We start from the raw sequence: 243,793 nt of genomic DNA, 5'->3' as shown, positions 1-243,793 counted from the left end.
GAGGACCAGAGGGCTGGAGCACCTCTCCTGGGAAGACAGGCTGAGAGAGCTGGGGTAGTTCACTGAGGAGATGGCACAGCAGCCTGCCAGTACCTACTGGTGGGGGGCTGCAAGAGGGCTGGAGAGGGATTTTTACAGGGGCAGGTAGTGACAGAACAAGAGGCAATGGCTTTAACCTGAAAAGAGGGTAGGTTTAGTTTAGATATTACGAAGAAATTCTTACTGTGGGAGTGGTGAGGCACTGGCACAGGTTACCCACAGAAGCTGTGGATGCACCAGCTGTGAGAGTGTTCAAGGCCAGATCGGTCGAGCAACCCAGTCTAGTGGAAGGTTTCCCTGCATAAGCAATTCTCAGAACCATTAAAAAATAGGTGTATTAAATGCAGCCAAATCTCAGGACAGTTCTGAAAACATTATAGGCCCTGGCAAATTGTCTTCTCTCACAGGTTCTTATCATAGCTCAAAGAGCTTTGCCATTAATAGTGCCTTATTGCTGGTTACAGCCAAAGCTGTAGCATATATACTGGGCTTGAGGTACACATCCATCACCCCTACCTCTGCAGAAAGGAAAACCTTAAAAGGAGAGAGGGATTTGTTTCTCTCTAGGCCAGACTGTTCATCAGTAAACGACACTGTTTTTATTTCAGCATCAGCTACTCACTGGTTGCTGCCTCCACAGAAGCCTACATTTCAAAAAACTTAATAGCCACAATAAATAGATCTAACGAGTGCATCACCTTCCCTACACATGGAAGAGCAAACCAGCATTTGGGGATTACATCTGCTTCTCATCTTCCATGTCTTTTTCTTCCATCAGTTACTTTTGGCTGCCTCCCAGGCACTGTCCCCAGAATTTACAAAACTCATGCTAAAATGGCATACGTGAGTCCCTGCTGGTGTTTTTTTTTTTTTTTTTTTTTTTTTTTTTTTTTTTTTTTGTGGTGGGTTATTTTATGTTTCTTTTTAAAAGCCTTTTAAAAAGTAAATCAGCTGCGTAAGATTCATTAAGTGTGAATTGTTCATCAATGCTCTCAAGAAATTGGTGTGATTCTTGGGGCTAAGAGTTAGACTCGAAAAGGGCCCCTTCCAACTCAGAATACTCTGTGATTCTGTTAATTGTGGGACTTTGCCAGCGCACACACCTCTCCGTGCCTCAAAGGCTGCTCGCTGGCAGCCCTGGGCCGCACCTTTTGGCGGTGCAGAAACCTCTGGGGCGCGCTTTCCCCGAACGTGGCGCTGCTGCATCGCAACCAAGCGAGGGCCGCCCGCCCGCTGCAAAAGGCGCCGCAGTAAAGCGCGGCGGTAGCGCCGTGTCCCCGCCGGTGCCGCTGATGCCGAGCCGCTGCCGACCCCGCACAGCCCCTTCCGAGAGACTCCTGTGCACGGGTGCGCACGCCGCCCCACAGGTAAACGGGCAACGGCCAGGGGGACCCTGCGCTCTCGCCTCCCTTCGGGGAACGAGAGGATACAAAGAGCAGCTCAGAGGCGCGGGCAGAGCCAGGGGCTGCGGCGGGCGGGACACAGAGTCCCCGGGCGTGGGGCAGGGACGGGGCTGGGCGGGGGCGGGCGGCCGCCAGCCGCCATCTTGCTTGAGGACGGGTACCCAAAACCAACATGGCGCCCAGGCTTTAAGCGCGGGGCCGGCGCTTCCCCTCCCAGAACGGAAGTGACGTTTCGGCGGCGGCAGCCCCCTGCGCACCCCCCCCCCCCGGGTGGTTTTTGCTTTTCCCCGCGGGCTTCACGTCTCTTCCTCCGGCGAGACGGAAAATGGCCGCCCGGGTGCCATAAGGGAGCGGGCCCGACGGGAGTTCCGCCCGCCAGGTGAGGGAAGGGTGGAGGCAAAGGGGCTGCGCGGAGGTTTGGCGGGGCGGTGGTCCCCGCTCGGGGGAAAGATGGCGGGGGTGGCTGAGGGGGAGCAGCCCGGCCCCGCCCCCCCGAGCGCGCGGGGCTCGCGCGCCGCGCCGTCCCGCCTTCCCGCGCCGCGTGACCTCGGCGCTCCGCAGCCATTATCCCGATTATCCCGGTTATCCCGCGCCAGCCGACGGGAACGGGACGGGAACGGGCGGGCGCCGCCACCGCCCTGACGCGGGTCACCGCTTCCCGCGGGAGCCGGACCGAGCCGGTGCCGTTCCTCCCCGCGTTCCGGAAAGCGAAGGTAGAAGGGAAAGAGGCGGTGGGAGGCGGCAGCCGAGCTGCCTTGGGGCTGTTCCGCGGCTCCTGGAAAGCTGGCGGGATGGGGGTGCAGGAGTGTGTGCGGAATGGGCGGGCAGGCCCGTTGGGCTTCGCCCCGGTGCGCGGCCTTGTGCCGTGGGCTCCCTGAGGGAGGCGGGAAGGCCCGCGGGGAGGTGGCTGAACAACGCTGGTCACGGCAGTGTTAAATCCCCCCGTTATCCTTGTGGGTGTGACACTGACGAGGGAAACGGTGCCGGAGAGAAAGGATGCTTCCCGATATTGGATCAGCCTTTGGTGGTTGGAGGAAGTTCCCTTCGGGCACGGCCGTGGTTCAGGCGCTTGTGCCTGACAAAGTCCCCCGCGCCCTCCTGCCCTGATTGCAGATGCCCGCAAAACCCGTGAAGGGCCGCAGTGGGTTTTATACCCCTTGCTGAAAGGGACTATTGTGTTCCCAGTCTTGACTGTACTGTACTATGCAGCCATTGCAAGATGATTCCCGTTATTTCCCCTTTGCTTTGTAAATCCCATGCTTTTTGCCTTTAATTCTATGACAGTTAGATTCTTGTTTTGTGTGTCATGTTGATCCTGTACGAAGTCAGTACAACCCATCACTTGTTTATCTCGGAGATCGAAGTTTTGTCCTCAAAGGAACATTTTACTACAGAAAGACGTGAGGGCATGCAAAACAAAGGTGCTCTTGACTCTGCGAGTAGTCACTGCTTAAGCAATGCAAATGTATAAAAATATCACTTAGAATAGTTGTTCTTGGTGTGGGAGGGATTGGTTAAACAGCGTGGAGTTGGAGGGAAATGCTGTCTAGCTGCTTTTCTCCTCCCTCCTCCTCGTCCTCCTCTCTGATAATCATGTTGCTTTGGACAAAAGTGGGGGAAATGAGGACGGGGTAAAGGCTCTGGCACTGAGGTGCGCTCCAGGCATGCATCTTGTGGCAGGAAGAGTAAGAATCACGTCCTCCCACTGGTCGCTTTTGATGTTGAATGGCCAGATGAGGTTCGGCGTGTTACATGTATTGGTGCTTGGAGCTGGAGTGCCTCTCTCCTGAGCAAGGCTTTGGCGGGCAAAGCTCCTCCTGTGTGGAGCAACTTCTCAGGTGAGGGCTGTGGCTGCCAGAATCAGGAGCAGGTACCGTGAAGAAGGGCATTGAGAATGCAGAAAACTTGAAGTGGTCGTAGAAATCTAGAAAAAATCGGCAGGGAGCTGTTTGGAGCTAGAGTGCAGATATTTGGATGGATTATATTCAGGCTGGTTGTCAAGGAGAGATGGTGCTGTAGGGGTTTGTGGAATGCCAAAGAACATTTGGAGTTTGTTTACAGGTAGTGGAGGTAGGTGGAAAAAGCTACTGAAGAAAGTGCTCTGTTTGTCTGTGTGAGAGTTTCTCCCAAAGATATTCCGAAAAAGCGCGTTGCTTCCTTGCTCATTGTGCTGACACCGGCCTCGTGCAGCTTTGTGGTAAATGGGAGGTGATGTGCCTGAAAAGGCAGCTTTTGTCCAGAGCAGTTTTCTTATGGATCACTGCTGCTGCAGCCCACCAAGCACCTCTGAGGGTGTCAGTCTTGGAGCAAACGAGGGCAGGAAGATTCCTTTTCTACAGCAGCAATTCGTGTAGTTCATAGCAGAGATTGGGGAAACCATGTAGGAAAACACGGTGTGTAAAACACAGGCACAGGAATAACAAAGGCTGTCCAAAACTCTGTGTGTCCAAAAGCATACTAATTCCTTTTTGTGTGTGGACACATTTCTCAGTCACTTTAGTTTCTTTGTGTTTTTAGTTAGAGGAGAAACATGATTTTAGTTATGCCAATAGTATTACATAAAAGATAGCTAACAATCATATGACAGTTTTGCAGAGGTGATTTTGCTGTTACTAGGATGCTGTTTTTGAATTAACTTACAAATATTTTGTGTTATTTTCTGTATAGAAACTAATGAATTGGGGAGAAAAAGGCCTTTGTATGTTTTACTGTTTCCATTATATTTCCAGCATATGAAATGGGGGAAATAATGCTTCCCACCTCTTATTTGTACATAACAAGATAGTTTGGGCAAATTTGCCATGGAATTTTAGTATTTGTAGGAATCCAAGTAGGATGGGTTTAAGTGACTGTGCAATGCATTCTGTTCTCATGTGTGACATACCACTGTTAGATCAGTTGTGGACATTAAAAACAAAAAGGAGGGGGGAGGTAGAGAGTGGATAAGAAAGCACAGCAGATGTGCAAGCACTGGATAGGTGACTTATAGTGTTGCCTCATTAAGACTTACTTTCTTTGTTTCAGTGGGTGTATTATGAGAAACTATTACAAATTCTGTGGAATTTCGTGAAGACTGTCCTATCCCCTTTTGTGTTGTCATGGTTGTATAATCGTCCCGTCTTTTGAAGCCTGAATCTCTCAATGAAGACACATGGCAACAGCCTGTGAATTGCTTAAACAAGATTTTGATTTAAATCTACCTGGCAGCTCTCAAGTAATGTTTAAGCAACAGAAATACAGACTACTAAATAGCTATAAATGAAAGGCAGCTAAAATAATGGATCTAAGAGGAAACAGTGTTTTGCTAGTATAAGTGGGTATAACAGTCTTAAAATGTCTTAAACTTACATGTGATGTATAACTTGTAAAATGGCTTAAGAGATGTGTTTAATCTACAGACTGTATACTCTGAGAAAACTCCAACATCAGCGGTGTAGTGAAGACTCCTAAAAATACTATATAAAAGGAATTGGATACCATTTTCCTTGTCCTTTTTATTTTTTTATTAAACATAGCAAATGCTGAGTGTTACTTACTTCCTTATTGTGTTGCGTGTGGTGGGATAAGCCTGATTCTGCTGTGGATCTTTGTTTTGCTTGATGGTAGCACTTGCTGGCCAAGATTGATTGAAGACACCTGAAGATCCTGTTGTTTCCTTTGCTAACAAACTTTTATGAATATGATTCAATAACTGAAGGATGGTGGACTAGCCAGTTTTTTGAAAACGTGTTTTCTGTGTTAAGTCTCAGTTGTTTGGGTGTGTTTGATTTTGGTTATTTTGACTTTATATATGTGTGGGTTTTTTGGTGGGATTTTTTTTTTGTTTGTTTGTGGGGTTTTTTTGTATTTTGTTTTTTATTTTTAAGGCTGCTTGCAAGTACTGTTAAAAAGCTTAAATACCACCAAGTTTGTTGCTTCCGAAGGTTATGCCAGGCTGTGTTCAGGGAAGCTTTAAGATTGTGGTGCTGCCAAAAGAAGCAGTCCTGCCCGGCTGCTATTTCAATTTCCCCGTGTTGGCCCAAGTGTTTGTGGGCTGTGTAATGAACCATATTAAAAAAAAAAAAAAAAAAAAAAAAAAAAAAAAAAAAAAAAAAAAAAAAAAAAGTTGTATTGAAAGTGATCCAGTATGTGGGTGCAGAAATACTTAGACTGGCACAGGAGAGATCGTCAGGAATGTGAGGAAACACAGGATAGGAGAGATGGGACTGTTTCTTTAAACTAGCAGAGCCACCTTGTTCTGTGGAGCTGCAGCAGCTGCCTTTGTAAAATCCAGGTTTTTTTACATGGTAGTGAAATAGTTGAGAGCCAGGCATCTCCTTTCAGTTATTTAGCGTGGAAAGTGAGGAAAAAAGAAGCTTGAGGGGAAAGGAAGTGTGTGCATTAGAGCCCTTGTGTTTCAGGCACAGACCTCATTCCCAGCAGTTGTGGTCCTGTTTTAAAAGTGCTGGGTGATGGTGAGGATACCTTGTGTCGCATTGTCAATGCACACCTTTGGCTGAGTGTGGGTTTCTTCTGAGAGAGCAACAAATGGTGCTCAGGGCCTCTTTCTCATTGCCCTTTGCAGTGCCCCTACTTGACCTGGCGTAGCCACTCCAGCCTGGCCGTGAGCAGGGAGAGGCTCTGGGTGGTTTCATTGCTGCTGTGACCCAGAATGTCGTAGCTGTGGTGCTCTGAGGAATTTCACTTTTTCTGTGAAGGTGTGCGGCATGTAGGAGCTGACTGTTACAGACAGCTCTTTTCCTACATACTCCTGGTACTACCACTGCTTTTTCTAAATGAACTTTAATAAAGGTTAATAAAATTTCAGATTCTTGCATATTGTGAGAATATTTACACAGACCAAGAAAATCTCAGCTGTGTAGTTTTTTCACTTCTGTTCCTGAGTGTTGTTTGGAAAAGTGGGTCTTGTGTGTCAAAGTTTTACCTATTACAATTAAAACAAAAGCTGCAAATAGTTAAATCTTTTTTATTCAGTAGTTAAGGTTTTTTATTCAAAGTTCTTTTTTAAAAGAGAAATTATATCTGTACTCTTCTTTAAAAACTTAAATGAGAAGAGGGTTGCAGATGTGTTTTAGCTGCCAGGGTTGTATGTGGTGTAGCTAATATGTTGTTTAAAAACAGAGAAGTCTGGCTACTTTTCATCTTTGCCAGTTGCTAGAAAAGATTCCTAAGACTGCAGAACTGACTACCAGAGTTTGAGTTACGGTAATTTTAAGATCTTTTCTTCTACTTGGAGGTTTTAAAAGTGAAGTAACTGTCTTGTTCTATATCCCCAGGATCCAAAGACTTGTCTAAATTTGGATTTGGGATTTCAGCTAACACCAGTTTAAGTCAGAAATATAGATTATTTAAGTATTCATTTAAAATCTCAGCCTGCACTTGAAGTTTGTGTTGCTTTTTCTGTACTAGACTTCTGAATGCCTTCGTTACCCTGTACTGGCTAATACCATCTCGCCTTTTGTCTAGACAAAATCTGAAATGGTCCGATACACTACTGTGCTCCTTCGGAGACTCATGCTTGCTGATGATGAGAAGTAAAAACTTAATCTTAATAAAGCATATATTTTGTAGAAATTGGAAATATCTTGGTCACTACTAGTGAATGGTAAGTGGACTTTTGAAAGCAGTGTTTATGAACACACAAATGCTACATTTCCTCTTTTAGATGAAGAAAACACCTGTGAACAAGTGTGGAGGTGTCCTTTAGGAACAGTCGATGTTTATGCCTTTAGATTTAATTAATTGAATTGTTGACCTGCAGAATTTCTGGAGATCCAGCCTGACTGTAGTGAACTGGGATAAAATTCCTGTTTTATTGCTTGAGTGGAATTGAAAAGTGTACTTAATGTTGAGTTAGACTACAAATGTTCATGGTCTTAAGGCTTGGAGGTAATTAAAAACTGAGGCCAGTGAAAAATTCATACATTTGAGCTGGTTTTGTTATGACAGTTACGTTTCCTTTCTGCAGAACTTTATAAGAGCTAGTACTTGGAAGATGTTGGCTCTTTAGGTGAAATCATATGTATACATTCTAAACACAAAGTTATACTAGAGTAATGCTTCTGTAAATATTGCAGGAGAAACCTAAAGATAAAGCTTTCACTGTTGGCCTGGTTCTCATCCCCATTTTTTTCCCAATAAGATAGCTCTAGTGAAGTGCAGAGCACTGTGCTAGAGCTCAAACTGGTCTAATGGATTGCCACTGTCCTTTTTGCCTCTTTCTTTCTGGCTGCATGCTGTTATTTGCTCCATAATCCAGCTCAGTTTGGCCCTTTATTAAGGCATTTGGATAACCTAGTTAAATGAAAGTGGTTTCTAGGTATCAAGAGCTGGTCACTGGAGGACCTGAAGGTTGTCAGGGCTGGTGTGAAGGTGAGGATAATGTGTTACACAGCCGTGTTACCAGGGCTGAGGAAGGAGTGGTCCACATATGGAAAGGGAGTAGGATTTGCCACTTGGCAGTGGCTGGCTCTTGTGCAGCATCACTGAGTCCAAGAGTAAATTTATTTCTTACATGTTGTCTTTCATGAGAACAGATTAATGTTTGAACCCATTTAAGCAAGAAGGTGCTGCCTTTTAGCAAATGTTCCTGTCTTTGACAGTCTCACTTTTTGTTCTATAGGGATCAGTATTGCTGAAGGCACAAATACAGTTTTGAAATAATTTCTGCATTGGCACCAGCTAACGGTTTGAGGTAAGTTTAGCTTAAGTCCTTTCTAAATACTCTGATTAATCTCAGCTATCAAAAATTAAATCTTCTTTTGCTTTCTTAAATTTCATGCTTGCAGTAAGAAGCTACAGTATATAAAACTGTCTTGTAAAGATCAGCTTTTGTCATACATAGAAGGCAAATCATTTAAAGCTGAGATTGAGTTATATTATAAACATTAGGCATCTGATGTTTGGTTTGATAATTACTTGTAACAGAAAAAAAAACCCCAGGTTTTGTTTTCTGTCACTCTTGGAAAATTGGCATGTCTTAAGCAGTTTTAAAGGTCTAAGTTTAATGTTGCCCATGAGTATTGATCCTAAGACATTACAAGCCATTTTATGTAAGTTTAATTGAAGTCAATGAATTAGAAAATATCTTCAGATTATAGGTTTTGCAAATTTGCTTTTTAGTGGAAGGAGCCAACAAAAAAGAGCATTCAACATACTCTCCTTCACCAAGGTAAATAGCTTTTTCTGAGATACGTGGAAGACTGGTTTAAGTTCAGTTTTTGCTGGGCTAGTTTCAGATGAGGTTACATCTCATAGGCTCTGCAAACTCTCGTGGGGAAGGTCATGTGGGGCAGGAGGAACCAGTTGATAGGAGAAAAGTTGGTCTGCTTTTCTCTTTTGGGTTCTCTTAGATGTGTGTAAAGTCTCTGTAATTTTGTTAACTGTAAATTAAACTCTAATGTTGTTTTTGTCTTTACATAATTGAAATACCACCCAGGTAACGAGAAAGATTATATAAGACAGAAAGTGCTTGTTGTGTTGAGCTTGTATTTTTGATACAGTAATTTTAGGCTTTAAAGCCTGTTAGCAATACAAGAGGTAAATGTTTTTTTTTTTTCCATTTCTGCTTTAATTATTATGAAACAATGATAATTGAGCATTCAAAGGCCTGAAATGTGTAGTTACTTGTTCATAGCTTGTATTCAGGTTGTCTAATGTGACACTTTTTTTTTTTTTTTTTTAAAGCTGGGCAATTGCAAAAGAAAATGGTAATGGGTCAAAGTTTTTATTAATTAAATTGGGGATTTTTAGCCACTGATCCGAAAAGGAAAAGGTGTGTATTTTTTTTATGGTTAGCACTAATTCTAATTATCTATTATGACTGTACATAAGAAGAAATGATAGTTTATTATGAATTACTTTTAGTTGTCATTGATTTGTAATCAGTTGCAGTTTTCATAGCTTAAGTTGTGCTGAGGTGTGTAGAATCTTGTTGCAAACCACACTGTTAAACTAATTGTTAAAATCTTTAAGTTGACCGTGCATTTTACATGTAGTATAAAACACAGAGTTAATCTAAAAAGATGCAGGGTGGGCATCTTGAGTGTGGAAATTTGAATCAGAGTGATGGGCTTTAGTACATGTGGTTAAGAGAAAATAATACCTGTGGGTCAAACTAACAACTACTGGACCAAATACTTCAGGGCTTTTTCTTTGCTCATGCAATAGGTGCATTGTAGAGGGCTGTGAACTCCTCCTGGAGAAGGAACAGTGCATTGGAAATGCAAGGGAACTATAAACTACACAATAGCTAGAATTTTGTTACAATATATTAAGATGTCCAGAGTTGTATTATTCTTGCCTTAATTTGCAGAAATGTTTCATTTTCTGCTGCTTCCTCTCTCTTACAGGATCTGTGTGCAGTTGAATTTGGAAAAAAACCTTTTACTGTTGCACTTCATGTTTTCAGAGAAAGTGTGTGCACTGCATCAATGTTAAATTCTTTAAAATGTGGTTACACTTTTAATTTACTAATAAATGTACTTACATTGTCTCCAAAGCTCATTTGTTTAGCAAATTCTATATTACTTTCTAATAGTGTCATTTAAGTAGATGCAAATTTTGTTCAATTGTATCATTTACATGGATGCTAAATGGTTGCTTCCTTTTTTTTCCCTCCTATCATTGCTTTTCTTTTTGGGAAGGAGTAGATCTACTGGCAAAGATGGGTCGATCTAATTCTAGATCCCATTCGTCAAGATCGAAGTCCAGATCTCAGTCCAGCTCTAGGTCAAGGTCCAGATCGCATTCAAGAAAAAAGAGATACAGGTAAGTTGATGTCTTACTGCATGAAAAGGTGATCTGGTATATTAGTTTTTGTCTGGAAAATGTTTTTCATTTGCACGATGCTGTGGCAGGAGTGAGCCTGGGATCCTATTTCATTTTAGATAGTAGGTAAACTATGCTTTGAGTGTAATTTCTGTTTAATTTTTTTCCCCTCTTCCTGTATCTCAAGATAACTTCAGAATGCTAATGGTTCTTCCTGATTTCTGGCCTGTTTGGTTCTTCTCTTCTCCTTTACATGGTGTTTTCTTCATCCAGTCTTTTTGCCTGTAATTTGTTATTTCTAATTAAGCTTTTCATATCTGAAGTAACTTAAGGCTTCAGTAGATAAGCTTTGCTGTGTGTGGTCTTCTCAGTTGCCTCTGTTTTCCTCATCTTACTTACTAGTGGACATTACCATCTCCCATAAAAGAAGTGGGTCAGATGAATGTTTATTGCCTCAGCTGCTGCCATCCACAGGCTGGCATATTAAATTGGAGATCATGTCACTCCCTGTTCCAGGCTGTGAACCGTAGTGGCTGAGAAACTGAATGCCGTGTTCCAGAGTGGTGATAACCTCTAATAAAAGGGCTGGGCTGAGGGGGCCACTGAGGCTGGTAGTGTCTTAACCATGTCATACCAAGTTTCACAGTCCTTAGCAGTATAATGTTTATTATAATTAATATTAATTACAGAACTAATAAAAGGTATTATAGAAGTTACTTTAGGACCAGGAGTCTGCATCCTTTACCATTCTGACTGCATTTTAAGAAATACAGCATTTTGTGTCAAGAACCTTTTTCTAAAATTTTTAAAATTTTTTTCCAGTTGTTGAATGTTGATGTTTGCTTTTTAATTTTTAGTTCTAGGTCTCGGTCGAGGACATATTCCCGATCTCGGAGCAGAGATCGTGTTTATTCTAGAGATTATCGCAGAGATTACAGAAATAATAGAGGAATGAGACGTCCCTATGGTTACAGAGGAAGAGGTAGAGGGTATTACCAAGGAGGAGGTGGTAGATACCATCGTGGAGGTTACAGGCCTGTCTGGAACCGAAGACACTCCAGAAGCCCCCGGCGTGGCCGCTCACGCTCCAGAAGTCCAAAACGAAGGTCTGTGTCTTCCCAGAGGTCCCGGAGCAGGTCTCGTCGATCTTACAGATCTTCCAGGTCCCCGAGGTCCTCTTCATCTCGTTCTTCATCCCCATACAGCAAATCACCCGTCTCTTCCAAAAGACGTGCATCTCTGGAAAAGCAGGCAAAGAAAACTGAAGGGGCTCCTTTGCAAGACAGTCCCTTGAAAAATAAATCACAAGATGAACAGAAAGATACATTTGAACACGACCCATCAGAGTCTCTTGACGATTTTAACAAATCATCAGCAGCGTCTGGCGACATTTGGCCTGGCCTTTCAGCTTATGATAACAGTCCAAGGTCACCTCATAGTCCTTCTATTGCCACCCCACCTAGTCAGAGTTCATCTTGCTCTGATGCCCCTCTGCTTAGCACAGCCCACTCAGCAAAGGACACACCTCAGCATTCCCATTCCATTCAGCATAGTCCTGAGAGGTCTGGCTCTGGTTCTCTTGGAAATGGTTCTAGCCGCTATAGTCCTTCTCAGAATAGCCCATTGCATCATATCCCTTCGAGGAGAAGCCCTGCAAAGACAATCCCATCACAGAGTGCCCCCCGTGAGGAGGCTCGAGTGCGGTCCTTTTATCCTGAGGGTGGCGAACAGGAAACTGCAAAAGGTGGAAAGTTTATGAAAAGGTAAGAACCAAGTTATAAACTTAATGTTGTTTCTTAAAAATTCTATTAGAGTTTCGTAAAGATCCATCACCAATACCTTGAAAAATCCATTATGGAACACTAGTAATACTAACGTGGTTGGAATTGAGCTTGAAAGATACGTATGCCTTGTCCTGCTAGCGTTCTTCAAGGCCTGGAACGTTGGCTGGTAGAAATAGGGACATGTATTCTTGAGCAAGAGTTGGTTTGTGCCTTTCCTCTATGGTTTATTTTCCTGTACTCAATTTTTTACTGTTAAAAAAATCTTAATTGAAATAGTTCATCAGACTTGCTGGCTTGATAGTGAACTCTAGAGTTCAGGTATTTCAAAATTTTAATGCTTTGTGTAGTTTGAAATGCAAATATTCTGGAAGTCTAAAAATGTCAATATTGTGTGATAATTTCTTTGTGTTGACATAAACAGCATCTGATTTTGTGGTGCAATATGAAAACTTTGATGTCTTGAATTGCATTACTTATCAAAGAGGGTAGGTGTTGGTATTCTAGGAGTATAATGCTGTTGATGTGAAGAAAGTTCAGTGTTCCAATGAATGTATAATTTTTCAATTTGTTCATAAAGGTTTGACATAGTACTAATTTTTGAAAGTTGTAAAAGTCTTACTGGCATTGGACTGTTCCTCTCTAATGTGACTGTTGTTTCAGTGGATTTCTTACAAAATGAGTTAGAGAGGAAAGTTGTGACTATGCTGTGTAGGCCTGATTGTAAGCTTTGAAATTAATTTGTCTAGTCAGTGATTTATTATGTAAAAAAATTACTGGTTAGGAGATCAAAAATACGACTTCTCTTGGATTAGATGTGTTTGAGTTGGTGAAGGTATTAGAACCTGTGTGAACATAGCATACAGATAAGGCAGTGGCTGAAATAATTAATTGGTGTGTTTCTGTGTTTAGGAGAGCTGCCTTCTAAAGGTTCCCTGCTTGTACACAATATAGCGAGTGCACTGAGCCTGTGCCAGATTATGGAATGATATTAGTGATGTGCAGGATCTTGAAAAGAATTCACATTTTTATGCTACGACTTCAACTCTTTCAGTAAAAAGTGCAAAAATGAATTGTGATCTGAATTTTCAAACCATGTGAATTTGATGGAAAAAATTATTAGTGTAAGAGAATGTGAAACTGGGTACTGATTAGGAAAACAAGCAAGTAAATTTCTAGGCATTCTACAGAAAGGCATTATATTCTTCGGATGCCTCCATCAATGCATAAATAACAGTGGATACAGTGTTAATGGTGTGCCAGGCATTGCATGCTAAAGTTAATTGCTCGGAGGAATGTGTTTTCATCTTCTTCTTGGTGTGGAATTGACACAAAAGAGGAATGCAAGTGAACTGGAATGAATGCAATCCAGAGTTACCAGTCTCTTCTTTGCTATCCACAGGTACACAGATGAAGAGTCTAGAGTTTACCTGCTTGATAGGGGTAATACCAGGGAGAAGGAGGCCCAGAAGGAGAGAGGATCAGAAAAAGGGAGGACAGAGGGAGAAAGGGAATGGGAGGAACAGGAAACGTTAGATTTTTTCGTTGATAAAGAGACTGGGAAGGAAAAGTTTAATGACTCTGAAGGGGAGGACACAGAGGAGACAGAGGATTACAGACAGTTCAGAAAATCTGTCCTGGCAGATCAGGGTAAAAATTTTCCTACTGCATCTCACCGGAATGCTGAGGAGGAAGGAACCAAATACAAATCTAAAATATCAATCAAGGGCAATAGAGAGAGCGATGGATTTAGAGATGAGAAAAGTTATAAGCTTAAAGAGACTGGCTATGTAGTGGAAAGGCCTAGTGCAACAAAAGATAAGCACAAGGAAGAAGACAAGAGTTCTGAGAGACTAATGATGAAGAAAGAAACTCAGTCACCTGAGCAGGTAAAGTCTGAAAAGCTCAAAGAACTCTTTGATTACAGTCCTCCTCTACACAAGAATCTGGATGCGAGAGAAAAATCCACCTTCAGAGAGGAGAGCCCCCTTAGGATCAAAATGATAGCCAGTGACTCCCATCGTCCTGAAGTTAAACTCAAAATGGCACCAGTACCTCTTGATGATTCCAATAGGTAAATTATTCCACTTTACAGTGTGGTTCTCCACCTGCCTGCAGTATTGTTCATATTTATTTAAACTAGTGGTTTCTTTTTGTGTGTCTCTTTTGTTGTTGATGCATTTTAGACCTGCTTCCTTGACTAAAGACAGGCTGCTTGCTAGCACACTTGTCCATTCCGTCAAGAAGGAGCAAGAATTCCGATCCATCTTTGACCACATTAAGTTGCCACAGGCCAGCAAAAGCACATCAGAGTCATTTATTCAGCACATTGTGTCCTTGGTTCACCATGTCAAAGGTATGTATTTAGTTGATTGTACTGGATATGTGTCTCACAAGTTCCTTTAAGCCTATTTGCTGTTTCTAGTACGGTAAGATTTCAGGCTGCTTCTAATGTGATTTAGCCAGACTTTCTTCCTCTTGAGGTATGCATGAAAATAATTAGAAAAATAATAACCACACAAACTAGGACAAAAAACCCACAAGCGATGTAGAGTATAATAGCAGGTATTCCGTGTTTCTGGATAAATTTTTGAGCTTAGGTAGCATAAAAAGTTTGAATTTCTGCAGTGTAATTTAAACATACTACACTGGTCAGTTTTTCTAATTTTATTTTAATGAGTTTAACATAAAATTTTATATTAAATGTTGCAATGTGATTTGACAGATGTCTTTGGACTGTAAATACAATGGCATTCCTTTTGTAGTAGCCTAGAGGTCATTTCCAGATTTGTATTAGAAGGGTTGTTGGTTCTTTTTCCTCAGTAAGATTTAAGAAAAATTGTATTTTAAATGGTAGTAAAGTTCATGGTGATAATATGTTCTATTCTTATATGACAGTATTTTCAGGAAATTCACTTTTAGAAACTCGGCAGTGGCTAAATAAACCTACATTAGATGAGTTGTACACTAATTATTTTCTGATACGACAGTAGTGACTGTTTTCTGTAAACACCAAGAAGAACCCTCAACAAACCAAGCACAACAAAAGTCCTCCCCCAAAATCACCGAAATCCAAACATGGACCATCAAAGTAGATATATCTCACTTAGGTCATATATCCTCTGAAGTTTTTGATGAGAAAATAGATAATTCCTAAAATCCCTTGGGGATGTTTGGAGTGTTCTTTAAATGCTTTTTTTTTTCTATAGCAATTGCGTTATTCCACTGGACTGTTGTCTTGCTGTTGTGTTAAATATAACTGAGGTAATATAAAGCTGGTGCAAGTAATTTTGTATTACCACAGTAAAGGGAAAAGTGGAAATGCTTAATTAGGTACCAGTTTCAATAAACCTGTCTCTAAGCATTATTTTTAAGATCTGTTAGCTTCTAAAATTGCTGAGATTTGTGTGCTAGAAATATGTGCTGAAGTTCAGTTAAAAATCTCATTTTGTTGACATAATTCAGATTACTAAAGCCAAATTATTTCCTTTGTATTGAATTACTTACAAAGTAATAGTCAACAATAATGGACTGTGATAATGTATTAGGTTAAAAAAAAAATAATGGGATATCTGTTTAGTGTATAATGATTTGTTGTGAATGTATCTATTTATAAATATGTAAAGAAATGTAAGACTCAATCCAGTGAGAGCTGTAAATTTTTGCTTATATGGTCCATATGTAACTGTAGGTGAAAATAATACTTGTGGAACTCTCACAGGTTGTTCACAGAATAGACTTTTTCTGTAAATTTTTGTATGTTGAATATCGGATAAATCTAACAGCCTGTCAGGTCAAGTAACGAGAATATGTACTGTTATGCTTGTTTTTGAAAGCAGAACATCTCTTTCTGATAAGTTTCAGATTTACTGTGGTCTGTGATCAGAATTTTTGTAACTTTTTTGACAATCTGAAGTTATGTTCATTATTGGTATGATGCGACCAGTCTGAACAGCTCTTTATTAATGTAGAGCTGAAAATGCCCAGTGATGTTTTCTTTTTCATTGTAACTAGGTCCTGGAATGTGTTTTGAAATGGCAAAATCCATGTTACAAAAGTAAAATAGCTGTTGAAAGATACAGATGCCAAACAGGCAAAGTTGAACCTTCTGTCTTCCTGGCAAAAATGGCATAAAAACAGAATTACTAGCTCAAATTCCTGTGTTTGATGGAATTATGATTGAGGCACTACCCTTGTAGTGGCCGTTTCAAGTTTTAATGGTTGGTTATGAGACAAATGCTGGATGCTGGGCGGTAAGTTGATACAGATGTATGTTGACCTGTTAAGCAGATAGCTTGCTTCATATGTAACATTTCATAGCTCATGACTTTATGTATTTCTATATTACATTTAAACACATTTGTTGAGCTGGTTTGAAAACTGAGTTTTGCTGTGGGTAATTTAACTGTCTCTGAAGGATGGAGAAAATTTGTCAGAGAACTTGTCAAGTTTGCCAAGATGCCAGATGCTTAAATGAATTTATTTATGCATAGGTGTGTTAATTGTATCGTTTATCATCACCCAGTCAAGAAATCGTATTCCTTTAAGAACAGACTTGTTAGGTCATTCATGTAGTTATTGAAGTGTACATTACTTAAATGCTTTCACTAATTCTTACTTAAAGTTAAAGATGAAATGAATGGTAAAGTGTACTTGCTGCAAGTATTCATGACTCAAAAGTAATTTCACTTTCTCTTGTGGGAAAAGTATAAAATAATAGTTTAAGAAATTGCTTTTTATCATTAGAGGAAAATGTCATTGAAAATGAGCAAATCCAGTCAGTGAATGATGCTTGAGTTAGATGTGATACAGTCATGGCATAGTAGACTTGCAGTGATGCTATGTGCTGTTACTTTGTTTGGGTTACAGAGTGTGTAAAACACCAGAGAGGGAAAACACCACATTTGCTTGTCCTGATAAATTTATTGAAAATACCGTGGGTTTTGCCTGCTACTTGCCTTTCTGTCAGGAGTAAAAATATGTGTCAGTTGAATTAAACTAATGAAACAGTGGTTTTTTTTCTATTGTAACCAACAGAGCAATACTTCAAGTCTGCTGGAATGACCCTAAATGAGAGGTTCACTGCCTATCAAAAAGCAACTGAAGAGCACTGCACCCGACAAAAGAGCCCAGAAATACATAGGTATATGTTACTGCATATGCAGATGCTTTGTGTTTCAAATAATGTCTTCTAATATTTCTTTTGAGAACCCAGAATAGTTTTTCTAATCTGGATGAGGTAATTTGTATAATTACAAAATAGAAAAAAAAAACCCAAAACCTTCTGTAAAAGAGAACTCACCTGAGTCAGGTCTGGCTTCATCTGTGGTTTTGTGACAGATGTCTTCTCTACCTCTGTATCTCATTTGGGATATATTTACTTTTCTCACATGCAGTGCTCAAATATTGAGGGGCATATGTCTTGAAGATGAAAAGAAGCCCTGTACATGCATCTTTCTTCTTCAGTGTGAAATGTTCCATCTCATACTACTTTAGTTTTTGTGTGTGTTAATTTACAGCAGTTTTTTGAAAAATCTGAGAATCTAAAAGGTAAGAAGGTAGGCATGCAGATGTAGTGTCTGATCATGTGCTCTAGTTTTATGATGCAGTGTACTATATTTGTGTTGCATGTGAGGATACAGTATCTAACTTCACAATTTTTCTTGTTAAGAATTTTTGACTTTACAGCAAACTATCATAGTGCTGATGGTTTCTTGGAGGGGGTGGGTTTTCAACTGGCTACATATACTGGTCCTTTTGAAATAAATCATTAAACATTTTTTCTGTCTTCCAAGCTATACTTAAAATGTGAAACATCAGTCTGCTTGTTTTCTGTATTTGTTTTTAGCATACTTCACACTGTACAGAACTATGGGTTTTCATTTTTAGTTGCTTCTGTATTCTGATGGTGAGGTTTAATAATGCAAAAAGTTTATTCTGCTGCAAAAATGCCTTGTTTGTCAGTTTTCTGTTAAAATGAGATGTCTGAGTCTGTTAACATTCATGTACATGTATGGCAAGACACTGCTTTTATTTTACATTTAGGAGGATTGACATCTCTCCAAGTACCCTGAGGAAGCATACCCGTTTAACAGGTGAAGAGAGAGTCTTTAAGGAAGAAAGTCAAAAAGTACGTTCTAAATAAATGTCCTATCTGTGCTTCTAAACTTAGTTTCATTTTAAATCTCAACTTCATCTCTGGTTTTCTGTATGAAAATACAAAAATAATTTGTATTTATTGTATCTAGAGTACTTGGCATTTAGAGTTTTGTTTTTTTTTTTCTTTAAGTAAAACATGTTGCCAAGAAGCTGGTTTATGTAGTGTGCTTTTGCTGTGTTAATAACATGGTATATAAGGTCAAGTCTTCTGCTATGCTTCCTTTCTTCTTGCATGTTTCTTGACCACTAAGCTGCCCAAGGACAAAGAATAGGTTTGGGGCAGAGAGAAGTACCAAGATGGTCAGTGAGTAGTGTGGCTGAACTGCAAAGGTGCTTGCTTGTGCTCTGCCTAAAAACAGTTCACCAGAAAAAACGAATACTCAATTATTTCCTCAAACCGTATATTGTGGTCTGTATCATCAAAAACTAGAAACCAATTGGCTTGATGGGAATGCTTGTTTGAAACTGAAATTCTTAGCTGTTGTTTTTTAGATGTAGCCATTGCATGTAAAGGGCAAAGTCAATTTGTGTGCTGAAGTTTTTTGAAAAATAGGTAAATTCTATTTTTTTAAAATTTGAATTGATGCACAGCTTGCCTTTTCACTGATATTGTCTTGCTGTTTTATTTCAATATTTTGTTGCAAAATATATATTTGTTTACAGGGAGATAAAAAATTAAGGTGTGATTCTGCTGATCTTCGGCATGACATTGACCGACGTAGAAAAGAACGAAGTAAAGAGCGAGGAGACTCAAAGGGTTCCAGGGAATCCAGTGGGTCAAGAAAGCAGGAAAAAACTCCAAAAGATTACAAGGATTACAAATCTTACAAAGATGACAGGTAAATATTTGAAGTCCCTATAGAGGATTTTAGCTTCTAATTAGCCTTTTGTAATTGTAAGCTTAATTGCTTTCAATTTTCAATGTATAATGGAACATTTAATTTTAAACAATTAAAATTATTTGTTTTACAGCAAATATGTATTATCTGTCTTTTACACGGCTTATGGTGGATGAGGACAAAAACTTTGGAATAGCAAGCTAACACTGAAAAAAAAAATGACAAATTAATCTGTCCTATTATCCAGGCTACATCAGGAGGTTGGACTTCAATGCAGTACATTTCTATAAACAGTTTGTGTAAGAACTTTGGTTCGTTATGCTTGATTCCGCACTTTTTCAACTCATAACACCCAGATTATGAGAATTTTACTGATACTTAGGTTTTAACATGGGTGAGAAGGGGAATTTTTTAATTTTTGTCTAAAGCCAGTGGGCTATTTTAAGAAAAACATGTTAGCATATGTCAGTGGATACTGTGTAAAAGTGGTAAGAGTTACTTCAGGTATGACCTTTCTTGAATAGAATGCTAAGATCTTGTAAACTGGGTCAAGTTAATACCACTACGGGGTTACTAAAAGTTTTGCTGTAGGAATTTTTTCCCTTCTTTGTACTGTATATAAACTGAATTTTTACTTACACTTCCTGTTTCCCATTTACTTTGACTTTGGTATCCACGTTTTCTTCCACTGGCTAATTTCCCTACAACCATCTCTGTAGGGAAGCCCATACCATACCTCTCAACAGTGTGCAAACTGAACTGTGTAAAGTTACTGTAAAACTTTACCCTGAGGGTTTTTTCCCTTAACTTCTGTTTTTCTGCCTCAGAAGAAAGGCAGATCTTAAAAGTAACAGCATCTCTTCATGGCATCAAAATCTAGAAAAGTTGTATTTTACAGTTTGCAGACTGCTGCTTTCCAACTCACCAGCAATAATATGCACTTAGTGCACTTAAGTGTGTCAGAGGAGGCTGGAAAGTGGAAATATACTTCGCCTTAATATCTCAAATACGTAACGTGTGACTATAACCAGAAGGGGGTTAGTTTTCTTAAATATAGAGACCCGGTTTAGTATAGCATGTTACAGACTATCCAGTACGTTTAAAATAGCACATAGTGTATTTTTTTATTTTTCAGTAAACAAAAAAGAGACCAAGACCGTGCTCGGTCCTCCCCATCTTCCTCCCCATCTTCTTCCTCATCCAGTTCTCGAGAAGAAAAGGATTGCAAGAAAGAAAGAGATGAAGAGTTCAAAACCCACCATGAACAAAAAGAATACTCTGGTTTTGCAGGAGTCAACAGGCCAAGAGGCACCTTTGTAAGTTTTTCTCCTTCCCCCAAATTATGAACACTTCACCAATGTGTTTTAGAGCGTAACAAAGAAAATGAGGGAGTGTTGTAGTGATTCATGTTGGGCTAGACCTGAGGTCTTTATGTGATAAACTGAACCTGAAATACTGAGTCACCCTTTTTTTCTCAGCAGCAGTTAAATGATATGTAAATATGCATTAGCATAACAGTAGAGATCCTAGTATAAGGATCTGGGGAACAGGATTTCTTGATTTCCATAATAATGCTATTTCCTAACAGGATCTGAAAATTCAATGTTCTGTAAATTTTAAACCTTGGGTCCTGATACCTCATAGCTCCCTGCAGCTTCTGTTTTTCCCTCTCACATTTGGTTTGGTTTTGCCTTCCTTTGTATGTAAGGCCTGCAACTTTTTAAATAGAGAATGGCACATAATTAAAAGTTGTCAACTGTGTAACAGCTGTGTTGAGGAGATGTTGTTATTTTTGTGTTTCTTTGGCTTGGACTAGCCACTGAGCATGAAAGCTCTTTAATCTACCTCTATAATGTATTTAAGCATTGTGATTTGGAAAGTGGCATATTGACCACTATGATATTCATAAAAATCTTAAACTTTCTGATTCCATGTTAATGTAATTATTGATATATAATTGGGAAATGCAAAAGCATTTGGAAAAACTAAGAATTAATAAAGGAGGCCTTGAAACAGATAAGGAGTACTTTAAAACACCATACAACCCAAATAAAAACAACAACAAAACAACTCACAAATAGACACCACACACTCAACCCCCAACAACACAGCAAAATAGATCTCCAGACCACAGCTAAACACACAAAACAGTTCGAGTTCCATGTAGGTTGGGGAAAACTGTTCTACTTAATAAGTAGGAATAATTTCATATTTCAACAATAATTCCTTAATGTAGCCCATAAATAAGACCAAGTAATGCTAAAATACATTGTTTAGTATAAACATTCAGTCATGCAAGAAGTATGTTTTGAACTACACATAAGGGTTTCTGAAATGCTTGTGGCACATGCTAACACTTGAGGTTTGACTCTTCCATCTAAAAAACTGTAGCTACCTAGAGAAAAATCCAAAGTCCTAAATTTCTAACACTAAAAGTGCATCATTTCCTCCTTTCTTCTTACTTTTTTATATAGTTATGCTGTGGAACTATGTGGCATAAGTATATAAATCCCTCGATGGTGTAGGCATCAAATATGACTATCAGCACAATTTCTAGCTATATAAAGCAGTGGCACAAACAAAACAGATGTTAAACAATAGGTTAAAACTCCATCTCCTCTCAAGGAGATTTAGTGGGAGAAGACTTGTATTTGTTGAAGCATTCCTTTATAAAACCAGATTGTATGTATTGTGAAAGAGGTGCTAATTTACATGTAATTGAGGTGGATGGGAACTGGAAAGTTAATAGATCTCTACTCATTTTATTTCTAGTGACTGCCAATTTGGTCTATGCAGGGATAACAGGTTAATGTTCCCTAACAACATACATGGCCACACACAGGCTCTTTGAACCAAGTGTCTGAGCAAGTGAATCTAAATAGGCCAACTACTGACTCAGATCTCTTTAGGGATATGTCTGGGATGGTAGCGAAAAACACAGACCAGGTAGCGTAGGAATGTGTCTGTAAATACAGGCTTATGGTGGCTGCATTCCAGTGAATACTGCTTTGCTTTTGGAGTAAATAAAATGCTTTGGTTTTGAATCCTCCTGACGGAAGCCTTGGAGAATGTAACACCTCCCCTGTCCAGCCAGCTAATGTTAAATCAGCAATGGTTCTTCGCTAACTTTGGCTGGTACATGATTCTGTTGGATTCTAGGCTTCCCATACATAAGCATCATGAATAGTCTTGAAATATGGACACAGAAATGAGGATAAGAAGAATTTTTCAATGGCAATGTCATTAGTATCCATATCTGAAAGAATTCTGTGTAGCAGCTCTGTTCAGAGTGAGTTCTATACAGATAATATACTCTAGTCTTTTTTGTGGTGGTCTTTCTAATAAGCAACCCCATAAATATAACACCGTAGTAGATTTTGTCTTGCAGTTCTTTATCCGAAAAATTATTGGTAGGGGGAAGCATTAATGAAATGGTGAGGAAATCTGTAGATGTTTTTCTTAATGGGAATCTGATCACAGGACTGAATACCAGGAAAAGCTGATACTTTTTTTTTTTTTTTTTTTTTTTTTTTTTTTTTTTTTTTTTTTTATTTTTTTTGTAATCCTGTCATAATTCTGTCTGCCCCCTGCTCCTCCCCCTAGGTTATGGTTTTTTGGGCCCTAATTTTATAAAGCTATTGGAAATAAAAGAAAGCATGTCATATTTCCTCCCTTGTACAGTTAGTCTATCACTTTCCAAATGACTCTCCAAACAATTTTTTGTTTTGGATTTTAGGTTTGGTTTGTTTTTTTTTTCCTCCAGAGTTTTGGGTAGGTCTTATGAGCCTACTATAGGCTATTTTACAGTCTGTTTGACTTCAGAGTAATTTTAAATCTGCCCAGCATAAATTCTGCATTAAGAGTTTTGGAGCTTTGTGGAACTAAGTATGCATAATGCACTTACCTTTTGAATTTGTTAATTATATACATTTTTGATCTGTGTTTATGAAACATGCTTCCTTTTATCAAATAAATTAGCTTCCTGTCATGTTTTTGTACTATTACTCTGAAGATGCAGGTCTGTGTTTTTAAATAGGTTACTTGTGGAAATTGTGTTTTGTAGTAACTACGGCTTTTAGCACTCTTCCCAAACTAACCATTCTTCTCCCCTTGGATGAAGGATATAAACTCATTTAATGTTTTCTACAAGCTAAGTATTTGCATGCTGAGATAACTATACATTACTACTTAACGTATTCTGAGTTAAGGGTAGTTTTTGGTGTGAGACTTTCTAGCCTAGCATTTTAAACCCCCAGTAATTCATTATAAAGAATATTTAAAACACTCTATCACTTTAAGCATTGCTACTCTGCACAGTACATACTATTGACTTTTTTTCTGAGTAAAGAATTTACTCATTTGAACTGTAATTTGGCCTAAGGTGCATTCTTGAATCTCAGTTTAAAATGCTTGAGTAACACACAGTGGATACACTCCTTTGAAAACTGCACTGTTAGTATGTGTTCCAGAATCACTTTCTCATAAATTATTCAATTGACTCCATAAATACCTTTCTTTTCACCCCACAGTTTTGTCCCTGTTTCAGTCTAGTTTTCCTCCTGGTTTTTTGTCTGTGAACAGTTTCAGAAGCTTCTTGTGACCTTTTGTTCCAACATACTGGTTTACTAGCAGTCAAATTTCTTTTCAGTGGTTGTGGGTGAACTTATGCCAAGAACTCAAATGTGTTTCAATGAAGTTTTATAGAATCATTATTTCAAAATGAATGCTTGAATATATTATTTAAGGTAGTATGTGCATTTGAAAATGGTTTTTCCACTTGCAGATACTGTAATTAAGCACAGAAAGTATTTTCAGTAACAGAGAACTTGAACTCTTTGTGGTGTTATGTAAATGGATTAAATGACATCTTGGTTAATCAGTTTCGAATTAGGGGCAGAGGAAGAGCCAGAGGAGTCTTTGCTGGAACAAATACTGGTCCCAGCAACTCAAATACTACTTTTCAGAAGAGACCGAAGGAAGAGGAATGGGATCCTGAATATACCCCAAAAAGCAAGAAATACTTCTTGGTGGGTGTGGAGAACTCGATGTCTTATGCATGCTTTTGTTTTTTCAAACTTTCTACAAGTGTAGAAGTAGCATGCATGTATGGACAGGGGCTAGAGTAACTGTGAGAGTGACAGGGTGGCTGTAGTGGTTGGTTCTGCTTATCTTTCATCTTTGTGCAGCAGGCTGGCAGTAACTGACACCTGATATGGAATTTATCTCCAAAAATTTCATCAGGGAATGGGGAAGAGGGTAGGTTCAGCCAAAATTTATTAAAACCCAGCTACAAACCAAAAAGGCTTGTTCTGTGTTTTCCTGGATTTATGTCAGTATGACATTTGAGATTTGTCTTAGATTGGTCTGGAAGTCTACAGAAGTGAAAGATCAGGAAAAGCTGACAGTATTTGTATGTGTACATAGGCAGACTCTGTTAGGAGCAGTTTTCTGCTCTGAGTAGTGTGATAGTCATAAGAAAATCACCACAGTTTTGATGCCTTTTTCCCATCTGGATTATGAAAGGAGGACCCTTGATGTAACCACTTTAGTGCAGTACACTTGAGTGTGTGGCCTCTGCTCCAGTTTCTTCCGTAACAATGCAAAGTTTGAAGGATATTGTTTCATCTGAAAAATGATAAGTAATGAAAATAAGATTTTCTCCTGTAGTATTATAGCTTGTCACAAATATGTTAACACGTAACTAAGAAATAATGCAGTCACAATTCAGATACTTCTTTAAGGAGTTCTGTCTTCCAGCACACATCTAAATTTTCCTGATCTGTAAACAGATGTGATAATCTATTCATGATATTAGAACAATCAATTGTAGCTATCAAACTTGAATTTCTAAAAATATTTTAAATTAAATAAGCCACCCTTTAACTACTTCTGTGTAATTAAACTGTTATATGGGTGTGATACGTGTTTAATAGTTCAGACTTCTTTCCAAATCACAAGTTAAAAAAAGTATGTTGAAGCAAGTGTACCTCACTGTTCTAAATATAAACTTTTTTTATATTAAATAATGATTTATAGATTTCATGCAGTGCGTGAAATGATTGTGAGAACATACCAAACTATATAAGGCTGTATTTGGTAGCAAGACAGCAAACTTTAGGCTTATTAACCAGAGAAACTCAACTGTTGTTTGATAATGTTAGATTTAAAGAGTTTGAACTTAATTTGGCCTATGTTGTGTATGTGGGGCAGGTTTTCAGAAAACTACCTTCAGTTACCTCTTCCTATGAAGTGTAAAGAGCTCCTGCTGTGCTAAAGAGACCTAGCACTTTCCTGGAGCTTCTTTTAAAGTAACAATTTTTTCCCCTCAAAACTAGTAATTCTTAATTCTGACTGGGTGTAAGTTAACGACAAGTGATTTGTTACTGACATTTGAGTAGACCCACAGTGAATAAGGGCTCTTCAAATGATTCTATTGTGGTTTTAGTTACAGCATTATTATGATCTGAAGAGAACTTTTTAACAGTTACTTCGTTTTATACTTTTGCTATAGAGTACTAACATTATGAGTTATATTTAAGAGGTGTCTAACCTTCCTCTTTTTCTGGTGTTACTGTAGCATGATGACAGAGATGATGGTGTGGATTATTGGGCCAAAAGAGGAAGAGGCCGTGGTACTTTCCAGCGTGGCAGAGGGCGTTTTAACTTCAAAAAGTCAGGTAGCAGTCCGAAGTGGACACATGACAAATACCAAGGGGATGGGATTGTGGAAGATGAGGAAGAAACAATTGAAAATAATGAAGAAAAGGACAGACGCAAAGAGGAAAAGGTAAGTCATTCAGCGAATTGCAGATTAGACAGTTCATCTTTCATTATGCCAAGTAATTGGATGCATGTAGGGATCACTTTAAAGGTTTTGGAGTTTGAATTTTAACAGTTTACAACAAGACTATTTTCTTTCTTTCCACAGGAATAACCCAGAAGAAAGTTGTAGCTGAAAGAGCAGCTCTTGCACCACCCACACAACATTTTTAATATGTTTTTTTGTTGTCAAATGAATGTAAGCATTTTACTTAAATTTTACTGTTGGAAAGTAGTTTAGAGAGATTGTTTTCGTTTCAAGCCTTTAGAAAAAAATCATGATATAGTAAACTATGTTAATGATCGTACAGGTAGAAAGTAAAATATTTGTAACAACTTTTAAGAAATTTTACTGTTTGTTATATGCAGTGTAATTCTGCTTTGTCCAAATATATGGTCAAGTACAACTCTAAAAGTTTTGATTCTCCCCTATGTCTGTGTTTTATTCTGAAGTAAACTTACAGCTCTGCACACCTGAAATCTTGGAGCAGCATTTTTTATAAACTGATCACTACTTCTCTGTTGCCTTTTTATAGGAATTGCATTTCAGGGTAGTTATCCAGTCACAGTATAAGTACAAACAGTTGTGCAAAATGCTGATTGTACGTTAATTCATGAGAATCACATTTACATAGTAATAAACCTGATTCTTATTCCACTCTGCAAGGGTGCAGCAAGAATTTTACTTCAGCAGTGAAATCATCACTCTTTGTTAGTAAGCTAAGAAACACATAGGCATAGACAGACTACAGTGAGTTTCAAGTATATTCTCTGATAGCTTAGTCATCAGCAGAACACTTTAGTTAAATTGGTGGCAGTATCAATCAAGCTTCTTTTTTAGCTTTTTTTTTTTTTTTTTTTTTTTACAGTTTGTTAGAATTGTCTCTTCATTTTCTCTTTTTGGGCTTTTCTCTCTGGGTATGTAATTTGGCAGGAGTGAGTCAATCACATGTACAGCATTTAAGTTAAAATGAGAGAGTGGGGCAGGAGCAGGTGTGAGGAGAGGAAAAAAACAAAACACCCCAAAATCCTTGAAAAAATAAAGCAAGATAGGTTAAAACCTGAAAAGATAATTTGTATATGCCAGAAGTGTGAGAAATGCATCTTACTTTCTTCAACTCTGATTTCAAATAATTGTGCTGCAAGAATTTTTTGTAGCCAAAGTGCAGATGTTAAGTTTTTTTTGGGTTTTTTTTTTTTTGTTTTTTTTTTTTTTTTTTTTTTTTTTTTTTTTTTTTTTTTTTTTTTTGTTGTTGTTTTGTTGTTGTTGTTGTTGGTTTTGACAAAATAACAAACACTCAAGCTTAGTTTTAGTGGTAGGTACACATGTAACCTCTATAGAGTGTTAAGGATGACAGTAACATACTTGAATTAGGAGGAAAAGGACATTCTAATGCAAGAAGATTACTTTGTTCTTTCTCAAAATGCTGTAGATAAACTTAATGTTATGTCGAGTTAAAAATGTAGTTATTCCCCCTTTCGAATGGCATCATATCTTTAAAAGTAGGAGGATTATTTTTAAAACAAAATAATCCTCACTGTAGCTGAAGAAATTCTATTTTAGGTTGTAGTAATTTGCCAGCAGCTGTGTAGAAAGGGAAACAGGAATAATACTTCCCTCCCAATAGTAGTTAGTTCATAAAGAGTCATTCCTACTTTACGTTTTAAAACGTTTAGGCCAGCTAAACTACTGTTGCAAGATTTGCTTTTATGTGTACAGCATGTCTTTTAATAACAGTTTGAAATGATAAACTGAATATTCTTTGGACTTCTCAGCAAAGCTCAGACTTTGTGTATATTAAATTAGAAGAAGCAAAAAAGGGGACAAAGCAAACTCGACATCAGGGTCAAAGTCTGTCCTAATGAAGTAAAATTAAACACCAGTCTAAAACCAAACAGGATCAAGATATGCTTGAGCTGTCATGGCCTTAGAACAGGTAATTTGTATCATTTATGTCAAGTTGAAAGTGGGTTGCTAGGGTCCGTGTGTCATAAAGGAGTACAATTCCTGCACAATGAGGCAGATTTAAATTTTGTACTTCTGCTGAGTGTCCAAGGAGGTCTGGTAGAGATTGCTTTGGTAATAGCATTTGATGCTACAAACCCGTCTGGAGGTTAAACCATAAAAATCCCTTTTTTTGCAATCCTTAATTTCATTGTAGTTTATCAGAAACGTAATTTGACTCCAGAACTCATGATGACAGCCACTAACATTTCTTTAAATAAATTAATTCAAATTAAAAGATAATGTAGTCAAAGATGCAAGTTGCAATCTGTCTGAGAGATGTGTAAGAAACAAAGTGAGAGTGAAGGTCATTTTTTTCATCCAAGTCTAGTATGCTTCAGCACTTATAGGTCTTTCATCATGAACAGTGAATTTTCACTGTGCTAGGAAAGAACATTTTTTGAGATTTTCACTTGGTGCTACTAAGGTAGTTACATGAACTGTGAATAGAATTTCAGTGTATTTTGCATTTCTCCTGTTAAAAGGTAAAGACCATCATTGGTGGCACAGGGGAAGAAATGTGTAGATATTATACTGGTATAAAATGTTTAACTGTCTTTTGAATTCAGTTATTCATTCTGACTCACTGCTCTTCAGCAATGAAGCACTTTTTAAGGACACCATGCAGAGATGAAGTGGATTCACAAAGTTTGAAGTTATCCCTGCAGTTCAGATAAAATCAGGCATACATTTTACTATGCCAAAGAAAAAGGCCACCAACCAACCTGGAATGCAGTAGCTGTATAGTGTCCATTTAGTTTCTTGGTTTGAAATTAAATCTCACGTCCTCTTCCCTCCTAGGAACAATCAGCATTACTGTAACTGTACAGCAGTTACATAAGAGTAAAGCTTTCCTGCATTTGTTTTGCTAGTGCTTTAAAAAGACAGCTGTCCCTGAGCTTTGGCTGAGCTCCAGGGGTATGGCTGCAGCATTTTAAGCCTTGAACCCTGTGTCACTTCTCCTTGTTTTTGAAAGCTGGCCTGTCACAAGATGCTTTTGTTCAGAAGATCCTGCAGATCCCTTCTGTACTGTTCAGAGCTGTACCTGCTGACTTGAAATGTTTCTGGACAAGTTCCCAACTGCACCTCTTGTTCAGTGCAGCTGGTAGCTGGTGCTGCAGTGAAACTAAATCACCTCGGTTTTGCTGTTGCTTCTGAGACCCTGCCTATTTCCTGGCTTTCCAGTAGAGCTGCATGTTGTTCCCCTTCTGTTGACACTTCGCCTTCTTTAGTAAGATGTTGGAAGAGTAGGTGAGAAGTACCTTTTTTTTCCTAAGGCAAGTGTTGTAGTACAGTTTTTCAGAATATCCATTAAAATATTCTGCCCTTCTCCTCAAGCTTAAACCTTCCTAGTCCCCTGAACCAGTTGTATGCTGTTACTACAGTGTGTGTATTACCAGTACTGCTCCTCCTTTGTGTTTGATGTGAGAGAGTCAATCCACCTGACTGACAGGTCATGGATAACAGTAACCAGCAAAGCTGCTGTAGGAACTCCAGTACTGACAAGAGGAACCAATTGCACAAAGGAGGGAAGGTGATCTCCAAACACTGACTGCACAGCTGGAGGAAGAGGATATATCTTCTCGTAGAAGCGCTGCTAACTTTCCTGAAGTTTTCAAATTTTCTTGAGGAAAACAGTAGAAATCTTCCTTATGAAGATAAAAGAAGTGCAAGATAAAAGAGCAAGTGCAGAATTTCAAAGCCAGGTTTTGAAGTGAAGTCAGGGTAGTCAGGTGTTACTAGGCAGTTGTTGCGTTTATACTTTGTGCATTTGTTGTAGGTGTCAGGATTAAGTATTTACGACTTTGCTACATCCGTCCTAAAGAAGACCTAAACTTCAGTTTAGCTCCTTGCCATTACTTCAGTGAGTTAACGGGCCTTGGTGCGCTTTTGTTGTCCATACTGTGTTCTGCCTTCGCAGGGGCAGAAGCTCCGTTTTCCTGTGAGTACAGCCCCTTGGTCAGCCAGGCATTCCCGGGAGCGCTCTCTAGGAAGAGGGGCAGGCCCGGCCAGCGCGGGTTCAAACCGCTCCCTCCCGACACCCCCCGCGACGGGCCCGCCCCGCCGCTCATTGGTTCTGCCGCGGGCACCGCCGGCTTCCAATTGGCGGGGTTGGCGCGGCGCCCCGCCCCCGGCCGCGGGTGGCCTCGCTGTGGGCGCTGCCGCAGGCTCGGGCCGCGCGCGGGGAGCGCTGCCCGCGTGCAGGGAGCGAGCGCGGCCCGTGCCCGCCATGGCGCTGCTGCTGCTGCTCCGGCGGCTGCTGCGCTACCTCGGCTGGCCGCACCCCCAGGTGAGACCCCGCGGCCGCCGCTGCCTCCGGGCGGGGCGTCTCGCCGGCAGCCGCTGGGCTCGGCGGAGGGAGGGAGGGAAAGTCGGCGCCGCGGGCGGTGGGGCGGCTTCAGCGCCCTCCTGGCCCGCGGTTGGGTCTGTGGGAACGCGCTGCCCGCGCGTGGGGTCACCGCCCTGACACAGCCGGTCAGGTGGCTCCTTTTGCCCTGAACTGAGCGTGAGAAAGTCAGTGGTGTTGTCTGCTCATGCTTTGCTGTTCCAAATAAAAGGCTACGCACCGTTCCCAAGCAGCAGTTCGTTCCGAGAGCCGGGAGAGGGGCGGCGGGGGAGCTGCCGGGGGCACCGGGGCCGCTGCTGGGGCGCGGTGTTGGCAGCCCCTCCCTGGGGTCTGTCAGCTGTGAGGCACCGCTGCTGCTGCTTGTGCTTCTGAGACAGTCCTGGCCTCCTTCTTGGGAAACCAGCCCAGTATCTCCAGGAGTGCCGATTTGCCTGAGCCGCCCTGTTTACTTTCTGGTGCCGTTGTTGGAAGCTGTTGGGTTTTTTTGACAGGCGGTGTTTTTTGAAACTCACATGCTTGGCAGCAGTATCAGCCGTACTCTTGGAGCGTGCCTTCCTTCAGCAGTCTCATCAGGAAGGCATTTCCAGCAGTTATATGCTGTCATAAGGAAGTATCAGGCCAAGGTATGTTAAATTTATTTCACTTCTTTGCTAATTGTTCTTTCCCAGGATTTATACAGATGCATGTAGTTAATTAAATGGACAGTTTTGCCAGTATCTCAAGATACTGACCTTGGTGCCTCTTTAAAATATTCTGTATTTTAGCAGTGTTTTAGACACTGTCTGTCATACCAGTGTGGGCCTCTTTGGACTTTCAGCTTGAGAAGAGCATTAAAAAGTTAGCTTAACCAAACTGCATTATATTTAATTACTTGGAATAATTAAATAACTTTAAGTGGCATGAGATTAAGAACTGAGTGCCTTGATTTTGATTCTTAAGTTCAAAGGTTTTCTGATTTTTAGGTTGTATCTGTTTGCCAAAAAAAGGAATATGGATCTACTCGAAGTATTGTCCGTAGACTTGGGACAATTCTTTCCTTGGAGCCCTACCCCAGACCTTGTTTTCAAGTAAGCAGTTTATTGTCATATGCTTCACCCATTTGTATTTTCTTGTCTCTTAATTTGATGATAGCTCTCCTTTTTAGCTTGTCTAATTGTATGGTGCACCCCTTATATTCACTGTTTTCAGCTTCCTTATAGCACTGCTTAAAAATTCCTTTTGCTGAGGCAGAACTTTCAGTATGTGCTGGATCCAGTTTGCCTTCCTACCTTTTTTTGGCATTGTTTGTTTTTAGTTTGTTCAAGACTCAGATCCATTGGGTTATGATGAACAAAGTGCAGCTCCAGCTCCTGTGGCTCCATCACTTGCCGATGTCCTGTGGGTGGCAAATGATGAAGGACAAACATGTACTAGACTTAGGTAAGTAAAACTGTAAAAAGAAGTACTAGAAATAACTTTAACCTTCTTTATCGTGTAGGATTTTGTGTTCAAGTTTGTTTTTCTTTTTTCCTTTTCTGGAAACTTTTGTGCCTTTTTTTTTGGGGGGTGGGGGGAAACTTGCTCCTTACCTGAAAATTCTCACTGTGTAAAACATTCTTTTCTGAAAATTTTCTGAAATTGAGTCCCCTCTTTTCTCTTCATAGTAGTATGTCAGGTTCATTACTGCTACTTAAATGATTTTCACTCCCAGAGTATTTTGTGAGGGAGGGAGCTGGTTCTTGCAGTAAGAATATCTATCTTTAATCCTTCTAGTTTATAACCTTTTTGATAAACTTTATAAATGGGGAAACAAGAAAATATATTTAAATGTCTCCTTTTGGCTATGATTTTTACAGTGCCATGTGTAAGCCGTGATGGTTGTTTTGATGGAAAAACAGACATAATAATTTAAAAAAATAAATAATTTTGAATATAGTTTATATAAATGTTTCTAGCTTTTATAGAGGTTTGAAAAATATTTTTACAAATTACAAAATATTTCAGGTACTGTGAAATGACAAATTGTCCAGGAATTTGCAGACACAAATATTGTACAAGTTTTGTCTTTTTTTTTTCTTCCACTTCTATTTCTTCTTCCACTGTATTTCTTCTTTCCAGAAGAAATAGAAAGTTGTCTTGCTATTCCTCTAAAGATCTGTTCAAAATCAGAGGGTGAGTTAGAGCCAGAAGCAAGATTAAAATATGGACACTTGTATTGTCTTGTACTGCATCTGTATAGGACAATATAATTCTGCTTCATATTGGTATTTGTTTGTCTGTGATATTTGTGCTGCTTGCCTGTAATGAAAATACAAGAAATTGTTTAATTCAGATAACACACTTTTCATTGGAGAAGTTTGATACAATGTGTTTCATCATATGTTTCCTGAGGCATTATTGTTAAATTATTAAGGTTCGTTTGTAACAGCTGTAAAACAGCAGAAGAACAAGAACATTGTTGAAAGAAGAAAAAAATCCTGCCTGTTTTGTCCTGCTCATGCTGTTCTTTAGCTGTTCAGATTCAGAGCTATGACAGTTCATTCTTTCGATGTTTCCATTCTTTGCTCCTCCTCCTCTTCTGGTGGGGTGTTTTTCAAGAACAACTATTCTAATTGATATCTTTTACTTTTCAAGCAAGAGGGTTTTGGCAAATCAGAAAGCAGTTCTGCAGGTCTGATTTGAAGTAAAATCCCTTATTTTAAACATAAGGGAAAAGGTCTGGGCTTTTTTTTCAATCAAAGCTTAGTGCATCTTAAACGAATCTGGTAAATTTAATTTCTTTTTATGCTCTGTAATGAAATTCTAGTAGTTTGATTTTATACTATGTTTTAAGTTTATTTCTTCAGGCACAGACTTGAAACTATTTTAAAAATTAAAACCTGAAACTTATAGCACAATTTTCTAATGCTGTCTTTGGTTATAGTAGCTTACAGAAGGTGAGATTCTTGTTTTGTAAGTCTGTATAAACCTTATTATTTTCAAGTACATTTTCAGAAACATTGTAATTACTTTGCTGCTTGCAGTATTCCTCTTAGAGTTTGATAAATTACTAAAGTTTCTGAAGCCTAATTAAGAGATCATTATTCTTTGACTCTCCTGCCTTTCATAATCATGTGGCAAGAAGGGAGATACACATTACGGTGTCAGTCTAATAGTTAGTGAATAATGACAATCCTACTGTATGACTTTATGATGTTTAATTCTCCCTGAGTGAATTATCTGACTAATTCTTATGATGACTTTGCAAAGATCTGCATTGCACTTGAGCAAAGGGAGACTTGAAACATTTTAGAAGTTATGAGTAGTTAAAAGTGTAGTTTCCTTAAATAGTTGGAAAAGTTAGGTCTTGCTGAATGATGATAACTTGCTTAAACAGCCTGAATAGTTTTGAGATTTTCATTGTTGGCTGAGCCTTTTGAAACCTTTTTTTTGCTTTGTAGGACTGAAGTGAGGAGTAAAGAGAAAAGTACAGCTCATCCTGATCCGTATCCACGTCTAGATTCGATACAGAGCATTCCGAAAAACAGTGCACAAAAAGATGGTGTTGACCAAGCAGCACTCCAGAAAATTTCTGCTCTTGAAGATGAGCTGGCCTTTCTTCGTGCTCAGATTGCTGCAATTGTTTCAGTGCAGACCTTGGGAGGTGTCCCCTCACGTAAGCCCTTCTGGTTTGAAGCAAATCAGTGTTCCTTTTTTGGCTTTAGAGCTTGCCCTGTCAGATATTGGTAGAGAACATCTTTAAGTTTTCTAACTGAAGATGCACCAACTAAATTTACTGAATATAATATTTTGTTTTTCTTTTTGCTATTTGGTGTGCTTTCTCTTTCCTATTTTATGGTCTGTTTGCCAAACTCAAATGCAATTGATCCTAAGTACTCTTAATACTCATTTCAATGTTGGTGAAGGAGCTTAGTAGCATCACTATCTATAGGCTACTAAGAACTGTTTAAAGAAGTTACAGACGATTAATTGTCTCTTTGAGGTTTTGCACAAATTACTAAAATAATGGGTAGAAAAAGAATTCTAAGTCAGGTTGTGGCTTTAACAAAAACAAATGCGACAAACAGCTATGTCCTATGTAGTTGGTCTCCAATATGCACTTCTGTCTTGTGGCCTCTTTTTTTTCCTGGTAAGTTTTGAGTCTCAGTTGTCTTACTTGCAGACCAACCCCACTGTGGTTGCTGAAATACTTGGACTGGTGTGAGGTAGTTATGCTTGTGTGGCATTTCTGTGATTCAGCTGTTCTGTTGGGTCTTCTCCATTGCACTCAGTATTGTAATCTGTTTTACATGTTTTGTGGTTATCTTTTGCTTCATGTAGGTTATTGTAACCTCTAGACGGTTGATCATCATGTCAGGCAGCTTTGGTGATTTATCTAGTGCCTAGATTGAAGATGCAAGAAAACAAAATCAGAGTAGCCCAAGACACCTCAGATTCATTACTTCATGTACTCTGAATGTGTAGGTTTGAAGTAATGTTCTTTCTTTTAAGTTTAGTTCTTCTGTGTTGTAATGTGCAAGGTGTCTAAGCAAGTGCTTTCAGAGGGCAGTCTTATCTTGACTTAATACTGATTAATCCTAGATGTTAATATATGTTGTTTTTTTCTTCTCTAACTGTATGCAGAAGCCTTTAAAACACTCAGCCCTCCAGATGGATTTTACACACTGCCAGCCATGACTTCTACACCATTGTCCGTCTCTCACAATCGCTTTGTAATTCCCTCGCCTCCTCCACTTCCTTCTGGTGCACCATCTGCTGTTGATGCTAGTAATTCTGCACTGGAACTTATCAAACAACGCCGAGCTGCAAGAAACAGTGCTTCAACTGCAGCTGACAGTACTGATCACCAGAGGACAAAGAATGTTCCCAGGATGATGGATGTTTTGAAAGATCTAAACAAAGTTCAGTTGCGAGCTGTTGAGAGGTAGGTTGGATTGGATATACATCTCGACAAGCCAAGGCCACCTAAGCATTTCATTAGCACCAGAGAACACCGGTCATTTAAAGAGCAGCTACTGTTGGCAAACTGGAGTTAGCAACTTCTGAGTTCACAGCGTGGAATAAAAGATACTTGTGATGTGGCTTTTAGATGCATTTAAAACATGCTGACTATCACAGCATTTTAAACTACCCTGCTGCTTCAGTATGCAGATCTCAGGTGTGGGGAGGTGAGAGATGGCTTACAAAGTTGCATGCACAGGCACAGGAAACTGATCTGAAAAAATAACCCTTCTGGATTCACTGTGAAAGGCCAGATCCTCAGGGAAACTTCAGAAAACTACTGTTAGCATACTCAAAATATCCTGGTTCAAACTTTGAAGCGTTAACAAAAACATGTGCTGTATCTTTTATTGAAAATGTTTCATAAATTTGTATTTCAGTAGCGCAGTTGGATTGTAAATATTTTTAGTGGTCAGCTGATTTGATGGTAAGTGCAGTTGACTTGGAAAAAAATGTTTTACTGAAGAGTGCTATACCCATGCTAGGTATAATAGAGATTCCACCTTCAGAGTTCTTTTCTGAACTTCTTGGGTTGAAAAGGTAAGAAAAACTGAGCCTGTAATGAATATTTGAAGCTCTGAATGTGGGAAGAATGTCACTTGGCAAAACTGATTGCATTCTCATTTCAACATTTTCTGTGAGCTTTATCCTTGAAAATGACTAGCACGAAACTTGGGCAAATAATTTACATAGAAATCTAAACCATATCTTTATGCTTTTGATGACATTCTCACAATAAATAAAGCAAATGTGAAATGCACTTAGGTAAACCTGGGTGTTTCCTTTATATATGTTTTTTTCTCTACGATTCCATGTACAGTGAATGAAGAAAATGAGATGTTCGGGTTGACAGTTTTGACATCTTGAGCAGGGGCATAATTAGCAGAAAGTGGTAGCTTGTAGACCCAAAACGCCTTCTGGATTTAGATATCACATGTATTCTGGAGTAGAACTTAACTGAATAATGAATAATTTATATTTTGGGGGTGAGTAATGACGATCAAAATTGTTACAATCTTTCTGACAAAAGTTTAATGTGCGCACTGCAAAGGGAAGTCCTCTGTTCTCAGAAATTAAGAGCCTGAGGATCCCAGTTTCTACCACTGAAACACTGTCTTATACATTGTGCAAGTGCTCTGAGGGCTTGTTTTTATAGGGCTGTGAACTCAGTCCTCTCAGGTTTTGTGTTAAGCAACATTTACTGTAACTGCCAGGCTTAGAACTTGGTGTTGTCAGTGTGCATTATTAGGTATCAATCATCAGCCCACAGACAGCACTTTACTAGCAGAACTCTGAACACCTCAATATTTTTCCACCCCACCACTCCTCAAAGTATCTCAATGGTTAGAAAGTCTTATGATTTATTGTTTCAGACTACTCACTAGCTTCCACATTTATGATGAGTTTTGGGGTGTAGATGCTGTTTTGATTCCAGAATTTAAATGACCTTAAAATGCATAAAGTTTAAATTAAATTGTGTTTGCAATGATTATGAAATACCATAGTGGGACATTCTCATTAACATACTTCAATTTCACTTATAAATGACTTGGTATAAAAACTGCAATTCTGCAATTTTGCCTTTTTTTTTTTTTTTTTTTTTTTTTTTTTTTTTTTTTTTTTTTTTTTCTCCCCCTTGTTATTTGCAATACTTTGACACTTCGTAACTTCGTATTTATTTTCTGCCAGTTTTCAAGGAGCAGTACCAGGTTGTGTTTTCAGGCTAGGAATGTAGCTGACAAGTTGTTGGGTGTAATTGTATTAGTTGTGATGAATTGCTTTAAAGTTACAGGTGTTTACTTCTGTAAACATCCTATTCTATAAATCCCTGTGTAATCAGTGATTTATAGAATAGAGCGTTTACAGGAGTTGTCTCTCTAGATTTTGGATTAGTCAGCACAGGATGAGGGTCAGGAGACAATAATTTTTTTGGTTGTTGTTCACAGGTCTCCTGGAGGTACTCCTCTTTCCAGACCCAAAAAGATGCAAAGTTCGGATTGGGATCCGGTTGCTCTGCTAACTCATGCTCTAAAGCAGAAATTTGCACATAAAAATGATGATGATGATGATTCCCTGGACAAAGAAAATAATTCCTTTGACAGCTCCCCATTTTCTAGTCCTGAGGTGCCAGTGGTATGTTTTTATATAAGAATGTGTGTTTGTGTTCTTGAATTGACTGCTGTTGTCATGGATAGTTGCAGAGTTTTCATGAGCCTAGACCTTCTTTACAATTTTTTTAGCCATCAACTTAGTTAGTTACTTTCTTTAAAGTGTAATCAAAGCAGAAAATCTCAAATAAGTTTGGATGGATTTAGACTGGTAAATGCACTTCTAGATGTGCAAAGATAAAAAACTTAGAAGACTGATTTTAAAAATTCAGCTCATAGGTGATTGAACTATGGACCTTAGCTTGATGGTACCTGGCAGGTATCCATGCACAGAAACTGTTTAAATAGTTATTGACTAATTTTTCAAATAAATATGTTAGGAAGGTACAGAAAGGTCTGACTAATACATCCTAACTGTTCAGAAATGAAAATAAATGCATAGTCTGTAATACTTTCCTTTGATTGTAATTTCCATATAGTTTGAATCTTTATCCAGAATGAGTTGGATTCTTTTTTAAAGCCCATGAAGAATACGTTTTTTCCTAGGAACGAAGAAGTGGTAGACAGAGCCATTAGACTATGGTGATTCTGAGCACTGATTTCTGCATATCAGCCTGTGCCAGCTACCTCAGCTTATACAGTCCAGCAGTGCTGTTGTTTGGTTGGTTGTTAGGCATTTCCACAAATCTCAGAACTGATCAGATGAGATGGGTAGAAATAGGTGGCACTAATTTAAGCTGTGTCTCTCTGCTCAGCAGTTCTATCTTTCTGTCATAAGAATGAAATAAAAGATTCGAGCTGTAGCATTTGTTACCCTAATGCACGGAAATAGCAATGCAGAACATACAACGGAAATCCAGATATTCTTAGATATTCTTTGGAATCTGCTCTTATGTTGGCTAGCTGTGTGGCTCAAAACTTGAGGAAGACTAATGTGTATGTGCTCCTCTTTCTAGCTATAATGATTTGATTTTTAAAAATTTCTTTCAGCTGCCACAAGGATTTTTCAAGCTAAATTAGCATATATTTTACAGACTGCATTGTGTCAACAGTTCTGGTGCAGTCTTAGTAAATTTCTTCAGCTTTTTTTTTTTTTCCAAAGGAAAAATTAAAATGTCTTAAAAATAACCATGTTGGTATTTTGGGTGCTGCAGACTATTGCACTGCATAGCTGACATACCTAATTCTAGATACAAAGATCAAAAATAGCTCCTGGAACAGCTTGTATATGGAAGAGCCTTTGTTCCAGATCTGACAGCTGGATTATAAAGTTGTGGAAGAGATACTGCTTAAGGGTCAGCATGTTGAGGAGTAGGTACAAAAAGATGGAACTTTTCTGGTTAAAGCAGAATAATCTTATGACTTTGTAACCAAGCCTCTAACTGTTTACTGTTGAGTGTTTTGAGGAATAAATGTACTTAAACTAATTGCACAGACTTACTATTTCATTCTTTCTATGTTGAGAGAAGTCCAACAACTCTTCCAAAATGTTTTTCTTGTAAACATCTTGTAATTTAGTTTCTTGGATATAGTTTTAACTTTGTCTCTGCTTCTCAGGTTGGACACAGCAGTCTGAAGCCAAATGCAAAACCCAGCCTTACAAGAACTGGTGGAGTTAAGCAGGTACCAGCATGGAAGGCGAGACCTCATATTTAGTGGAGGCTTCCAAGGAAAGTTCACTGTGAATAAGTGGTGGATCCACTTTGAAACTGCTGTAAGGTGCTGTAACACGTTGTTCTAGAACATACCTTTCATATGCTGTTGAAGTTTGAGTGTTGCAGGGTTTGTAAAATTACCTCTTCCTTCTCTCAGTAGCCAAACTTGTGAATGTGATGCTTTTACAAGAAGCACAGAACTGAGAGAAGGCTTCTATTGCTATGGAGCAGTGGGAAATTCAAGAAAGCAGTGTGTATGGGGGGGAAAACAAAGATTTATTGCTGTGGGAGCTGAGGTATATGCTCTGTTTGCACTCCAGTGTAAATAACAAAGTGTAAACTTTTTGTGTGTTACAACTACTGTACATAATGGTAATACTTTTCCATGAGAGTGTCGTAGTTGCCTTGATTTTCCTTGCAGTTTGCTGATACAGCACATGGAAACGTGTAAACAGTTTTCTAATTTATTTTGGGTCAGGAGATGAACTTTCATGTTTGTGGAACTTTGTGCTGTAAGTAAACTGCAGTCTATTAAATGCCTGTAATATGAGGGAGTTGTGTTCTGAGGTAAAAAAGACCTTGCAGAGAAATCTGCTTGCACACAGTCTAAATTCCGTATGTAAGTAAATATGAATTCCTATCTTGGCATGTGCATCTGAACTCGGTTTTGTTCACAAGGGCTTGTAAAATAAAATTCTCTTTATATTGTAGATGTGTGTGGTAGTGACTTTTGTGTTACAGACTCTTTTGTATCTTAAGAACTGATCATATTAGACAAGTTCTTAAATTGCATTATCTAAAACTATTTAAAGAACAGCTTTTTTTTGTTCCTTCCAGAGTACATAACGAAGCCACTTTTTTAGAAATGTATTATGATCCACTCCTTACAAGAGCTGCTTTCACCTTTTGTCTAACAATCCTGATGTATAAAAACCAAATCCTGTCAGACTGTTGAATGTGTCCCTTATATTCCGTGTGTCTTCTATTTCCCTCCTTACTTACTTACTTGCACTGATAGCTGCATCCCCTCTTACTGCTGAATCTTATTTGCACAGTTGTAAGAAATTAGTGTGCAAATACTATACTTGCATTTTGGTTTTAAAAATTATCTTTTGACTAAAACTGGAGCTTAAGTGATTTGATATATTATGCTTCTAAAACTAAATCCTCTAGGTGTTTATTTCTTCTGGATTTAATAATTACTGAACTTTATCATATTCTCCCATTCCTTGATGGGTTCGTAGCAGTTTGGCCTTCACTTTCTTCCAAAATAAGCACTTGCTGCTTTCTCTACCTAAACTTGATAATTGCTACAAAATCTGTATGGAATATCCAGCTCAGCCCCATACTTGACAATTTTACCCTCTTCCATCAAAGCTCCTCATTGTCTTTTGTCTGTTGCTCTGGTCTCTGCTGTACAAGAGCAGCAGGGAGTGACAGTGAAGGAAATCCATGTGGTGCCTGCTGAAGAGGACATGAAGGCAGGTGAGTCCCAGTGAGCATAAGGGCTTTGAATTGGCTCCCTTTTGCTCAGTGTCTGCAGTGTGGTGAGGTGTAGCAAGTCATCTCCTGGTTTATATTGGGGGTTGTAGCCCTCCTGTTGTGACTGACAAGCAGCGTGGAATTCCTTCTTTGAGAGACTGAATTGTGTGCAAAGCGATTTCTGTGCAAAGTAGTCTCTCTTTCTCCCCTACATCAGTTGCTTTATGTGGCCAACAGTTTCTTCTCTTCACGAAGAAATATTATTTTGGACTCCTTTTGCAGTTTTCCTGTTCTCTCTAGGGGTCTTCATTTAACTACACATTTGGCCAACAGCAGCAGTTTGTGGTAAGAATTTTGACTTTGGAACTGTGTTTTCATTTCAGAAGGGACTTCTGAGAAATTTCTCAGGACCTCTTAACACAATAATCTAGTGTCAGAAGCACCTGCAAATTTTAGTGAGCTATATGACCCTTGTGGTTGTTGGATAGTGTCTGATTTTTGTCATTTTGATGTGAATTGTGTGGTGATACAGTTTATAGCTGATCTGCTTCCTTAGGGAAAAGAATAAGTAATGGGCCATTTGATTTTTTTTCCCCACCTACACACATTATGAGAACATATTCTTTATTTTATGTAGTTCCAGATGTAAAGAAGTCTGTGGGTGGCATCTGGTAACATCTGACAGTTTTTAATCCCATGAAGTTGGAAAGCTTAGCAAAAGTTAGTTGTGAAAAGTTTTATTGCTCATTGCAGAGATTTTTCTCCCTTTTTAGAACTGATGGAAACATGGCTTTGTCATCCTATTTTCTTTGACTAAAACTTCTGTATCAACAACTGGGAAGCAGCTTTAGGTTTTCCGAAGCTTCCTGTGGCCACCTAGAATGCCTTCCATGTTTTACCTACAAACGCCCTTGTTTACATAAGGTCCCTGGCTGAATTGCTCAGTCACAATGCAGCTCAAGAGTTATGCTATTGATCTGGGAGAGGAGGAAGAGAGAACACGAGTGCTCTATTGGTCTTTTGGCATGATCGTGTGAAAGGTTGTACCTTCTTATCACTGAAGAAATCTGAAAAACTTACTCTCCTACCGCTCCCAGTGAATTTTTGTACAGGATGTCTTCCTTCAGGAGGTGCGGGGGTCATCACTGAAATGAAAGTTGGTTTTGTTTTTCTACTAGAAAGACTTAAAAAGTATGCATATTATATCAAATTTTCTAGCTGATGAAATTGAAAGGAGTAAATGTTTGAAATGTTTTGAATAAAAGGGCTAGAAGGAAATGTATAGTGCAGTCCTTTTAAAACATTTTTACAGATTTTCTTCTAGGAGATCCTAAAAGATTTGAGTTCTCTATCAGTGAGCTTCCCATTACAATGAGATTAATGAATACAATTACCTGACAATTACTGTCAGAATATCACTGCTGACATATTCCTATAATATACCAGACTTGTCTAGAAACTCGGAAACTCGCTACGCAATTAATAGAAAATTTCATATGTATTAATTATTATATTAATATATATTTAATTAATTCATATACTCTCTGTATGTGTAGATACAGAGTTTTTGGATACAGGCAGAGCAGAGAGTATGCAACAGTATTCACTGCCCTCAGTCGATTCTCCTTGTTAGGAATTAATTGCATTGTTCTTTAGTCCCACCTAAATAGTGAAATTATGTATAGCGTTCTTGCAAAAGCCAGATTGACAAAGGGAAGGAACCTGCTAAACAAGTTAGCCTTGAGTTTCTGATCAGATGCCTTGGGGAAAGGAAGTTCTATACGCAAGACTATTGAAGTAACTGATGTCCCAGTGTTAAGTTGGGTCTGCAGCCAAATTTCACTTCCACTTTATCCAAAATGAGTTTGCCAGTGATTGTAGGTACTTGGGAGATATTTATCATCCTGATTCCTGTACCACCTTCTCAGATCCCTGTATGATTTACCAGTATATTTTCCATAGTGACACTGACTTCAGCTACAACTGTATTACCTTCCAGTTTATCTGAATATCTGAATAATCTATTAATTGATTGCGTATGATATTTTAGGGCATTGTTGCACGTCTGTGTGAAATGAAATAGTTTACAGTGGGGAAGGTGCCTGTTGTTTGCAAACAAAGAAGGACTGGTGGGTGATGTGATGGTTAGAGACATCTTGGGCACAGTAATCACAGAGTGCTAGCATTTTCAGTTCTCAGAGAAGTAAGAAGGGGAGTCAACAGAACTGCAATCCTGCACCTCTGTGGGACAGACTTTGGCCTGTCTAGGAAACTGAGTGAGTGAATCTCCTGGGAGGCAGTCCCAGAAGCCAAAGGAGAACAGGAGAAATGGACATTCTTCAGGAAAAAAGTGCTATTGGCACAGGAGAAGGTGATTTCTGTGGACTGAAAGACAGATGGGTGGGGAAGACCCGTCTGGCTTGACAGGGAGCTTTGGCCTATGACCTTTGGAAGAAGGAGCAGGCAACTCAGGAAGACCCAGGGAAACAAGAGTTTTGTGAGGTAACTTGGAAAAAATTACTAGAGTCAAAGCCCAACTAAAACTTATTCTGACTTCTGCAGTAACAAAATATTTCTCTAGATACATTAGTAATGACAAGAGGGCCAAGGAGAAGCTCCATCCTTTTCTGGGTGTGGGGAGAAACACAGTGACAAAGGAGGAGGAAGAGGCTGAGGTACTTAATGCCTTCTTTGTGTCATCCTAATAGCTGGACCACTTGTTCCCCAGGTACCCAGCCCCCTAAGCTGGACGATGGGCAGGGAGTGGAATGAAGCCCCCATAATCCAAGGGGAAATGGCCAGTGACTTGCTGCCACACTTGGACAAGCAGAAGTTTATGGGACCAGATGGGATCCACTCAAGGGTACTGAGGGAACTGATGGAAGTGCTCACTGAGCCCGTTTCCATCATTTATCATCAATCCTGGCTAATGGAGGACTTTAGTAATGCCTTTGACAGTTTCCCACAGCATTCTGCTGGAGAAACTGGCCACTTGTGGCTTGTACAGATGCACTGTGAAAACCTGGATGGATGGCTGGGCCCAGAGAGTGTTGGTGAAGGGAACTACATCCAGCTGGCAACTGGTCACTAGTAGGATTTCCTGGAAATCATTTCTGCGTTTATCTTGATGAGGGGATTGAGTATACTCTCATTAAGTTCAGAGATGACACCAAGCTGCGTGGGAGTGTTGATCTGCTGGAGGGCAGGAAGGCTCTGCAGAGGGATCTGGACAGGCTGGATCAATGGGCCAAGGCCAACTGTGAGGTTCAACAACACCAAGCACCAGGTCCTGCTCTTGGGTCACAACAGCCCCATGCATTGCTACAGGTTAGAGGCAGAGCAGCTAGAAAGCCAGCTGGCAAAAGACCTGGGGGCACTGGTTGGTAGCTGACTGAACATGATCCAGGCCCAAGTGACCAAGAAGGCCAGTGGCATCCTGGCCTGTATCAAGAATAGTGTGGCCAGCAGGATCAGGGCAGGGATTGTCCCGCTGTACTGGGCACTGGTGAGGCCACGCTTTGAGTTCTGTGTCCAGTTTTCAGCCCCTCACTGCAAAAAAGACATGGAGGTGCTTGAGCATGTCCAGAGAAGGGCAATTTAATTTCAAAGGTCTGAAAAAAAAGCATGTAGCTTAACTAGCAGGAATAGAATACCTGTTGTAGATTACCAGTATATAAAGAGGGAAATTTTTCAATATTTCTCAAAATACTTTAAAGTATGAAGCTGGAGTCACTTTATATTAACAGTATAGCGAAAAGAACAGGTATTTTATAGTTGTTGAGAAAAGTTTTTGTAAAAAAGGAAGAATCTTACAAAGTTATAAAGAGTGGATGTGGTAGAAAGAGTTTGAGTTATATAAAAAGAAACACAACATGAATCAATGCTTGTAAATGATTCTGCTTTTGTTTCTTGCAAGTTAGCCAAATGCGAAAGGCACAATCTGGAAGGATCTCTGACAGGCTTGCTCTTTGTAGATGTTTCAGTGCTTTAGAACAATGTACATCATTTGCTATAGTTATGCCTTGAAACACTTTGTTTAGGAACTCAGTCTTAAATTGTGGTGCTAATTTTGGCAATATCTAAAACTATTGTGAGTAAAGGCTAAAGATGACAGCTGTCCTTCTCCTTCAGAGAAATTTGGCACGTTTCAGTATTATTTGGCTGGATTATTTACAAATTTTGATTATAATAATCAAAAGGCCCTTCTTTTGATATTCATTATTTTCCTCAATAATCCTGTCAGCAGGACCTCTCCTTCTGCAGTGGGAATTTGAATAATTTTTTTTCGTACATTGAAAGAATAACAGCATGGTGCTTTTGTTCCAGCTGTGTTTCTAGACCTCTTTACATTTTAATTTCTGCCTACATTTTCATGCAGCCTGGAAAGCAAAAGTGGGCCTTAAAAGGAAATTATTTATTTATGTTATGAAGAGTGTTCAGACTTGCATTGTTATTGGGATTGATGTGTTCTTACCTTTCATAAGGCTTATTTTAGGGATTTGATTTCAATGGGACACAAAAGCAAAAGCAACAGTCTAAATTCTCTCTTTAGGTAACAGAGACATGGCAGTACAGTCTGCAGAGATGGAGCTGGCACTGATTGCTTCAAACCACTGATCAGCTAAAAATGTCTTGGATTAAAATACATTTGAAAATCTATAAAATAATTGATACAAATAGTTGTTACATTTTGCAGTTGAACTGCATGGGTTTAACCACAAGAGAGCAGTATCACACTAGGTCTATGTTGCAAGTCTTAAACTAAAAAGGAATTCTGCTTTGTTGGCGTGAAGTCTCACAACAAAATTTTAATCTCTTTATATTTTTATTTTTATAGTGGTATACACTAAATTGTAGGGGTAGATGATTCTATCTTACTAGCATTATGATGAACTGTACTTATGTGCGCTTGGATTAGTAAAAAGTCAACACCTGGCTAGTTTATTCTCTTTACAAAATAAAATTGCTGCTTCATTTTCTAGGAGAACAGGCTGAAGATTTTGTGTGGTGAGTTAGAAAAGAGTTTGATCTGGCAGTAATTTTTTTCTGCAAAAATATCCTCTTTATTCCATGTAAAATGGCCATTGGAGATTTCTTTGTGGTCCAGTACACATATCATGAAACTGCCGCAGAATTGCATGGATTTGTATACATAACTTCTAGCTTATACATGTGAAAATATGCTGCTTTTTACTGATTAAAAGTCAAAGTGACTATGGGGCATAGAACTTCACTTTTTTTTTTTTTTCGTTCAGATGAAACACTATACTGCTCTTCTGTAAACATACATTCTTTGCTCCTCACATGTACACAGTAACTTGAACTAGTTTAGGTGCATCCATAAAGCTGGGTAAGAGGATATTTGCAGAGCTGGGCAAATTTTAACCTTCATTAATGTCAATCTTCAAAGTGTCAACTTCATTCTTGCCATCTGTGCTCTTTGGTAGTTGTCATTTTACTTAGTGGGGAAAGTTGAACTGGATTGATTGTTCCCACTCCTCTGTTTCACTTTATAGTTCTTGTGCCGTAACACAGCAGCTGTATTTGCTGGGAGGCAGTTGCCACTGAGTAACAGCTGCTGGCATAAAGGAGCAGTAGGAAGAAATTTAAAGTAAGCTTAGTTTTAGGGTTTTTTCCCTGTGTTATTTTTGTATTATGGCTGTTTGATGCATTGTTACCTTACAGTTTACAGCCTGTAAGTATTTGTCCTGTTTTTTCTATAATGAGCACTGTAGGAATAACTAAAGTAGCAGAGGTTGTGTGTTCTACTGCTGAAGTGAGGGGTTTCTGCCCTTTGGAATATTGGGATTTTTTAATGTGTATTCTGTTGTTTCTTATGCAATTTTGTCTGTCTGGTATTTTTCCATTATCTGTTTTCTAGCAGGTGTTTTTGCTTGACTTCCATACCATGTTTGACTGTCATCTACTGAGGCAGTAGATAAGCCAGGCTGTTTTTAAACTCTTTCTTTGCTTGTAAGGAAGTGTTTCTGAAGAGAGGTCAAGCTCAGTGTTCTTGGTTTTAATTTATTAAATGGGGTGTTCCTTACCAGCATGTACAGTGGGAAAATAATCTCTAGCTCAGTATTTTGTGGTTGTAAAAATAGGTAGTTTGAAGATGTACTTTGGTTTGCCTCAGGTGAAACGTGGGCTTTATCAACACCTCTTGTTCCTATCTGCTCCTTTGACCACTCCAATATTTTTCATGCATTTGTGTTTGCTTCTTCTGTCTGTTCCTCTCATGTGCACTGTCTGCATGTACAAGAATTATATTAAGGCTTTACTAGTTACATTACTCAGGAGTCTCTATTTTTTCAGGAATTCTAGCAAATCCCCAGCCCATTTGTTATTTCTCAGTAGTGGCACAGCCTTTTCTTTCAGATTTGAAGAGTATACTTTGTATTTAGTATATTAGAACAACACAGCTGCTAGGGAGACATACCAGATAATCTGCTGTATAACCTAGCTTGTCACTGAACTAGTTTTTGATGTTAAATTAGGTTTTTGGGCTCACAAATAAAAGAATATATTGAAGATACATTGACATAAGGCGAGCAAAATAAACAGAATTTGTGAGATCGTGCTTGGTGCCTTGTGAGCTCTCGGAGCTGTTGCTAGGAGAGGAGCATGGTAACAGTGCTCTACGCTGGTAGTTGCCCGGGGAACCCAGAGGCACTTGTGCTATTTCTACACAGCTCACAGGAGTTTTCTTCTATGTACCCCCTTTTTCCTCTTCTCTAGCATAATAAAAGGTATGGGGGATCTTGGCCACAGGACTAAGTCCTTTGTCATCCTCCAGCATACAGGTATCACAGTCAAGACTGAGTAGGTTTGAAGAAAATGGCACTTGGCCAGATCTTGACTTGAGCATGATAGTGGTGAATAGTTGACCCAATATAGGTTGAGGATGATGAACATCACACCTGGTAATGGGCCCTGGCACTTTTATTTGGAAGTTGTTGCTGCTCCATTGTTTCAATATGAGTAAAATATTGAATTCTACTCATGGATTGCATAGATTTTAGGAAAGTGGAATGTATTTACTTAGAAAAAACCCAGGATCACTAATTACCACTGAAGTAATTATCTGATGGAGGAATAAGTTAAACTCTGCTTACTAGAACAAAAAAACTTTGAACTGCAGATGGCTAAGTAACTTAAATCTGCAAATTCTAAGGAAGCTGGCTGACGGACATATCTGGCCCTTTATATTTACTTTGAACTTTGCAGTAATACAGAAATTCAGAAAATTGTGTCCTCTTTTAAAGAAATTGTGTGCTTTCTTTTAAAGAAAAATGGGGTCAGACACATGACTATAGGTCAATTGGCATGTATGAATTCTAGGCAAAAAATCTGCATAGTTGGAAATACTTAGATAACAAGACTGATCTCTTGTGATTTCATTGTAAAATAAATGTTTTAAATAAGCTTTTAAAAAATAGCTGCAATTGAATAGCATAAATTAAAATACAACAATTTTATTACCCACAAAGTAGATGTTAAATGGATGTAGAACTGATCAGCTGGCAGATAATAGTAATCACTGAAAGGAGATATTTCTACTCGAGATTATAGAGAATGGTCCTGGGCTAATGCAGTTTCATATTTTTAGTAATGAAATAAGTGATAAAATTTGTGGATAACTAAAACCAGAAATTACATAGAGAGAAAGAATGAAGTTGTGAATCAGTGTGGAAAAAGCCACAATAATAATGCCATAGAAGGGTAGGTCTTCAGAAGGAAAGTACATCCTTCCTAGTACAGTCAGTTGAAAATCTATAAAGCTGTTTCATTCAACAGTATTATTTCAGAAACAGAAAATCTGTTTGCAGTGACTTGTCTGTATATGCATGCAGATTAAAAAGGTGCTAGAAGACTCTTTCTGTGACAGACAGAAATGTAATATTAGCCAGTTGTAGGAAGTGAAACTAAAATAATTTAAATGAGAGTGCATTTCAGTAATGAGCATGACATCCACAGTGGGAAGTGGTGACTCTTCCTTATTTCTTCTCTGTCATAGAACCCAATGCTAGTTTGACAGTGACCCAACTATAGAGTGAAACAATTGTCCCTTTTTGACAATGCTGCCTTCCTTCCTTGTATGTTTATTTTCTAGTGTATTTATCATAGGTTGTCTCAGAAAGAGAACAGCTCTTACTATATTTTTTTACATCTCAAAAGTACTTTTAGTTTCACAGGGTAACTTGTGCTAATCTTGAAGGTGCAAATTCCTTGCTGATATTCAGATATTTAAGAAGACTTCATTCTATCATGAATCTCAGTAAAATTTAAGATTATAGATGTGCCATGCCAGCTGAAAAATTACATCTGCATTATTATATAAGATGTCCCTGAGAGCAATGTAACACCCACAGGCAAAACTTCAAGCTGTCAAGTAACTCAAGAGTGATGATGTAAGTTCTCCCTTTAAATTAATGACACTGAAGTATCAGGAAGAAAGAACTGCAGTGGGATTGGTGAAGGAATAAAATCAAAAGAAAAAAACTCCACAAAAACAGGACCCCAAACCCCTAGCAACAGGTAAAGATTTTTTTAAGGTACCTAGAGATGATCGATTCACTTTTCCCATGAAACCATAGAAGTTGTGCTCCTTTATCATTAAAGTAAAAGCTGTCCTTTCGCATCTAGCTCTCTTCTCAGGGTCTGTGACGATTTGCTTCTTGACCTCTAACATGAATTTTTTTATTAAATTATTTTTATTATAGCAACTTGTCATGAGAACTGCATTGGTGTCCCTTGTGCATAACTAGATCCATAACTAGAGCGCTCCAAGTGTAACCACGGTGCAAATAAACAAACTACACCTCTATTTAGCATTTCTCATACAGCGTGACTGTTGAGTTGCCATGGTCAGAATGCCAGATAATTTTGTTCGTGGTTTGTATTTCAAAACCTGTCAACATAAAGGCCTAAGCAGTGGAACTGCTCAGAAGAAAATGGAGGCTATTGGTCACACAGGATTATATTGCGACATGTTTAGGTCTTGGGCAGGTGGAGGATTTGGCAAAAGGCAGCTGAAGTCCAGACACTTGTTATGCTTCATCCTAAGCAAACATTAATAGTAATACTATTGACTGTTCTGCCTTAAAACTGGAAAACTGAAAAACTCTTTAAAAGAAAAAAAGAGAGAGATTTCATACTATTGTAAAATATGCTTAATAAAGAGTGGGAGAAGCAGATCTGAGTCTCAGAAAGCTGTTTCTCTTGAAATCAAAAAGCCAGGCTTTATTACAATAAAACCTCCACAGATTTATCTAGAGAGAACACAGGAATTATCAAGGAAGACAGAAAATAAAAAAGGGGGTGTGACCTTGCATGCAAGTCCTTGCTTCCACTTAATACCTTTCTGAGTTGCAGCAAAGTCTCTTAGGCCCCTCTTATGTCTGGCCAACAGCAAAAGCTCACAAGAATTTTATTTACTTGCTTCATTCTCTGAGTGAGCTGTAAGCTTCTTGCTATGGCTTTCTTGCATGACATATCCTGCAGTTTCTGATCTTTTATCTTCCAGCTAAATCCAGACCATCTCAGAGAAGAAAGAATTTCCTGCTTCTCTTGAGAGGGAGGGGGAAATCACATTGCTCTTTAAGAGAATATAACATATGATTGGAATCATAATAAATACCATAATTTGAAAATCAAATTATTTTTTGGGTTTGCTTGTGATTAGTTGGTGTTTTCAAGAAGCTGACCATAATTAGGTATGGACGGGAGGGGATGAGGGCAAGATCTCTAAGAAGGTAAAAATGAGGCTTGATAACCAGTTTTAGTTGTCTCCAGACAGGACTCCTAATAGACCAAGCACAGAGGATTTGTGAGGATCAAGTGCAAAAGGCAATCAACCTACACAGCCTCTTATCCAAGGTTATTCACTTTAATTCACTAATCCCTTCAGGTAACATAATTTCTGTATTATCTTTGTAGCTATATTGAAATTAAATGAAGGAAGTGTATTTGCTCTGTTAAAACTTTGGTACACACTTTTATGCATCTAAAGCCAATGTGCCAATGTCACTTAGCCATTTTGAGTGCCTGATGTACCAATCCCAAATCTTGTTTATGTTTCTTGAATTATTTAATATCTGTTTTTATATAGTCAGTCTTCAGGCAGTGGCATTGTAGAAGAAGATTTCCTTTTCATGTGGGAGCTGGGGCAGTTATCGTGTATATCTGTGTGCATATTAATTCAGATGTAGCACTGATAAAAGGGACTTCAAAGCACCAAAGTGCAAGTGGCCACTCCCTAATGGTCCTTGCAGGAGTGATGCATCTGATAGCAGTGGCTTTCCTTATGCATTGAGGAAAATAAATGTGCTGTGCAAAGGTACCACAGAGGGCAGTGCTGATGCCCCAAAGTAGTTATCATCTACATGGAACCTCATCCCAGCAAAACAGTACCTTTTTTTTAACAAAGTAATTCCACTTATGTTTTGGTCTCTCAGCTGAGGATACCAATGTATCTATTTTTTTCCTCCTCCTAGAAATTGACTTGAAATATATTTATCCAACACAAAGCATGGCAGATACAAACAAGTGATCTTTGGGACAATACTTTCTCAGTCTGCCCTTGAATCTACCAGTATTTCCTATTTTCTTTGCATTTTGTTTGCCTAATGTGGACTAGCCCCTGAGACTGTCTGCAGGTGTTGGTAGGTCTGGTTATAGAAATGAGGCTGGGCATCAAATACATGCATAGGTGTAGCACCAGACTTTTTTTTGGTAGCTGTATGTCCTTCATAAATGTGGTTATGTATGAGCTAAGCTCATAGGAATCCTCTACACATACGAATGGAAAATCTGGATTTGGAATGTAACAGCTGCTGACCAGCATGTGTAGGTCAGGAAAGCATCATTTTAAACTAATGGTGGATTTAAGTATTAAAGTGTATTTTCTTCAGGATTACGATTTTAATGATATTTATTTGTAACCAGGAATTCCTTTTTGTTTCATGTAAAAGTTCAATCTTTTAAGCTTTTCTGTGTGGTTAAAGATTAATATACCTTTATGGCACCAACTTCCAGAGGTATTGCTGAGCTTTGTTCTACCTATGTTTTGATTTGAGGAAAGCAGAAGCTCTCAGTCTGCCCCAATGTTCTGAGGTTTTTTTAATAGGTGGTACTAATGAAGCTACAGTATTATTTTCCTCTCTCTCTCCCTCCTGGAGGCTTTTCGTGATTCAAATTGCTTTTTGCCACCCTTTGCACTTCCCACTCTTGTACTTGCACTTTCTCGAGAGGGATGATTGGTATACAAATTGAATTTATCTCTAGGTGGTGGGAGTGCTGGAAATACTAGTACAACTCCTCTGTTTGTATGAATTCTAATACTCCATTTTAGTTACAACTTCTTAGGACACCCAGATCCCCTTCCTAATCTTGTAGTACAATATATTTAGAGCTCTGTAGGGTACAGGATTCAAATCTCCTCTCTAAATTGTATTACTATAAAATCTGACAAGAAATTCATCTGCTGTTGCGATACTTCTTTGTGTGCTTAGGTCTGCATGGTCCTGCATAGACACCCAAGGTAGCTTTTAGAAAGTGCTGCTGGTAGCAAAATCCAATTGTCATGGATTAAGCTGTTGCATGGTGTTCAACTCTGCCTAAGAGCCAAACTAGCCCAGACTACAGTGAGGTGATCTACTGGTTTTACTGGTAGAGCCACTTTAAACTCTTCTCTAACCTGTGATTCATTTGCTGTGTGTTCCTGAGCAGCTGTTTGAGACTCTACAACATCATTGAAAGATTGAGAGGTGTAGAACTGGGGACACCACAAACCTGCTTTGTTGGTAAAACCAGGGTATTTTGTAATAGCACTCATTTTATCTTGAAGAGGATTGGCATTGGAGAGACTCTGCCTTCCTTACCTTTAGCTAAAAGGAGTGTCTGTCACATAACTGATTGTCACTTACATATTACATTGTTTCTTCTCTTGTTGAATAGATATATTTCCAAGATTTTCCACCTGAACTTTAAACCATAATTAAGTACTTGGCTAGGACAAAAATACTGCCATCTAACTAATTTTTCTTTTGCTGTTTATTGATGCATTTCAACTTGCTGATCTGCATTTTTTTGTTTTGAACCATTAAACATCAGCAACTATTAAATATCAGCATCCATCCAGACAGTGCCTGTGCAGAGTGAGAAGATGTATTGACTTAGCTATAGTTGAAAATAACTCTGTTAAATCTGTTATGGAAAACTGAGTGGTTTTCCAATGTTGACTATATAGAACTACACCTGGAGAAACCATCACAATTCTATACAGGACAGATCTCTAATGGGCTTCATGCTTAAATCAATTTTGCAGTTCTGCTTGCATCTGGGGGGATACAGGAAAACACTGTGATTCTGAAGGGTGGAATTTTTTAAAGAAAAGTTTAAATTTAAAATGTTGGCTAAATAGCACTGAAATAAAGTATACTTCCAGCTCCTATATTTTGTTCAATGGTAGTATTTGCATGGCACAAACTATGTGAGTATTGTTACTGAACACTTTGCGCTACAAATGAATTCTGACTTTAGAAATGTGTCAGAGTCAAGAAGAGTCCCTGCAGTGATATCACTCAGTGATGACAGGTATTTCTCACTTAGAAATACTTATCAGTGTAAAACATCAATACTTCACATATTTTCAATTAAACTTCACCAGCTTCTGTCGTGTTGCACATACAAAGAACATGGTCTGAAACAGAAAGGAGAAAATGGAGATCAAAACTGACCAATGATCCTAAGGAGAACTCATTACTGGAACTGAAACAATAGTTTAAGCAAAACTCTCTTTTAAATACTTAACCAGGTAAACATTTTCCCTGGGGTTTGAAAATCCTTCTACTACATGCTTAAGAAAATTACATGGAAATGCCTTCCTTGCTGGGAACTCCATTTATATTCATACAGCAAGTCTGAGGGGAAATTTAGAGAAAAGTTCTTCTCACAAACAGCACACTAGGAAAGTGATTATTCTGTTGGTAGAAAAGGAGAGGCAGTGAGAGAAGGGATGCAGTGGAATTTTTGCTGTCTTGTCAAACCAGAATATCTTTTGAAAACAAAGGAGATCCTTCAATCAACTCTTTTTACCAAAGAATGTGGAACGCTTCACTTTTTTTTTTTTTTTTTTATTAGTTGTCATTCTTCAACATGATGAATACTTACAGCAGTATGTTAAAAAAGATACAGTTAAGTCTCTTGGCATCACTGCATAGCAGTCACAGCATTTTCACACAATCTAGTGCTTCCTTTCAGAATGATGCATATGGCATATATACGCACATATGGGGGCTGATTCTTGGTCCCAGTGAAGCTGGGGGGACCAGTGTTTGGCCCATAGAGTTGTATAAGATATGTGACTATGTATATATAAAATGCTTTACAATAAACATGACATATACAATCTTGAATTCAAATATAAGCAGAATATATTTTACATCCAAGTCAAGCTTATGCTCTGCACTTAAAAGTTTATGTACCTAAAATATTGGATGGATTATAGAAACAAAAAGCAACAGTTTGCACCAAAGTAATTTGAATACATATTTATGGCATCAAGCTTGCCTTGTGTTTTTGTTTTGTGTTTTGGGGTGGCTTTTTTTTTTATTTTGTTGGATTTGCAGGGTTTTAATTCAAATATAATTATTGATTTTTGTGGGCCATGGGGATCATGGTGAGTTCAGAAGGGGAATGGGCGTACTTTATGGACAACTCAGCTGAGTGTATTAAAATATAAGGCAATAAATTATGGCTGGTGTCCTGGCTGATACCTGAAAATAAAATTGTGACTATCTGAGTTTCTCCTTTATGAGGAGAATTAATTTCGAAGGGCTAAGTGTGCATTCTGTGTCTAATTTGACAGGAATTTTTAATCCCAGATAGCAAAAGCTGGTGAGATCGCTATGCAGTGTAACAGCAGCCTTATCTCATTTACAGCTTTCTCAATAATCTCTGGGGAGGCTTTGGTTTTCTTCATGAAAACCGAGTTTATACAAAAATAATTGACCTGTGTTGTAGATTAGGTTAGATACAACTGCAGATCATGTGGTTTTTGTTGTTTTGGTTTTTGTTTTTTTTTTTTTTCCTCATGGACTCTACTTAATCTCAGCTACTTCTGTCTTTGTTCCTTGTGTTCCAAAGGTACATGTTGTCCATAGTCCTTTTATTCTCCATTCAACTGGTGGCTGGACCATTGACACTTAAAAACACGAAGGTAGGGAAAATCTTTACTTAATGACAATACATATGTATGCATTATTTTAACCAGCCTAAGATTGTCACTTATTATCACTTCTTATTGTTGTTAGTTATACAGAATTGCCTCTTAGATGGTATGAAATCTTCATTTAGAGCAGCTAGATTTTAATCGCATTTGTGGGGCACAAAAACATTTTAACAGTTTTTTTCCTTTTTCTATATATGAAAACCTTAATGCAGTTTGAAAACTTCAAAATCTTTCAGCTGCACTGGCCCAGTGGGAAAGAAAAGTCATTTAAAAGGGCCTTTTGTAAAGTGGCTGATACGGCTGATACCACCAAAATCTGTGCTATCTGCATAGCTTTTCTATTCTGTGCATCAGCAGCCTGTTGGCACACTAGGGAGAAACCCCAGTGCAGAAATGCCCTCCAAACCAGAGAATACCAAATGTATCACAAGTGCATGTGCTGAGCACTGTGCTGTTGGACTGGCTGGTACCAGTTATGGTTTCTACGGGAAATCAGGTGGTTGCATTTTGCATTACAGACCCCAGGGAATCTGGCTGCCAGGCATCTGCTGCCACAGCCTACCCTTTCCGAGCACTTCTGTCTGGAGCACCTGAGGCAAACTGGCCCAGGCCCAAACCTGTGTAATGGGTTTGGCTCACAAGTACAGAAGCATTGAACCTCTTTCAAGCACTGTTTCATTAGACAAGGTGATTGAAATCTGGCCGATATGTTCAGTGCACCAAAATCCCCCACAGCCTGATAATTTTCAGAAGAGCTTTCTAAAGTTGGAAAGTTTTAATGTGATAAGAGCAAACTTGTAATGGAACCTCTAGGTTCCACTTGTAGAAAAGGGCTTGGGTTTAATGTGGTTGTAACAAAATTTGATTTGTACCTAAGCTTTCCTGTTGGACCTATTTTCTGGAAGCTCTTCAGAAACAGCTCAACAACGTTTCTGTCAAGAGCTTTTTATGCTGCTAGACGCTGGGTTTAACTAAACTTCAGAGCATTTTTAAAGAATTCTTTGAACTACATGGAAAAGGGCTTCCATTTCTTAGTAAAAAGATAAAACACATGAAATTACATCCTTTTGTATGGGCTTAAGTGCTTCTAAGCAGTGCATTACATTACTCACGTAATGTCCTAATAATTGTCCTACATCTGTCAGAAGGAAAGGTACACCTAAAAAGCTGCAAAGTGGTGGTGCTTCCACCCCACCATCCCCATGTGGTTAAAAAGACATTTATATCCTGTAGTTAGAAACAGTTTAATTCTACTACAACTCTCTTGAGTGCCCTTTGCTTGCCGTGGTCCTTCTATTATGTAAATCTCATTTAGATTAGTGGAAGAAGGAGGTTTTCTATTGGTTGTACCTTACATAACAGCAGAGGGGCAGAAAAACATCGCTGGAGTGCTTTGTGTGCTCACCGCATTTTGCCCTTTTTTACTTCACTGGGTTTCAGCCTCTTTTCTCTGAAGATACATACAAAGAATTAGTGGAGTAAATCATCCTTCACTAAAACTCATGCTTTCTATTTTCCTCTGAACATATTAGTCACCTTATGAGCATGAACTTTCTCTCATCAAGTCAATATCCCATGTAATTGAGAAAAATGTATTATATTTTTCCTTGCATTTTCTGTGAGTAAACATCTTTCTCATGTTTCTCAAACACCAACTTAAAAAGCTCTTTCTTTGTTGGTCTCTTCAAGGTCTTCACATGCCAACATGATATCCAAATGTGACTAACTGGCCATACCTACTTGTTCTTTTGGAAAGCAGCTGTACAGATTTGATGTACAGGAGGTTCACAGCAACACTGTACTTCACCTGAATGCAGTTATTCTTTCTGGGGGCAGAGGAGCAGGGGACAATCCCTTTGGTGCAACGCAGTAGTGTTTGAGAATACAATCTCACTGAAATGGTGGAAGCTTAAGTAAAGTTTAATAAAGACTTTCCAAACTGAGGTTGTTTATGGCATAGTTAAGGCCAAGTATCTTTCACAAACATGAGATCATAGAAAATTCCTCAGCCACTATGATAGCTAAGAGGATTTTTCTTAATAGTCTGACTACAACACATTTTTTCCTTCATTGACTGAGACTAATCTAAAAAGTCAGTTGAAGTATTCTCTTAATTAAAAGAAAAATACAAATGCATTTTGACACTGACTATCTAAGAAGGGAGGGAATGTGGGGGAAAAATCAGCTACACTGCAACATCTCTCAAGAAAACAAATGAACTCCAGAACTAATGCCGTGCTTTGTAGATCACTAAGCTATTTAGTAAAAATTCACACTTTTGAATAAATGGTAATCAGGCTGAACTGTCAAATCATGGGGTTTTGCTCTGGGGCCTGGGGTTTTTTCTGAACTTAAAAACTTCAGGCTCTGTGAAACATTTGCCTAGACCGAATGTGCAAGGTGCCATGGATTAACAACACGGACCCATATGGAATGTGTTTGAAGTTTTCAAGAAGTTATCCTGCTAGACTTCATTCCTCAATTACCTTTGATACACCTTGGATAGTGGAAAGGCAGTTCAGAATCATATCTTGTAATCATATGATTTTGGCAGCTATCAGAAGATGAAGGATGCTAAAAGTTAAGGCTTTTATCCACAAACAATGGTGTATATTAATAAACTCTATACCATATTTACAAATGCTTTCTCTTGTATTAAAACTAACAGTATTCTGTTCACAGTGCCAATGTTTTTACAGGTAGCAATCATCCCACAGTACTCCAGTATTTTGGCATGGGAATCAGTAGCGCTTTCTATTTACAGAAAATGTACACATGAATATAAACAGGTAACTTGAAACAGTACTCAAAAGATAGATCTGTTCGTGTTTCAAAGGTTTAAACTGTACTACACCTTCCCATTTGGCTGCGAGGGGATCCTGTTCCTTGCAATGAGAAGATGCCCGTCTTTTATCCAAAGTGGCATAAAAATGATTACCAAAACGAGCCTTGTTACACTGGAGGTGTGTATATGGAGATAACTTCAGTCCAAGGTTTATAGATCTGTTGTTTAGTGCACAGAATACAAAAGTTAAAAAGGTTTTTAACTACTAAAACAACCCAACTCTCTGCCCTCTGCGAGCACTGTCCCGCTCAGTCCATGACCTCTGAATGCTGGAGGTGCTGGTGGTTTAATGTGCAGCCCAGCTGCCAGCTTAGCGTGGTGCTCTGGGCCTATATACATATGTCACCATATGACTTGTGGTAAATGAAAAGATTACCAAGAGTGCCTCTCTGTGCCCCCTGTTCTCTCAGCAATCCTCCCTGGTTCATGGCAGTCAGGACTGGCCTGGCTTCCCTGCTGCCGACTGGGACTCTGCATTGGGGCAGTTTGCGATCAGGAGTGACAAATGGCATCAGGCATGCACAGAATGGAGAGAGGGGAGAGGAACGTGAAGATCAGAAGGAAACCCAGCAGAACCATGGGTGTGTTTGTGAGGACCCTTAGAGCTTTGCCATTTCTTGCCTTTGCACGGTGTTGCCAACAGGCTCCTGCTCCCCGGGACCGTGTTTGCTGCTGTGACCAAGACGGAGATAGCAGTGCTAGAAGGAGAAGTGTAAAGCTGCCACTAAGGAGTCTCTTCTTCATTTAAAGTCTGTTCCTGGCTGCTAGTCACTTGGCCTGAGTGGTCATTGCTCCTACTACTGCTGTGTTGCTTGTGGAGCAGACTCCTCCACTTGGCCTTGTTCCTCCTGAGATGGTTTAGCATGTTTTCAGATAGTGGAGTGTTGCCTGTAAACTGGGCCCACCTCTCAAAGAGTGGCTCAACGATGTATGTCATGAACCCTGGAGAAACACAGAAGGGACAGCTGGTGAGCAACAAGGTAATTCCAGAAGTGCACTGCCACGCCAAGTGCCTTGAAAGCACAGAGCAAGGTAAGTGGCAAAAACCCTGATGAGAAACAACAACAAACTCTCAAACAGAACATCAATTCCTTTTGAAATTCACAGCTTTTGACCAGCATACGTGACAAGATACAGCTTTATCTGGGTGTGTCACAGTAAACTGACAGTCAGCAACCCTCGGAGGAGATTGCAGACAAGAAAGTAACCGGCGTTTAACACTGGCTGCAATTTTTTCCAATGGGTATTTTTTCCCCTATGCAAAAACTCCTTTGTCTTTCTGTTGAACATTTGGCTTAGATACGTTTCTTTTTGAACATTTTAATTTAGAACATATTTTTTAACTCTTATGTTTTCAGCAGCTCTTATTGTTAAAATAACTGGATCAGAGTGGGGTACAAGGTGGATAAAAGTTTATCTTAGAGCTTCTGGCATAGTGAGAGAAACATGAAGAGAATGCAACTAATACTTACCAATCTGGATGCTTGGTACTGTATCCTTTTGCTGATTACAAAGGGGGCTTATTTCCAGTTCAAATTTTTGTTCCAGATCACCTGGAGAAAAAGGAAAAAAAATTATTTTCTGCCACTTTTATCTCTTCTCCATACCTATGCCACACTCACACAGTGTGAGGAGTTGGAATCTTCTACCAATGATGACCATGGTAAATGTCTAAATACCTTCATTTTCTGGACTTTTTAGATATCAGAGAACCAATTATCCATACAAAGAAAAATCTAAGTAAAGAAGACTTTTAGATGAACATTAAATCTGAGCATGTAAGTGTTCTGAGGATCTAAATTTTTAAAATGGACTCTCTCATGTGAAAGACACTCTAGTCACTTACTCATTGTTCAAATCTCTTCCTACCAGAAAATTGCAGTATATCTATTTTAGAAATGCATCTCCAGGGGTACTGTAGTGGAAATTGCTAGTGCGTTCTTGTGAAAGTGGCTTGTAAAGGGAAGAGAGTTGGAGCCTGGTAGCCCACAGCTGTGGCTGCCCTAACCAACTAATAAGGACCAAAGCATGGACTCTAGAAATGTTTCAAGTGTCAAGAGCTATGGAGCTCAAGTTATAAATGTGGAAAAAGGATGAAATTAAATGTCTGTCTTAATACTGTGCAGTAGCTGGGTATCAAGCTATGCCTTTGCTGCTGCACTGATCATATTTATTTCCTGGGTCATCCCAGGGAGTCACCAGAGAGGCATCTGCACAGGACTAACTTGAGACAGCAAAGTAGTTGGCTGGACTCATAGCCACCTTCATAGCAGAGCATTTGACTAATTGGACCAGGAGGTCTCCAGTTCTAAATCTGGGACTGTCCTGAAGATTCCTGCAGGGAGCTCCTGCTGTGACCAGCCCTGGGGACTGTTTCAAATTGTTGGAAGAAAAACCTGGCTGAGCGATCTGCTCACTCCAGGTGCCACCTTAGATTGCTCCTGATGCAGAATTGACCAGCTCTGACATTGAGAAAATGCTTATAAACAGTCCATAGAAATTATTTCTGCAGAAATGGACACACAGGACGAGCTTCTGTACATAGTGATGGCAGGAGATGTTTTTTATGGAGTTGAAGGTAATCAATAGCAGCTACCACACTGGATTTAAGAATTCAGCAGAAAAACATCTCAGAGGGTGTAATTTGCTCACTGCCATGCAAGACAACAGTCACTTTTTCTGCTGGAGAGACTGCATTCCTCTGTGCCTGCAATTACTTCAGGCAAAGATTGCTCTGAGTTAAGTTTTGGGTGTAGGGGTTTTCTTAAAACAAACACTCTCTGTGAGTACAACAAGTTCATCCTTTGTAATTGTTAGCCTTCCCTGCCAGTGTACAATCCTGGTTACTGCATGAGGTACAGGACCTTTCCTGTCTACAGTATGGAAGGGAAGTGAGAGTTAACTGTGTGCAAGCTTAGATGTGCCACTTCCTCTCAGACAATAATATTTTGTCCATCTGATTTACTAATAAGGATGTAGTGAGCACTGGTTAGGAAAAACTTTCCTGTAAGAAAGACAGACCTGCTAGTTTAGACAAAACACTGTATTCAACCCATAAAGAAACATTTTGCTTTAAATCCACTGTTTTTGTTTAAAAGATCTTTTCTCCCCACTAGCAGTTTTTGCTATTGGGCTACTGTGCTACTCAGGTTCTATAGCTCCATATAAAACACTGTGTGCATTTCTAAGCCTTGTCTTTCTTCCCTCTGCAGCATGCAATCACTTAAATGTGAGAAGAGTATTTTCAGTTCTAATTGAGTACTTACAAGTATCAGGAAAACATTTTTAGCTTCATGATCAAATGCTACAATTTAGCAAAACTGAGACACAATAACAGTTTCTCATGTTTCCAAATGTGCAATTTGTCTTCTTCTCATCTACCCCTCCAAAACTTTTTGACTAAAAAAAAAATTTTTAACTCCAGTGATAGCCCCTCTGTAGGTGTCCTGGGTAGAAAATGGTTGATCTGTCTGGCTCAAAGTACATCCACACGATTGTGTCTTTCAGAAGTCACTTAATTGACAAAAATAAGATTTGCTTTTGCACGGTAAAAATTTAAAATGATGGTCAATTTCTTTTGTTTCAAGTTACTATGAAAGGAGCTGCATGAATTAGTTCCTGAGAACTGTCATGCTAGGAAAAACCTTCCAAACAATTTTAAAACCTTGTCAGAGAAACTGATCATTAATGTTGCTTCAACATTAGCCATTTTCTTGAAAGATTTTTCTTACTACTTTCAGTTTCATATATAGAAATCAAGTTTTATTACTTAGCCAGTGTTCCTAGCTGTGTTGACTTAGAAGATCTGAAAACGAAGTATTTTTCTAGGAAAGGTTTTTGTTAGGAGTTGCTGTAGGGGTCAGATGCTCCATGAAATGTGCCTGGATTGTGTATTTCATTTACTAACATGTAGTGTAGATACACTATAACATAGGAAGATCAGCATCTGAGTCTCTATTAAAATGACCTTAGAAATGTTCTACTAAAACAATGTTAAAACTTTGTATCTGTTCCAGAAGGAAGATTAAACAAAGCACTAATTGTGGTATTATCTGCCTCATCTATAGTTAAAAATCAAAACACAAGACCTTATGGTTTCCAAATGTTAAACTTAGTGCCAAAAAATACGTTCAAGCCCATCACTGTGTGTAAGGGGGTAGACAGGTCTACAAAAACACTTTAAAGTGATAATGGTATCTAAATGCATGCTGTTTAATACTGGGGCTGTTGTACCACTGAATAGCATTATACAGCCACTAGTGATAGTCAGACCACCATTTCTGTATAATTGTCCCTCATAAAATGCTCCTTTTCTCCTTGTGATGCTTCTTACTGGTCTCATGTACTCAGGTATCCCCTATCAAAGGTCTATTTTAGATGTTAGACTAACAAATCTTGTGGGCAGTGGAAAAGGCTTACATTTTTAAGAGTTGAACTGTCTTTCTCAGCACGGTCCCTCAATAAAGGTGAAGTACTGCACCTCACAAGCTGCATACTGATTATGCCTTCACTATATATCTGACTAACTAAAGGTGCATTGGGCAAGTTGCTTAAGTTGTTTCAAAGACATTTCACCAGCTTAAACTGACATTGGCTCAAAATTACCTTGCTGACCTGTTTGTCCTTGTTACAGACTAACTGTACCAGGTACCAACTCAGATGTGGCTTAATTTTGTAGTGCAGAATGTTAAATGAATTAAGAACTTCATGGTGTGCTCTTCCACTTTGTCTTCAACTCTCAGGATGCTCTGAACAAAGAATTTAGCAGTGATTAAACTCTGCTGCACCCTGTATTGTAGCACAGCATGACCTTGCCTATGCAGACAGAGCCAAATGGTGCAATTACTGCGTTTCAAAAAATCCCCTACTTGACTGTGCTCTCTGCAGGGGTCTGAAAACATTTGCAGTAGGTTCTAGCTGAGGTTTGGCTTGCCTGCTTTGGCCCTTTCAACAGCATGCTGGGAAGCTGTTTGAACCCTTTCTCTGCTTTTGCAGGCAGAAGAATGTGTCATATTTGGGAAACAGTGAGAGTAAGGCTCCCATCAGAGTTGTAGTGGAAGCACGAAAAGCGAGACAAAACACAGCACTAGGATTTTGGGGCAGTGTGGCGCCGGCACCATTCCAGCTCAGAAACATTCATGGTGACTGGAAGAGTCTCAGAGAAGAATCCAGCCATGGCCTTTTCAGCTGAGTTAAGTACTCAGGCACAGCAAAATCCTCCCTTCCTGCCTGATGGTGATAGAGGAGAAGAGAAAAACTTTCTGCTCTTCTATCCCTTCCCACTTTTCCAATGAGGCAGCGTATCTCTTAAGATTTCATTCCCAAGGGACATTTCAGTGCTACCTCTGACTTGCCACACAGAAACCACAAAAAACTGAGGGGAAAGGGGACTGCTGTGAGTTGAAGGGGCTGACCTTGCCGGTAGAACTCTTCACAGACCCGTTCACTCCACTGTTTGCTCAGATCCCAGACCCGGCAAGGGTTGCAAATGTCAGCACACTTGAGTGCAATCTGAAAGCAAGAAGAAAAGCAGTAGTGAGAAGTTACTGTTTAGCAGTGCTTCAGCAGTAAATCTGCAGTCATGGAACTCCCTGGCCCCACCAGCAGTGCTGTGAAGGGTTAAGATTACCTTTCAGAGACTTGACCTCATCCAAATGTGCCCTTTGAGGAAAAAGCATTTATTTAAGCTGCAAACAAAACTTTAATTCAGCTCTCCACTTTACCGTAGTGAAAACAAGAGCAGGGCCACATGCCAAGGCTGCAAAGTGTTTTGGATATTCCTTGCAAGGAATAAGCCAACAAAAGCTTCAGGCTGGCTCCTGCTGACTGCTTGGCTCGGCATCTATGGCTGATGACAAGGAAGGGAAGAGCCAAGCTGGTGTATTTGGGCATGGTTTCTCTGCGGTCTCAGTGAGTGACTTTGCATCTCACTTCAGTTACCCTTCATCTTAATGTCTGCATATTTTTGTTTACAAAGCTAAGCACAGGGCTCTCCACACTACCCCTGGCCTGGTTTCACTTAGTTAACTAGTACTTTTAAGTGCTTTGTTGGAGAATGAGTACAGGGGAAAAGGTTTTTAAAACTGAGTAACTACTTCAGAAAAGTAAACCAGGTAATAGTCTGCCTGTCTTACTGCCTAGAAACAAAATATCTTGTGCCTTGTTTCTTCAGACTGAGCACAGTCATTCAGTCTGACAGAAGTCAGAAGTCATTCTGGCACCCAGGAAGAAAACATAAACATTTCCTGTAAGAATTCAGACCTGTGAACCAGCAGAGGGAAATCTCCAAGTCATTTTTCTCTTTGGGTTAAGCTGATTAGCCTTAATATTATTGTGTACTGCAAGGACCCTTCAAACATTCTTTAGGTTACTCCAATCAATCAAGATTTCGTAATTTTTTTTTCTTTTCTTCTTCCGTAACTATTCCACCAGATAAGTAAATCTTACTATGTCTGTTCTCTTGTTCCTAAGTTCCTAGTATGTAAGAATCCTTTTTGCCATATCTGAGAGTTGTAATTCCTCTGCTTTTGGCATTTGCACCATTTTCTTGCCTCATCTGTACAGAAATATGGTCAACCTGTCACCCTGCCCTGCACAGTCTGCAGGAATCTGACAAAAGACTGTGTTTGAGGGAGGACAGGTGAGAAGCTACTACATTTCCCATGCTGCTGGAGGGGGAAGAATTAACAGATCAGCACTTCTTTCCTTGCAGCTGTCACCTTTTCTGTAACTTTGATGGAAGGGAAATAAGTAGGTGTTTGTTTAATAAATGAAAAAGATTACTTCAACTTCTTTATGTATTTCAGAATGAAATTAATGTAATTTCTCTAAAGAAACAAGTATATGCAGCTACATTAATCACAATAATGCTTTAATAGGTAGGGGTTTATTCTTAAGAGTCTGCTAATGACTGCTGCTTAGCTGGAAGAACCAGGGTGAACCTATTTGATTTTTGAATAAAGCATGGGTTTTTCATTAGCTGGGCAGATGCACTAGAGAAGCATCTGCTGCCATGGCAACAGCTGTCTCTGCAGAGGCAGCTTCTGAGCATCCATCGCAGGAACAGGACTTGGAGACCTGATGTCAGGCTGTCCTGGAAAGAACACCAACAAGGGGGCTCTCCTGCATGGTGCTAGAAAATAACACCAGTGGAGTGACATTTGCCAGAAGAGAGAGAGACATTAAAATTGAAGCATTACCTGGCAAGAGAAGCAGTGTTCTGGAAATAAAATAATTACTATCTTATCTTCATTCCTTAGCATTTGACACTCTCCTGTATCTGTCGCATTCACAGCTTTTTAACTCAAGGAAATTACATAAGGAAATACTGGAAGCACTTTATGCTTGCCTGACATGCCAGAAGGTGGCAGAAGGGAAGTGTTTATGGTAATAGGTACAGAGAGGCTGATGTCCAGACATCCTATAATATACTACTCTTAACATATACTAGGAAATACTGCGGCCTGAGAAATGTATAAAAACAATTAAAAAAAAATTTGAAGTTACCTGAAGCATAAAATGTCTGTCTTGTGCATCCTCCAACCTCAAATCCTGATTGTCAAGATGAGATTTTAGACGGATCAAAAACTCATTCTGCCTGTTGATGTCTGTTGCCAAGATGAGGGAGCCCAACTGCTGTTCAATGTCCTGCCTGCAATGAAGGTAAATAAGCCCCTTTAATCATGGAACCATTCAACACTAAGAGCTCAAAACAACTAGCTCTGGATCACTGGAGCTGGCATAAAGCTCCCTCTTTCTTTATGGACCCAGTCTGATATGTTTGGTCAGTCTCTGCTGGGGTTTGTGGGGTACAACTGTTCTACCTGCCCAAATGGGTTCAAGAAGAATAGATAATGTAGAAGAAAAATGCTTGTAGAAGAAAAATGCACAGGCTGTTCTGAAAGCTTCTGAAAAGTGCTAGAAAAATACAAAAAAACCCACCGTGAAACAACAGCATGTTGCATCAAGAAAAATGCTCACGTCTTACTTCAGCTGCTCAGAGGTGAGCAGTGAATACTGCAACTTTGAAGTTGCAGTCAAAGTTGTGAAGGTCTAGACTGATGTCCTTTAAAATTGTTGGTCTGATGCAAAGAATTTCTGGAGGGATTTGGAGCTTATTGCTTCCAGGTAACTTGCTTATATTCTTGGTAGGGTCACCTGTGATTTAAAATTAAAGACTGCAGTCTGTTCTCTGTCTCAATCTCCATCCTTGGTGGGACTAACACAAGTAAAAAGCTAGCAGCAACTTGCCAAGGTGCTTATGTGGCTGCTCGTCCTTTGCTTTATCCATAAAAACTGAACACATTCGTACAGTGAGGTGTGGAAGTTCAGAGCAGTCCTGATGCTCCTCAACTAACTCCTTCAATTTCCCGTTTTTAATCACTAAATCTTTCCATATTCGGTTGGTGCTATGTAAAATGAAAAATGCCAAAAATCTGTGTGAACAAGTCCACTCTTGCTGGGACTCTCTGTGTTCCTGCTGCTGAGAGTGGCCATTCCTGCGCTGCAGAAGTGGGCAGGTCTTAAAAAATACTTCCACTGTATAACGTTGTCTCATTACTTTATAGTGGCACCAAGAAGGGGCAGGAAGTTTAGCCTATTCTGAAGCCTGGGCCTCTTTGCCAGTGTGCTTTTAAGAAGGGAGAAGGAGGCCATGGCCTAGGTTCAGTGATTCTGGTGGACACTTACGTGACATCCTTGGGCAGGTGGGCGAGCAGCCGTGACTCTCGAAGCATGCCTATGGTAGAGCGCCAGTGGTGGTTCTCCAGCACAGAAACATTCTGGGGAGGAATAACACCAGTTAAATGCAAGGATTAGAATGGTACCCATGGTACAGGTACACATAAGGTTTTGCCATATCACATAATACCCAGAGCTGGCTGGACATGCTGTAACGTGAGCCTAAAATGTGTGCTTTTCAGCAACAGTTGGATTAGAGTAATTGGTCCAGATTTCTACAGTTAAGGACCTTTTGCTTCTGGGTTTCTTAGCTAAGGTCAGCCCTAGGGGCCTGTTGTTCTGCAGTTTTTGAGTCCTGCTGTGAGCAGAGGAGCTAATCTCATCTGTGTGGGAGGTAGCTTGCATTCTAACAGATTTATTAACAAATGACTTGAAGCAGGAGTGCAAAATTGTATTTTTACCGCCTATTGATTCCAGGTTGACTTTTCAGCCTCTACAGTTTCAATGCAGAGAGGACAAGAAAAAGAAAACTAAACTGCCAAATTTCCCTTTGAGTCAGGGAACTGGAAGCTGCCTGCAGCTGTTCAGTGAAAGCAAGAGGAATAGCAGTGTTGCTGAGCATTTGCAGGCTTCAGCAACTTAGTCTGCCACAAATTTTGACTCCTCTTTGTTTCCTTGCTTTCAACTAAGTCAAACCAAATTCAGGTCAGAAAAAAAAACCTGCTAGGGAGCTGAAATCCATCCAGCTTTCTAGGTTGTCAGTAAATTACAACATATTTGGTATCTTATGTCTGATGACTTGAAATTACTATCCTAATACACAATGCATTTTCCCATCATCACTTATTTAGTTCACAGAGTACTTTTGACCACCAAATGCCTCAGAAATGTCACTTATTCAGAAACCTGTATCATCTGTTCCCTGTTTTGGGCAGTTCACAGCTTTTGCAGTAGATGAGCACTGGATAAGAAAAACAAAACCAAACCTTTTGAGCAGGCAGCAGAACAAGGACTCCACCCTGTCACTGCCAGCTGGGAAAGGGGAGTCAGAATCCCTCCCTCCAGCCACTGTCCATCTGTAGCTCCCTCACGTGCAGTCCCACAGCTCTGAGATGTTGCTGCCATAGTACTGCCTTCCCAGCGGGACATGATGTGCTGCTTCCACTTTTCCAAAAGGGACTCAGCAGTATTTTCTCCCTAAGTCTTCCCCATCTTCCTTTGTAGTCCTGTCATATCTAGTGACTGTTGAAACACTAAACACTGCCAGTAACCAAGATCCAATTTGCATTTTGATCATCTTGCCTAGTGCCAAGGTGACAGTACAAACTCGACTGACTTCCTATCACAGTACTTTCTGCAGTGCTTTTTGTTGCTTCTGAATTCACACAGTGTTGCTTTGGCATTTCTCTGCGTTTGTCTGCTTGTTTCCCTTACAGAAATCACAGATTCTGGGGGGAAAAAACCAAAGTAAAACCAACTACAAAACTTTCAAATCTTGGAAAAACCAATTCCTTTTCTTAGGAACAGCTGATGGATTCAGATCTCAACATCAGTTATGCAATACAGAAATTACTTTTGACAGTAACTCTGTTCATTTGCCAACTTACATATCCCGTTTCTGCTTTTGCCTAAATACATCAGGATGAACTTTTGCAACCCTACACTCTGACCAAGAAAAATAAGAGAATGTAATAGCACATAATAACAATTTTTTTGTTGCTTTTTTTTCACTTACCCAGTCCCAGAGCTGAATACTGGTCCCAAAAGTCACCCAAGGCCAAAGGCTGCCATCTTCCTACTAAACTGGACAAACTCTACCTGACTGTCACCTTTGGCTTTTGGGAAGGTTTACACTTGTTTAAGACAGTGCCTATGTGCAAGTTTCCTGTGACCCTGGTCTGACTGCATCCTTCAAACACTGAGAGCAGGGAGATCCCCCTGGAGCACCCTGTGTCCCCACATCCCTTCCAGCATGGCAGCCTTCCTCGTGCTGTGAGGAGCTGCTTCAGCAGCACCTGTCTCAAACAGGGAATTACACTCCATGGATGCAGCTGCTCCTTGCCAGACTGAAGGCCAGCCAGAGCATAGCTGAGGTATCTGAGACCTTTCCTGCATAGAATTAGTAGTTACTCATAGGAGAAAGCAAACTCAGGTAGTCATCTCAGAGTATTCCACTTCTCTAAGTTTCTGCTTTTTGCCTGCTGCTATAGGGGGAACCTTAAACTGACACTGCTGCACTGTTTAGTTTCCCACACTGAAACTACAGGGAGGAGGGAAAAGGAAAGGTCACGTTAACAAGCAACAACTGAGCATGAAGTCATATGACTCTCCTCTTAAATGTAAGGAGCCAGAATCCCTGAAACGGCTGCCAGCAATTAGTAGAGTCAGCTATTCCACCTAGGAACACACTACTGCTTTATTAAGACTAATTGCCATGAGCTATCTGATCGCCCAGGCTGGTGGGAGACAACCCATGCAGGGAAAGTCTCCGTGCTGACTTACAGACTGGGGCTCTCAGCTCTGCTTCTCGTGGTGGTTTAGTTTTTTAAGAAAACTGAGTAGTGCAGCTTTGCTTTAAAGGCTGCACTGTAGGAAGCTTCTCTCACATTTACAGCCCAAGCCCAGTAAATTACTAGAACAGAGACTTCAGGACTATGACTGTTTATTTTATTTAAGCTACCACAATATTTCCAATCTGTTACTTAGTCTGAATTATTCAAACCATGGCATTTGACATACACATTTGCAAAAGAACAGTAACTTGAAGAGAGGGAGACTTGCTAGTAACTATGTCCACAGCAAACTTGAATTTTAATTCAGTCAAAGGGGATCAGAATTTCTTTCAATCTCTTCAAACTGTTCTTACTCATTGAGCAGTTGGTTTAACTACATAATGTTAAATAGTCAAAAAATGACACTTATAATTAGAAACATTGTTTTTAAGGAAGACTGCACAGGAGAACTGTTTTTATGCCCAAAATGTACTTTCCTATTTCCAGCTTACCTACATCTATATTGAAATTGTAAAGTGTCCTTTCATAGTTTTCTGAAATCCATTTTGTACTACAGATGTTGTCTGTGATCTATCCTCACTTCTAAACTTTTACCCTTCATTTGAAAGCCAGACAATGCAAGTTAGAAGCAAAGTCCACATCACATTACAAGGAATGCTCTTGTGCTCTTCACAGAAAAACTAAGTGACATCCAGGCCACCAGAGTCACCTTTGATGCTCTTAACTGTCCTTGTAATGCTGGAGATTTCAATGAGCTGCTTTTATTTTTGTAGAAATTTTTGGTGCATGGAATAATGTGCAGTAGACTCTCATGGAAATCACCCTATAGATTACAAAATAAAGTGTCTTGCATCATACAATATGGATTTAGTTTGAAAATACTGAAAGCTCTGAAGTCCTTGGTGATGTCCTCCTGAAATATGACTCTTCTCACATATGGACTTCAGAAGCTGTCAAACACTTTACATCTTTGTCAAAAGCTGACCTACTTCATTTTGCAAAACCTTTTCTTCCAAATGTAAATGTAAAGTTCTAATTTAAATGTCAAGAGACATTTAAAAGCATAGAAATGCCATACATGGATAAGTCCACTGTCTCAATGACAGATGACTGCCAGCTCTGTTAAAACTTACTTTCATTTGATCCTTTTTCTGATTAATCCCAGCAGTTCTGTGGCTCTGCTACTTAAAACCCAAAAACCTAAGAACTTTGTTTCAGTTTCAAGCACATGTTAAAGTATGTTTTAAAGACTATTTACTAAATCTAAATTTTTGACTTAAAAAGTTTTCAGCAAAACCTTTTTCCAGGAGTTATTTTTATTGGCATCCATATACTATATACTACTAAAATCTTTGGAAACAATGTGGGATCATTTTCAGTTAAAATAACTCAAACTTGCCAGTGAATGTCCTTAAGTAGGGTACTTCAGATCTCATTTGCTGTTGAAAGATTGCATTTTCTGCTTTGTCACTGCCTTTTTTAACCAACATTTGTAAGCATGTTCAAACCCAAATAACTGAGCAGAAACCACTTCTCCAAGATACTAATATTTTAGCTGCATGTCTTTCCGATTAGCCTCATTTTTCAACCTAATTATAAAGTACTGTTTGCCACTATTAATTTGGGAAGGAATTGTTTGTACCTTTTCACAAGACAAGGGGTTTTGTGGAATGGCTCTACTCACTCCTCTTCAAAGCACCCTTACTATGCCCAAAGTACCCCAGCTTAGGTCCTTTGGCTTTTTTCCCTCCTCACTCAGCTGGCCTGACATTTAGAAAAGACTGGACTAGAAACATGGGTATGACATAATAAGCTGCATCCGCTTATGATGAGGCCAGTCACAAAGTTTTCAGTGTGTGAGCATCATTGTGCTTTGGCTGGGGCTCCCACAGTCCAGTCCATTCCCATGTCTGAGGGCAGGACAGTTGCACCATAACACAATCCACTTCTTATGGGAAAACCCAAATGTTGCTTGTGGTGGGTAGAAAAAGTGAGACTTTCATCAAGTAGTAAGCACATCACGGCAATCTCTCAATTTGCTAAGTATGTGCATATAGCTATTAGTGAGTCTTCTTCAGATAGATTAATTTTTAACGTGGGATATTCTATTTCTGACAACCTCCATAAAGGCTGAAATTGACTTTTCAAAGTGGTTGGGAAACAGCCCAGTGGGAGTGCTGGTTGACAGCTGACTGAACATGATCCAGTGTGTGCCCAGGTGGCCAAGAAGGCGAATGGTATCCTGGCCTGGGTCAGCAAGAGTGTGGCCAGCAGGAGCAGGGCAGGGATTTTCTCCCTGTACTGGGCACTGGTGAGGTCACACTTCAAGTTCTGTGTCCCATTCTGGGCCCTTCACTTAAAAAGGACATTGAGGTGTTGGAGTGTGTCCAGAAATGGGCAACAAGGATCATGAAGGGACCAGAGAACATGTTTTACTGGCTGAGGGAACATTCACATTAGGTAGTAGAAAAAAACCTGTCACTGTTAGGGTGGTCAGGAACTGGAATAGGTTGCCCAGGGAGGTGGTGGAGTCACCATTCCTGGAGGTGTTTAAGAAGTGTCTGGATCTGGTGCTGAGTGAACAGTTGGACTGGACCTGATGATCTCAGAGGTCTCTTCCAACCTTCATGATTCTGTGAGTCTGTGATTATAAAGGCTAGAAATCAATACTATCTCCATTTATTACCTGTGAATTATGGTTAGTGCAACCAAAATTAAGATGTACAGCATAGCTCTGGCACACTGTGTATGTGAGTATAATGCAAAGAATAGAGAGATGTCCATATATAATAACAACCTATACATGTGTGTGGAGATTATACTCATAGGACAGTTTTAGATAAAATACAGAGCTACAATGATATGGGCCAAAACTTCAAATATATTCAAAAAGAACCACAAAAATCAGGCAGCACAGGTTCATTGCTAATTATTGAACAAGAGGGTCTGTGTTTTTGTTTCAGGAAGTTTTCTACTACTGCTTGCCAGAGCTGAAAGGATGTATACTAGGTGAAGGACAACTCTGTACTTTTCCCAGACTTATGTTTCTCTCTGAGATCTTTTACTGGCTGCTCTTAGAAACAGGATACTGGTCTAGACAGCCTGTGGTGTGACCTAGTGGCTTTCTTGAAGCTCTTTCTTTGTATCTTGAAGGAATGTTACTGTAAATGTCTACAACTTTTCCTTTGGTTTCATCTGTCTTCTGGTTTTTTTTTAATGCAGTGTTCATTAAATGTTTAATTTTCCTACAGCCACACAAAGCAAAGGCCTCTTTTAATGCAATACCAATTTAGAGCATGCCTGCTGCTTACTTGCTCACTGAAAGAAAATGAAATCTTGTCATGATTTATATAATTTAAAATTTTAAACCCACAGTTCCTCACCCCAGATGATCTACAGCAGAAACAACCCAGGCAACTGATCTGGCTTAAATGTCCTCTCAAAAGTCTGATATTTCCACTTCTTTTCCTGTATCAGCTTAGCTGTAAGAAGTGACACCTAATGATGTGCTTGACTGAAATTGTCCACACTCCAAAGTGCAGGGTGACTTGACCCACATCTCCCATTGCCAGATTTTGGCATTAAAAGTTCACTGCAAATTGCTTAAACTCTCCTTGACTGCATTTTTCACATTAGCAACTCGATGAGCAATTTTACCTGGTACAAGCTGGCAAGGTGGTGTTTAGTTTTAATCAGAAAGGGTTGGTTGACCCCTGGGTGATCCACGTCATGAGCTGCAGCAGCGAGCAGTCCGAGCATGATGTCCGATGGGGTGAGGAAGCTGGCAAGCTGAATCATCACACACATTAATCACAACAAGAACATGAACAGTAAACACTTTTTTTTTTGTAAATAAACAAATCAGCTGGACATTGTGGCATTGCTTGCATTTGTAGGAATTTTTATACAAATGTCATGTATAAATTTTGTGAACGTTTTTAAGGTAAATGTTGAACCTGCGTCTATAAAGATATTAGACTACATAATCATCTTTTATTGCACTTTTTATTTCTTATCTCTTTATCATTCATGGCAATATAAGGATTGTTATAATAGGAATGCTTGAGCATAGTCTCAAAGATTTAGTTTAAAAAGCAAACAGGTAGGCTGGCAGGTTGGCATATGTTAGCATCCATTGTAAGAGCTCTGCCTCTCCAAGTATTTAGTAATACCATCAAAGGATCAGGCTTCATTTTTCTAGCATAGCATGGTGCTATAAAACACAGAGTTTATCAATTCTGAAATTTCAGCCTTGGCTGTTAAATATCTATCTCAGTTCAAGTACATGTATTTTGTTAGAAAACATAAATTACCTTTCTAACTTCAAACATTCAAGTTGGAAAAGCTGTCCAGACTTTTTTCTGCTACAGGGCTCATTTAGAAGCAAAAAAAGCTAGTCTTAGCACTTTCTGTCTGTGACAATGAGGCAGTTATTACCAGCCCAATGAGTCTGTACAGAGTACAGGTCTATGAGATGAGAAAAGCATCCTCAGGTGAGAACTGATGAGCAGTACGGTCCAGGTTCTGGATGTTGGTTGTCCTCTGCACTTCTTGGCAAGAAAAGACTTCCAGATCTTGCAGGAGATGAAAATACAGCAAAAGTGGGGCCTGCTCCTGTCCTGACTTACCATTGCTATATTCTGGTGTAACAAACTCCTAGTTCTAGCAGAACATCCTTTCATTTGAGCCAAGCCAACTAAAAGATTAGCTACATTCTTATACTGTGGCTCAGCATGGCAACATCACAATGCCTTCCAGTAACACTCAAGGCAACACCACCCTGATGCTCTGAGAAGTTGCAGCAGCAGTCAAATACTTGTGCAGAGGACACCTTTGCAACAGACCCATCTGAAGGGTCTGTTTTCCCCTTTCCTGGTGTGGCACTGCACCTAATTTGGTATTTTGAAATAGTGATGTGGAGAGCTTATGCTCTGAGGTGGCTGAGGCACAGACATGCATTGCCTCCTGCTGAGTTTGATGGGAGAAGAACTGCAGGCATCAGTGGGTGGCTGGGTCACACCACCGTGGTGGCTGGAGCTCACATGGCAGCACTCAGACATGATGCCTGTACAGTAAGAACTGACTCTCATGGCTTGACTGAAACATCTGTAATCTGTAGCTGAGGCTGCTCCTGACTTGTTCCTGACTTCCAGCATGCCAACGCTTTCTGCTGTCTACAACTATCTCTCGGGGGTTTTATTTCAATCCTGAGAAAAAACATCAGAGAACCATCTGAAAGCAACATCAGTGCGAAAGGTTGCCATTACCTTGGGCTCTCTCAGATAGCAGTGCATAGCTTGTGTGACATCAGCGGCATGGACAGCATTGTGGTATGGGTTCTGGCTATGGTAATCTTCTTGAACCATAACTGGGAATCAAAACAGAAAACAAAGATCTTTTTGTTTCTAAATGCCATGGCCACAAGTGGAAACTGGACTTAAAACACAATCTGAGGTTTTGCAGTCAGCTGCCTAAGGAGTTTCTTCAAATAGCTGTAGCTTATTTAAATTGCTGCTTTTATCGGGGATACCTTTAGAGGAAAAATGCATGAAAGGATTTGTGAGGCCCAAGGGGATACACTGGGTCTAGTGCATAAATCACCTCTTTCTTGCCTTAGTGAAGGCTCTCATTGAGGAGTAAAATAAACAAGGAAGAGAGGCAAATTTATCCACAACGGAGTGTAATTATTTAGGCTGCTGTCATAGCGTAGTAGTGTGCCATTAAGGCAGTACCACCTATTTTATGGCAGCAGGGAGTGAGACTCTGATATCCTGCAATCATTTGTTATTTGAGTGATGAACTAGAGCCAAAGGCATTCCTACCCTCCCCCCCCACCCCCAGTGAAGAATGAAAAAAACCAGCTATGGAGTATTCACAGCAAAATCTCCTGTGATAATTTTAGTCACATTTGTGTGTTCATTTTAAAATGCCAGTCCCTCTTCAGTTTGCAGTGCTGGAACAGGTCCAGTTGGACCAGGACCTCTTAACTCTCAGCTTTCTCTCAGACAGAAAAATCATTGAGATCTGTGCTTCACACGCCTCTGTTCCTTGCAGCAGTGTGTGCACCATTACGTGGTCTTGGGACACCACCACGTGAGCGCTGGAAGCTGCATGTGATCCTGCCTGAAGCACTCTCCTAGACACGACCAAATTAATCAAATGGAAAGCTAACAGGCAGATTTCCCATGGCGCTTGCTGCCAGCGTGAGGAGTGCCAAAGAAAGTCCAAGCCTTCTGTTTGTTTCCAGCCACACAAGCATCTGGAGGTACAGTGGTTAATCCCTTAAACTGTGAGTACCACTAGCTCTAATTACTCGACTGTCCACTTCATGTCTGCCCACGGGAGTTAGGAACAGCAGGGAGATTTTGTCTGTCTCCGCACCAGAGGAACCCTTTCCAGAAGCAACAATTAGGCAGTCTTAAAGAAGATTTCCCTGCTTTGGAAACTCTGCCTGACAGTCTGAAAAACTGGCATTTAGCTGCTTTCAAAAAGTGATACAAAAAGTAATTGATTTTGGCCAATTTCTTCTTTTGGTTCACTGACAGCATGGGGCTAATATTTCTGTTGGCAGTAACAGCAGCAGGGGCTTTCATCAACACTATTCAGTGTAGACAGCTTGATATAATTTGTTAAATTTTGCACATAAGCTTTTAACTGCCCTGGGTCTCAGTGGTCTTTTAGTCACACTAAACAATTACACTGCACCACAATTGTACTGTGCACGAGTAGGTTCTGCAGTGTCTGTCTGTGTGGGCCTAAGCCAGCCACATCTCTGCATGGCATACTTTATTTTAAACCACCAGTGTGACTCTGGTGCTGGGACACTTCAGCACAATGCAGAGCCTTTTGAAATCCCTCCACTGACTAGGTACTGAACCAAGTACTTGAATGCCTGCAAACTGTATGCTGATATATATCACAGACATCTTTTCTGAAATATTTCTAATGACATCATCATTTTTAGATAGACAGATCAAGCCAGTGCCTTCTCTGATGCTCTACTTAAGCTATAAACTTCATTTAAAGATGGCTTTGAGGTGGACACTTACCGAAAAACCTGTGCAATGTAACCATGTCTAACTGGAAATGGTGAATAAGTCCATGCACATTGAAGAGGTGACAAAGCAGTGTTACAAGACTGTTTCCTAAAAACAGAAAGAACAGCTCTTAGATTCCCTTTACATGTAGTTACAAACCAAGCAAGGCTAAAAATCTGGATAATTTCCTATTAGTCAGCTGCTATCACCTCATCTCCAATGAAGTGAGCTTAGATGACTCTCATACACACAGAAGTCATTTATACAAATTACTCATATAAATAACCAGGACTTGATGGAAAGGTTGTACCAATGGAGTGCCATTCTTGTGTCTGGATGCCATAAAGTTGCATTTGGTGCTTCAACATAACAGGCAAACTGTGGTTTTAACCGGAAGAAGGCAACTGACATTGTTTTAACAAAATCTTTTGACAGGCTTGTCTGAGAGTGACATCATTTTCATAATTCAGGTCTATCTTCTGAAACAACAGAAACAAGAGTGGCTTTTCTGCCACTTTGGTTTGCCATACTGTTCTAATTAATTAATTACTAAAAATCAAGAGTTTGGATTTTTTTTTTTTGCATATGGCTGTACAAACATGCAATTAACCCATGTAACCTAACTCAGCTTCAACTGCATCTCATAACGATGATATACAGACAGGAAAAATGAGTTGCAATATTTACAGTCTCAAGTCCCACTGTAATGTTGCACTGGTCTTACTGTAAATCCAATACTGGGAACACTGGCAAAATTGAGCCTTACTAGTATTACATGATCAGCTATACATAAACACAGTAATTAAGAAAGTTAGCACTGCTTAATTCACCAGCACTGTTTCCATAGAAGTTAGAAAAACTCCAAACCAACCAACCCATACTACACATAAACAAAGTTTGAAGGGTGTCTTTTCTTATTTAATGTAACTCAGGAAGGAAAATAAATATCTGTAGGAAGAACATATGGAAACTGACTTGGTCTTGACTACTGAGCAGGAACAGAGAAAGATAATTTAGAAGAACTATGCTTTTGCTTCCCAGGCAATTTGTAATTCTTTTCACTCTTCACTGCCAGCCACTCAGATGAATGACCCTCTAAACCAGCTTCTTCTACATCTTCTGTCCCAACCAAGCCTAATTAGACTGGGGGTGAAGAATGAGGGATCTCAGTTCTCTGAGCAGTACAGAAAGGGGAAAGGTGCGATCATGACCCTCTTCAGCAGTTACCTGATCTAGAGGTATTGCCTGGACATTTGTGGGGAAGAGGGATGATTTAACAGACATGTATTTAGAGAAAATATTTCACAGATTTTTACTCTCAATAAATTTCCTCATTTTACTCTCAATAAATTTCCTCATTTTTCCTTAGAAGCAAGGGTATCTTGACTCAAATATCTTTAATATTGATAGAAATTGACTGATTATGGAGATCTGGATGCACTGACCAATCTAACAGGTACATTTAAAGTAGCTTGGGAGTGAAACAGAAATACCTTCTTGAAAAGGTGGCAACAACAAATGTAGGAGATTAGGTTAATACAAAAGCTCACTTTAAACATTACCCTATAGTTTTCAGGAAAAGGCTAAAAAAACTCCAGGATGTGATTTTACTAGAGGTTAAATGTGGGCAATTTCTCTTCAGTAATCTGAACTGGAAACATTTAGCAAACAATTAATTAGGGATTTTTTGAATAGTCATGTATGAGAGATAGCAAAATAAAGCCTTAAAAAATTTACTTACCATTTGTCAAGCGATCGAACAAGAAAATGTCAAAATCCCACATTCCCACTTTGGACAGCATATGCTGGAAAAAACAAATGTGAAAAGGCGAATTACTGGTATAATTACACTGTAAGGCAAATTTTAATTATTATTCCACATTAACGAGTCACGGGATTGGTTACTGCAACTTTAAAGTTTCTTTCAAGAAACCTACAGAGGTTGTATTTGAAATATTAGAAATCAGGTTCATTAAGCTGTACTGTATAAAATACCACTTCCACTTCTAACTGAAAAGCTTTTGAACATAACACTAAAAATACCTTCAAAATGGAACTCAAAACTAGGAATAATATAAACCAAAGTATCATGAAAATATTCCCTTTTACTGCACAAATGTTTTATTGTTTCTTCATATCCTCAAATTGTCAGTGCAAATTCTCTTAGGTTTTTATTACAGTGTTCTAACATCTTAGCTCTCATGGTGAATATGAGTTACAATGTGCTAAACAAAGCAGTACACAGGAATAGCTTTTATAAACTACTGTTTATAACAACTGTGCTACTGTTAAGCCCACTCAGACATGCAGAAGAATCCATCATTACCACCAAATGTGGTGTTTTTGCAGCTACACCAGTTGAGTCAGGAGACTAATGCTGGACTGCCCCTACAACCTACAGTGATATATGTGCGAATGAAATACACATTCACTCCCATCTCTAGTCTACATTCAAACAGTTCTGGATTCTTAATTACTTTCTAACACCTGGCATATAGTCTCCTCTAGCAGAGAATAAAAACTGCCTAGACATATAATCCCAATACTATCAATTGTGCAAGTTTTGCTAGAAAATGCCATTCAAAGTAAGTGTAAGAGCTACAAAATAAGGTAATTATATTTTGATCACTGTGAAGTTTGCAGTCAATGTTCCACGTTTCCTAGCCTTTGCCACTATGGAGAGCTATGGTGGGTTGCCTAATAGCTGTTCCATACCTGATGAGAGACACCTGTCTTTTTTCAAGGGGATGAACTAAATGGTCATGGCTGCACTTAAATCACTAACTTAGCCTGAAATCCTTCATTCTTTAATAAATCCATATTATAATTTCAGTTGTTGGAATCCAAAAATGCTGAATAGATTTAGCAACATTTTCTGTTGCTTGGAGACTTAAGCCTTCAAGGCTGTAACCACAAATGAGGAAAGGACAATCTGTGGTGAGGTAGGCATGTAAGGTGGGTCATTTAAGAAAGATCAGCCATGAATTTGGTTATCTGAAGACTAAAACAGAACTGATACTGTCTGTAGTATTATTAAAAGAAATGGGAGATCTGGAGACCTGTCTTACCCTTGCTTGCCCAAGGTAGTCCTCATCCAGTAAGTACAGAGAGGCTTGTGGTACAATTCCACGCAGTAACCGGGATGCATGGAAATACCTCTGGAAACTTAACAGTCTTTTCACTTTTTTCTTGGTGCCGATTTCCCCTGAGAGTGTAGTATCTGTGAAAAGCAATCAGTACAGAAACCATGAAACCCGAGATGGTGGGTGACATTATCAGTTTAATAAGAGAAATATCAAACACTTTAAAACAGTAATACAAAAATCATGAAGTTCATGCTTCTTGCCAAGCCACATGAAGGAGCAGTATTCAAATCACTTCAGGATAATATATTTGTTTATTTTAGAAAAGAAATATGTTCCAAGAAAGAGAACAGTATTGTAGGTTTTGGAAGATCTGAGTTCAGTAGGCTGCCTCCCACAGTCTTTAATATGACCCAGCTCAGTCACTGGGGGGGGAAGGGGGTTGTACATCTCTTAACTGTGGGGGTTAGAGGGAGCCTAAATGAGTAGGCAGAGTTAGGTACAGGAAAGCTGCTCTTACCTTCTCTGCCTCTGTTCCCTAACTATACACCTGTAAATGACATTTACTGTGCTACCTCACAGGAGTGTTATTGGAATATATTAAAAACTGCACAGTTCCAAAAGTACAAGGTGATCTTGGGCATAAAATCAAAAAATGACACTAAAAGAGAATTCAAAATACAAATGTGAAAACATCTGAAAACACAAATGTGTGACCCACTACTGGAAAATTAAATAAAAGAGAGAAAGAAATCAGAATAGGTTAATAATCCTTCTGCATTGTCTGCTGTCTTTTCTACATATTAAAGCAAATTATAAATGAAGAAAATATTTTAGCTCTGCAATGAGGAAAGCAGGTATATTCAGATAATAAAGGGATTTCAGGTTACACAACAGAATATGTTTTTTTAACTCAGTACCAGGATAATTCTAATTCCCTAATGCTGTATTAAGAGATTTTCATACAGGGCTAAATGTGATACAAAAACCAAGTATACAGTTTTTATACAGTGATTAAATCACTAATTAGAATAACTAAATTACCTTATTGTTAGTAAGAAAAATATGGAGGCTTTCTAAAACTCATAATGGTTTAAGTAATTTCATTTGAACTTTTAACAGAACCTCACGCTCAGTTGTGGTGTTTTCATTTTGCAGTCTGGTGTAAGTTTTGGAAAAAAAAGGGAGGACAGAAACTGGACAGTTGGTCAAAGGTAGCAAGATTCAATACAGTTTTATTTGTAAGACAAACCTTGTAAGAAACTGAAGATTAAACAGTCCTTTGAGAGAGCACTATTGATTTCTTGAGATGAGAAGCTCCGTAGCAATTCAATGGATTTCAAGTTTAAATATCCACACACTGAAGCTGACTCTCTCTATTCTCTATTTTTCCATCTATTTTTATGAAAAAACACTGAATGTTTGTTCTACTGTGAAATTAAAATATCACTTTGTCTGCTGTTTCTATGGGTGGTATTATTCTGATAGGATTTTCAGAGAAGTTGCTAAGGTTTTTTGGATCATGGATGGTTCAGGATTTGATTTTTCTAACAGCAGATGTGCAAGCACCCTCTGTAGCAAGTTTCTTCCTTATTAAGTAATCCAACACAGCACAAAGTCAGTAATAACACCAAAAAAAAGCCATCCTTATACACTGAGTATCAGTATAACTTCCAACACCAGTAATCCTCATGGTCCTCATCCACAGTCCAAAGACCTCACCGAGTTTCAATAATATAAAAGCACAAAATAGCTTCATTGCAACTTGACAAGCCATGTGGCTTCCAGAATGCAAACAGGAACAACACTACTACTGTACCAGCCTGAAAGTCAGCTTTTCATTTATGATGTGCCAGCAGCTGCCTTGATTTTCTCACACATTTTAAAAGCTGGAACCATTTCATAGCCTGTTGAAGGAGTGACTAATGTAGGTGCAAACAGTTACCAGTGGCAGCGACATGTGGAGGAACCAGTAGACATGTTTTCTTATTTCTTTTCATTTACACAGGACTGCTATGAAATGGCTGGCATTCACTTTAATTCCTGGATAACAAAACACTCTTAAAATAAACTCACTTTTTAAACTTGTGTTAGCTGTTTCTTGACTTTCCAACTTTCCTAGTTCCATCTTAGCCCACAACTGTCACTACTTTCAGGTAACAAGTTTAAATTTCAAAGTAGAAAAACCTTCACTTTTTTACATTAAAAATTAGAAGTCATTCCCACTAATTTTTATCTAACTTAATATCTGGTTTTTTCAGTTAAAGACAGACAACTGAAATCACCACCTACACTCTCTTAAACTGTCTATAAAACTCACATGTAGAGTTGCTGTGGATGATCTGAAGGTGAAGGTTTGGCCTGAGTCCCAACAAGCAGCTGTACACTGGATTATGAAGAAGTGTTTATTTTATCCTTTGGATTACTAAATCATTTCAGTAGCATAAATAATACCTGCCAAAGCGCAAACGTATCACATGGAAATGAGTAACTTCTTACTATGAAATAAATTTTCTGAATTGAACCATCAAACTTGCTGCCCATTACTCTGCATGGTTGTCACGGGTCTCAATTCAAATGTAGTCATTAGCAGACAGTGCCCCTGAAGCCTGACTTGATGCTTCAGGTGAGTGCTGTATTCTAATATATTATACTAAAAAGATTGCCCACAATAATCTGTTGTTCTGTATTTTCATTCATAAGGGAAGAAGTTCATAATACTTGATGAAGAATTGTAGCAAATGTATTTTCAAAACTGGGCTCTTGACAGAACAGCCTGAATCCAGCACTGCAGGCTATCCACATGCAAACTCTGGATGTCATCTTAAAAGAATACCATGCTAAAATCACATCCTTTGGGTCACTTCAGTAATAACTGATTTGCCTTTGAGTCACAGGACTTATCAGCTGATTTCTATGACCCATCTCAGATTACTGTGACATCCACAGTAATGTGCTTTATTATGATGGTATCTTGCATAAAATTGGACTAAGATGCTGTCTTTCTCTGAGCACAACACATCCCAAACAAGTATAATCTCACCATCATTTTCTCTTTCCTCTTCTAAGATCAGTGTCAAACAAAAAATGAAAACACAACTATATGAAGTTGAGAGAAAAAGGTTAATTAGAACAGAAGAGCAAAAGGTGATGCAGCCAAAAGTGAACACTCAAATTCTGCCCTCAGCTCAGCAGTTGCACCTGAATCTCCCAGAAGCAAAGAGCCATTCCCATCATATGGGATCCACCAGCTGACACAAAATCAAGATGGAGCTTTAAGACGGAATTAAGGGTTGATGCGAATGAATATGTCAAACAGTGAACATACTACTTCTTTATTGACAACCGTAAATTTCAATTTAAAAATAAATATAAAATTTGGATGATGACACGTGAGGTAAGTTATACATTGCCTCCAGGCGAAATTGAATTACAAAGTAAATGAATCAAAAATATTACTGCAGATATCCCTGAACTTCAGCTGTGCAACTATAAACACTGAAACATACGCTATAGCATCTGGTTGAAGACCATGATCTGCAAAGCTCATGTGGGAAGGATTTAGTAATTATGTGCAATTTTGAAATGATCATGAAAGACAAACAAGAATGTCTTTTGTTTATACCCATAAAACTTCCCTCGAGAACTGTGTTTAACTTAATCATTGTGGCAACTTCTGAATGTTTTGCTTACCTAAAAAAACTCCTGCCTAGCACAGGAGTTGCAGAAACCCTCCTTTGTACACTGAACAAAATTATTGTAGGAATTACACAGACATCTTGTATGAATTACATACATGTTTACAGAAGTGTTCATATAAGCATTCCTCAAAGCTCAGCTTCTGCCTTCAAAAGCTCAGGCAGCCTGAGCTCGCAGCGTATCTCCTGTGCTTTAGCAGGCAACCAAAGTGGCTGCATTTTTCTTCAGGTAATTTAATAGCCACATCACTCACACACACACCAGCAGACCATGGATGATGTCTGCATTACTGCACATGGCCCCCAAGAGGTTAATAAGCTGCAGAAATCAATGGCTGCCTTCTTTCACCCAACACAGCTCCTCCAGTTACACTGATCTTCTCGCCTTAAATTGATCTATGGCTCACTACACACCAACCTCTGTTATTTCAGGAAAAGAGTTTTCCTGCACTGGGAACTGCTACCAGTTTTATTTCATATTTCTTTCACACTGCTGCGCTAGTATCTGCCCACAGGCAGCATGAATATAAAAATGATGGAGGTTATGCTAACAATGGTTGAGTTAACATCCAGAAATGATCACATAAATCAAACTTGGAAAGGATGTACTTAACTCTGCACCAGACATTTATTACATTGTTACTGTTCTTTCAAAGTAAACAAACTTTGTTATGCATTCAAATAAAGCCTCTGAGTTTTTCTTCACAGTACTGCCTTTTGTTATTTTATTGCACCTCAGCATACAATAAAAACAGGTCACCCAGCAGCATGAGTGGATAAAAAAGGGTTTATTAATTTTCGAAAGTGAACTGATTCAGAAAAGGGAAATGTTTTTTTCCTCTTCTTTCCTAAAGGATGCAGAATAAATCAGGTCCTCAAGCAGCTGCCTTTGACTCATACAATTTATAATGCCCTTTCCCCTCTTCTGAGGTGAGGATGCAAAGGCATTTCATGCACAGCCACTGTATGCCTGAAGAGTCAGGCAGGATTGCTGGGAAACTGCTGGGATATCTGGAAGATAAGGTGAGAGGGTGAGTCCTGCAATTTAAGGTCTGGACAGTCTGCAAACATTAAGGACTCTGGGAAACAATTTTTCTCTGGTCCTACAATTTTCCGCACTGGTTCCTGGCTTGACAGCTGGTTAGAAAAACTTCTCTTTGTGAGCCTGAGAGGAATATAATTGACTCAGGAGGAGTAACTGGTGTTTGTCCTTGTTTTTGCATGTAAAACTATTCCACGCATTTCAACCACCTTTACTGAAGTCTTGTTTGGCATATTCATGGCATGCCTATGCCTGGTTGCTGAATTTTTCTTACACAGGAGAGTGCATAGCACTGATGACAGAAAAAAACCTGTTGTGCCTTCCTAGTATCTTCTTACATTACAGATTTATCAGTGTCCAAAAGACAACAGGAGCATTAGTACGGGTAGTTGAACTAACACAGGTGGTCTAAAAATTAATGACAAACTTAGTATTTTAGATTTTAATTTTGGAGAAAGCACTTGTCAACTAGAAGAACAGAAAACCTCTTCTCTCTACACTGAGTAGGCCTTCTGGATACATTTCACATTGTAGTCCAAACAGCCTTCAGAAAGAAAACACTGAAGTTCTGAAGAAAGACCTGAAAATATGCACAAGCCACCAGAAGCCCAGGAAGGACTGTCATTTAAAAGCTTTCAGTCTAGTGCAGGAGGATCAGAATGAATAAATACCCCAGCTCAGATGAATAAATACCCCAGTTCTATATCTCAGCCATCTGTGTAAGAAACTAACTGGCTGGTGTAAAAAACTAACGAACAGGACTGGTTCAAAAATAGTAAGATTGTGTCAATTTATCATCTGAATATACACTGGACACTGCAAGTAAGAAGACTGAGCGTAAGACCTTGTACTGTGTGATACTTACAGATAAAAAAGTGTTATACTGACATCTTGTAAATGCAGAAATCCTCCTGAGACTTCCTCAGACTATACAGAATCTGAAAGATTTGTGTTATAAATACTTTGTTTAAACTTGCTCTAACATCTAAAACATTCTTTGTTCCTTGACTTCTGATAAAGTCTGTTAGTAGAGACAAGTGGTCTCTGTTAGGTGCCACTGCTCATATAGGTTGCATTATTTCTCTTTAGAGGGGTAAACTTTTTTCAATTAGGCAGAAGCTGTGAGAAAGAGAGAGGGATCCTGAACACATCAGAGAAAAGCACAAAATTAGAAGTATAGCAAAAGAACTGTAAAATTGTCTGCTATTGAGTAAAAATTTTGTTCTCCAACCACAGACACAAGTGCACAAAACCAGTGCAAAGCCCTGTTTATAGAGGAGGTACTTGCGCTTCTCTGGCTGGTGGGAGAGGTTCTGAGAAACCACCTTTGTAGTGACCTGGCTTTGGAGTCTCCTCTTCTTTGAACATCATCTGAAGTGATGGTGGCTTGTAACAGCTGAATTTGCAGCTCATGAATTTCCTGCAAAACTGTTGGCATCTTGAAGAACACTAGTCATGCAGTTTCCTCCCCATCCCAAAAGACATTTTTTTTAATGCTGTTTGAAATAGAATACAGATGAATTATGCTGATAATCCCACTTATATACTGAATAATCCTATTACAACAAGTTTTGGAGAAATTAGGGTTTCAAAGACCACTTAAGTAACAGAATATTAGCCATAATAACAAGAAGAAGAATAGATTAAATCCAAATTTAAGATGAATTTAGATGTGTTTCTTATCACAATTTGAAGCCTTTATTTAATCTTTATGCAAACAAACATTTTATTAAGCTTCCTCAAATTTCTTAGGAAATGGCATGCTATTTTCTATTTTGTCACAATCTCATCATCATTTCATTGTGAACCTTTGCTTTGCCACTTGAATCTTTGTACAGCAGCCAGGACCTTTTCTTCCTAAAACTGCAAATGTTCCATAGCTGATTACAGTTTCTCCAACAGGAAACAGTGCATCCTCTCCTCCTTCACTCCTCTTGTGAAAGAACAACATAACCTGTAATAACAGCAAACCCAGCTTTCATTTATCATTTTAATGATCCCTTCTCCTCCTTCTTTCTTTTCCTCTGGTAATTTGGAAAGTATCCTCAGTGTTATCTTGGGTACATCCTTTCCCTTTTCTAATCGAGGAAAAGAAGGTGGGGTGGCAGAATGGGTCACACATCATTTGGTAACTTTTAAAGGGACATCTTCAGTTAACTAAATCCCAAGTCTATGTTAAAAAATAAATGTGTGTAATCAGGTCAGTGTTCAGTAAGACTGTGTATGTGATGCACATGTAGGTTTTTTGTTTGCTTTGCTAGCTTTTGTTTGTTTCGAGTCCTCCTGAAGCATGCATAACCCAAAATGATGCATTATGGTAGCATATGAGGGCAGGTGCATCTATCAGTTTTACATTCTGGCCTTCATTTTTCTGTAAATGTGGCATTAAAGCTAAACAAGGAGCATGAATGGCAGGAAATAGATTATACTTTTCCAACTCTGTTATTAAATTTTGCATATAACAACACTTATAAAAATACAAAAACGCAAACTCTTCCTCCAAAAAAACCCAACAAGCCTTGCTGTTATTTGATGAAAAGGGTGAACCAGATTGATTTCCAATGACAGGAAGAATTTTTTAATATAGTGAGGAGTTACTGGAAAAGAGAACAATCTCTGTGCTGAAATATTAAGAGGATTCCAATTTCTCTTCCTTGAATAGGTAACTGATAGCAAGGCACAGGCTGACCAGTTCTGGAAATGTTTGTCCCATTCAAACAAGCTAACTGGATTAAGAAGCCTGTGTGTCTTACGGATGTTGATGAGTATCTTTCGGATGGGCTTATCCATGAGGAACTAGGGGAGGTATTATGTAGAAATAATGCAGACCTTATAAGATCTCTCCCTTTCTAATTTAAAAACCATCTGGAACTTTGGACTCATCTCCACAGGCTGGGCTGGGATCTGAGTAATCCAATCAGCCCTTGAAAACTTCCTCACAAGACTTTTAGTGTCCTAATTTAACCTAGGTCAGAAATATCTAAAAAGGCATCTCTCACTCCCACTTCTTTTTCTAGCCAAAGGCAACAAAACAAGGCACTTAACCAAACTCTTTTTTAACCTCACTCGGTTGGGTTTGGGTTACTTGATGGTTCGGTTTTGGGCTGGTGGCTGTGGTTAAGTTTTATTTTCCCTGGAGATGGGCCCTACCTGAAAGCCCTGGAGTGTTCAAAATTCAAACCCAAAAATGAATGTAAATTTTGCAAGAGACCCTTCTGCAGACAGCGAGAAACCACAGATTCAAATGTCCACAGACATTGGTTCTTTGAGATGGAGACATTTTCATGACTTCATATCTTCCCTTATTAATCCTGACAACATGTTTCATTTCTCCAATACCTAATTCATCACATGTCTGCGAAGTATGTGATGAATTCACTTTATTTGCAAACAAACTGAAAACCAGAGTATTTTGCTTGACTTAGATCAGACAGCAAATCAAGGACAGAGACTGTATGTTACCTAATATTACCATTTATCACCATGTGGAATTAAAAATATATAATCTGTAAGAAATTAATTTGCCAAGAAGTTGAGTTTTGGACTCAATTCTGCCTGTGTGACAACACCAAGATCCTAAGTAATACAGAGATATACCTTTGGAATGTCTACAGACATGTTTTGACATTTTACATATTCTCAGATCCCACTCTGTGTTCCTGTTGTGCAAAGTGTGAGAAAACAGATACCTCTCTGGGCAACACCATTTGGGTACAGAGACTCCAATTTGCAGGTCACATAGATAAATACTGAAGTGAATACTAAAGAAGTGAATTAAATGTAGTCAATTAAAGGCTAATAATTTTGTCATTTGCAAGCCAAAATTTAATCCAGATAAAAGGTTAGCATAAAAAAGATGGGAACTAGAGAATTTAAGTCTTAAGAACCTCGTCTTCTGACTTGCTTGACAAGCATACTTGTAAATAAGAAGTTACTTATCTCAGCCATAAACTATGTTATTTTGTTACTCTACTTGATTGAACCTGGCAGTAAAACAAAGTATCTAACATAATTGCAGTAGGGTGAGGTCTTCTTGCTTACTGCCGCATGTTTACTTACAAGCCCGGATTTATCATAAGGAATTCCCTCAAACTTTGAGTTAAGGCAATGAAGAAGTGTACCGTCACAGTCACCAAAAAAACTCATAATGAGATAATGAAATCCACTTAAATCAATGCATATTAGTCACTGGTGGGATCTGATTCAATGACTCACTGAGCAACTTTGTGAATCAGAGAACTAAATTATTGCTTACCATAGCTCTGCTCCTTTATTCCTCAAATCCAAACTATACTCTGCTAAAAGGAAAATTGGACTAATTTTCACTGCAGAAGTGTTTCAAATTCTAAATTATTACCCTGAAAATATCCAGTTTAACTCCTTTTCTGTCCTGTGAACACAGGAAGGTTCATTTAATTCACTGAAATGCAGAGGTGTCAATGAGCTGCCAACATCAATTTAAACCTGCAGCAGGTTCAGTTTCAAGCTTGAGCTACTCAGTTCAGAGTCAAAATTTCCTAAAATTTGTGAAGTTTTGTTTGGTATTAATTGAAAAGAAAACTCTCATCCTATTTTCCTATAAACCCATAGGGCTGTGAAAAAATTTTATCTCTTATTTTAGGAGTTTGTAAAATCTGATATTGGTTCATGAAGCCTCCTAGTGAATGTAGAGCCTTAAGTCTGTCATGAAGGGCTTATTTTTCTCAGGGGGATGTCAGGAACCATTGGGAGCAGGTGCTTGGGCTGTCCTATCAGGAGAGAAGGAGGGTTGATGGAGTTGCCTCCAGTGGGTCTCCACACCAGGCTGACAACAAGGAGTGACTGCTGCAACTTCCCTGCACAGGAGGAGCTGCTACACGGCTTCCTCTCAAACTTCTGACTCCCTGCCATCAACACAGAACAGAATCTGGGTCTCCACAAGTTGCAGGACTAACTCTAGAGGCTGGGGCAAATATTCACTCCTCACAAAACAGAACCAAGGAGTTCCCAGTGACACAGGGGTATTTTGCACTCAGTTTGGTATTCCAGAGTTATCTTAAGAGTCTCCAGACCCACCAGTGCAACTATGCCTAGGAAAGCTTGCAACTAGGCAGAGAAAAGACAGGAAGACACTCAAGGCCTGCATCTCCCTGAGACAGGATTCTGAAAAATCCTCACGGTCCTGTTAGCCTGGCAAAGAGAAGGTGAAGTAACACTAACTTTCTATATACTGCAGAGAGTCACTGGAGGAATGTGTAGATGGCATCACCGACTCAAACAGCAAGAAGCTAACATTAATCCAGTTGGCTTTGGTTAGGGCTACAGAAGATCCCACTTTCAGAGTGCAGGAAGTTTTCCTATCCAAAAAGACTTCATGGTGTATTAAGTTACACAGTGACTTTACTGGAGGACTCCAGAAAAAACAAAGATATGGCCTAGTCAGTGTTAACCCTTAACAGATAAAGTTGGGTTTTGACTCCACTGATTTGACTGAATCTGCAAGTACATTAAAAAAAAAGTTACATGTAAGTAACCTTTAGTCTGACATTAAATATCAATGCCCTGTATTTATTTTTTTTAACATGTGAATTTACATAATGGATGTCAACTGTTCAAGAATGGGCTTCAGTGTTTTCCCTTACTTTAAAACAAGGCTGGTACTGTTATTTGGAACAGTATTTCAGATGCAAGATGGAACAATCGCTATTTAAGCTCAGTTTGTTAGTGAGAAGCTGGAGTAATGTTTATGCTGCATTTGTTTATGACCTTTGAGGATATTTACTATAAAATTTCCTCTGCCTCTTCCCTCCCTCACTCTAACATCTTTCAGTATACAGTTGCTGCCTGTTAGTTACTGCCCCCAAATAAATGCAACATGGTGACAAAGTTTTACTGCAAGCATTAGTTGGGTACTTTTCAAGAAAGTGTGCAGTAGTGACATTTTTATCTATTCCTATTTTATAGGAGTGCAGCACCATGTTTTCTGCTGCTTACTGGCTTATGTTTTTTGCTACTTCTGCACGGCAGAAATGGATTCAACAGACAGATGTAGATGAGCAAATATTACAAAAGCCTGTTTATTTCCTGGCAAAACACATCTGCATGCTCTGACGCTGAGCATCTTCGTTTACTTGTAGGTCACCAAGTGAGCCAGGCCCAGTGCACTTGCCAGCTACGAATCAGTAGTCAAGTATCTAGAAATCTCACTTCATTTTGCACTCAAAAATTAAGGCAACACTATTTCTTGGAGAGAAAGTGGTAAATATTTAAAAAATTGAAAAACCATGGGAAATCCAAAGTCAGGATCACTGCTTTCCCTTACAGAGATCACAATCAGCCATACTGATGTATTTCAGATTATGGAAAAGCAGTAAAAAGACTAAGCTAGAGGTCTCCATGACAGAAATCAGGGGAGCATAGAACCCCAGGTGCTCCATCCTGGTGGACCAGAGGTGCACACACAAGGAGGCACCACCACTTTTCAGGTTCAGCAGTTACCTTTAGAGGGATTATGTGGAGCGCCCTGCTCCCAGCATGATCAAAGGCTGAGTATTCATCAGAGCATCCCTCACCATGGATGTCTCCCTGCACAGCCCACAGACAGCAGCAGCATTTCCCAGAAACTGGCAAGATCTGGAGGATGGCAGGTCTCATCTACAGGGGCTAAAAGGGAAAGCCCTATTGCCAGAAAAAAACAACCCTGAAACCATTCTTGTGTTCTTCCTTCTCCATAGGTAAAGAAACTGAAAAGTTTTCACTTTCTTTACCCAAGGAGAAGGAAAAACACAAGAACAGAATTTTCTATAACATGTCTGTATTCAAAATAAAAAAGAAATAATTAATTTAGTCACATTTGAATATGAATATATATCCACTTCTACTTCATGAATGAAAAGTGCTTTATTTTCTCTCAGTCTTTATAAGGGCATGCATGACCAGTACTGTTTCCAGCTAACCTACACCTGATTTTTCTTCATGCTTTTCATTGGCAAGTCAGAACTAAATTGTCCTCAAACTCTGCTCAACCAGTAAGTTATTCCCTTTGTCCTAGGAAAACCATCTCACCTCTTATGTCTTTCTAGCTCAGCCATAGCAAGCTCTCAGATGGACTTACAACCCAGAGAATACCTTTAATCAGCAAGACTGATAGCAGCACATCGCTGGGTGGCAGTAACTCTGCCAGTGGTGGGGAATGTAGCCCACCAGATCCCAAATCCTCCCCTCCCCAGCTCCTCTTTACTTCTTACTCCCAGCCAGCCTTCCCTCTTTGCTTCCTCCCCACTTCCTCCTCCCTTCCCCCTCCCCAGGCACCCGGACAAGGAGGCACAAAAGGGAGAATTCAAACTTTGGTTTGACAATTGCTCTTTGATGAAAAGCACGATTGCTAGAAGCATAAGTGTCAGCACTGAAACTGCTGGAGTTCCAGTCTGTTTTGATGAAGACAGTGAATAACTGTTTTTTCAGAGGTTGCTTGTGCAGTACACAAGGACACATCAAGATCTGCCTGTGTCTGAACACTGAAGTTAGCACAGCATCCAGGCTCAGTGCTACAGGGCCCAAAACTAAGTGGTCACTGTTCTTTTAATTTTATTTTTTACACACTCGCTAATGGGTTTGCATCAGTATAGAGAGTCCATCAGGTGAAAAAAACCCCAACAGGATCTCGATTTTTTTTTTTTCTTTTTCGATTGCACAGCAATCCGTCCTTTATTTACAACAGTGGCAAAATAACTTCAATCAAAATGAGGCTAAGATTATTTTTAACAGATGTTCACTGCTGGCCTGACCCAAAATCCATTGACGTCAATGAGAAGACTCCACGGGGCTTTGGATTGGGTTCTAATTGTTGGAAAAATTAATGTTATTGTAAACCACTGGTCAGTGCTGTCACATGCTCCCCTTCTGTGCCAATTCTATATGACCGGATAACAGCTTCACATAAATCTATTCCAACTGTTGTCTAAGAGGCTAAAGGACACAGAGGTTTATCTTTTTAATTCTGAACTGCCCCCACTCCTTCCCCAGGACACCCCATGGCCCTACTGTATTTACATTTGACAGATTGAGCATTATGGACTATTCACACAATCGAAGTATTTCACAGCCACTGAATGGAAATAATGGAATTAATGCTGACTGTGTGAAGACAGCTGAGCTACAGATATGTATGAGATGAGACAGTTTGGTTCATACACTTTCAATAGGGATTTTTTCTTTATTTTTATTTAAATACAGATCTGAAGGAAGGGTTGCACTTACTGTTAAGAAGACGGAAGTCTATAAATGGGTAGGAGCCGCGGCGCTCGGAGACAACCCCTGTCTGACCTCTCACCCGTGCATCTCCTGCAAAACACAAAATCCCCGGAGACATTAGAAGGGGCAGCTGCCTTTCTCTGCTGTTTTGATCTAGATCTATATTTTAACACAAAGTGACGACATTACACTCCTCCAGTGGGAAAACTAAGGTCCAAAAAATCATCTCCCATGACATCCCCGGGTAATTGGGTAAAGCAGTACAGCTGATCCTCTTATCAGAACAAAGACACAAAAAACTCTTCATTGCTGGCTGGGATTAAACACAACATTATCCTATTGAACAACTTCTTGCCCCGCAAGCAGACTCTCATTGCTTCACAAACAGTGCAGACATCTGCTTTTTTTTTCCTTAAGCAAGAAGAAGTAGCCCTGTGACCGTCATGGCTTCACATACAAAGGTCCCAATCCTGGACTAGGCCCACAATCCAACTGACCTCCAAAGTTGTGGGACTGGTCCCAAAATCATCAGCTGATGAAAAAATCCCCCCCAAAGTGTATGTGGATGTTTTTGCACTTGGGTGGGTGGTTTGTTTGTTTGTTTGTTTGTTTTACTTTCTGCTCTTTGAGCACTCTGGAAAATGCAAGCCTTCTCCTCAAACACTGCAGCTGTTTTATGTAAGTGAAAACTTGATGTTCTCAGATAAGCATTACTCTGGAGTGTTAATATGTATATTTAAAGATGATGAAGCGCCAACACAATACTAAGAATTAGTAATGCTGTGCAATTCACACTAGCTAGTTCTTGACTTACCATGTAATATTGATGAAAGAGGCAAGACTAATTTAAGGAGAAAAATGCTCCTCAGGATGAGTAAGTTACAAAACTTCCATCCAAGTAGACAGGAAGTAGTGGGAAAGCAGATGTCATTTTTATATTTCCATAATTTTAAGTATCTTGTAGTGCAATGTAATTGTTTCCTTACAGTCAAGACCAAAATATTAAAAAATCTTAAATAAGGTGAAGTTTGTAGACTTCGAAATTCTAGTTAGAGTACTCTAGTTCTTCACCATACTAATTCTTTCTTCTACAGAAACAGACCAGAGTGTTCAAAGCATACCCACTGCACATCCTTACACAGTTCACATGGTAGTCCTTGCAAAGTCTGCAATAAGGTATGAATTTTTAGTTAGTTTGAATTGCATTTCCTCTGGGATACAAATATAGCATCTGACTAATATAAACAACAATAATTTAAGAATTTGGCTGCTAGTGCTAGCTTCTACTGCTTGTGTTTAAAAACAAGAAAACATCTAGTAGCATAAAAGAAGGACCTAGTTAAATGTTTGTTGTTTTTTTTTTTTTAATCTAATGTTCACTTAAAATGTGCTTACAGTTATGTTTAGGGGACGAAAGCCAAGTAGAATTATTAAGTTGAATATTTGAGGTGGAGAAAAACTTCCGTGCCCTGTAGGGGTCCTTAGAGATACGAAAGACACAAGAGAGTGCATGCAAATTAAGAATATTTCAAACACAGTCACTTTTGATTATAAATATAAATCTAGGTTCTCTCACCCTTTCACTTTGCTTTTTTGTTCGCAGAGACAGAACACGTGTTCCCTGTTCTCGGCTCCTGCTTGCCAACCACTCTAAGGAACCAGTCCAAAACAACTCAAGCTGTTGTTGACCCCACTTACCCCTCCTGACAGCAGGGGCAGGAGGTGCAAACCTCTACCTGCTCTTCAGCTGTTCCACTTCAAAGGTATGGTAATACCGTGGGTCTACCTTCATCAGCAGTTTAAAATTACAAGCAGTGTAACTGTGGCAGTGAAGGTGTATGGACCCATCCCCCCGCAGTCCTTGTGCTGAAGAGCAGAAGGGTGGAGCAAATAGCTGGAGAGTTTGTAAAGCACCAATGCAAGATTCATCAGCACCCACAAGCCAGAGCCCATGAAGCAGCACCCAGACTTTAAAGCATTGCTCTCTGCCACAGGTAACCCCATCAGATTGGCTCACGTGTGCAGAAACAGTAAGAATGGCAAGCATATGGTACACATTATATAAACTCAAAAAAATCAGGCAGGCTTGAGCCTGCTACTAATACAGGCATCAGCAAATTAAGAACGGGTGAGAATTCAGAGCATGCCTTGACCGATGCTTTTGTTTTTCTGTAGGCACCAATGAATTAACAGGAATCTGCAAGTAATCCCCTGCATTACACACTGACAAACATGTCACTTGTGACTATTTCAGCAGAGACATTAAAAAAAACCAAACAGAAAGAGAAATTCAGACTCCGAACATCTGAATAAACGCCCAAAGCATATGATACTATAAAACCAGCAAGAACAATATTCTTTCTAGGCACGAAATAATACATCTATCAAATCAAAGGAGGTACCATAGCACTAGAGAAAAAGAAAATCATACACAGTCATGTATCAAAAAGATTGCCTAACTCTGATCTCAATCGTATGAGCCCAAATTTTGAGGAAGGGAACACTAAAGGTAGGAAGACAACTGTAACACCGAAGAAAACGCAAGGTGGACTTACCAAAAGTAGACTACAAGATACTTAATTACCTCAAATAAAATAGCTAACTGTTAGACAAAAGGAAAGGAAAGCAATGCTGTAGTGCAATTCAACTGTATGGATCTTGTTAAACACACACGAGAAGGCAAGAGATGAATACAAGAACTGAAGACTAAAAATAGGAAGACAACACGGTGCACTGAAAGGAGACTTTTGCTTGGGAACAACTACTCCATGATCACCATGATATTTAGAAAATTCATGCTGGGAATGGTCTGAAAGTATTTTTATTGATGATCTTGACACAGAAGAGCACTACTGATACTTGAGGACAACACAATGCTGGGAGATATCAGATATAAACAGCTACAGCTTTTTACATTAAGTTCACTGCTGCTGTCACCTTTTCTATCCCAACTGCTTTGTGGCCCAGACACCTGGATGCTCCTGTTAGCCCAGCTTCCTCCCATGGTGTAGCTGTCTCATACAGAGCTACAGACTAGCCAAATTAGATGCTTATGTACACTATTCTAAGCAATTTCAGCAAAGAGAAGGAAAGCAATGGAGCTATTGATGCAATTAGTAAGAAATGTGAATGAGTTTTACTGAACTAGCAAAGCCCAGGAACTGAAGTAATGAAAAGTTAGTGATAATTCCAATTGGCCGTGTAATTTTACATTTTTTACTGACAATATAATTTTAGGCTATCTCTAGTACTATAGGAATCTGTATGCAGAATAAATCTGCATCCCTGCTGACTTAGGAAAAGCCACTAAAATCTTTATATTCTTACATGATTATTAACTTTATCCTGAGGGAAGGCAAGTTTCTGATGAGTCAAAGATGTTATCAAGCAGCTCTACCTCATGAATCTGTTATTTCAAAGTACTTCACCAGGTGCCACCTAGTCTCTCTCTACATCATTAGAGAAAGATTAGTTAGGAAGTGGTGGTGGGCTAGAACAACCACACCTCCCTTCTTCCATTTTTTCTTGGCTCACATATTTGGAAAATATTTCTATACTTCCCTATTACTTCTAATTACATCTAAGTAAACTCATCAGAGAGAAAAAGAACAAGGACTGCAAGAGATATACAACTTATCACACAGGTTTTAATTTCCAAGAGGCAAGGTCCATTCATGGCAAGACACTCAATGTCGGGTTTTGCTTTGGCAGATGACTTCAAGGCTGACTTTTATCAGTTCACCAGACCTTTACATCTCTTTGTCTCCACCTTAAAAATCAAGCTAGGCAGTCATTTTGACAATTTATGCAATTAGCAGTTTTAGATAAATAATCCTTTTTGGAACGAAAGGAAGGAATTCTGTGGTAACAAGGCAGGAAATTTTGACAGCTCATTGTGTTCCCAAAAGAAACAAGAAGGGTGAAGGGACATGGTCAGGGTACAGGGTCTCCTTCACTGCTTCAGGCTGAAGATGCAAGGCTGGAACATCTGCAGCTGCAAACACCAGGGGCTGCACCCTCACTGGCGCTAAGCTGCCACAAGAGCTTCCAGCAGGGACATCTCCCACGGGCTGCTGTGCTCTTGGATTTTACTTTGTCCTTGTTAAAACAGACAAGAACACAAACCAAATAAAACAAAGCGACCTATATAAGGAGACAGAGAGGTGACTGACATGCATGACAATCAGTTAGAGGGCAAGAACCACAGCACTACTGCAGCCATAGCATCAAGGGCCCTTCAAGATGGCTCAGAAGGGTTAAGAAAAACATGAGGCAGCTCTTTAACTACCTTTCACATCTGGAGGAAAGAACAATCTGCACCGAGGAAAACAACTTCTCCAAAACTTGTCTGAGACAGCGTAGAATTCAATTTCACCAAGTAAGCACAACAAATTAGGAGAGAAAATAGGGCCATAGCTGTGACAAAACAACAGTGCAGCTTCATCCAGCAGAAGTTAGGATGAACCACCAAATTATTGATTCAATTTAGTACACAGCTCTATGTGGTAAATCAGGACTACCACAGCAAATTCACAAGAGGTTACAAGTATTTATTCCAGTCAAGCTTTCTTACAATCTTCATTCCAGTATTTCTTAAGTTGACTGTTCAGGGTACATACTGCAGTGGCTGAAAACTTTTCATGGAAAACCAAGCAGCAGTAGTAAGGCCTCTTGAGGACTCCATGAAGCCCAAGGCTCCTCCACTATTTCAGTTATGAAAAGGCTTGGGATTTCAGACAGAAAGAAATGGACTTGATGATGTTTCAAGCATCAATCTAGTTTTAGTGGAAGGCTTTCTAAAAAAGAGAAGTGTTACTCTGGAACAGTAGCAAACTCAAGTGAAAAGTTATGTTAAAAGTGAGTACCAGATTTAACAGAATTATATTTTAATTTGAAGAGATATAATGCTTGTTCATGGTGATTCATGCTGGTTTGGATTATTTTCCTTCTGTTGTATTAATGCTATGAGTGTTACTGTAAATTCTTCTTTGTAGAAGGCACTTTATAAAGATTTCTCATGTGCATTAGATCTTCTGAACAAAATTATGTCCTCTGAACAGACACAGAGAGACTAATTTAAGGGTTACAGACTCAGGATAATTCCCCTTTGCAGCAGGAGAAACTGAGGCGGCCACCTCACTTCATTCATTGTAAACACTGAATTTTTAAGTATGTAAACATTCCAAAATGTAAAGTTTTCCATGCTGTATGCTGCATGGTTCTACTATTTCTGCTAGTAGTCCTAACAGGCTCATAAGTATTGATTTCATCCAGTGTATTCTGCAGTATTGTTTCAAAATGCTCTGCAAAGGAAGTAATTGCTGGTATTCCCTTTTTACAAAAAGATGATAAAATGATGATGTAGAAACTGTAATTCAGTTTTGTAAATTCTTTTTTTCATAGGAAATAAATAATTTCCCTTGCAGTGGTCCTACCCTGTGAATTAATTATTTTTATTTATTTATTACCAGTCAATTACTTGAAATTCAGCTATTAAAAACTTCTTTTCCAGCTGCAGATGAACTATTTCATGCATCCTCTGTTTTCTTAGTATTTTGAAGTGAAGTGAATGGTGGTTCTTATGTTCAACAAGAACTACTGGGAATTCTTTACTGTATCTGCCAGCTCTATTTTCTGCCCTCCTTTACTGACCAAAATCCACACCACAGTTGTATCTTAACCTCCCAAACTACTATCACTACTCCTTGTGCTGATCAGTAAATTGTGGGAAAGAGAAGTTGACAATCTGTTCATAAAACCCTTTGCAATGCTGGAATTCTCCTAGGATTCACAGGCTCACCTTTAACAGCCATTGTCCATTCTGACAAATGAACAAGGTAAATGAGTATTTTACAGACACTCCAGAAATCCTCTCTGGTGTATCATATGACACCAGTGACTCTGGTGAAAAGACTGAACTGACACATCCTGAGGCAAAGCACTCCAACATGCAGACTTGGGAAAAAGTTCTTGCAGACAAGTGAAAATCAAAAGGATGAGAAAACTACCATTAAGAACCAGGTAACAGTCATCAGAAACTCAGATATTGAAGCAGGACCCACACTTCCCTCTTCACAGATCTGTCTGCTCCTCCATGAGCAAATGTAGAGCCTGCAACACTAACATCTGACTGAAAAAGTGGCCAGATGGGACAGACATCAACTCCCCATTACATGAGCTAACAAAGGTAGGTTTCCAAAACGTCAATGTATTATATTGCACTGGCAATTCTTTCACTTGTTTTTGAGTTTGATAATGGGCTACGAATTACTGCCTTAAGGTCAAATGTATTTCACACACTCGTAGGTCTAAATGAGTGAAGTAGTTGCCTCCACCCAGTGACTAATGCTTAAAGAGATTTTCAAAGACCTGTTTCTGACTTTGATGCAGATGGAGTCTAAGACTCTTCCTAAATTAGGCACCATGATTATAAGCAGGGCATGGAGGGGGGAAGAATCCAAGACCTCACTTGTGAGGACTGTATTCAGAAAACTGAGACCACACCAAAGCCCTTACCTTTGAGTGTGCCTTTCACTGCGATTACCCCTGTGACTATTTGGTAACAAATAGAACAGATACACACACCTTTAGTTCACAACAATATAGGCACACCCTCAAAACTCGTATGTACTGTGTACACTTGTACAGTGTAATATTATCCCAGAGCTCAGTTAAACAAAAACCAGCACTTGTTATGCAACAGCCATTGGAGTACTGTTCTGGATAAAACACAGTAACTTATCTCTTTGATTCTACTGCATGATATCTACTTAACTTTCAGTATTTTATAGATAAAATAGGAAAGTTTTATATAAAAGTTTACATAAAGTGCTAAACCATAGGACATGAAGACAGAGAGGGACATAAGAACGGGCAATTTGCACAGTCTGCTTAATTAGGAACTTTTCCTTTTGAAGACATGAGAGATTCAGGTATAGGAAGGAGCTTGCCAGTAAAAATTTTGCAAAATTCGGCCAATGGCTTTCACATGCAGATAAAAAGATAGACAAGTGTTGTTATCTAGAGGGAAAGGATAGGGAGTTATTGAACTAAAACCAGGAGACAGGTTTTGAAAAAAATGCAACAAGAGAGAATGGAGACATGTATAAATACAGCATTTTAAGTGCAGAAGACAGAAGTAATCTATCACCACGTCCATATTTGAAAGGCATGGTTTAGACAACCATCTTGACTTTGGTAAATGTTTTCCTTGCAGTGAGTGTATTGTAAAGAGCAAGTAATCTACTTTCTAGAGGGGGTGAAGTCACTAGTAAGAGAGGAAAAGGAAAGCCTGGGAGAACAGCTGCATACAACTGATGGCATCTTGAGAGTCTCACTGCTGTGATCCCAAATGGAAGCACTCTGGCTGACTTGTGGCTTACCATACTGCTGCTGCTCAGCAGGGCTGGCACAGTAACAGAGGTCCTGGGACACTCTGAAGCAGACAGGATCCTCTTAGTAAAGTGGATATAACCATTCCAAGTTCTAATGCTAGGAACCACCTGTTTGTATCTTGACTTCTGTATGGTGTTATTGGTGGGCCATTTCTATCTCCAAATACTGACCAGTGACTTTACAGGAAAAGTAGGTATCAGTATAGATATGGCACTGAACTGTCTTGATAATCTTGTTTTCCTAAAGGCTTGATAGCTTGTAAATTTCTCTGCATTAGAGGACAGAAGCCATGTCAGCAGAATCAGGTTCTTGCATTGCTATCATTGCTATTACTATAGAACCCTGCTGGCAAGTTGCAAAACTTACTGGTTTTCCTAAAAATGAAACTGAATTGTAACAAACACCTTAAAAACTAAAGGATACATCCAGCAGTGTTAAGAGCTGTAATAAAAGTAATAACAGCAACAGCATAGTCTTAGCAACAGGTAGTAGGTTGCATTACCATGGCAACTTTGAACATAATATCCTACTGTCATACTACTCCCATCCCTCTCCCAAATGAATTACAGCATAAATAGAAGAACATTATTACTTATTCAATTTGAAATTTTTTGATTCTAGTCTTCAGCTAGACTCTCAACTACTGAAATAAACATGTATTTAATAACAAACTTCTAAGACAGCTACACATCCAATTCCAAGTCATTAAGCTTTCACTTTGTATAAAAGAAAAAGCACAAAAGATCTTTTTGTTCTAAGACCAATACCAAAAGGAGGTATAGAATTCAAATCTCTATGCACAGTGCATCAGGTGAAGCTACTTCTGTTGTCATTCCCCAAAGACAAGGATTTTCTTCTCTCATGAATACATCAGAACCCTAAGTTATCCCAAATATAAATTCTATTTTCTTAACTGTAATAACATTCTAGATATAGATACTCTTTCAGAGACCCTTTAGTATTTGCCTATGTATTGTAACTTCAAACTGAATTCTTTAAAACATCTCCATCTTATTTTATGATATGGATTTCTGATTTGAACATTGTCAATGCTTTAAATGTTTCTACTATGAGAACACAATTGGACTCCTTGAATCCAGCCACTGGAGGTTTTGCAGTTGAAAAACATTAAATTATTTTTCTGCAGAAAGCTGAGCTAATTGTCGAGCATTTATTCAACCAAGTCTGCTTTACTGTTCTGCATTCTCATTTCTCACCCACCAATTTTATTTGTTAAGGGATCTCTTAAATTAACCTTTTTTTTTTGTTCTACAAGTTGTTCAAAAACTTACATGTAAGTATACTCATATAATGGGTTGCACTGACTGAGCCACAAGTTATCATTTTCATTTTCTGCTAAGGCACTATTATGTTGGCAAGCAGAAAATAGTTGGTATTACAATCCATATAAATCTAACATAGCCATTGCTTAAAATTTGATATATTTTATATATTTATGTAAAAAAAATGGTATAATGACATAAATATGAATGAAAAAATGCTGCTCATTCCAGAGAGGAATAGAAAAATGGAACTTCCTTCTTTTTTTTTTTTTTTTTTTTTTTAATGTTCAATAATTTGGTATTAACATTTTTTGTTTCTGAGAAAGAGAGGGCACGCTTGGAAATAACACAAAGGATGATAATCATAAGCCCTGAGATCATTTCCTGCTTTCTTATGAAACAAACTGTTTTCTTTCCATGCCTCAGTTTTCCATTTCTGTGTTTTGTTTGTTCTGAGTAGACAGTGAGTTCTCTAATGCAGGGCCTCAGTGGTTCAACAGCATTTTATACCTGCAGTTCTGGTCCTGGTTTCTACATTACCACAGTTCAAACACTAATTATCTTTCCTTTTTTTACAACCAACAGTAAAGTTAGACAACACAATAGAAAATGAATGCAGAGGGGTTTACTCATGCCATTAAATCAAAATTTGCTTTCAACTCTTTAACGTGACACTTAAGAAAATTTCCTTTTATTTCCACAGCTTTGCCCACGAGATTTCTCCACCCTGTCTTTCCCATTAAACTACAAAAGGCACACGTTTAAAACCGTAAGTAGTAATACAGCAATTGCCACTGACTACTTTTGAAACACCTAACATTAGCCAAAACCTCAAGTCTATCAACAGCTTTCACAGAACGGCAGCCTGTGGAGCTGAATAGGAAAAGCACAAGACCCTCTGAATTTGCTCCCCTCTGATTTTGTGCTGAAATTGCACGGCTGCCATTTGCCTCACACAAGGAGACTGAGTCTCTGCTGGTTCAGTCTGTCTCACTGTACTTAACACATGGTGCTTGCACAACCCTTTAAGGTGCATCAGTACAAAGCCAACGCTGGAGATGAGTGAGACACAATAAACTTAATTTGTCTCAATTGTGTGCATTGATCACAGGATGATCCCTCCTTGTTGGTCTCTGCATGTCTTCATCTCCTCTTTTCCAACCCTACTCTGCATTATATATACATTGATAGATACATACATATACATATACATATACACACACACACACATATATCCCTAACTCTTATGTGACCCTTCTTCCTCACCTCTGACTCAGCAGTAGCTCAGCCCCGCCCTCTGCTCACTGCCTCTCCTGAGGCTGGAATACTGTGCACTGGTCTAACAACCAGCCCAGCAGCACTGGCCGTTTATTCTACCCCATGGGGCAACCTGAGGGGTCTTCATGGCTGGAGAGAGCAATGACAGGGAGAAGGAGGAGGAGATGCTGAGCACTGGCTTGGCAGCAGAGGGAGGTTCCTTTTACATCTTACAGCAGAAAACTTTACTCACCACTTGAAGCTTTGCTCTTATTAAAAGCTTTATCTATATGGGAGACTGCAGGAACAGATGTCTTGAGGTTAATAATTTGAATTCTTTCTGTACATTATATATTACAATGAATTCTTCTCTATCTTTTGAATTCAAAAGAAGTTTCTACCGTAAATAACTGTAAATCTTCTTTCTTATTTTTATATTTGGTCTATTACCTAGTGGAAAATATAAATACCTCCATAACTCAGTGAATTACTCATCAATAAGGCAAGAGAACTTTGTCCAAAGTAAGCACTGTTTTTTAGCAATAAGATAATCTTAGTATTATTTGTTTATTCAACATGAGTATTTCCAGAGCTAGTCCTAGGCTACTCTACATCTTATCATGCAATACTTCTTAATCATAAAGTATTATTTTAATAAAAAGATAGCATATGTATGTAACATAACTATTCAGAATGGAACCTGTTACGTTTTGATGCTAGAAACAAGAACAAAGCTGCATCAAGTGGAAGCTGAGCTTAACTAATCTACTGTTTGGAAAATTCTTTTCCTGTTTTTCACACACACAGTATTTTTCAAATAATTCATTGCATCTAAAAAAAAATCAAACAAAAAAAAACCCACCAAAAAACACCACTCCCAAATCATCAAATGTAGAATCCTAATCTGGCTATAATTTGGCAAATATGCTACCTCTTAAACACATCACTGATCTGGATCATTCTTGCTTGGTACTATGCATTTAAATTTTATAACTTCAGAAAAGTGAGGCAAAAGAGAAAGCTCTGGATTAATCTCATGTTACTCAAACATTAGCACAGTCTCTGTGCCCCATTCACTGTTACGGTTCAGCTGCCTTAAAAATCTATAGTCTAAAGTACAATTAAAAAGCAGTTTACTTTTTTTCTTCATGGCACATTCTTAAGAGAGGTAAGCACAAGCTGGCTCAAAGGAAAATAATTACCTACATATTTCTGTAATTACAAAACACCTGATAAACCCATCTAATTAGGTGCTTCCCATAGGCAAAGTCTGGTTATTTCCCCAGAACTGGGATTTGTGTTTCCTGGGATGGCTGAGCTCTGACCATGACGCAAAGCAGTGGCAGGACCAAGTGGCATCTGGGCCTCTTCCCCAAACAATGTGCTGGCAACCACAGCTTCACTGAGACCAGCAAATGTGCAAGCTGCTGCCAGGTAGCCTCTACCCAACTTCTTTGGATGAATATGGGGTGCCACTCCAGCTCTTTATTCCAGAAACTGCAAAACTTCATCATCTGTATGGAAGGGCAACTCGCAAGCTACACAGAGAGTTAAGCATGGCTTACCATAACTAGACCCCCTCTCAAGGACCTTTTACATCACCATCTTCTTCCCTCAACCTGTAATTATGTACACTGAGTGTTGCTTTCAACAAACAACAATGTCCCATAAGGGACCTGCACTGAACACTGCCCTCTGTGAGGAAAGGCCAAGCATACCTGAAGAGAGGGAAATCCTGTTTTGACCTGGAAATACACAGATTCTGCTGAACCTCTTGCTGAGGAGGACAGACAGACCTGGGGAGAGAAATTTTCCTCATTCCTCCTACTCTGTACTTACTTCCACAAGAAGTCAAGAAAAAAACTGGTTTTCAGACTCACTGCTCAACATTTGCATCAATACATATTTGATTAATAATCTTCCAAAACCACCATGAATGGACAAAGCCATGAATTAACATTGTAAAAACTGTACAAATGATGCATCTGCTAACTGTCCCAACCCAGCAGTCTCCATTTATGAACAACTACACTGCAGCTACACCTACAGACTATCTGCAGTTCAGGCCCATTGTGGCATAAACCTTGCCAAAGTTTTATTTACTGTGTCAGCATCAAGAACCAGGAGGCATTTACAAAGGGAAACCACTGTGAAGGGAGCCAGCAAGGAAGCTTTTTGTGATGTTGGCAGTCCAGGGCAGGTTGGCATTGTACCCTTTATGGAAACCAAGACTCACAGTACTATCTTCCTATTTAATATCTTCCAATTACTTCATCCTTTATGAAGCATAATTAGTAAACATATTTAATTTTTTAACTGTAAGGTTAACTTTATATTTTAAGTTTCCACTAAAAGCCCCATGCATTTCATCCCTGGTTTTAGTTAATACAGAAAAACAACAAAACCAAAAGACCATGAGAAATATTAACATTTCAGACATTTTTTTCATGAGAAATGCCTGGTCCTCTGATGGAGAGCATACACTGCAACACTGCCTTTCTCCACAATCAGGACTGAAAACAGAAGCTGAGGCTTTTGTCTCCTGTGTTTTAACATACTCTTAGGGAATTCAAACAGTTGCTCAAGTCTTTCAGAACGAAGAGCAAACAGCAGTCTAAAACTTGTAATTCAACAAAGATAGTTTTTTTGGGTGGAGGCAAAGAATACTGGAGATGTTTTTATAAATCCCAAAGGAGCAGTAAACTATGCAAACTGTAATTTAATTTTGTTTTGTCTCAAAACTTACCTTTCAATTACAGCTTAGCAACACAAGAGTTCTGTCTTAGATATTAAACAGATCTTTTTCTGAGCAATCCAGCTCCTCAGGCTCCTCCTCAAATAGTATTTTAAAGGAGAAAGAGCAAGACAGCTCTTCAGTATTTGCTCTTCACAGCCCCCTGTAAATTCCATTAGAGAATAGCTCTGGCAGAGACCTTTTGGCATGTGCATGTGAAGACACATAAAAAGTATTTCTCAACTCATACTCTTGTGCAATTCATATCAAGCAAAGTTGGGGTCTTTTTTTTGCTTTTTGTTTTGCATTTGGGGGGGTGGGGTTGTTGCTGTTCTGGGAATTGAAAGACATAACAGAAAAAACACAGCAAGGTTACTGTCTTTTTCTTCATAACAGATCAGCTTGAATAAACATTGAGTGTAACTTGAAGCGATATTCAGGAAAAGGTTTTGTTGTTTCTAGAATCTACCTTAACAGTATATTCAGAAGCTAAGGATTAGCAAAGAAAGATCAAAACCTGTATGAAAATAATTGTAACTAGTTACACTCTACTTCCAAATGATATCTAATATAAAGGTTCTGCAAATTAGGTTTTAAATTATTACAGAAAAGCAGTTCTGAAAGTCTGCTAGAAAACTTCCAAGAACCTTCTTTACTCAAATATTTAGCTGACTGACTGAAACAGTGAAACACTTACCTAAACACTTGGAAATTTTGAAAAAGTTTAAATTTTAATTTGGTTCTACACTGATGAGAAAGTCCATGAAGATTTGTAAGAATCAGCTCATCATTATCACATTACTGAAGAATGTAATAAAATTCTGTCTATAGTTGTAGAACTGACTAATGTTTTGGAGCAGGAGTAATACCAGATGTGTATTACCGGGAGAAACACCGTACTCCAGTAGTTCCCATGCAAGTGTAGCAAGGTAATGTACACTGTATTCACACACAGCTATTCAAACACAGATCCTGTATCAACTATATGATGAAAAATATTGATTACAATTCTACCAGCTGACAGAAGTGTGCCCAATGTCTTAACAAAGGACGTATATTCCAGTTTACCTTAAAGTGAGCCTCCTCTTTTATTCCTCTCCAATACCAAACAGCTGAGTAATTCTCTCTCCAGAATGTAACACGATGCATTGCAGCAGGAAGAGATTGGTATAGAGAAAAATCAATTCTGCCAGCACCATCATGTTTAGTACACTGCAGCTGTGAGCTCATACTTCAGATTAGTTCCTTCAGTATGAGATGTTCCTGTGCTCTCAGTCTTTTTGAGATAAAGCTCTGCAAATGCTTGTTGGGTTTTTCCCCCTAGGTATAGGAAGAATATTTTTTCCTAGATCTCAGATATCAAGCACTGAGTGTCTACAGTCCCTGTGTTGGCTCCTGCAGTTGCTTCTGAGATCTGCTGGCCCATCTCCAGGTGTCCCACCAGCCCTGGACACCGAGAGATCTTGTCACAAAGGCCAGTGGAGGTAGTGGCTACACGTGGTTACCCCCCACAAAGGAGCTGGAACAGCCTGCCCTGCTTTTCCACCTGAAAAGACTAATCTAATTTTCCTGAACTGACTTTCCATTTGTATAATAAAAGGGGAAAATAATTTTCACTATGCAAGTGGGAATGGGGTTCTGGGGGTGACCTAGTCACTTTCCGATTCCTTGATCCTCTGTGACGTCAGTAACTGGCATAGTCACTGGGGATCCCAGAAAAGTGAATGTGTTGGTCTGGGGAGATGTTGGGAATAACAAGAAGAAAAGCACAGGTTGTCCTGAGCCTTCTACTGAAGAAAAAGCTGCTGCATCACACCCTCAGGCCCCTGCGCAGAGGCAGCAGTCACTGTCCCCAAATCTTTCATTTTCAGAAACTGAATGACTGCATCTGCATTCAGATACTGCAAAGTCTGCAGATCTTCAGGGACCACGTGGTCAGTGAAAAATCAAAGTTGTTGGCACTGGTGAAGGGTGAAAACAAACAGGCAAACAGGATCCTACCACTACTTAAAGGATATGCTTTTCTGTTTGCATATTACTGGGGAGTCTCGACATTTCAGATCAGAAACTGAGTTGGAAGTTACAACTCGTAAAAATCACATGTATTCAAAACCTTGATCCAACAGCCTAAGAACTCCGTCTCCTAAAAATAAGCAATGACACTCAGCACACCTAGGACACTCATGTCAGGCTCTGAGGAAATTCAGCAGAGACCAACATTTTCAAAAACTAGACCCAAACATTCACTTATATTTCTTTTTTGTCCTGTAGTCAGGTAAACATCTGAAGTGGAACAGACAGAAAGTGGAAGAAATTGAAGTTAATATACACTTTCTAAAATGAAATATATGTAACTTAGTAAGAAGTAAGCCCTGTATTCATCCTCAACATGCTAACATATAAAAAGGAAAAATACTACATTGTACACTAATACCCAGACATATTATTGAAGAATGGAGAAACTGAATGGGGTTTTAGCAAATCACTAACTTGCTTTCTGCAATCCTTGTCTAGCAGATACAAAAGGTAGGATATCAGACTTTCCTTCTCCATAAAATGAGCTTCTCAAAGAAGAGCATACATAGCTGAACCAGGGAAGTACAGAAGTTGTTATTTGAGTTTCTTTCACAACTACAAGGTACTAGAAGAAGAAGCACCTTTGCCAACAACCTTTGTAGCATTACTTACAATCCTCAAAAAATGTGCATAACCATAAAAAAAAACAGTAGTCACAGAGTACAAATGTTTTCACTACATTTATGAGAGAGTGGAGGGAGCCAGGCAGATCAAAGCCAACTATTCTACATTTTTCCTCAGTGTTTCATCCAAGTGTCTTTCCTTCATTCATTTTCTCTGAGATTTTATGTGCTGTCTTACCATATTTTCAGTTGAAATCAAGTAAATTTTTACTCACATGAAATCTTGTGTCATCTAATCAATACTGGAGCAGGCAGTGCTATGAGATTTTTTCTATAAATATTAACATTGCATACAGTAAAAATAAACATACTAGGAAAACCCTCCTACAGCACAGGACATCTTCAGATATTGCACAGGATATCTTCAGATGATTGCACATCCTAGTCCTCGAAGAACGACATATTCCCTGAACAAAACAGTCTTACATGTTTAATTGATTCTGAAAAAAACTCTTTAATAATCTTAATTCCCTAATCTTATTAACAGTAATAAATCGGACAGGTGTGAAATATATTTGTTTTATTGAAAGCTATTCTGCACATCCAAGAAAGCTTCCTTTCCACTCATTCTTCAAAGGCTTTTTGTTATTTTATACCGTACAATAAACTATCAATAAGACCATGTCTTTTTCTGTCACACCAGTATGAATGAATTTGAGGTGGATTTCCCTTCCCAATATAATTTTTTTCAAAACACCAGACACTTAACATTTCAGATTTGTCATAATTAGTTTCACACCCAAAGACTGCCAATGATATGTGCTTGCTATTGTTTTTAAGAGTAAAAGTGGGTTTGTATAAACATTCCTACATCATCTGCCTGGCAAGCTATCGGCTCCATCTGTGAGCATCCCTTCAGCATGGAAGTTCCTGCCTAATCACTCCAGACAGATGTTGTCCTGCTGTAGCTGTAGACACTGTGGAGGCTCCTGCCATGTTAATTAACCAGCTTAAAGACATTCCTTTTACAAACTGAAAAACTTAGAAACACAGTAGAAATGCCTTACCTCCATTGTTTTTTTCCTAAAAAGAATTTTCTCTATATTCCCTGCTAGATGCGCAGTGGAAATTCAGCCCAGCTTGGTGACAAGTATGTTTAACCTCTCCTCACCCAAGCAGTCTTTTCAAATGGCTTTGGGCAACTACTCTGAGAGACCAGCATAATTTTATACTTGCCAGAGACTAATTTCACTAAAGGTGCTTATTAATACATGGTAATGATCCACAATTTCTCTAAAGGTTATATTGACAAAACAACAAGTGGCAAAGTTGGCCATGAATTATATCAGACTGGTACAGGATTCGAATAGCCAGGTGCCTGAAAAAAATGGGAAAAAAGGCAAAGTAAAAAGAAAGGGAAAATAGAAATATATATTTACACACATGTAAAATACATATTTATGTACATAAAGATACATTTAAACACATTTCAAAGATTTTTAAGATGTGATGTCTCCCACAGCAGTGAATTGGTAAGGCAGTCAAAATGGTTTCTGTGTACATTATTTTATCAAGGGAAACCAAGGTTTAAACACTGCAAGTATTTCAGAAACATGACCCTTTCCTAAAACTTTATTTACCAGTAAGATCCTAAGATGAAAGAGTTTGACAAAAAAAGAGAAAATAAACTGTCCTTTCATTCTCTTGTTTATATGTTTATTCTGACTGGGAAAACAGATGTTTGGGGATTAACTGAAAGAAAACATATATGCTCTGCCCCTGTTATGTCTTCAAAAAACACCAAAGAATTTTCATGTGACTAGTGGTAAAGGACACAAACTAGTTTTTCAACTAGTATTGTCAGGAGTGACTCTCCTCTGCAAAACTTTCTACAAGTGGTCAGACCAAACCTGACCAGTCCAAACCACAGGTAGAATACCAGACTTTTCCAGTTAATGCAAGCAAGGTATGAAGGTAAAGTAGGCTCAGTTCATTCCTATGTAGCTGTTAAATATAAAGTCCATTTCACACATAGGAAACTGACGCTGGAAACTGAAACTGACTTCTGAGAATCCATTAAGTCCAAATTCCTTCACATCAAATACTGCTCATCCTTCACCCTATTATTAAATAGAACATTTAGTTTACGAGAAGGTGTTTTGGTCTCCAGGAGACTTTTGCACTTCAGAACAAAGGTGGAGAACAGGATAGTACCTCGGGTTTTCAGTACCTGAAATCTCTGCAACAAGCAAGTAAGTGCTGTGCCCAGACAACTGCAACAGACATACAAATGAGAAGTCACCATCCACAAAAGTGACTAGTTTTAAAGTAAATTAATGTTGAAATTGAAAATATTTCCATAGTTATACTCAGATCTTCAAATGACCCTACAACATAGCTCTGTGTTTCCATGACACAAAACATCACAACATCATACAGATTAAGGTGCAGAGCTGGACCTGACTTTTGGGATTCTCCTAATGCAACCTAATGGAGAGACAGCTCCAGAGTCTGGGCTCCAGTTAACAAACAGGCCGTGTCCTAATGCCACTTCATTTTACCTCTTGGTCCCAAATAAAAGGTGAATCTAATTGCAAGTGCAACTGCAGCCTTCCATCTCTCAGGTCAAAACACACTGCCCTACAGTAATATTTCAGCAGCTGTATGGCAGAGGCAGGAGACAAGAGGCATTAACTAAAACCTACTCATAACTAAGGGAAATGCTAATACAGAGAACTGAAAAAGCAGATGAAAATCAACAGAAGAACCAGGAGCACACAGCATTATGTCCTTGAAGTAAGGGAGGATTCATCTAGAATCTATTCCATCTTCACCACAGATTACTAGATTGCATTAAATCCTCTCAGACATCAGTATAAATACCACTGTAAACAAAGGACGTCTTTCCTGTATGGGAGGTATTTGTTCTGAGGAGATCCCACTGATAAGTAGAAAAGAAGTCACTTTGAAAAAGCACTTGGACATTGGCTGAGAAAAGACAGCAGTCTGCATATAGAGCATGGATAATAAATGGCTGCAACATACTCAGTAGGTTACCAAACAACTGCACAAAATGAAATGGCAGCGCACCTGCACGCCCCAAATATGTAGCAGGCACACAGATGCTGCTGTACAGATGGCAGCTCTAAAAGATGTAAATGCAAACAAAACATCCCACTGCCTAGAACATGATGTTCTTGAGTGTGTGATGGCTAGTGTGACATCTTTAAAAATATCTCATTTGTTAGGTACGAAAGATGATATGTAATTACTTCTTCACAGCTCTGAAGTAGGTCCAACATCGTTCCTCCTTTGTGTGAACAATCTATTACAGTTGACTCTGAGTCTCCATAATTGGTCTCCATTAGTAATGATTTACATGATATTACAGCTGTCACTGAATGTCAAGGTAATTTTCCCATTTTCTTTCTTTGAATCCTTATATAAATTTTAGTTTAAAAGAGTACCTACTGTAAACATGTTCTAACAGAGGAAACTGCTAAAGAAAAACAAATTTTAAAGGATGTGAGACTATGATTTTGAAATATCTTGTCATTACAAAATTGACATTATTCATTTCTAGCTATGAAGACTTTGTACTTCTTTTTGCACCCAAGGAAAAATCGTGAGGAGTGAAGAATTCAATTTTCTGATCTGACAATGGCATAGGACAGGGTGGAACAATCTGTCACTCCACTCTAAAACTTGATAATGTGATGTTTTGAATTCATACAGCTTCAGTATGAAGCTAAGAAATCCAAAGTTAATCCTCACAAAAGCCATTTCTTAGGATTACATGCCAAAACCGGGCTTAGGATCTGCAGGCCTGAAAACTTCCAGATAGAGGACAGGTCTTGAGCTGCCTCCCTTTCCAGCTGTAAGCCTGGAGGAGAAGCTGATCTTGGAAATGAGGCTGCCTCCCACACCAGTCTTGTATTGGATGGAGGACCGTGGCACACTGGTGCATGGCATGGCAAGCTGGCAGAGCAGCACCAAGTTGAAACATCCTGGCTGTATACTGTGAGACACTGGACCCAAAAGAGATGAAGTATAAGCATTCTCTCTTTAAATGAATGAGCTGTTCTAGACTGAGACTGACCTGAACTTGGTGGGTACAGGAACAAAGACTACAAGTACAGCTTCTCCGTGGGTGTGACTCAGGCAGTTCCTTATGGTGGTGTTGACAACAGACTTGTTAAGAGTGTCTTCTCAAAACCTACAGACCAAAGCTATGTCCTGCATTTCCACATTTGACAAGTGTAGTCAAAGCCACTCTGTAGTCACTGAAACCTAACCAGGAAGTTCAAGATTCAGAAAGAAATACATATGACAGTGTTTCACAATGCCATTTAGACATGGAAAATATAAGGTAGGAAGAACGTATTAGCTGACACAATTGGACTGTTGCCTTTAAAATTGTTCCTAACAGTAATTTAGACCTTGGTTGATTTATTTTTTTTTTCTTTTAGTACAGGTGGCTCTTTAATTCACACTTACTAAAGATTATTCAGGAACTACTTAAGAAAGTACTTACTCTTGTAAGTGAACTTAACAAGAAGTAAGATCCACTGGAAATCTGCCCTGGGCAGATTTGGTTTCATTTTGAGTAATCCATCTTTTTTCTAAACACAAGTCCCATTGATTATCACTATAGAGAAAATCTGCTTTCCTTTAAAAAGTAATTAAGAGTAAGTTGGTTTGTGTTCACTTCTCTGTAGCCAAGTCTTCACATCATAAAACAACCATTACCATTTACACTATTGGGTGAACTTCTCAGGGAGATTAATAGGGAGTTTTGAGGGCTCTGCTGTCCCAGAAGATGATGCTTAGTTTTTCCTGAGGATCCCACGGAAAATCAGGACAGAACAAACTCAGAGAGAGCTAAATGGAAACAGCTGCAGCCACAAATGACCACACTGTGACTGATCACAGCAATTCATTCCTAACAGCTCCATGCTGTCCATAACAACCTACCAAGGGTAGGCTATCACATCCTACTTGGAAAAAATATTTATCTGTCAAGTAGCATTTTTTCAAATAAAATTAAAGAAGCAGTTCTCAGAAGCTCCAGACTACATCAAACATTGTTTGCCCCTAACAACCAAAGTATGGAAAACACTGCAGTATTATTCTGCACTGGGGGAGGGAGATCAAAAGAAAAGCAGAAGGCTGTTTTAAGATGTAATTCATTACTGATCTAAAAAAAAAAGCACTCCTCCCCAGCCCACATAATACAAAACCTATAAGCCTCCCACATGGTAGAGAAGTTTCCTTAATGCGTTAGCATGTGGAAGGAGAATACCATTTATGCAGAATCAGGAAACTGTTCAAATTTGTGGCCAACAGTTACACATACTAAGTATTATGAGAGATATCAAAATCATGCTTGAATTGCTAACAACTACTTCATGAGACATAAATGGCAGACAGACATAACACAGGTGAGTTTTGTCCTTCCTTTTGTTTTCTTTTACTTTTCTCCTATTCTTTTTATTTTTTACCATCATGGCAAACAGCTAAACAGCAAATGTTCAGATCCTCTGAGCTTTACTAAAAATTTTTTTGGCCAAAGTATTAAAAAAAACCCAACTTTGTATGGTGCTGGGCAGAAGTGGGCCAAGAAGCTGTGTATTGTGTTGGGACTCAGTGCTGGGTCCTGCTGTATCGACTTCTCCTCTGAGACTCAGGCGTAAGATGGATGAAGAAAGGACCATTCCCTTTTCCTGTGACCACTATGGGAAGAGATTGGGTTAAGCAGCACAAGCTGCATTTGCCTGCCATCTCCTTGGTTTGTTCATGCTATCAGAGCTGCTGGGTGCTGGCAGCACAGCCAGGTTGGCCATGCCTGTTAGGTCTGGGACTACAAGGGCGCTCCTGGCTGCTCCTATTTGGGGAACATATGAAATAAAGGCAGCTTGGCAAAAGGAGTGGACTCACAAGCTAAGATGTGGGTTTCTCTTGTCCTATCAATGAGGTGATGGTCCCCATGGACCCATCCCAGTCTTACAAAACGTATTTGGGGAGGTCAACCTGGGGAACAGAAGAAGAAGCCCCCACACTCCCAGCCTTCAGATGCCCATCTGCTTCTCACAGAGCTTCCACCCCTCTGCACGGACTGGCAAGTCCTACCAGCCTTCCTCAGTCTTCCTTGTCCTCAATTTCTTTTACTGGCACTAAAATACTGAGCTCTGCTGCAATCAAAGGTAAGGACAGAATATGTATTCCTTTGTTCTTGGAGAGGCCAAATTTTGCCTTGTACATTGAGAAACCTTGAGCTGGATCTAGATCAGGCCATCACAAAGTAACATCACCAGAGTCTAGCAGAACCTAAAAATTGAGAGAAAATTCACTATATGTAATATCTAAATTGTAAGCATTTGCATGTGAGCTACATGTCTCAGCTCTCATTCCAGTCAAAGTTGTAGCCAGTGGAGCTTAGAGAAGTATTCAGTTGATTCAATTTCCACTGGCCACAGCAGGAACTTATGTACCAAACTTGAAGCATCTTACCCTGGAGCTGAATCACTGACCCCTAGTGACCAAGAACAAAATTCTCTTCAAGGATCACAACTTCAGGACAAGCTGTATAGAAAGGAGATACCTATTTAAATGCTGGGGATAATTTAGAGTAACATGTAAAATCCCATTAGTGTTTTGCGTTTGTGCTTTGGTTTTGGGTTTTTTGGGGTGACTTTTTGGTTTTGTTGTTTTGTTTGTTTGGTGGTGTTTTTAAAGGGTTTTTTTTAGGATTTTTTTTGTTTTTGTTTTTGTGGAGGGGTTTGAATGAAGTATTTTCAACAGTTATCTGACACAAAACTAATTGGATTTAAAAAGTTATTAGTTCAATAGTACCAAGGGGGGAAAATTCCCTATCTAGATAGGTTTTCAGCAGAAACCTATTCTGTGGATATTACTCATGAACACTCTAGCTTTCAGTATGTTTTCTGATTGTAAATTCATACTTTCCCAGTCTTAACTCAGAAAGACAATAATATACTAAAACATTTGCTTTTCATAGCAAGCTATGTTTAAGCTCAACTAATTAAACTAAATCCTCAACAAGAAACTACTAACAGTACATAAGTATGCTTTGAGAAGTGAAAACTCAGAAACCACTCATTACCACAATAATTATACAATAATTGTGGTCAAATTCATTGAGCTATGCACTATGGTGCCCATATCTGAATATTTACTTCTTACCACAGTTCATTAACTACCACCTTACACATTCTTGAGCAGCAGTACATGAGATGTTTTCAGGTTGTACAAACCCATTGAAAGATGTGGAAATATCCTCTGTCAGCTTGCCTGAATCTGCATAACTTTTGCTATCTGAACCTAATGAATACTAATTTAAAGGCTTCTTTCCAAATGCAGTCCCACAATGTAAATGTAACACCCACCACTCTCGTGAAGTATCTAATGCTTCTACTTCACTGCACCTGCACACCAGTTGTATGCAGCAGGAGAAAATGAGGATTTTCACCAGGGCAGTAAAAAAATGACATTTGAAATGCATGTGTGTGTGCATGTATGTGTGTGTGTGTGCAGTTTGAGTCAATATGTGCAGTTTGAGTCAATAAGACAGTTTCCTCAGCTTGCTGAAGAATGCTATGGTTGCCTAGCTGATGTTCAGTGTATTTTCATATAGAGATGAAGCTCTGCTTGTTTAATGAAGTTGGCAGTAAAGTGAACAGTTTCCATTGCTGGAGATACAGAGTTTTGCCATAATTTCTTGCCTTTAAGAGTAATAGGCTAATGGAAAAGTAGTATTTTTGGTCTTAGCAAAGAGTCCCAAAGAAAGTTACATTACATTTTGGCTGGATTGGAAATATTAAAGGAATAATCCACCTCACAGTATTTTTGTTCAGTTTCCATGAGATTTTGGGTGAAGAACTTTGATGGGTTTTGAACTTTAACAAGCCTACTGTCTTCAGGTCAAGTGAGTTACTTTAAGACATCTCTCTTCTGGCACACAAATTAACATCCATGGCTTTGACAAGTCTACATACATAAGGTAGGTTCTGCTAAGGCAGAACACTTATTTTCTTACAAATCCAGTCAAGGATCACATAGACAGGCCTTGTATGATTCAGTCTTCATGTCTGTCCTCAAAAGATTGTTGAGATAAGACTTCTCTGCAGGCCTTTGTGTAAACATACGTTTCAACTAGTGTGGGCCAAACCCTGAAACTGCAGAGGAAAAAAATTAAAATGCTAGAAAAACCAAAAAGCGAAAAGAACTCTTTTCATGGTCTCAGATAACACTGTTCTCAGTGTGTGGTTTATCTGGGTTTTGGGGTACCCCTCTGCAATTTCTAAGAAGTGATTCTAAAAAAAGAACCAGAACAGAATATATCTGAGCCATGGGCATGCCTACAACAGGAAGCTGCATTTTAAAACAAATTTTGCAAAGGCGCCTATTGTGACAGCAAACAATTGCTAACTTTTTAAAATTTTTCTGCAACTTTGTGACAGGAAAGTCAGCTTCTGGAAAGTGAACTGACACAATGACATGTTGTCTTCAATTAATTACAATCGCTAACATCTCTGCTATTTGTTATTCTGAATAGACAAATTTCTATGGAACTAGTAAGCAAATGAATTAAAGTATTTGATTTGAGTATTTTTATTACACATTTTGTTCTTTAAAGCACTGTATCAAGATGAGAGGAAATAAGAACTGTTAAGGAAAGGAATCTTCAGTTGTTATGTGACTATTTTCTCTGATTCTCACCTTACACTTATAAGAACTCTGTAATTCTATGGAGAGGATGGTGATATTCTCATTCCTGCTGCAAAGAGAGATGAGTGCATGCTGTGCTCTTCTAGAGAAGGGGTTTTTTTATTATTTTAACTGCTCCTGTTATCAATCTGAAGTGAATTCTACTCTTAGTAGATAACTATGACCACTCATCATTATTTTCTGAAGTTCATGGCTCAGTGACAAAGCCTCTTATTAGAAGAAGGAATTTGTTCTCTCATAAGGATGTTTTTCCACCTCTGGCCTCCTGCACTTCCTTTGTTCATCCACCTGTGTTTTCAAGAGAGATGTATAAAGTTCAAAACGTACAGCACCCAACATCCCATCTTTCTGCAATTTGCCACAATTTCTGCATGAACTCCATGGCCTGGCATTAGCAGCACAGTGGAGTCCATGGGAGGGCAGGGGGGTTCTCCCACCCAACAGGTTCTGCAAACATGTTTTTACTGCACGGATGACCAAGTTTTTGACAGCTCAAGGATGATTAAAATTTTCAAGAGCCTGGCAGATATTTCTGCTAAAGCAGAAGGAAAATGGTGGGTAAATAAAGCAAAGACATGCTTACCATTTAGCAACAGCTTTTCTCTCTTCATTATTCCAGTTTTTGTAATCTTCCCGTCAAAAGTTGTTTGTTTCATACAGAGGCACTGCTGTACAAAGCCCTGCTAATCTGCCCTTGCCGCCTCCTCCTGTGCTTCAAATATAACAAAAGGTGATTTTCTTTCCTTTTTTGTGTAATTGATTTAAGTGAAGGACATGTTCTTTTCATTTAAAACCTTCTTTATACAAGACTGAAATACCACGTCTTAGACCCAAGCATTGGGTATTTATTAGATATAAACAAATATATCGTCAAACCTGGCACTTGAAACAAAAAAATTTCTCCTTTCCCCAACATCTCTCTGTTCTCCAAACTACTGTATTATTTGCTGTACTCAGATTCTGACCGTAAGAGACTATTCTGGTTGATAAACACAGTGTAAGTTTCCATCTCTATCAACATCCATCTGCTTGACTAAAAGCTTCCGTTTTGCTGTTATTTCATTCAACACAGAATCATGCAGCGAGGCAAAACAGATTTGGAAACAGAATGTTCATGCCTTGATGCTGGGTATGTCATGCACAGCGTGATGTTATATCAACCCTTTCAGAATTTCAGACAAAAATAAAGAGTTAATTGGATAGGATTTGTCTCTCTCATGCACCCAGTCACACTTTCACAATGCTCTGAAAACTCTGGCTTTTTCCAGCTTTCCCTTCATAAAGAATTGCTACCTATGTCCAGTCACAATGACTTGTTGGACACTTATGAAACAAAATCAGCTTGCTTGGACAGATATTCTGAAAATTCAAAGCTGTGAAAAGGATTCACAACTCAGAGTGATCCAACAGTCAGAGAACAATAGAATGCAGCCTAATAATTTTCAGTGCAAGCCCTGGTTTGATCCTATTCTACCCTAAAGCCATCTTCAGACCCAAACCCAGGACAGCTCCAAATCTGCAGGATGGATGGGCCTGAAATGCACATGTTCTCATCAGAATAAGTCTGAATCTCGACCAAGCGAATGCATTTCTCTAATGACCTTTTTTTTATTCCTTTTTATCCTGACTGGTTCCTATAGGATTTATCAGATTTAAAACAAGAGTGTTACAACTAAGAATTTGGACAGGGAGACACTAAATTTCAAAAGTTTTTCATTTGCACATCTGTGCATAAGTAATAAATATCACTCACTCCTACTCCTAACAACGTGTTCAATGACAAAATACATAACCTTGGCATTACCAGCCTTGCATTTCAAAGGCATTTCATAATTGTTTACCTCTTGGCTTGAACAGTAGTACTGTATGTACAAGGCCCTCCTTGAACTTGTGTAATTCAAAACTGTTTGGAAACTTTTCCTCAAACTAATTTCTTCAGAAAAAAAAGGCAAACAATAATAATAATAATAACATATTCCAATAAAGGATTTTTGTTAAGCCTTTTTGTTAAAAATAAAAAATTCCTCTCTCTTTTACCCCAGAAAAGCAGTTTTCATTCCTGCTTATTTCAAAGGAATGTCTGCAATTTCGTGGTATTATGCAAACCCCAATTAGCAGTCCACAAGGTGTTTTGAGAAACAGTGCCTAATGTGTTACAGACACATTTAGTGGCCAACCTCCAACAGCCTGAAAAAATGCCTTTTTTGAAAGAATGTTTGGGAATTAAGTCACCTCAATTTTACTGGGAAATGCTAATAGAAATAATTCTTCCAACAGTTAATAAAACTTTTTTTTTTTATTAGTTGCTGTTGCTTTATGCTCTCTTACAGGAACAGAGCAGGATATTTCTGGCATCTGAGCAATTTGGTTTCCCTCAGTCTTTCCTTAAAATCCAGTTCTACAACTACTCACTGCTGAGCAAAGTGGTTAGTCCAACAAATTGTACTCATTATTTGACAGCAGCTCCAAAGATATCAGTTTATTACATTTGTTTATTTAGATTTGTCATGGGATCTAATAACTGTGGGGTTTTTTTCCCCTACACTGCCTAGCATAAAGGACACAGGTACTTAGGCTGCTTGATAGGGTAACCTCCAGGACTGGGTTTTACAACAGTAATAACAGTAAAGGATGGGGTAACTGTTTATTCTGGGGGCACTCCTGGGCTACACGCACCAAGACTACCACCGAGCAGAATGTGCTGTCTGACACAGCTTACCTGCACTTTGGAAACAAGACTCCACAGATTTAAAACACCCAAAGCACCACTGACATACACAAGTGACAGCGAAGTTGCTGCTCATTCACAGGACTGAGGTTTCATTCCTCACAAGAACCGTGGAAAGAAAATCCAAAAGAAGGTAACGACGTACGTAAGTGCATTTCAAACACTTGTGACTACATTATGCTGGGTATTTCATTCCCCTTAATTTCTCTTCTCTGCAGAGGAAAAACCCTCATGCTATTGTTTGCGATCTTTTACAAGTGATCCTACCCCAGCCAACTCCAATAAGCACGTTTTATTGCTCGATTAGTTCTTTAGTTCTATCATGCCTAGGAACAGAAGCAAGATCTTGAAAAGTTTAAACCTTTTTTCTTCTTGGCTCACATTCTACACAAACTGTTTCTAAAACTCTCATCCGTTCTCATTGACACATAAAAGTTCCTGGTCTCCTTTTTCCAGTTTCTAATAATGCCTCAACTCCTCACGAAACTCTAAGAGGCCCTGGCAGGCTCAACTCCTCTCTCTCATTCTTTGCTAGCACGAAGTGGGGCTTACTGGACAAAGGGACAGAAGGAGCAAGGTGTACCTTGAGTGTACCTTCATTGAAGGTATACTCAAAAGATTTTAATTATCATCAGAATAAACACAAAGAAGACGAGTATCTTAAACCGTGTTTTTTTTTTTTCTCAAAGGCATAAAATATTGTGCCTATCTAGAAACACCATAAATTACAGATCAGCTATCAATACATTGTGTAAATAAATATTCAGTGATTGAATAAGATATATTTCTGAACCTCTGGGGCTGAGTACTATTTAAGTCATTTAATAGCACATCAATATTGATTTTTGTTTTAGTTTTCCTGAGAAGTCAGTTTTGTTGACCAACTGCCATTTTACTCTTCCTTGTTTTGAAATTTGTGAAAGGAAAATACATATTTAAAAGTATGTAAGCCATAAATCTGGAAATTAAAAGTTTCAGAGGAAGGATCTGAGCTTCAGCTGAGTGATTCTTACAACCTTGGCTTTACTCTATGCTTTACTGAGCCTCAAGTTGACAAAATGGGGTCAGACAGCCAAACACCTTCCCTTTTGGTTCAGTCTGGCAAACTGGGAAGGGCTGAGTCAGTCACAAAATATGGAGCCCAATCTGTTATGTTAGAACAGCCACTTTTGGTAGCTGGTCTTGCTAATAGGCCATTGCTTTCAACAACCTAAAGTCTTTCAGCCAGTCACCAGCCTTCAAGTGTAAGGCAGGTAATGTGATGGTACTCAAAGTGTGCATTGGTTAACTAAAGCAACTGCCCTGCTGCTGAAGGAATCATCCTTCTAGCTCTGTTAGAGGAGCATATAAACATTGCTAGCCTCCCTCAATGCAACATACGTTAAATATGTTAAATAACCTTGAACCTAAGTAACCTAATGAACCTGTGGGTGGTTTCCAAAATTACCATCCATCTGTACCCACATGCTGCGGGATGCTTTTAAAGGTGAACAGTACAGGAGCCTATGATACAGACTGTTTTCCCCTCACCAGCAGGCGTAATAGTCTCTCTGCCAGAGGTCAGCATTGATGGCAAGGCAGATCCAGAAGGAGAAGGGTTTGGCCCTCATCTTACCTGTCAACTAACGTGAAAGATCTCTAAGTTCATGCAGTTTCAAAGCTAGAAACTCAAAGACAAATTTATATGCTTTTTCCTGTTTCTTACGGCAGTAAGAGAAACTGCCACTCTAAGCCTAAATAAAGTGCATTTAGGGCTTGGGCTCTATTTCAAGTTCTTATTAGCTCCTGGAAAGGTGCCACAGCAGCTCAAAACCTCTCCTGCCTGAAGCTCCTTAACTCTGCTGTACAAAGAGCACTGCATCTGCATGGAAGAAGACCAGCTCCTTTGGATTCCCTACTTGTGGCCCTGCTTATCTCTGTACAATCACATTCTCGATGTGCTGAGCTGTCTGAGCCAGAGGTGCAGCTCTGCTCCCCATCTCCATGTTCCCCTGCAGCCCAGGAAACACAACCCAGTGCCACACAGCAAGAAGGCTCCACCAGACCACCACTGACCGGCTGCACAGATCACCTGTGACATGTCAACACAGTCCTGGGCAGCTTCTGAGTGCCTTATACATAATTCACGCTTCCTGAAGTGGTTTCTACGTGTATTTTTGATGGCTGACACTCCAAGCTCATTTCTGATCTGTTGCACTGTGGCATCGAAGAGCTCTAAATGCTAGCTGACTTCCCCCAGAAAGCATTAAGTTACACACAGAGTCTTTGTTCTCCACACCTTCCCCCCAACAAAAAAAAAAGCCTGGCAGCTTTCCTGTAAATTGGTTCATGCCTTTGGTAGCTAAAAAGGAAATAGAAGAAAGTCAGTTCCTTCCTCCACTCTGCATCTCATAACAGACTCGTACAGAAAACCCAACACAGTGGTCACCCAGCCTCCTCCCACCTCTCCTTTTCAAGCAGCAGAGACTGCTCTTTGAAGGCCATCTCCTCTGGTTACAGTCTGCAGGCTGCACTTCCAGAGCCTGTAACTGGTGATTTGGGAAAATCACAGTGTGTGGCTTCACCAGCTTGACTTACTGCCTCTCTTAGCTGGTCAAGCATTCAGGTGTGGTTTTCCATTCAAAGCCAGCAGAAGATACACTATTCAAAGCAATGGGAGCTGGCAGGTAGCTGCTTTTGGTTTTGGGCTTTTTTCATTATTTCCCCCATGTTTCTTTATTTGTAGAAACATCTTGTAAACAGAGACAGAAAAATTAAATACTTGCCCAGATTTTCCATGGTTCCACTGTAACATCCGTTTGCAGATTTTACATTTGATAACAAAAGGAGAGAAGTAACGGAGAAAACAGTTTTAATTGTTCCATTTTCCCTTCCCCTTCAAAGAGTGAGTATTCCTGTCCCCAAAGGGGACTGAACGCCACCTATTTTGTGAATTGGTGCCTCCTGTTCACAGGCCAGCTTCCACTAGCACCCGTATCAAGCCTTAAAGAAAGTATTTTCTTATTTCATTCCTAAGGATGACAGCCTGAAGTGCAGGTCATACACATCCTTACTTTCAAAGAAGTTTTTGATTTATACAGCACTCATGGCCTACTTAGATTTTTTGGGAACTGACAGGTGAAGTAGCTAAGCCACTCTCCATCATATTTGAGTAACTGTGGTATTTCAGTAGTATTGTGGTATTTCTCCACCAAATGGAGAAGGAGAAGCCAAATCCATGTTTGTAAAAAGGTTACAAAGACAACCTTAGGAATTACATGCCAGTAGGTTGGTCAGGCTCAGGCTGGTCAGTTTCACCTCTGTGACTAGCAAGGTCATGGAGCAGATCCTCCTGGAAACTACACTGAATGCTCACATGGAAAATAAGGAGGTGACTGGGGACAGCAAACACAGCTCCAGTAAGGACAGATCATGCCTGACAAATTCGTGGCCTTCTACAATGGCATTAACATGTTGGTGGATAAGGGAAGAGCTACTGACATCATCTACCTGGATTTGTGCAAAGCAGTTGATGCTGTCATGCACAATTCCCCTGTCTCTAAACTGGAGAGACATGGATTTGACAGATGGACTATGCAGTGGATAAAGAACTGGCAGGATGGTCACACTCAAGACGCGCAGTCGATGGCTTAATGTCTAAGTGACAAATGGCATTCCTCAGGGGTTGTCTTTAGCAACCAGCACTATTCCACACTTTTGCTGGCAACATGGACAGTGGGACTGAGCACATCTCAGCAAGTCTGCCAACAACACCAAGCTCTGTGGTGTGCTCTGTCTGCTGGAAGGAAAGGATGCCATCCAAAGGGACCTTAACAGGCTTGAGAAGTGGGCCTGTACAAACGTCATTAAGTACAACAAGACCAAGGGCAACGTCCTGCACCAGGATGGGGCAATCCCAAGCACAAGTGCAGGCTGAGCAGAGAATGGATTGAGAGCAGCCCTTGTGAGAGGCACTTGGACGTGTTGGTGGCTGAGAGACTCGACATGAATGGGCTGTGTAAGCTCGCAGCCAAGGTGATCAATCACGTCCTGGGCTGCATCAAAAGCAGCATGGGCAGCAGGGCAAGGGAGGTGCTTCTGTCATCTCAGTCTGCTCTCATGAGAACTCATCTGAAGTGCTGCATCCAGCTCTGGGGCCCCCAACATGAGAAGGACACGGATCTGTGGAAGCAAGCCCAAAGGAAGGACACAGAGATGTTCACAGGGCTGGAGCACCTCTCCTATGAAGACAGGCTGAGAGAGCTGGGGCTGTCCTGGAGATGCAAAGGCTGCAGGGAGACCTTATAGCACCTTCTGGTACCTAAAGGGGGCCTACAGGAGACCTGGAGAGGGACTTTTTACATGGGCATGAAATGACAGAACAGGGGGAAATGGTTTCAAACTGAAAGAGGGCAGGTCTAGATTAGATATAAGAAAGAAATTCTTAACTATGAGAGTGGTGAGACAGTGGAACAGGTCACTCAGAGGAGCTGTGGATGCCACATTCTTGGAAATTTTCAAGGCCAGGTTGGATGGGGCTTTGAGAAACCTGGTCTAGTGGAAGGTCTCCATGCTCATGGTGGCGTGGTTGGAACTACATGATCTCTGAGGTCCCTTTCAACCCCAACCATGCTATGATTTGTAATGCAACATAGCACTGCATAAGGCACGTCTAAGAAGTTGTTCTTTCCTCATTTCAGTGCACTTTATTTTTGCTCTATCCTTGTCCAGTCCAGTTCAATTACTGATTTCCCTCTTTAAAGAGATTTTAAAACAGTCATCCAACTGTTCTGATATCCCATGGATTAGCTGTGCTCCCCACCCAACCACCTGACTGGCACTCATACTTTTACACACTTTTCTTTTTACTATCACACTGCTTTACTTTATTTAATCTCTGCTCCTTCCACTTCTGCCTCTGTGTATGGCTCTGATGGTTCTGTGTTATTTTATCAGACTCATAACTGTAAGAGAAATTTGGGTCAGATACCAAGTTTTGTTGCTACGTGTCCTGCTTGTGCCCACTCAGAAGAGGCTGAGGCTTTTCTCTTGATAAAAAGATGGCTTTGGGAACAGGATCAGCACTTTTGAGCAACGGTATTAAAGCCAAACAAGTTCCTACTGGCAGCACCTTACCAGTTCACTCGGGAAAGCTGCTGACTCCTACAAGCCATAGGGTTTTGGTGATTGCAATGCTTGTGACCCAGTGTACAATGAGGTTTTCATAGAAAATTAAGTTTCGGTACCTACTCTCTCCTTCTGGACAAAGGTAAAGGAGAAGTTCCTGCAGGGCATTGAATATACACCTCCCAGCTGAGACACATAATTTAAACAGCTGCTGGTTAGAAGCATGCCTGCCTTTACACCATGACAGTCATCCCTGTAGCTTCAGCTACCCTAATTAAAATAAGGCGTGGGGTGCTATCTAGGGAAAAACAGGAGTTCTATTGACTTGAGCCAGGGAACAGATATTTATGAGCCATTTCACAAGCCATTCATACAGTGACACAGCAAGCTGTATTTGTAGGGACATCAACTGTCTGCAGACTCCAACAGGACACAGTCTTACCTACCATGTGCTATTCTTTGTTAAAGGAAAGGAACAGTAAATAAAATTCTGCCTATAACAAGGAGGAAGAGGGAGTGCGAGGGACAGGGGATGCCAATTTTCTGCTGAAAGAAGCATCAGTGAAAATGTACTGTGCACAGAGGTAGAGGCTACAGGAGGAGAAGGTCTCAAAGACTACCTAAAATACAGAAGAGGCAATTAAGACTTCAAGTGTGGGAACCATTTAAGTTGAAGACAGAGATGTGATTGCAACAGAAAAGAATTAACTTGCAGTGAGGTAGTCAGTCTGGTCATAATAATTTGGAAAGATGCTCAAAGGCATGGCGGCTGAGGAGTACACTAGGATAGACTTTGCAGTATGAAGGGAGAACAAATGACTATTAAGGGAAATCGAGGACTTGACAGTGATGGTGAAAAAGAAATCCTGCATTGAATTGTTGCTCTGCTTTTCTAAAATGGAGGAGAACTGGCCTGGTGATTTTTCTCGCCGTCATCTCTCCGTGTCATCTCGAGTCAGCATGAAAACTGTAGTCTAAATAGTAGAACGGGGGGGGGGGGGGGGGGGGGGGGGGGGGGGGGGGAGGAAATTAAGCAGATGACCAGAAAAACACAGATTCTCAATGATGATCCAACCTTCAGTAGTTCTGCCTCTAATTCATAGTGTTGCTTTTAACTCATGCTGTTAACAAGCTCACATGCAAAACGTTTTTCTGCCTGCATGACAAGACAGCTAAGTATAGAGTGCTTTCCCCTTCTAGTCATTTGATCCTATTCAAAACATATAATCTCCCTGGTCTCCAGTCTGTGCAAAGCCAGACATCAGCACATTTTTGGCTACACGGCACCTACAAAAAGATTAGTGACAGTCTTGTGAGGCTTGTGGTGCAGATTCTGTCGAGGGGCCAACATTTAAATAAGGTACCTTGCATTTTCATTACGAGAATTCCAGCTCACTATTAGCAAAGTTGGTTTAATTTTTACTCTGTTGTGCCAGCTACTTAGTAGGTACTTAATGATGTGCACGGCTGGAAATGGGGGAAGGGAAGATCTACTCTATTGCTATTCCACAGGGAAATTAAATAGGCTTGCTGAGTCTGCCTGGTTAGGAGTTATAACTTTATTCTGAATTCCACCTCTTTAATGTAATTATGATTTAACAGCTATGTGATTTCAGTAGATGATGACATTTTACAGATTGCATCTTATAACTCAGAAAACCAGAACGGTATTCTGTAGGTAGCTTAAGCATTTATTTGGCACAAATCAGGCAGCTTCCTTGGCACTTAAGTCAGGCTTCTATCTTGAAGCAAAACTTCAGGCTTAGTTATTAGTTAAGATCTGAGCATTCAAGTTCTACAGATGATCAGTGAAATCTTGTCAAGAATCATACATTTCTGACAGGTAACCCATGCGGACCACTCAGTGAACACATCCCAGTCCAGTTCTGACAGGAAAATCCCATACTTCGACTTTTATTTTCTCCCCAGGCAAAATAGGGTCTTCAGGCACACTCCTGTCTTAAGCCATTATTATTTGCTGCACTTCACCTTGCACACAGTACGTTATCTGCACTGCCTCACAAGTCCTACTATCCCTTTCACTTTTACAAGGGGTAAGTTAACTGGTACTCAGGAAGAAAGAGAAGATATCATACTGAAACCTTTTGATTACTCATTAAGCTGAACTATTATGGTCCTGTTAACAGCTCCTTTATGCTCTTGCCCGCAGCAAGTCTTCAGCATGAGCCCTCACGCTGCTGTAACTTGAGCTGCTATCCTTGATATTTTTTAGCTGAGATGCATGAAGCTAGAGAAATGGATAAACCACACTTCACATGCTCCTTAAAAAAAAAGTCTCTGAGAGTCAATGCAGGACTGCATCATCTCATCTGTGTCACCATGCCCTTATCCACATCTGCAATTATGGTTTCCAGTGAGAGGGCAGGACAACTTGACAGAAAGATGATGGGCAAAAAGCTGTGCCAGCACTTATACTCGGCAGTGATTGTTGCCTTATTCGTGACTGACAAGGAGGGAGCTTGGGATTAAACTTGGGACATGCTAGTGGACTGAACAGCACTGAAGAAATTACCATCTCTCCCTCCAACTCCTACCCATTGCCTGCCTCCTCTAAGTGTGCTCTGCTGCTCGCTGCTCTGCTTTCTTGAGAGCTCTCAGTTTGCTGACCCTAAGCAGGATGTTCAAACTGACCTTGCTTGGAAGTCTTTGCTGACAGTGTCTCACCTAAATTGCCTTGCACCTCTGCCCCATTTTAGGGTGGTAGTTCTCAGCTGTGCAGTGAATTCTTCTCTCCTTAGTCTCTTTTCCAGTGGTCACGGAAAGCAGCACACAGACTGTTGCACGCACAGGAATGAGTTCAGTTCTGAGATATTACCAGTACTAATTTATTCAGCTAGCTGAAGCTCCCAAATAAGAACATGAAATGCACGTTCACTAGTGCTTCCAGAAAGAACAGAAGGCAAGTGCAATAGCTGTGCAGCACCTATAAAGTTCAAAATCTCTTGCACGCAGTTTTCTGCTTCTCGCTTTAGTGTGCCTGAACATAATCCGTATCACTAAAATAAACTGCAAGCAGGGAGTGCAGAATTCTTTTGCTCTCCCCACTTCTTTTAATGGGACAAACCTGCATGCAAACCCCAAGCTGGATCAAATAGTTTTTTCTGGCATTTCCCAAAAGCCCAGTCTCTCCCACCCCTTTATTCTCTCAGTTCCACTTGAAATTAGAAATGCAATTGCCCAATTACTGTGAAGGCAGCTGTTCCTCCAATATATCCACTCAAGCTGGAAGCAGGAAATAAGAAATCTTCCATGAAAGCCTGTGATTACAAGATTTCCAGCGTAAGTTTTGCACACATGAACCGTTTGGAAGATGTTTGGATAAGCGAAGTTTGGAACACAGCTATTTGAGTAAGCACCTGGTGCTTCCGTGCACACAGTCTCCTGATAACCCAGGAGATAAAAGGCAGAGATAACCTCCCCAAGGACTTGCTGTGGATAACCTTAACTAACGGAAAGCTCGGAAAGCTCACTCACAGAAGCACTTATTAGACAAGGAAGAACTTTGGCAACAGCTATTAAAAATAAGATGGTGGGCAGTGTATGGAAGGTGTTTTCAGCACCTGTCAAAATTTTGATGGCTTAAGAAACGTTCTGCACCTGCATTTTCCAATTATTCTGTATGATTTTTAACTGAATATTCACCTAGCATGTTTGTGTAGACGCTAGTTTTTGACTATTGTGGAACATAGTTCTAGCAAGCTGAAAACTGATTCCTTCTACTTCATGAACCTACTTTATGATTTAACTTCCAAAACCAGTGTTCAAACACTATTGTGTAGTACTTAGAGTTATTTTTCTGTCTAATCTGTAATTCCAGCAGCTGAAAACAAAGCGGTCAATCTCAAGGCAGTGCTTAAGCAGCAGGAAAGAAGCAATGCCTGCCACAGCACAGTGCATTCTGAAAATCCTCCAGGATAATGCTTCACTTCTAACTGCACCTGCACAGAGCATCTTTTAAGTAGGCCTTCGAGTTAATACTTTGTTCTTACCTTAGGTCAGGGATATCAGGAGAACACCGAGATAGCAATATTTGAAGGGCATTACCTCCACACAAGCCAGAGCTGGCTACAGATGAAAGGATTTCATGCTCTCCCACAGGAAGCAGAGTTTTGCACACTTCCCCTTCAGAAGGGATCAGAGCTGGGGATGTTTACAGCAGTTTCTCAAAAAGGTCTTGTGTGTATAAAGAGACACTCGAGTACACCTTCCACAGGGTTCTACCTAAAAGTAACACTGAACATCCTGGTTTAGAACACAGCCCATCCATGTCCATGGAAAGACTGTCCCCAGCTTTACTGCAACCTGGGACTGGGGAGAACTCCCACAGAGTTGCATTCCCAGAGATTATAAATAAACTGGGAAAGGTCAATGGCAAAGTTTTATTTTCTGAGGGAAATTCGAAGGATACCTGAATTTCAGGATATTTTGTTCAAAGAGCAATGGAAGGGGTTTGCCTCTCTATCACTAGTGTAATAAGGGGCAGATCTGACAGCAACATTCTTGAGCCTGCTAAATCCTTTATGTGTTGGACCTCTCTCTTTGTACACACCTTAGAACATACTATGTTTGACTTTTTAATGGAAAACCACAGCTGGCAGTCCACAGAGGAGCCAAAAGAATGATTTATCCAGGAGGTGAGAAAAAAGGATTTAGTCCTTCTCTCACACAGAGTTTGTTTGTTTGTAGCCGTAACAGTGACAGAAGAAATTGTATGTTGCAAGATGAGGAAAAAAATAAAGAGTGAAGACATTTTGTCTTGCATTTGCAAGTCTACACCATGGGCCAGTCAAGTATTTAACTTAATGTAATTTATCCCATCATTTAGTAGGCTGAATGCTCTTTTTGCACAAGGTTAGGATAACTTACAAAAAGTTTTTTACAAATGTAAAAACATATTTTAAGCTTGATATCTCAAGAGTGTTTCACTTTTTAGTCCAGACAAAAGGAAGACAGGAGAACTAGAAAGTTTTATAGAATTATGTCCAGAACCAGATGCGTAATTGCTGTGAAGAATCAGCCTGAGGTCAACTGACTTTTTTCAAAGAAGGTGACACCAGGGAGCTCCTGCAGATGAGTTTGCCCATTTGTAAAGATGTCCTTTGGAAACCTGGCAGTGGTGGGGCAGCATGTGAGCTATTATCATAAGTAACATGGTTTAGCATATTCTGAAAGCAGAGCTCTGGGGAGGGGGTGTGAGTAGGTCATGTCATAGTGGAGAAAATGGTGACATGGACACCCATCTTCTTTGTTGTCTGGATGGAAAGCCAAACTCACACTTCCTAAAGCTGGACTACAGAAAGCTGTCTGGGATGCGTGTCTCCAAGCAAACTCTTTTAAGTATGACAGATCACAAACTAAGTTTGTTATGAAGAAGCGCTGAAACAGCAAACACATTGCATACAATGTGCTTCCTACTTTGGAAGCTGGAATGCAGTATCGAGCCTCCCACAATGCATTTTAAACATTTCTCTCACAACATTTAAGCAATACAGAAAACCACCACCACTAGGCAGGCATGGCTAATATCACCACTGCTTTCTATCAGTGGCTTATCAGTTTAATTCTTTGCAGAGTACAGAGAACTTTAGAGTCATTACCAAAGATAAAAGAAAACTATCAGCCTTAACCCTAATGAAGCAAACAAGAATACAACATCCTCCCCCACAGCAACCACTCCCCAGCTCTGTTTGTATTACAGTGTAGAAGCTTTTCCAGCTTTTCCTTTAGAAACAATAATTTTATATATAAAGCCACGTCTCTGGCTCCTAATATTTAGAACAGTTTCACTGAAAACAACAGATCTGGACACCATTACACAGCTCACTGGAATTTGCTTTATTTGTATTTACAGTTTTCAGCAGACTGCTCATTTGTCTCCTCAGTTGACAGACCAATAAACCTCTGTCACTTTTCTAGCACACCAGCCCCATTCCCTTCTTCATGCTGGCCAACATCCAACCTGGGCAATTACGTTTTCTCTCCTAACTTTATCCTGAAGTCTTAGCTCCACAATATTGTAATCTTTTTCTCCCTTTTGTGGCTGTACATAGCTGAACAGCTGCTCAAAAAGCTTCTCCAAATATTTCTGCAAATAAATTTTGTTTTCTGACATCCACAATAATGCAAACAAAAAATGTGCCAGCCAGGCTGAACTGAAAGACCATTTAGAAATCAGTAAGATTTTCGCATTATTTCTTCTCTACTGTTTACCCCTGGCCTAGCTCCTATTTTGGTGGACATTTTTCAACACAGCAGTGGTTGAACTTGGTCATCTTAAAGGTCACTTGCAACTTAACTCTTGGAAAATCCCAAAATTCCAACAAATCCACACCAGAAAATTTACATAAGAATGAAGTAGAAGAAAGTGGTTAAGTAGAAAATTTTCACTCACAAAATAAACAGGACTTCAACTGATAAACACACTCACAAAAGCTCATTTTGACACATTCAAAATGAAAGATTTCTAACATTACTTCAGCTTTTCATTCTACACTACATTTTAAACATACTTCAGAGTAAAGAGGTAGGTATCAAGACCAGAATTTGAATGGTGACCATGATTTAATACCACAAAATAATTTATTTTAATCTTTGAAATCAATTCTCTAATTAGTATATCCTTTTGGAAAAAAATAGCCCCAAATCTTATGTATTAATAAGTTATGCTCAGCCAGTGAACACCATTACCCATAGATGTGGTCTGAATATTCTCTCTTGGTCTACATACACATGCTATAGCAAGTGGTAATGCACACTGTCTAATTTCACTGTTCTTAATGAGACCATCACACATAGTTCCACTGATTAAACCAGCTCTTTACAAAATATAGAAGAGCATATTTCTTGTTCCCAGGGGTAGGATTTTCAACACAGCAGTCAGTGAGCAATCAAAGTTGCCATAGGTAGTCTTGATCCTATCAAATTCACATTCTTTGTCCCTCTAACTGTAATGGATTAAACAAGTCTCAACATAAAACTTGAGAGGAAAAAAAAGAAGAAAAGGAAACTAACCTCAGAAATATATAGCAAGCTGCCTTCCTGCCTGCTGTGCATCTGTCAGCAGGACATAAACAAAGCTGATTTCAATCTAAACAATAACACAGGAGACTGGTCAGATGCTAAGACAATGCCATTTGATACCTCCCACGTTTTATTTATTACAGGATCTATATTGTGACACCTACATGCTCAGCACCAAATACTCAAAACTGTGAGCTTTTAAGCTGTCAGCCAAACCCCCATTTGATGCTCAATAATTTGCAGACTTAAATTTTAAGATTATTAGTTAGATTATTAGTTATTGCTGTGGAGCAACAAACACAAGCACGAGCTTCAAGGTGTCGTAACTAAACACGATTCAGCAAATATGCACCCAAACAGGTTGTTCAGCGAAGTTGTGGATGCCAGTTCCTGGAAGTCTTCAAGGCCAGGTGGGATGAACTTTGAGCAACCTGTTCTAGTGGAAAGTGTCCCTGCCCATGGCCGGGGAGTTGAAACAAGACGGTCTTTAAAGATCTCTTCAAACCCAAATAATTTTGTGATTCTATAAGTAATGATAGGAAGTGGAAGCATGGAGTTTCTTCTAACATGCACAGCAAAGTACTGCACAGCATGATAAAAATTGTTAAATATAGAAGAAAAATTAAGTAGAAGGCATGTTTCCCGGGATACTAGGGAGGAACTAAGTCTCTGGGAGTCTTGTAACTTTAAGGAAGATCTTCAAGCAACCACTGAGGAAACACACATGATTTGACTCTGACCTCTCCAACAGGTGTATCACAAGATTGCTCAGCAGACAGCTCTAAGGTTTGAAAGAGCAAAAAAGAACTTTGAACAGACTGCTGAACTGTAAAGGAGACAGTGGACCGAAGAGAAGTAAACAGACACACCAATAACTGTTGGAGATTTTCCCAAATGTAGTAAGAGTGATGTGTGGGTACCTGCTTGTTTTTCCTACTCGTGGCAAAGGGACTCACCAGTTAACAACAAGCATGATGCACACATGATTCAGAACTTACATTTCTGAGAAAACATCCACCAACAGAAGGAGGTAAGTGGAAAAAAACATTCAGAGTTATTTCAAAAAACCCGGAGTGTCTCAACAGATCTCGGTAATTCTTAGCAGCACTGCACCTTCTCTCAAAGTCTTGCATGTTAGCACATGTGCAAGACTCAGTACAGAAAGTCTCTCTAGAGTTATCTGGGATGATCACTGTAAGCTTAAGAGGTTGCTTTTGCTCATGAAGAAGACTTTTGGAGACAAACCTGTACCTGTTCCCTGATCAGGTTTGTTTGATATGCAAAGCTACTGCTGAACTCTAGGAGACGGAGATAAGAAATTTAGGGTCATAAACAGAACACAATTCCCTCCTAGAGATCAACAAAGCTTCAGATCAGAATTATTTGAATAATTCAACTGTAATAATATCAACACATGCTGTTATTTTATTCAAGTAAAAGGCATTGGCTTGCAAATAATCTATTTGAAACACAGTATGGAATGACATCAAATTATACTCATTTCCCACAGAAATGGCTTCTGGCACAGCCAGAGACAGTCTTCAACAAATCTCAGTTTTGTGCTGATTTGGTCAGGGATTGAAATGTGGGGGGGGGGGGGGTGGGGGGCGGGGGGGGTGGGAAAGAGTTACTAAGCAACAGCAAGCCAGGAGCAGGAGAAAAGTCTGTTGTCTTAATTGATACTAACATAAAAAAGCAGTGCAACAAGAAGAGAAGGCTCAAGATAAGAGTTTTACTGCTTTGGAAGTGAAAATAAATCATCATTAGAAACTCCAGGCAGGCAGTCACTGAAATCCGAGTTCTTCATTCATCCCAACTATATGCTGCATAGATGTATTGCAAACTCTTTTTTTGCAGGGAGATTAAGTAGCTTATTCTCGGTACTGAACAAGATGAAAGACCCAGATATAGCTCTTACACATGAGAGCCCAGGACACACAGATAGTTTTGCTCTCTACTCCTACCTCAGGAAAGGGGAATGTGGTATAGATGACAGTTAAATGGGTCCCCAAGACATTGCCATCCATGGAACTGACATCATGTGCAGATATAGCTCTCCCTCCCCCATACTATCTATGGTGAAGAGGGTTGTGACTTTTCTAGAAAGCCAGCCCAAAGCCCAGTCCGATCACTCGGACAAGGCAAAGAAATTTGCTTAGCTAAATCTGCATTAACATGATCAAGCAAGCCAGAAATCCTGACAGTTTCCTTCCAGAATTCATATCCATTTCCTCTTCTACTGTAAGCAAAGCAGTTTCATGAGGATGTGATAACAGAACATGAGCTATCACATGAATACTTACAAATTCAAATGAAAAAGCCCTTGATGTGGAAAGCGCTATGAACCCTGCTACTGAACAATCAACCTTTATTTGCCTAGCTAGCAGTACCTCAAGCAGAAGTTATTTGCTTCAACTTCACCTGAAGAAAATCTGATTTCTGATTAAGTACTGCGTTTTTATAAGATACAAGTTATTAAGTTTTGTTCTGGGTTGTTTTGTGTTTTTTTTTCAGGAATCAAACATGCAAAAAACACCACAAAAACACGAAGACGAGTACCTCAAACTACTGAGCCTTCCAAACAATTATCACTTCTTCCCATTTCTGCATTCTTTGACTCTGCGCTTATTTAAGTATACTAGATTTCAGCATTTACTGGTTTTCCCACATACTCCAATGTACTTAAAGTGACTAAAATGAAACCACAAGAGGGAAAACTACTAGGATGACTGTTGCTGAGGAGGAAAAACCAGCAACCCAGGTCTGGTTCACTCAAACCGTCTGATGATTCGTATTTAAAGTGTTGAGAGTTAAGAGTCATCTTCTGCCCTGATTTGTACTGGTGCAAGTCAGCTGCGTTTACGAAATAGGATCTGGCACCATGAAGAGGACTGTCCCCTCACAGGATACAAGTAATGGCCATTTGAGTAAATGCAAGTTACTCACATCCTGCTAGTGGACTAATCTCTGTCTGTACATTCACGCTCATTTTTAGTTGCCTCCAGGAATCTGAAGGTGAATCTCATTTGTTACCTAATGAAAGTAATTTCACCAGATACAACACAAGCACACTGAAAAACCACCATTACTCATACATAAGGTGTAAGCAATGCAGAATTTCTTAGGTTGCTTAATTAGGGTCCATCTCTGAACACTCAGCATTCACCACACAAGCCTCAATCTCCCTGGTTGGCTACAGTACATTCCCAGCTGATTTGCTCCAAGTATTAAAAGAGCAATATGACCTCCTCTTGCATTATCCACATCACTTTTATTATTCTTTTAAACTGAAGTGACTCCCTTCAGAGTAGGCTATAGAAGATTGTACATCTTCCTTCTCTGAGAAAGATGTACAGTCTGTCCCCCTGTTCTCTAGAGAGTAGAAGGACAGACTGTACATCTTCCTCAGAGCCTGAGACCTATTTCCCCTTTTTCAAAATGGAAGTGGACCACGCATTTTTTGATTAATGTATACACATTTTTAATAACAGACATACAATGACCAACCAGCCAACCTTAGTAGGCATTCAAAAGTAATAAGCTGTTTCAATATTCAAGTTTATATATACAATTATGGGGAATATATACATACACACAACAAGCGCTTTGAAACACCTACAATGAGGTGATTCTACCTAAGAAGCTAAATTATTCTGGTACAAAGTACTGTAGATTATAGGTATCAATAACAGGTACACCAAAGAAGGTGAAGGCACAGTGTTTGAATGCCTTGGAAGAATTGAGTGACCAAGTCACAGAGACTAGATCATCTAGAGCTCTGAAGAAACAAACCACACAGTTTCATTAAGTCTACTAAATCACAGCAGTGCAATTGCAGGAGAATAAAAAATTACCAACTGATACTGAGACAACTATAGGCCTATGACCCTGACTTCAAAAGAAGGCAAGAGGTTTTACACCATAAGCAATGCGGAGCACAGGTTAAGAGGCAGAATCAGCTGATCCCAAGTACCGTGCTAACCTGAAGACTCATCTCTGCCTAATGAAAATGCTGTAGGTCTAACCTGGACTTCAGTAAAGCATGTGATGATGTGCCATCTGTTCCTGAGATTGGAAAAAAACTGACAGACAAGATTTATGAAGTAAACGAAAAAGCACGTGCTCTTTACCCACGTTTATAGAGAAAGTAGTGGGATAGGGCAGCGTTTCGCAAGTTGTTAATAGTGGTGGCTATCCAAACCCCAGCCGTAGGGGAGTCGCTCCGCTGTGCACAGGGGCAGGCGCGCGTCTGACGGTGTTAGAGGAGAGGCCGTGTGCTGGGAAGGGCCCGGCGAGCACAGCCGGGAGAGCTCCTGCGCCGGGCGGCCCCGGGGCGCCGCTTCTCCGTCCCCTTGACGGCGGAGCCCCGTGCGGGCCGGGAGAGCTCTCCGCCCGGCACTGAGCCCGGCTGTCCCGGCGGGGGTCAGCCTCCGAGCCGCGGGGATACTGGCTCTGGTGTTCAGCCGAGCTTTTACCTCCCCGCGTACCAAACCACGCAACAGCCCGGACCGGGGGAGCGCCATGGGCCAACTGACGTGGCTCCGGCGCGGCACCAGCTCCGGTGCGCCTGTCCCGGCGGCGGCGGGGGCTGCCCAGGGCACCTGGGGGCTGCTCCAGGCACTTGGGGGCTGCTCCCATCCCCGCCGCGCTCCCTCGGGCGGCTCCGCGGCCCCGCCGGCTCTGCCCACCACGGGACGGGACGGGACAGGACGGGACGGTCCGGCTCCCCGCCACCCCCGGCCCCAGCCGCCTTTGCCCCGCAGCTTCCTCGAGCAGCAGCAGCAGGGCGGGGGAATCTTACCTGCCGAACCGCCCAGGGCATCCTCGCTCTCCAGAACGCCTCTGTGCTTCGCCCCGCGGAGCTCCCCCTTGGATTTCCAAACGAGCTTAACCATCTTGATCATCTCGGGCAAGTCCCAGGCCAGGGTCCCCTGCTGATAACCGGGCAGGCTGCCCATGGGAAAGGGCATCGGTTCTTCCCCCGTCCTCCTCCGCCTGCCCGTCTCTGCCGCGGGGAAGAAGCGCTCCAGCACCGGCATCCTGGCCCTCGCCCCCCGCCGGGGAGCCGCGGCCAGCCCCCGGCCCGAGCAGCCGCGATGGGCATCCAGAGCGGGGCGAGGGCGCCCGCTGCCCACTGCCGCCCCTCGCCGGGGGCGCGCCCGCCCCGGCCCCGCGCAGGGAAGGGAGGGAGGAAGGAAGGAAGGAAGGAAGGAAGGAGCGCCGGGCTCCGGAGCTCGGCTGCCGCCCTGCGCGCCCTCAGCCCGCCGCCAGGCGCCTGCAGCCGGGGCCGAGCGGCTGGCGGGCAGGCGCGGGGCCGCCGCTCATGCCGGGACCCGGGGGCGGGGGCTCGGCCGTGCTGCGGGCGGCACTCGGGGCGGCCGCGGCTCACACACACGCCCCGCTCAGCGCCGCGGCCGAGGCACTTTGACTTTATCCCCGCCGCGATGCCACGGGGGAGCCCCCGCCGCCCCGCCTTCCTCCTCGCCCGGCTGGCTGCGGAGCCGCTGGGGGTTCTGGCCTCTTAGTCAAAGCCCGCCGTCACCTCGGCCGCCCTGGGGCGGGAGGAAGGGCGGTGATTCACGGGACGCTGCCAGGGCCGGGAGCGGGGCCCGAGTGCGGTGCCCCCGCCTGCCCCGGCCCGCCGAGTGCCGGCCCCTGAGGGCTCGGGGCGAACGAGGGGCTGACACGGCGGATCCGGGGGGCTGTGGGGTCTGCCCCGCGCCCCCAATCGCTTCGGCTCCAAAGCTCCACCTGAAACGGGTTCACCTTAGGACAGTCCCTGGTGGCAGCGCCAGCCTCCGACGGGGAGGCAATTATTCATCGCTAATCTTTAAAAACAAGGCAGAGCCGCCCGGGGCAGCGCTGTGTCCCATGGCAGCAGAGGTGCAGAGCTGTCAGTGAGGGCTGCCCGGGCCTGGGGGCTGCCTCTGGCCGGACCCTGCACCACCACCCGGCCCTGCCTGGGATCCCCAGCCCGGAGGGGACACGCGATTTCACAACATTTATATTGCCTGTATAAATCATGTCCCTTTCAGCCCGCTCCTGGTACTGCTCTGTCCCTTGTTTTGCGGAGCGTACAGCGGGGGGGAGGTTCAGCTCCTTCACGAACACCCAGTTTTCAGTAAAATCGCAGTAGACTTATTTAATGGGATTTTAGTGGGCGCTATACCATTCCCTAGCACGCATAGTTAATACGTTTGTCTTCTCTGGGTTACACTCAGTGTTCTGCCTTCTCTCCAGATGGAAAAGTAAACTTACCAAGCAAGCAGTATCTTCCTTCACACAGGAGAAGCCAAGGGACTGAAACGTAACACCCTTGCATGTAGAAAACAGAGTGCACGAGCCTTTCCTCTCATATTAACATCAATCTGTTTCCCCTGTTACAGGATCTCTGCCTTGCTTATCTTGATGTTCCAACCTCAAACTGACAACTCTAATGGTTTGCTGAAGTTTTGATCGCAGACTGCAGTGCCATACTATTAGCCCTCTACACGTGGTAGCTTTGCCTTGAATATTATGAAGCACTTCCAAGTAGTGTAGTATTCTTGATGTGCTGATATTTTGCAGTCTTTTGTATCAGGATATCCTGGCTCATTGAACAAAGGAGTTAAGAATAAAGAAATAGATGATGTGCAGTGCAGTAGCACAAACCTTGACACATTCATTCTGTGATTATAATTTTCTAGAAAGGCAGATTTTGTTTTATTTTAATATGGCTTATTGTGATATTTTAGGTGTTACATATTGTTGTTTCTCACACGATTACTCTTTAAAGCACTATTCTTATCAAAGAAGGATAATAAACTAGGCAACTGAAATCCAGAAGACTTTGATGATTCTTTGCCTACTGGGTGGTTTAAACCACACACCCCAACTACTTCGTTTTGGTTTTGCACAACAAGGAGCTGCAGTAACTTTTTTCAGCTATTGTTTTTCCTCTTTGTTTACCTCTGTGCTTTGTGGTCCCCACTGAAGCAAAGAGCAGAAGTGCCAGAGCATTCTGAAAGAAAGGCTGCCATCTCCAGCTTCACTGGATGCAAAAAGTGGTCAAGAAATAACTGAAAGTGGCACTTAGTGCTATGGTTTATCTGACAGGGTGATGTACTGCCAAAGGTTGGACTCAATGGTCGTGGAGATCTTTCCCAACCATAATGATTCTATGATAAAAGATACCAGATATTCACAGATGTCCAGACTATTTTTTTAATTAATATCAGAATATCTACGTGTTTAACAGAACTTAGCCACCAGCCCTCTTGATAGCAGCAATAAAAATCTGAGATTTCAAAATCTGCACTACCTTTTTGTGTCTTTAAATCTGTGAAAGGTTTTGTATTATTTGTAGTTGGGTCACTTGAGTCACCTGTCTTATGGGTAGGATCAGGATTAATTGTTAATTAATTTGTTTTCATTTACAGTTCTACAGGTGCAAAGGAGGAGGCTAGTCAAAAAAACAAACTGAAATACATCTGTTTTTATTGTATCAGTATTTCAAGAAGCTATCTAATAAACCTAATGAAATGTATGTGCTTTTTCTCTTGTAAAATTACTGTCAAATGAAAACAACTGTTTTAGATAGCCTGAAGTTTTTGGTTTTGATTTTTTTTCTTTCTGATTTCTGGCCAGTTTAAGGGTCAGCAGTTGTGAATGAAAAAAAAAAAAAATTTGCTTGGCATTAATGGGTATGTCTGAAATTAATTAATCTTATTCTTAATAAACTTATGCTTCACAGTTGTACTCCAATTCAGTGATTACTTATCCTTAATTCATCCAAGATTTTGCTGTAACTGACTTTCTTTTTGTCTTTTTCATCATAACAATGGAGCCACATAAGAGCTGCTCACGGGAAAGCCTGGAGATCTGTATTTGAATATGAGGAGTTCCAGCACCAAAAATCACTCAAAAATCAGTGTAGCATCACTCTCAGAGATTTCTAATTGGCAAAATGCTCAGATTTTGCAAGTTCTCTGTTTCTCTGACTTCAGCTGTGCTGTGATGATTTACCCAACTTGAAGATATGACCTCAACATCATGCTTTTCATTTAAGAAAAGCCATCAGAAATAAAACATACTCCTACATAGCAATGTACCCCAGACATTTGTAACTGCATTTTAAACAGTCCTTGAGCAAGCTCGACTCACCTAAAATTTCTCTTTTCCCTTCACACTTCTAGTCATATTTGAAGGAAATAGTTCAGCAGAGATGGATGGCTTTATTTCTACCAATCGCATTTCTCTCTAACTCCAAGTTAAAGAAGCTTAAGGGATTGCAAGAGAAATATAAATGTATTAGCTCTGTCCCTCATTCATTCTGAGAAGCAGTGCCAAAAAAAAAAAAAGGAAAATGGAGTCATCTGAAAACATGACAAGGCAGTGCATATTTTTACAGGTAGACTTGAGAACTGGAAAAGACTTGAGGAAAGGAATACTGTGGTGGGAGAAAAGGGAAGAGAGTAAGCTTACAGATTAATACCTGGTGTTTCATAGTTGGTGTGTCTTAAAAAGTTTTGCTTGTTTGCTTATTCACTCCAAAGTTATGTACTAAGAGCAGCAGCAGCAGAATTGCATGCCAGATGGTAGAGGAAGTACCTCGTGTATCTTTCCAGTCTACTGAAGCCTGCAGGGTTCTTGTTTACTCACTGCTCTGGTTTTCATTGCAAATCCCTTTCTTCCCCTTTTTTCTTTTCCTTCCTTCAAAGAAAAAGGAGGGAGAAGGAAAAAAAAAAAAAAAAAAAAAAAAAAAAAAAAAAAAAAAAAAAAAAAAAAGCCATAGTTTAAACTGGCAATAGCACCATCCTTTTGGCTTTGAGGTACCCTGTCTTGTGCCAAATATACTGTCTCCAGCAGCTCTCCCACAACAAATCAGTCCAGACACACAAAAGCTGTAAAAAAAGAATGGTGAAGAAAGATCCTTGATTCTCCTCTTTTGCCCCCCCTACAGCCTTTTCCTTTTGCTTCTCTCCTCAAGCTTCATTCCCCAGCAGTGTTCTCCTCCTTGCCAGTACTGTAAGCGATACTGGGACCTCCATCCTGCAGCTTTGCTGACAGCTTCCTTAGAGGACAGGCGCCTCTGCCTTGCTGTATTAACAGGCCATTGTAAAGCAGAAGTTATATTCTATTATTCCTCCCACTTCCATCTGATAGCTGATGTTTGAAAAAATGGCTCATAAATTATTAGCATGGCAGAGTCATTACTTTTGGAAATTTTTCCTATTCTTTCAGCTAACCCACACCACTGCACTGTGTGTCATAACTTGTATTTCCAAAAGGACACCTAAAAAGATTTTATATTGTGTGTTTTTACAGTATATTATTTTTTAAAAAAAGTTGAAAAATACTGCCAATTTTTAAGTGATTCATGAACATTAGTAAGTCCAGATTCAAAGTCCAGTTTCAAAGACTATCAGATACTGATTTTTAGAAAGTGTAAAGCATGTGTCTTTAGACAGAACTTACTAGTGAAATCATGTTAAATCAGTAGTTGCTTATGAAAAGCATGCCTTTGTCTCTGTTTGAGGGATTGTAGAGTCATGCAGAGACAATAGGTGAGGCCATTGCATAGGGTCAGAACCAGGAGATGACACCATCACTAAATCAAGTTTTAGGACATTTCAGAGGGGTGAGCATAATGTGGAAGAGAAGATTGCAAGTGCTGGAGCACAGTCCCTACACGGAAAGTAAAGGTAAAGTAAAGTAAAGTAAAGTAAAGTAAAGTAAAGTAAAGTAAAGTAAAGTAAAGTAAAAATGTGCACATTTGCAGGGCAGCGTAATCAGAGCAACAGAGAAAACAAGAATGCAAGTGATTAACTTTTAAAAGGGACAAGGGAACAGAATGCCTAAGAAAGATGGAGGAGATATGACAGAAGAAACATAAGCAGGCATAGTTATGCAGAATTTTTTCTAATAACCTCCTGGAAGGTTTCTTTCATCACTTTAAAAATCATTGTATAATTTTCTTATTCTTTGCCCCACATTTGTCTCATTCCAGATGTCTCTTATTTTTAATGTCATTCTTACTAGTAAGAACAATTACTCTTAGTTATTGCTATCATTGCAATTACTTCATTAAATATGAAAAATATTTATGTTTATTTGAGGACAGTTGCTATGTCTTTGCTCTAAAGTGGATATATCAAATTCTCTAAATTCTATCTCAGGACATTTTTTCCTAACCCTGAAATTATTTTAGTATTTTTACTACTATTTCTCAATAATTCACTAACTTTTCTTTGGTGCATACTAAAGGTACACCGTAGAAGATTTGTTGCCTGCTACCAATGCACTCTCAAGAGCAGTGAGCTGAACTGCTAAGAGAATGGTACAGGTAATTAATTAATTAATTAATAGTGCCTGAGCTTTGCACGGCATCACATCTTGAGAACCTCACCTACTGGGAAATGTGGAAGACAGGCAGTAGTTTTCTATGAGTTCATAAACTGTTGGTTGTTTTCATCAGTTAATCGGGTTCCTTGGAAAAAGTTTCTGGAAATGGAGGAATAAGGATTGCTTGAGTTCTGTAGGGTAAGGAGAAAATTCATTCTTAGTGCAAATGACAGAATAAATTTTTAGGATTAACAATTTGTACTACTAACTAAGCAAAAAAAATGCTTGCAGTAAAGGAATAAACAGAAGTCCATAACTAATTGGAAACAGTGAGGTTGTGTAATATTTCCTTTGCTTGCTTGGGAAAAAGTTCAGCATACTGAATCTGATGATTCAAATCTCCCAATGTAAACAGCAAAATTCTATGTGGCTTTAAAGGAAATAGAAAATAACAGAGAATGGATCCATCTCACCTTAATAAATGAAAATAAGAAAATATTAATGATAAGCTGAAAGTGAATTGAAAAGGGAATTGCCAACACAGTATTTAATTGTGTGGCACAATGTATCTGTTGGAGTCTGCTAGTTTATTCCCTCCCTTAATTCTTGCGCACAAGCAAAATTTACTTGATCTAAGGCAAAGTCAAGGGATTTAAAAAAACCTCATTGCCTGAGTTTACAGAGTGATCACGGTAACAGATGTTTAATGATGGACTAGGGCTAATGGAGTGGGAAGTTAAGAACACTGCATCAGCTTGAAAATGTTGGTAGAATCAGGTAGGTAGAAAATAATAGTCTGTTATTTGGGACAGCGGACATGCTAGTCATCATCTTTATGAAACAACCCTATGAAAAAAATAACCTCTGCATCCCACAGGATTCCCTTTAGGGAATACGTGAAAAAAGGCTGAGTAGAAAAAGGAACTAACCATGTGAGAGACATCTCCTAAATACTTAATTAATAGAAAGTAACTGTATGGTCTCAATGAGTTCAAAGGGATTGCTGCCATCTTTAAAGCTGAGCATGTGCATAGATATTTTCTCAGTTGGGACCTATGTATCTAAAAATTATTGCAGCAGTTTGAAAGATGAGAGATGTGCCACATTTGAAATGTTTCTTCTGTCACCTCTTACCTTAATGAGATGGTGTGGGTGGCCTCATGGCCTGTGGTGTACTTGCCCCTTAACCATAAGGGTTGTACAGAAAAGACTTGTAGCTATAATTTTGTCTTTTTCTGTCTTTTGAAATTATAAAAGTGAATTGCTAAGAAATCTGCATTAAGTGATACCTAGTTTAAAATTTCTGTTAAAGAAAGCTTAATACCATAAGAATAAATGGAGTATAAATATAAGGATAAATACAGAGGAATAATAGTGCTTGCTCCTTCTTTTGTAAATCAGATATCACAAGATCTGATAACTTAGTTTTTCCTTTTCACTTTTAAAATGGAGATTCATATTTGACTAGGAAAAGAAGCACTATTTTAAATAAAATTAATGCATGTTTCTTAACTTTGTTAACTTATTAGGTATTTGATGGCTGCACATATTAATATTGCAGAGTATCTCGCTGAGTATCCTCATTATTCTTCGGTCTTTATCCTTCTGACTTTAATAATTAATGGTGAATTTATTTCTTTTTATAATCCCATTTAGACCTTATAAAAAGCATTAGGATTGCATAGGTTCAGACCTCTCCCAGATTTATTCCTATTTGCAATGCAAGAGAAAAATACTACAGCTAAATTGCATTTTGCCTGCTGCCATTCTGATTGCAGACTTATTACTATCTCTGACTAAATAAGCTTGATGCTTTGGTCATGTTGAATAGCTAGGCCACTATGTATTTCAGATTAAATGTCAGTGATACTTGAGTACCATACCTACACTTCTGTTCAGGTTGTATCCACACTTTGTGCTTCTTGATGCTGCCTGCACATCAGCATTCCAATGACGTGTATATCTCAATGCTGACATTATTTGCCCTCTTACAGAAGTCCTACGGCTTCATTTCCCTCTTTTCATCTTGCATGACAGCACTGGGTGCAGTTTGCTGTGGGGACAGACAGGAGATGTAGCTGGGAAGTCGTGGGAAAGGCCTAACAATGATGCACAAATACCCTAGTGATAAACTAAGCTCCCTCTGACCTAGTTTCTCATGACTGCAAAATCAGGCCATATTTACTGTAATCAAGCTCTTTGCATTTCTTTCAAATGCATTTGTGTAAATGTAGCTCCACTAGGATGAGCAGCTTTGGAAATATGCTATCATCTTTCTCTGGCATCTTATTACCATGCACTCAAAATCCACTGATAGTCATGCAAACACACATTGGTTCTTCACTACAGATTCTTCTTGAAATAAATTCATACTGATGAAGCTGCAGAAGGAAAGAAATCAGAGTAGACAGCATAGGAGGAAAAGCTCTCTCCAACAGATCTGCAGATGGAGGGAAGTCTTTCTGGAAAACCTATTTCTCTCAGATGTATTTGGGCAGGTTGCTCTCAGTAGTGTAGTTCCAGCTGTACTTTGCTTTCCAAGATATCCTGACAATGTGTAAAACCATAAATGTTTTTGAGTGTTTCCTAAGATATCTGTTACAATTATTTTTTTTCCAATCCAGGCAATCACATGTCATTTTGCCAGGCTCTGCACAGCTTTTATGATAACAATCATAATTTACATACACAGCAATTGTAAGACACATTTGAAAGCCACAAATGCTTAGTAGAAGAAGAAACTATTCAGGTTCTTTTGAAAAGGTGGTCATGAAAATACTGTACTATATGCAGATGTTTGCCCAGACCTTAGCCGCATATCAAAACGTGAGCTTCGGTCATGGTATTGACATCCATAAACATCTCTTTCCATCAGAAGCAGTGCAATTACAGAAGTTTTCAGGTGGGATTCAGGTCAGTCAAAAGTTCTGTCTCCCTTTTACCACCTGTTCAGTACTAGGAACTATATTTGCTTATGCTTTTTTTCTGAGATTTGCAATATTTTCAATCTATTTTTCTGAGGTTTGCAGTATTGTATGCCAAATCAACTACAAGGCATCACTGGCTACTTAATGTTATTTTAAGACTTTTGGGTTACCTTCTGCTGACAGAGGTCCTCTAGAGACAGCAAAACCATTTTCAGCCACCTTGGGCTGGGATGAAAGCTAAATGTAGGAGTGATTGCTCCCACAATCAGTGTCTGCCAGTTGAAACCTGAAGAGGCTCAATTCAGAAACCAAGTTCAGATCCTTAGAATGACAGGCACAGTCTTCTCTGTATAAACATGGGCTTGTCAAACAATCACCCTTTTACTGGAGTCTGTAGGGTTCTGATCACACTCAGAGAAGCTGACTGAGGGAGATTGCAGTGGGTTTCCATCAGCCAAGGAAAGACAATTTCCATGCTCAAGGGACCACTGAACTTCCTTTATACTTTTTTAAAAGTATAATATTGATGTTCAAGTAATACCAGATGAAACTGATTTCAGCTACCACTAACTGGGGCTATTCAGAAAGAGAAAGGAATCCTTTAGTATTTCCAACTTCAGCTGGAACATTGGCACAGGAGACTATTTAGCAGGACTAGTGAGCAAGGAAGTGATGTAACTTTTACCAAATTTTCTGACTGTGTGGAAAAAAACCATCCAGCATCTATTGGCCTACTACCCTATTAAACCACTAGTTTCCTGTGCCAGTGAATTGGAAAATGAACTGCATCTCCTTTGCTAATATTTGCTATCTACATCAGCTGGTTTCTTAATGGTTAAATGTCAGATTTCCAACTATGCCATAACATGTGCTTGACTAAGTCCAATAGGAAATACTTATTTAAGTCTCATTTTGGCCTGAACATAATTTTCCCTTTATAGTCATATCAGAAGCAGAAGTGTGTGCTGATCTAGGACTGCCTGGTAGTTCATTAAAATATTATTTTTAAAATCCTGATTCCTAAGTTCAGAATGCAGTTCCTAAGATAATGGTAGTAATGTTAGCAGTAGTGAGTTGGAAAGCAGAATTTGCTTTACAAAAATGTCAGATTTTTTTTTTTATTAGAAGTTAGAAGTTAAAACCTAATGTCCACCAAGAGAATTTATTTTTTTTGCAGGAAATGACTGCTGGGAAAATATTTTTTCCTTTTGATGTAGTGAGTATTCTGTTGAGATAAACTCAAAAAATTGTAATATAATAAGAGATCCTATAACCTGGTATTTGAATAACTTTTGAATAAACATGTTAGAATATTAAAGCCCAAATATATTAACAAAACAATAGTGAAGGAAAATAACCAGAAAAGATCAGAATGTAATGCTGGTTGTTTTCCTAACAAAATGAGAAACAAGGAGCAACCATTCCTTCATAGAAAAAAATGCTAATATATATATTTTTTTAGAAAAATATTAAAATACTGCCTTTTCTAAGGCAGTATGAATCCACTGAAAAAATCCCAAACCTAGTTTGGTATTTTATTGAACATCTTGTCTATGAAAATGTCTGGAAGCCAGAGCAAGCACTGGACAATGTGAATGCATGAATGAGGATGGGTTTGAGTGAAGAGCTCAGTGGCTTGCAGAGGAAGACCTGATAGCATCTCTGTAGCACTCAAATAGCTTTGAAGCAGTGGTGGTAAAACCCCACCTTGATGACTCTGCAGCTGATGTCCTTTCCTGTGCCTGGGACCAATGTGCTGTGATAGAGGAATTAGAGGAATGGGCAGAAATTTCCCTGTTGAAGCAAAGTTAAACAATGAAGGAGAAAATTCATGGTAAAAGAGAATCATAGAATAATTTGGATTGGAAGAGACCTCTAAAGTAACTATATACACCTTCAGTGACTGGTAGCTATTTAGTATGGCTAATTACTTGCATTTTATTAAAAAAAAAGAAAGTAGCAGACATTTATTAAGCAGGTGATGGTTTTCTAGATAAGATAAAAATATTAAGCTCATAGTTTATATATTTAAATATTAGAGGTAAATTTAGAGGTAAATGGTAGTTTTATTTAACATGTACATCAATTTTAGGTTATTTTTGTCATTTCACTGCAGCATAGATCCAAATATAACTTTCCTAATAACTTTTTTCTTTAATATTAAGTAGCAATATATTTTATTGTGTATGTGGGAGTACAAATAATTTGAATTAGATAATGTGGTAACAGATGTCTATGTTATTGGAGCCTTATTTTGCTAGATATACAAACAGGTCGTAATTATCATTAAAGGTCAGTGTAAGAAAAAGGGAGGCTTTCACAACGCCAACTAGTTTACTTAGCCTTCTACTCTGAATCACTGTATCAGAGAGTCTGTGTCTTCCCTTTGACTCAAAGAGGAACCATGGGAAAACAGCTAGACAGTTTAACCAGCCAAGTTTTGTGCTTATATTTGGGTAAGCTAATTGTACTCTAAATTATAGTAATGGACAGTGGAATAGCATTTGAGACAGACCAACTGTCCTAAATTGTAACATGTGCTGTTTAAACATTGTGTAGTAGAATCTGGCAGACATCCAAACAACCAAACTTTCCTTTTTTTTTTGTTTTGATATTCAAAATGTTCCATTGCTTTAGAAATAAGTAAATATTGGAGTTATCTGTGCACCCCATTTTTTTCTGAGATCAAAAGTAGGATAAGAATGGTGCAGAAGGCACTTCCAGGGAAGAGAATCTCATGAGAAAATTCTGATCTCAGTTTTTTTACCTAAATTCCAAGATACTAAAATAAATTGAAACATTCAGAATTTGATTTTTATTTTTATAAAAAACCCACTCACCAAAACTTTTGAGGTTTGTCTGTTATCTACTAAATGTATCAGCAGTATTGCTCAAAACGCTGAAGCTTGAGCAAACACTAATGGTAATGGCTGTGTGAATATCTGTAAAGTAGCACAATAACCAAATCAGTTTTGATTTCAGCAGTTCTCAAATATCTGTTCTCATTTAAAGAGATCCACTGTATTGGTAGCATTTTGTCACTTCCACTCTCCTACATACTGTTCTTACAGGAAAATAAAGGAAAATGAGCTGTGCATTTGTAGTGGTCTTCCATCTCTACAGATGTCACCTGAAGAGCATCCAAATGATCTGTCACAAATTACACATATCCTTGAACAGTAATTTACTTCTTTTCAGAACAGATACAAATTCAGCTCTCTGGTTTGTCACAATTCCTGTGTGATACTTAGAAATCAGTTTTAATCACTTTGGCTATATCTAAGGTGCCTAAACTCTGGAGTTCTTCTTCCTTCTGTGCTTGGCAATGTGAGACAACTGAGAGCTGGGATGAGATCTAGCCTATTTCTTGATCCTTGCAGCCTGGTTTCTCTGTGAAGAAGTCCAGGGATGTAAATTGAAAAAGCAACATGCTGGATAATGATGGTTGATAACGAAACCAGAACTAAATTCTTTGTAGCATCTGTCGCACTATCTGTGTAACTCTTATCTTTGGATAATATAGAAATAGTGTTAACTTTTTTCAAAGGAAGAAAAGTAATGTTAGGAATAATGAACCTTTAGTGTATGGTAATAACAGAGGCCTTGCACACCTCTTCCTAAACACATTTATTTTGAAGAATCTGCCTCAAACATAGTTGTATACATATAGTTTAACAGTTGGGCTTGATGATCTAAAAGGTCTTTTCTAATCTAAATGATTCTGTGGTTCTGTGAACCTGCACTATCAAGATTTATAGCTATCTAGTCACCCTCAGGGCACAAGTGCAATTGGCAAGACAGTACAAATAACAAATGCATGTTGAAATGTAGCACTGTTAGCCAGGTTCAGATATGGTGGTGTTTTTCCCAGAGAGCCGAGTGGGAGTTTATCACTTTGCAATGTCTATGAGTCACGCCAGGTAGCAACTGGCAGCCCTGCATGACCTTGCAGAGTGCTGTGTCCCCAGCTAACCTGAGCGTCTCGGTGTGAAGGGCACGTGAGAAGCCTCTCCCTGGCAGGGAGGGAGTACTTGCAACCACCCCTAAAGCCCTCAGCAGGCACAGTTTTCAAGTGGTGTTACTGTTGTCTTGTTGTCCAGCCCAGTTCTGGTTGGGCAGTTATGGTTGACAAGAAGTGTCTTGCATCTTCAGTTGGTAATATTATGAATAATATTTAAAAGGGGTTTTTGTGTTTGTCAAAATAATTTGATTGTTTGTGTTGTCTTGCCAATAGCACCTGGGCTATTAAGTGAGGGTACAGTTGCAAACTATGGTAATATCTGTAAGCTCTGTTGTTCACCCATGATTGAAGTGTGACTAGTACTGAAGAGGGTTGGATATAAATCCTATAATATGTATCTATGGAATTTGAACAGATTATGAGCAAAATTTTAAAATATTAAAATACAAAAATTAAAAATATCTCTGACCAATATTTTGGTCAGAGAACTGGGATAAAGACCATTTTGAGGAATCATCTATCACTGTCACAAGTAACAAAGGCCACAGTTACTTTATCCCCTTTATGCTTTGTGAGGAGTTATTTCCCTTAATTTAACCCAGGGAGGACTGCTTGCCTAATTCATGTTTTGTTTCAGTCCTGTTGTGACTGGTGGATCAGCTGAAGGGTTGCAGCTGGCAGGCACAGCCTTCACATGCAGCCTGGCCCAAGCTGGGCAAAGCTGGAGACTGAGAGGCTTTGGAGGTGAGATGTGCTCAGAAATTTCCCTGCCTGGCCTACCACCAGCGCTGTGTGCTGCAGCACTGAAATCAGCTGCAACAAATGCTTGCCTTCTCACCTAAATACCAAAAAATGCTACTGCTGTTGAGGTGAGCCAATTTGCTCTACACAGTAAGTGAAATTCCTGTGTGTGATTTCTCTGTTCCAGATGTGTGTGGCCTTGGGCGGGAAGAAAATCTTCCCATCTCATCTGAAAGTAACAGTGTCTTGTTTATAAGAAGAGCACAGACTTTGGAAAGTTGTTATTCTGAATATCTGTAAGCAGTTTTCATGCATTTCTTTCACATGTGCCATTTTCCACATTACTGAAGACACTTATTTTTTTTGTTAAATTTTGCTAAGAATTTACATCAAACTCCTCCAATTGTACTACACTAAAAAGCATTTAAATGTATGAAATTCCTTTTCATTATGAATCCATAGATTGTAAAACCTAGAAGCTGATTTCCAAAGAGACTGCTGATTTGGATGTCCTGATTCCAGAAAATCCAGTTAGAAGCATCTAAAATTAATTGATTTTCAGGAATGAATAATTTCACTAAAAGGGTGTTTCTTTAACATATTGCATGTTGGTATCATAAAATCATAGCCCGAGGTTCTAAGTTATGATGGAAAAGATATAATAGCTGAGGAAAAGGTATCATCATTCCTTAAAGAGCCAAATTGCCTTTTTTAATAATGTGATATCATGTTTCTTGGCTGGACTAATTCCTCCCATGTCATGGAATATTATCTGCATTCTCAGAGCATGTCCAATGTAGTGATTTTTCTCTATTATACCACATGAAATGCCCTTTACATACACATTATAATACCTTGCATTTGTTTGGTACTGCACAATAAGCAGTGTATATTTTCCAAAAATCCTGTGTATTCCCTCTAATGCCCATGCGTGTGGAGTACACACATGTGCAGACACAGCAAGGCAAGTTGACACTCCCACTCCCACACATGCAATTCTGGGACATTTAGAATTAAAAACATAAATATTGGGCAATGTGAGACTCCCTCTCTACACTTGTGGCTGCATTACCCATGATCACTCTTAAAAAAATTAAGGTTGGACATGAGTTGCAACCAACCAAGTGTTTTAAAATTTCCTTAATTATTCTAGAATCAGAACTGGCTGATTTTAAACATGACATGAACTGGATGTCTGATTCATCATACATGTGAGCCCTCTCAAAGTCTCATTGCCCTCTTTTATTTCTATTCCTCCTCACAGAGGAGGAAACTCTTGAATTAGTCATCCTTGGGTCCTTTTTAGTTAACCAACAGAAACAGCTTATTTGATTCTTATGAGGCATTTACATTGCCACACTTTATTTTGAGATATGAGAAGAGCTATCAAAATGCCTGTGTCTTTCTGTTGACTGACACGAAGCCTCAGTTATAAACATTCTTACTGTGTAAGACATATAAAGGTAAAAAAGAGGTAAGGAGAAAGCACACTGCTCCTCTCGCCATTCAATGTGCTCTTTATGAAGAGAATTTAACTGCCCTCAGTATTGTGCAACAATTCCTTCTTTAGAGCTGAGATCCCCAATCTGTACTCTTCAACCCAGGCCTTTCTGTGCCCTATTGTCTCCTGCTTTCTTTCCTTTTCCAAGGTGAAACTCCTTCTTAAGCAGAAATTTAATAGAGTGAGAGAAAATAGTTACAGATTTCAGAACTAGAAGTTTCTTTATTATAACGTTTTATACTTTCTTTTGTAAATTTATTTTGTATGTTTGATCTATGCATAAAACATGACTAAACAAGCCTAGGAAATGTATGAATCTTGATATTTTGGCTCAGTACCAGTCTCTTACAAACTTTTCCTCACTTCACTCATCAAAAACAATCTAGAACTTCAGCCAGCATAATCTATTTCTATATTCAGCCTATGATGCGAAAAGAGCTTATAAATATTAACAGCTTTTCCATAATTATGAGACAATAAAGCTAAATACCTCCAAATAACTCCAGATTTTAATTATTTTTTCCCCTAAATAAACCTCAGGAATTAAAACAAATCCCATTTAGATAGGCCATGTTTTAGAGGACAGTTAATGACAGAAACAGTAATTACAGGAAAGGCTACCTCAAAGAGCCCAAGTTCCACATCAGTAACAAGCTGTTACTGATGAATCAAGAAGATAAGACTACCTTTACGGACAAACGGGAAAGGGTCTAAAAACAGATATTCCTGTGAACAATAGGAAAATATCTGGAGAAAAGCCAAAATCTCATTTATTTGTGCAGCCCTTAGGGAAGAAAGTATAATGTATGGTTGCCATGTTAGGTATATGAGAAAGCAAATTAGTAACTGAGAGGCTGTTCAAACAAAGATCTATCTTAAAAGGTAGTGTATATGATTCCTAGGATTTGTATGTGATGTGTATGTGGATGGTTTGAGGATGTTTATAAAGAGACACACAAAAGTGGGTTTTAGCATATGAAAGAGAAAGCACGGTGGGGAATCTAACTTCCTGTCACATAATTGAGCAAAGCATTGAAGGAGAAGAGGTATATCAATTTTCTGGTGGTAGGAGATGAGAAGGCTCCTGGAATCTGCAGCTGGCTTGAGCCAGAGGAATTACTTTGTTTGTTATAACCTTGCAAGCTTCCATGTGTTTGTTTCCTTGGGGGCAGGAGCTAAAACCTGTTGTGATGTGATAGTCCTTGACTTCCTGGAAGCAGCAGATAGCCCACCAGATGACTAATAGCCTCAGCACACTGGGGTGGCCAAACCACCCACCTCCTACAATCTCCTGTCAGTCAATGGGTGGTGTGATAAAAGCTTCTCTACAATTCTAGGGGAATATTGGGACTGCTGGGACTCAGCACTAACACAGTTGTTGGAGAGGCATGGATAGTTGAGCAGCTGTAGATTAGAAGGAGGGATGAGAGTTTGGTGAGGACAGAAGTAGCAGATGCCTAGGTCTTGTGACAGCCCGGGAGAGAGCTGAAAGTGGCAAATTGAGGCACAATTAATAATGGACCCCACAAGTACATCAGCTGGAATTTTTGCTGCCTTGTAGGATGAAATAGGCCAATGTGTAGAGAAGACTTGATGGTGGTGGAAGGTATTCACTACAGCTGCTCTCTGTTGGCTGGAGCTAGAATTAGACACCCACAGGTGTGGGAAGATGTATGTGCTCTTTGCTTTTGTCAACCGATAACTTCCTGGATTTCTGAATTAGGAGAGTCTTAAGTTTTTACCTCACCATAAAATGAAATGCCAAGAGCATCAGGTCTGTAATTTAACAATAATCATGAAGCCAGTAAGTGTAGCTTTGTTTAAGTAAGACCTGGTTAGGTCACATCTCTTAAAAGTAAATGAAAAGGAAAGATTAAAGTGGGTTCAGCAGCAAACGATTATCTTTGACCACATGTTATCAACGAGATGGCCTTATGCCTTTAAGTCTAGGTTAATTATGGTTTTCTCCAACAATATCCAATTACATGACGAATAAGCTTGGCATCTAAGGCAGGAACCTCTGATATGCGTCACTTCTTACCTCAAGAAGACTGTTTATCAGAGTTATCAGTGCTGGCTGCTGAAAAATCAGCCTGCTATTGTTACATTCCCATTCAGAGCACGCTGTCTTCCAAAACATCCGAGCAGACCTGACAGACTGATGGCCAGGAGTGCTTTGACACACTCTACCAGAGGGAACTCCTGGGGGGCAATAAGCCAACTGCATTCATTGCACTTCCTCCTTTATAGTGTGTGGCAACATATCTAGGGAATCCAGGGGAAGTCTCTTCTGTGAGAGACAAAGCAGCAAATACATATAGGAAATATTCAGGTCATATTTCTGCTTTGCACTTATTTTACTCCAGGTTCTTGTTAGGGCAGTGGTTGCAAATTACAAGGACAGAAATATCTTGCACTATGGAAAAAAAGGCTTTTATATACAGGGATCACTCCACAATCGTTCCACAAAGAGAGAAGCATTCAATTTCAGACTAGCCTTAGACCCTTGCTTATGGGAATAAGCAACAAAGACTGAAAAACAATATTAGAACAAGTGTTACCAAGAAAATGCTTCCCAAGAATAGATCAGAAAGTGATGTAGTTTGTAAGTAACATCTTGTACTGTCTTAGAATAAGAGTCACTATAAATTGGAAAAAGAAGGCATGAACTTCATTACAGAATTGTTTGGGATACTCATTAATAGAAATGGCTATTTGATATATATTATTTATTTATCAATTTAGCTATGATGCTCTAATTAACCTGGGATTTGCACTCAATATATGTGTCCTGTTTGAATCTTGGGTTAATGTTTTAGAAACATCTGCTATCCCAAAGAAAAATTATCTTTCCAGCCCTTTGCCAGAAAAAAATAAGCTTTTGACTCATAGATAATAAAACTTTTGTTAATAATTAAAGAATGTTGATGATTAGAAGCAGCCCACAGCTGCTATACATGTATATTACAGATGAGATCTATCAGTCTCTGTTTCTTAGTGAATGTGAAAACATGGCATAGGTCATCAAGATGTTCTGGACTAGATCCAAAAAAATGTTCTTGAACTGGGATTTGGAATTTCAAATAAGATTTTGTGTTTACATCCAAGGATAAGACCCTGAAAACTCCCATTTCACTTTTGTTTGACATTGAAAATGCTTCAACACTCTGCCTGGTGCAAATTTCTTGCTTTGTTTTCTTGCTTTCTAACTTCAAAACCCAGTTGGTGTCTGAAAGATTTGAGTGAGAGCTTACTCAAAAGAACCTCAGATTGAGGCAGAGCTCAGAACCACTGCTGCTTTCCATCCTGTTTGCATCCAGATTTTTTTTTTCTCCAGAAAAGAAACACTTTTTCTGGATTTCCCTTGGGTTCACTCCAGTTGTGTCTCCATACCTGCCAGGTACAGCTCATCACAAGCTCTAGCAGTGACCACTACAAAACAGGACCAAGAAGAAAAGAGATGCCTTTTCTTTATATAAAAATAAAACTGAGCATAGAATTTATAGATCAGCTTAGCATTTACAAGGGTTATCTATAAATTGGCGGAGCAGGTTAAATTTCACCATCTTCTACAACCTGTAGCAGCTCCTCGCTGAACACCTTGCCTGCAGCATTAGGTGTACTGAGCAGGAACAGCCTGTCTATGCAGTAAAGAATTCAAGTGTAGTTGTGTGTGTGTGTGTGTGTAAGAGTGAAATGGGATTGTAGTGTAATGCTTATGACATGCACTTAGCATAAGGGAGAATGGAAGTCTTGTCTGAACTTCATAGTCTTCTTCTTGGATTTTATTCCATTGCTTCCTTGGGGGACATCTAGTCTGGAGACCACAGTTTAGGAGTGCTTTTTCAGTAGTGTGTGATTTTAACTGGAGCAGAGTAATCTGTAATTTTAAAATTTAATTTATTCTTGCCTTTTAAAGTCAGCCTTTTTAATTTAAGAGTTGTTTTAATTTCAGATTTAAAGTAGCTTTACAGTAACTCTCTATGGTTAAAAAATTGGTCAGGTGCTTGTGAGCAAATGAAATGACTGAGAGTCCTCAAGTGAACAGGGACTGTTTGCAATGAGTTTGTTCATATTATTTTTCTAATTGGTAATAAGCTATACAGAGATGCTTTCAAAGTCCCACTGGCACTGGACTGGCTATTTCAGTACTTAATAACTTTAAAAGACTGAACCTGCAGTTTTCCTGTTCCAGTGTTGCTGCTTCATTTCATGGATACATATTTGAGTTCCCCATTTGAGTCAACATTTGCACTTCTGAGGCAGACTCAGACTCGAATTGCTGTGATGCTTTGCCTCGGAAAAATTACAAATAACTTGCTGCAAAGTCTTGGATTACACACCAGCCAGCACTTTAGGGTAGCTTTATAATGACAAGGAAAATATAGACAAAGAGCTGTTCTACCAAGAAAGATGCATTCATTCTGGTGGTCTGGCTTCGGAAACTTGATTAAAGGCAGCTTCTTTGTTTGTTTGTTTGTTTGTTTTTGCAATTGTCAAAGAGTAACTGGCAAGTGTGCACCAGCACTCGTGGGAGAAAACAGCCTGGAACGTGGGAGCAGGTGTTGCATTGGCCAACTTGAAACAGAGGGAAGATGACTAAAACTCTCCTTCATTCTCATCCCGTGCCAAATTAAATCCAATTTAGAGCAATGTGTTGCTACACATTGCACCAACAATTAAAGAGGATAAAACTCCTGACTTATTTATTTTTAAAACTGAAGTTCTGTTTTACAGTACCATAACAACTGATCTTACAAAAGAGATGCCACAGGATCAATGAGCAAAGGACATTAAGAGCAGAATTTTATATCTTTTCAAGCAGATAGCTCCTCCATGAGAAGGGCACTCACAAACTGCACAACCGCACCTATCTACAGCTGACACAGGCATTACATCAGCTCCATCCCTCCTGTTATGTCATCCATGTCACTGTGTTAATCCAACTCATCTTCCTTTCTGTCAGATAAGTTTACTACCACAAAGCTGGGTCACTAGAGATTGTACTTGTTAGTTTTAAGTATACAAGCTCAGTAAAGAAACACAATAGAAACTGAAATGTTGGCTCCAAATTATTTTAATAAAAAAATTCAAGAATTCCACAGGGATTTTTTTTCTATTTGTCAGAGTGGTTTAGTGCTCATTTTCTCCCACAAATGAAATGTTAGTTTTCATCTGTAAATACTGGATTCACAGATGCTATAGGAATTCCTCAGGTGAACTTTAACATGTCTGTCTCTTTATCCCATTTTCTTCTGTGACTAAGGCTACTCAGCCAAGCTGAACCTTCTGTGAGCTGTCACCAGGGACTCCAGTCATATGCTGGAGTAACTCAGTGAGACACACAGTGAATGCACCTCCCACATAAAAGTCTGAAGCACACAGACCTTTAAAAATCCAGCATTTTAAACATCAAATCAACTCTTCTGAATCTAAAGCTTGTTACCGGCCAAAGGATTTCACTAAAAGCTTTTGAATTCGAGTCCCAAGTTTTCACCTGAAACGTAATTATAAGATCTAATTTCAGGAAGATGATTTTTATCAAACATTTCTGATTAAATTCTTCTTCCAGTCAGCTTAGGTGTACATTTGCTATCAAAAGCAGGCCAGTTTTTTAGTGGAAAAAAGTGAGCATAGTGACAGCAAAAATAACTGAATGATGGGCCCTGCCTATGTGAACATGTACTTCTGGTTGTAGGTCCCACCAAGGGAGTTAAATATATCCATAATATGAGATCCTGCATGACATCTTGTTACTCTCAAGGCAGCTTCAGCAAGAATATAAAAACCAGATGGATAAAGGTGCTAGTAGTTTAGTAATTCCTGCAGATGATCTTTCCATTTCAGGGATGATGATTTCTGTCCAGGATAGTGTTAGAGGGATTTATGCTGTTTTGCAGAGGGAGGGCTTGAGGCTGCACAGCTGCCAGCCTAAAACCTTTCTAGATCTACTACTGGAAATTCACTTAAAATTAAACACCAGCAACACCCTCCCCCAACAAAGATTAGGAACAAAAAATGTCAAGTAAGAAATGTTCAGGGTGAAGAGAGAATTGTGGTGCTTCTGATTAAAATCAAAATCAAACTCTCCCCCATCCCATTCTAGGATTTCAGAAAGCTTTCCAGCAAACATCTGCCTCCAGTTTCCTCTTTGTTTATTCAGTCATCAATTATCAAGAGACTTTTTGTTTTGTCTCAAAGAGCTGCACAATTTGAAGCAACTGTGGTATCTAAGATGGTTCTGCCTAAACCAAACACAAATTCCTTAATGGCACAGAGAAACTGGTTTGGATTAAAATAAAAATATCCAAAACCAACAGTATTTTCTCTGTAAACTGTTCTGAGGGCTATTATAATGTCATTTTTCCCCGTGAAACAAATAATACACAGACTTCAAAAGGCCTGAGTCTTGTTCTCAAACAACAGAAAATAAATGAGATTTGACATCATGATTTATGATGCTTCCATTTTATTTTTTTTTAAGAAAAGTGAAATATACTTATAATTAAATTAATGCAAATTTGGATTCTTCTGGCTTCTTAAGTATTACAACATGCACTTCCCCTCTAGGACAAATGTACAATGGCAGCAGTTGCATTTGTGCCTTTAATGTGGTAGCTCCCTGGATATATTACTACCTGTGATAAACCAGTGGATTAATGTCTGTTGTTACACTCCCTGCTGATAACAAGAAATTACAATGAGGCATCTGCCATTCATCCTCCCTTTCCAGCAGAACTCTGTCAGTGACTGCCATGGTTGTTACATTGTGTAGCTCCTAGCTACACAATTGGGGACTCCAATAATTTATGCTACCCCTTAACTGACATTCACATTTTCACAACTCCTTCCACAGGACAAGTTCCATGGTGATTTTAATTGAATATTTACAGAATGGCTGAGTGTATTGGCAACTCTATTTGAGGTTTACAAAGCAAAGCCAAACAATATCAGTTTAACAATGATTTTTCTGTATTGCAGATACTGCCCCAAGTTGGTAAATATAATACTTTGGACACCAATAGTTAAAGAAATTAAGTTTCATTACAAAAACTTCACAGGGCAGTTAAAGCTGAGGGAAGTAAAACTTCTGTCTCTTTTTTAGACGATGACCATTCTCTTGACAAATGCCTGTCTAAACTATCAAAGTTCCAGAGTGTTCTGGTACTTGACAGTCATGTACCTTTAACTATAAATTTGTCTTCCTACTTTTGTAGAAACCTGAAATTTCCACCATGGGGTGGAAAAGCACAGGCTTCTTTTTAAGAGTATGCTCATACATTATTTATTAACAAAAGCAATAATAGAACAAATATATATATATATATATATATATATATATATATATATGGGCTATCTTTACGTATTGTTATCTATCTGTCTGAAAAGACACTGAAAGTAACCATCCCTTCTTCTGTCAGCAGGGTAATATGCTTCTTGATGTCATCATGTTATACATTTCTGCTGTCAGTTTATAGCACCGTTTTCAGATGGGGAAGTAAATTCTAGTGCACTAATCCTTGCTTTCTTTTAACTCTACTAATAAAGCGTATGATCCCAGTATTTCTGAGTCCTTTCATTAACACTCTCTCTTATAAAACAAAATACTCAATTATAATTTGTCCTATATGGGCATGAATAAAATGTGAGGATCTCATTATTGTATGTCAATAAACAAACTCTGCAATATGAATAATTCCTTTGAATTAAGTGTTAAATTAAGTTTGCTCTGTATTAATCTATAAGATCAGTGTGAAAACCTGATCTAGACTTAAAAATCATTTAACCTTATGTTTCAAAAAGGACAAACTTCTCATTGGACTTAATCATATTTGCCATAAACCTGTCCTCATGTGAGTGTGTAAGACAAATATCTGGTTAAGTTGTAGGTTGCATGCACTAATTGATGGCTTGTGTACTTGAAGTAGGCAAATGATAAACACACGCTTACAACCCCTCATAAATTATGAACTAAATACATCCTAAACATCCTCAGTTGAATCTTAACTGAGCTGAATGGTCCTGAAGGTAATTTGTGGCTACAGAAGACTGCATGATAGAGCAACAGTTGGATTGAAGTCCCAGTGGGTGTTGACTCTCTGGCAAGGTTCAGAGAAGCAGGAGTACAATAAGAGCAAATTGGCTGAGTTAAACAGCTGCAGCAGAGGCTCCCAGGTCTGCACTGTGTATACTTTGGAGGATTTTGTTTGGACTACTTCTAATCTATGTCCATGGATTAGGTGTCTAGTAGCAGCTAGAATGCACTAGAAGTGCTCCCAGAGAACAGGGCTTGCTCTATTATGAGTGAAATTTGTCTATTTTGGGACTACTTCATAAGGCAAACCAGAATTTGCAGTATGTTGGGATAGGATCTCAAGAACACACTCCTGAGACAATCTAAATTACTAATGTGTACACTCTCTTTACAAAAATGAGCTATAGAGTACCTTCCATAAAAAATTTACTTTGGATTAATATTCCTGATGTTATGAAAATCAAAACCATAATTGACACATTAATGTCAGGATTTAGTCCTCACATCTAAAGGTTTCACGATACAGTTGATTTTTCTTCCCATGGGACAGTGTGCTGGATCCCTTAAGCATTTGAAAAATCCTCTGTCATGTTTTCAATTTACTTTATTCAAGTCAAATTCAGGAACTATTCAGATGTCAGAAAAGGTCCTGCAGCTATGTCAAAGGGAGAGAGAGAGAGAAATGAAGACTTCACAAAAGCAATGAGGAAAAGAATTCAGTTAATAAAAACAATTTCCCACAAATACTTTTTTACAAATATCCTGAAAACTTGAGATTTTATGTTAAAAAAAATAAAATCTTGCAGATGAGGCTGATTAGCCTATTTTTCTACTATTCCCTCAACTTTAAACCTGAGAGCTTTGAATGTGATGAAAAACAATATCTGTACTCCAGGAGTAAGATTATTCTCCTCCAACTGCTCACATCCACACTTCAGTCTCTTGAGGAGTCAATGGGGAGAATAGGATTCCTCAGACCAGCTTTGGACATCTGTTTTGCAATGATCTTAGTCTGAAGGAAGCACCTCTTTCTTGTTCTTTTCTGCTACCAAAGAGATGATTAGATGCTGGCTGTAGACTTTAAATTTTTTTACAGACATTCTGCTAGACTAATTGCATCCCAGCTGTCTTCAGCAGTATTTCCTCTGCAGAGCAAGAAGAATGCTCTGTGAGGGAATTCCAGTAGAACTCTCTGAACTTTTCTGTTCATAGCCATATATATTTCTTTACATAGCCAGTTGCGATTCAGAAATTCAGTTCCTTGTTGCTAAATAGAATTTCCATCATTTACTACCAATATTCCCATTCCATGATTTCATAAGCCCAGAGCCTCAAGTGTTCGATCAGATCAGTGCTCGGGCATGCTCAGTGCTGGACATAGTGACTGACCCTGGCATGCAAACTTATTTCAATCTACTAATTTTTAGCTCCAGTGAGAATATTCAAATACATGCTTAAGTAGTTGATGATCAACAGATGATCTAAGAGAGCTTTAATGCTTTAAGAAGTATGAGATGTACAAGGAGACAAAAGATTATAATTAGAAACTATATTCTAATATTAAAAAAAAAAAAAGGAAGGTAAAGCCATCAAGGAAAACTAGCTACCCAGCTAACCAGGCAAAAGAACAGTAGGATTTTGATTTGGTAGCTCTACTTTTTTATACTAGATGTGAAAAAAAAATCCTTCAAATATTACACTGCCAATTCTCAGTAAGAATGGTAAAATTATTAACAACATTTCAGAACAGCAAAAATGTTTAGCTCCAGAATAGGAGACATCCTTAAAATACAGAGTAGAGAAGAATATAGGAAAATGCCTTCTTAACCTGAGAAGTTTACGAGCATGTACAGCCAGGAACTGAGTGCTTGAAAGCACAGGAATTTCATGGCTTTCTCAGACATAAATCACTCTTACTAAAGATAGCTACACAATAATCTGTAGGACATTGCAGAGACTGTGAAATTCCAAGTATCACCAAGTAATAATTAAAGAAGCAAAGACTAATTGCTAGAGATGAGCTCAAACCACAAATTATAAATCTGAATCTTTTAAATCTAATTTTGAAAAGTTTAGCTCTGGAGATTTCATTATATGTATGCTATCATGAAGGGATGGCTGATGTAAAACTGTGAATAAGTGTTTTCTTCTTCAATTTGGTCCCCAATTTGGAATTCCTTTTCCCCCTCCCCATCTTTTGAGAGAAGATTATTATAGCAGTATGGTTAGTCACAGCAATTTTTTGTACAGCAAGTACTTTGGGTGAGCACAACCCACTCATAACACTTCGGACAAAGAAGATGGGAAACTACGTGAATGCAGTCCGTGTTTGGGCATGAGGTTAGGCATGAGGAAAAATCAAACTGTGAGGAAGCAGAGTGAATAGGCACTTGAAATCTATTTTCCAGCAGGGGATCAGAATAACTCATGTGACAAATACCATGAAACAACATATGAGATCATCTTAAGTAAATCAATCAAGCCACTGTTCCTCTGCTTTTCTAAGAAGTGCTTAGTTAAAAAAAAGAGAAAGGAAATGTCTGTGAAAAAAAATACAGGATTCTTCTTGTCTTATATGTATGTGCTCCCCCAGATGTGGGGGGCTATTTCTTATTCTGCTGCAGCCATAGCCAGCATCTGCCCTTGTGCAGGGTCAATAGCTGCAACAGAGTGCACTTAATCCCAACTGTGTTGCCTTTATTTTGGTAGGTATGAAAAAATTGGTGCTGTGAGGTTTAACTATCATAGGATGATGGAAGTTCAGAATTAAAAGGTCAACCTCTCACTAGATTATTATTACATAGATGGGCAGCAGAATGCAACTCTTATGTTTGTGACATGCTTTGGATGAAAAGGGAGACACTTGGCTTTGCCTTCTGCTAGAATTTGCAAGTATTTGTAGCCATGCTTTGAATGCAACTTCTGGACAGGACTTTGAGATCTGTAGCTTCTTCCTAAATTCTCAGACAAGTCAATTAACCTTTTTGATAGAAAGAAAAACTGAAGAGTCAGGGGTTTGGGGTATTTCTAGTTGGAGACTGGAGGGGTTTTATCATTATCTCTTGAGGTTTTGAATCTCAGCTGGATCTTTTGGTCCAAATGAATGGCTTTTGCAGACATGGGCAATACAGTAAACACTCTCTTCTCCAGAAAGCCATCGTGCTGTGCTTACATTAAACAGATGCTGCCAAATCCTCATTATTGCATTCTCTACAAGTGCCCTGACACTCCCATCTCTTTCCTGTACCAGGTTCAGACATAGGATAAAAACGATATATGATTCAAGGTAGTGTTTATGTGATAGAAAACAAAAAACCCTAAATTAAATTTAGAAAAGTGTTTTATATGCATGCTCAAAAGGACAAGGCCAGTTTTTGCCTCCTTCAGCACTCTTCTGAAAGGTAGAATACTGCAAGAGAAATAGTTTCAGTCTGACCTGATTTACAGGACAGGACAGAACAGGATAAACAGGTGGTCACTGTCACTCAACTACCAGCCTATATAATTACCTAAAATAGCAATTAGATCAAAATTACTCAAATAATAAGATGTTATTAGAGAACTGCTCTTTAAAATATTCTTAGGGCATCAGATGTTTCTTTTTTTTATAATTTCTTACCCAAATTAATCAAATAGTCATGAAAGTAAAATCTGGATTTGATATTTACATTCTTCACAGTTTTAGGCAAAAATATTATCATAGTAGAGACAAAGAGTTTCTACCTGTTTAGCCTGAAACTGTAACATGGTGATGAAGTGGAACAATTGTGGTGTGTGTATGCCATAAAGTCCTTGACAAAGAAATTGCTGTTGTGGCCTCATGCCTGCTGGTTTGCCACTTTCTGTCTCCAAGCAGCACTCCCATGTAGGCAGCCTGGCACCTCAGCCTTCCACATCAAGCATGGGGTGATTGCCCAAGCCTTTAGCCTCCTCTGTACCACCATGGCCAACAAGTCATGGGTGTTCTCGGAGAAGACAGGTGAGAAACAAAGTGTTGCATTTCAGGAAGATACAGTCAACCTAGGGAAGAGGTCTTAATTGACATGAAGGAGCAGTAAGCCTCTATTTCAGTGGTGGTAAGCACACCAGGGAATCCACTTTTTAAAATTCATTTACAAGCATAGTTGCAATATCAGGAGTTAAGTCATATTTTTAATTGCTATTCGAGAGAAAAAAGGGAAAAGTGTTAGAAGTTATTTGAAAATCTCTACTCAGTTGGGTAGAAGAACTACAGTTCCATAAGTCCTATCTGTACAATCCTGTTCTCATCAAAATAAATTGTTGGTAGAGCGTGGCAGTTGGAATATGAAATATAAGTGAAAAACTTGAAGCATTGACTTTTATGTTAGAATTTGAATGTATCTACATTAACAGAATATCAAAAGGAGACGCGGTGTTTATCTTTCTGTATGCATTCACACCATTTCTTTATAAATGGGAAAAAACTGCTTCTCTTCATCCTGTGTTGCAAGCTGCTCATGGAATAGAAACCTATCTTTTTGTAGCAGACATCCTAAGCCTCTCCCTTCCGGCAGCTATGAAATTCTGAGTAATCCTGATGGGCAGTGTAGCAACAAGCATGGATTTCTTGCTAGTCACTCAAGATCTTAGGCCTTTTCCCCATAAATATGTTGCTTAATTTTACAAAAATTAATTTTTGTGTTTATTTGCATCTCATTTGCGCAGATAGAATACTAAGTCTGCATGAGGTAAAAGGAAGGTGTAAGTGTTCGAGTGACTGGGATATAAATAGTCCATATATTTGGCTATTTAGAATACCATTACTCATGCATGACTATCAGTTGCAGCAGAAGTTTTGCATGTGCAAGATATATAGGGTCACATTTCAGATGATGTCAGCGAGGGCTCCAGGCTCTTCACCAGTGCAGAACCATTTGACTAGGTGCCTCTTTTCTCTTTCTCCCTTTGCTGCAGGGCAAGTTGACACATTTAATTACTCTTCAGTATTTTTACCCATTAGGTTATTTGGTTATTTACCTGATCAAGTTTTACAAAGTAAGTTATAATAGATTCTTTTTCTGCCACAAGTGAAGGTGCCTTCAATGGTTATATAAGTCAGAGATCAGCCAGCCAGAGCCTTGCCAGTACCCCTCTCTCCTGGCTTTCAACACAGTTGTTATTCCAGTAATGTCTCTCTCTCTTAAGCTGTGGCTGCCAACTCTGTTCAAATGTGTGGTGGTTTCCTGCAGTGGGCAAAGAGCCACCAAGACTGATGAAGCTGGATCCACGAAACTAATTTCATGGCTAAATGCCGATTCCTTTACCCATAACTCTTCATAGGCAATAAATGGTGGAAGTATGCCAAAAAGAACCTTTTAGGGGGGATGAGGGAGGTAGACACATGAGGGAGGTAGACACCTCTCTGTTCTAGAGTATGAAAAAGTTTGTTGCCTCAAAGCAACAAAGTTATGCACTAGCAGTCTGGAGAATTAAAAAAAAAAGGTGGCCCTATCTCAATTTTTTTTAATAATTGGGGTTTTGTTGTTGTTGTTGCTGTTTTTGATTAATTTTAAATGGCTATTTGTGAGGAAACTACTTTTATTCCAAGCAAGGATTCATCTGTTTGCCTTTGCAAGGATTAAGACTGCACCTAATGGGAAAAAAAAAACCTGAGCCACATAATTCCTGTCTGCATGGAATTTACAGTAATGAAAAGAAAGCACCTCAGCTTTTTTGCCATAGGGTGTCTGGAAGGCTTGTGTTTTCATCTTACCAACCAGCTCCTTAAGGAGGGCAATTCACATTTCCCCTGGAAGAATTTCTGCAGACAGCAGAGTTGGCCAACAAGAGATGTGACCTCTTCAAAATCTACTCAGCATTTCATTAAGGAGTAAAGACTAAATCTGGTGGTGAAAGACAGCTTGCTGGAATAACAAACTAAATAATTTGCTCTTATCATCCATCCCCCTTACTTCGCTATCATCAATCAGGTTGAACTGATTAAAACAAGAGGGATAATTTAATTTTGTATGTGTTGTTTGTTAGTATGTGCCTATTTTCTACACAGCATATAAGGATAACCATATCTACTCTGTATAAACAGGTAATTATTTATATAAACAAAATTGCATACATATTTATATATTTATATAATTGAAGTTTCTCTTCTAGTTGGCAGACTTTTTTGCTTCTGTGCTAGTTCTGGAGCCAGCTATGTGAACTTATTTTTTCCAGGACAAATTCTTAAAACTCAGTCGAGGTTACTGAATTAACTTTGTTAGCTGAGCTAGCTAAGGAAGTGAGAACCGGTTAAGTTGCCTTAACTTTGGACTCCTACAAGCTCATATGCAATCCTTCCCAGCAGAGTTAATTAGCTTAGGCATCCAACCAGCAATTTTCACAGCAAACTAACCCAATTATCTCTGCATGATACGATACTCTGTCATGTCTGAGCCCAGAATATGTCTGTCTGCATATGGGAAAAATTAACCTCAGGTTGTGCCATTGAAAATAGCAGTGGGTGCTCTAGGGAGAGGGATAGCTCTCTTCTGCCTTTCATAATATGAATCTCTAGACTGATAACTACATAGTGAGTACATATAATCTCAATTTTTGTGCTAACTATAATTTAAGTCAAAAGCATTTAAAGTAAAGAACATGAGGAGCTCAGGGTTCTAACTTCCAGAATGCAGCATAAAGCAAAATTTCTTTGACATCTTGTTCAGCATTATCAGACAATTCTTTCACAGCCAAGTGCCCTGACTAAATTGATAACAGTTCCAATTTAAGCAGAACAGTTCAGATTTTCTTCCTTGCCCTGGAAGTGCTGATGATCTGCCATTATCTCTCAACAGACTTGGAGACTCAAGGGAAATCTCTGATAACACACTTCTATTGACAGTGTGATATTTTCATTACTTGTATTACTGTAGAACTTCAGCTTCTCATTGTACTTACAAATTTATTCTTTTTGTTTCTAAGTGAGGAGGTGCTTATCTTCCCATTTTCCAAAGGACAATATATGTGCAGGGCTCAAAGTCTTATCCAATGCCATACTCAAGAAAGCTGTGATATATGTAAGATCTGAACACTTCAGGTCTTCCAAAAGCTAAGGTGGGCCACTGACCAACTTTCTTTTGTGACAGTTATAAAAGTTGTGTTGCTTTAAATGATATAACATATTGTCCTAGTTTTGACTGGGATGGAGTTAATGTTATTCTTTGTAATTTGTACGGTACTGAGTTTTTAATAAAGTATGAGAAAGATGTTGATAACATACTGACATTATAGGTTTTGTTCAGTAGAGCTTGCTCTAAGTCAAGGACTTTTTGGTTTCCTTTACTCTGACTGTGAGCAGGTGCACTGAACTTGCCAAAAGGATATTCCATACCATACAGCTTCATGATCTGGAAATAAATTTGTGTTTCTGTGTGTGTGTGTGCATTGGCTGGGAGCTGCTGATCTCTTTGGTCAGAGGTGGTGAGCACTTGTATTGAGCATCACTTGTTCCTCGAGGGTTATATTCCTCTCTCTCTCTTTTTCTTTAATGCTATTATTATTGTTGGTACTATTATTATAATAATATTTTATTTTGTTTCTATTATTCAACTGTCCCTGTCTCAACCCACAAGTTTTACTTTTTTCTGATTCAGCTCCTGCTGTGGGGGGGAAGTGAACGAGTGGCTGCATGTTGCTTAGTTTCCAGCTGGGATTAAATCATGACAACAGATAAATGTGTAAGGAGACAAGCAAAATATAAAAAATAATAGGCAGAACACAACTTTAGATAATTACAGTAATACTAGACATATTATGGTCAAAGCACATAGCTATTATCCTGTATATCCTCAGGAAACCCTGCTAAGTGACCATTTAATTTTGTTAATTTTTACACTTGAATTATAAGTATCTATCACTCTGATGCTGAAAGATCAGGCATTAAGCTGATTTTATCCTCTTAATCTCAGGTTGAGTGATATTTAGTCAGTGCCTTGAAAAGTTTCTGACTTTCACTCTAGGAATTGTAAGCATTTTGGCATTTTTTAACATATTATTTACTGTTTTCTAGTAGGAAGTCAGGATTTTTACTGCAAACCCCTCTTCCTCAACCTTTATAGGAAAAAGAACTTCATACACATAACCCACATTACCTCAAGGAATGTGGACTCAGTGGCAAGCCTGACATTACTTCTAAAAAAACTTTAAATTTGAAGCTAGCCCAGAACCAGTAGTATAAAGCAGACACAGACATTTTCCGACAGAAACAGCTACTACCATTTTAGAGTACAGCTCAATAATGTGCAGTTTCAAGTATGGACAGATTTTGCATCAAAGGTCCCTGAAGAAATACAATCAGTACTCCAGGCTCCCGTGTTTCTTTTCTTACTAGAGTCATTATCCTCTTGCAGTTGGGACTTGCCCTCTAGATTTCTGTCTAGAGCACTGGTGTCATTGTTACATTAAATGACAGCATGACAGTTTCAGCATATTTCAAAGACAGAGCTGCCAAGAAAGATGTCCCTCTCTGAAGGCACGCTGTGCTTTGTTCACTGGTTACACCCACAGACATTAATCATGTCAGCTTTGCATTGATCAGTGACAAACTGTGTTACATTCTCTTGGAAATTCAATTCCCCTGTAAAATATGAGACTGGGCACTGCATGACACATTCAACACAAAGTCTTCGACCTTTTTGGCTGTGCAATTTCTGGTTTCTGTTCCTTTCTACAAGTTCAACATGAAACGAGAGGTGCCCAGAATGGACACAGAATGGCTTTACAGCAATGGACACACTCTGGCTTTACCAGAACCACACAGATTTCTGCAATAAATTGAGACAATGAAACTTGTCTTCAGTAATCACTCTCAGAGAAACCATAGTTTCAGCTGTGTTAGTACAGTTAGTTGGTTTCTTCTTCCCACACGTCTTAGAGAGCCAGTTCTGGAGTATACAAATTTTGCTTAGAATAGTTTCAGTTATGTACATGATTTGGAATACCTTGGGGTGAAATGAAAAATTCTGTATTATATATGACACTGCAGTCCTTAATTTGTTAGCAACACTGAAAAATAACAATAGAAGGTGAAATATTTTTTAATACAAGAGATGTAACCTCTGAGAATCAGTTACACCTTTGGCATGTGCTCTTGGAGTCATTTTTACATTCCTAGCAGTTTCCTTACCCAGCACAGCATATGTTCTCATTCTGGTATGTATATATACTACAAGACATAGATAAGAACATGTGTAATGGAAACAAGATCTTGTTCTTCTCACTTCTCCTAAAGAATTGTTTGCACTGAGAGGGATGTCAAACTCCCAATTTTAGACTGACTTGTTCTAAAAATGCCAAATGAAATGATGAACCAACCCATGCAGAACGGGCTTTTTTGTTCTCCTCTCTCCCATTGCCCATTCTTCCCCCTAATGCATAATAACATTTGCATGGATATAACTTCCTTAGAACTAGAGTATTAGGAACTCAATTGTATTTACACTGCAGATTATAATTGGCATGATAAAGGATCACAAGTGTATCTTTTTTTGTCAGCTTGTTCCATTAAAGACTTCTAACCATGGATCATTGATGTAACAGATCATTATGGCCCATTGTGTCAGTTCATCTGTTGGGATCTGTGCGCTACAAGCATGACAGATTTCCTCGGCAGCAATTATAGTCTGTTGTGACAATAGGATTTAATGAATATAAACAACAAACCACATAATCTGTTATTACAGAGCACAGCTATGCACCCAGATGGGAATTAAGTTCCAAAACATTGCCAGTTGCAGTTTTAAAAATTGTGGCTATTTCAATCTTTACGTTATTAGATGCAATGCTCTAATTTACAGCATATATTTATCTCTTCCCTGGCAGGTCAAAGGTCTTCAGAATTTAAGGCTTAATGCTGCAAGTGTTCTGTGATTTCATTTTTTTCTGAGTAAACATTATCTCTTAGGTTTTTAGACATTTACTCCCTGCCTTTCACTGTGATACTAGCCATGCTATTAATGTCTTGGTACTAGCAATTTGGACTAAACAAACAGCCACCAATGAAATTGGTCACCAAACTTGATGAAACATAGCAGAATATTTTTGTATTGTTCCTAAAGAATAGGCACTTCTACTTAATATGATTTTTTTTATGAAGTTACACCAGTGCAAACATGTAAAATCACGTTGGCTGAAATTTCCCTCACTGATGCAGGTGAAGGTCTGCTATAGAGACTTTTGATACATGCTTGTGTAATTAATACTGTCCTTAGAAGTAGAGATTTTCAGCTTTTGCTAGACTTCAGCTCATCAGAGCTTCCAATTACAGTGTTGGTACTGCTATATTTTCATCTATGCACATGGACACTACTGGAATATGTGTACTTTGTTTAAATAATTGAAAGTTCATTGTAAAGAATATATTTGTGAGGACTACATGTGGATGAGCTATGTAAATGCCATTGTGTATCATCACGGTCATTATCATGTACTTTTAAGAAACAAATCCAAATTAAACATGTTTCCATATCCACACACTTGAATAAAAAAGGGAAGAGATTCTTACCCTTACCTAGCATGCGAACACATTTGGCATTCTGGTCAGGACTATCAAATGAGATTTCTCCGCACCTCTGGGGAAAAAAAAGAGATAAATTTCATTAAAGACTCTGTGATAGTACCCTTGTCCTCATCCTTTGATACCTCTCTTTATATTTTGGAACTAGAGATATTGAAGACACATTGTAAAAAAGTCAAAATGAAAGTCTATGCAAGTAGCCAAAGTTTAAGAAAAAAAAGGTTGTTGCAAATGTGCCAGAATGGGCTAACACTGTACTCCAGGATGTTCACCAAGGAAAACTCAAGGTAATGCCTTCCTGCCTTGGGATTTCTCTTAAGCTAAGACTGATGTCTGTCCCTGTCATCGAGGATGATTGTCTCCCTGTATATTCCCAGTCAAGGAACATCACTAGAGTTATGATCAGAATACAGAAGTGCTAGGTTGTTTTCAAACACAAGATACAATTTTTGAGTTTATGCAGACAGACCTGTCGGTTTAGCTGCCAGGAGAAACATAATTGGTGTGGCTCATGGATCTGATCCAGCTTCAATTAAAGACAATCAGTGGACAGATCCCACTAACTTCAGTAGTGGTTTCTTCAGGTGCTACATAAAAGATTCAGTTTTGTATCACTACACTCAGAGCTTGTGAGAGGGGCTTAAGGACAGCCTTTCTGTTTTTTCAAGGTAAAAGTGGTCTATACTTTCTTATGGTTTTGGTATCCATGACCAAATGAGAGTAAAAGCAGAGTGAGGAAAGTTTGGAAAAATCACTGAGAGCTGTCCATTTCCCTTCCTCTTTCTTACTTTCTCTTACGTACTATCTCCTTTTCAGCACTATGGTGAAGTTGTTAGAACTCTTTTTTGGGGTTTTTTAATTAATGAAAGTGACATTGCAGCAAATACTAAAACCTACAAATCAGGTAAGTAAAAACCTCAGAGCATCAAAGAAGATGAAACAGAGCAGCAGTTTCATAAATGAACAACACATTTGGAACTCTTTATTGTTAAAAATTTTTCACCTCCCTCACACTGAAATAAACACAAATAAACAAACAAAAGTCCCACACAGAGTCTTTTCATATATCAGTACATCTAAAAAGAGCAAAGAGATGCCTGTATTAACCTTTCTAGGTGGGAGCACATACTACATAAACATTGAAAAACAACATGTTGCATTTCAAAATTAATTTTACGAATGCTCTTATACCAGCTGCTGGTCAGGAGAAACAGAAACTTGATATTTATTTTTCTGAGAAGAATGCTAAAATATAGGCATCTTTTCACAGCATTCTCCCAGCTGCTTCTTCTCAAGCAAGCATACTTAGACAAACACAGATGGTAGAAAGGATGTCAAAATTCATTGCCCACTTCACCCCTGGAATTATGGTACTTCGTGAAAACTTTTGGTTGTTTTTGATTCAGCCCCTCAGAGGTACTGTATATTCCAGACATATTTATAAACCTCACATTTCAGGCTGGCAAATGGTGTCCTACAATATCTCACAATACTCAGCAGTCCTAGTGTTGTGAAATTGGGAAAATGGCTAACACTCCCCAGAGCCAACTAACATCCCACGGGATCCATTGTGATGATGGATGAACTTTGAAAACTTGGCAAGTACGATTCAGATAACTGTATACAAGTTCATAGCCTTATCTGAATTCCCTTTAGGCCTACAGTCCACAGAAGTGGTTGAAAATCATGTTACAACAGTCAGCCTAGGAGATTTTTCACCACTGCCACTGCAGCTGGAAATACCAGGAGAAAGAGCTTCTGCAGCAATTTCACTTCTGTTGCTAGTAAAACTTCATAGGTATATGTCAGTGGGATGAAAAATAAAATGCTACCAAACTGCTCAGAGTATCTGAAAAAGACCTGGATGGATCCTGGATGTATAAAATGGCACAGAAAGACAGCAGGAACTGACTTTTGCTCATCCAAAGAATAGAGTTTGCACATTTCTGCTGCTAGCAGATGTTTTCCATGAACAAGAATTAAGGAATGATTTCTGGATTTAATCTTTAGGATTAAACTGGGACTTTACCACAAGTGCTATGCATTCCTTCCAGGGCTGGAGATCTTCCTCTGCCCTTTTCCTAGACTGGCTTACTTCCTTGTTTAGCTTTGTTCTGCCTGCTGGTACATCATGGTTGGTACTGTAAGATATAGCTGAAAGTCTCTCCAGACTCAAACCATTTCCAAACTAATCTTACAGCAGCTGCTCACTCCCTCCTGAAAACTTCTAAGTTGGCTATGGGGTCAGTAAAGAATCTATCAGGGAGAAGCAAGAGGAATTTGACATTAGATGCTGGTTATTCTACTTTTTAATTTCAACCAGTTGGAAAGCAGAGAGTGAAGGAGGAATGACCTTAGACATACCTGAGTTTGGTATATTTTAAATCTCATTTTGGGCTTCATGGCTGGGCCTAGTGTAGTATTGGCTGGACTGGCTCTGCTATATGCAATCCTGGATGTTGGGCTGGTGAGTTCACAAAGGCAGCACTGCTGAAAATAATACCACCAGTGTTCAATTTCCCTTAAGTGCGAGAGCCTTTGTTGTTGAAAATCTTAAAAACTGTTGTGTTTTGAATTGATTAGATTTGACAAAGAAATGGGTAAATACAAGTAAAATTCAACCTTCTGAGTCTTTTTGTACATTCATATACTTTGAATAACTGAACTCTGGACTAGACTGATTTTTTTTTTTTTCTCTTTCTGGAGAAAAGGAAAACATAAGTGCTCTCAGTTAATAATATTTTCAGTAATAGAGGTGTATTTCCACATAGAATTGCAGCCTACAGTTCATTACACACATGAAATCTTTTTAATCTTTATATAAGAAAATGAATTAATAAATAATCTACTTTCTACTCCCTTTTTTGAGATCAGATGCATGCCATGACATTGAGCCTGTTACACAAGCTGCAATGTAGTAAATCAGAATGGAACTTACATGTCCTCCATGGAAAAGAGACTGAATCATGGAGCAGCTGAAAGTGGAGCTTAAAATAAAGTGAAAAATGAGAATAGAGACCAAAGGACATGGAATTCAGAAGAAACTCAGTGGCATTTACTCAGTACAGTAAGTAAATCAGAGAGCTTGAAGCCAGCCTGGATGACTCTGATTGCCCAGTACCACTTGTCAGAAAAGGGAAACACTGGAAGGCACTGGCACAGTCCTCCACAGAGAAAGGCTCTGCTGGAGAAGGGTGTTCTCAGGCAAAACCATCACTTTGCAAGATACTATGAGGAGTACACAGGAAAATGGGCAGCCATCTGCAAGAAGCCCTCTACCAAAAGAGTGCAAGTAAAATTGCAACAAAGCAGGGCATAGCTAGCAGGAAAAAGTTCATGGAGAGAATGGATGGAAAATCTACTCTATGTACAAATGCAGTAACACATCTCATGTTACTTCTCTGGTATTACGTGATCATTCATAGGTTGGGTTTCCATTTCCAGCATGCCTGGGCTCACACCAGCTGCATTTGAGGATTTGAGCTATGTAGCAATGAACAGCATGTATATACCCCAGCCAGAATATGCTCTTAGTTTGTTGGGGGGTTTTGGTTTCTTTTTTAATGTTGTGGAGAAAATTTTAGCTATGGAAAAACTGCTCTTGAAGTCATTCTGTCCAACTTCTGTCTCTCTGATAAACTAATGCATTACTCATTTTAAGGAGGAAGATGCTAATCAAGTAACTGAAATAAATGGACTTAAACTCTTTTCTATGACAAAATTCAGCAAGTAAATGTCTGAAAGTGCTTTTCATGAGCATTTCAGTAAGTGGCATATCAATTTTCTACTTATTAAAGGCATATCACTAATACTGATCTAGCATTTAACTATTTTAATCTTGCTAGATTCTATAGTGTTTTAAAAATATAGTAGGAATTTTTCTGGCATGAAATTTGAATATGTGTAATTTTGACCTTTTTAAGCTTCAGATAACCAAGTTTTGTAAAGCCAGTTTAAAAGGTTATTGGTGTAGGAACCATATTTATAGGCTTCTTCACTCCAATCTGTTTTGTTCTGAATGTCCTGAGTATGGTTTTCAACATATATCCCTTCCAACATTACAATAATCAGGGAGGTACTTGATGTACACAATCAGCCAAACATGAGAATAAATATTGCTTTTTTTTTTTTTTGCAGGAGGTGACAGGGATTATTGTCCTTCCAAACAGAGGAGATGTGTTAACTGCACATTGATTGCATGTCAAATATTTTCTAAGAATATATTGATTTCTTTTTTAAAGTAACCTTCAGTTAGTATGCTTTGCTCTTACCAATAGTAGATGGAAGTTGATTCCACATAACAACATAATTTGGTGAAAGAGCTTTTTCTTTCTTTTTTTTTCCTAGAGTACCAGATATAATTTCTTATTCCTTAAGAAAGTAGAGCTAAAAGATATACTCATAAACACAGCTGATTAAAAGAATTTAAGGCAGAGCAAAAAGCTTCTATGCTTTTATGAATAAATGGATAATCTCAGAGGCAAAAAAAATTTTACTGTTATTCCCATTTCTGTTTCCCTATTACATTCCTTTCTCCATCATTTTTAAAAAGTACTTAAATAATGTTCTCTGGTATGTAAAAACATCGTTCTATTTGCCTAAGGATTATAGATGTAAAATCTGCTAATGAAATACACTGCTACTTTGTAATTCTTAGCAAATTTCCATAAAAACAACGGGCCACTTACAAATAGCTGAAATCTAGGGGCGGTATTTCAGGCCACATGCCCTTCATCTTCAGGCTGCATGGGAGGCCTTTTAAGGTTGATTCACTGGAAAACTATCAGAGTGTAGGAATTGTAGGATATCCAAGGCATTGTGCTTCCCTTTCTGCCCCTCCTCTCTGACACGGACAAAAGAAAATATGAGAACTACAAAAGCAGACTGACATGTAATCTCTCTTACCTGCAGCCTTTCCGCTATCATCTCCCCAAAATAAAAGCCTTGTAATAATATCTGATAGTGATTAAATCAAATTTTATGCAAAACAAGGAATTTTCCTACCGATACTCTGTATTCTTGAGAGACACTTAAATGTCAGATACTTCTGAGTTTTGCTGAATCTTTATCAATGGTCTTTGTTGGCCTTAGCAAAGGAAATAAAGCCACTGTTTTCATTTATTTAGAGACAAAAGCTCCTTTTCTCTATATCACACTGTATTTTAATTTTAACAGGCTCATATTTGATCAATTTTCTCTGAAGACAGTAATTGCAAAAGCTTACCCTATTCATGTGACCTGGAACTGATGACTCTGTATTCTTGAAGAACTTTACCTATCCTTTCTTACATGAAAGTGTGTGTATAATGAATGCAGCTTGAGAATTACACATATATAAATGTATGAACATTCTCTTTGGTAGCAAACACTACTAAAATCTTTCAGCCAATGAAATTGCTCAAGATCTAAAAAAAAATTGTGATTGGTTTTATGCATATATGTTTTATGTGATTTGCTTTATTTCCCAAGGACTAATTAACAGGTATCATAATGATTGCAGATAAAATCTTATACTTACCTGAAAATTTAGACCTACATTAGGCAAGGGCAAGGCAAGTCACTAAATTGGGCTGAAAGTGACTACAGTTCCTTTGAACTACCATGTATTATGTGTATGCCCATCTGCTTGCAACTATGGTGTAATCACAGCATACTGATGAATTCCTTTTAAATATTATTAGAAGCCAGAATGCTACATTTTTTGCTATTCAAATAACTACTATTACATTGCAACTATTATATTGCACCTGTACTGTATTTCATGGGTAAAGTTTCCAGCTTCCCTATTTTGTATCAGCATTGAGGAATACTTAAACTGAAAATTCAGGTTCTCTTAACCCTTGGATGATTTTCTGCAGAGTAGAATAGCTATATCTTGGCAGAATTGTTCAGAGAGTTCATCTCTTTCCAAGTTTTCCCAGTGAAAGGGAAGATTTCTCTTCCCTCCAAGAAATTAAAATATGTTGCTCAAGTAACCTTTCAACACTGTCACTGTCAATCTCCAGCAGAACCCTGGCACTGCATTTCACTCTGGAATCTACCACACTGTAGACCCCCAGCTAATCCGAAAAGAAGACACAGCAAACTAAGTAATTGGAACTAAATTGAGCAATAATTGCCAACCATCCATTGTTGCCAGTAGTCAGCATCTTGTTTGTGGGCTAAATAGCCTGAGGTGAACCTTTAGGCAGTTCATTTTATCACAAACCTGTGATTTAATATGGTTAAGAGTGGTTAGAAATGGATTAATGTTGCTGGAAAATGGATATAGCAGTTTAATGGCTTTGTTTTCTTCTTGAGTCAAGGAAAAAAAATTAACAGTGTGTGACTTCATTAGGGAGGCGCCAGTAGCCCTGACCCCCATGAGAATCTGTCAGTGTTTCAATATGGATCCCTAGTTTTAAGTGTTTATAACAGGGACACTGAGAGCCAAATCCAGAATTACTAAGCAATAAAAATGTTGGGTTTAAATAAGCAGTAAGTTACAGTTGAGTGTGCATTAATGGGTGAGGCACAACTTTCAGGCATGTTCTGAAGGGGTGCCATCATCCAAGAAACATTAAAGAGCAGACTAGTTTTTTACCCTCATGGGATGAATCTGCATTACAATTCATTTTCCAGTTTACATTTAAGAATGTAAAACATCTGTAGATTACCTAATGGATCCTCCCACTACAGAAACAGTTCTAAGTAGGAGGGAAGATGGAAGGAAAATATCAATATTAGGGAAAAGGCAAATATGTTCTCTCTATTTATTATTGCTCTGATGTGAAACATCAAAGTTCTTTGTATTTAAAACATTTCCTCACCACATAATTATCTTTCCTCCTCTGAATTGTAGAATTGGGCTGTTCTCCTAGCTACTTTCCATGGTCACAGCCATTTTAGCTTTCACTTTCTATTGAAATATGTAATGGGAGGAAAATCTGGGATTAATTTGTGAAAACTTAGGTCTCAACTTCAACCACATGTTTTTGTCACATAATTCCCACCGATCTACTGGATCAAAGCCTTGGAAGTACCAGCTGACACACCACTCTCTCCAATAGCAAATCAAAGGTCTGTGGGAGAATGAATCTCCTGAAAAGTCTCCTCAGGCTGTTCAGAGCAATGTGGGATGAATTTTGGCACCTGCTTCTTTGTGTTTGCCCACTGCATACCATATGGTTTGAAGACAAAAGCGCAGTCTCAGGAGGGACAGGAAGACTGAGTTCCAGGGGGTTGACACAAGCCTGACAAGACTGTCTCCCTGACTGCTTCCTGAGCAGTACCAAGCACCAGTGGCCACCTGTCTCTCCACAGCTGGGCATTCCTGGTTCCTTAAAATGTTGGAATATAGTGAGGCAATCCTGTTTCATCCTTTATAGGACTTAATTTTTAAGGAATAGGAGTTGGTGAGGACAACCCATGCCAAAAGCATACCAACAATTAAGCAATGTGTTCATGAGCCCACCACTTTCACCCACTTTCTGGAATACTTAGGTAACAGAACTGGCACTGGACCAAACAAACCACGTAGGAGAGAGTTAGAAGTCATCAAACAAACCTGAAAATGCATGTGGAAGACACAACTGTCTTGTCAAGTTGACAGCTTCAGCAGAAGTGAAAATAGGACACTTAGAGGAAGAAGGCAGGAAACTACTTTTCCCTTGCTTGTGCACCACACACTGCCTGGGTCTGAAGTTAGCAGGGTTTCAAGGACAGCTGCTAAATGATTGCAGAACTGTCCATCCTGTTAAAAGGGAGCTTTTCCCTTTCTCATTCTCTCTCTCTTCTTGCTCTTTCTCTAAGGTAACTTTGACTGGCATCCAAAAGGGACTGGGCAAATAAAACTTCTATGAACAAAGTCCTTTCTGCAACACTTTGAGGCTCCATGATGCCCTAAGGAGACCTGGGCCCAATTGCTGTGCAAAGAGGACACCACTAAAGGATGGCCACAGGCCCTCTGATTAGCTGTGTAGATGATTTCAATGTGTCACAACATGAGTAGCTCATGTCACACAGTATCTTGTGGGTTTATTGCCAACCACTTACAGTTTTACCCCCAAATTTGCTCCTGTGTATACTTTACAAACATTTTGAGCTCTCCTGCATTGTACTTATTTTTAATCTCTTTCACCACTATAAGCAATATTAATACATAAGTGCTATCTTCAATAGTTCTGCAAAATTGGCCTGATAACAAAATTTTGTGGGCACTTGTCCAGCATGTTACCAGACACATACTGTGAAAATGGGCATCTATTTAGCTTGTTAACACACACTTCTACAGTCATAGCTATCCTTTAGAAGTACTTATTCTACTTATGTGTAATATTCATTGAGTATCTCCCTCACTGGGAGATTCAAGAACTCTCTGGATTCAATCCTGTGCCCTGTGTTCTAGGATATGGTTGAGCAGAGAGGTTGGACCAGATGACCCACTGTGGTCCTTTCCAACCTGAGCTATTCTGTGGTTCCATGATACTCTTACATCACTGCAGCTTAGAAGAGGAAATCAAACCAAAAAGCTGAGTGACCTTAACACTGAAAACATGGCTTTTATAAATTCAAGTACAACCAGCATGCATCATATTTCTATGTGCAGAATATATGGAGCTAAAAAACAGGAAGTGTTGTTTTGACAGGAAAAACTTGCATTTCAAAAATTGTCATATTACACATTGTGGGAGAACATCTTCTGTATTAAAAGAAAGTGTCATTGGTACTAATGTCTCTTTGTCAACTTTCAAAGTGGGATTAATAACACCTGGAGCCATACATATGCCATTATATTATCAGGAAATGAATGCTTAGATGCTACTACAGTAATCCCTAAGAACATATTTCAAATACAGGGGAAATACACATTATTTTGACACATTAACTCCTGTTTCCAAGGTTGCAGTCTTTTAAAGTAATGCTAAAAAGACTAATTTTCTCCCTGAAAATAATTCCCAAAAGCGGAGTGTTTTGTTTTATGTGTGGAAGCATCAGTTCGAAATAGGTGTATTGCTGGCAAGTTTTGCACAAAGCTGATCTTTTCTTTCACTTCTGAACAGACTCTGATTATAATCTCTTAACCAAGACTACATCCATGCTTACCCTTGAGAAGGTAAAAGAAAAGGACAAAGTACCTGCAAGTGTTTCTTTTCCTGTGGTAAAACTCATCATAGGAATTCACACAAGGAATTAATTGCCCAGGTATCTTCCTTCTCCTCTAGCAGTCCCAAGGCTTTCCCAAGTGATTCATATGTTGATTCTCCATACAAAACTTGTACAAGCTTTTCATTCTAAAGAGGCTTATTTTAGACTGCGGAAACAACTAGAATAAAAACCAGCAAAAACACTCAATGGGAACAAAATGTTCCCTGGTCTGCACTCAATGTCTTTTAGAGTTATCAGTCTCTAGTCTAGAGAAAATAAAGGCATCAGAGTTTCATAGCTAGCTGCAACTGCTGTCATAATCCTGTTTTGAGAGCAGGTATTCAAACAAGTCTGAAATTTTATTATAGAGTTCACTTCCATGTATAATTCAAATAATATCCTGATCATATTAGAGGGTAAGAGACCTCTAAAATCGCTCCACTGCAAGCATTTTACCTGCCACTCTTTGTTTTCTTACTAAATTTTCATCAATAAGAAACATGAAAGTATTTTAGACTTGATTATGAACAACTGCAGTAGAAAAAAGTAGAAAAAAATTTAACTACAACATACAATAAAGCTCATTATATAAGAAAAAATATTTATTGAAAAAGACAGGGTACAAATTAATTTCATAGAATGTCTCTGTATTAAACTGGCTTTCTTTGCAACAGAAACAGGAAAAGGATGTAGTTACTATTCATTCAGGCTTTGCTAAGAGGCAACAACACTTACTATTTATGGGATCTAAATGAAGGTTAGAGAAGGACTCTGTTGAATGTGCTTCCCTCCCTTCATCTGGATTTATCCTCTTGAAGAGATGCCTTCCTGCTGAAAGTAGTAAACCTCAAGAATTTTGCAAAATAGGCAAATGTTACTCCCTATCCAATTGGATACTGTTTTTCAGGGGGAAAACTGAGAACTGTACTTCATCTGTAGATTTAAGAAATGTTAACCTGTTAACCTCTGTTGTCATGGGAATAATCTTAGATTGCCTTTTGGCTTCCTTTGCTCATACCTTCCACTCTTACTTGCCAAAGTCAACATGGTGAACTGGTGGAGTCTCTATCATAGATCCCCTACCTGTCTGTACAAAACCAGACAATTGGTTTCATTTTTAGTATTAATCAATTTGATTCTGACTAATACACATGGCATCATCTCTCTTGAGTGTCTGTTACCAATCTTATCACCACTGCTGAGTTTCTTGCAGTGGGTGTATCAAGCAATGTGACTAATACCTGCCATATATAGTTTATTCTTTAACTGGTCCCCCAAAGGGAAAACTGGATTCATTATCTATAATTTTCTCAAAATATTTTATTCTTGGATCTGTTTGTTTTTGTCTTGTGCAATTTAAATGTGACCACTATTACATACTTATGTTAGATATGGGATTCAATACCAATCGATTGGTTTGAATGTTTTCCTTTAATTCCCAATTTTTAGATAATAGGCATCAGGAAAAATCATTCTCTCTGTATATTTTCAAACTATTGCTAAGATACTGAGTGCCTTACCAAGTTATTTCTTCAAATGAAGTCTATATTGGTAGAAGTCTGTTTTATAAAATTGCCAAGAATTAACATGTACATCATATTCAAAAAGCCCACCATAGTTTTAAATCTCACTTGAGGGAACTCAGCTCTAGATTTTTGTGTTCATAAAAGAAGAGGGAGAGAAATTTCTAGAGACTTATTTAGCCCACCTGATTAGAGAGAAAAGCCTGGATGCCTAACTCTTCATCAAATGCAGTTAGAAAGATTTAGCTGATTCTTAGTGTAAACACTGGCTGTACATTTGGACCCTAAAATCAGCATTAATCCTGAATGGATAGAGGTTGGATCTGCACATCTGGAAAAATGTTTTCCCAGTTGCTACATGACAGTAAAGGCGGCTGCCAGGGAAGCAGAACTAGGGGAGCTGCAAATGGTCTCACTGGGATATGGGATATCCAGAATGTTTGATCATAGAGGGAGGGCAGCATGGACTGTTTAATAACTTTAAATCCACTGTGTTTTTGTGAAGGAATTAAAAAAAAAATATTTTTAATACTGCTATGGCCACCATTATTAGGACTAATTAACCACTTGGGAAGAGTACAAGGTGAATAGTGGAATACAGCTGTGAGGTTCACTAACAGCTGAGGGAAAATATGCCATTTTCTTCACAGTAAAGAGAAAGCCTTTTCTGAAGTTAGGGGTAAATCTTGTTATTTCCTCTCTGCTTTAAAAAATGATAAAGCAGTAAGCAAAATAATGTTTCCCATTTCCCTATTTTTTATTGTTATATACCTTTGTATATAAAATGCAATTATAATGAAGCATGAAAATACAGTTATAACTTCATGGAGGTAAGAATTGTACTTTGTGGGAAGCAGTGGTATATTTAGAAGTTGTGCAGTGCAGTGATTGGGAGTAAGGACCAGAAGCACTTTGCTTGCCATAATCTGAAAGCAGTTCTTAAAAATTCTCTTTTAAAAACATTTATATGTTATTATGGTATCTTTAATATTTACATATGGTAGGCCTTTGTCATTCTTTACAAATAAGTAATGGTTTCCCATATATTGCAATATACCTGAGCCACATGACTCCGAAAAAATTGCACATATTACAAGTGGTACATCCACATAATTTTTGCAAGGAAGAACAATGACTTTTCTTTACAGCATTTTCAAAAATTCTTTCAAAACAGATTTTACATAATACATAAATAATAAAGTTGTATCTAATTATCTTTGCTGGCTTTAAAATCTAATGTTCATTTTATGCTACATGATCTTAATTAATAACACAGGTGAAAATGCTGTTCAGTGCAAACAAGTTTTTGAGTGGAAATGTGCTGGGTTCCAATTAAAGGAGGTTCTGAAGTACCTCCTATTTATATGGAAACACATGAAATTTGCATATGGATGTAAACTCACTTGTCTCAGGCACATCTGTATTTTGGGTGCTGAGGCATTTCTCCTGTTTGAATGCTGGCAATGCAATGCTGACCTACTGACTAAAGTGACTGCAGCAGTTGTTATGCTGAGCCTGACATGAACAATGTAATGAGTTTTTAGCAGGTCTGTCAAATGAAAAGCATTTGGTGTCCCTTGTGATTTATATAAATATTTTTGTCATCCTTTCAATATTTTGTTTGGTTTTTATTTACAATATTATTTAACATTACCCTTGAGGCAGGCAAGATTTTACAGTTGGGTACTGTATAAATAGGAAAAGGAGGAAAGGACTGCTTACACAAACTTGCTAAAGGTCACCGGCCCACTGAAAGAGCAGGGAGAAATACCTTTATTCCAGTTGCCTGTGATTCCGTGTGCTATTTCTTACATTAACAGTATGACTACATTTATCTTTTTGAGTAATGGATGACTAAATACAGGAACTAATGGTGCCGACTGATGAGCACTCTCACCTCATAAAGTCAACCGAGAAACTTAGGCCAGAAAAATCAGATTTGAGGGGAGATATTTTGAAAACAAATGTCACATTAGATCAGAAACTCTGTGAAGATTTTATTCTTGAGAGGCACCTGGGTGACTTAAGAGCATAGTTATTAAAATAGTTGAGCTGTGCTTGTTGAGCATTTTCTTCCTTATGAACCTGCAGCAAGTAAATCCAGCATATACAGGTAACATTTTGGTCAGCACGAGCTCTGTTTGACTCTGATCTGCAGAGGGAGTAGAGACCCTGGCTGGTACAGCAGTGGTTGTTTATCTACAGATGACCACATACACCAACCCCCACACTCCTTCCTCCCCATCTGAAAGCTACTGGGGGAGTCCCTGGACTATCAGCCAGCATGACACATCGACAGCAAAAGGAACTGTGGGGAGAGGGTGAGCACTGCCAGCACTGCAGATCAGATGCCCTGTGCTATATTTTGTACTGACACATTCATTTTGCATGAAACGACTTCGATTTGTACAAAACTGTGAATGAGGACTCCACTTCAAGGGGAAACAAAGAAGGGTTTATCCTGATGAAATTCCTGTTTCCAGAAAGATCAGATTTGGTAACACGACGTAAAACTGAAACCAAAGAGATTCTAATTTTGAAAACAATCACCAAGCAAAAAACTCCTTAAGTTGAAAAAACCTCTAATTCAAACTAAGCTTCCCATCTGGCAGTACAGTAACCCAAGAGGAGGGTAAGAAAGTTATTTTGTGGGTTTTTCAATGTTTTTCTTGTGTTTAGTGTGATATTTCACAACTGTCTGGGGCCTCCTCAGTGCATTGGGAAACATCCATTGCAATATTAGATTCTGTAAATGAAAAAAAAAAAAATAAAATAAAATAGTTTGCCAGAAATGTTAGGTTTCTCTAACACAGGAAGTTGGCTACTTGAGTAGCTCAGTTTTCAGCCATTGATAAATTGATCTATGGATGACGGACAGACCTCTTTGGCCATTGGAAATCATGCTCTGGCTGAATTAGAAGGTCTACTGACACCTGGGCTAATGCTGCCTAGAAATTCCAATTTCCACAGACTGATGCGGACAACACTCAGCATCCCCCATTGTGCAGACAGAAGAGACAGCAGCCAAAGGAGAAAGCTGCCGAAAAAGACAGCAGCCATCAACTCAGATCCTAAGCAAGACTCAACCCTGCTTTTCTGATGAGCAGAAAGGCAGCTTTCCTCTATACACCTAACTCCTAAACCACCATCATTAAACAAAACTACTGTCTTGTATTCTTTTAATCATATATGAGTTAAATAACAGTTCCAGTGCATCACTGAATGTCCACCAAAATCAAAGCCATAAGACACTCATGGCCTTCTGGACATCACTGTGATAACACAGCCCCTCATTCAAAGGTGACTGTTCACCTCTGCTTAGACAGTCTCTGCTCAGCTGCTACTGAACTCTTTTGCTGGTGCTCCCTAAAAACATCTCCAAATATGACATGGGCCAGTGTGGTTAGTATTCTGAAGTATGCTGGTTTCCCCACTGTTATATTGATTTATGAGAGAAAGCTCTGTCCTAAGTGCACCTCCCTTCTCAACATGGAGATTTGACACTGTTTGATCACACATTTATTTTTGTCTGGTGGCTGTATAGAAAGGATTAAAAACGCCTATTTTAATAACACAGAAGCCTGGAATAAGACTAAAAATGTGTCATTCCCATGGAAAGGATGTTAATCCAGTATCAAAAAGTGTTTAGGTTGTGATATCTTTGGAAATTTACGGATGTCACCTTACAATGGTGTGATAGCTATGAATGGTCTGACTGAAACTAAACAAAGATGAAATTCAATGTCATCCTGATCCTGCTTATCATTTACACATTATATCACACTAAAGAAGGGAATTTCAAAACAGCAAATTGCTATAATCCCAATGGAAAATCAAGGATGGAGAATTTCCTGTCCTTTGATATTTAAAATCAGAAATGCTGATGTTTTCTTTCAACTGACTTTTATTGGTTTTGCATAATACTTGAAACAATACATAAAATAAATATTTTATAATTTTGTTCCTGAACATTTTTACAAAATAAACACAAAATAGAGCAACCTTGTCTCCTCTGTTGACCTTCACCACAAGTGTCCAGGACATGAGTATCTCCACCCACCAGGCAGCTACATAAAGGATTAATATGATATTTTAAAAGGGAAAACTGGGAGCGTGCAAGGACTGCTTGAGCAGAGATAATGTGGAAAGTATGCTGTTAGAGGGTTCTCCAACAATCTTTACCAAAACCACAAGGCACAGTGAAAACTCAAGGCTTCTTTTAAAAAGTGCTCAGCCCTCCATAGCTAGACCAAGCACAGCACAGTAGTTACAAGAGTATATCTCCATGGCTCTTTATAACCATGTTTGAAAATTTTATCTAACAATTGTTTCAAATCTTGGCAACTCATATCTTACATCTGGGAGGCCTGATATCTGTCACTCAGCAAAAAGGAAAGAATTATCTTACCTCGCCTCCTGCAGAGATTATTAACAAAGAACACCTATAGCCTTTATACCAAAGCACTGATACTTTCAAAGTCTGCCAGAAACACTCTTTGTCCCATGCATCATCACAATAAAGTAGCTTTACTCCCAAAGAGAGATTACCATCAAAGCCTTCGAAGAAACACATGGTGTTGGCCAGTCACATCAGTGATTTCTGCTTCCAGAACACTAGAATTACCAGATATCTTGACCTTCTTCTGAACCAGAAGAGGTTAACCTATTTTTAAACCTCTTTACATCTTATTCAAAAGGAAAGAAAAACATTTTGCCCAGGATACAATACATACATGAAGCAATGCAGATTTATATGTGAAAACATGGACAAGCTGTAGCCTCAATTCTTCAGTTCACAACGTTTGTCTATCCTTCTGAAGAGTAAACCAAGTAATTGATAGCAACAGCTCTGGATTACAGAAGAGGTGGAGACCAGCAGATCAGACCACTCTTTGGGTAGAATTTGGAATAAGGATCTCAATAAAGAATTTAAATCCATTCTTTTGTGAAGAGTACTTTCAAATATAATCATAAATTAATACTTTGCTATATGGTCTTTTTACATCAGTTTTTTGGATCTGATCAGTGCTTCCATTAAAGACAAAGTATTATCTGGAAAATAATTATCTGCACAGATGTAGTAAAACAAAGTTGTTTTCTGAACTTTGCAGTTTGGACATTAAGGTGTTGTCTATCTTAGCAAATTATGATACCAGGGACAGTTTTTTACGGCCTACTGGCACAGAATAGCTGACATGAATCATCTTAAATTTTGTGTAGTCTCCAAAGCAGCCCTCAGTGACAAATGGAGAGAGACCAAGTCAACCCTGGGAGGATGAAACTGCTGTGAATCAAATCAAACCCCATAGACGAGCACAGTCCTCACAATTGCTAAAATACAGCAACACACTGAAACTGTGTGAATTACTGTGAAACTGCTTATCCCCTTAAGCCTGACAAGAAAGCCAAGCTCAGAGCCTCCCTTTCCCTGTTTGCAGTGTGAGGTTTCTGTGCTTAATTACCTCACAGAGATGTTGTGAGGCCCACCTACATAATGTTTGCAAAGTAATGTTTGCAGAGCAGTGCATGGCACATGAAAAGTAGGGAAACGAGCCAGGCACCAAGGTGGAGATGGAGCAGGCAACTGGGCCCTGGGTTCCTATGCTTCTGCTCACTCCTCTGGTAGCTTTTGCACTGTGGCTGTAGACATTTAGGTAGCACAGCCTTGCAATTAATTAATAATTTCCTTGGTATAAAGTGTATTAAAGGCTCCTGTGTAAGACTACTGTTTACAGACGGCTTACAAGTAGCTGCTCCTTTCTGCTTCATGTTACATCCTGGCATGGCTACTGCCCTTGGGCACACAGTGGCATGGATTTTCCACGTAGTTACCTGACCTTGGACAGTTTTAGCTCCTAAGGAAACTGCTTAGGAAATATGTGTGAAAACAGCATTGTTAAGGGAAATATTGTTACTGAATTGTAACAGTCCTTACCGGTGACTACCACAGTGATATTTATGCACGTGTGCGGAGGAATTCACTGCAGGCTCACAGCAACTGGGAAAAGCCAGACCCATCCAGCATGAATGGTGGCTGTTCAAGCAGGGCACAGTATTGCTACTGTTGCAGACAGCTGGGAGGAAGTCTTAGAGAGGCATCATAGTCCACTGGCTGCACACTTCTGTCTGACAGCTTTCAAAGAGACCAGCAAGAAAAATCTCTGCCTATTAAACAGTGGCAAACCCTGCTCCTCCCTGGGGAACCATGAGAGCCAGGAGACAAAAAAAAATGCAGTTGCCTTAACCATTCCCTCCAGAAAACAAAAATATCCTACAATTTAAAGTTCCATTTTACCTTGCCTTTATTGGCTCAAATGCATTAAAAGGGCTGAAATTGCAGAAAGCTGTCCTGTGGTTTTTGAATCCTGAGAGTCTAAGTAGGCAGACACACAGCTGTAATCTCCATGTATCTCCTGCTCAGGCTATTTGGCACAATTACTCTCAGAATAAGCTCGCCTGTTGCTGGCATCTGTGAACCTCCGAAATGCTCTCAGCACAGGAACAAAGACTGGTCCAAATCCAATCTGAAAGTATGCAGTGCAGAAGGTATGAGCTGTCCCCCCTGGTTTCATTACTACACGCACTAGGCAGCCTTCTCTGTTATTTCTTGTTGTAGATGCTGCTAGGTACAACTCCTGTGCTTTAAAACCAGTAAGCACAGTCAGGTTACTCTCCAGAAGATGACCAGCTCCTGGCATTTAAATCCACTGTACCATTCCCATTGGGCAGGGACTCACAAAACCCCAAGTGATTTAAGTTGGTGGGAGAGCCAGCTTTGAGCAGAGGTATTCCTGAGAGATGACAGTGGTGACAAAATACAAAACTTGATGAAAGTTACGTTTTAGAGCTTTGTTTATAAGCTATCTGTGATTTTAACAGCTGGTCTTATTGGACTATATGAAGTCACCTCCAGAAAATCCCTGCCCTAAAGGTCTGTGCTTAAGGCACTGACATAATAAACATAATTTAATAATATACATAAATATCTCATCCAAAAGCAACGTGGCTGTCTAATGTGCCACAAAAGGTGTGAAAATAACAAGTGCCCCCTTTTTTACTGCAGCTAATAGCCAGCTCAGGACATCAAACTGTGTTAAGCTACTGAAGTGCACTGATTTTAAAGTAACAAGTCAAGGACTGGCTTGCAATAGGGAAAGAAAACACGTGCAGCATTTGGCATTAAAGGTACTGTCACCTGGAAAAGAAAGGCTGTGATTCAGATTCCTGACTCTGCTCTGTATTTTGCATTAAATAGATATTGACCAATAAATATAAGCAATCCAGAAGGCAAAGAATTCAGATCCCTTTGCCTCCTAACACCATTGTTCAACCCCTAAAGAATAAGATCTGTGCTTACTCTCACTCCTGGCCCTGGTCTACTCAATCTTTAAAGGCATCAGGCAAAGAAGAACACATTTCAAGAGGTCATATGGAGCATATACACACCCCTAACTGCATGTGATCTGGTGGCTGGGAAGGTAGGAGATGTCAGTCTGTCACACACCAAATCACTGCTCTTAGCAGAGTATCATATAGAACTGACTTCAATATAGCAGTGATGCCTAAATAAAAAGACAGTTTTTCTGTGTCTCAACAGAAGCAGGATCAACTAACAAGTAAAAGGAAGGAGTTGCACTAAATGTCTTGAACAGAGGTATGTACATGAGCCTGTGAAAACAATGATGTTCAAGAGACATTTTTATGGTTGCTTATCCTTTTTGCTATCTGAAAATGCTGTTGTCTCAGTTGGCTCAGTTTATAATTGGCTTGATTTTGTAAGCCTCAAAAAAACTATTTTAAGAGAATCAGCCCTTTTTACTAATATATTGTAATGCTTTCAGATATTTTCTGCTAGAAATCCACGCTTTGGGAAGATTCGGATACAAAACAACTGTATAGCATAAAGTGAAGGCAAAAGTAGTCATTAGAGCTGTGGGCAACACAGGAATTTTAACAGTTCCTTAGAAACTTTAAAGGATCTGCATTTATGGAAATGGCTTAAGAATTCGGTCAGGCAGATAGATAATTTAGAAAGAAATAAATTCACTAGAATATAAAATCCCTGAATGTTTGTTTACTATTCACAGGAAAGAGAGGTTACACAGTATACAGGTATTCAGTTCCTGTAAGAAATACAATCCCTATGAAAATAAATTTTGTAAAACTCACTGTGGAGTAAAGGTGAAGATATTCTGAAGTATTCAGCAGCTGATCCTGTTGAAATCAGCACTGTTGTTCTCTGGGAAGATGCTGTAAGAAACTCTCTTCAACAAAACTCAAATGTTACTGCTAAAACATTGCTTTTACTTGCATTTCCAACACTGCATATGTGTTACTGTGCAATGCCTGTAAGAATATGTTTGCATGGCAGATGCTCCACAAAAGAAAGCTGTACTGTACTTTTGTTTGCCTCTAACAACATCTTGGAAGTTGGGAGATATGCCAATAATCATGAGGCAGTTATGTTGTTGAGATACACCAAAAAGACTTTGCAAGCTTCTGCAATTCTAGTTAACAATTTAGTTTCCATAGTTGTGGTGTTTGCTCATTCTTACCAAAACAGTTGACCTGATTTATTAATAAAAGAAATGGGCACAAGTAAGTAACAGTCAAGTTAAAGTTGTGGAGATTCAAGAAGGATGTGGGGAAAGAACAAGGTGCATTTGGTCACCACTGGGCTTTCACAAAAAACAAGACCTAGCTGGGACCAGTGCTCCATAGAATCATAGAAATATTAAGGTTGGAAAAGACCTCCAAGAACACAAGTTCCAACCTTCAGTCAAGTACCACCATGCCCACTAAACCATATCATGAAGTGCCACATCTACTCATTTTTTGAACACTTCCAGAGATGGTGACTCCACCACTTCCCTGGGGAGTCTGTTCCAATGTTTAACTACTCTTCCTGCTCAGCACTTGTTCTTTTCTCTGTGAAAATCATTGGAATTTTTAAAATTATTTCTCAGTTAGATACCAATTTATTCTGTGTTTTTACAGCTATTGTCCTTACATTTTAGGAATACATTTCAAGTCAGTGCTTAAAAGGAAATATATTACAAGGCCCATATGCAGTCATTTTTCCAAGATTGCCTCTTGTTAAAATATGAGCCAAATAGCTGCAAAAACCTTTGGCAAAATGTTTCATACAATTTCTGTGGCGATTTTGTATAGACAAAATATTTTGTATAGACAAGAAGTTCATCTGTGTCAGCCTCAGTTTATTACAGGTCCAGTCCTGCCATAAGACCACAGAAATTCCAATTTAGGCTGGAAATCTTTTGTCTTCTATGAAAGCTGAGATAAAAATATACAATAAATCTTTGCTAAAAAAAAAGTCACAACGTATGTAATATCCTTAAAGACTCTTAAATACATATCCATGATGAAATGGCATTAGGGCAACCTTAAACCTTATTATTTTCTAAGAAATGTCACTGCTTTTAGTCTTGTCAAGATTCTCATTGCTACCAAGTTTGAATCTTTGTCTTTATGACAAAACTGTTAGCCTCATGTAAAAACATCTAATGACACATGGAAGTTAAAAATATGGTAACAGGAGGAATGTAAGGAAGACAGATGTGAAAGGATGGATGTGTACTTTGCTTCTGGACAGAGTTGATTGCAGTGTTAATTGGAGACACAGTGCTGCAACTATTCAGATATAATCAGAACATGTAAGAGCAAAGGCTCTTTTTAGATTTCTAAATTAAAGAGCAAAACTTGCTGTCAATTGTCAATTCTGTCCTCATGTCTACACATTTGGGATGAAACTTACTTCATCCAGAAATGTTCTCAGTCTTAATTACTTACTGATATAAAAACAGCACAAATCTTAGATGAAGATTTGTAGATTCAAAAAGCCTTATTTGCTTCATCACCTAAGTCTTCTAATCACTGATGGTCTACTGAAACAGTATATAGAAAAAAATGCACACCATATTGGATTAGTCAAAAAGGAAGTACAGGTGATATGATTAGAGAACTGACAAGCCTCTAGATGTGAATTTGCCAGTTGTAAAGCTTATGGTGGTTTTTTGTTTTTTTTCAGTACAGACCGCTATGTATAATTGCTAATGCCTGGGCTATTTTTCAGTGAGCTCTTTATGACAGGGAATGAAAACACTATTTACGTAATATGATGTGATCAATTATTTTTCTGCATATGGGATTATGACTGCTAGCATATATCTGTCTTTTACTTATAGATAAAAAAAAAACAGATAGAAGTCATCAAGTCTTCTACCTTTTTTTTTTTTTTTTTTTTTTCTGTCTAAATGGAATCAAAAATGGAATTGAAGATCCAAAATCCAAATGGAACTTTGGAGGGGAAAAAATGGTGTGGCGACTCATTGAAACCGCACCTGGATTTCTGAAAACATTTTTGGTTTGTGTTTTAGTTTGCTCTTCATCAGGAAGATTTTTTTTCTTTGAGAGTAGACAGTATAGACACCAAGAAGGCATGATTATAGTAAGTCACAAACTATTCACCCCTGTCCTCCAAAATGCCTCTCACTGAGGTACTTGTTATCATCTTCTAAAATTAACTGATCTCCTCAGCTGTGATAGTGTCATCATCATTCTCCAAATTGGGTTTTACACTGCAGTATGAGGCCCATGACAGCACTTCAAAGTATGTCTAGGCTGTACATTTCTCTGCCTTGTTTATAACTTGTCAGAACAAGTTGTACTGTGGTGTAACAGCTTCAGATCATGACCACACTGATTGTTAGTCAAAGCTATAAGATAAATAACTCATTTACTTTATCACAGTGAAGGTAAAAAACTGGGTGTTATCTTTAAACACGCTCCGCCAGATAAAGTAATATGCCCTGTACATCTGATACTTGTGTTCTATCTCTAGCAGAGCCTCTGGATTCCTTCTTGCTAGAGATCACTCCTCTAGGAGAACCAGAGATTTCCTTATCTGGCTGGCCAAGATGCCAGAGTGATGCTTTGCAAAAGAATCATCAGGATATTGCACAGCATGTGGCTGTGGGCTTACTTACCACAGCATGCCTTATCTGGCACACCTTCTCTTTAAAATAGCAGTTCTAATCTTGACTTGTGGTCTTATAATGATACCTTCCCCATTGTCCCTAATAAAACTCTCTTTGCTTGGTGTAGAAGGAGGCATTGAAAAGTGTCAATCAAATATAAAGAAAATCCTATTCATGAAATTAAAAACAATGTTGGTACCTAAGAACCTGAATATTCAGTACATTACAAATACCAAGATTTTGTCCATGTGGCATTCACAACCTAATCCATTCTGCAAAATTTTGCCTTAACAGAAACAACTTGCATTACTTGTATACATTTTTAATATTAATAGATATATAATAGATACATACAGTACAATTAATTTTTTTCCTAAATTTAGATAATCTCAAAAGTTTATAGGGCCTAACAGGACAACAAATAGGGCAAACTTTTAAGTGGGATATTATGCTTTTCAGTAGCAGGTTACCCCATTATCTGTGACAGTTTAATTTTTTGGTAAAAGAAGAAATAATTCTTCTGATCCTTAAAATGAAGATATGGGATAGTTAAGATATGGTAGAGGCTAAAAGGTGCTCTAGAGCCCTCCATTCAAATCTTTTTAGAAGACTTTTGCTACAAAGTAGTTCCAATGACTTTACAAAAAGGACTCTTCCCAGTCTAGTCTTACAAGAACTACTCCCACAGATGTCTGTCTTTCATGCTTTCTAATTCTAGGTTTGCCCTGCTGTCAGAGGAACACTTCTGTTTTTTTATAAATCGGCCAGTGTTGCTTTTTCAGTTCTAAAAAGTTTCTATAGTAAATATTTGGAGAGAAAAGTATAAAGCATGCCAGAAAAATAATTCAACATTTCAACATATCCACTTCCCACCTGAACAGAGTACAGTTTGGACATACTCCATTGAGTTTTGGGCAGAAGCAATCATAGCATACGATTTCAAATCTAATCCGTCATTTTTTCTTGACTGTGAACCTTGACATAGACTTAAAGGTATTTTCCAACCTAAATTACTTTATTCTATGGTTTTCTACTTCTAATAGCAGAAATAGAATGTTAGAGAGCCAGTGTTTCCATGTTAGAGAGAAAACATGGGGAGCCCTTGATAAGGGTGTAATATGTACATTTTACACATGGAAACTGATGTGTTACCATGAAGCACAGTCTTAATAGAAAAATAGAATATTGATGAAGAAACTTTTTAACTTGTACAAAGACAGATTAAATGAAAACTTCTAAAACTTTGAGCAAATAGAGAACTCTCCATGCAGAAGGCAACCACTAAGTATTAATCTTTGGTAAAGAGTTATTAAGCATTTCTTTAATGGACCTTAATAAACAAATGTCAACATATAGCAGAAGTCCTCTAGCAGCATAACTGGCATGGTGAAAAAAAATAAAAAAGGTGAACTGTGGGGTTCATTTTGAAATATCTTAATTGAGAAATAGTGAAAATATGTTTATTTTTCACTTAACATTATGCTGTTTTCAACAAGACATGCTCATTTCCCATTTAAAATGTCTGATGCAATAGACTTTCCTTCTGTGTGAAGACTGTTCTGACAAAGAATTGGTAGCAATAAAATTATGCATATTTTAGATATTTCTGATATTAACATTTTTTAGCCAAGTGTGACTGTTTTTCTCACTATTCCAACACAGATAGGTTGGATGAAAGTAGATCTGTGTGAAATAGATCTTAGAGGTGTGGTATCCAAAACTGTGTGCTCCCCAAAATGAAAATGACAGTAAAATATTATTTTGGGTGTACCAAAATAGTGCTCCTGAGTATAGCTATTTATCAGTGGCGTAAAGTAGTCCTTATCCTATCTGTCTGACAACATTTACTGGTGTGATGGACAAAGGAGTGAAGGAATGATAATGTAAAGTAAAAGAAATACTTCATAGCACCAGATCTCTGCAGAATCCCTGAAGGCAGGGAAAGCTGGATCCAAGTAGAAACCCACTGTGCACAGCAGCTGAGAAAAGCAGGGTAAAAGCAGGAGAAGTGCTCTGAGTCAAAGTCCTGTCTGTCCAACAATTTCCAGGAAGGGAGTTGTAGGTGCTGTTACCAGACATTCAAGGACGGGTTAAGTAGGAATGCAAGAAAATAATCCAGATTGTAACAGGCCAAATTACCCAAGAGCTTTCATATAACTACTTGTTTATAAGTCCGTGTGAAAATAATTCTGCCACATTTATCTATACATGGAGAACTTTCTCTAATTTAAAACACTGGCATTTATAGGCTCCAGGCCAGTGGTAGAAAAATCAATACAAAATAAAATCTGTAAAATACAATAGGAGGGGAAAAAACCAAAAAAAGGGAAACAACTGGAGCCCTTGTACGACACAGCAGTATTCTTTGGTGTTGCTATTCCTTTGTTAACCAGGAAAATAGCAAAATGACCCCACTTAACTTCACTCCAGAAAAGGGTGGAAACACCATTGAGCTGACAGCTATCTAGTCAGGCCTCTAAACAAAGGAATGTAGTTTTTATGGTCACATTTGCATACCTTATACAGCCATCTGTTTGCCCATGTCTCTATTACACATGAACACTGACTTTTTTGTGAGATAGACAACATCCCATTGTGAGTTTGAGTGTAATAACATATGGCACATCCTTACCAAAAAAAGTACATATTTAAGTAAAACAACTGAATAAAAACAATCAACATTGTCTTTAGTTTAATATGTAAATTACTGGGATTACTTCAACCTCCAGGGTTTGGTTTGTGTTTTTTTGATATTACAGAAATTTTATCAGAAAGTGACACACTGAGTTTTTATAGTTAAACAAGTGTAGTAAAATGATGGGTTCTATTTTCCATCTTTGAATTTCTGGTTCTGCTCCAGTAGCACCAAGTGTTATGTTTGATTTCATTACTGTACAAATCTGCAGAACTGTTTAAACTCAAAATTATTAAATAAAACATAGTATTTCCAATTTAATTTATGAACAGAAAAACAAGATGTCTTAGCAACCTAACATTCAATTCTTGTCAAACAAAATATCTCAGGCAAAAGTTTTGAAATTATTTTCTTGAAGATTTTTTTTAATCTATCACCTGGTTTATTTAAGTTTTTTTTAATAATTAATTATTAAGAGAAGTGATATTGGCATTTCTTTCAAAAATTAAACAACCAGGAAAACTAATTTTTTGCAAGTTCTTTGAAACAAAACCATGCACATGAGACCATTATTGCAGCAATTCGTTGGTTTGTTCCATATTGCTTTTTTCCTCTCCTGTCCTTTCCAGATAACACACTGATTAAGGGGATAGATTAGGGAAAAAAGTCCACAGCACTGAACAGTTAAAAACATCTTTGCCAGAAACGTAGGAGTTTTTTTCCAAAATAAAGATTCTTTTTTTTTTTTCCAAGAGCAAGAACTGGGTAAAAAAATCATCAGTCAAAATTGTGATTTTGAAAGGAATATTTTGCAAAACATCATCCACTCTTACTAAAAGTCTCTCTGTTTCTTATTTGGAAATGATGACTCTACATAATTTATTGCAGATGTATTATTTAGCTGATCTTTTCTTTGTAAATCTGGTGACAAAGGAGTTAATAGATTTTGGGAAGGCATGGTGGTGAGCTGTGGTGGAGGGCACTGCCCGGTTCAAAACTGCCTCAAGCAGCTGGGACTTCATGGAGTTCCAAGGAATTGCAACCACTTACGCCAGATCTAAATATATCTGCATCTGAAGAGTTTCTATTAACTAAAATAATCATACTTCAAAGAAAGGTAGGGGTTTGTCATGATTTCTGTATCTGGAGAGTTTAATTACAGAAATCCTTTGAGCCCTCCTTGAGAAGAGCCAAAACTACTCTGGTCCCCACCTGTGACAGAAAATGTTTTATTTTTCAGTTTTCTGATGAAGAAAAAAATATGTTCAAAGAAAACAGACCCTTTCCAGTAAAAGCTTTTATCAAAATATAGCAGTGAGTAGTTGTGCTGTGTGAAAATGGTGTATTTCTGTAATTGATTTCCATGCTATGTATGGGCCACAGATAGGTCCTTTGCCTTTTGCTACTTCTGTCCACCTTCTTCATATAAACCACTCAAAAAATAAGAAAAAAAAAGGGTAATTTTTTTAAAAAGAGTTTGCCTTTTGTTAAAAGAAAATAATGGAAAATTCCTGAAATAATGCCATGTAGGTAAAATGTCAACCCAAGAAGATATGTAAGTAGTCATAGGATCATATTCTTCTGGGCTCTAAAAAAACCTGAAGCCAGAAAAAGCTTTAGGAAAGGAAATCAAGTTGTTCCTGACACATTCCCTCAGCCAGGGAATGTTTAGCTGAGGGCAGAACATGACCCTACCTGCTCTGGACAGCTGTTCAGGACAAAGCTAACAGGCCTGCTGTGGTTGGGGTCCCTGAAGTTTACAATTGTTCTGATTCTGTTCACAATTAGCAAAAAAAAAACCTCAAACAAATGGGGTCATGTTAGAGATCCTTCTGCTTTGTAAATGATTTTATTAAAGACAAGGAAGAGATGTTGAGGTGAAGACCATAAGAAACAGAACTGGTAGATTAAACCTCCCCTGGTAAGTAACTGTCATGGTTTGGGAATGGTGTTCTCCAATTTAGTGTACTCCCACTAAAACCATGTGCTGCTCACTCCCAATTCCCCATCCCCTGCAGCACTCTGGAGAGGGAATTGGAGGTGAAAAGGGCAAATATCACAGGTTGAGATAAGAAGAACTTAATGGAAACAGCAATGCGATAAGAAAATGAACAGTAATAGCAACAATAGTAATGGCAGAAGGTACAAGAAAGAAACAATTCACACAAACCCCCCAGAAGCAGCTGGCTTCCTCTGGCACCTTTGCTCAGCCAGACCAGAACTCCTTCTCCTCTGAAGGGAGCCTCTTCTCCTCCTGCCTCTGGCAGTGACACCAGTGTTATAGAATAGCCTTCAGGTCCCAGCCATGCCGCCTCCTGGATACTGAAAAGAATTAACCTGGTCCTGGCAGGAACCAGGACAGTAGCTGTCCTCTTTCTGGAATTTGGCAATCCTGTAATTTCCTGAGCAGGTTGCAGCTGGGCCATTTTGTTATGCTGCATTTAATGGACGTATTCAGTATGAATTTGCGTCTTTCATCTTTGAACTTATTTGTATTTTTGGCCTCTTCGACATCCTGTGGGAAGGAGTTCCATGATTTAATTATGCATTGTGTGAAAAAGTACTTCCTTTTCGCCTAACTCTGCTCTCCAACATTCTCATTTAGTGTTTCCACATTCCTGCCTTACTAATAAGAGTGAAGTTCCATGCCTTTCAAAACTTCTAGACCTCTGTTGAATCTTTCCCTTTCTTGGTGACCACATCTCTTTCACTCCATTGCTTGTCTTCCACCTGGAAGCCAAATCCATTTGTGCAGTAATGCTCAACAGACCCTACTGAAGCCAGAGTAAGCAGGTTGCATTCTTGCTGAACTGGCTGCCTGACCTTGTCATGGCAATAAGGAACATGGCTAGGATGGATGAGTTATTTAGTAAGCATTTCTCTGAGACTCTAAAATGCCATCGCCCATCACAATTTCTCTCCATGAAGTAGGGTTCACACAGGTGGTATTTTACATTTCAGTAATGGAGTGCACTTTGGTCCATGAAAATGACTTCCTTTAACTTCATGCTATAACTTGGGGGGAAACTGAGCATTACCTTTACCTCATTTCTTTAACATGTTACCAAATTCTAAGGTAAGGAAGACAGCCTCTAAAAAACCAGGGAAAAATTCCATCCTCTGTTGTACTTAAATAATATCTTTCTGATGTCTATAAAATTACAAACTCCTAGTCAGTATCTAATTTGGTGTCTGGGGGAGGGGAAGATTCTTCCCTTTTTATTCTGGGCAAATGTTCCTGGTAAGTCACTATTTTAGTTTTGGCTGTTTGGAATTACCACAGCAGTTCATTTATTTAGGCTTGAAATGATTTTCTATAAGAAATATTTGTCTCTGAATTTACATGACATTTCTGACATCAGCTTCACAATTGCACCATAAAACTGGTTTATTTCCAGAACTTTCACCCTCCCTGTCAACACACAGCTGGAATGGAACAGAAGGCAGACAAATACAGACTGTTTGTGGGCTTTTGAGAGAAACGCATTAATCACTAAGCCAGATATGAAAAGGTACATCTGACTTCTTAACCACTTTTTCTGCTACAGACCATCTTTCACTTATACTACTGACATCTCTGAAATGTGTTCTTGAGAAAAAGGATGAAATTGTCAACAAGTACAAATCTTGAAGTGATTTCTTTCTGGTAGCAAAAAAGCCTGGGCTGAGTAATTATCAACTGTGTCTGTCATCAACTTTAAAGAAAGCTGCACTAAAGTATGAATATAGAAACTAACTGTGTTCCTTGAACTAATTGTAGCACCACTCAGAACTGAGAGACAGGCTGCCATAAACCAAGTTTTAGGAATTTTCTGCTGTGATACTAAAAATAGAGAAACCTGGAACAGCAGCAGCATCAGCTTATTTCACTGCAATGTACCTGGATATGACATCTCACTGATGCAGAATGCAGAAAAAGAAGAGAAAGGAGTAGACACGGAGATCATGAAACAAAGTCTAGTACAAGGAGCAGAGATATGGAAGAAATGTGAACAAATGTGAATGGGAAATGCTTCTGTGCCAGAAGCATAGTATCTGTGTAAATTGGCTGAATGAATTTGAGAATACCAATCTAACAAAGAGGAAAAACTCAATGCTGTAGCAAGAACATGTACTGACTATTACAAAGGATGAGGTTGATATATGACCAGAAAATGGGAAAGGGGGATGTGGGTAAATTTGAGAGTACTGCGGAATCATCACAAATTCCACAAGAAAGGAAGTAGAAGGGGAGGTAGTTCTTAGATAGGAATTGGAAAAGAGAAATCAGAAAAGAGGAACACTCTGGATTTCTCAGCAAATCTGATTGGCAATCACCAGTAGCTGAAAGTAGAAGATGATAATGAATCAGGGAAGAAGCACAACAAACCCAAGGCAATCTCCAGTGCAGCCATAGAAATACGTAAGTACATTACATACTACATACTCATGCAGAATGAAAGTATTTCCTTAGTGTAAATTAAAGTTGTTTTCACATTTAAATTCTGTAGAGAGTAGAGGCAATCTTTCTATTTAAAAAAAAGGTTAAAAAAAAGACATAGGAATTCAATCTGCTGAAATAATTTGAAATTTCATCCAATTCAAACCAAATATACATGGCAAAGCATAAATTCACACCATTCTATGCTACTTTCCCTACTTAAATTTGCCTTGGATTGTAGCCAAAATCAATTATGGGAATCAGATCAACACATCAAGAGTGAAGTCAGAAATATATGGTCATACACAGATGGCAGAAATATTTCTTTCAACCCACATCAGTAAATTAAGATTTGAGATCCCTGTTTTGTGAACACAAAAGAACTAAATGCACTGCCTGAGTCAGAAAATGCTTCATCCTATCACCTGCATTTGTCTCCTGTGTAATGCTCCAACATCCCTTCCACCACTTCATTCAGCTGGTTCTCAAGGAGACCTGGAGAACCTCAAGGACATCAGGCTGGGCAGTCGAGGTGTAAATGCTGGGTATCACTCATGCTTTACACTACCTTTCAAACAGGCCTCTTAAGGATCCCAGCATGTACTGAACAGAAAGGATGACAGGATGGACCTCATCCTTCTGCTGAAGGTATGTCAGCAGGAGAAAACATACCATCTCTAACAGAGAAACTGGTCATGATGAAAGACATTTAAAACTTCCATAAATTCAGTTTAGGAAATGGGACTCAGTGTTCATCATTATTTCTAGGAGAAGCTTACCTGCCAATGTAATCAATGCTATTAGAGTTCCAAATATGAGTGCAAAACCTCTTTATGCCTCAAGAAGTTGATGTTTCAGCCTTTTGTTTACTTGCTATCATGTTTTCTGCCTCATTCAATGACAGATCATTTCTAAATGATGAAGATGCAAAATTACATTGAACAAATAGGCTCTTCAAAACCTTCATGCTACTCTGTTTTCCACCATGTTATTTAGGTCTTAAAGTAAGTAAGACCATATTATAATTCTATTTTGAGCTGACTGAGTGGCATGTAAGACGTTGTTTCCTCTTAGTTATAGATTGACTGTTTCTGAAACAGTGCATTAGGATCTCAGTGGATAAATGGAGAAGAGCAGGGCAATGAAATAATTTGTTGTTGTTACTAATCTTTTTTGATGTGATGCTTAGGGACATGGTTTATTAGTGGACTTGGCGATGCTGGATAAATAGTTGGACTCAATCCTAAAGTCTTTATCAACTTAAATGATTCTATGGTTCTTTGAAGTTGTGAACAGCTCCAAGCTTTTGGCTAAAATATATTGAGTGTCTATTAATGGCATAGGCAGCTGAGGACACCATGAAGGGCAGTAGAGATGCTCTGTTTTTGAGCAGACACTCTCCTGTACAGTTAATGGCAACCAGCTCTAGCACGGCTAAGGATGGGTTGCCCTTGGCTGCACCAGGGCATATGTGTGTTATATCCTGAGATAGCTGTAAAAAAACCCAAATCCTGCAATGTCTCTTACAATTAAATTTGCCTTTCAATTAGGAATGTGGTGATATATAACAATGATCTTCTCAGAGGAATTTGTTTCCAGCTCTCTGCTTGATTTTCATCAGAAAAGATGTCTTTGTCCAACAAACGCGTGGTCCCAGATTATTCCACCTTGTTCTTATTTCTTTACCTTGTATAAAAGTGCAGGAACTTTTCTTGTTTCCACAGAGCTCTGTCTACCTCATTACTAAGTCTCTCTGTGTCACTTAGAGATGTGCAGTACCTGACTTTCTGTTCCTGTGTCTGAGTTCTGCGACTCTTTACTCTGCCACAAACAATGAAGTTGACATTTCCTTCAGCTGAGAAGAGCAAAGTACCTTTAATGTATATTTAAGGTTGCCAGTCACACTGATTGACACAGTGGGCTGTCAGAAGCATTAATTACATGTCAAAAGGTGTACATTTATTCTGTTTGTTTAATCTCCAGTGGGGCAAGTACCACAGAACATGAATCCTTTATGCTTGTCAGGACCTTGCAAATCAATAGTAACCTTCTGTGATCTGCTGCTTTGAGCTGGATGAGTTCATAAAGCTGTACTCAGTCTAAATCCACAATGGATATTGTTTGGAGATTACCTTAACCAGCCATACAGCATTAATAAAATCAAGGAGACCTTTTTCTTGGCATCAGAAGAAGCATTGCCTGCCACCCTTTCTAAAGGGTTTCTTTACTTCTTCAGAAATATCAAACTGGAAGAACTTTTGTGAACATCCTACTAGCACTGGAAATATTTTAATAACGTATTATTATTATTAGAGCTCTTCAACAACGAGTGCAGACAACATGTACTTTGCCCCTTTGCTGCAAAAAGAATTTTTAAAGAAATAAACCTATCAGATTTCAGGAAAAGAACAATTTCTTTAATTGAAATAAAAGCACAGTAGCCTGTGAGATGTGATTCTGCACTTGACTTGTAAGTACAGTACAGCACTGAGTGTAATAGCTACAAAGGGTGAAAAGTCCAACCATCCCCTAGAGTCATTAGGTGCTTAGGCTGCAGCAATAGATGAAGTAATTAAATAAAAGCGAATTAGACTGGAGCTCTTCTTGGAAAAATACTTGGCTAATGACTTTGATGAGAAAATGTCAACATAACATTTTCAAAGTGTTTCCAGATTATACAATAAGGTACTAATAGAAAATCCTATTCCCTTGAGAAATTTCTAGACCAGTTCTTCAGAGGGCAAAGACAGCAAACAAGACCCCATTGTTGTGACTTCCAAGTTCAGAACACAGCTTGGGTGCAAGTATTTTCTTTTTTTTTTTTTTTTTTTTTTTTTTTTTGGTATAATTTTTAAAAGATAGTATACACACATTAGTACTCATTCATAGCACACAATTCTGATTACAGTCTTTTTCCTAATTAATGCATACAACTAGGCAACATAGGAAGAAGATAATCTTATGAAAAGAATCATGAAGAGGGAAGATTTCAGTACCTGAATTTGCTGGATTTGCTCTACTTGGATTTGCTGGAATGGTCCTTTTTGCAGGATCCCCTCTTCCATTTGCAGCATGCATGATCAAAGTTTGGGAGCTGTATTATGTTTAGCCCTCTAAACTAAACAGCACACACTTTCTCTCAGAAAGACCTTAGATTCTAATTTATTCCCACACATTAAAGGAAAAAATAATAAGTATTGTGTGCAAACACTCTGTGTGTATGTATGTGTGGGAGGTATTTTGCAATGTAGATGCAGCTGTTGCTTTGTGAGCTGCAGCTAGTAAAACTAGAATTATGAGCTGAAGGTGTCCACTTTCAGGTTCCTCCTGTGGCATTATGAGGCCCATGTACATTTTTGATCCTGCTATCAACAAATATCTTTGCAGCCTTCTGAAAGTTGCTTTTGGCCTTGTCTGAAGGTCATTTCCATGCAAGATGAGGAGTTATTCTGTTGGCTACGGTGGAAACCTTGATGCTGCTACCTTGCTGTATTGTATCCATAACAGAAACACTTTTTCTTAAGTTTGGGCTTCTTCCTTTAAAAATGCAGGAACCTCTCCTCCTTTTTCCACTTAAAAAAACTAAGACTGTACAAAGCATTTAAAAGGAAAGAACCCAAACTGTCAATTTACTTCAGTTAAAACAAAAAATCTCCACACTCTGTTCTGAGTCTGCATTTGAGGAAAAAAATCAAACTTCACAACCTGCTTTCTCCCACTGAACCTCCACCTGGTTTATTTGGTAAGTGACAGTGCTGAGGATTAACCATCATTTGGTTCCTGCTGCTCTCGTGGAGTTCCTGGGTTATGCCTCCTAATTAAGGGACAGATTGTTACTTTGCTTCATAGAGATGCAAATATGTGCCAAAAGGGATTTCAAGATGAGAAACATCAGCTTTACAAATTACTCAAACATATTTTTTAAAGTGGGTTATGAATTTCTATTTGTAACTTTCTCAGGCCCCAAGTAGGAACTTAATGGGAATTGTGTTTTAACATATAAATATCAAAATAATACAAGTAACTTGGAAATCTAAATTCCAGGCATTAAAAATTGGGAAAATCAGACAAGAGTATGCTCAAATTTTGGGAACAGGATTATTTGTCATCTGTGAAGATTATAAAGTCTTGAGCTTCAGAAGGATACAGCTTTGATTCACATTTTACAAATTAATTTATACTACTGATAGAGCCCTTGAACATGACCTGTCTCAGGAAGCAACAAGGCAGGTTAGACAGGTAAAAATTAACTAGTTACTAAATGGAAGAGGAATTAGGACAACAGCAATTTCACCATAAAACCCAGGAAGACAAAGGATTTTTGCCTACCTAGCAAACAAAATATAAAGGTAAAAAATACTGAACAATAAATTTGAGTTTTAAAATGTAGGAGAATGCTTTCATACAGTGCAAAAAGAGTAAAATTATTACATTTATAACTACCAAAGGCACAAAGGAGATGGAGGCATGGGCAGCAAACATGTACTGGTTACCTTGTATAAGTATTTGTTATACAGAAAGAGAATCCACAGTACTTGCTCACATTTGAAGTGTCTGTGGTAACAGACATAACATAAGGGTATCAGACCCATAGCTCTTAAGTAGCTAGTAAACTATAGACTCTGTATGAAACATCCACATTCTCAAAGAACTCTCAAGCACACAGAAACAAAGGTACAAGAGGCTGAAATTAATTTTGACACAATGTGAGACCATGACCCTCTATCAGACAAAGTTCTTGTTCCTATTTCAGGCTGACCACATCTTAGTTGGTCACAAGATATCCTGAGTTGGAAGGGACCCATGAGGATCATTGAAGTCCAGCTCCAAGAAGTATAACTGTACAACTACAAGGGGTATAAATACAAAACTTCAGACACTGTCAAGCACTCAACACATTGCAACAGAGACCCTTTCTCCTTGCCCTTCTGCAAGTCTTATTTTAAACAAAGAGTGGTTTTGAAATATGAGCAATGGAAGAATGTACACCAAAGCTGGTAGAATTCTTTGGGCCCAAACAATAGGTAAAGGACTCATTTGTTTTTGCATGGGCATGGTTTTTTACATGGAAATATAAAAATGCTACATGGCCACCATCACTGTTAATGCAGTTCCATGTGGCAAACGAAGCAGGTGTGCCTTGCATAAAATGCTATTACTAGGTTGTGCAAATATGATAAAGAACAATATTTACATACCATTGACAAGTTACAACTCTTAGGAGGAAGCAATAAAAACACTTAGCAGGCACTTTTTTCCTACCAGAAACCTATGAGAAATGCTCAAACAAGAGAATTGATTCAAAGTTCACTATAGTCGAAGAGAGACTCTCCCATGTATTTTATTTGGCTTTGAATCTGCACTTAAACCAGAAATAGCTTTGCAGATGAGAATAAGAACATTATACTAAAGAAACAAGATAATAAATAATGAACTAAAAATTATTAACTTGAAAACTACAAAATGCATTTATTTGTTACGCAATGATTTTGTCTATTTGCAGCATTACCGTCTCCTTCTTCCGTTTCTGGCAAACAAAGGAGACACTGTTGTACTATGTATTTATCACATGCAGATTTCTCTATGTCAATGTCTAACCAAGAGCCAAATAAGAGTTTACAAATGTATTATAATTAAAAACTCTTTAATATTACAAACACAGCTATCCAAGGACCACAAATATGATATGTAGGACTTAAAAGCTTTTTACAGCTCTAGTAATAAAAGTCTGGATCATTAAGAACTAGTAAGCCTCTTACTGTTATTGTCAAGTATGACATCAAATATTCACTGAATTCACTTTTCCCAACCTAATATAACTCCAGGCCTGCTGCTACTGAGTTATTACAACTAATATTTGCAGTAGAAAAATGAAGAAAAGCAGATTCTCTAATGTATACATGTGAAGAGCCTTGATCAACAAACACATTTAGAACATGAGTTTGTCAAACAAAGTCTTCACAAAACTCGCATCCAACTAATATGTTGACTATTTCAGAAAACTCTATTACATAGAACTTTGTACAAACAACACAGTCTTTTGATTTATTAATTATTCTGTAACTAGAATATGCAGTCACAATTGAAAGGTTCAAGTAGTCTATTGCAAAGAACACATTGTACAAACTTGGATAGGAAATAAGCAAGCCATGCAACATTTTAATAAAATCTTGATTGATGCTGATGATAATTACATCATCATGTTTCAACTCATGAGGTTGCAATGTATGCCCACGTGAAGCTAAAATTTCAGCAAGCTATGCATACAGACACTGTACAAATTGAAACACATTCGCTTCCACTGTACTGAACGCAATTTCGGTTCCTAGGTAGGCAAGAACCATGTTTACACATTCCAATTGGCTGCGTCCTATAACAGTGTTACAAACAAAAGACACTCCTGAAATTAAACACCAAAATCAAGATAATTATTTCCAGCAGGCGACCAAGAATTGGCAAATGCAATTTATCCATACTTTGCAATGAAGTTTAAGAAGTAAACTAAGCAGTCCATCCCCTAGGTATGTGATTTCTTTCAGAGGTTTCAGGTAGGTATATTTCTAGTGTTTTGCTGCCAAAATGACTAAGTCACCACAGTGGTGGCAAAATGACAGCACCACAGTGTTGAAATGCCACCTTCTGAAAAATTCCACAGGCCTATTTGTTCTGCATTCAGATCCTCAATTTCTTATGTTGGTAAGAAGTTTCTTAGCTGACTAGTTAAAGTGAAGCTAAAGAGGTTCCTAACAACGGGGATAAGGGCAGTGTAGCAATCAGCTTTTGAAAAAGTCTCTTAAAAGAAAATAATTTTTACTAGAGAACAGAAGAAATCCAAGTCATTTACATTGAGATAATAGATATGGAGCTCCACATTAATGGAGTGAAAAATAATTTTGTTGAAAGATTCTTTGCAATTTCTTGATCAAGATGAACCACATGGATGATTGTATTAATCAAACAGGGCAGACTGGGACATGTCAGGAGATTTAATAAGTTCTGCAGAGTTTTGGTTCCTACTGTTGTGCTAGTATCTCATGGTTATTGTGATATTCTGGCTCTGCTGTAGTTCACAGGAGATTTATTACAGAGCTCATTACATTCATTTGATACACTTTAATTAAAATATTAATTAAAGATAACTGTAACAAGGGACCTGGGATATATTGTGTGAGATCAGATTCACAGAATGACATGTTGCTTCTCATCTTCAAATGCAGATTCTTAAGCAGGGCTGCCACACACAAGCAGGATTTCTACTTTATCTGTTGATGTTAGGGACAGAATACTGGGTTTTTCAAGGTTGTTTTTAAACTGAGAACTGTTTGGGATTTATGTCTTACTTGTAGCAAATTTCCATTTGTTTTGATTGAGGGTCTTAGAAATTTTCAGGGATGTAAATATCTGAATTATAAATTATGATTCATTAATAGTTATAAAAAACCTTTGCGGTAGGAGGCTTTTAGAGCAGAGAACATGCAGCTGATGCTTTCACATAACCCTGTCCCTCTAATATAAGCTATTAATCAGTGGGTTCAGAAATATTTTCCCTTCTGAATAAATCTAGCAAACACAGGCAGCAGATACGCTCGAAAAAATTAGAAGTTGTAAAGGTAAATTATGTGCAAATTACAATGTGGCTTCCCTATGGATTTAAGAGTCTTTGGAAGAGATACAAGTACCAATGCCTGGGCATGTACACACACATACATACACATAAACAAAATCAGGCCTTCAAATTACCTGTAGTAGCAATTATTTGGAACATCATAAGAAATGGGGCTCTTATTCATCTTCTGAAAGCATAAATACTGACTGAAAGCATATGTTATATTTGAAACATTTACTATCATGTTCCTTTTGAACTCTAATAGTACACTAATGGATGTACCAGAAAAATATTAAAGCATAGATGACCTAGAATGCCCAGTGGCAAAAGGGTACCTTATTGAATGTGAATTAATGGATAAAATGTTCTGAAAGATAATTTGACCTGACTAATAAAAGCAGGAACAGACATAATCCAGAATATCCTCAAAATATTCTTAAAGATAATGGAAATATAAATTACCTTTATTGTTTTGATAAAGAAACAAAGGTGGTAATTTCTCCACTTACTTGAACTCATTCGTTAGCTTGGACCTCCCTGCTACAGAAAAATCATTAACAGAGGGATGTTCCTTCTGTCTTCTCCCTAAATGATATTACTGGCATTTACACTTCCAGCTGGTGCCTGCTGGCAGTGCTGGTACAGCTGTGGGGCTTGGCACCCTGCTGGCCTTACGTGTGTCATGCCTGGAGTCAGGCATGGCATGGCTGGGGTTGGAAGGGACCTCCAGAGATGGCCTGGTCCATGATTCCTGTCTCTCCTAACACACTCCATCCTACACAGTGACACAGCTATCTATGCACACTGACAAGACCTTTTCCAAGCCTTCCCTTCTCCAGGCTGAATGGTTTCCTGTTCCTAGCTCTCTCATCCTCTCTCCATGCATGGCAGATCATCCCAGTCCTTATTCATCTTTGTGGTGCTTCACTGAGGTCACTCCAGTTACTTCATGTCTTTCTTAGACTGAGGAGCCCAGAACTGTGTGCAATGTTCCAGATGTGGGTTCACAGCATGGATTGTTAATAAACTGTGAACCTCTAAGGATCTCAGCAGAAGTTGTCATTAAGGACTATGAACTAAGAAGGCCTACAAAGTTAATTTTAGATCAAATCAAAACTGATTCAGAGGTAGGCTAACCATTTAACTTAGCAAGCATGCCTCAAAACCAATAACTTCTAGTGAAAATATAATTTGAATTCTCCAAAAAGAATAAAAGTGCTTTTGCTCTGAAGTAAATATAAAGGATAACATCTACATCACTGAAAAAAATTTTACATCTGAAAAGGTTCCATACTTCATTAGCTCATTTTAACATACAAAAATTTAGATACCAGTTTATGCAACAATTAAGCCATGCAAATATTACATCTTACTTTTGTATGCTTATATTGCTTCTTCTCCTTCATTTGCTACACTTCACTTGTTTCAAATTAAATGACCAAAGCAGTTCCTTTCTCTCTGTGTCACCTTAATTACACAGCAGCTAGAGCAATTGAGATGCAAGTAAATACATAGGGAGAAAAAACATGGGAAAAGTGAAAACAAATATTCCCTTCCATTCATTCTGGTCTGTCTTTGGCTTTGCATTTTAAAGGACAGCTAGGTTTTGCTATGATACCGTGGAATAATTTAGAAATCTTTGACAAAAATTGGCGCTAAAAAAGAAAAATCTGCTTTGTCAAAACAGAAAAATTCACTGGTCTAAAAAAGCATTGATCTGTTATTTTATTTTACATATTGATATAGGAGTAGAGTCAATTTAGCTGTCAAATAGTTCTGTATGTCAGAATCAAGCAGTCCAGTGTTTAATCAAATACCAGATTTCTAGGAATGGGCAATATTGATTTATTCACATAAAGATAGAAAATGTCTATTTTCATCTTGATACCACACATCTTGGTGCTGGTGGTTGAAAACTTCTTCCTGATCCCGTGGAATAAAAATTCATGCTTTCAAATATGGATATACTGCCCTTTCCCTTTCCAAACATTGCACGTGTTACAGCTTCCTTCTCACTCTTTTTCAGTAGCAAACATGCCTTCAAATATGAATTACTTGGAATTTATACTCTCTTCTTCTAGTTCTCAAGTCTATCCTTCACTTAAAATCAGACTGTATTTAAAAAAACCCGAAAATTTGTTCACAGTAAGAACAACTTCCACACCTTAAAAATAAGGAACCAAATGAAGCAAGAAGAAAGCAGAACCTGAATAGCACAGGAAAACCCTGTGGCTTTGCCCTGATGGCTCCTGTGGATTGGTCTTTTAACAAACTGTCATGTGGTCATTTGACACTTGTATTCAAATTGAGAGTGTTCCCAAATAGCCACGGGAAATGCTAATTTGACATGGCTATGATGCAAACAGAAAACCCGTGGTAGGAAGATGATATGTTGTTATTATTACATCTGATTTTTGTAAGTTGTTCATACTCTGTTTTCGAAAATCAGCACTTTAGACTTCCAATATGTTCTGCTGTAAAAGATATTATGGATCAGTAACTTTTTTCTTGTAGTACTGAGCCTTTGCCTAGTGCTGTTTGTTTTTACAAGAGTTATTCTCAGTTCATTCATGTAAAAATTCCCATTTGCATTCTAAATTATCTTCCCCTGTAAGTAACAAATCTATTTATAAAGATTTAATAAGGAGATCTCTTAAGTAGGTCTGGAAGGCTAGCCTAGTTAATCATAATATTGACTTGAATAAATATACATTTTAAATTACAGTATTTTTTTATTGCTATAAATCTTCCCACAGATAGTTTCATGCAGTTTTTAGAAAACCTTATATTTTAGGGAAGAAAATAGTTTTAAAGTGTTATCATGAAAAGAAAGGGGCATCTAATTATTTTCTTTATTTGAAACAGAGAAAATTAAGATTGCGACCTGTGATTTTCTATATGTAAATATTAAAGATAAAGAGCAGTAACATGCCCTGGCACATCAGATCTCAGCCACCCACGTGATGGGCAGAGCAGTTCCCAGGAACAGCCAGCAAAGGCCAGAAAAGGTCACCAATGGCACCATTTGGTGATCTTGGTGACTTGCCACCCACACCGTGAGGCACAGCCAGGCAGACCATGCATCAATAAATGGTCTGGAGGCAGCAAAACAGGCAACACACTTGATTCACCAATCAAACTTTCAGGAGCCTGTAGAAGACATAGTTAAATAGGTCTGTAGGCTAAGGTTCCATCAGACAGAAGTGCAACTAGAACTTCACTATGAAATGGAATTGTGGAAACTGATCTGCTGTTTCTCTTTAGCAACATATATGCTAAATATATATGTATGTGTATATTAAATCTGTGCATTTGTTGCTTCTTGATAGGATATTTCTGATTATGAAGAACAATAAGTTTTGCTGTGCAAAGAAATCTGCTGCTTGTCTGCAGATTTGGAACATACAGTGAGAGTAACTTCCAGGCTGAAATCAGACTCTTAAGGTATTAAAACAGCAAAGGCCAGGAGAAGTCTGAGAGTACGACTATCCAAATCTTATTAAGCAACTGGTTTGTTTCTTAGGAGTTAAACTATTTCCTAGCATTTAAATTATCCTGTGTCAAACTTTGTCTTTTATCAGGACTTCCCAACATCATGGGGTGATATTACAAGAAAAATGCACAGGTAATATTCCAACGTGGCTGGTATGAGTGGAGGTACAAGGAAAAGGAAAATAAAGAATTAGACAGACCACAATGCCTAGAGGCCTCGTGCATTGTTTGTTGTCAAATACTAATAGTCTAGTTTGATGTTTCTCAGTGATGTAAAACACGTGGTAACCTTTGCTCATTCCTTACTCTGGAATTCCCATGTACCAAATGCCACCGAGGCAGAGCAGCTTTCCCTGGGATGGCTGCCAGCACCCTGAGTACAGCTTGCTGAAAATAAACCTGGTGCCAAGAAGATGCAAAGGGCAATCACTTAAAGGGAAAGATGCCATCAGAGGATTAAGCACAAAATGACTACAGCAACGGAGAGAGAGGAATTTACATCTTTAAAGTGAGAACCAAGTGACAATTTCAGAACAACTACTACAGTTCCTGGGGCTCATTTCATTAGTTACAATAATTTCAGGTGCCTGTAGGCAAGGTTATTTTAATTTTGTACTGATTTCTTCAGAATGATTAAGAATCTGGAATCTAGACAAAGGCATAGCCTGATTTGCTGGTGTGTTAGTGACAAGAAGATATCTGCCAAATTCATTTATTTATGCACAAATACTTGTTTGGAGATATGGCAAAGGTTTTGTAATCCCAGAAAGTGTTAGATATTTGGCTCTTCAGAGTAAAATGCAGTAGAGACTAGCTGCCAGAATATTAACACAGAACTTACTTAAAACATATAAACCAACAAGGCCTGGTTGATAAACAGGAGAGCAGGATTTTTCTTATTATTAGACTCAGATATAAGCTGAATCCTAAAACTGGAAACAATACGAATTTCTTTATGTAACATAGCTCTCTTCCATTCATGGAAGATTATTATGAAGCCAACCAGTCTTTTTCTTTCATGTATAAAAAGAGAATTTATGCCTACCAAGTTTTCTGTACCGTTCAGTTTTTTGGGATACCTTGAGAACTTAAATATCCAGTCACAGACACGATCCTTCACCTTATGAGTTTGTGTTAGATCCTAACTTCTTTTTCATATCTGTATTTAATAACTCACAATTAATAACTGAACTCTTTTATACTAATATAAAATTTAGAAGGATATAGAAATACTTCAAATCCATAGACATATTCTGCCAGTTTGCCAAAGAAACCATTGCCTAAATATCATACAGACTTTCTAAAAAATTATTTAATGATTGAGAAATCAATTGTTGGTACTGTGCAGTGGTATTGTCAAGACCTGCAGAGACATTGGCACTTTCTCTGTATTTAAACACTCCCAGATGCAAAGCTATTCACATAATTAAATACATTGTTAAAGATCTAAAACATTCAAAGTATTTAAAATCACAGTTCTCCATATGAAAAAAAAAAAAAAAAAAGAAAGGATAGGCGGATTATTGCTCTTGTGAAACATATTATTTGCAGGTAACATCATAATGACTTTTATTTCACCTAGCAAATAAAATTCCCATAACAAATTCTCGAAGACTGTGTGAACAGTCCAGATAATTGCATGTAATGGGATGTCACAAGGTGAACCACTAAGGTTAAAAAATATCCTGGAGTAAATAAATAGTGATCTTCATTATTTCTTGTTCCTAAAGGGCAAATCTTTACGTTTCCAACAGTCTTCTCAGGTCTTTCTCTGTTTTGTCCCTCATCCTCAAGGGTGAATGCTTTCCAGTACTGTATAAACTAGGACTGTGGTATCTGTTATATTTGATTTGTAGTCTCAAGTACCCTCTTTAAACATGTGATGATTTCTTTGAAAAATTTGGGAGAAATATTTCTTGCACTTGGAAAGGGGAATGTTGAGGAACATGATAATCCTCAGTTTCTTAGCAGCTGATTTTGAAATTTCACAAAGATATCTCCTATACAACCTTTATCCTGATGCTGGAGACAGCCTTTATGTCACCATAGACACTCAGCCCATCACCATAAAGAAATCTGTGTAAAGCTGGACCCAAGCCCCTGAGAACCCTGATGTTTAACAGATTAATTTTTTTTATGAACAGCTTGTGTGAAAATACTGGGGAGGTCAAAAGATCAAGCCTTGATGGAAACAAGGAGAAACAGTGCTGATCTAGATTTAAGATCAGCAATTTTATAGCAGTGATGACATTGACTTAATATCAGCAATTTTAGAGTCAGTATCAGATAGAGAAAGGTGCATTATTATAGATGTTTAAGATAGCAAGATACAGTGCAATTTCCCTCCCATCATTCTCTGTCTCCACCTTTTCCCATTTCTTCCTCCATTCTTTCACTCCCTATCTGCCCCCACCCTGCCTGCACAATGGGAAGCAGAGCTGGGGCTTTTGGGTCAGAGATGACAAATTCTCTGTGAGAGATTCTGCTCACAGCCTGAGCTGTGCCCAGTGATGCTGAGGAAAGCTGCACTCTTAGCAGAGCTATGGGATCACTCGATTTGGCATTCTCTGCTGTGGGGGTGCCTACGGGAAAAAGAGCTCCAGGGATTGTGAGGTTTCCACCCTGCCTGCTGGAACAAGTCTGTGCTTTGGGTTCAGAGGGAGATGGGCACAGTTTGTACTCAGGGTGCATATGGTAGGTGAGCTGAACACTTCATTTTTAGTTTTTCAATTAGTAAAAAATCAAATAGATACATGAATTCATTCTATCCTCAGTTCAAGAACTCCCAATCCCTACTAGACAGAGCAATTTGCCATAACAAATTATTTATTTTATGAAATGGCAAATTTCCATAGTAGAAAACTCTCAACACAAACTGCTTAAACAAAGGTTTGATTGTTCTGCAAATAACCAGATTAACAGAAAAAGAATAGAAAGGCTCAGTACTTGTACTTAAACACTAAATGATCTCCAAGTTAATAAAAAAATACTTTCTGAGTTAGAAAACATGGAATGACAAAAGCTTGAATCTACAACTTTTAAAAGATTTATGCACAGAGAGGGGGGCCATTTCCAGAGAGGAGCCTTTAATACATCTGCACTTCTACCTGTGGGGAATACAGGTGTCTCGCTTAAATGACTGTTACTGATCTGACTTACATGCAATATCTTTATTGTATGTATCTTACATACAATATTTTCACACTCTGCTGCTACTGCAACACACTTCGCAATGAAGAGCAAGAGCCTTAAATAATCTCTTAGCTCAATACAATTTTTCCTAGGCTAGCATTTCACTTGGTATGAGTCTGAACATGATATCATGCTCCCATTTGGGATACTGAGTCTCTGAGACCATATCTGCTTGCCTTTCTCTCTTTCACTCTCTTATCAGTGACAATCAGAAATGCATCTGACGTCTTCTGATAGATGAGGCTGTACCTTCCTCTGAAGCCTGCCTGCAGCACAGTGCATTGACTGCCTGTAGCTCTGCCCTCAGATCAGAAGGACAGGGTACTTGCAATGGTTCAAAATCAGAGGAAGAAAGATTATTTTTCCTTTGATATTTCAATTTTTAAAAAATAATTTAGATAAAAGATTCTTTATCCCTAAATGTAGAAGATAATTTTTTAGAAGTAGCAAGCAGCTGCTGTGAATGTAATACAAAACACGGACAGAAGGGTCATACTTTTAAAAATGAGCTTCCCAAAACATTTTAAAGGTGGGTAAATTTGAATATTCTGAAACTGGCCCTTAAAATAATCTTCATTTACGAGGTGAGCAAGTCAAAATAAAACTCTTTCTGTGCCTCTATTTGTAAAACTAATAATGATAAAGCCTCTCTTTAAAATCCCAATTCTTGCTTTATTCAGCGTGTTCAGAAACATCCTCTGTCTATAGGAGGGTTTTCATTAACACAGCTTTTTATACTAGACTCTGAGAACAATGAATGCCATTGCATGCATGAAACGTGAAAAAACCTTATAATTTCTTAAACCATATATGGTGGAGTCACAGCTTAGGCTGACACAATTTCATATCTGCCTGGGCTAAAATTCAGGCCATTTCCTTTACATAACTGACTTTCCAATGCACACCAGAACAGATTGCCCAGAGAGATTGTGGAGTCTCCCACAGCAGAGATACTCAAGAACTGTTTGGATGCAATCCTGTGCCATGCACCCTAGGATGACCCAGCTTGAGTGAGGTGGTTGGACCAGATGACCCCTGTGGTCCCTTCCAACCTGACCCATTCTGTGACTCCATGAGCTCCTCTTCCAGCTGCAAGGAACTGCAGGAACCACCAGAAGTTCACAGGCAAGTTGCAGAGGGACATTAATTAGTAAACAACCTGCGTGCTCAGCATTTGACTCTGAAAAGCAGTGAGGGCAATTTCAGGGACCAAAATTATAGCATCACTGGTGACTTAGTAGAAAAATCTTCATAAAAGCTTTTCTGTTCTGCTTGTCACTGAAATCTACAGTATCCCATATCTCAGAAACACCCAATCATTCTCTACATTGCACTTTATTTGTTGCCAGCACAGACAAATATGTAGTGTGTCAAATATGAGGGTAAAATATGTTGAATCTCATCTCCCAAGAACTGCAAGAACAGCTCTGACAGCGTTATTCAAATTTGATGTTTTAATGTAAATTAGCTAAGCCAATTTTTTCTCTCTGCTGCACTCAAGTGGCACTTCTCTGCAGAGCTCAGTGCTATCACAATTTGGATGCCAATTTTCTACAGAGACTGACTTACTATTGTTACCTTATAAATTAATTAATGTCTTGTATACCTGCAACATGGACAAGAACTCCCTGGTTCAAAGGCATTAGATTTGCTTGTGTTGAACTTAATAAAGTGTAAAACAGTTTAGGTAATGAAGACGTTGTTAACACCAGATTGTGACTAATTTTCTGTCTGCTACTAGGAGAAAGAGCATTATTTCCTGTGCCAGAACCTATAAATCAGTGTGTTGAAAATATCATTTTAAGACAAGTGTTCTCAGGAGAAAATAAAGGTTACAGATTCACAAAGGAGAAATGCCCTTTTAATATATTATTTCAGAAAATGTCTCTTGAAATTGAGGAATTAGCTCAGAAGCTTCTGAAATTCTCCTGAAGCCAGAGCTGAAGTAGTTCAACTGTTGAAGTATTGTCAACAGATGACAAAGTGTGGATAGAAGGCACTGAGACCTCTCTGCTAAATATTTTCTATGTCTTAAACATCAGGACCTTTTGAGACATTTTAGAAATTGGTTTTCTTATTGGCAAACTAATTTTTATCAGCTATAAAAAGATGCAATGCCAAGCACAAATTGACGTTGAATGATTTAACTTTATTTTTTTGTGAAATGTGAAAGAATTTTCACTCATACTTAGAAAATAGCATACATCAGCTCCAGCTTGTTCATATTAGTAGTAAACATGATTAAATTTTAAAAAAATTATAATCCAAGTGATGCTCTAAAACCATGAATGCTAATGAAAAAATTTTAAGGTAGTGAGACTAAGCTGCAGTGGCCAACTAGGTGGTCCAAGATAACTGTGATATTGTCCCCAAAGAAGCTTTCTGATCAGGTGACATATTAAAACATTATAATCCTCCCTTTGTCATATTATTGGATTTGAAACAATGTTTGCTAAGGCGTTTAAGCAAAAAATGAAAACCCAAGCAGAATCTCATACTCCTTTGCTCTGGTAGAGAAGCCCTGAAGGGCAGAATTTGAGGAAGGGTGATTAATAATAGTAATAATAATAATAATATACCTGTAGTGCATATAAAAAACCTCTTTTCAAAGCAAATGTGTTTCATAGTTAAGGAAAAAAAAAGTGAACTCTACAAGCAAATCTTCATGCAGAAATAATCTATTCAGCACTATAGGGATCCTATAAATAAAGTATGGATTGCTGATTTTTCCCTTACTTGTTTTGAAAATATAAAGCAGAAGTAGAACTAAGTCTATTGTAGGAGACTGAGAAGAAGATTCCTGAAACATTTGGAAATTAAAGGTTTCAGTGATCTCTTAGCTTCCAATTCAGGCACTATAAAATAAAATCTAAGCAAACATTTCAAAATGGTCACTGGATGGTCACCAGAACTTCACAGAATCATCAGAGTTGGAAGAGACCTTGTAGAGCATGTAGTCCAACCACCAATCACTCACCTCTGCCCATGAGCAGGCACCCAAACCAACGTCCCTGTACCCCTCAGTCCTCACAAATGAGATGAACATTCTGCAGTAGTGGTGAGATTTTTCTCCCTTTGTAAAATATATCTGAGCTTTCTTTTTAAAAACAACTGTTCATTGGTACAAAAGTTGTTCAGAAGGAGGTGCTCATCTGAAGGAAACACCCATCAGAAAAGTTTCTTGGGTTCAGGAGAGAACTCCTGGAGCTGCAGGTAAATGTCTGCCTGAAACCACCTTTATGTGGCCCTTCAGCAGTGTGGGAGCTCGAGTTCCACTCTGGGGCTAAAGGTGGGGCAGTGGGCTCTGGGTTGCCTCTGCAAGACCCCATGAAAACACTCAACCCTTAGGGGACACTGCAGTAGTAATCCACTTCAGGGAAGCTGACAGAAGCAGAGGAGGAACTCAAATCTTTTCTTCCACACCTTCTTGAAAGCACTAACAACAGGGTCTCAGCTACTTCTATCTATCTGAAGTAGAAAGGGAAAACATTTCCCAGGCAACCTCTAACACACAGCAATTTTTCAGAACCAGCTATTTCATTTAGGGACTAAAGTAGATTTTAGCTTTTTAGAAAGCCTGGCTATTTCTATCAGCTTTGATGATGATATATAGGATGAACTTCATTCAATGTTCTCATGCTGCACTGGTGTTTGTTACCATATTATTACAGAGATTATACTTTGCTAGTGAATAGGATTGCTATAGTTATAGTTTCATGGTTCAAAGAGACAGGATGTTACAATCCTACTGCATGAAAATTTTCTTGTGATACAGCACAGTACGTGTTGGTTCCTAAACAAAATTACTATTTTCCTGTTATTCCTCAGCTTTTAAAAATATTTAGCTTACATGGCTGTGTCCTTAAAACAGATCACAGTCTGCTCTGAAAACAAGCAACATCAGCCCCTTCTGTACTACAAATATATGAAGTTTTGCAGATGCTAGTACATAAGCTAAAAATTAAATGTAGGGATCTGATTTCAAATAAAATCTGGTAAACATTTATTTTCTCTGAGAAAGGGAAGGAGAGAAGGGAGGGTTAGAGTGTAATAGAAGGAAAAGAATGTATCGCAGCTTACGCGGAACCAGAAAAACAGCACCACACTGTTGAGAAAGTTGGGGAAAACTGGTATGAAACAGGTATGGTGCAACGTTAATTAACCTAAAATTCAATCTAACCATTGAAGGGAAGGAATGAATTTTAGTCCTGAAAGCTCAGTGTTTCTGATCAGGTATAAATTGAAGGAGTCCTACTAAACTCCGTGAAATCATGACATTTTACACTCTCATACAACGTTCCAATTTGAGTCTTGTTTTTATCTTTTAGTTGTTCTGCTTTTCAAAGCAGTCCTAGTAAAACAAAACAATTGTGCACTGAAGGAATTTTCTTGGTGAAGAAATGCATTCCAATTGTATCTTTCTACCTGATACTTACAGTTTGCTCAAGAAAATTATTTTTTTAATGAGAGAATTTTATTTAGGATTGTAAGAGTATTTTCAAACCTTTTTTAATAAGTGTTTTTAGATTCACAAAAGCAAAAAGCAACTTGCTGTCCTCCCAAGCTCCGAATATGGAAAGCTCCCCTCTTTCCTTCACTGATGTGTGCAAGTTCTTTATTAATCAGGACTAATTATTGTTTTCCTAGCTGTCCTACAGTCTTCTAATGACCAGATTGATTAAACTGAAGATACACTGCCTAATTACATTTATGATGGCCATTCTGATGCTACTTGAACATTGTTATTAATAGATATTCAGATGTTATGGCAGTGTGTAAAACAAAAATGACTCTACATAAGTCAGACAGAGCTAAGCCATATTCCAGCATTTTGAAACAGAGAGGGCCCTAGAAAATGGTCAGTTTCAACATGGCTTTCAGTTAACACAAAGCCAGATGTGTGCTTTCTCCATGAAGATGTCATGCATCTATTTTCATCTCTCTGGGTGTCTATGTGAGGTCTTCTCCACCCCAGCAGCCTGTTATGCACCAAGCCCTCATTCTGTCTAACCTTCTCAGAGGTTTAAAGCCAAGTGGTAAGTTAAGGAAAAGGCAAAACCAAATATCAGGTGTTGCCCACCTTTAGTGTACTTCAGCAAGCAGCTGCATACAGGTTCCTCTACAGAAATACAAAGCAGATTATGTCCTCTGGGGCTGTGTAAGCAGAGGTCCCAGGTGTCACTCTATACCAGATCACTGTACATAAAGGGGGAAATAGCTACACCCTTTGGATGACAGCTGAATTTTTGAGAAAGTACTGAGGTGTTGCAGGTCAATATGTGTTTGTTTGCACAGCAACCACCTGGGGATCCATGCCTCTTTAGCAAGGGATGAATCCTTGCACACTTGATGGTAACTCTTCCACTTCGTATGAGGACAAGCCCCAGATCCTAGCCAGTCTTTACAGGCCCTGCAGAAAGTGTGCAAAGTTTTGTTGGGAGAAAGAGAAGGAATAAGAACATGAGCATATATATCCTTTCTTTCAGAAGTAATAAAGGGCAACTGCCAACAGCAGCAGAACCTATCACACAAGTGGATCAATACCATCCTCTGGGAGTTTTCTAGTTAAGTGGATGCTTCTTAATTTCATTTTTACAGATATTCTCTAAGCCATTCTTGAGTTGCTGCATATTCAGTCAAAACATGCCTACCCCATGCTTTATTCTGTGAAAGGTAATGACCATTCTTTTTCAAAACACCTTTCCTACCATACAGAGGGCTTGGTATCATAGACTCTGCTGGGAGCAACCACACAGAAAACTGTACACAGGTCTTGGCAGCAGTTACCCCACAAGTGTGTTTTTATGCCATTGTGACAATTAGCTAAACTTAATTTGACAGGAGATTCTCTGCTCTTCTTTTCAAAACCTTACGCTGCCAGCATTAACACACACCATAGTGAGATATTAGTTGGTGAGTTTTCTCATACCAGAAATTTTTGTGGGTAACTAATAAAAACCTACCAGCTACAGAAAAAAAAAAATTTAAAAAGTCCTCTGCAACTGTTTCCTTCTCAATATTTGTTTCTACTTTTTAAAAAATAACCTGCTCAAAGAGAAGTAAATCTCGCTGCTTGTGTCTGAGGGCAATTCTTCTTTAGCTCAAATGTAACAAATCTGTTGCTGTGTGTGACTGGAAGAATCCTAACTGTTCGTGCCCATCTATTAAGAGGAAGAGGTCATCAGCTGTGTTTATCCATCCAGGCAACCCGGATGTCTTATTTGGCTGGACAGCAAGCTAGCAGAAGAATATCATATGCCACCACAAGACTATGTGACTTAAATAAGTAGCTAAACTGAGTTCTTATCCATCCTCACTCACAGCTCCTACTGGAAGAAAGAATAAAAAGAAAGAACAGAATAAAATAACACAACTCAATGGGACCCTTTCAATTAGTTCAGTTTCTCTCATTTGACACTGTTTACATACTTAAACGATAGCTTTAGACTGTCCACTTTTCAAAGAACAGAACAAGTGACAAATGTATATCAAAATTACTGCATCAATGGACTGATGATACCAAACCATTCAATGTGTGGAAAAGAAATGCTTAATTTGACTGCTGGTTTTTGAGAATTGTCTCTGTCACTAACTTTTCACTTACAGTTTTGTCATTGAAGTCTGGCCTCTGGAAATACACTTCATTCTATCTGAACTGCCTCTGATTTGTTAATTTTCTACTTTAAAACTGGAGGTTTTAAAACAGATAGCAATCACCAGCCCAGACCTAAGCAACTATATCTTCTGAATCCCACAGTCTGATACAGGATAACAGAAACAACAGGGTTCAGAGCTTCAAATATTGTTTTCTAATCCAGTTTTTTCGGAATGGCACTGCAGTAAGAATAATAGTAAAAATTTAATTTAACAGTTCTCCACAGTTTCTAGGATGATACAGAAGAATTCTTTTTGCAAAGAAAACCTTGCAGAAGTGGACTTTGCATTTTCCAATTCTATGAATTAGTTAAACAAATAGTCAAATGAAACAAAAAACAAATGATAAACATTTCATAAACAAATGAAAAAAAAATGCATTCTATCTCTCCAGTATTTATACAAAGCTAATACTTCAGATCTGAAAAACTGCTACTACTCTCAGAAGGCACATTATTTGGTTTCTACTCATTTACTGTGAAACACGAAAGGTTACTAGCAATCCTCATCTGATTGCATATATGGTACCTGGCACTGTGATCTATCTTCTCAACATTATTCATCTTTACGTGCCAAAATTGATGCACCTTGTGGTGGCCAGAGAGAGAAAAAGCATCAGAACTTCTCTTGTACAGTTAGGCTGCATCTGTGTCCCAATATCATCAGGGTATAAACTCTAAATGACATCAATTCTACACCCTGAAGCTTGTGACTGAAAAAGCACAAACTTCACACTAGAGGCGAAGCCAATGTTTCACTGGAAGTGAAAGAACTGATGTCCCTGCAAGAGTAAGCCAGCTTGCTGGCTGAGGAACAAGAAAGATGAATTTCATAGTTCTGACATCTTCTACTCAAGGTGGATGTGAGAGGAGGAATACAGAACCATCATTTCTTTACAAAAGACTTTATTTGTTCTGGCAGCTAGCAGGACCACAGCTATCCCTTTCACTTTCACCCTGTGACAAGCACATGGAATGCTGTAATAGTTTCAGGCATGAAAATGGAGTAACAACATGATGATGAAGAACACTGAGTAGCTAAGAATTCCCATTTACATGGGATATCTTCCTGGCTGCATCTAAAGACTTGTTTTTCTTTTAGACCAGAAACCAGAACCAATCTCATCAGGAGTTTTGGGCCATATATCTACCTTGATTTGAGGAGAGATTAAGTTTCAAATATTTCTTATGATTAAATAGAGATGTGTCAGGTTTTACTCTATTGTAATGGCTTAGTTAGTAGATGGCATCTTTTCTTCATACAGCTCCTATAAAGGAACTACCACTACAAGAGCAGTTTTTTGCCCGAGATGAAAAAATTACAGTAAAACCATATATGTGTCATAGAATACCAATTTTCAGAAAATTTCTCTTAAAATATGATTTATCTATTGGTAGAAAAGCTGTGTGATGAGCAAAAAGGAATTACAGATGATCAAATGTCTCAAATATACATCATACTCGCAATGAAGACACTGGAAAATCAGTCTGCTACCATGACTTACCTAGAGGTCTGGTAAGTGAGCAGAGGGCTCAGTTTCAGAAAGGAAAAGGACAAACAGGGAAAAGAGGGAGCTGCTGTTATAATGATACATTTATATACTATTTTACACAATTAAACATTTTACAATTTTAAAAAGTGATCTGCAGTATATTGGATTAGGCTCAGCAGAGTATGCCTTGCTCTCATGGAATCACTGGAACTTCATTGGTGACAACTCCTGTCCACCCTATGGAAATGAACTCAGAAGAAGCAGCCATTCATAGCCCATGAAACTTCTGCAATACACAATTTTTTTGAGACAGTGTGAGTGCAAATCAGTCAGTAAAGTGTTTCGTCCACTGCAGAGAGGCCAACCTTAAATTGTATTTTTTCTAGATGTTGAATTGAGATTGTTCAGAGAAAACATTGCAGATAAACTTTTCTTACTGAACCAGTAAAACTCACTTCCTCAGCTGAAGTCCACTTACCATATTTTGTATTAGTACCACCACTAGTAATTGCTATGGAAGACAGATGAACCAACATGTAGATACAGAGCTTAAAAACAAAGCTTCTCTAAAAATTGTTTATCAAAGGAAGTCAATAATTTAATTCTCAGAGATTATTATAAGCAAATATCTTACAGATTGTCTTTTGGAAACTTGAATATATTCATACAGTTATAGGGTTTTTCCTTACAAAACAGGTTATAGTCTCTATATGCTGAGACACATTCTTAGTTAATTTATAAATCAATCATCTAACCAGCCTATATTAGCCTTTCTGAACCTGAGCCTAGCGAAGTAGTACTTTAGTTTTTGAAAACATCTGGCAGTTCACATAGCAAGAATTTGGGGAGGGCTGAGGAGGAAAGAATGGCATGGAGATCACAGAACAACAGTTCATCCTACTAAGCTTGACTTTGGGTTGTTGGATGATATGAGAAAATCTCTTCCAGCATCTTCAAAGAGATGGGGCACTAAAGAGCTTATCTGTGACAAACCTCTTTGTTTCTGCAGTCATCAGTGAAGATACAGCAAAGGAAATGGAGGAGCTGCAGTTATGCATTTGCAATACACAAAGTCCTTGTTTTCCCACTAGGCACTGCAGAATAGCAATTGTCCATTCACAGCACATAGCACATCCTCTGCATTTCAGAGCTAATATTTTTGCAGTCCTTAAGCCAGCATGCTTCAGCCTTGAGTAGTTAATTTTTTTAACCCTATGAGGTTATGCACTGCAGGAGATAGGTGTGCTCTTGTTCAGTTCCTAGTTAGAGAAATTGCTTTTTAGGTATAATTTTAAAGTTAAACTGAAATATTTTCAAATTGCAAAAGATTTATATCTACAGCAACATTCAAACAGAGCTATAAAAAGTCTCTTTCCACAAATCAGAAAAATATGAAGACTGCTGGTCATTGAGCATACCTGTATATTAATCTAATTAACAACACAAATCTCCTGTGCTGGCTGGAGTTATTTTTAAGACCACTTGCACACACACACAAGCTCTGACAAGTGGCTCTTCCTCTCATAATTTGGACTCATGCTCTTGAAAACAATGTTAGTTTGATGGTAGCAGCAGCTTTCATTTACTGCAGCACACACTGCCCACTGTGATGCTGCAATAGTCATTCAAGGCAGAGCAGTGGCACCAATATGAATTGAAGCTATAGGCTATCAAACAGACGCCAGGTTACATCACTTCAACTCCCGAGCAGATTTCCACTTTTCTCTGTTTAGGGAGCAAAAGCTGTATGAAAACTGGTGTTGATATAAGATAAACAGCTCTCCCCCTCCCAGTGGAGATCTGTTTCTTAGTCAGAGCTCAGTCTGCTTCTTAATTTTGAACTTCTGAACCCAAACTAAGTAAAGTAATCTAAGCATGTATTTAAAAAAAAAAAAAAAAAAAAAAACCCAAACCAAAAAATCAGTACATGTACTCCTAAAAATGAGGCCGATATTCTTTTCTGCTTGACCTGTTTATTTCCAAGTCTTCCTCTCTCTACTCTAACTCAGAAAAACTCACAGCCCTCTCAGGACAGGAACAAGTTTCTGTTTTCCTCTCCCTTCACCTAAGCCAGACAAGTCCCAGGTCTCTCCTGCCACAGAGCAATTGGAAAACATATAGAAAAATCAATCACATTTTCCCCAGCGGGGTCAGAAAGAACTACCACAAGAGATTCTTTTTGCAATCTTCTGTAACCATCAAATGGTTAAATCAAAATAAGTTAAAATTTTCATCTAGCTTGAATAAAGAGAAAAAGGGAGGAAATTCAAAAAACGGTTGCTGTAGTAACAATCACCAGTAAAAATCTTTTCCACTAAATAATAGTATTATCTCCCTCTCCCCCTCACAATTTTAGCTCCCCTTCAAAAAAAAAAAAAAAAAAACAATCATGCTGCCTCTTTTAGATTTGCTGTACATACCTCAACCATTAAACAAGACATTTAACCATAGTGGCAGTTCTGTGACCTTTGAATGCCGTGAAATCTCTAAGCGGTGCAGCTTGTTCATGAAGACTTGTACTGCAGAATCCAGTAACTGCATCCAGGATTGGGAACAGAAATAAGTAACGACAGCAAACAAATAATAATAATAAAAATTAAAAAAAAAAAAAAGAAAAAGAAAAAAATAAAAAAGGGTTTTTTTTTAAAAAGGGGGGGGGAAGAAAATTAAAAAAAAAAAAAAAAAAAAAAAAAAAAAAAAAAAAAAAAAAAAGAAGAAGAAAGCAAACCTCCCCAAGTCCCCCAGTAAAACCACCTTAAGAAGCAAAAAGGCAGCGGCAGAGAGCGCGGTGCTGTGCCAGGGTGCGGGCAGGGGCAGCGCTGGCTCTGGCTCTGCAGTGCCGCCCGTGTCAGGCAGGCGGGCCGGGCGGGCGGGCGGGAGGCGCTGCCGGAGCAGCCGCGGGCGCAGCGCAGACCAATCCCGGCCGTGCCGCCAGCGCCGCCGAGAAGCCTTTGCTGTTTATGTTTCCTCATCTCGGGAGTGACGTCAAAGGGTTTAGTTTTTCCTCTGCATGTGCTATTAATTTTAAACGACTACTATGGGAGGAATGTGGCAGTGATTTAGGCAGGCTACCCTAGGCGAAAGAAACCGGAGTCGTGATTTATCTGTCCTGGAGGATTTTCTATCCAGAGGTACCAGAAGATCCAAAATCTTCTCGCAACATGGGGAGAGGCTATAAATGTGCTTACATATATTGAAGTGTTCTTAAATATACACAAGATGTTTTCCAGGGAGAGCTGGGTTATCTCTGTGGGTTGTGGTGCAAAATCAGACCCGATTCTGCCCTCGCCCTACAGTAAATCAGGAACTGCTTGTCTAAGTTCAGCAGTGTCACACCAGTGTAAACCTGGCTGAGGAGATAAGACTGAGACTACTGTACACGTCCTTTTTATCAGCCAGCAGGAGCTACACTGCAGATTAGCAAATTGCTTTCCTTACCCCATCCGAGTCACGGACACAGTCACCCCCCGGGGCTGATCTGGGCACACAGCTGTTCCTGCCAGCTGTGCTCACCTGTGAGCTCTGCTGTGGACCAACACACTGCCTTTCATTTCGTACCAAAGTCCGCATCAAAAGGCAAGAGGAAGGTAGAGCCTGGCTTTCAGTATAACCACACCACTGATAGTGGAGAAACCATGCTGCTGAAGCTTCAAGAAGCAAGTAATATTCATCAAGGTCAATTAGCATGGGCAAAAAAGGCCAAAACAGCACAGGATAATTGATAGGAGGTCAGGCGACAACAGTAACTGCTTCGTTATCTGCATCGTTCTAATTTTATCGATTTGTTCTTCTAGGGAATCCTTTCAAAGGTCTCAGTCTATGAGGCACAATTAATTTCTGAAAAGTCTTAACAGTCTCACATTTCATTTTAAAACACAGAGAAGTGCTTTTAAAAAATGGGTAGGCAGAAAGCTTCTGAGAAAGAAATTTCTCAGCACTCCACAGAAGATGTACAAACACAGTTGAAGTCATAGGAACTTCCTCATGACCACAGATTGATTGTACCAAAATGCAGCTCCAGAGAGGCCAAAATATTTAATGATTTTTGCTTACTGAGAAGTCTGCTGTGCTATCACTGCTACTGCAATCATCTTCTCAAACAAATGCTAAGGGTTACAGGGATGTAAATGCTAGAACAACATATTAAAAAATATTAAATAAGGTAGAGATTTAAAGAAATCAATTAGAGCACATTAGGTTCACTGACTGTACTTAGAGAACAGTATATGCAGTGTCTCGTTACTGGCTATTTTTAAAAGTGTGGTTAGTCAACTATTATTCACGAACAGCTTTGATTCAGATGGTCCTAGTGTGCAGTATAAATGTAAGACTAGAAGATTTTCAAATGTCTATTTCAGTCTGATTATTCTCTTGGTTTTGAATTTTAGGATCAATCTCATTAACAACATTACATTACATTAATTAGAGTCCAGGTACATTCCAGTTTTGCACAAAGTCCTAGGTCTTGTCTCTCTCCTAAATAAGTTAGAGGTTACTTCAGCCTCCTGCAACTAAGTGACAGTGAGTGGTCACTGTGGGTTCTGTGAAGTAGAGGTTTCTTTGGTGAAAAGACAGAGAGGCCTGGAAACACTTCGGATTGCAGTTTCTGCTTGGACAAAGAATCTTAATGCCTGCGTGAGGAGATGCAAGTAAGGGCAGGAACGAGAAGGAATATCTTGGTTGCCTCAGCATAGCCATGCATTTCCATGATGGGCTGGGAAGGACTGATGAGAAAAGATAGGCTCCACCTAGCAAAGAAAAAACTTCAGCATAGATTTGCTAATCTGATTTGATATATGCTAAAATATCCTGTCAGACTGCTGACATGTATGTCCAGATAAATGTGACCCACACTGGCCTAAACAAAAAAGCTGAAAAAGTTAGAACTGTGATTCTTTAAAAAAATGTCACTGGAGGAAGAAAAAAGAAAACAAAACAACTGATGTTCTAGACCGATGTAAACTGTATCTAAATAAACATAATGGAGCCAGTACACTTAAAGCAAGATCAAAATTACGACTTAATTGTCATAACAGAAACTTGGTAGGGTAGTCATGTGAATATGTGACTGGAATACTAATGCCAAAGAGCACAGCTTGTTCAGGAGCAAGAGGAGGAAAAAACAAGAGGAAAAAAGGTGAAGGAGATTATGCCTCATGTCTCACTGAGATGTTCAGAATGCAGGAGGAAACATGCATTGAAAGTTTGAGCAATAGTAAAAAGGACAAGAATATAGGCATTGTTGGGGGATCTGCTGCAGATCCAGGCAGATAAAGACAAACTCTTTTTGTTAGCAGTTAGCAGGATTGTCCAAAGTATAGAACTTGGCCATAATTGGAGATTTTAATCATCCAGCTCCTGAAAAAAAAGCTGAGCTTGACTCAAATGCCATGGTTCCTTCTCCCTGGAATAAGCATTAGAGTATATATGGGAATCACTCAAATTTATGAGCCTGTCTTTTAGAGCAATCATTCTTGATGAAATAATTTATTTGATTTCCTTTTACAGTTCTGGTTCAGCATTGGAGATGCTTTAATATTTGTTTTCAGCTATTCTCCTTTCTTATAGGTGGCACACCATGTTCTCTCTTACTATGGAATGGCATTCCTCTTCACAAATCTGCAATCTTTCCACTGGGGTCTTTGGAAAGGAAGTCAGATATTAGGGATATTAGAGAGGTTGCTTAATTGGCCTCACCCAAACCACACTCCTTATACCCAGGTATAATCCTTGAAACTTAAAAAAAATAAATTAACCTCAGCGCCAGTGCAAAATTTGTTTGCACATGATAGAATGGCAGGCACTGTGCATGGAGAGGCAAAAAGATGGTTCCTTCTTAAGATACCTTCCACTTTCTTCCCATTGCTTTATTTCTACCCTGACCATCTTTAGGATGGGCTGCAGAACTGGACCAAATATTGCTCTTCAGATTGCTTTCAATGGCATCTGAATAAGAGCTGGGAATAAGGAGTGGAAAATGAGGCATCGTGTTCGAGCAACTACCACAGATGAATGAGTTCATGCCTGACTCTTCCTTTCTGCTTTCCTCTGCTTCCCCCAGAATTGCTCTGAATTTCAAAGTTGTAGATGTTACAGTGATTCCCCAAAGTGTTTCTACTTTTCCTTAGGGCATAAACATGTAAATCTCAGGATGCTGAAAACTCTGTAATCAAAGTTGTTCTTTGTCAATTCTGTTGCACCTTTCTTTGTCAGGGCACAATAAAGGTGGACAAGTAGTGCAGAGTGACAGTGGCCTGCATTCATGAAAACAAAGGAAGGAAAGGGCCAACAACCACAGTCAAGGTATAGTTTCAAGGAAGTTTATACTTATCCCACCTCATAAATACAGACACTACTTTTTAAGGTGAGTTCATGTATTATACTGTAATTTCTGTTGGGAAACTTCTAAAGGCAAATTTCTCCAGGCTGAATTATGTGAAACTGCTCCCAGTGATTAGATGTGAATGTTCTGTGCCTGTTTATTTCCAAATCAATACCTTCAGATTAGTCATGTTATAGTTGCAATGAATGCCTGGAAGCATCTTTGGTGCACAGTTTGTGGAACAGACTCCCTTACAGTTCTTTTCTTCTCCTGGGATCTGTGTGATGTTTTCCGTGTGTTTACAGAGAGCCTGTGTGAACTCTCAGAAGCTGCTGTCGGCTGATACCAGCTGAGGGTCTGGGCTGCTTGAAATGACCCAGGGCCATGTGACTCAGACAAGAATGGAGGTTGGTAAGTGCATAATGTTGTTCAGAGTGAGCTGGTTCCCACAGGAGGACACGGATTGCTGACATGACTTTAGTCCTCGTTTATTTGACCTAAAAGCTGCTGTATTGGTTTGAACATAGTTTGAACTTCTGGGCTTCCAAATGCTGTCATAAGAAGATTACACTGTTTCCAAGAAAGGTGTCTCCAAAAGGGAATGCTCTTCCAGCTTTCTCAAACTTATCCATGCAATATTTTGTCAGCTTTCCAGCCTTGATGCCACCTACCTCTTTTCAGAGAGACAAATTCAGCTTTTTCTGGCAAAAATTTCCTTCTGACTATCCCCTATGCCCTATCAGAGTTCCCAATCTTTTTCCCATGAACTGCTGAGTTGTTTTTTTTTTTAAAGAGTCTTTCTTTATGTCATTCTGTTCCGTTTAGCTTCCTTTTTACTTTTTTTTTTTACTTCTATACACTTATTCATAGATTTAAGTGACAGAAAATATCTCCAATTAAATGGGCTTCTTTTTTAATCAAAAGAGAACACAATTTCTCATTTATGGACTAGATACTCCATGTAAACAACATTGGATGAGCTCAACAAGCATTATACAGGCTGATGGCATCAAAAAGATAATTTCAAATGCCTGTTATCTTGAGGCAGTGATCTAGAATGTTGTGTGGACCTCGATTTTCAGCAGATGTGACCCTTGAGTTAATAAAAAAAACACCCCTGGATACATGAATGTTATGAACTTATTTTGGGTCCAGTCATAGTCTGGTTTCTGTTTTGCAGCGTTTAAATAACTTCCAAAGGGTTTCAGTCAGATTACTAGTGAAGAGGACAGCAGCATGACTCTGCTCTCAGAGCCAGGTCTCCTGGCCACAGAGCAGTGTAAAGCCCCCAAAATCAACATAAGCCATCCCAGCAAAGGTGCAGTTCATACAGCTACCACAAATGCTGTGCACAGGCACAAAGGACTTCATCACATGGGACAGAGGAGCTGGCACGCATTTCCCAGGCATTGAAAAAGACAGGTGAGAAAACATTGCTGTCAATGACTCATATTTGTTTTAGAGATCAGACCATATGCAAAAACATTTTGTTTTCTCAGACCCAATACAATAATATTTGATATTTGATTTCAAACCCAGGAAAACTGAGAAGAGACAAGTGAAAATTTTAAGTATTTTTTCCTTACCTGAGAGAGAACAAGCTTTTATTTTGGCCAGTGCTGAGTACTTTTGTCTTCATTTTATCACTTATAGGTGGGTGGTGTAACTTCCCCCTAAAAAAAAGTGTCCAGAGAAAATCTGAAGTCATAAAGAGCAGCAAGATCAGCAAATCCAAGACTTCATCTTTTTAATACCACTTTATTTCCTTAGCAACTCATGCAAAAATACTCCTAACTGCCATCACATACATGTCAGTCTACCGAGTTAAAGCGTATGTAGCACTGTACAATCAGTGATATTTATGCAGCAATAGATCCATTGGTATCAAAGAACAGTGATGATTTGTAGTGGTTTTCCATATAGTTTGAGTCTTTAAATGAATCCCAATTAGAAACTTTTTAAAAGAGGAAGTTAAAACTAGTATGAATCCACTCAAATGCTAAAGATGTGAACACTAGATAAAGTAAGTAAGTCAGGAAAATAGTGGAAATGTATTGAAAATACATAATGGATAAAGTCTTTGAAGTCAATAGGATTTCACCATTTACTTCAATGGCTTGCATCTCCTATACCTTATAATTATATACTTGGGAAGATTATATGCAGTGTTAAACAGTGTAGTGATACTTCAAGATGCTAATCTTCGCATTTTCACGTATATTCAGAATCTGGATGAACGGGCTAAATAGTTAAGTAAGACACAAAGCACATAAATGCTTAGCTCCTGTTGTGAAGGCAGATTCATTAAGGACAAATACAGGTTGCTTTGATGTTGTGCCAAACATCTGTAATTTTGTAAATTACAGAATACAGTAACATTTTGAGACAACTTGCCTTGGCAACGACACTGACAGACAACAAACCATTGATTTTCTGTCAGCTGCTTTCTTCCTCCTTTTTCAGTTCTCTAATTCTAAACATCTCCAATCTACGTCTTCACAGACCTTAACCAAGACCATGGCTTTCCACTGGGATTCTAGGCAATAGGTGAACCTGGGTGACGGAAGTCATTATTCCCTGCATTCCTCAACCTATGTATCACCTGGAGGATCCCTCCTCTGCACTGATGTGCTTTCTGGAGCTGCTTCATGTACAGTTCAGTTTCTCTTGTTGTGAGGACAGTGACTTCCAGGAGAAGCATCTCCCCCAACAATCTGAGTTCATCTACTCCTTCCATCAACATAATTGTGTTGATTTAAAACTCAGGGTGTATAAGAATCTAGATTACTGAAAATGTGTCAGCCTAGGTTACTTGTTTCAATGTGTTCTTTGAAGGCACAGATTATTTTACGTAAATCTTAGATTTTAATTTTGTTTTATGATATCCTATTTATACATATACTCCAGACTTGCAAACAAATATAAATGATGATTTGAAAAGATAGCTGCTTTCCTATGAAATACTATAAATCTTAGGATCCATCTTTTCCAATTTTTTCTAATGTAGAAATTTTTTCAGTTGGTAATTCTTTAGGACACTGAAAAATAAAATGCAGTGACATTACACGTAAGAAATTACAAATATTCTTTTTCAAGGACTCATTGTGCATTCAGTAAAAACCTTTGAGGACAAAAATATGGTCCCAGATGGGGAGAATAACAAATACAACAGTAACACATGGGTCTGACAGTATGAATATTTGTTTACTTGCATCAGAGGCCTGTATTTACACAGCAGTAATTACAAAGTTGTTCTGGCATCCAGCGACTTAACCATTAAATTATCTATTTTACACTATCCAGTAAAGATAAGACATAGCTACCAAGGTCCCCTAGATTTTAGAGTCCATGTTTCTCCTTTAGAGCAATTTAAGATGATTTTTTAATGACATCAAACAGGACTTCAATTAATGCTCCCCATCACTGCATCTGACCCACCCTCCTCCTGCACACACACTTTTGTTTTATGAACAAGACTCTTTCCCTGTAAGCTCTCTAGATTTAGCTTCTAACTAGGTACTTACTGTCCCTGCTTTGCACTCTTAAAATATGCAATCCCATTCCTAGATGCTTGCAATGCCAAGGTACATAAAGTGTAGTTGTCTTTTATAGTCCTTCTTGTGACTCTGAAAGTGACATTCAGACAGGTTTGCTAAACGCATGAAAATACGTTTTTACAATTATTATCCAGCAGTAACTATTAGGAATCAATGTCAAGTCAAACTAGGACATTTAATCCATCTCCCAAAACTCAATAAATATTAAAATGATAACTAGGTAAAGACTACCAAAATTAATTTCCTTTCTATGCTGTTGTCAAGCACAGCTACCTATCACATGCTTCTACAGTTAAATTCATTCTTGAAACTCCAGATTATTTTGTAGTAAAGAGAAAACACAGACTCGAGATACTAGGAATTGCAGCGGTAATGCTGAAAGAAGCCCAGCCACTCACACTGAAGTGCAATTGCCCTCTAAGATACTGTACTGTGATACTAAAATCATTAAGTACCATGAGACAAACCAATCTCTAATAATTACAAACATGACATAAATGGAAACCACTAAAGAACAAAAACAAGCAGACGAGAGAAAATATTATCAACAAGGATTGTGAGAAGGAAAACATATTTTTACCTGATCCTAAATCTTTCCAATGTGTTTAGCTTTTAATCTTAAAGGCAAAATGTCACATCCATCACACCCATGAGATACATAAACAGACTAAACACAACGCAGATTAAGGACAAAAGCAAACATAGGCCTGCACTGACACAGGAGAAGATGAGCTCAGTGATGTTCAGAGATTAACTCAGCTACACATGGAGTATCAGGAGAGATTTGACAGCCAATGCCTTGTTAAAACAGCAGCAGCATTGCAGACCACTCTCACAAACTGAGATACAGTTGTTTGATCAGGACTGTACGAAACAAACATCATTCTAATCAGCCTGGTTGATCTCTTAACACAAACAATGACTTTTATTTCTGAAATCCCAATTTAGACTTCCCTGTCTACACACAAAGTCCTCATTGGACTGCAGTTCTGTATTCTCACAGACACACAAACACACACCACCAAGTATTTCTTACTCTTCTATAAAACGTCAATATTTACCATTATAAAGCTCAAATGATCTTTATTGTATTCCAAAGAAAGGTCAATATTTTAAGTGCTGATGAAAGTACCTATTCCTCTTTACATTGGTTAGACACCATATGGAAAAAACATTGTTTCATGAAAATCTCCTTTCTCAAGGAGACTTTTGTGAATTTCGTGATTTTCTTTCAGTCAGCTACACCATCCCATCCCTGGAATTTTGAGATCAGAGGACAGCAGGATAATTTCTTGCAAAGTTAGTAAACGTTTAAAGAGAAGCCATTCAAAATTAAAGTTTCTTTAAAAATGTTGGAAATCAAATGAAGGAACAATTCTTTAACATAAGATGCTGTTATACTCATGTGAGAATATCTTTATTTGAACCTTCTGTTTTCACTGCTGTCTGGCTTAGACATATCTGTAATTGCCATATAAAGATGGATGGGTCAACAAGCAATTTCAATTTTCTGAAGTAGTATTAAGGAGTAGAAATGGTAGAAACTGGATGAAACACTGATACTAAAGACAGATGAAGATTTGGTTGGTATAAAAATGGGAATTTGGACTCAGGGACTTACATTTTACTCACAGCATGAAACAAAACCAGACAGGTTTTGTTTATTATTTGTTGGGACTGTAAAGTTATGAGAAAGACTTTCCACTGTGACTGGGTGTGGAAGCACTAGAAATCTCCTGAGAAAGCATCTTCTGCCCAAACATGAAAAGCCCAAGAGACTTGCCTGGATGAACTTTGATACAGCACTATAAATAATGAGTATGTGTCCAGGAAACAACACTGGATTCTGTGGTTTTCTGCATGTCATTCATCTCTATCCCACTAAAGAGTTATAGGAGCAAAAGGGCTCATCCAAGGTTTGTCACCATCCCTGTATCAGAACTCGTGCTTATGTATTGTATTTGAACTTTTTAGTCCCACTCTGTACAATGAAACTCATGTATAGTTGTTGTTGCAGAAGGTTAAAAGTTTTTCTAGTAAATGGATGAAGGAGAGGAGAAATAAGGGCAAGCAGTAAGCAGAGAAAGCAAAATATGGCTTGGGTTGTGTTCTGCCTAGGACTTGAATTTGTCCATTATATGACTACAAGAAGATCCCACCATGTTGCTTTTCCCCTACTCCTTCTGCATATATCAAATCGTAACGTGGCTTGATTCTCTCTTTGGCTGCCCATGCATTGTAGGACAAATGGTGGGACACCTCCCAAGCCTTAGGAACCTGCTGATCACACTTGTCTGCATCACTTCACATTTCTACTTTCAGATCCAGAACTCCATAGGAAATTAGTTTGGGTAGAAAGGAATTATAGGAGAAAAAGCAAAGCATCATGAAAAAATGTGGGCAGTGAGGTCTCTTTGGTCTCTGTATAGACCTGAAAGTAGAGAGATCCTTCCTTATCTGAAATACAAATGGCTTCTGAAGGTCTCTGAAGAGCCAAAGGAAAGGCTTCCAAATGAGAAATTTACCAAACATGATGTTTGCTGTCTCCCTCTCCAACAGAAACAATGTTTTCTGGTTCTCCCTGACTACAATTCTGGAGGAATTTGTAAGTTTCCAGACAAGTTTGGAAAGGAAATGCTGTGGTCTGTGCTTGCCATGTCAATCCAGGCAGATCCAGGCTGCCTATGATGGCTTTACACCTTACTGTGTGCTGCTGCTGAATGAGCCAGCTTAGACATGAGTTTCACAGAAATGCATCCAGGTAGACAAGATCTGCATGAAACCCTTGAAGTGGGACTTGCTTACACCTTATGTGGTAAGCCATAAAGCCACTTAGAACTTTGAACAGCACCACATAGCTACCTATAGAGATCCTGGCTGTTTTTTCTGAATGATGGCACAAGCTGCAGCTCATCAGGAGCCATTGTGTTCCCCAGAGGCAGCATTCAGCTGGGGAACTGGTGACTCGTTTGAAGTTCTTGAGGACAATGCATTCACATTGCTGTGAATCCACATTCACATTGAATTCCAGAAAGAACAGTTGGACCCAGCAGTAACTACACTCAGTACTACTAATAGCAAATGGCTGTAATTGAGATTTTTTTTTTGTCTACAGTGTACTAAAATACTGAAAAATAGTTTAAAATCAAGAAGTATATCCCACTAGTGCTACCAACAACATGAAACTGTTTTCTGTCTCAAAAAGTAGGTCACATATTTTTCTTGTGTTTGCCTAGCACCTATCACTGTAAAATCCTGGTCCATGACTCACAAAGCACCAGTAACAAGCAGAAATTTCTTCTTGCACTTCCCTGCTGCATTCTCTTATTGCAATGTGATCTGAGAGGATAGGGATTTCTTTGACCATTACTAGTTAGGAAGCACTTGAAAGTGTGATAGGCGTCCACATTCATTTTTTTGCTGTTGAATATTTTGCTAACAACACCTATTAAGTAAAGCAGAGGTGTTCATGAAAGTGTGCAAGTCACAGAAAAATTCCTTGCACATCAGTTCAATGGGAACGTGACCTACTTTGAGGGCAAGACACACTTAGCTTTGGCTGATACCCTTAGTTCATCTGAGACATTTCCATAAGGCCAACTGTAAATTTATTTGGGACTGGAGAAAGCTACTATTTATTTGATGTGTACAAGCATTACTGGGAAAGAGAGGCAGCATTTAGGCTTTTGCTAATATAACATATGTTTTATAAATCTGAAACCCATTAAAGTGGGTATTGCTGTGGAAAAATAGAACAGGATGATGATAATTACTAAAAACACTCATTATAGTAATCAAGAGTAGCAAAGGTCATGCAAATGAACAACATTCAGAGAACAGGATATGAGACACTGACTTCTCTGGACGGAGGGCAGGGAAAGAGATGGGAGAAAATGTTAAAGGGGAGTGCAAAGGAAGGAAATGTGAGACAGAGTGAAAAGACAGCAAGTCTGTGTCATTTACGTCACAACTGCCTTAAACAAGAGCAGCCAGGAAGATGCTTCAGAATTTTTCCATTTCGGTAGCACTGAAATTATTTATGTATGAAAATTGTAGAGAACCATAGTAATTTCATTTTAGAGCAAAGCACAGATGTTTGAATTCAAACACATAGAACATGAGCGAGATGGCAAAAAGGGAAGTGATGGGAACAAAATAAATTGGAGAGATCTGATTTTGTTACTCTGAATGGATATGAAAGTTATATCTCTCAGTCCTTCAAGGGACTTTGCATCAGTCTGGCTATAAATGAAGGTGCTGAGCAGTTAGAGGGATCTTCCTTCACATGCTCCAACAAAATGTTACTTGATCTTCCCCCTAGGCTCAAAAAATATTCTTTTCCATTTTTTCCAATCAATCCTAAAGGTGCCCCTCCACCTGCAATTCCTCAACAATTTCTGATCAGCAGAGCACAACAGAAACTCAGTACAATGCTGAATCCAGCATACTGAGATTCTCCTCAGCCCATGGGTTACTGCATCCAACAGGAAATTTCCAGAGACCCCAGGGGAGGCATCTGCCTAGAAACCTCCAACAGGAGTAGATACGTGTTTTGATAAATCCTGAAAACAGTATTCACTACAATCATATGTAGCAATGATTTGCTGCTGGCATATGTCTTAAAGAAATTTCCTTGAAGCTTCATGGAATTCTTTTTCCTTCCCTTAGCTGCAAGAGCAAAATCAGAGGTGTGTGGGCAATGTCACAACTTAACAGGCAATTTCTAAAGCAAGAAGTCACAAACATGATTTTTATTTCACTTACTCAACTCAACTCACCCTCAAGAAAATAAAAAGCATTAAGTTTTCAAGTTAAAATTTTGTCAGCAGATATTTCTTCAGGCTGACTTCTATAATGTAAGTAAGGCTTAAATAACAATTGTTTTCTTTAATATATACTGCAAAGATTTGATTGATTGATCCAGCCTTCCTCTTAGTTAAGTGAAAAGTGAAGGAAATCAGTGTCATCCTTTACAAAGAGCAAAGGCTGTCACACCAACTGGCTTTGTTCGAAGTGAAGCTACAGGCATTGAAATAACATGCAGAAGTTAGGCTAAGACTGTGTGTAGGAGTTATCATGATGTTCTAATAATCCCCCAGTGTAAAAACACATCCTTGGGAACTACTGACTGAAAAATAGAGAGAATATGCACATGCACAAAGCCAGCTGTAACTTTACTGCCTTAGAGAACTAAGAATCTCAGAGGTAAATTCCTGTTGTTTTCCCTGTGGTAATGCCAATTCCTTTAATCTACAAATAATTTTCAGGGTGCACAGAGATTATTGTGCATACTAATGCTTACCTTACTGCTTATCACATGTTCCTTCAGTCTTCTAACTCAACAAAAGATTTGTGGGGAAAAGCTTATGAAAAAAACAACACTAATTATTCAGTTGAGAAAAGCTATTACTGTGCAGTTGACCAGTCATTTATATTTTAAAGATTTAATATTTCTCCTGAATCCTAGTTTACCTATCCATAAATGCACATTAAATAAACCAATAATAAAACATCTACAGAATTTCATGTCCCAATGCTCTGCTTCAATTGATTCTTGAGATATACTATTCCCCTTAAAACACAGGGAGTTTGCAATTTGTTAGTATTGTTTTCCACCACAGGAAACATCTGATTTGCTGTAATTAGGCAAGGCAGCAATACATGCCATCACTCAGCAAACTGAGCAGCAATCGACTTTCATGATTGTTTGCCAATCTCCAAGCATTAATAGGAAGCCAACATAGTTTCTTTTGACGTAATCTCTGTACAGTAAATAGGGCACTTGTGCAAATTTGATGGGCTTCATTAAAGCTTGTGGAGCAAGAAAAAAAAAGAAAAAGATGGTGCAGTGTAATGGAGTGTAGCCTTGGGACATTCTATTCTGTGATAGTAGAGAGTTGCCAGGGGAAACTGCAAGATGCAGATGCCAAACATATTTTGTAAGGGAAGAAACACTGATAGTGGAATGGTGTCCTTTCTTGCTCCCTTTTCTGTGTGGGACTGCAGAGCTCATATCGAATGCTCATATTACACCTTCTGTACTGTTATGTGTTGGAAGACTTTCCAGTTTTAAATTGTGTTAAACGAATGCTTAGCAGAAGTTTGTTAGTACCAGCCAAGTACTTGGTTTTCTCAACAGCAATTTTGAACTGCAATGCAACTCAACCACAATTCACACTTGCCAGACTATAGACCAAGGAAGAAGAGGCATACAGACAACCAACCTTCCCTCCTGCTGATTTTTTGTTTGGCTTTGTTTGTGTTTCTTTTTTTTCCCCCTCCCACTATCTGATGGTTTTGTCCAAGAAATGCATTCAAATTTCTGAGATGGATTTGCAAATTAATATATACCCTAAATGCCATTTTCTTACTATATACTAAACTAAAAGTAAGACTTTCAATCTAGCTAGAAACAGATTTTTTTTTCACTGTGATTTCTAGCTGAGCCGGGTAGCTTTATTAACAAAAGTACTTATCGCACACCAGGAATACAACTTCAAGTAGATCAATCAACAAAGCAGATACCCACAAATTTTCTTTCTGTTGCTTCCTTTTGATGTATCTAATTACATTTAATTACTGCACCTGTGCAAAACCAATTCCTCTCTTTCACAGGTGAACAAAACAGAGAGCGCAGGGTGGTCTTCTCATAAACTTTATACCTCCGACAGCCAGCACAGCAGTTATTGATATATCAGAGACAGAAATCTGCTTTCTGTGAACATCCCAACTAGTCATTTGCAGTGAAGTAGGAAGGCCATAGCTGATAATTTAAATCACAATTTTTTTCTAATATTGCAGGAGAAAGCTTGCTGCCTTTGCTGTAATGCTCTCTCTAAACACAATACCATACATATCCGTCACCAGGCAGGGCAGACTGGCATGGCTTAAATTCTGGCCAATAGTTAAAATGCATAACTAAGCCAAACTCTCAGTAAACTGAAAAACTCTGGAGGTGGAAAAAATGCCACCCACCTCAAGGCAAAGTGAACAAATCCTTCCATTTTTTTTTAATGCACCAGCTGCCCCAACATACAGCAATCACCCCTGGATCACCACTATAGTTTTTTACACAAGTGTTTTTAATTTAGAGCTGCATTTGTGAATATCCCCACAGCACCAGAAGAATCCTGCCTTGTAATTAACAACTCTGAACGTAGCTTGCAGGATACAGCTGGAAACCTTGTGATTTTATCCTGTCTCCAAGGAAAATCATGAGGAAAAATTTCCTTTCTTTATCTCACAGCCTAAGCCTCCTAGTAAGCCTGTAATTCATCAGGTTATGGCTCACAATGATGAGACAATCTTATGTAGAAATTAGATTTATCAGATGCTGAACGAAGCTGATCTTTACAGTGAGAACTACTTAATCCATTTTGATTAAACCAGCAAAGCTCCTGGTGAAAAACAAGTAGAATATTTGAGAGTGAGCTACACAAAGATGGATTCCAAAGTCAAAAGCACCAGTTGCAATTTTGTTATAGAAAGAAAGCCATTTCTACTAGGAACTCACGGATGTTTATAGATAATACCTAAATCCGAGATGCTCTGCAGTGTTTTGACTACCATAGTCCTGTTCTAGATCCCTGGTTTTATATGTGTCTGTGCTCTTTTCCCCTAGCACATTTTATCTAGCTTTTATATGCTGCTTTTATTCAGAGCCATTTAGAGGTGCTTGTATATGAACCCTATCTCTCTTATTGCCTTTGTGATTTACAGAGTGGGGAAGAGGCACAGCACTCCAGTGATTTATCTGAGATAGGGGACAAGGTGAGACATGCAGACGTGTGCTCTGCTCAGGAAATCATTTTGAGAGCCACACACAGGCACAAAATGAAACATTTCACAAACAACTACTGAAATCAGAAATCCATTTGTCTAGGAAATACTGCAACAAAACCAAAACAAGTGAAAATTAGCACCACCACACCCCCAAAATATCAGAGCACACAGTTTATTCCACAATACAGTATAAATGCTGTGTAAGTTGAAATCTGTGAAGGGACTGGGGAAAAACTATCACAAGTGAAACAAAAGAAATTTTATCAATTTCCAACAATTTCACCAATAGTACCAGTGGATGAATAGGAATTCAAATTCCTTTTAGTCATTGAAGTATCAGATATTGTTCAAAGCACTTTAATTTACACAAATATCCTGAGATCACATTTAGTCTCTTGGACTGAAGAGCAGGTTCTAGACCACCTGATGAAACTGAATAGGCATAAATCTTTGAAGGGTTTTCAGCAAACTGTGGTTGGAAATAGGTGGTCTTTAAGGTCCCTTCTAACCTAAACCACTCAATGATTGTCTTTTTATGTTGCATTACCCACAGGCTTTCAGCCTTTAACTGAAATGAAAGGCTCATAAGTAGAAAGTAATTCTAACTAATTCTAAAACAATAATTACAGGTCTCAAAGTTATGGCTCAAAATCTCTGTCTTTCCTATATAAACTACATGGGTTACAACTCAGCTTGCACACAAACCTAAATTTAGTGGTTATCTGTAATCATTTTCCAATTTAGATATGGAATAGATAGTTAACTAAGCACATATAAGGTTGTCTATCATCTAGAATCTTCAAATAGATATTTGATATGTTTTCTCAACAAAATACTACAGGTCAGAGAGAAGTGATGGACAAGTGCTACTTCAGCTTATGTTGTCCTGATGTGCAGCTGTTCTTAGTAAGTCATGAGCACAGGGCTAAAATGTAACTCTGTGATTGATAAACCACCTTTACATTCTACACATACAGATTCTGGTTTGAGACTGAGGCCCCAGGCTAGCAGCATGTTTGTGCTTTGAGCAAGGCCAGCACAGTCAACTCTCTCTTGGGAGCAGCCATCACAGCATCTGCTGATAGCAGTGCTCTTCCCCTGCTAAAAACCCAGACTATAATTTCAGGAAGAAAACATTTATTTCCTTCTTTACAGTTAAAATTTAAACATCTCTAGTAAGGTGCTGTTCTGAAAAAAGAGGCTCTCTCTATCTATGGAGAAGACCAAAGAGTAAGAAACAGAGTTTATGCTTTATGCCTATTTTGAAGTGACATAGCACTGGCCTTCACTATTGCAAGGTTAATGTTTCCTAGCCCTGCATTATTTAAAAAGTCTTTATGTGGGACTTAAAATTGGGAGAACATTAGTGATGCTCCTTTTCCCAAGCTTCAAAAATGCCCAGAAGTCCTACAGATACGCTGGTTCATCATCTGGATTAGACACATTCTTTCTTTTGCAATTACAATTTTGCACAGAGAAAAGTTGTTTTGGTGTTGTTTTTTTTTTTACACACAAGAATTATTAAAGTATAACTTATTTGGTAATGCTGATCACCTCAAACATGGATGGGCCATCCTTATTCTTTGCGAAAGTACCAATGGAAACATTCTAGGGAAAAGGTACTAGCTCAGCTTTGTTCTCAAAAACTAAAACCCTAAATCACAAAACAAAGGAGCAACCAAGAAAAAGAAGAAGTCTTTTCTTCCTGACAGGTTTTCAGTAATGAGAGTTGTTAGTGGTCTCATACTTGTGCCCAGCCACACTGTGATACAAGGTCAGACAAGATGCATCCTGCCTGGCCACTTAGTAGGAGAGTATTTCTGAATAATATTCTGTCTGCACAGAATAAGTTACCTCAGGCAGTCAGAAATTCTATTGAAATTCAAGTGCTCTACCTTATGAATTAAGAAGTTTTTTTTCTGCTAGGCATTATTTTCTAAAGAGACTGAAATATCAAGAGCCATATAACCACTCTTTGTACCATCAGAATAAATTTCCAAAGTTTTTCCAATGTTTTGTAAATGGACATACGACCTGGAACAGTTTCCTCTTGTTGATAATGCATGAAAATGTTAGCAGGTATAAAAGTGATGTTTAAATACTGTATGTTAATAAATATCTAAGCAGCTTTAAAAACATACTATTTGTTGAAGAGACCACATACCTGTATAATTTTGGGAGCAACTATATCATAGTCAGCTGAGAGATGATCAAGTGAAAAATCAGTTTGAAAACCAACTTGTAAAAGACAGCCATTAAAAAATTACTTTTTTGTAAAGCTTCCTAAGGTGCTCAAAGAAAACAAAGGCATTGAAACAAACAAAACCCAAAAAACTTCCATAAATTTTTGCTTTTTTTAATTATAGAGAAACTTGTGTGACCCTTCATGCAGCACAACTTTTATATGGCAGGCACATCAGATTATCTGATGCACACTGAAAACTCATTAAAGGAGATTACAGACCTGACTGTTAACATTTATTTTGTCAAATCACAAGATCCAGGTGGTGATGTGTAACCTCCTGCTTTGAGCTGCTTTGTGCCTGAAGAGTAGAAGGTAACCAGCAAGGAAACTATTTAATGAAGTGATTTCAGGAGTGGTTTGGGGTGAAGGGTTTACAAGCTTGTAAATTTGAGGCTTGGGCAAATTAGTAGATATCAGTTTAAACTTGTGAGCAACTTGATACTAGAAGGAATATGAAGCATGTGCTACTAGGTATTGGGGTTTGCTTTTTTAACAAAATGGTTTTAACTGGGAAAAAATGTATACTGTTGCTCAAGTGATGGAGAATTTTGTGTGTTCTAATTTCAAAATGCTAACTTAGATGGATGGCCCTTTGGCCTAACCTAGAACAGCTTTTTCTGATCAAAAAGCTTTCTTTATGCTTGCTATTTTCTTTTTAATTGAAACAAAATATATAATTTTCAATTAAACCTGATTTTCTTGCTCATGTATCCTACTATTTTGTCACATATTGAGGAAATCACAACTTAAGTTAGACAATACTCTTAATCAACTTTAATCTAGGTGATTTATATGTTAAGTAGCTAAATGGAATATATATAGATTACTTAGCATAGAGACTGAGAAACCTGGAGTCTTGTCAGAATATAAAACTCTGTATACAAGTGCACATACAAGGAATTGTTGGACTGCTTGATTTGGCTTAATGCATGCTTAAATTATATTAATCTGCTTATGTGCCACAAATAATTTTTAAAACAAAATTTCCATTGGCTGATTTTTATATTGTGCTTTTGTGCAGCATGAAGTTATTACTGATCTTGCTTAATTCTTGGTTTTGAATCTTTCTATTCAAATATCAACGCTCCAGACATGAGGTCTCATAGGAGAAATAATAAGGCTGCTTTCTGACTGCATAATAGCATTTCTCCCCCTAAACCTTTTCCCTGTACTCCCATTATATTATAATGTTAGACACTGTTATTTCTCTGAGGAAAACCAAATTCTACCATTATTGCTTCTTTTAATAACTGTGTAAGCTCCAGAAACTTTTGGTCATCAAGTGCTTGATAGCCCCTTACCAATAAAAAAGCCTGCCTTAATCTGCTTGTACCCTTTTTCAGTCAAAATACTTTTCTCCCATTATTTAGTACTGTAAACATTGATATTGACAAAGGATATATTTTGGCAATATATGTTCTGTTAATTGTTGTTTTGAAAAATATTCTACTAGCTCGAATATAATATTCCATGCCATGTAAAATTTATTTGCTCTATGTTTATATTTAAACAAAGATTTTCACCGGAGAATTAATTATTTGTTCCAAGCTGGTGGCCTAATCATCCATACTTTAGACAACAAACTGCCAGTAAAAGTACAGTACTACTCTATTTTTGGAGCATTTTTCATCAGCTTTGTATTAGTTTCAAATGTATTCTGACAAATACTTCAGAATAACTCTAGTTGGTTTAAAACATCACATCTTCAACATGAAGTTTTTACTTTTTTATGGGTCAGCCTCACGAGGTAAGATTTTCCAATATAAACAGTAAGTGTATCCCAGTACTTTTTTACCTTCTGTTCAGTCTGGCAAGTAAATTATAGATAGTGTGAGTTAAGTCTTTCTGATGGAGAAACAAACTGATTTCTGAATTTCTGAAAATTATCCTCGCTTATTTAAGAGCAGAACCAGCAATACTAATACAAGGTTATAACTTGAGTGAATGTCTCTGATTACATCTGAGGTTCCTCCGTTGCCTGTCCACCAGATGAAATCTCGATATAAGAAACAGACTGGGCATCAGAGCTCTGTGTTAGCTCTGCTTTGCTTCCTGCAGGAAAGGCAAGGATCTAGTTTGTACCTCTTGGGTTTTCAAATTAAATACTTCCAGTGTGGTCCAAGTGTATGCAACATAACCAGTATTTGAATTCACAGAGAGATTAAAAAAGAAGCTGGAGTTTGAGGCGTGAACAGCCCCATTCATTGCAAGACTGTTACCTCATGTAAATAGTATTTTAAAATATCAGCACTCTTAACTATTTTGTTACAGAAAGCGGGTAAGAGCAGATGGGAGGTACAATAGGAAGATTCATGCAATGTGCTCTGAGAATTGCTTTTTTGAGAGAAGCATTTAATGATATGCAGTAAAAGAAGATTTTTTTTCATTTTTACTCTTTTTTTAAAAGTTCTTCTAAAGAAGAGAGACACAATTTTCAAAATGTGCTCTTGTCAGAGAGTGAGTTAAAGCAAGGGTCTGGTTTAGCTAAATGGCAAGGGAGAGTCAGACCACTAGAATCAACTGCACATGTAGGAAAAAGGAAATACATAACGTGATACATAAAGTTACTGCAACTCCCAAGCATTAATACCAGAACAACACTATTGCTTCACAAGCACAGACTTACTGCAAAGCCGGGCACCACACAAAGCCTAGTTTAGAGCTGACGTGATTTGCCTTTGGCTTCATCACCATCACTGGCTAAACAACAGTATTTCCTGCATTCTGTGCTCTGTGTAATGCATTAATCTTTTTGGATATGATGCTACATAAGTCAATCTCATGGTGGAATACTGAATCAGCTGTGCTGATGCCCTTGCACACAGACATTTTAAAACTCTTTTTACTTTAGTATTTCCTATTATCTATTGGGATTTCTGTTTCTTCTAAAAAGCAGTTGCAGAATTTTCCTTCTACTGAAAAAGGACGCTTTGCAAATATTTCAAGTCCAGATTTTGTTCTTGTCTTGTTTGTACTTAGAACTGACTCCTGAAGTACCTTCTGTTTATGCTGTAGTTTGGGAAAAATATGTCACTTCAGTAGATTGAACTCACTGACAGTAATGGACCATTATGAGGAGATTTTCTACTTCAGTCCTCTTTCTTTAACTTATTTAATGATATCTCCTTAAAAAATATGCAATATATTCACTGGCCTGTAATACTATTGCTGTGAAGTTCAAGAGGTCTGAGAGACAAAGCCATTTACAGATATTTTCATTAGATGTATTTAACTGCCATCTTAAGCAGTAACTGTAGTGTCTCCTTTCTCTGAAACAGGAAAACCCAGGGATGAGAAACATAAGGACTGGAGCAAACAATTTTGCAGCACACGTTATGTGCATTAACTAAAATATGGTCATTACTTTTTCACCCATTATGAAGAGCTGCATATTTTGAGATGTATGTTTTGGATATATCTGACATACCTCTGACTGGAAGAGTGCCTGTTGCACTGTTACAGACAAATAATCAAAAGCAGAATCTCCAGGCTGCATATCTCTGGTGATTTTGACATGAGATCCTTTTGCTCTTTAATTCATGTGTGGTCTTTAAATATTTTGTTTTTACTTGTGTATTAAGAGCACGAGATTTCTGCCTGCATTTTAACACACACCTATTAGTCAGCTTTAATGCATTTAACATGTAAAATATTGATTTTGTGTTATTCTAAATTGTTAGCAGAAAGTTCTATTCAATTTTTGATGTTTCACAAAAACCTATGTATACTGTCTTAACAGCATTAACATTGAGTAAAACCAGAAAGCTAAATAAAAGACATAATTTGACATGTCCTGTTGTCCAGATTCTATTTTTATAAATGTTATACAATTTTATATAAATTAGTATCATTTATATAATCCTCTTTTAATTCATTTTTTAATCAATATTTTCACTTTTCTCCAGGATTGATGTTAATCTGCCAGACCTATTATTGCCTGAATTAGTTCTTTTCACTCTCCTAAATGCTGGCTTTGGTTTTCTTCCCACCCTGCTGAGGTTCTGTAGCATTCCAAGATGAGTTCTAGAGCCCCTTTGCTGGTGTCTGCA

At 38.8% G+C, this 243,793-nt stretch overlaps 3 protein-coding genes across 25 annotated transcripts; 2 read left to right on the top strand and 1 right to left on the bottom strand.

Annotated features, from left to right (window-relative positions):
* The first annotated feature begins 1,711 nt into the window (after positions 1–1,711).
* On the top strand, positions 1,712–27,035 carry BCLAF1 (BCL2 associated transcription factor 1). Of its 18 annotated transcripts, XM_083856413.1 has the most exons (16): positions 1,712–1,821; positions 6,909–7,047; positions 8,065–8,136; positions 8,565–8,613; positions 9,129–9,216; positions 10,088–10,211; positions 11,069–11,974; positions 13,395–14,066; positions 14,179–14,348; positions 17,030–17,135; positions 18,038–18,122; positions 18,815–18,990; positions 20,126–20,306; positions 23,871–24,017; positions 25,568–25,777; positions 25,919–27,035. In XM_083856413.1, exons 6-16 carry the CDS (start codon positions 10,108–10,110, stop codon positions 25,922–25,924), a joined length of 2,763 nt encoding a protein of 920 aa, XP_083712539.1. In that variant the 5' UTR covers positions 1,712–1,821; positions 6,909–7,047; positions 8,065–8,136; positions 8,565–8,613; positions 9,129–9,216; positions 10,088–10,107; the 3' UTR covers positions 25,925–27,035. The 18 variants fall into 18 exon arrangements, 17 of the variants coding, with proteins under 17 accessions (XP_083712539.1, XP_083712536.1, XP_083712535.1 ...); XM_083856410.1 differs by lacking the exon at positions 6,909–7,047; XM_083856409.1 differs by lacking the exon at positions 8,565–8,613.
* A 3,008-nt stretch (positions 27,036–30,043) lies between these two features.
* Positions 30,044–39,580, top strand: MTFR2 (mitochondrial fission regulator 2). Its single transcript, XM_083857781.1, has 8 exons — positions 30,044–30,104; positions 30,653–30,784; positions 31,124–31,228; positions 31,456–31,580; positions 33,581–33,795; positions 34,764–35,064; positions 37,088–37,274; positions 38,807–39,580. The coding sequence occupies exons 1-8, from the start codon at positions 30,045–30,047 to the stop codon at positions 38,903–38,905; spliced, it is 1,224 nt and encodes a 407-aa protein (XP_083713907.1). The 5' UTR covers position 30,044; the 3' UTR covers positions 38,906–39,580.
* Positions 39,581–54,442: 14,862 nt separating this feature from the next.
* On the bottom strand, positions 54,443–222,906 carry PDE7B (phosphodiesterase 7B; the record flags this gene model as incomplete). Of its 6 annotated transcripts, none has more annotated exons than XM_083858594.1 (15): positions 54,443–58,406; positions 58,937–59,017; positions 62,879–62,975; positions 64,971–65,115; positions 66,153–66,244; positions 72,314–72,445; positions 73,924–74,024; positions 75,706–75,801; positions 77,435–77,498; positions 78,762–78,913; positions 91,755–91,838; positions 168,696–168,756; positions 171,066–171,191; positions 222,259–222,373; positions 222,567–222,906. In XM_083858594.1, 14 exons carry the CDS (start codon positions 222,277–222,279, stop codon positions 58,189–58,191), a joined length of 1,470 nt encoding a protein of 489 aa, XP_083714720.1. In that variant the 3' UTR covers positions 54,443–58,188. The 6 variants fall into 6 exon arrangements, with proteins under 6 accessions (XP_083714720.1, XP_083714719.1, XP_083714721.1 ...); XM_083858593.1 differs by having other exon boundaries at positions 222,593–222,906; XM_083858595.1 differs by having other exon boundaries at positions 171,066–171,188; positions 222,259–222,586.
* Between the last annotated feature and the right edge of the window lie 20,887 nt (positions 222,907–243,793).

Source organism: Zosterops lateralis (genome assembly GCF_965231275.1).
Source record: "Zosterops lateralis genome assembly, chromosome: 3".
Classification (NCBI taxonomy): Eukaryota; Metazoa; Chordata; class Aves; order Passeriformes; family Zosteropidae; genus Zosterops; species Zosterops lateralis.
The sequence above is the reverse complement of the archived record's forward strand: the minus strand, read 5'-3'. Positions and strand labels throughout refer to the sequence as shown.

What these genes read in the sequence shown, in the direction of transcription:
- BCLAF1 (XM_083856403.1), top strand. Translation starts at nt 10,108, where the DNA reads ATGGGTCGATCTAATTCTAGATCCCATTCGTCAAGATCGAAGTCCAGA. An exon ending in CCTCTTGATGATTCCAATAG is followed by an intron (nt 14,067 to 14,178) that starts GTAAATTATTCC and finishes GATGCATTTTAG; the next exon opens with ACCTGCTTCCTTGACTAAAG. An exon ending in AAAGCAAGAAATACTTCTTG is followed by an intron (nt 24,018 to 25,567) that starts GTGGGTGTGGAG and finishes GTGTTACTGTAG; the next exon opens with CATGATGACAGAGATGATGG.
- MTFR2 (XM_083857781.1), top strand. Translation starts at nt 30,045, where the DNA reads ATGGCGCTGCTGCTGCTGCTCCGGCGGCTGCTGCGCTACCTCGGCTGG. An exon ending in CTTGGGAGGTGTCCCCTCAC is followed by an intron (nt 33,796 to 34,763) that starts GTAAGCCCTTCT and finishes AACTGTATGCAG; the next exon opens with AAGCCTTTAAAACACTCAGC. An exon ending in CTAGTCCTGAGGTGCCAGTG is followed by an intron (nt 37,275 to 38,806) that starts GTATGTTTTTAT and finishes TCTGCTTCTCAG; the next exon opens with GTTGGACACAGCAGTCTGAA.